This window comes from Pagrus pagrus (genome assembly GCF_965226575.1).
Source record: "Pagrus pagrus genome assembly, chromosome: 1".
NCBI classification, from domain to species: Eukaryota; Metazoa; Chordata; class Actinopteri; order Spariformes; family Sparidae; genus Pagrus; species Pagrus pagrus.
The window spans coordinates 15990897-16213890 of record NC_140185.1 but is presented as its reverse complement, the minus strand read 5'-3'; the positions used below and the strand labels follow the sequence as shown (position 1 = coordinate 16213890).

At 40.1% G+C, this 222994-nt stretch overlaps 10 protein-coding genes across 18 annotated transcripts; 4 read left to right on the top strand and 6 right to left on the bottom strand.

Moving 5' to 3' along the window:
• Positions 1 to 3239: 3239 nt before the first annotated feature.
• On the bottom strand, positions 3240 to 18901 carry wdhd1 (WD repeat and HMG-box DNA binding protein 1). Its single transcript, XM_084355471.1, has 26 exons — positions 18806 to 18901; positions 18457 to 18550; positions 17120 to 17231; positions 16830 to 16981; positions 15679 to 15790; positions 15303 to 15353; positions 15119 to 15214; positions 14941 to 15033; positions 14464 to 14570; positions 13028 to 13163; positions 12633 to 12846; positions 11881 to 12071; positions 11561 to 11745; positions 11239 to 11480; positions 10568 to 10705; positions 10249 to 10405; positions 9903 to 10017; positions 9578 to 9709; positions 9250 to 9467; positions 8785 to 8927; positions 8634 to 8690; positions 8380 to 8411; positions 8094 to 8258; positions 7088 to 7230; positions 6849 to 6984; positions 3240 to 3698 (listed from the first exon to the last, which is right to left on the bottom strand). Exons 2-26 carry the CDS (start codon positions 18531 to 18533, stop codon positions 3507 to 3509), a joined length of 3396 nt encoding a protein of 1131 aa, XP_084211597.1. The 5' UTR covers positions 18534 to 18550; positions 18806 to 18901; the 3' UTR covers positions 3240 to 3506.
• A 5339-nt stretch (positions 18902 to 24240) lies between these two features.
• On the bottom strand, positions 24241 to 25425 carry socs4 (suppressor of cytokine signaling 4; the record flags this gene model as incomplete). Its single annotated transcript, XM_084379753.1, has 1 exon — positions 24241 to 25425. One exon carries the CDS (start codon positions 25423 to 25425, stop codon positions 24241 to 24243), a length of 1185 nt encoding a protein of 394 aa, XP_084235879.1.
• Positions 25426 to 30744: 5319 nt separating this feature from the next.
• On the bottom strand, positions 30745 to 37160 carry LOC311270434 (GDP-L-fucose synthase-like). The gene is made up of 11 exons (XM_084375290.1): positions 37087 to 37160; positions 34751 to 34913; positions 33718 to 33832; positions 33445 to 33573; positions 33065 to 33138; positions 32206 to 32339; positions 32021 to 32085; positions 31764 to 31830; positions 31499 to 31578; positions 31269 to 31368; positions 30745 to 30904 (listed from the first exon to the last, which is right to left on the bottom strand). Exons 1-11 carry the CDS (start codon positions 37136 to 37138, stop codon positions 30849 to 30851), a joined length of 1035 nt encoding a protein of 344 aa, XP_084231416.1. The 5' UTR covers positions 37139 to 37160; the 3' UTR covers positions 30745 to 30848.
• Positions 37161 to 51963: 14803 nt separating this feature from the next.
• On the top strand, positions 51964 to 125538 carry LOC311260399 (C-myc promoter-binding protein-like). 6 transcript variants are annotated; one of them, XM_084358173.1, is made up of 34 exons: positions 51964 to 52182; positions 68176 to 68506; positions 72568 to 72814; positions 76049 to 76118; positions 79030 to 79199; positions 83885 to 84177; positions 85558 to 85624; positions 85865 to 85923; positions 86545 to 86689; positions 87137 to 87312; positions 87804 to 87904; positions 88792 to 89007; positions 91907 to 92052; positions 92304 to 92342; positions 98439 to 98572; positions 99119 to 99251; positions 100131 to 100337; positions 100528 to 100656; positions 105262 to 105403; positions 107306 to 107434; positions 107743 to 107835; positions 109532 to 109651; positions 109930 to 110079; positions 110526 to 111736; positions 112740 to 112968; positions 113427 to 113530; positions 114130 to 114305; positions 114663 to 114830; positions 115870 to 116050; positions 116189 to 116443; positions 116825 to 116942; positions 120660 to 120822; positions 121407 to 121471; positions 122106 to 125538. In XM_084358173.1, exons 2-34 carry the CDS (start codon positions 68196 to 68198, stop codon positions 122240 to 122242), a joined length of 6084 nt encoding a protein of 2027 aa, XP_084214299.1. In that variant the 5' UTR covers positions 51964 to 52182; positions 68176 to 68195; the 3' UTR covers positions 122243 to 125538. The 6 variants fall into 6 exon arrangements, with proteins under 6 accessions (XP_084214299.1, XP_084214300.1, XP_084214301.1 ...); XM_084358174.1 differs by lacking the exon at positions 92304 to 92342; XM_084358175.1 differs by lacking the exon at positions 107743 to 107835.
• Positions 125539 to 125663: 125 nt separating this feature from the next.
• On the bottom strand, positions 125664 to 141949 carry LOC311260811 (sodium/potassium/calcium exchanger 1-like). Of its 2 annotated transcripts, XM_084359036.1 has the most exons (12): positions 141716 to 141949; positions 139957 to 141118; positions 135996 to 136175; positions 135296 to 135404; positions 133677 to 133730; positions 133326 to 133376; positions 132315 to 132392; positions 131365 to 131495; positions 129032 to 129286; positions 128685 to 128774; positions 127994 to 128160; positions 125664 to 127836 (listed from the first exon to the last, which is right to left on the bottom strand). In XM_084359036.1, the coding sequence occupies exons 2-12, from the start codon at positions 140944 to 140946 to the stop codon at positions 127587 to 127589; spliced, it is 2355 nt and encodes a 784-aa protein (XP_084215162.1). In that variant the 5' UTR covers positions 140947 to 141118; positions 141716 to 141949; the 3' UTR covers positions 125664 to 127586. The 2 variants fall into 2 exon arrangements, with proteins under 2 accessions (XP_084215162.1, XP_084215163.1); XM_084359037.1 differs by lacking the exons at positions 132315 to 132392; positions 133326 to 133376; positions 133677 to 133730.
• Positions 141950 to 143499: 1550 nt separating this feature from the next.
• Positions 143500 to 156103, bottom strand: LOC311258803 (very-long-chain (3R)-3-hydroxyacyl-CoA dehydratase-like). Of its 2 annotated transcripts, none has more exons than XM_084355402.1 (12): positions 156019 to 156103; positions 154127 to 154231; positions 151820 to 151865; positions 150208 to 150281; positions 149362 to 149526; positions 148705 to 148756; positions 148425 to 148535; positions 147121 to 147248; positions 146356 to 146468; positions 146165 to 146271; positions 145920 to 146051; positions 143500 to 145112 (listed from the first exon to the last, which is right to left on the bottom strand). In XM_084355402.1, exons 1-12 carry the CDS (start codon positions 156040 to 156042, stop codon positions 145036 to 145038), a joined length of 1134 nt encoding a protein of 377 aa, XP_084211528.1. In that variant the 5' UTR covers positions 156043 to 156103; the 3' UTR covers positions 143500 to 145035. The 2 variants fall into 2 exon arrangements, with proteins under 2 accessions (XP_084211528.1, XP_084211527.1); XM_084355401.1 differs by having other exon boundaries at positions 155998 to 156072.
• Positions 156104 to 156454: 351 nt separating this feature from the next.
• On the top strand, positions 156455 to 164329 carry slc67a1 (solute carrier family 67 member 1; the record flags this gene model as incomplete). The annotated part of the gene is made up of 10 exons (XM_084355388.1): positions 156455 to 156619; positions 158115 to 158212; positions 158359 to 158504; positions 159562 to 159694; positions 159989 to 160104; positions 161184 to 161294; positions 161623 to 161723; positions 161814 to 161915; positions 162659 to 162779; positions 163701 to 164329. 10 exons carry the CDS (start codon positions 156455 to 156457, stop codon positions 163886 to 163888), a joined length of 1281 nt encoding a protein of 426 aa, XP_084211514.1. The 3' UTR covers positions 163889 to 164329.
• Positions 164330 to 171613: 7284 nt separating this feature from the next.
• On the top strand, positions 171614 to 188597 carry LOC311262383 (photoreceptor-specific nuclear receptor-like). The gene is made up of 11 exons (XM_084361721.1): positions 171614 to 171730; positions 173651 to 173715; positions 176351 to 176431; positions 182171 to 182933; positions 183525 to 183675; positions 184076 to 184179; positions 184444 to 184743; positions 185293 to 185471; positions 186301 to 186541; positions 186979 to 187084; positions 188139 to 188597. The coding sequence occupies exons 4-11, from the start codon at positions 182831 to 182833 to the stop codon at positions 188269 to 188271; spliced, it is 1317 nt and encodes a 438-aa protein (XP_084217847.1). The 5' UTR covers positions 171614 to 171730; positions 173651 to 173715; positions 176351 to 176431; positions 182171 to 182830; the 3' UTR covers positions 188272 to 188597.
• Positions 188598 to 191855: 3258 nt separating this feature from the next.
• On the top strand, positions 191856 to 200766 carry LOC311255890 (receptor for retinol uptake stra6-like). The gene is made up of 17 exons (XM_084350558.1): positions 191856 to 192040; positions 192434 to 192500; positions 194677 to 194762; positions 194851 to 194990; positions 195119 to 195285; positions 195418 to 195525; positions 196086 to 196153; positions 196948 to 197027; positions 197166 to 197227; positions 197337 to 197499; positions 197602 to 197677; positions 198253 to 198386; positions 198720 to 198837; positions 198947 to 199048; positions 199349 to 199512; positions 199723 to 199860; positions 199979 to 200766. The coding sequence occupies exons 1-17, from the start codon at positions 191940 to 191942 to the stop codon at positions 200236 to 200238; spliced, it is 2034 nt and encodes a 677-aa protein (XP_084206684.1). The 5' UTR covers positions 191856 to 191939; the 3' UTR covers positions 200239 to 200766.
• A 3104-nt stretch (positions 200767 to 203870) lies between these two features.
• On the bottom strand, positions 203871 to 208572 carry LOC311253047 (immunoglobulin superfamily containing leucine-rich repeat protein 2-like). Of its 2 annotated transcripts, XM_084346768.1 has the most exons (3): positions 208240 to 208572; positions 204570 to 206648; positions 203871 to 204341 (listed from the first exon to the last, which is right to left on the bottom strand). In XM_084346768.1, exons 2-3 carry the CDS (start codon positions 206637 to 206639, stop codon positions 204324 to 204326), a joined length of 2088 nt encoding a protein of 695 aa, XP_084202894.1. In that variant the 5' UTR covers positions 206640 to 206648; positions 208240 to 208572; the 3' UTR covers positions 203871 to 204323. The 2 variants fall into 2 exon arrangements, with proteins under 2 accessions (XP_084202894.1, XP_084202893.1); XM_084346767.1 differs by having other exon boundaries at positions 203871 to 206648; positions 208240 to 208571.
• Positions 208573 to 222994: the final 14422 nt, after the last annotated feature.

The following is a 222994-nucleotide window of genomic DNA, read 5'->3' as shown; positions in this document are numbered from 1 at the left end:
TTTTATCCTTATTCTGTTAATTCTTGTTTACATTTTCTTTTTTATACTCTTTCATTATATGTTTGCAATTGTGCTCCTTATTTCTATCTATCTATCTATCTATCTATCTATCTATAATAGACAAAACGTGTGAGTATCATAAACTTACAATAATCCAAAATCTACAGAAGCCCTAAAGGGCCGTGCATTCATACATTTTCTTTCCTCCATTTTCCCGTGATAACGAGGTAGTTTCATTTGTTTTCTCGAGATCTTGCGTTATTATCTCGAAATAACAACTGCCGTTTTCCCGAGATAACGGGCTAATTTTCTCAAGATCTCGAGATAACGAAACTTTGTTTTCCTGAGATAATGATATAATTAATTCGAGATCTTGAGAAAACAAAGTTTCGTTATCTCGAGAAAATTATCCCGTTATATCGGGAAAACGGCAGTTGTTATTTCAAGATAATAACTCTTGATCTTGAGAAAACAAATGAAATTAACTCATTATCACGGGAAAACAGAGGAAATAAAATGTATTTCCACAAAGTCTATGAAGTTAGCATGCTAGTAAGCTAGAAGTTAGCCACTAGATTGGTCTTACCCCCAGCTCCTGTGTTTGTGTTAGGCTATATGAACATCGACACTCCCCAGTGCTCCGAGCCTTAGAATCGAATCAGCTAACATGCACTGCTAAATGAGCTAACTAGCTAATTGCGGCTACAGTTATAAGCAGCTAGCCCTTACTCTGGTGATATGCTGCCCTCTATTTGTTTGGAGTATGAATCTGACAGGTGGCCAGATTACTTTCCGTTACTTTCGGATTGCTTCAATACTAAACATGCAAGCAAAGAGAAAATAAAATAAATAAGAAGACTTTTATTTCGTCTTTATGAAGAGTGCCTGCCTGCCCTTCTTGGACTGTGCAGTACACATTGAAGGAGACAGAAGCCTCAACACTGAGGTGGACAGAAAACCTACACACAAAGATCAATACTTGCTGTTCGACTCTCATCACCCACTGGAGCACAAGCTGGGGGTCATCAGAACCTTAAACCATCGGGCTGAGACCGTGCCTACAAAGAAAGAGGGGAAGGAGAAGGAACAGAAGCACATCAGGGGAGCACTTAAAACCTGTGGTTACCCAAACTGGACCTTAGTCAAAACTTCTCCAGATCCAGAGCAGACAGAGAGGAGGAGATGGGGAAAACGTAACATCATATCCCAGTTCAGTTTAAATCTACCAACACGCTGAGGCAGAAACTCGTCCATCCAAGGACAAAACAACCAGGCATAAACAGAGTAATGTAGTTTATGCTGTTCAATGCAGCCAGGACTGCACAGATTTGACTGCACACATTGGGGAGACAAAACAACCTCTCCATAAACGAATGGCACAACAAAGGAGAGCCAACTCCTCAGGTCAAGACTCTGCTGTCCACTAACATCTGAAGGAGAAAAATCATTCCTTTGAGGACAACAATGTGAACATCTTGGCCAGAGAAAACAGATGGTTTGAAAGAGGAGTAAAATGATCCATTTATGTCAAACTGGAACGACCGTCTTTGAACAGAGGAGGTGGCCTAAGACATTACTTCACCCACCTACAATGCAGTACTGACTTCCCTCCCCAGACAGCTTAGCAACCATTCACACCTGGGCTCACCTAGTCCTAGCAACCCACATGAAGGCCGGTTAAGACAACAACCCACAAGTGGCCCTATCACTGAAACTCAGAGCTCACATGGGTCCTTAAAGACTCTGTAAGGACACACAGAGGTTAAAAGCCTGCAAACTCCCCTCCAGTCAGTTAGAACTGAAGAAGCCTCTTGGATGAGAGGCGAAACGTCTTCAAGAAACTGAAGTCCAGTTGCCTACGATACAGCACTAAGAATTACCACGACCTGGAAACCGAGAACCTTCATCAACATCTTTATGAAGTGAGTGTATTTGGTTTCACTCAAGACCAGAGTGATGTTATAGTATGTCATTCTTTATTTTAAAATTGTAATCCTGTTAGTTACCCCCTTTTTTACTGAATGTAAATGTAATCTAATTACAGATTTTTTTCATTAACTTTACCGGAGTACAGTCACTTTTTTTGTATCCTGACGATACAAAAAAAGTGACCCTTTAGATGAGGTCATTTCTCAACTGAACTGAGAGATAAAGTAGTTAAGTAATTTGCTTCAGAATGAAATAAAATGAAATATTGGCACTTTTTCACTTCTTTAAGAAGATAAGACTAAAGTTAACCTGTGGGAGTAAAAGGATGTAGACGTTTATGATGAACAGGCCATCTAATTGCATAAGTACCTAGAACTTAGACTTCAAGTACTGAATCAAGACATACAGTATTTGACATAAATGTCACTACTATAAACACACTATGTGTCAGTGACACTCGCTCGCTAAGCGGGTGAGATTGTTACAGGATAAGTCTGGTGATATTCTATATTCGTCTTGTCAACAAGTCTCTTGAAAGAAAACCCTCCTCAGTGTCACTGAGCTCCATTGTTGTCCAAAAACTACTAAAAACACGTCAGTGAGCCGAACTGTTTGACTGGGTGAATTTAACTTATTTTATCCATTAAATTGTCTGATGTTTTGATTCATTCCTGCATACACCATCCTGCCGGCACAAACACTTGCTAGAGCACCAAATGTGGATTAATCCGCAGCTGAAAATAGTCCCTGACAAAAGCAGCTTTCTCCTGTTTGAGCAGCATTTAATAAAAACTAGGACATTATTTAGCCAGTTATTAAAGTGAAACTATATGTTTTATATTTGTTTGATGCCTTCAACGGGAACCGATGGTCTAGGAGTCGAGAGAAAGTATTGACAATTGGGAAAATCATACTCTTCAACATTGAGACCTCAAAAATAAGAGGATTTCGAAACCAAAATGGGTTTCAGGGGTCCACGACTGAAAAATGTGAGATTCAAGGACAGTGTTTCCTCTATTCTGGTGATATTTAAAGAATGAAATAACAAAATAAGTAAAATACAACAGCATTTTTATCATTATCAAATTTCCCTGACTTGATTGACAGAAAAATTGTCATACATTAGGAGAAATACAGGGGAATTGTGACCACGGGAGGAGACGTGAAAAGTCTCCTGGGAAAACTGAGTTGACAAGAATGGGGCAAACATGCTGTTTAGTTTGGTCTTTTCTACCTTTAACTGAATTATCTTTTTGCTGCTTTATGTGAATAACGTCAATGATATAAAAAGAAAAACAAAGACTAAAATGTCAACTAACAAACATTTACATTTATTCAATTGTTAAAATACAGGAATGGGTTTTAGAAATGCTATACATGTAAAAACAGAAAACACATCCAACGATACATGTCAATGATCCATCACTAACTTTGAAGGCATTTAAGAGCTTAAATGTTCTGATGAAGTGTCTCAATCATCAACATCAACACAGCAAACAGACTTAACAGGATGGACAGTTTTCACACATAAATCTGAACAAAAATGACCATCGGCAAACATTCAAACATTCAAACATTTAGTTTTTGTTAAACGCAAATGCTGCAAGCTTGGAGGATGGATCCAAAGATTTCTTCTTCTTGGCACTGTTTTCATCAGCTTCTGCCTGTCCATTTTCATTTTCCGCTCCTCCTCCTCCTCCTTCGGCTCTTTTCCTCTTCTTCAGATCTGCTGCGTCTCCGGTCTGCCCTTTTGCTCTTTCCGTCCACGACTGAACCAGAAAGAAAAAAAAAAAAAGGGACATGAAGAGCACATGTTAATTACCAAAGAGGACAAAACGAAAACGGATTGTTCTTTTGTCTCAATCCCGGCTTCGAACACCTACATGATGATGACTAAACATCAGGCTGCAGTTTGAAATTGCATCCTGTCATGTATAATCACTATTGACAGGCTGCATCTCTTTGGCCTGCCGGCTCTTCTCCTCCTCGTGCTTTTATTTATTTTTTTCGCTCCCTGAGCCGAGACAAAAGGAAGCGCCTTCCTGGACGTAATGGAGCCGGGATGAATCATCAGGCCTGGTGAGTGGACTGGCAGCAGCACAGGCCACACACACATAAACACACACTCTTCACCTCCAGCACCCAATGAAGCACTGCTATTAACCCCGTGCATATTCACACAAACACTAGCATTACAGAGCTGGTAGATGGTACGAGCTGTGACGTCTCGCCGTTCAATTGTCATTTGATTGTATTTGGACAGAATAATGTGATATGGAGCAACTCGCACACATTAATAAGGTTTCAGGTTAAATTATTATCATTATTCAGGTTTTTAAATTGCACCACAAACCATAAGTCAAAGCTTTGTTACTGAATTTCATCTGAATTCAATAATATGCATGAGGCTCAGTTGGTGTGTTGCTACAGGTGACAACTAAAAGAGAGAAATCAAATCAGAAGTCCAGTTTGATTAAATGCAAACAATCACTCAATTAACTGGTGGGACCGATGGACAGAAAGTAAGTCGATCATTTTTATAATTGATTAATATTTCAGGTCATTTATCAAAAGAAAATTCATTTTCTGGTTCTGGTTTCTCCGATGTGAGGGTATGCCGTTTTTCCTTATTCTTAATAATTGGCTGTGTTTACACGCAACCTAATATTCTACTAATAATTAGAATAATAGCCCAATCAACCTCTTGTAACCACCTCAGTCGGAAAAGCCTGATCCGATGCAGCCTGATCAGAATGGAGGGGCGGCGTAAACCTTTGGCAATCTGTTAAATACGAACATATTAGTGCCTGGTAACCGTGTTAAAGCTATAATCTAATTGGAATAAATATATTCTATCTGCGCACGTTCGCCTTAGGTTGGGTAACATTAGATCATGTTGCTTATGAGAGGACAGAAAATTGACGGTAGCTAAACAGAACTGGGGTCTCATTTATAAAACTCTGGAGAATCAACGGCAAATGTTTGGAGAAAAAAAAGAGGAAATGTACAAATGCCCCCAGATTTTTTCTGATTTATAAAGCCTACCGTACGCCCAACAGTTTGCTGTTTCAACTTGGAAATGTGTGCAGGTGAATCTGCTAAGCGCTAATTGGTTAATACACAGTGAAGATGTGATGAAAATTAGCCATCAAAAAGACAAAATGCTGTTTTTTCCCCAAAGTACACATTTGTTGTGTTGAATTTGCTTAAGACTTGAATGTTTCTCAACTTTTGAAACGGTTTTGATGCAAAAACTGTTGGAATACAAATTAAAATGATAAAAATAATTTGAGGAAGACTGGAAATCACTCTGGCACTGTCCTTTAAATAAATGAAAGCTGTATCGTCACACTTGTTCCCCTGCAGCTCGGCGTCTCTCACACAGTATTATCATAAGATCAATGCTTTGTGCCCTCACAGCCAAAACACATTCAACCAGGTTCCCAGGCAACAGGCCTCGCCTCCCCTCCCCTCCTCTCTGCCTTCACACCCACTTCCTCTTTTCTCTCTGTCTGTCAAGTGTCATCCAGCTTTCTGCTGAGAGTCATGATGAATGCAGGGTCACGACCTGGTTACTACACCGACACAGACACACGGATTGACGCCTGTTAGCACTCAGGCGGATGAAAGGATGAGGTGTGTAATTACTGACATAGGCGCCCTCATTTATTCACCCGTCGACTGTCCAGAGCTGACAGAACATCCGGTTTTATCCAAAACCCAAAGACATTCAGTTTACTTCAGTTCAGAGGAAAATATTTTCACAACTCATGTTTATGTCTATTAGGCCTTTAAAGGAGTTTGTATGATGAATTGTTCGGACACTTATGACTGTTGGTCAACTAATTAGTTCTTGAGGTTTTAGCTGACAAAGAAGTTCTTAATCCATTAGTCATATTTTACGACCGTTTTGTGGGAAATGAGGTATTTGTCTGTCGTCATTCAGTACGTTTACATGCACACAATAAACGTGATCGCACAGGAAATCGGACAATGCATTCACATCCATTGAAGTAATCTCGTTACATCCAGCTGCTTTTCTGTCACAGCAATATTTCTCTTGTCTAAGGTCTTTGTTAGACACGAGTCTGGTTGCACCGCGTGGAGGAATGGGTTAATGGGCCTGCAGCTGATAATTACTGCTGTCTCACAGACTCTAATTGTTGGGTTTTTTCGTTGTTTTTTCTCTTAATTTGGTATTCAGGGAAAACTAGTCCAGGCAGGATGAACTGGAAGCAGCTCACAGTATATCCCTTTCAGAGACAGAAAATGAAGTATGGATATCTGTAATATCAGATGATACTATTTCACTCCATCTAGTCTCTTGGTAGAGTTGTGGTTTTGGTCAGCTGACTAAAAAGTAATTTCAAGTCCAGGTTTATCCATCCTTACAGTACATTTTGAACAGAGGTGCCACGTCTTCAGTTCTTTCAGATTTCCTGTAGCATTTGCCACAAAAATATTATTTATAATATACTTTTTGGAAGATGCAGACATGAAGATGGATGTGTACTCAGCAGAAGATGTTTGTGGATTTGAAGAGATGGTCTGGATATTGAGGCTTAAATTTTGTGATATATTAATATAAGAACGCATTATCACCCTTATTATTAGTCTTAAATTTAAAAACAATGCCCCAGTGTGTCTGAAAAACTTGTAACACATTTTTTGGGGGGATTTCTCAGTCTGAAAATAGCTGATAAATAACAAATAATAAATCCTTTGAGTTTGAGTTGTGCACCTCTAAAAGTCATCATCAGTCAACTGTAATTCTGACAAAACCTTTTGTTTACTCGGCAGATTTCAGACCATTTTGGTCAAATTTGTAATTTTGCTAGACTTTGAGCTCAGTTTTACTCGCATTGTATCCTTTATTATCACCCACACCCTCCTCCCCGAACCCCTCAGTGTTTCATTACCAGTCGCTCTTCTGCTGTCAGCGTCCTGAAGCGTCCCATGGCCTCTTTTATGATGTCGGTCTCCTCCACGTCTGGATGGTCAGCTGTGATGCTCTTCCTGTTCTCCTCCAGCCAGAGCTGGAAGCCCGTCTTCGGCCTGAACGCACACAGTCAACATTACAACCAAGTCAATCGACCTTGAAGCTTCCAGTAAAGTCATCAAGAGTTCCATCTAAAAAATCCAAAAATCCATCTTTTACCTCTTATTTTCTGTGTTATCTACTGGTGAGGCTGGAGGCGGGACATCTGGTTGTTTCTGCTGATCTGCAGCCGGCTGAATCTTCTCCTGAGTCTTCTTATTGGCTGCCTTAGAGCCAGTCATCTGCAGCAGAGTGGACTGAGTCTGGAGGGAAGAGAAGACATAATAACCTCAATGAGTTAACACTTATTTATACTCAACTCCTGCAACATGGATGCACAACATGCATGGTACTATCTACAGGTTTAATCAATTTAAATATGGATGCATTTGATATCTGTTATCATATGTAGTTACATGACATCAATTCCTTTGCCATGGTTTAAAGGATAACTACCGTTTTTTACAACCTGGACCTTATTTCTAGCAAACTATATGGTCATTTACTCACCCAGATAACTTTGGTGTCATTTGAAGTCGTTCGGACGAAATTAGATCCAGCGTAGCGCCGATATATCCATATAATGCGAGTAACGGGGCATCAACACACAGCCTCTATAACGCATTATCTGCCATGAAACTAGTTCATTTCACCAATATTTTGTTACGATATGCTAGCGCTATTCCCCTCTGAGTCCGGGCCCGTCCGTTATCAACATCCGGGGTCAAACTAGCAGCAGCAGCTACAGGTAAACAAGCTGGGCTGTCGCGGGTGCGCGCGCAGCTCAGAGACGACATCTTCCAGGTCAGAGGTAGTAGATCAACCTACAGACCCCGGATGTTGACAACAGACGAGCCCGGACTCAGAGGGGAATAGCGCTAGCATATCGTAACAAAATATTGGTGAAATGAACTAGTTTCGTGGTAGATAATGCGTTATATAGAGTCTGTGTGTCGATGCCCCGTTACTCGCATTATATGGATATATCGCCGCTACACTGGATCTAATTTCGTCCGAACGACGCCGAATGACACCAAAGTTATCTGGGTGAGTAAATGACCATATATTTTGCTGGAAATAAGGTCCAGATTGTAAAAAACGGTAGTTATCCTTTAAGTATTTTTACCTTTGTTTTGGGTCGTGGGGCCAGCGGTTTGAGGACAGGGCCTTTGCTTCCTTTCCCCGCAGACACGCTGAGTGGACTTGACTTCTTGCTGGATGTCATGCTGTCCAGGATGTTTGTCACTCGAGGCTGACCAGATGAAGGTGAAGGTTTCCCCGAGCCGAGCACCTGCACGTATCCCATCCAGACTTTATCACAAAACATGTCCGTCTCTCTTGAACTTCCACACTTACACTCTTTTTGCATGTTCACAGCACAGTGCTGACATCAGAATATTTTTAGATCTTACCTTGAAAGGATTTGCACGTCCAACTTTAGCAACTGCAAAGAAGAAAGAAAAGAGACATTAGGTGCTTTAAAATAAAAAGAAATTATTAAAGATATTTCAATTGTGGCAATCACTACATGTAATAAAACACAGCAGATACTACACCACAGTAATATTTAAACGCATACTAACTTCAGCAAAGTACTCTCTCAACCCTCGCAGTTATTCTGATGATCACATTTACACATGTGAATTATCGAGGGGTCTTTACTCACTTGGTGTCAGAGATGGTTTCACAGGTGAACCTGCCTCTTTAGCAAACGGATTCACACCTGCAGTGAGAGACACACATCAGACACGTCGTTAACATCCTGTGCTGAGAACATGTGTGTGTAAAAAGAAGCTGAAGGAAACATTTCAACTGACGTTTTCTGATTTCTGTTGACTCCTCTGTCTCCATCTCCTGTCCATCCTCTTCCTCCCTGACCTCTTCTTCTTCTTGCTCCTCTTCCTCCTCCTGATGACGTCTGTTGCTGTAATGTCCTCCTGTGACCTCACTCCGGCCATACCTGTAATAAACACAAAATAAACTCAGGAATCACACCTAAGTTGCCCTCACTAGAGCACAACAGCGCTTGTAAAAAAACACATCTTTCACATGTTTGGCAATTAGGAACATCTCAATCCACGTCCAGATCCAAGTGCTTTAATATCGACTGTCTGCCAATATCAAGTCTTTCAAGTTTATCAAGTTCCACTGATACTTTAAGAGTTAATAAGCCAAAGTCATAACACCGGGAGAGATACAGAGTTGAGTCTTACAACAACAGGTGAGTCTGCTGTCGAATTTGAATAGTTACACTAATTACAGCTAGATGCATTCTGACTTACCCAGAGGTCCGTCTGGTGTATTCCAGCTCCTCTTCCTCTTCCTCTGGCCCTTCCTCCTGGATCTGGTTGGCTTTCTCCAGGGCGATCTCGCTGAGCCGCTCGGCGAGAGCCATGCGCCTGGATCGGGACGCATATCGAATGGCCAGAGTCACCACGTTCTGAGTCATCAGCTGCGCCAGCTCCACACAGCGAAACTCTCTCTCCAGCTTACAGGACAACTGGAGAGAAACATTGACTCTGCATCAGTTTATTCAGCTAAACACCAGTGATCTTAATATACATAAAGAGTGATCCCTCCGCTGGTGTGTGAGGAAGTTTTCATACTCACTGCAAACATCTTCATGAGCAGCTCCTGCTGCTCCTTCTGGGACTGACTCTGCCCATCCTCATCTACCTCGTAGCCGCTGGTCGACAGGAAGCTGTAGTGGTTGTGGAAAAGGACTGAACGCCAGAACTGCTCCTGGAGGACGACAGAGGACGATGAGCTGAATGTGTACTTTCAATTCACACCACAGAGAAATGTTATGTCTCAAAAACTTGAGACACGATAAGCTTTTCACTGCCACGAATCCTCAGAATCTCTGAGTTCATGAATCTCACATGTAGTTCATGTGAGCAAATCAAGTCGTCTCAGGTGTGTTTGGCATGTTTACCTCCATCTGTCCTTTCTCTGTGGTCGTCTGACATAGAGGCAGCTTGAAGGGCAGGATGGCCACAGCAGGTCTGGGCAGAGTGGGAGGGTACCTGGAGCCTTTACATGGAATACACCTGATTGGACGAGAACAGACTGGATTTAGGAGAGGAAGAAACCTTGAGGGCATAATTATTTACCACCACTTACAACAGGATAACATCAGGGAACAGAATCAGGAAATTTAAATGCACAGTCGTATTTTTTGCATATTGTATCCTGGTAATTGCCTTAAAGAGAAGACGACATGTGAACAACTTCTGAGCCGACATGAAGACAGAAACAGGATGGTGAAAGTGGGAATTCACCTGAGCTGCTGAGGGTTCTCGTGTACTCCAACAACCCAGTAGTGATCCGATTTACTTTTGCACGTCTCGCTGGTGTTGCACACTGGCGTCCATGTGTTGCCCAGGGAGCGGTTCAACATTCGGACCACACCCTCCGAGTCCACAGAGCACGGGGTACCTAAAAATAAACAAACACAATCAGGCTACCGTCTTAAAAGTTAAAAGATGACGTGTAGTCAGAGGGAGAAGCCGCTTCTGTTAATTAAAAATGTATCAACAAGGTGAGAGAAAGTTTGCAGGAGAATTAAAAATCTATATTTTTCTTTCTTGACACACTGACCCTCAGCAGAGAATCCGAGCCAGGACAGGTGAGATTTGCGAGACAGTGGGAGGGGTTCACAGTTGATGAGCTGCCTCTTCCTTCTACCAAACTGCAGCAGCTGGACACCGAGAGCCTGATCTCCACTGAAACCTGTAGCTGATGACGGGAAATGACACACACGCACAAACATAAGGCTAATGCATTGTTTCAGCTCATGACTGAGCACTTTATTACTTCTTGAGTAACTGATAAATCATCTATCTATAAAATGTAAGAAAATAGCAGGGGAAAAAAAGGCCTCGATTATTTTGTGCCTACAAACGAAGCTGAAAATAGGAAAATATTCTGTTTACAATTAACACAAAGAAATGAAGCAAATTCTCAGTTAAGAAATGGAAAATTAGGAATATCTAGCATGACCTCAATTATTAAATCGATCAAAATCCAAAATCTGTTTATATTCCTGTCGTGGAGTAATCAGTTAATAGCATATAACCGTTCAAGCTCTATAGAAAGCATTTGCATCTAGTCCAGCGGACTTTTTTTTCATACAGGGAAAAGTTTGTTTAGAAAATGCCCAGACAAATTTAGACATTTTACTAATTTGAGCTTCTCTTGTATTTCAGCCGATTATTAGTTATTGATAACAGATGGATCTAAGAGAGCTTGAGAAAGTGTGTATGTCTAACCCCGGTGGTATATGATGAGCAGCTGCTCTCCGTGTCCAGCCAAGCAGACTACGGGCCCCGGCAGGCTGAGGATTTCCCTCTGTACTCCACCGATGGAGAAGAGTCGGAGCATCAGCGCGTCGGTGGCTACCGCCGCCCAGCCCTGACCCAGACACAGCGCTTTGACGTCCTCGTCCTTCGGCAGGTCCACCATCCACTCCTTATTAGTGTCCCATGAAGAGAAGTGGAGGCACTGAAGCTTACTGAGAAGAGAGGAGGAGATGGTTGAAACATTTCCTGAGAAAAATGAACAAGAAAAAACATGGGATAGAGTGAGGGTCACCTGGCGAGCTCGTCTGTGCTGGGGCAGGCCAGCAGCACGGCCTCCTGGGAGAGATCAGCCATGGTGTGACCCAGCGAGTTGGTGAGGTGCATGGCGTGGTGGACGGCTGAGTCGTGAAACTCCACATCGATGGCGTTGTCCTGCTCGTCATTGTAGCCGCGAACAATTCCCACAGAGTTCCACATCTGAGGTACAAATCAGCTGTTAGTTCATGTGCGACTAAAAAAAACATTTTCTTTCCCTTCAGTTCAAGATGAAAGCTTAAAAAGGTCACACAACTACTAGTCTACCATTTAAATCAGTCTGTCACTGTGTCCTACCATGAAGCGGTGTGTGAGGTGTGCTGGGGTGGAGCCGGGCTGAAAGGCCTTCTGGGGAGGCGTAGGCATTGGTCCCTCATAGACGGGACGCAAGGGCACCAGTGGGGCAGCTGCAGGTACGACAGCGCTTCCCGTGTCGTCGTCATCATCATCCCCGAATTTGTCCTGACCGAGTCTCAGCGATCCCGTGTCTGAAGGAAGACAAATAAATTAAAAGTTGAATCCACTAATTCTTCATTCACCTGAATGATGCATTCAGACTGTAACAGTTAACAAGTCAACAGAGGTTCACGTTTGTTTCTTTCAGAGCTGAGAAACTAATTAAGAAGCTAATCTGTTGAGAAAAGTTCAACAGGACAGAAATGTTGGCAGCCAGCAGCCAGGTTCATGAGCTTCATTTTAATTTAATGAACAACTCGTGTTGAAAACAATAAATCCATCAACAGAAAAAGATAATCGCTTTGTTAATCACTTAATCCATTTATCAAGCGTAAAGGGAAAATATTCTCTGGTTTCAGCTTTTCAAAAGTGACAAACTGCTTCTTTTCTCTTAAATCTTTTTGGGTTTTGGTTTTAAAAGGTATTTCATGGGCATATTTCACCTTCATTCACATTAATGATTAATAGATTAAAAACAAATAACTAAGAGCTAAAGAGAAGTTCCACTTGGGCAAATGTAACATGAGTTAGAAATGGATTATTTTTTTCCGTCATCCATCCTTATCCCACCATTTCCCCCCACTTTCACTCACCTAAAGAGTTCTCATCATCCAGGATGGCCCCTCTGTTCCTCACCCGCCCCGTTGCAGGCATCATGAAATCATCATCATCGTCGTCGTCCCCAGTGACAGCTTTCTTAACCGGTGAGTTGGTGTCACTCAGTCCTTCATCCATGAGTCTATCATCATCGTCGTCGTCAAACAGGTCGTCATAGTCTTTTGCTGGCTTTTTTGCTGCTGGTGCCTCCTGAAAGTCCAGTGACAACATAACAACTTGAACTTAAAACACTGAGAAGTTGTGTGTTAACTGTAGGATGATTTAATGGAATACATAAGGGTGCTGGTGCAATTTCAGTCATTAGTCATGGATACTGTTTGACACAAGAGAAGCAGAAGCTACACGTTGAAACCTGTTTTCTGAGCAGTACCTCGGTGGTGGTGCTGGTGGAGGTGCTGAGTCCATCCAGCAGGCCCAGACGGCCCTCTGTGTCTGTGTAGGCGATCTGGCTGCCGGATGGATGCCAGGCCAAACCGCACACTGTGAACCCCTTTTCATGCTTCTGTCTGCAGCAAAGATAAGAAAACTTCAACTGTAATGATCCCAAATACCATTTGTCCCTGCCCAGCAATCCAAAAAAAGCAATACATTTAAAAAAGTTGCAGTACCAACGCCAAGACATAACTATACCTAATAACTTAATATGAGAAACATGTCTTTCTACAAACACTTTTGTTTGAAATGTTGTCAGAGCCACAACACAAGCAGCTGGAGAATAAGTTCAAATCCAGGCAGTATTTTGATTATGATCAGGAACTTTCTGATCAAAGTTAACAAGATTCTGAATCTGACCAGACATCCGGTGTAGGACGATGTCTGTCGGTCTATCACTTTTGTCCAGAGTAAGACACTGACAACCAACAGCCACTTGTCCAGATATGGATGGTCCACAGGACAGCCCAACAGATGTACTAACATGACTGATTTTACAGATAAATGTAAATTGAGTTGTAATAACTCTATGCTGACATTCTAGCCAATTATTTCTTGTATCTCTTCACGTTAAGATAAAGATTAATGTCAGTATCGGTGCGTGGATCACCGAGAGGATAGAATTCTGCTTACTTTGCAGAAATGTTTGATGCAACTTAGAAACATTTGGCAACCAGAGAAAACTGACGAGGTTATTTTCTAACTGCAAAATATTCCATCTCTGTCAAAATTATTTTATATCTGAAGTTAATGGATCCATCTCAAAATTGTTGAAGCTATGTGTTGATTTTTCTTCCAACTCTTCATTAGATACCAGTGTAAAGGAATCCAGCAAAGGAGGAATCTAAAGATGTTGTTTCCTCTTGGCCAGAATTATTATTGGTGAACAAGAAAAATGAAAACAAAGACAGAGGACTGCCATGATGATTACTGACCACATTCATGAACAATTTCATTTTCATGACCTTTAACTTTCACCCAGGATTGAGGCTCGAACATCAAAATCACATGTATGTTGGTTGTGCCATCCAAACACTTCAGCTTAAAAAAGCCGCTAGATTTTTATTATTCTATTAAGACTTCAGCTCTTGTTCTACCTTTTTTTAAATAAGTGTCCTCCCCAGCGATCAATGCAAACGACCATTTGTAACAGGATGCTTTGTAGAACCTTTTTCATTAAGTTTTTATCAGTGCTGCAGCATTTATCACCTTTAAAACTTCATCACTTGTTATCAAATCATTAATCAAATGTTATTAATCATCAAGCCGCCTTCCTTCATGTTTCAGCCAGGTGTGATGATGATGTGTCAAACTTTAACCTCCCGCTTTAAACAGCGTAACATATAAAAACACAACAGTTCTTGACTTGCGTACCTTTCCACACACAGCTTGCTGTTCACGTCCCACACGTTCAGTGAACCCCCCACGCTGCCGGCTGCCAGGAACTGCCCACACGGAGACCAGGACACCACGTTGATGAGCTGCAGAGGAAACAAGGGTGGAACAAGAAATTCAAAAACAAGGAGAAAGGACACAACCTTCAGTCCAGCTGATGATTTTTAACTGAAGTCTTTGCAGAGGTTGTCACTTTGGTGCTCTCACGCTGCATTGAGATCAGATATTTGGTATAAAAATGTACATCATGCTTCAGCAGATGAAAGGCCGCAGAGTTGTGTTAGTGGAACGTGGGGGGCTATAAACGCTTTCAGACTTTCCTCATACTAGTGATCAATATTTACTCAGATAATTTGCTATAATGTTGTTTATCATGGCAACTGTAGAAGCTTCGAAGCATGCAGGCCAGCCCTAACTGACCATGTACATGAATGTTTATGTGCATCTGGACCTCACCTGTGTCAGCAGATCATCGGAGAGAGTGCTCACATGATTCCAGGACCCTCGCTCATACAGGTGCACCTTTGACTCTACAGGAACTGCTAAAAACTGAGCATACACACAGAAAGGTTCTTGTTATATCAGGATGTGGAGATAATGGTAGACTCTGCCAATCAAGAGTTGCGTCACTGACCTTCCCCGCCCCAGGCTGCCAGGCCAGCCGACAAAGAGACTTTGCGTTACTGACGTCATTGGTCTTCTGCAGCAGAGGCCAGCTGATCACCTGAGTCTGAATGGACACAAATTAAATCAGCCTCTGACAGACAGACGACGTGCTTATAAAATATTTCAGTCGAGGTGCTTAAACAGTGACGTACCTGCTCTTCAATATTCCACACCACCACGGAGCCGTCACAGCTGGCAGACGCCTGACGGAGAAAGCAGACAAAGTTTACTGTGAGAACAGTTTGACATCCAGGTTAATAAAGTCTGCTTCAGTCAAATGCTGTTCACCCGAAATTGATGCATTTGCAACTGTACGTTTCAAGTAGAGCAGGGCAATAATCCGTTATTTATAGGATTTTAATTGGAATTAGATTGCGGTGATATCAGGATTTGATCTTTGACAGACAAGTGACTAAAAGTCTCAGCCTGATGATATAGTTTTCATAATTTTAATCTGTGTCTACAACTGTACTGGACAGTAAAATGTGAACATATTGTCATTATGATAATGGGTAAAGGTTTACCCACCAGGAAATCATCTTTGGGGTCGAAGGTGACACTGAGGACAGGCGCTTCGTGGCCTCGGAGTGTTTTCTGTTGACTGCTGTCCGACACCTCCACCACCTTAACCATGAAATCACTGAGGAAAGCAGAGAAATTGAGAATGAATACGTGCAGAGTAACATGTGCGGGCAATCTGTGTTCACACGTGACTGAAAGGACACATCAGCTGTGAACCAACACGAGTGCAAATTGTAAAATCAATGAAAAGAAGAAGCGCAATAATCCTGATTTCCTCCAACGTCCGGCAGAATGCAGATGCCACATCCGCCCTAACAGCCTCAGACACCTGATTTTTTTATAATCAATATCACAAGAGAAATTACCAGGATGAAAATAGCAGCATCAATAAGCCACCATGCTCTGTGCTTTTATTGCTGTGATAAACCTGTTTAGTGCAAATCAATCCTGGTAGCAAACAGACGTTTATCTCCAATCAAGACTAATCATAAACCAATCCAAAGTGCTGCTCTGTTTGCGAGGTGGAAATATCATCCAGGTGCACTGCTGTGTGCAGCTCATTCTGTACTGGAACAATAATCCGATCATGGTGTGGTTTAGTCATACTTTACACGAGACTGAACACAACACACACGTTGCGCACAAAGGCTTCAGCTGCTGCCACGAGAGAAGCCAGAGCGGAGTGAACGTGCATGGTTTGACAAAGTAAAAGTGACATTCGCTCTTCTTTCAGCTCTGGTTCCTCTCTTGGATCACGTCAAACCGATGAAGCTGCCCGGTCAGCTGCACATCCTCATAACTTAATATATTCTTGAAATGTCTTTGTTCTCCAGGAAATCAACCAGGCAGTGGAATCGTTGCAGGGTGTCTACAGGTATCAGACACTTACATTTTTTAACCAAATTCATGACAGATTTTGAAGCAAATCATCTCCTTCTTTTTTGAGCACTGCAGGTAAGTATAAAAGTATGTAGTATACACTGTAAATGGTCCCATGCAAAGGTAGGTTTAAAGCAGGATATGGTTATTAGAGTAAGTTAGGTTAATCTATGTTTGGGCAAAGCAAAGCACAAACTTTTCCTCTGCTTTCAGTTTTTCAAAAGTGATCAAAATTTGAAACACTTTGCATTTTCAGGTCACTCTTCTATCTTCAGTACCTGGATCCGGCAGCCACTCTCGAGCCGCTGCGGTTGAAGGTGACATGTGTGGCGTTGGTAGTAAACCGGGTCAGGATGCCGTCTGGATCACCGTCAGGAAACGTGTGGATCTGCACTGTGTTGTTGGAGCTCGCCGTCACCAGCTTGTCTTTCTGTGGAGGAAAGAACACGTTTTAATAAACCACTGACAGCTGCTGCGATGATTCATTACAAAAGGCCTCAGTAGAAATCAATCATACAGTTTGAGTCAGACACAACCTTAAACTGCCAGATGGCAGCAGGTGACCAACCTTCAGTGCGAGGGAGTACACCTTTTCGCCAACGGTGATGAACTTTGGATCGTCATCATCCAAACCGTCCCAAATCCGAACATCTCCATCAGCTCCGCAGGTCACAAAGAACCTGAGGAGAATTGTATTGTGGTCAGCTTTTAGCATTATGGTGCAAATATCAAAGTGTCAGCCTGATTATTTGTCCCCTTTTTAATCAATTTACTACAGTGTGACATGAGGATTGGGAATAAGCATTACATTCAGTGTGCAAAAGTGTTTTTGACACAGACACACAAAAAAACGTTTTTGCTGCAGGATTTCTAGTAAACTGTGTGGAGCTTAATCACTTCATACAATCACATCCACCACGTGGCAAATTTCTAATATTCACACAAGACTGCTCTCTGGGTTAAAAGGCAATGTTGTAAACGTAGCCAAAAGTGAAACTTGAGTAAAAGTAATGATATTGTGTTAAAGTAATACTCAGGCACTTGAGTAAAAGTATCTGATATTAAATGTAAGGGTAGACGGATTATTGGGCCGATATTAAGCATTTTCCCAATTATTAGAATCTGTGATTTTTGTCAGATTGCCAATAAAATAAACTAATTTAAAAATGTGCTACTTTGGCTCTGATGCAGCATCCTCTCACACAATGTCCCACCCACAACAATATCATGTCACAATGAATAGCCTATAAACACTGAATAATCTGAATCTGAAAAGTAACTAGTAACTAAATGTATCAAATAAATGTAATGGAGGAAGTATAGAGCAGCAGAAAATAGAAATACTCAAGTAAAGTACCTAAGATTTTAATTTTTACTGCAAATAAATATTGCAAGAGGGGGTCGACCCCTAATTAAATGTACAGAGGTAGTAAATGTACAGGTAAAGTAACTTAAACATATATTTACATGTATGTACACGTATATATTTTTGCATGCAATCTGCAAAGTAACTAGTGACTAAAGTGATGAAATAAATGTAGTGAATAAAAAGTACAATACGTGCATTCAAAATGTAGTGAAATGGAAGTATACAGTAGTAGAAAAGTGAAATAATCAAGTACAGTACAGGTATCTTACTTAAGTAAATGAACTTAGTTACTTTCCATCAGTGTTTGGAGACACTTGAAGCACAGACTGTATAAAAATGGCCAAAATTCAACGTTAAATGTCCAATAATTACTGTAAAAAGAAAAAAAGACTGTAATGAACGAGTGGACGAGTGTGAGATAAAGAAAGAGGAGTTTCAGTGACTTCCACAAACACGGTCAGATGTTATTTATCTAAAAAACAAGCAGCCACAGACGGTGAACTTCAAGAGCAAAGCCTCTACAATGTCAGACTTACTTCCCAGAGTCATCGAAGCAGATCTCGGTGTGTCCCTCTGAGTGGCCGTAGCGCATCGGCTTCCTCTCACAAGGCATTTTCACAAACCACCAGACTGTCGAACAGAGAAACAAACAGAGGGATCAATACGTGAAGCTCAGACTAACACCTGATCATTACCTCTTTTGTATGTATCCTCCGCCCTGTCAGCTTCTCCCATCAGCTTCTTTGCTAGCTGAAGAGTTGAGCTAAAGCTAACAATACAGTCGATATAAGTTAGCTAACTGCGCTGTTTCAAACCCGGCGGTCGAGTTGACACACGACACGTTTTATTCACACTAAATGAACAAGTTATGTAGCTAGTTATGACCTGAGAAGACGGCAGGAACACGACTTTACAGCTTCCCCGGTTGACTCCACAGACTCTTCTTCTCAATCTCCCGCGCTGCGTTGAAAACAAGGAAGCGCTGCGTCACAACTCCCGCCAGCTACGTCATGACGCAACTGTCCAAAGCCCTCCCACGTTGTGTGAGTGAGATATTTCTTCATGGGTTCCTGCTCTTTCTGCAGAAATCTCAGAGGATTAAGGTACATACCGCTAAAAATGAATGGAGTCAACTGTTGTTTGCATGTTAATGCTGAGCTTTATCTTATTTTCTTTTTTTTTAAAAGCTGTAAATGGCAGTAAAAACCAAAAGTACACTTATGCAGCAGCACCATTCCAGAATCACATGTGATATATGATGGGATTATAAATAGTGATGCTTTAATATCACTTTAATGGTGCAGCTGGTAAAAGTAGATCTGGAGTGGACTGGTCTTCATTCACCATGCAATATGACCCAGTTAAGGGGTAACTCCACAAAAGGCTTTATACTACTTTTTCACATATGCAGTAGTACTCCCAAAGACCTGTAAACACACTTTGATGTGTAATTGTTACCCTTTAAAGACCTTTCTCATTAGATCATCACACATTAATCTCTGACAAAGTAAAAATAGTTACTATGGTTAACATTTGTTTTTGATCATCTTTATTTTTAAATAAGTAAAACAAATATTGTATTAAAGTTGTACTCTTAACTGTGTATTTGTATTTTGAGCTGCAAATCAAGATTTGATTTGATATAATCAATATTTTCTTCTACATTTTCATCAGGTGGAGATTTTTTTAAATTATCACCCCTGACTCAGCATCACATTTTGTATTTCAGACCACTTTTCCACCCTGTGAAAGCACCTAAATGAAACAGAGGTGAGGCTGAGAGGTCAAAACAGTTCAAGAAACAAGTATTCACTCACTAATTGTAATGCTTTTATTTATTTAATTATTTATACACTCAATCAGTTATTGATATAAAGCATATTTATCTCTTGGCTCTGACAACCTGCCATTGGCTGACTCTGGCTAGCTGGCTCTCTGCTCGCCTGTTTGAGCGCCGTCTCAGGGGAGAATTTGATTAGTGCAACAGGAAGTACTCTGTTGGCAGACAGCTGGGTGTCTAAATATTACATCACTGAAATGTAATAACACACAAGAATAAGTAGGAATGGCAGTGTGAACATGTACAACAGGCCCTCTGCTCGTTTTACACATGACTGACTATGAAACTGTCCTGGATGAACTCAAAACCTGTAAAATGTTTCCTTTCTCATATCAGGGTATCAGATGTATCATGAATCTCATGTAACACCAGATGTTGGATTTGAGCTGCTGAAAAATGATGCTGGCTAACTGGATCATACAAGATTACATTAATATTTCATGTATGTGGTTCAGGACAATCAATATATGTGGCTCCTGACTGTCCACTGAGTGAGCTTTCACATGTCGGCAGTCAAAGGGATCAAACGCAAAAATAGATTTGTCTACGGCTGACAAATGTGTGTGAGATAGACATCTAAGTTCATCAGGTGAACAGGAAACAAATCTCTGACAAAAATGCTTAAAACTGAAGCAACAGAGGCTTAAATATCCTGACTTTTAATAGTGGGTGTATTAGTAATTTTATTAAGAACCTCCCTGTCTGATAAGCCTGCATGTGTCGCTTTGGACAAAAGCGTCTGCTAAATGCCCCTAAATGTAAATGTCTTAGATCAGTCTGAGAGGCAGACTAAGTGGGACTCTCCACGGCTTGTTAAGTGACCTTCCTGTGGGAAATCAGTGGCAGTCCCCTTTATTTTATGATAACAATAACTACATTTATACAGTACCTTTGATTTGCTTTGCTTTGGCAGACGAGGTAAAAGCAGAAATCTCCGAACGACAATATAGCAGAATAGAACAAGCCAAACAGAGGGAAGCCCAGACTGAGGAGAAGTTAAAGCAACAAGGCAAAACACAAAATGTCAATATGGATACATACAAACTAAAGGACTGAAAGCAATTAAATGCAAATAAAAGGAATAAAAGCAATAAAAGGACAGTAAAAAGACGACATCACCAGGACTGATGTAACTCCCAGCTGTCAGCTCATGTAACTCAGGGCTGAAATCACATTACTTTACATTACTGTTCACTGTGGCTCTCCAATGATATAGATACACAACTTTTTATGCAGTTGCTTTTGTTTTCATTGTCTTTTAAATGCAATTTTAAAATGCTCTTAATGTCTTAGTTTTAATGTATTTCCAAGTCTCTGTAATGCACTTTGAAATGCCTTGTGTCTGAATGGTGCTATAATAATTAACTTGCCTCGCTTTGCCTCGCTGTATTTAGAGTAAATTAAATCTCCAAAAAGAAAAACATTTGAGCTGCAGCTTGATGCCGGTTTCCACTGTCCTCATCAATAGAAAACCTTTAATTTAAGACAGAATTTAAAGCAACAAAATGTAACTTTCATTAAATGTCATTAAATACTGACGCTTTGGATTGGCAATGGATGTTTACTGGTAAAAAAAACAAAACATGGTGATGACATGACAGTGAGCCAGCATGCACTATGTGTGTACTACCAGGACCATGAAAACTGATGTAGTTCAATGGAATACAGCCATTATTCATTTTATTATTTACACTTGTGCTTTTCCTGCTGGGACATGTGAAAATGTCTTCCATCATAAAGACCTATAGACCCTTTTCATGGCAGACAGTTTGACTTGTTGAAGGAGGAAAAGGACCGGCTCCGTTCTATTCAGTATCCGAGTAAGCCATGTCAGTGAGTGAGCGAGCACGCACAATGCAGAGCCATCATTTATGTTCTATATTTCAGCCGTTCTTTTCCAGCTCTGTCGAGCTTTTAGTTGTCAGCAGATGTCACAGATTGTTGCCTTGGAAGCAGAGTTAAAGAAATCTATTTAAGGGTGAAATCAGTCTTACTTTTGTTGAAATATCTAACAGTGCACTAGTCCAAGAGCCAGAAGCTAACGTGCCTGACCAAAGCAGCTATAAAGTCCTTTATCTAACTGAAACAGTGCCTTTTTTTTTTAACAATGAAAGTACAAAATGGAAAACAGAGCAATGACCGACAACAGACCAGCCAATTTGCCAAGCACGTAGACGTAAAATGCTGATATCTGTATGACAAGATATAAAAAAAACAAAAAACGTTTCGTGTCTGAAAACCTAATGGCCGTATGATGAATATTTCATACCCTGTTTTGTATTCATACAACTCGCCCCAGGGCAGATATTTTACACTGCTGGCAGGAGAGGGAGAGAAGCTGAATGACACATGAATCAAGTGAAAAAATATGAATTTACGGGGGGAAATAGTCTTTTTTCATGTCCTTATCTCTCCTTTTGCTCTGGTGAAGCGCTGGCATTTAGAGGTGTCCTTTGCCGAGAGAGGGATGAATTGTTTTCAGAGTGATACTTCAAAAGTAGCATTTTCCATACCATTAGCCTGTCTAACTACGAGCAGCATGAACGGGCATGGATAAGCAGCTGGATCATTAAACCAGTCCAGAGATGAAGAAAAAATACCACGAAAACAGCGTGAATGGCATTTAGTGGTTTATTAGCACAATATATGCCTGAAGAGGATATTGCAGTGATTCAAATACTTTGAGAATAGTGCTTATATTAAAGCGTACTCCTTCTTCATAACAGTTTTTCAATAACAATACTTGGGGAAGCTGTAGAAGCACACGTGATGTTAAAATACCTGTTTACAGGGGAGTTTTCAGCTAAGATCGAGGGGTAAAGACGCAGCTGAGTGGTGTGAAGGCAGACGAGAGGTGCAGATGAAATCTTCCCAAACCCCTGATCAGTGCAGTTGTGCTGCCATCTTGTGGCTGCAGAGAAGAATGCAACCCCGTTAAATAAAGTCCTAAGAAGAAGAAGGTGACATTAGTGATGTTTATGGTACTTGAGTACTTGACTAAAGTTATCACCAATGTCTCTTTTTCTGTCATTATCCATCGCTCTTTATCTCATTGCCACAGAGTGCTTGAACCCATTTTGTGCAGCAGATAAAAAGTCAAGCAGATAAACAGTCCTTTTGTCTTCATTGCGCCGGACTCCACGTCCCCATGAGGAGGCAAATGCATCAGGTGATTAATCACAACCTCCATCGTGACACAAAGTCTTTTGGGGAGAGGTCTGGTAGTGAGACAACAACAGTGTTAAAGGATTTTCAGTGATATAGCAATGCTGGAAAGGAACACACAGGTTTAAATGTTTTGTTTAAGTTGGAAAGTTACTGAAGAATTAATAATATCTGGATATTACTCAATGCAGCTGGAGTCTCTTTATATGTCTAACCTTTGACAGCACCGGTTGTATGCAAGAAAAACATTACATTTTTATGATTGTATGGTACATGAAAGGAGGTGCGCTCTCAGGCGGGTACCATAAAAGGTGCAGATGCTCTAGTGGCCACAAAGGAAACACAAGCAACTTTGATTGAATTGAAGTCAAATAGAAAATGAGAGTGACTTCAAGAGTCAATTACAGCTAAAGGTGTAGTAAATCCTTACTACATAAAGGATATTAAAGGACAAGTTGACCCAGAAATAAAAATTCAGTCTTTATCTACTTCTATCTGCTAAATTTTGTAATCCACAAAACAAATCTGGATCCAAAACTGATTTGAAAAGATGATATTTACGCCCTTTTTAAAGCGAAAATCTTCACTTTGCTGCTGAGCTAAAAAAGCATTAGCATTCACCCTGTCTGAAGTGGGCACACAAGCTCGACTGCACATTGAGGGTGTACATAAAGTCTTTTCAAAGCAAGTTGGACTCTTGGGCCTTCCAGAGTCTTGGATTATGCCAGACGAGCTGCATAGAGCCATTTTATATTTGTATGTATGTAATCCTCATCTACTTCAGTTGTTTAGGAGAATGCTGAGAAGAAACTTCACTTAACTTTCCATAGGCATGAGGGTGAGTAGATAATGACTATTTTCATTTCTGACTGAACTTATCCTTTAAGGCAACTGTTCTTAACTTTTAATTACTGTCTCAGTGTACAGTCATCACAGTCCGCTGTATTTGTTTGCCATCAAGTCAAACATGGTTCCAATAACTTTTAATATTTCCGGAAGCAGGAAACCTAAATCCAGGCTTCAAACCATCTCTTGGTACTGAAGGAAAATGTAAGAGACATTACGTCCGTGTCTTCGTACAGCATGTGGATTCAGGCTTGAAGAGAAGGCTGATGATTTCTTGGATGTTTAGTTTTCCTGTCTCTTGATGCATCAAGACCAACAAACATCTGGTTCTGCACCTTTTAGTCCTCAAAGAGCTGCAAAAGCAAAGCTACTTGGAAATCGAGAGCAATATTCTTGCCCTTTTGCTAAGAGAACCCTCCTTTGCTTATCCTATCTTTGCCTTCCATGGTATGAGGCCTGCTTTGGACTGTCACACAGCGCAGGCCCCATCACATTTAATGTGGTATTGTCGCAGGTAGTCCCTGAGCTGATGTGGCAGCGGCAGGTTGTCAATGCCCTGGTAGGTGGTGCAGCTACAGATCACAGTCCTGCACAGGTGCTGCAGCGAGAAAGGGTAGGTCCTCGATAGCGGCCGGGAGAGGAGCGGCTCAAAGAAGAGGCAGGTGGCTGGGTCACTGTAGTGTCTCAGTAGTCCTGTCACGCTGGGATCCCGGTACATGCATGGGTCACGTACGTCAAAGCTGAAACGCTTGTCGTTCTGCTCAATGCGTGCGTGCAGGGAGCGGCTGTAGCGACGGAAGCTGACCGAGAAGAGGAACTCATCCTGGGCGGAGTCTCGGAGCAGAAACGTCCCCTCTGGTTTGCCCTCCAGCAGCTCCTCTGCCTCAAAGCGGTTCAGCACACCCCAGTAACAGGGGCTGTTGTTGATCTGGAGGAGATCCGGGACCAGGACGTAGTCAGTGCGGCCGCAGCAGCCCTCTGCCCCACCATGAGGACAAGAAGGGTCCCAGTCCTCAAGGCTGGTGCCTCCAGGTCCAGGAGAGCAGCAGATGTCGTCCCAGGAAAGAGGGGTCTGTGGTGGGGAGGTAGAGGAAGATGAGACATTGGGTTTGAGGGGGGTTTCCATGTCCTTGAGGGCACTTTGGTGGGTGGCGTGATTTTTAATAAGGTGCCAACATCGGGCCAGTTCAGATTTGGATGAGAATGGACACTTGTCCTGCATGAGCTCTGATACATGGATCTTGCGTTTGGACCAGAAGAGCACTGAGAAGGGTCGTGAGGAGCTTGATGGATGGTGATGATGATGATGGTGATGATGAGAGCGCAGAGGAAGACACTGGCCCACAGCATCCTGAAACTTCTGCCTCAGAGAGCGGCGGGACAAGGCCTTCCGACACACTACATCAATGTCTGCAGACGTCAATGCTTCCCCAAGAGTGCTGCAGCTACACTTCCTCTCTCTGCGCCGCCTCGGACAGGATGTCGACCGCACACCCAGCTCCTCCGTCCCGTCCACCTCCAGCCCCCCTGGACTCGACCCGTTGCGTGAGCTCCGGGATCGTTTCTTCCCCTTCCAAACATAACTGTCTGCACTCCAACTGCGGAGGCCACATTTAGGACGCGTGTCGGAGCCTCGTGGCTTCTTCTCTGACATGGCTGCTTCCTCTTCTCAATCTGTGACACAAAAACAGACATCGAGTCATAACAGGATTAAAGGACCATGTCACCTATTATTAAGACACTTAAGAAACAAGAAAGAAGACATTTAAAGCAACATTATGTAACATTTTTGTGTTTACGACAGTAGTGGTGCACTCAGAAACTGTGGGGGGCGCCAAATCACACAAAATGCAAATTTCTACATAATGTTGCTTTAAAATGTAGCTACACAGTCTCGCAGCTGCACTGATAAGACAATGGTGACAATTTATATAAAAGATTTATTAACCCTTCATGGCCATTGTTCTTGCCTAAGATCTGTTGCTGCAAAAATAACATGTTTAACTGTAAATAAATGCATAATCAAGTATGTATTAATCTTATTAAAGCAACAACAATTTTAGTAAATGTTTAACAATGACATAATATGTATGTAAAACATTACAAATGTGTTTGGGTAATAACTCGTAAGACTTCTAGTCTAGAAACTGTTAAGTTTCCCTTAAATGCTTATAAATGTCTAACAATAAATTGTTTATGATGCTATTGTTAACACTTATAAATCACACGCAACAAGAAACAGCAAGAAATTGTGATAATCTCAATTGATAAAAAAAATAAACTGATGAATTTCAGGCGCACCGGTGTGACCAGTGAAAATAGACAGATTTTTGGGTGCATGTGTGACCAAAATGGCTGCACCCTGGAGCCCTGTTATGAGCCTACTCTTATTACAAGGACCTTAAAATAAAATGTTACTAAGAAGCTCTATTGTACCAGAAACAGCCCATTTCTGTGCCACAATGATCCATTTTAGAAACGTTCTCTTTTAGTTGGGACCTTAATAAAGCCATAGACAACATCCTGAGAGAGCTCCAACTCTTCAAGTCGATGATATGAATAAACATATTTTTAAAAGCCACACTAGATTATTTACTTTACACCCTGCCTAAAAAAACAACCCTTTGAGAACTCGCTCTAATCTGTGTGCAAGACTTTTATCTCATCAACTGGTACAAGACTAACAAGCTGATGTGGAGTCCTACTGATTATTTCTGATCATCTCCAGTGGCAAGAAATCAAATTAAGACTGCAGTTCAGAAACAGCCTGCAGACGACAATGGAACAGTTTCCGCAAATCCAAGGAAATTGATTTAAGGGAAAAGACTTTTCATGCCTCATTGAAAGAGCTGCTTCCAAAGCTGTTGTTTTAACACTAAAGTTGGGCACAGGTTTGCACAGATGGTCAGTGACTATACAAAACAACCATCCAAGCAAACTGAGCAGACTTTGAGCAGCAGTAGGTTGGTAATCACTCTCTGTTGTTATCAACTCTTTGACGATTAATGAAAGAGATCATCTTACCTCCCAAACAGTGTCAGAAAGACAGCTCTACGTCCATGATATGACCAGTTGTTCACTGCACATTAGCCGACATGTGTGACTAGCCTGCAGCCTCTCTGGCTCAAACAGACAGCAGACTGTTCTGCTTCCTATATAATTATGATGCCAAATCCCCAAGAGGGCAGCAGTTTCCTCTCCGCCTGGGCTGGGTCTGAATGAATGAGCGGAGGTGGAGTGGGGTCGATGGGGTGGCAGGGGAGGGTGGTCTCAGGTTAATGGCACTGAGACATCTTCCTCTCTCTCTCTTACATCTCCTTTACATGCTCATTGACGGATTCCTAAGATAAAAGATAAGCGGGGCAGCCGGAGAGTGCTTTTTCATTCACAAAGTGAATTATTGCTGCTTGTAATTCTATTTCTGCATGCTGATCTGACTTGTTTTAATTTCATCAGGGGCAGCTTAAGTTAAAGCTTCAAAGCACATTTCATGGGGAGCTTTAAATCTCTTTAAGTTTGACTGTGGAGGATGCCGAACTACAAACAGATTAATCCTCGGTTTTACTAGCAGCCTGTCTAACAGTGCAGCCCGGTAGAGGAAACAACCAAGCGTTTTAAAAAGCTTCACCTATTGATTGAGTAACCTTTGAGGTTCCCAGTTAAAACTTCCAGCAAGTGCTGCTGAAAGGACTCATCTGTCAAGGTGATGTCATACACACAGCATGCAAGTCCGAGCAGCGCAACTCGCTCTGGATGACATTTTGGAAGATCTATAATTCATGAAACAAATAGACTACATCTATCAGACAAATAATATTACTCCCAGTGGTTTAGTGTGCGCGCCTGGGTGTGTGTGTGTGTCCTTTCAGCTCCAACAGATAAAGGATAGTCATCAATAAATGCCTGACATCTCAGATAATGTAGTGACACTCAACTTCCTCTTAACTGAATATTTAATGCTCCTCACATTATCACACAGCCCAGCAGGATGATAAGGCCACATGTTCTGGCAAACGACCAGATGAATTCATCTGACTAAGAGAAAAAAAGTAGAAAAGAAACTGAAACTAAAACGTTGGACATTCAGCTGAAATGATTCAACAGCACCAGGAAAAAACAACTACCCTACAAAGAGTTTAGTTTCTTTTGTTCTGAGATATCCATCTGCTGCATCATCAGCTGTAATTATAATGTAATCTGATTACATCAAAGCAGGATTACCGTCTACTTGGAAACATTTTATCATCTTAAAGATTCTCAGAAACTCACTAATTACCGCACTCTCCATGAAACATTCAGCTTCTTCATTGAACGACAGCACAAATTGATTTTGGTGGAATAATGGATTGGAGAAAAACATGCACACACTCACACACACACAAACACACACACACAGCAAGAGAGAGAGAGAGAGAAACGTTTGTGATTTGAAATGAAAGACTCAAAACACCAAATCAAAACGGGCAGGGAGTAAAAATAGATTATACAAACAGAAAAGAAAATAAGCTTAAAGTTTACAGAAATATGTTTCGATCGTTGTTTTCTTTAGTCACAGCGTTGTTTTCTAGTCTCATTTCAATACTCAATACTACTTCTTAAATACATCAATCCAAAAAGCAACACTACAACAAGCCGCTAATCAACTCAAAAACTGCAAAAGATTCTATTGTTCTTATTTGTTCTTCGTTTTTAGAGACCCAGTATTGTGTTACACTGAGTTAACTCAGCATTGTGTTGGTGCTATATTGATGCAAGCTGGGTGAAATTTTATCCCCAGAGATCTTTAGTGTGCTCTTTTCAATTTTAGAGGCTGTTGAAAAGAACATATGAAGAAATTGGAGATGGAAAAAATAGAGAAAAAAATCATTAAAGATGCCCTGAAGAGATGATAAATCTGCCATACTTGCAAAAACAATGTGTCTTTGACATGATCTAAACAAAAAGATGACATTTTACAGGTCCGGAAATTTGATGCCGGGCAGGAACTAGTTAGAAATTAAGCTGCAACAACTCACTTTAATTTAGTGGCCTGCTGAGGGGGACATTCAACAGAAGCTAGTTAGAAGTCAATGGTGCTATATGTGGAAAGTAATGTTAACTCTTGAGGTACAAAGTGGTATTACAAGACCGACGGGCCAGGGCTAGCTGGTTAGCAGGCTAACTTCAGCAGACATCTCTGCCACACATAGACGTCACAACGCTGATGTTTCTTCACAGGCATGTTTTAACCTAAAATTCCGGCCAAATCTTTAAAGTGTGTCAGCAGGGTGTGGTGCACAGTTTTGTCCAGGAACTGTCTCCACCAGCGGGTGGAATCAAGTCAGCCCATTAACCTGCTGCAGCCTGGACTCGACCAGGGGCTCGTATCAGTCCACATTACAGAGGCATCGATCCCAGGAGCAGCACAGCCAGCGGGAGCATTTATGAATAATTGATGCTGCTCTGACAGAATGGAGACTCCGCTCTTCTTGTATTTTTAAATGAAGGCTTTTACAGTTTTAATTGACATTTATGCAGCTGGGAGGAGAGAAACTACTAAATGCATGTGTTACAGTTTCAGAGGCAGTTTGTTTGCACTCAGCATTGGAGGCACATATGCACTTCATATCATGTGATTCAAACCATGAACCCGTGACCAGTCTGAAGACACCATGGAGGAAGAACATGTCTGTTTGCAGCCCTGATCAGGACTATATATAGGAGTTAGAGGTTGGTGGGGTGGATAGGGCTGTACTTGAACTTGTGTACATTCACGTACTTGCTGTTAACATTTACATTTGCATGGATTTTTAGGGAAATGGGTCACACTCCTTGTTTCCAGACTCACCTGTCTGCAGGATCACAGGTAGTTTGGATCCTCATTGCATCCCAGGCCATGTTTGACCATAAAGACTTTTACTGTAACCACTTCATAGGACAAGCTGGGAAAGTTTGTCATATTCATCAACGCTGCCTTTTGTTGACCGTTTTTGTGAATGCGTTCGTCCTTGAAACATCACTTCATCTCTGTGTGTCTGCTGTGTGTGTGTGTGTGTGTGTGTGTGTGTGTGTGTGTGTGTGTGTGTGTGTGTGTGTGTGTGTGTGTGTGTGTGTGTGTGCGTGCGTGTTGTCTGACAGGCGGTCCGTTCATGTGAATTACAGAGATGGTAAATTGAATCAGCAGGGAGTCTCTGGCTCCACTGGTCTCAGTTGTTTCCATTGATCTGTATCAGAAGACTCCTCTGACCAACAGCAGCACTGCATCTCTCACTTTAGATACCACAGGGTCTTATTACATCTCGCTTAAAGAAATATTCCACCATTTTTTGCCATTCTGCAACCTGAGCTATCAGACATTTGCCTCAATGCAAAGTGGAAGATAAAAATATCCTTGTGTTGGCTCAGGTTGTTGAATCCCCCCAAATTGGAACGCTGTGTAAAATATCAATAAAAACAGAATGGAAACAAACTGTCTTTACTGGCAACATGTTTTACGTAGCGTTCCTGAGCACATGTAATATCTTTTTTACAATCCCCTTTCACAAAGTCGATCACTTTTATGAGGTTAAACAATAAATATGTTGTATTTGTACTATTTGCAATTTAGTTTACCGTATCTCAGAAAAGTTTAAGCAAATAACCACATTCTGTTTTATTTGTTTTAATTTAAATACTTCAAATACTTTGCTGGTCCACAAAGGTTCTGGTGGCATTTATCAAAAAATAGTAGTTTAGTAGGGAAACCTTGTTAATGCTCAGTGAAAACCACTCAAGAGCTTGATGAAATGAGTCTTTCTTAGATAGAAACCTTTCAAATAAAATGTAAAATATGTTGCTTTGTAACACTCTTCTCTTTGTACCCCATCTGTCATTTACAGTTTGTTTTGATGGCGTGAAAAAAATGGTAGTTTGTCATTTGTGCACGCATTTAAAAGAAAAAACACACATCCATGTCACCTGAAATTCCTTTCAGAGAATAAAATACAATACTAGACAATATTATAAAGTTTATTAATACACCAGTTGAACAGTGTTAACAACTCCCTTGACACCAAAACCAAAGAACAGTGTTAATTTTCAGCTTAGTGTTTGGTCACTTCATTTTCGGGCAATGTCGTAGTTGGCCACAAACCAGTCACAGGTCATCTTTATAGCTAGGTGGAGAGAGCACACAAAAACATTAAACCTTCAGCAGGTGCAGAGTTCATGCAAAAAACCACTCAAAGCTCTCATTTGCATGTCAAAGTCATTTGAATCCAGTCAAATCAGAATGAAACAATAGAAGAATAATGTTAGAACATACGTTAGATTCAGGCTAAGTGGTTTTGATGCCTCAAAAGTTGTCTTTGTGCCAAACCTTAATCAAGTATTGATGCCTAAACCTAACAGAGTATTTTTGTAACCTAAACTGAATGAAGCAGTTTTTGTACCTAAAGTTTACTAAGTGGTTTTGAGGCTTAAACCTAACCTTTATGCTAACATATCTGCATGAAGATGTACAGTAAAGTGAACTCAGACCTTCTTGAAGAGGTGTAAAGGTGAAGTCGGGGAGGTAGCGTCTTAGCTTGGCATTGCTGGCTGTCTTCTTTATCTGGCCATCTGACAGGGTGGTGTCAAACTGACATTAGGGGTCAAGGGGAGACCTGGTTTTACCTCTTTGGGTTTTGAGCTAAATAGGCTAAATACAACATAGCATAATTAGAATTAATAACGCCGTGTAGGACCACTGGGGGCTGTTGAAAGGATACTTGTATCTTGTCTTTGAAGTCCAGAGCATCTGTGATCATTTCCACAGCCTCTTTGATCGAGACCTCATCCTCCTCATTCACTGAAACAACAGTGAATGAATGAACTGCACATGTAGTGACTGTGTCTCATACCTCTATGTTTTGAAGTCGTATGCTCCCCTATTTTCTCTGGTGTATCACACAATCACAAAGATTCATGATTCTTTCATCAAAGATTCACAAAGATGTGCAGAATATTGGTGGGTGAACGCAGCACTGTACTCACCAGAGAGGATAATGGGTGCAATTTCTTCATATTCTCTCAGGACCCAAACAATCAAACGGCCCAAGTCCTGAGAATAGACACAGATCAGGAGAGTAATAGACTTTCTTAGTTGACATTTATAAAAGTTATCATACCTATTTATTCTTAATCCAGTCACAGATACATTTGGCCCATGTCCATCAACTAAAATCTAAGGAAAATGTATACTTACATTCTTAAACACATACTGTAGAGTTTGTAGCACACACACATCATACCAGAGAATAGATGAACTGTCTTCTCGGAGCTCCAGTGCCACAGACAGTCACAGGAGTTCCTTCCACTATGAAAGAGACATGAGATAAAAGACTATAACCTAGTTATGGTCTGTGTTCGTATGTTTTATTCACGACTCACACTCATCTTGTGTGTATCAAGATGGACAAGTGTGTGATTTACTCACTCTTGGCCTTATATGTCTTGTTCATCAGTGCCGAAAGTACATGACCATTTTCTATGTTGAAGTTGTCATAGGGACCAAAGACGTTTGTCGGAATGATCGCTGTGTAACGACGACCAAACTGCTCAAAGTAGGCCCTGTCAACACACAGACAATCATGCAAGGTAACCTAAATGAATGCCTTTCAGTAGGTGTCAATGTTTGTTCGATCTCCCTCAGTAATTCAAATGTGTGGAAGTTGGAGTTGCCCACTTTGAACCTCTCAACTCCAACAGTAAACAAACACAGCGTTAGACGGCATCTTCATAGCTCGAAACCAGGTGTCCATAGCCCACAATGCTATTTGCACCCTAACTATGCTGCATCCTAAACCTGACCAAGTAGTATTGGTGCCTAAACTTAACCAAGAAGTTTTGGTGCTTACACCTGACAAGTGGTTTTAGTGCCTAAATCTAACTTTTAAGTTTTAGTGCCTGAACTAAAGGAGTTTGGGAGCCTCAACTTAACCAAGTAGCATGTACACCACATAGTGAGTAAGTAAGTAAGTTAGTAAAACTTTATTTATATAGCACTTTTCTAAACACGAGTTACAAAGCGCTTTACATCAACAATAATATAGATTAAAATCAAACCACAAAGGAAATACTAAGCACAGAGTCATGCAATACAAAGCATAGAGTCATGCAGTACAAAACATACCAATCAAGCAAAGCAAAACATAGTCCAAGTACATGTAAAAACAACAAGCATACAAAGACAACACCACTAGAGATCCACACTCACACAGATGAAGCCTAACGACCATAGGAAGGCCAGCCTATAAAAGTGTAAAACTCAGTGAAGGAGTTACTGAGCTGCTTACCTGTTTTGAACATCAATCATCCTTTTGGCATAGGAGTATCCAAAGTTGGAGTCATGTGGTGGTCCATTATGTATCTATGACAGAAGGGATTAACATTGCAAATACAGTTACGTCTATGCTGTTTTTTGGATTGTCCTATTTGGAAATCTGGGCCAATGAATGCCAGATGATTTTGTAACCTTTAATTTCAATTACTTTTTTCTTTATTTACAGTACATAGATAGCACTTTTTTCCCTAACAAATAACCCCATGAATCTCCCTGAAATTAAGCTTGAAACTTCCTTTAAAAAGTAACTGATAAGTATCAGACTGATAAGTGTTGCTAGAAAAGAGTGTTAATGTTCATACAGTAGGACAGCTGGGTAAATAAAAAGCTTACCATGGTCTCATCAACGGGGTATGTGGTTTTGTCAGGGAAGATACAACTGGACAGGCAAGACAGGACCTTGGTGACACCCATCTCATGGGCTGTTTGCAGTACATTGTCGTTGATTCTGAGGTTGTCCCTCTGTGAAGGTGTTAGACTGTCATTGACTGTCATTGACTACAGTTAAAAATGTAGATATTTACAAAAGACACCAGCTTTACAGTAAGGTTAAAATATATTTTCCTACAGCATTCATTCATGTTCTGTATGGCAACATTATCTCACCAGAAAGTGCATGTTCTCCTTCATGTGGAGAAATAGTCCCCCGACCTTTGCAGCGAGGTGGATGACATGAGTTGGACGATACTTCTCGAACACAGCCTTGGTCTGCCCAACATCTCTGTTAATGTTTTAATACCAGATGTGTTTAAAGTTGGATAGGAATTGGAAAAAACATTCAGGTTGGAAGAACAAAAACTTTACATTTGTTTGTCATAGCTTTATAATCTTAGAAGAAGATAGACATAAACCAACAAGCAGCAACACATCTAAAACAGCATGTCACTTGAAGAAAAGTGCTTTTTATTGTTCACATTTTTATTTGTGGAATTTTTTTTTAGGTGACTCAAAAATCAACTTCCCATCTCTGGTGTTGTTAGTTATGAAATGCAGAGAGTCCTGCATTCAAAATCCTGCATTCAAAATGTTACTTACCTTAACGTAAAAAACATCAGAATCAAATATACTAATGCAAAAACTGAACGTGATGGTCCATTACAGAATACCGTATATCATCTTATTATATCTAATAGTATTGGTATTATGCTTATATAATTATCTTTATATGATAATTACTATTATAATTGTTATATTGATTACTAATTATGATTTCTGTATTAATATGTAAATGTTTCAATGTTGCAGCTGAAAGCAGTAGACCTTTTTTTACAAGCCTAAATATACTACTGGGTAGCTCGTGAATCTTACCCCACCTGGGGATCATCTTATCATATCCATAATCTTACATTAAAATGTTTTTGTTTATTATATTTTGTAATATTACATTTAATCTACAAAGTTACTCAATTTATCAAATAAATGCATTGGAGCAAAATGTACATTTGCCTCTGAAATGTAGTGGAAGTACAAAAATGTACTTAAGCACAGTACTTGAGTAAATGTACCTAGTTACATTCCATCACTTTCTGCAGGACTTGAGTAAATGAACTTAGCTGCATTCACAAATGTGCATAAATTATATTATTAAAATTTGTTTGCAGGCACACTCGGGTAGAAAAGTTTAATTGAAATAACTTACAGTAGATCAGCATCCTTGGAGGAGAGGAAGATCCACTCCTCTCCCTCCAGTTTCCCACCTTCCTGTAGGACCACATGCTCGATGGCTTTTCCCACCAACCCAGATCCACCAGTCACCAGGACACGCATCCGCCCAGTGTTGATGTCTGGCTCCATTTTCTGTGCTGGTTGTCCAGAGTGACGGAAAAAATTACACAAGAAATAGGTTTCAGGGTTCAAATGAATATGTTTTTCATTAAATACACCAATCTAATCACAAATTAGGACTCTCAGCTGAAGGAATACAGGTAACATCACACATCCAATTCATGTCTTTCCTTACCGTTGTGCTGGAGAGCTGAACTGACTGTGGGCAACACTGGGCAGGGATTTTAAACCTGGCGTTAACTTCCTGTTGGTGGTCCTGTCTAACAGGTATTTTAAGATTTTTTTTCTGTTTAGTTTTCACCTTCATTCCTCTTTACTTTGGCATGTTGAGTAATAGGTTTGTTCATGGTCTTAACTTTTCAATGCATGAGATCAGGACTCTTTCGCCAGCACCATCAACCTGAAACATAGCTCTTTGTGTTGTTTCTGGTTGTGACATGCAGACCGTGCCCCAAAGTAAAGTCAAGCTGAACCATTTGTAGAACAGGCATTGTTTGGGCTCTTTTGACAAACACAATAAGTCCACATCATGTAGTCTAACATGGTCCAATTTAAAATTTTAAAACAATATCATTGAAAATTGCCACTTAACACTTGTTTTTCTGAGGAAATATTCAGGCGCCTAGCAAAAAAAAGCCATTTTATGATCTCAAAATACCCGTCTGAGAGAAACAGGGCCAACATTTCCTTATTTACACTATCTTTGTGCATATGAAATAGTAAAAAAACAAAAATAAAAAGTGCTTAGGTAGAAAAACAGTCTATTCAAAGGGCGAAACGCATACAACTACATAAACTGGCATAATATTCAAGTGTATGGCTTAAAAACTGTAATAAACTATATATTACTAGATTTAAATCTCACTGGCGACATTATGCATTAAGCCTCCAAATTTAATCATGTCACAAGTGGTGATGTATGAACTGTAGGTTGTTATGAAGTGTTAATATAAATACTACATTTTGTGTGTGTACAGGAATGAGCTGAAACAAACCACTGATATGATCTGGTTAGCATGTACAGTAACCTAAGCCCACCTATATGACTATACATATAATTTACAGTAAAAGTGTGGAAAGTGTTTAGGCCTTCTTAGAAGAAGACCTTCTGGCCTTATTTCTTAAATTAACAGCTAATCTGAAAGCTGTACATTATTTGTGTTTCCAATTAGTACTTTTATTTAACAACTTCTTTACTTCAACGTAGACTTTAAGACTGAATGTACCTTTTCTCTGCTATTTTTACTCAAGTAAAGGATTCGAGTGCCTCTTCCACATATCAATACACAAATATGTTTGTGTGCATCATATGCACATAGTTTTGACGCTATTAAGATGCAGATAGGCCTGGATATTCATCTGCTGTGGACATGTGAGCTGCTGTATCAACTTTCCTCAGGGGAGATTTATTTATGCCTGCAGCCGCTCTGCTTCCCGCAAGCAAGGTGCACCCAGAGAGGTTTCTCCTCTCTGTCATCTTAGAAAGAGTGTAACCCAAGCCAGACTGGTCACTGGACTCAGCACGCGCACGCACACACACACACACACACACACACACACACACACACACACACACACACACACACACACACACACACACACACACACAGGTATATAAATATACTTTCCCAAGTACATCTCCTGTATAAGTTTGCATTTTCCTGCAGTGGCAGATAGTTGAAATGTGGTCGTGGTCCAAAATGTGACTGTGTTTTGTGCTTTGCTGTTAGATATCATGAACACTATCTTCTGCTCAAATTGCAAAAAAATAAAAAACCTGTATAGAAGATTGTCCAAGCCGAGGCATCCTGGCCGTTATTGGGCAGCAGAATGGACCCTGGCATTGTAATGCTTCTGTATCATATACTGTTATTGGTTATATTACATATACAATATATATATTAATGTAACACTTCCATTATTCTTGCGGCTGGTGGTGGTAGCAACTTTTTCTTTTTCTTTTACAAACTCATTGTAGTTTTTCTGTGTAAAATTGTAATCAAGGTGGAATTAAAACTTAAAAGAATTAAAAATACATCAAATTTGTACTTAAAGGTGCAATATTTAAGAATTGTAACAACCTGTGCTACCTCCTGTGCTAGCGGTGTAAACACAAACACTCCTCCTGTTCTTGGAACTCCCTGCTCAGACGGCTAGCTAGATTGCTATTTGTGTGTTTAACTAACTTACTTGAGTAAAGGTCTGTGTCCATACAGCATTTTTTCAGAGGGAGTGCCAGCATCTTTTTTCAATTGTTACAAATGAGGAGCGAGTGTCTGCGGCAGCATGCAGCCGCCCAGAGAAAAGGCGCCGCGCCCAACGTCTTTTTTCCGAGTGCTCCACCTGTTTCGTAAGGCCGCTCCGAGCGCTTTGAGTTGTAAATCTCTCAACTTTTCATAAAGGCGCCAGTGACATCACCCTCAAATATAAAAACCAAACACATAGTAAACCACAAAGGGGCAGCTTCGATCATACAGATATTGTTGTCATAGAAACAAGACGTATGTGCAGCATTCTTTCTCTGAGCACACAAATGTTTTATCTCAGTGCTCCTGAGCACACAGACAGCGCTTCTCTGCCAGAAAGAAGAAGAAGAGCCTCTGTTGAGCTTCATTTACCAGGTGGGAGGTGTTGAAATGTGGGTTCCCAGGTTGTTGAGACTCTCCACCTCCTCACCCTTTATGTGGACCAGGTAATTCGGGTTCGCCTAAAGTCCACAATGATCTCCTTGGTTTTTGTGTTCAGGACCAGATTCATTGTCTGAACACCACTCGACCAAGTAGTGGTCTCTGTAGTGTGTCTCCCACCAGAGTGGCGTCATCAGCAAACTTCACCGTAGTGTTAGAGGGGGTGGCTGGGTGTGCAGTCATTGGTGAGGAGAGTGAAAAGGGCTGAACTGAGCACAGAGCCCTGCAGTGCACCTGTGTTCACTTCTTCATAAAAGCATGAAACTTGGTACAGTGGTAAGATTTGGGGCCCTGAACATTTTCAGATATGGAGCCACATGGCGGCCATTTTACTTTCTGCCATAACTGAATTATATATTTTGTTTCATATCATATCTTATCAAACATGATGACACAGAAAAGGTGATGTCTACCCATAGGTTTTGATGGTCAATGATTACAATGATACCATATACTACATCATAAATGGTTCAGGTGAAGAGGTAATGGGGAATTCAGGTACGTTGTGAGAAGGAAACCATATAGTTCAGGTGATATGTAAAAAAATCTTACACTTTTCATAGTTGAAACATGAAACTTGGTACAGTTGTACAGTGTGGGGCCCTGAACATTTTAAGATATCAAACAATTGCAAAAATGTCATGTGGTGGCCATTTAACTTGCAGCCATATCTAGTGGTGTTTTTGTGATGGCTCCATCTCTGAAAATGTTCAGGGCCCCAGACTGTACATATATACAGTATATATACATAAATATATACATATATATACATATACATACATATATATACACCAATCAGGCATAACATTATGACCGCCTGCCTAATATTGTGAAGGTTCCCCTTGTGCAGCCAAAACAGCTCTGGCCTGTCAAGACATGGACTTAATACCTCTGTGGGTGTCCTGTGGCTGTGCTGTTTGGCACTGTGAGATGATATACCGAGACCGGTAGCAATCTCTTACTTTTCCTTTCACTGGTGTTTTTCAGGCAGGACAGCAGGATGTGAGTCAACACTGTTTTACACCCCATCAGCTCATCATGTAAAGATGCCCTGACAGGATATCACAGCAGCGCATCTGAATCAATATTAAGAGGATGGAGAGGACGGAGCTCCAACCAGATAACATAATTACTTCTTGTTACTGCCACATGTCGCTGAATCAAAAGCAAAAGAGAAAGCAGAAATCTAGTTACACCTCGTTAGCATCGCACTGCCTTCAGATCAAAAATACAGCCTTGCCTTAATACTCACACACCTTATTTTACACTTTACTTAAAAAATAAATGGTGGATAAACACTTTGTTATTGTTTCTTGAATTCTTAACATACAGGTTTTATATTGTTTCTAATGTTGTAGCTTTAAATTGTAAAAAAAAAACAAAAAAACAAAACCATCTGTCTGACACTGTCACATAAGTTCTCCCAGCTTTACTGACAATTGATGATGTGATCACTGACTGAAATATTCAAAGCCAAGGTTGGCTTGCTTTACCTTTTTCTGGAAACTCAAACTTTTCACCTGAATTTTAAAGGTCCAGTGTGAAACATGACAAATGAGGAACCATGCACTGAACCACAAATTGTGTTGTAAGGGGTCCTCTTCCATGGAGTCCACAATGTTTCAGCGCCTTAAATACATTTCTTTAATTGAGGATGCAGCAGCACGAACAGTTACAGTGAACAATGCACATTGCACAACCTTAGAAAATCCAGATCATAAAATACCGAAATAAGAGAAAGATATTGCGAAAACAAAATCTTCTAAGAATGTGACAAAGAAAACGAGAAGTCAACATGGAAAGATTTCATATCGTTAAAGTCCTGTGAGGAGAGAATTAAAATTGTTTTTTGTTTTTTAGTTTTTTAAAACTAAACAAACTGATCAAATCTCTCTTTCTTGGGGATTCCTTACAGGAAAAGTCCAACATGTTTTGAAGTCCATTTATTTGCTTTTATGCTGAGAGTTAGATGAGAAGGTCACTGCACCTCACAGAGTCAGGAAGTAATTAGCTTAGCTTAGCATAAAGGCTGTAAATGGGGGAAAGAGCTAGCCTGGCTTTACTACTAGCATCTCTAAAGCTCACAAGTGTAACATTTTATATTTTGTTTCTTTGTTAACAAAAAATGTAAAAATGACGAGCTGTATATTTTGGCTCTTGCTCCGTGTAGAGAGAGTGGTATGAATACTATAATCTAAAACAGTTTACAAGCATATTCTATAAAATAACCATTTCAGGATCCTCCTAAACTGACCCTGAATTCAAACCCTAGTCATATCACTGCAGTTTTACTGTGCAAACCTCACAGCAGGATTACATGAGAGTACATCTACAACAGAGGGTGAGATTAAGTCACTATTAGTCATGTAGAGACTGAAACTCCTGAAACAAAAAATAAACTGCAGTGAAGCAAAAAACGTAATTCTTCACTCAGGTGCAACATAGCAAAGCATTTCAGCTGAGTCATGATCTGAAACTGATAACCATGACTTTCCCTGATGCTTAAAGTCACGATGGAATCAAATATCTGTCTGGCATCTTCCATAAAAGACTCCCTTTTGTGTTTCCGTCTCTGCGTGCGTGCATGTGTGTAGTGGAATATAGCGCAGATCTGCCACTTTCTTCAAAGTAAATCCTTTAATTCTGACTGACAGTGTAATTATGTGCCACAGTATTGATCCTAGAGAGGAAGTTCTCTTTCCTCTCCCTTTCCACAATCTTCCTGGAGGATGGTCAGAGATCAGAGGTCAAGGCCAGCTAAGAAACATAATGTAGCTGGTCAGGACTCAGAGTTGATGGTTCGGATGTCTGGCATAGAAAACAGATTTCCCTTTTTGACTCTCAAAACTGCAGAAACAGATGCTGCAAATGATTAATGTAATTTCAAGTCAGTGATCAAAGGTAATTTCAACCCAGAGGCAATCTTCATCACTCCTCTAAGCAATAAATGAGGCACCAGACTAAACAGCATGTGTTATTTAAGCTCACTTCACCAATAGATGTTCTCAAACCAATTGGCAGAATAAATGTTGGCAGTGTATGTTTCTGCTTACTACTGATGTGTTGTACCTTTGTGTTTGATAACTAACAAACACTAAGAAATTTGACCATATTACACCAATTCTAAAATCCTTAGACAGGCTGCCGGTTACTCAGAGGATTGTCTACAAATCACTCCATGCCTCTGGGCCAAAACACATCTCTGACATGCTTTTGAACTGCCTCATGAATCATCCAGAGCCCTGCGGACGTCCGGGACCAGTCTATTGGTCGTCCCTTGAGTCAAAACAAACAAACAACGTGGCTAATCACAATTTTGTTATAATGCACCCCAGGCCTCGAATAATCCCTGTTCACATTAGATAAGCCACGACTCTGATCACTTTAATGGCTAAAAGTTAAATCCTCTGAGCTTGGCTTTTAAATTGCCTCTGTTTTTTAATATGTTTTTAATTGTTTAATATATTTTAATATATTAAAATTTTCTGTGCACTGAAATGTAAGAGTATTTACAGTATTCTTTTATCTATCATCATGCCTTGATTTGAACTGCACTAGTTTAATTTGAAATGACGTGTATTCCTATATTACCTGTACTTCTACACTTCTGGATAGTAAATCTCTCTCTTCTGCTGTATTCTCATTCTGTAAAGCACATTGAATTGCTTCAGTGTATGAAATATGCTATACAAATAAAAGTAACTTGCTTGTATGTTCAATCTTTAATTTCATGTTGTGACAATGCTCTGCTTATGATCTGGGTAGGTCTAGACAAAACAGTTTGGAAAGGATCACATTTTGCCTTGCCAACTTCTGTTGCGACAGGTGTTTTTTTCACATTTTTCAATGCCTTCTCACATGGCAGCTATCACGCCACTATCATTTCTTCCATTCCCTCCCATCCCATTGTATTCTGACCCTCTCAGCATAACAATGGCCTTTATGTAGAAGTGGTTGTCTGACGTGGCCTTTCATAATTACACTTTAGCAAACTACCATTAGAAGATACAGACTAAAAGAGCGACCGTGTGGTTGGCTGTGTTGTAGACCACAGGCTGAGTATTGATTAACTCTGGATTTAATCATGTACTTTTGGGAGCTCTAATGAAGCATGACATCATGTCCTGCTATGTGATTTAGGTAGCACAGATTTTAATTTGACAGTAAGGCAAGCAAAGCTCCAACAGTTTTCCGTGCATGCAGGTTATTAGACACTGACAGACTGACCATCAGAGAATACAGGACAGCCCTTCTGTCTCTCTGCAGCTTATCGTCCGGCTCACATCCTGCCTTTCTCCCTGCCTCTAATGCACGGAGGAGAGAGCAGGGAAGGGGATCATTTGAAAAAGCTTGTATGTCTCTTGCTAGTCATGTAAACATTTGCAAACCCCACCGAAAATCAATAACAGAGAGGAGAAATTCCAGTAACTCTGCATCTGTGCACAGCTTGTCTTACAGCGGAAGTGTGGGCCCCGGTGACAGAAACACATTAGCATACGGAGCCATGAAACACAGTCTGGATGCACACTGGGGTTTGACCAGTTTGTGTCCCTTAATTTAGCTGTTTGATGAAGTAAAATTCTGTTAGAAATCTGGTCGGCTCTGCACTTGTTAAGCTCCCCTAGTTAATTGTTTGAAAAGAGTCATTAGATAAACAGAGAATTATCCCCATCGCTGCAGAGCTTTGTAGCCTGTTTGGTTGAGGTCTCAGTGCTCTGATAACATTTAATGTGTAATGTGAGAAGACTTATAGATAAACAGAGAATTATCACCATGGCTGCAGAGCTTTTTTGTCTGACAGGACTGTGTTTGTGTTGGTGTTTTTCTGCCCACTAGTGACCAAAAATAAATGAAAGCAGCATTAAAGGAGACATACACCTGGCATTCATGTGAATGCAACTTGACACGCACCACCCATCCAAACACTGTTGTGGACCAAGTACACCCCCTCATCACAACAACACTACCCGATGGCAGTGCCCCCCCCCCAGCAGGACAATGTGCCCTGACACACTGCAAACACTGCTCAGGAACCGCTCGAGGAACACAATAAAGAGCCCATGGTGTTGACCGGGCCTCCAAATTCCCCAGATCCCAATCTGATCGAGCATCTGTGAAACATGCTGGAGCAGGTCTGATAGATGGAGGCCCCACCTCCCAACATACAGGACCCAGAGGATCCACCATAAAACACCCTGGTGCCAGACACCACAGGGCACCCACAGAGGTCTTAAGTCCATGTCTTGACAGGTCAGAGCTGTTTTTAAAGGTGTGACTACTGATGACATGTTTCAGGAGCAGTGTTTTCTGTGGGGGAGAGGAGCTTCTATTGGTGTGGACATTTTTGACTTTCATGATCTTTTACATGCACAAGAATATATATAAAACGCTGAAGGAAAGGATGAAAACAAAAAAGCATTATAGGTCTCTTGATTTTTGAGCTTCTTGTGTAAAAGAAAGTATGCATAAAACTTATCTTTACCTACTAAACTAAACTTTATGATATCTCCTCGTTGAGAAAGGTCAGCCCTTTCAGCAGACAAGAACGTCAGTATTGGACGACTTCAATTCCACATTAAATTCAATGTTTTAAAAATCCCCAGTCTCTAGAATATTTGCAGATGGCTGTATGGTTAGGTTTGGATAAAGACTGTCGTTATGGCTAACTATGGTAATGGTTATGGTTAGACTGCTTAAACACAGGTTACACACAATCTTTGGCCACACATCCATCCACCAACCTGAATCCACACCCTTATTTTAGTCCTTCCTGCACTGACAATGAACGGTGGCATTACATTGTGAGGTGTAAAATTGCGCAATATGGACGCAAGTGTGAAGGATGCTGGACTTGAAAGGAGTGATAGTTACTTGGTGTTAATATATTTGGATGCTGCTCATACTTCCCTTTTTCAACATACTTATCAGTGTCATACGCACGGGCAGTGACCACTGACCCCGATTTAGAGCCCGGTGAGTTAGTTTCTGACTCCGTGGAGCCACAGGTAGCAGCCTTTCTGCAGTCCAAGGGCATCGAAGTGGACTGTTACACCATTGAAGCATGTCACCCTCTGCCCCGGAGAAACAACAACGACAAACCAGCCATAATAATGAGGTTCGTTAATAGAAAGCACAAAACTGCACTGCTAAAACAAGAAAAGGAAGCTGAAGGGAACAGACGTCTACATGAATGAACACCTAACCAAACATGACACTGATATTGCCAGGAAAGCACGATTCATGACGAAACAGAAGAAAATACAATCAGTTATTCATTTCAACAGTAGAAGCCTGTATGCAAATTTCAACAACATTAAGGAATATTTCAATTCGCACAACCATTTAACATTATTGCAATATCAGAAACATGGATCAACCCTGTGAAGGGTATGGACTGGAGGACGTGTGGCTGTGTATGTGGACAAAAACTTTAATTTCAAGGTGTTAGAGAGAATGAACTGCAATCGGAAACTTATTAGAATGTTCAACAGTAGAAATATATATAGACAAAAATAAGAAAGTAATTGTTAGCTGCATTTATAGGGCGCCGGGTTCTAACATTGAAGTTTTCAAGGAATGGATGGAAGAAATGTTTACAGTGTCAAATCAAATGGTCATGTTCATCTGTGGGGATTTTAATATAGATCTGCTTAATCCAAGTAACCACAAACCTTTGACTTTATCCAAAAATCACCAGACCCAGCAGGATTACATCTCACTGTGCCACATTGACAGACAACATATTTACTAATGTTACAGACAACAATGCGATAAGTGGATTACTGATCAATGATATCAGTGACCACCTACCAGTGTTTACAGTCTTTGACAGTGTAAAAACATCAACATATGTAAAACATCAACATTATTAAAGTTTGTGTTGTTTGTGGATGACACAAATAATAATCACATCTGACATGAGCAAATTAAAGCAAATTAAATTTAAGCAAAACAAAGATCATGTTGTTTGGAAATTGTAAATCATATAATAAAGTACAGATTAAAATAGATGGTGTGAATATTGAAAGAGTGTACGTAAATACATTTCTAGGTGTGATAATAGAGCACAACATCTGCTGGAAACCTCACATAAAACATGTACAATCTAAACTGTCACGAAGCATCTCAGTCCTGTGTAAGCACATACTGGATCATGAATCACTGCACATTCTCTACTGGACACTGGTCTTACCATATTTAAATTACTGTGTGGAGGTCTGAGGGGTAACACCGACAAAAGCTCACTGCAACCACTTTTCACACTTCAAAAAAGAGCTATATGAACAGTTCATAAAGTTGGATATTATGACCACACCAACTTATTGTTTTTAAATTCCCGTGCATTAAAGTTCAGTGACCTGGTTGAATATCAAACTGCACAAATAATGTATAAATTGAGAAACAGAATAGAGAGGGGGGTTATAATTTCAGGGAAAAGTTTAATTTCAAGATGCTAGCTGTTCGTACGACTATAAAAAGTAACTGCATTTCAATCGGCGTGGGGAAATTGTGGAAAGGTATGAGCATGGAGCTAAAGCAATGTCCAAGCATGATCCAGTTCAAAAAAAGGTACATGGAGATGATCTTCAAAAGATACAGGGATGAGGGAGGGCTTTAAAAATTGGTGGTGTTTTCATAGATGTATGGATGTGTTTGTGTGTATAAAATATTAATATGTTATGAAATATAAATTTGCCGTAATAACTTTTATAATAAGATATAGAAATGTGGTCAATGTATATAAATTATGTATATTATATTATAAGCTATGTATGTATATTTGTATGTGTGTGAGTGTATGTATGTACATAGATGTGTGTGCATATAAGTATGTATATGTACATGTGTTCAGCATATATGTATACTGTATATGCATATATGGGTGTGTATGTAAATATATTTATATATAATATGTGAATTATTAATTGTACATATCGAATTGTATATTGTTAGATGGGAGCGCACAAAGGTACACATGTTCAGGAATGGAAGTAAATTGATTATGATTAATTACTGAGTTGTGGAGAAGGGGTAGGATTAAATAAGTGTATACTTCTTCCTACTCCTTTTCGGGCATGTCAGTGCTTGTTAATGGAATATATTTTGTAACAAGCTTTTCATTTTATTATGCCTTATTGTCAAAGTAATTTAACTTCTTGTCTTGTTTTGTTTTCACATGTCCGAAATACATGTGCATTCAATTCAATTCAAGTGTATGCAGGTTTTGTGTAGCTGCAACTGCAACAGGTTGCAGCCCCTGTGTGCTCCTAGTCGTGGCATTGTTTAATTATTCTACAAAATGATGTGATCAGAATGATTTGAGAGATGCTGTGTGATAAATAATCCATACATAATATCTTAAGCATAAGTTAAAATTCTGCAAACATTGAGATAAACTCCGAAATCTAAGAAAATAATAAAAAACATAACTCTGCACTTTGTTTTTTGCTAGAGGAAACCTGGAAACTTTTTATTATCACTGTTTCGTATGAAGACCCCCCTCAGCTCTCAGCATCTGTTGGCACAGCTTCACCATCACTCCCTCTGCAGGAGCTAATGGCTGCTGCTTCAGAACTTGTAGAGTTTGGAGGCGGAGGGATTTTAGCAGAGCTCGTAGCAAACATTAACAGCAGGCTCTTCTTTTGATGAAAGCAGATGTCGACAAAGCTTTAATTATCCTCTCTTTTGAGGGTCACGTGACGCTGCCTTACAGCCGCTTGATGAGCAGCGATCAATCATTGAATAAACAAACAGAGCTGATAACAGGTGATGTCATGACATTTTTGCTTTTCAGCGAGGCACCCTTAATTAAGTGTTTTTAAGTTTTAACCAAGATCTTTTGTTAATGCTGAATTGCTGACTTATCAATGCTTTATGGATGAATTATAAACTTTAAATAAGAAGTGTTTGGGTTACCAGGTTGTTGTAATATTCATCATTTTCTACTATGTAATAATGCATCTAAAAAGTAACGTCTGATTTAATAGTTTGTAGTATATGATGGTGCATAAAAACCTGGTGGCCCCATTCCTTGAGGGTGGACACAGCTGCTACCTTGAAGCTCTGCTGTGCCAGTGAAACACACTGCAGTCATCAGTATGTCTATGAACAGAGGCCACAAGCTGTTAATCACCTCTAAAACCATTAACTATGCTGTATTGTAGCAGCAGGCGTCGATCTCCCATCTGTTATCTGAAGGCTTGTTGTAATCAGCAGGTTGGTGTTATGAAACTATAAGAAGAAAGCAGAGATGATGATTACTGTCCCCAGGTGGCAACCTTAATTAAAAACTCCATTTAGCAATGGAATGTAAAGGGGCTATTATGGATAATGACCAATAATGTGAGTCGTCTTAATGAGTGAATCAATAGCCGGCAGCTGCTCAGAAAACAAGTTGGGAACATTTTCAGAAATGTACAAACATGAAAAACAACTTTTATGATTCAACAAGCACAATTTATTCCCCCAACAAAAGTTACTTTAATTGGACTGCTGGTGTGTGTATCTGCCTGTATCCATCTCTGTATCCACCTTCTAACTGACTGATGATTACTGAATATATTTCAAGCGTGATTACAGATAAAACTACTGCACACAGGAAGTTGGGTTTGAATAAACTGTGTTTGGCCTCAACGTACAGTAGATGGCAGCAGTGAAACATGACCCAGACATTTAAACTGCCTTTAAAAGAATGATGTCAGACGTCTTAGCTGCTTTGAGAGTTAGATATGTGATCAGCAACTTATTATTTTATATATATATCTTATCTTATATATTGTTTAGTCTTTTGTTAAATGTCCTCGAAGATTGTTGTGCAAGGTTTTTGAATCATTGCAACTAGAGGGACACATCAATGTGAGAAAAAAAACAGAAATATTTCCATTGAGATTCAGAATCTCTTTTGCAAGGGAGTCCTGGCCAAGACAGCAGCTTACAAAGCGACTGACTTAAAACAAGCAGCAAATTACATCAAGACAATGAATTTACCAGTGTTCAGTAACAGGACACGTGCATTCAGTGGACAAATAGTCCTTAATCCTAATTTTATTATCTTCAATACTTCAAAAAAAAAAAAAAAAAGATATGTTTGTAAGCCAGTCGGAAAGCACCAAAATAGAAATTTGCGCAGCTTCAGAATGCAGCTGCAGCATAAGTTTGGTCTGTCTGTGCAAAGCAAAGCAAAACAGCTTTAAATATGTAGTTCAACTCGTGATAGTCTGGAAAGAGGCATCAGATGTTGTGTAGGCAACCCGCCTCCAAAAGCCAAATACACTTCATACATACACGTTTTTGACCAATTTAACTGCTTTACTTACTACAGTCTATGTACATTTTAAAATTCAATTTTTTTAAGGATATATATTCTAAATTACAAGAGCTGTTTGCATTGTTTGGTGCATCTAACTCCTGAGAAAAAAAAGGAAGAAAGTGCATTTAAGGATTCATGAGTCTGCATGACTCTGTGGGGATACTTTGCCAGCTTCCACCCGCAATAACAACAAACCTCACACCTACTCACAACCAGGCTGTTTCTACCAGTTTCATCATATTCTCTGCCCTTCAACACAAAGTGAAGTCGAAAACTGGATTTATTCATCCTGAAAAATGAGCAAACAACCTATAAGTGAGGTGTCACTTACAATCAATGCAATAATTCAGCACGGATCAGGTCTTGGATGCTGTTAGGAGGATGTGTCAGTTTGCATCATCCATTCATTAGTTTTCCATTCCCACATGAGGAGCGAGAGCCAATCCCATCATGCAGGGCGGAAGGGCCGGGAAACACTCCGACCAGTTCATCACAGGGCGAATAGATTACATGCCAACATCTTCACAGTCTCTAGTCCACCTGAGCTGTGTGTGTGAAAAGTAACAAAAAAGCAAGGACAACATACAAACTGTGCAGAATCGACCAGAGTTAACTCAGTACAATATGAATATAAAGTGACTGCAGCTGCTTTCATTCTTACAAATGCAAATAGTGCCTGAAAATGTGCAGAGATTCTGCAAACATGAAAAGTCCATATTTTACATAATTTATACAACCTGATTCAGCAGATAATGTCAGAGGTGTTGCCTCAGCAGCAGTTGTATTGAAGCACCGTGTTGCAGACTGCTAGCAAACTGCTTTCCAGGTATTGTTGGCCCTCTATTAGACATCTCTCTTTGACAGCTTTGAACACATAATTATGTGGGCAGTTCAGGTGCTTTGTGAGATTGCTCAAGGTTTTCCCTTTCAGTTCACGTCCACAAAGAACAAGCAGATGGCACGGAGCACTTACTCCAAATCAGCCTCACACAATGCTTTCTTTTTCATGACCGCTTGTATTAGGTCAGTCATCACAAGTAAAAATGGTACATGTTGTACGAGAGGTGGGAAAAATAAGCCTTTTCTACATATTGGATGGCCTCTTTACCTGTAATTAAAGCTCCAAATATTTGCCTTTTTATACAAACAACAAACAAAATAACCACATGTAAGAGTGTATCATACAAACATGACGTTTTTTAAAGGCTCAATACGTGTTCAAGTGTTTCATATGAAACAAGACACTAATGGCATTGTGATGATAACGCTATTGTCACAGTAACGTATGAAAAATCACCAAAGCTGAAGACGGAATATTTGAAATGTCTGGTCGCCTCTTTTTCTATAAACGCCATCAACGACAACTGAGGGGCTTGAAGGATTGTCCCATTTCATAGGGAAAGATTTCAACCACTAACTCTGTTGTGAGGGGTAAGAGGGAACTCAAAAACTTCAAACAAGTAAAACATAAACTGTATTTGTACCATATTGGATTATATGACAATGTCACTGTTACATTACATATATTGGCTATATTTTGTCATATCATTATTTATCTAAAAGTGTCTTCTTTATATAATATGGAGCACTAGAATCAAAATGTAACCACTGTGAGGCAACAATCTTTCTGCTGACTGCAATGCTGCAAAATAGTCTCTTCTCTACGGCTGGCCATGTACACAATGATAAACCCACAAAGAGATATCACCATGTCCAATGAAGCCACTGTATGAAACTGCAGCAGCTCGGCGCCAGCAGCAGACAGACACAGTTAGCAACCAGCTGGAGAACACAGTGGAGCATTTAGCAGCAACATTTTTCTCAGGAGTTGGTGAGGAACAAAAAAGAAACAAACTGAAGCAGATTATAGAATCATTATTTTCATGCTCTTATATAAACTTTGCATGACTACAGTCTCAAATCTAATAACAAAATTAATAAGATATCCTCTTTAATAACACACAAACATGCACAGCTTCACTTTGGCTTTATTATCATGACCACCATTAGAGTTTTTCTAATTTATTTTGCTGGACTTTCTTGTCTTGTGTGCATTTATTTTTTGTTCCATTTCTCTCCTTGCTGTGTCAGATATTTCTTTGTTATTTAGTCATTGCGATAGATTTACTTCTATCATGGAGCGAGGGGATTTTTTTAGAGCCCCATGGGTTTTCAACCAGAGAGGGGATTTCAAATCCTCTCTTTGCTTGTTTCCAGTGTTTTTTTGTTTTATCCTTTGCAAAATTAGTTTAGGATCTTGGGGAAAATGATGGATCTTATTTCTTCTCTTCATTGTTTTTATGTGACATGGTTGTGTAGAATTTGGTGCATCGTTGGGTTCAATTCAATGACTGAAAAGTAATCATTTAAGACAATCAACAAATAACCTCAAAATGTCACAGTGTAAAGCCTCTCTGGCTATCATGAATTCAAAAATAATTTTTGTTTTTCTCATTGTTGGGAAACTGATCAAACCTTTACTTGAAAAATGTGAACTGAGCATTAACAGTCTTTGTGATACAAACATGTTCTTTACAGTGTTTTCTCTTAACAACTTTATTGAACTCAAACACAATCAGTGTATGCTGAAACACCAGAGGAAACAAGAGATGGGTAACAAATACATTTCACAACATGGCATAGCTTCAACTTTTTTTGAGTGGGAGCATTTGGATGCAATCCAAAACAATACTTTTGCCTCCTGGAGCTGAAAATGAAATTCACTCTTCATTAATGATCTCTTTGACATTCATAATTGACCTGGTGAGTCAGGTTGAAAAAAATATTTCATCCACATTTCCATTTTCAGCCTCCATATAGTTTGTAATTAAAGTCTGCCTGTAACGACGGACTAATGAGTGGATGAGTCTCCGTGTTCGGCATGATGAAGTTTAGCCACTTGTTAGCAACAGCCATTTTAAAGACACGTAAGCACTTTACAATTCAATTGTGGGACATTTAATTATGTATTTTATGTTGTAGAACAAAACGTGTAAATATCTTAGACCTGTAGTAACCACAGACCTTATTTCAGGCATTTAACTGAAAACCAATTAAAAAAACTCATAGACTGAGACGAGGGAACCGGATGTGAAAAAATGCCAACTGATTTCTGGGTTTTAGGGTGACAAACAACACTACTCTATAGTGTCACTGGAAAAAAAAATCACTTTTGTGCAGACTTTTGAAAAAAAAGGGAAAGAAAAGAGTAGGAAAATAACTGCAATATTTTGAAGACTTAAATCATTAATTGTAGTTTATAAGAAACGGATAAACTGCTAAATAGTTATACAAAATAAATATGCAAACAAATCAAAATGCAATTCAAAGTGCTTTACAAGTGAAAAAACATGGTATATTAAGAAACCAAAAACTGCTTTAGAGACTAATGCACACCAATTGCAATAAAATGAATAGTTAAAATAATAAAAGATAAAGAATATAAGACAAAAACCATCAATAAAATAGAAGATAAAATAAAATATTGAACGTAAAAGTTGATTTTTTCTTTTTAAAGTTGGTAGAGTGATAATAATGATAACAGTAAAATGTAAACAAGTATAAACATTAAAACCATATAATTAAAAAAGCCAGAATGAATAGATGGGGTTCATATCAGTATCATATATTTTCTGTTTTTAATACATATGATTTTTGCCCTTGTGGCCCTCCATACAGGAAAACTGGGGAGATAGTTCATCCTTACAATGAAATTGTTGAATTAATGGCAAACTATTTCTAAAAATTCTATTTGTGCATCATGGTAGCCAAAAGTGTATTCAGTCTGCCCGTTTAAATTAAACTGCATAATGCAACTAATAGGGATTACTTCATTAATCAAGAACCAGAATCAGGCCAGTTTAATTAAAAACGCACCAGGTGGAGATGAGTATGAGTAGTATGAGCATATACACTGTCAGCATCAGGTAGATTATGTGAGCTCCTTCCTGCTGGGAGAGGCTGGCTGTGATGCAAAAGTGCCACCCAGAGAGACGCGCGCGCGCGTGTGTATGTGGGTGTGAGTGAGTGCGCGCGCGCGCGGCGGATTCCCATCACAACCAAGATGGCGGCGGAGCGGACAGCCGGCGCGGCACACTGACTGACAGACAGAGGAGAAGAAGCCTCGCACGGTTGGACAGCTAGACTCTCTCAAAAAACAAACAAAAAAAACAACAACACCCGCACAGGTTACCTCACCTTTTCGGTACCGACGGTGCTGTGATGAAACAACACCGGTAGACGACACCGGGCGAAGTTGTGTGCGGGGACTAATTTGACGTCCACAAGCGGGTAAGTAGGAGATGATGAACCGTTATAGTGACTGACTGGCTGACTGGCTGCTAAGGGATTTAGCGAACAGCTGCTACAACAAGCTAGTAAAATACCTCACGCTAGCTCTGTCAGCTCACTAGAGTATTTGTTTACATTTTTTTTTTTTTTTCTTTTTTTTTGCGCGTGTGTTTTATGTGCAACTAACTGTCGCTAACGGTAATTCTGCCCTCATTGCGTTTGACCCGATTCCTCTCGTGCTTCCCTCGTCTGCTGCCTCAGTCCTGGAGCTAAATATGTGCCACAGGTTGTTTGCAGTAACACCGGCAGCTGGTGAATATTTCAGTCACCTGTGCTGCGTGACGTGATGCAAACACACACTGTTCACACCACATTCAACCTCTGTTCATCCGAGGTTATATCCAGCGCCTAGCGTGCAGGTCGTTAAGACCTAAAAATAACCCAAAACACTAACTTACCCTCTCCTTGTGCACCCACTTGCCTTGCCTGAGGATATTTTAGATTGCTCAGTTTGTACTTTTGTGCCATAGCCTTGCTTGTAATGCTTGTGGTACAGAAGGAGCAAAGAGAATAATTTCACGATTTCATGCCCGGCTTTGTTAAGGACTTAATGACAAATCTGTCATTGATTGTCATTGTTTTTTTTCTGGCAAGAGTTTTTCTCTGCAAAAAAAAGCTGTTGTGTAAGTCGGGGGGATGTGTTAACTGATACTGTGGCGCATCGCTGCACATAAGTGAGAAAATGCCAGTGCAAGATGAGGAAGCTGAGCTCAGGAGGGGGAAGCATACCAGGGCCCCTATTCATCTGATGTGCGTAATGGGTGCGTTTAGGGCTGGATTGCATGGCTTTAAATTAAAATTACAATATTTTTTATACTATGCACTGTGATACTTTGAAATCTTCTCAAAAGGACTTCATAAATCTTAGGACGGGGCAACAAAATCGAATATCACAATATGTTTGACGAAATAGGCCCTACTTCCATGTCAAGATGGCAACAACATTGTAGGAATGACTATTGGTTCTTTCACAAAATGCCAACACAATGACATTTCTGATCAATAATCCTCAGTAATGTGGATATAATGACTTAAGTTTGTGAAGGCATGTATTAGAAGAAGTCAAAAAGGCAAAACTTATGGCACATTACGATATAATGATGCCCAATCTAAGACGATATATAGTCTCATATCATGATAATGATATATTGCCCAGCCCGAGGTGCCTATGATCATTCCTACGGAAATATAGAATTTATGAACTTGCACTTAGGAATTACCAAAACCCATAACCGAAAGCTTAAAGAGCTGGCTCCGTATATTGTCTTGCTCACAGAACTGACTAACTGTCCTTTCACATTGTCAATATGGCCAAACCTGTTGTGCTTTTCACCTTTTATAATGCCGAGGTGACGGCCATGTTGGTTTTGGTGACGTATATTGAGCAAGACAGTGTAGTTCACTGAGTGGTTTTACACAAAACTTGATGTTATCTTCAAGACAATCTGTGACTTTCTTGACTTGTGTTTTGATTTGACAAACATCAAATCAGATTTTTGTGAAATAAGATCCCATGGGCCCACCGGAAAGGGCAGGACTTCATGCACAAGATTGGAGATAGATTGGTAAAGGGATGTTTTGTTATTATATATGGTTAATTGAGGGTGTTTCTGAATGCAAATGTCCCCTGAACGTGCGCTAGCATGGTGTTTTAGAACTTGTGGGATTTATCATTATGACCGTTGTGCGCATGTTTGATAAATCATGATTTTTTTGTACTAATACACATTTTGCATTTTTTAATCCTGAGACAGAATTTAGAACTTTTTCTACACAATGTTGATAATTGAGGTCCCTGGCTGGAATGGTCCTCTGCTCCTTTCTGACATTATAAACATCAGACGTGAGCAGTGGTGATGGCTGCCATCCATCGGGGCTTGACATTCTGAGGGTTTACTTCCCCAAAAATTCCTCTCTGCATCGTTTAGTGGTGTCACGCAGGACAGGCAAGTCTGTTCAAATCATATATGCTACAGAAATACTCCAAAGCCTGTGATTTGAAAACCTCAGCTCCACATACCAGAAAGGTAACCCACACTCTGATCCCGTAAATCCTCTGCCTGCTCTGCTTGCTTTTTTTTTGGCATTTCATTCAAGTGTTGGAATTTCTCATGGCCAGATTCTGTTGTTACGCACGTGATGGACAGGATGTTTTTCTTCTATCTTATTGCCATGTCTGTTCATGTTCAGAGAGCAGAAGGGCGCCCTATTGGAATGCCACAGACGAAAATAAGGTATATTTGAGGTGAAGGCACTCTCGTCTGGCACAGGAGAGCCAAATGGCATGGACAGATTGTATAGGGTGCTTGACTGGGCTGTGAAGCCTTGTGTCGGTCCAAGAAGAGGATTTACGGCAGTGAGTTAAAGATCAAAGGACAGACAGCCAGACAGCGTCTGCTTAGCTGATTGAAGACCACAGGTACGCTCGGTAACCCTGGTTCCTCTCACCCTGACACCAGCCTCGAGGTAAATGCCTGCTGTCCACCTATAATTGACACCAAATGGCTCCCAGTGGCAGTGGCTACCTGAGGCAAAGGGTGCATGTTTTCCCATCTTGCGTAATTCAGTGAATACAAACAAAGTCGGCAAATAAGAGTCCCACGTCAAAGAGCTGTCAGCTGCAGAATGTGAGTGTTCACTCCTCTCATGCTCGAGGAATATTCATGTATTTCACAGTAACTTGTTCTGCATAACAGTGTATGTTTAATACCAGAACTGGAGATTGTCTGAAGTTTCCTTGGCAGTGAGTGGAATTATGATGATGTAGTCTTCTGTGAAAGATTCGAGTGTTTAATTCCCATATATCTCTGCAGTTTTGCACCAGAAACAGTGTGTAATAGCCACTTAAGATAAGATCTTTCAATGATTTCAGGGGAAATCGTTGAGATTTTTTTACTTATTAGGTATTGAAGTAACATGACATACAATACGTAACGTAAGTAACGTTGGTAATGAATGTATTTTAGTAACGGGAGTAATAGAAGTAATTGGAACCCAAACAATGATGTTTATTTCTGAACCTAACCAGGTATTGTTTGCCTAACCCTAACCAGGTAGTTATCTTGGCAAAACCTAACCAAGTTGTAAGGGTACGAAGAAGGTCCGGTACAGGTTTCACTGTTGCACTGCAATGGCCATGCTGTGTTGGGAATGATGATATATGTCATTTTGGGAGATGCTGACAATTGACCTATTTAGTGGTTTAGGTGTGAGGATTGGTTGGAAATTCAAGTGTTAAGCAGATATTTTCATTTGGTAAAATTCTCATGTTGTTAGTACACCTTATTATAAGGGGTGCGCAGTTAATCGAAATACTATTGAAATTGTAATATGGCCATGTGCATTTGAATAGCTTTTTTAGTGAAAATGAATATTATGATGATCATCTCTTCTTCTCGTGAATCATATTGCATTTGTAATATCAGTCTAAATCATTGCAATGTGATTTTTCTCACCATATCATGCAGCCTACATGGTATATTATTTAATTTCATACAGCAGTGTATGTGTACTTTGGATATCACTTACATCAAAGTAGAAGGGTTTTTAATGATTCCTTGCAATACTCTGCCCTGTTCCCTGCCAGCTTGTTATGTTGAGCTGTGGTTTATAATAGAGATGGTGATGGCAGAGAAGAGCAACAGAGCAAGAGATGTATATACTGAAAATGACTTGACAGTTACACTTTTTGCATTCTGGTCTATTTCCTACTCCTCTGAGTGTTGAAATTACTCTCTCTGTCTCTGATGACTTCTGCATGGTTGTTGACTGATGCAACATGGTGGCCGGTGGCTGCTACAGACAGAATCATGAACGCACACACAAAATATACGATAACCTATCCTTTGTCAATGCAGATTATGTCAAACACAAAATATTTTAGTAACAAGACTTGTTGAAAGCAGATCTGATGTTTCAGTGATTCATGATATTGTGTCAGCCTGAAGGTCACAGCACATTGTGGTTGCCGTTTTTATGCAATGCAGCCAAAAGGAGACAATGTACTGGAAAAGAAAATCTGCTATAGATTTGTATGCAGAACAACTGAGAACAGGATTACATGTTCCCAGGGAATACCACCCAAAAACACTAATTAGCTGTAAGCTCAGAGTATTGTCTGCCGGGAGAAAGGCAGGATGCGTCCTCAGTTGGTGGGTGGCATCTGGTGTTAGACAAGATGAACACTGATCTCATCATCTAAAGTGGGATTCATAACTCGTCGGAAAGTCATCTGTCTGAATACAAAAACAAATTTCACTCAGGTCAGTGGTTAGAGCTTTTACTCTTTGGGAAATCAAGCAGAAGTCTGCAATATGTATGAAATGAATAAACAAAATTTGGTTTTGTCAGAATAGTTTTAAGAATTGATTGACCCCTTTGAGAGCAGGGCAGGCACTCAAACTGAAGGGTAGACTGGGGAGGCGCATGTTTTGCTCCACCAGCACCAGTTACAGATTCAGGGAAAACAAAATACTTAAGCAGAGAAATTGGCAGAAAGAGCAGCATGGAGATACAAGTGCATGATTTGAAAAAGTGCATAACCTGCTGAGAAACTACACACTGTAGATTAAGCAATTTACGAAAAACTATATATGTGTATATATATATATATATATCGATATATCTTTATCGTGATATGAGACAATATATCATCTTAGATTTTTGTGTCATTATTGGAGATCGACCAAACGGTTTCTTCAGTGATGATACTGATTATTAGTTAAGTGAGGGGACCTAACCGATATTTGGAACCGAAATACATTTGCCGTAAAAAATAAAAATATTGATGATATTAAAATAGCCAGTGGTGGAATTTAACTAAGTACAGTTTACTCAAGTACTGTACTTGAGGTAACATACAAGTATTTCCTTTTCCTGCTACTTCATACTTCCATGCCACTACATTTATTTGATAACTGCAGATTCAGATTATTTAGTGTTGATAGGCTGTGAAGCGTAATCAATCAGAGTAATTTGGCAGTGACATTGAGTGAGACCACAGGCTGAGAAACGATGCTGCATTAGAGCCAACATAGCACATTTTTAAATTAACTAAATTTATCTGCAATTGGACGAAAAAGACACCAATACCGAGAATCGGACAGTAGCTGAATATTGGGACAGATATTCAGCCAGGACGATAACTGGTCTACCCCTTGTCATTATATCGTTATATGGTATAAGTGTCTTCATTTCCTGGTTTTAAAGGCTGCGTCACAGTAAAGTGATGTTATTTTCTGAACTTTGTTCTACTTCTTCTAATACATGCTCCTTAAAACATTGGGATAATATTTGAAGGCCCTATCGCCCAGCCCTTGTCATTGCTAATATTGAATTAGAGACAAAGTGAGAGACAGAGCAAAATGAGCCCCCTGCTGGGCTCCTCTTTTACTCCAACTTTTTTAAATACAAGTCTAATAAATTCTGACTTCATGAATGAAAACAATATCTTTATATCTATAAAGCAATAACTAATGCCAGAAAATTAACATATTATAATAGTAGCAGTTTCTGAACAATGGATGTGGGAACTGTATTCACATGCAATGAAGACTACACTCATTATTTTTTCATTATATTAAAGTCTCCTCTGTTCCACTTTGAGGAAACTTTAGTTCAGTAGATTTATCAGAAACTTTCTTGGATGTAGGCTTGCCACAGTCGAGGCTCCACTGGTGAAGGCTGTAATCGTCTGATGCTCACATTATTCTGCTGCCGCCGCCGCTGCTGTGTGGTTTACTGGGTTCACAAGGGTAAAGGATTATTCCCCACTCACTTCCATTTCTCCCCATCATCCAGACAGAGACTAAAGACATCACTAAATCAAAAGTGCCAGACTCCAACATTAACAAGCTGCAAATAAAGATGTCACACTGGCAAACAAATGGGTATGTTTGTATAAAATTACTTTGTCTGACCTGAAGGCAAAGCACCAGCCTTAGGAGCTGTTTTCTGCCAACTAGGGAATTAAAAGATCAGGCTGGGAGAGGAGGCAGGTTGGTGGGATCGGGTTTCCTGGAGACATGGTATTAATTCTCACAGGGCTCTGCATTAGCACTTCCCTGTGTTGATACTGCACACATAGTCAGGGTGGTAACCTCTTGTATGGGTTTTAAGTGTTTGAATTAGTATTTAATCTTACAGTATTTAATAAATATCTGTGTACTGAAGTGTGACCTTGAAATGCATTTAAGGTCCTAACATTGTTTTCACTCTGTAGGTGTTTTTTTTTTACCAAATTACTTTGATGTTTAAATGGTATAAATGTCACTTAAATGAGTGCAGAATCTGTAGAAGGCTCAACAAATGATCATCCGAAAATCAGACTGCAGAAAAGCATTCAGCAGTAAAGAAAAAAACAATGTCCTATAAACACCACTCCTGTACCTCAGACCACCAGTACAACTGGGCCTAAACCCCACTGACATGGCTGCTTGCAACATATTGCCCAGTCTTGCTTCAAATTCACGCCAGATTTGAGATGTAAGTGGTGTGGGAGTGTTGTTGCAGTGTCCATCCTCGCAGTTCACACGACTCTGTCCTGTTATACAGCCATCGCTGCTCTCAGAACCAGTTATCCCTATTTTTAAAAGGACAGCGTCAAACTCTTTTCACCAGGCTGACTAATATCAGAAATTCAGTTGACTTGAAAAAAATCCAAATAGGCTCCAAGATGATTATAAAACTGCCTGGTTTCTACTATTTGATTGCATTATATTAATTAACCTGGCCACAGTAGCTCTATATGCACAAAGAGAAACTGGAAAGCTCAAAGTGAATCTGGGGGCCACGTTTAGTCTTTCTCAGACATAGTAAACATGGTCAACAACATGTTGTATTATCTCTCTACAGGCGTTATCCTGTAAAGGCTAAAAATGCACAAACTATAATATTCAACCACGAAATGCTGTTGACTACACTTCATGGTCAGAAGGGCTGCACAATTAATCAAAATATTATCATAATTGCATTATGGCTGAGGGCAACATCCAAAACGCAAGAAGCTGCTATTTGTGTAGAGTGCTGCAGAGGTGTCCTTACCTACGTATCTTTTTCAACAGATGTTTGTTTGGTGAAGACCCAAAAGTGAAAATGATAAAATTTGACGAAAAAATCGTAATACCCACTGATCGTGAATTATATCGCAATTGCAGTGTCCGCATTATGATTTTTTTAAACATTTTTTTTACATATCGTTCCACCCTAGTATTAATGTTAAAACGAATCAGTTGTTATGTTGTTGTTTGATCTTTTAAACTCAAATATCGATATTGTTACCCGCCTTAAAGATTCATTTCTGTCTATTGACGTGCATCCCTGAGTCATATCGTTTGATGCATATGGTGGAAAAGGAAGCTTGTTTGTTCCACGAGCTGGACAAGAAACACATTTTTGCTTTGTTTTCTTTTTTTGCTAGATGTAATCAGATGGTGATGTTAATAGGATCAGTTGCTGGCAGGGTAAAGTCTGTAACTGCTGCTTCTCATCCTGCTACATCACCATTTATCATGGTTGGAGCTTAATTATCCATAACAAACACATCACAGTCTGAGAGACAGATCACTCTGAACCTGAGACGAATTTCAAAATATCTTTTGAAATTTAGGTCAAGACCTTGTACAAAGTTTTTCAAGGCACTTGGTATGCTCGCTGGTGCATTCATACTGAAGCGCCTCACAGTACTATTAGCATATTCATGTTTGGTATAGGTACATCCCAGCAGTGCACAAATTGCTAACCTTGACATTGTTATTTCCATTTTCTACCCAGTGATTTTCCTCTGTACGTAGTTAATAGCATTATGAACTCTACATTTGTCACATTGCTCATGCAAAGGCAAGTGTTAATGGATAAAACCTCAGTGCTCGACCCCAGACAACCTCCTCCTGCTTTGATAATTGCTTAACCCTGAAAATTTAATATGAAGTCAAGGAGTACTGTTCTGCAGACAAAAATAAGTGCCATAGCAGCAGCTAAACCTTTCTTTCCATTGAATAAAGCTAAATATTTTCTTGTGCTATAACCTCATTGCTTGTTTTGAAAGTAGTATTTTTGCTGTGCATTTTACAAAGCTCAGGCACTTCACAGGGTTTGTGTTTACAGGCAGAAAGTCCCATGGCCTCAGTTATTCAGGAGGTGCCCTCTAAGCCTCTGCAGTGGAAATAATGAGTGAAAAATGAAATTGAAAGCTTCCAAGGTTTAAGGTACTTGTTTCCCAAAGGCATTGTCTAACACAGTGACAACATCTTGTTAATGATTAGTACTATATTGAATTTCTGAAGTAAAACCTTCATCTCACAGTTTCAGTTGTAATTTTTTTGAGCTGCTTAAAATAATTTTAATTTTAATGTAAACTGGTAAGTCTTCTGCTCTTGCAGAAAGAAAATGGATCTCATGATTTAAAAGTCCTTCATCCAAAGTGTTCCTGATGCTCCCTGTTTAAAACTTCTTTCGTTTAAGTTATACACCTATCAATCCATTTTCTTTTTAACACAGATTGGTTGAAGGACTACAGTTACAGTTACACAGTTACCCCTCTGCGTCACAGTGACACAGAGGGGGACTGTGTAGTTTGTTGGGAACACCATGTTTATTGTCAACTTGTTAGAAAATGGAAGGCTGTCTAAATGACACGTGGTTGTAAGATATGACTGACTTTGTCAGTCCCTGAGAGGATATTTGTGTCGGACCAAGAAAAATGCACTTCTGCAAGAATGCAAACACAAGAGACAACCTCATGAACAAATAGTCACACTAATTAAAAAATACAGCAATCTAATGCAACTGTATCAAGTCACACACACATTCACTCCTGTAAGAGCAACTAAAGTGGACGTTCAATAATAGTGGTGGTGGTATTTAAAAAAAATTAACTGTGATACAAGCAAGAACATGGTTATCTGCCAAAAGAGCTGGCAGTAGATAGCTTTTCTTTTTGCAGTACCAACAATTAACGTTTGTCATACTCTCAAGCTTGTTGCTCATTCCTCTATGGATATTTAACTTCCTTTTATGTCTGTGTTTTTAATTCTTTTGATTGTTGTTTTTTTAGGTGTGAGTAAAGAGGATGAAGCTCTGTCAGGATCAGCAGTTACTCCGGTAACGTTGAACAGCTTGAGTTGCGTTTCTCTTGGCCTTCGGTTGAATAAGTTAAATAACGAGTCAAGTGTCAGATTACACTTTTACATGGAAAGATTCCAAACTTATTATGCTTATTTCTCACAGAGGTCATGTTTCCTAAAAACAATGTTACATGACCTGATGCTGAAAGGCAAGAGAGCCAAACACCCACCCCTCTGGGCTAACTAGAAGCAGATGCTTGGCGAGTGAGGCTTCCTACTGGCTCGTGTTTATATTCTTGAGCACATTCCTTTTCACCTCCTCCACGTGTCTGCCCTGCTGTGGCTGTCTCTGTGCAGGATGTCTTTACAGCTGGAGCCGAGAGCAGCGACTGGGCCATTGGAGACTCAAACGAGAGTCCCTTTGGTGCGTTTCATTGGCCCCCGGTTCTCGTGAACTTGTGACAGCTGGAAATCGTTCCCCTGTCACGTTGGCTTAAACAAAACCCTTGTGGAAGCGACTGAAGGCCTGTTGGGTCTGGACATCTTATCGAACTCCTCCCTGAGCTCCTGCTGTGGTTATAAGTCAGTGAGTTTGGGCTGGGAAGCTTTGTCTATGGCTCTGGCACCAAGCCCTTCATGTGGCTGAGTTTAAAGTTTCTGGGCCTGTGGAGCTTTTCCATCAAGTCTGCTTCTCTACCCTGTGTGATTACTGGAGAGTATCATTCAGAGCCCAAATAATCTGTGCATCCAGCTATGACATGTCGTGAAGTATCTTTATTCAAGTTAACCACATCATTTAATGTACTCTGCATTCAAATGCTGATTTCAGCTTTACAATATAGTCTGCAAAGTCTTGGAGAAAACCATGTCTAAAGGCATTTGTGCTGAATGAGCTCAGGTCCTAAATGATTCAGAAACACATAAATATTATCTGTAGTGCCCCAGGACCACTGTGAAGGGCTCCAGTGACCTTTTTAAAGAGGCTTGTGGTCTGAGTACATCCTCTCTTAAATGTTCACAACTTTTATGTTGGGAGGAATCATTGGGCGTTTACCTCAAGTTCAAGTCAAGCTTTCCCTTCCAGGTCAGTCTGCCAGGGGAGAAGTAGGGCAGCCAGCGAGTTAAGATATTTGGATTAGACCACTTAAGCTGTGGAGCAGATTTTTATTCTTATGTGTCAGGCACTGTGTGAGTCACAGCTCTGCATCTTTTGGATGCAGTTCCTGGGAGGGAATCCAATAATGATCTGAGCATGGAAATCCATGGACTAGATATATAATAGATGGGCTTTTCTCACTGTTATGCCCTCTCAGCACTTTGTGTAGTGTTGTCACGCTGCTTGAATTGTTAACTACAATACAGTATTGATGATCTATATCATTTTCAGTATCACAGGGAAAATTGACATTGAAGGCATAAAAGTTTAGATTTTAGGCTATAACATTAACATTAAAACATCTTAAAAATACGTTTTAGAACGGCTCAGGCAGTTGGTTATTTAATAAACTGGCGGAAATCCTGAAGTGTGCCACTGTCTGAGAAGAGAGGGCGAGAGCCTGTGTATTGATCTTGCAGAAAATGAGTATTGAAACCGCTTCAAATATCCAGAATCGATTTGTAGAAAAAAATGTATTTTTGAAAAAACTACTTTGATGTATTTAAATTTAACAGCTTCTGGAAAAAGAAACGTTAGCTTATTCGCTGTGTTGATTTCCTCTATTCTTGTATGTAGGGCAGGGAGAGGGAGCAGTTTGAAGACAATAGAGGTGGTTTGATTTCAGTGGGAGTACATGTTATATATATAATTGTAATCCTTATGTAATGTGTGCCACAGTGCTGCTGCTTTGGTTTGTGTTGTATTTATAGCAGGCTGACAGCATGACGAGGATGAGTATCATTCTTTGGTTGGTCATGTGGCTCCGTGGTCAGTCTGTCGGTGAGGTGACACTGCAGAGCTCTCCACTGCTTTGCATCCATGGGACTGAAATAAATTAGGTCAACATTTATCTTTTGTTACAGTTTTGTTATAACTGAGGAGTAGTTAACTGTTTCTTACTGTGGGCTCCATAAAATAATACCCAAGTCTGTTTTCTGTTGAGTCTCGTGCAAAATCCTACTGGCTCAATAAAGCATCAGTTATTTGGTCGACACCCTGTGTAATTTCCCCTCGTGCTTCATTATACATTGCATATAATACTGTAGTTAAATTTTAGTATGTCCAACATATGCTTTGAATATGTGTTTAATGAAGAACAGCTGAATTTAGATTTGGTGAATAGTTTTATGTCCTGCACTCGACAAAACCACACATGTTGACCACGTTAAGTTTTGGCCTTTCATCGTGCCTGTGAAATACAGGAATGTGACCCCAGGACCTTGTGCTGGCACACACACTCACATAAAGAACTTCATCAATGTCTCGCCTCTTCTTCAGGCTGTCGGTCAGCCTGTCAGCCCTCACACATGCTCACATGCAGGCTTTATTGGGAGAGAGTGTTGTGAGCATGTGTGGAAGTGCAATAGATTCCTGTTTCTTGTCCCCCACTATAAGCTTCTAGGGCTGTACCAAATAATTTGAAGATTAATTCAAAACGTTTACATTTAGAATTTGTAACCAGCACTAAATGCTGAGCCGCATTTTTGCACGTCAATTCTACCATTCTGGAGAAAGTTGGTTGAATGTCTCATTCCCAGATCCTCAAATTACTACGCAGACTCGGACCGAGCCAGGAATGAGACTCAACAATCAACTATCTTTTTCCCCAGAATCACTCACCTTTATGGGGCTGTCTAGCAACAATTTAATGGCACCACGGATTACATATAACAGCAAAAAAAAGAATATTTGGGCTCTGACGCTATTATAGTATATTTCTTGAGTCAATAGACGAGAAGAAAAATATAATAATATATCTGCATTACTGCTTGGTCCCGTGGCTGTCTATTAAATCTGATGAGTCACTTTATTCAAATTGAGAATTTTGTTTGAGGATTTTGCTTTTTTACTCTTTTGGTTGATATCATAAAATATGATGACATACAAGAAAAAATGACATTCGATACTAGGATTCATGATATCCTGATAATCTTCAAAGTTATGCTAAAAATTCCTAAAATGGCACTAAAATATACTGGAATCACTTTACCTTACATTTTGTTGAGAAACAAATAGCCTGTTGTTATTGCATCCCATACTCTTTGCAACATAAATCTTTTTTCTAGTGAACATGAGAATGATTCAGGAAATCAGTATAGGACTATACGTTATCAAGCTCGACAAAATCTTTTATCGTCCCACCCTTATTTGATTGAGCCATGAGCTTTTCCCACGCATCATTTCCTACTTAACTTGTGCTGTTGTTTTTCCTGCCCCAGCTATTGTATCACTCCACCAAAAGAGCGGAAGACATTAACAGATTTTTGGATCAGGGTTACCACTTGCATCAGTTTCATTTTGATATAAGAGAGAACCCTCTTTCATATTTTGTGTATTTTGTGTGGTGACCAAGTAAACATTCCTGAAAGAGAAGTGAGCACGTGTCCCATATCCTGTCCTCTTGGTGTTACACCAATGTGTTGTAATACGAGTGTCCCAGGAACGTTTATGAGTATGCTCTGTGTGTTGGACAGGAAGTTGAACGTAGACTGTGGTCCAGGACTCAGGATGCTGTGCAGATGTGTGGCTCTTAGATCTCCTGTGGTCACTCTCAGTTATCCCCCAGCTGAACTGAAGGAGCGCTGCCAGTATTTAGTATTCAGTATTAGGCTTGAATGTCCTTGTGCCATGTTAGGAAAAGAGGGACCAAAGGCTGAGGTCCACCCAACTCTCCACACTCTGTTGCCTTATCAGGGCTGACCAGACATCACTTGGCCAGAAAATTGTGAACTGTGACTGTCTTCTCATCAGCTGTTCACAGGGAGGAAGTGATGAGGTGAAATGTGTTTGTAATTTGAGAGCAAGGGCTAGAACACAGTGTACCAGCATTTTCTCACCATCTGTCAATAGCTGGAATTGATAACTAAAGACTGAAACATAAATTTGCTCATTGTCTGGACATAAGCTTGGCTCATTGAGCCTGCAGAGATTACTTTGTTGTACCAATGAATACCCAGCTTTAATTAGATGTATGTAAACAAGCCCTTTGCTCTTCCAAATGTTGTGTGAACTAAAGACAGAACCACTCATTAGACTGAAAAAAGGCATATAGAAACAAAACAGGAGTTTCAGTCTGTATGATTTTATATACTGAAGATAGCTGTTGTTATATTTATGTTTCTAGACAGTCGGCACAGCAACATGTGTCACAAGGACACTGACATGAAATGATTTCAGCACTGTGGCTGATCACAGACAAAGACCAAAAATCACAATGTGCAGATGGAGGAGCTTCCCTGGTAGAGGTCAGAATCAAGAAAGATTTGGTCACTTTGATCTCTTCTTGACTTACAGTACAATAGTCAATAGTAACTACTAACAGTGGTTTATGTATTTGCAGTGGCAGCTAAGGTCTTGTTAGCATAGCATCACACAGATTGGAGTTGGCAGCTTTTTTACCTTTCCCCTGAGCCAACACATGCACTAGCTAACACACCCTGCTAATTAAACCTCTCCTCCCACACCCTCTTACAGCATATGGTTGGAATCACAGACCTTGTCCACTTGAATTTGGGATTAAATTGAGCATAAAGTCTTGGATTACAAAATCTGCTAGAAATGGTCACTGACTGTGACACCATCTTGGGAACATTTTTAAAGAAATAAAACAGCTTTCACATCCTTCTTATGTCATCTGTGTTAAATGACGTCGTATATGAGAGACGTGTTTAATTTGAGACCCGTTTCTTATGTCCAGTCTGCATACTTGCTGTGCAGGTGCACTCTTCTCACACCTCCTGATTTCAGCTGTCATGAACCCAAATGTGTTCTTGTGTTTTTTCATGACTGACCAGGAGAAGAGCGAAAGTACCGGCAGGGGTGAAATTTCATTTGAGCCAACAGAGACAAACTCGTATCCAGGAGGCTTGAGTGTCAAGAGGTTGAGTGATGAATCTGGTCACTGAGGCAGACTGAGACTTTACACCACCACACCCAGAGGCTGCTAAAGAAAAAAAAGTCCACTGTAAAACAAAACTGGCTTACAGTATTTCTTTGTTCTTCTGCATTTCAGCAGATCTTTATGCAAAATGTAGACCTGCTTTGTCAAAGTATTATGTGCTTAACTGCTCGTTAGCCACACACTGTCACATCAAGGTTAGGGCTCAAGGCAATAATGTCTGTAGACTGAAAAAATAATTTAGGATACAGTAGGAAGGAGGACAATTAATATATTTCATCATGTTCAGTTTTCCATCAAGTTGTCAAATAGAATATGTATATGTTTCATTGTGCATCACTGTAGACAATGTTTTGGGCTTCATACTCTTGGAGTGAAAACTTGTTTTGATCAGTAAGAAAGTGAACACTGCTTGAAGCAGTACAAAAGCTGGAGGCTCTCTTCATTTATGTGACATATAGTGTAGTGAGTATAGTAGTATAGAATTAGTTAATATTTATTATTATTACACAGTTCAATCCAGTTGTGTCACAATGGAACCAAATCCACATAAAATCAAACCAAGGAGATTTAAAAGTGTCTTTTTTAAAGAAGGCAGCAACTAAAATTTAACACTTTCAACATTTATGGCAAAGCCTCAAGAAGCTGCTCCTGAGATATGCTATTGTTTCTCCTTTCGCCATTATTTTTGTTCTTCATTGTGTCTTTGGCCTAAAATGTTAGTCGTGTTGTAGACTCTGACCTCAGCGCACCCAACTCCTCTGTGATCATGACACAGCAAACAATCGGTGGTCAATTGGAACGCTACTTTAAAGAAACGCTGATCTTTAAGATTCACTGGCTGTCCTCAGAGGATGAAAGTGTTTCCAGAGTCTCCCTCTGTTTCAGAAACAGAAAACAGAAAATTCACCCCTATTGTTTGAACTGTTGCTTGACTGAAAGGATCACAGCTGTAACCGGCGTCACAGTTGGTTTGGGATGATGGCAGTCAAACAACATAATTCACTGAAAGCAGCTTTTGATTCGTTGCATTTTACTGAGGGTGACTTAGTCATTGACAAATGTCCTGTGTGTATTATTTTCTTCTTTAAGGTGACATCTTGGGGGTTTTCTGTAGTGCTAACCCATGACAGTTTACCTTTTTGTCTGTGCTTCTTCAGAAAGTGTAGATGATGTTGTGCAGTCAGGACATGCCCCTCACAGGATAGATTAAAGTAACTGATATTTGGCTTTTTATCATCTTGCTAATAGGCTCCATGATATCACAAGGCTTCTAATCAGCGGGTTTTTATGTGGGACCAGCCTGTAATTGAGGCAGAATGTCAAGTGTGAAGAAACACCTCACTGCTCCCTCTTTAAAATGCATATTCAGGTCTGTGTAGTCAGCCAGGCTTTAAATGTGCTGTTTCAGTTTTTAGAATTAGACCAAGGTTCATAACTCTGAAAACCAACAATGTTTTGTCCTCGGCAGAGTTTTTTGTGTCCTTGAGCCAGGACGCTGAACCTTTAGCTGGTCATGTGAACTAAAGTCAATCTGATCAAAGACCATCAGCTAACTGCCTAAACTGTAAATGGCTGCCTAGCACCTAATTGTAGCCCCTCTCCTCCTCACATTTTTACCCTCTCTTCTCATTTGCCCTTCTACTGGCCTCCACTAGTAAGATTTATGACTGAGATTTTTTATTTTACAGCCATAGCAAGGACACAAGAACCGTCTGTACCTGCTACCACAATGAAAATCAATCTCTCCTCTCTGTCTCTCTCTCTCTCTCTGTTTCTCTATGTCTCTCTTCCTCTCTTCCTCTGTGACTGTGCAGGCAGTTGGCGGGGATGGGAGATGATGGAGGACAAAGGCCCTCGTGTAGCCGACTACTTTGTGGTGGCCGGTCTGACGGACCCGTCCAAGCCGTTGGACCAGGAGATCCACTTTGATGATGTCTGCCACAAGACAGCAAAGCCAAAGGCGCCCATCACTGATGTGGCGGTGGTGATCCGCTCAATGGGCGAGGAGGTGCCGCCAGGGTTCACTTGCATAGAGGAAACACCAACTGGCCATTCGGCTGATCTGAACAATGGTGGCCTCATGGCGCCCCAGATCTTCTTGTGCTACAGGCGAGGTCGCGACAAGCCACCCCTCACTGACCTAGGGTAAGTTCCAAACAAGTCACTATCTTTTGTTTTTGGATTGTTTTTTTTGTGTTAAAACAAGGCAACAAAACATGGCTAAGAGTCTACAGCCACGCTAACGCTTCACAATGGCAATGCTTACATGCTGATGTTTACCAGCTAAAAGGAGCCAGCTGAGGGGGTTCGGGCTTCTGATTAGGATACCTCCTGGGTTCCTCCCTTTTGGAGGTTTTATCGGGCACGTGAACTGGGAGGAAACCCCGGGGCTAACCAGCATACCTCATCTGCCATGGGAACACCTCAGATCCCTGTCTGTAACACCCTGCTTAGCCTGCTCCCACTGTGACCTGACACCGTAGAACTGGAAGAAAATGGATAGATATTTAACCATAGGAAAAGACCTGTACATGATCGATAAAAAGTATTCCTGCAGTATAATGTAAATCTTAGCCATGTCACTGGCCTGCAGCCCCAACTCAGTTGTAGCCCCTAATTGATTCAAACCGAGGCTATGTAGCTAAATTGTAAAGAACAAATGATATCTGCCCAATCATCAGTACGTGAATGACCAGTTTTCACAGTGCTTTTAATAATCTAAAATATAATTCCAGTTCGCTTAGAATTATGTGTGAGTTTCAGTTCCGTGTGAAATTTATGATGAGAAATAAACTGTAGTTGCCTAATAAATAATTTGTCCCTATATCTTCATGGTTACATTGTAAAACCAGTTCTGGACAGCTGCACTGTAGAAAAGCGTTGGCACTGGTATTGCATTGTGATCACAAAAATCTAGACGAGGAATTTATTTGTTCTCATAGTTACTAATGCGGCTCTTAATCTGTATAATCACAAAGTAAGTCTGGATACTTGGCTGACAGTCATGATGGTATTACAATAAAGGCACTTGTACGGAAAGCTGGCAAGCTTTTACTCTTTGGGGAAGAAAATTGGTATTCTGAAACAAAGGTGCATATAGGCTGACAGAGACACATTTTTGAATTGACCTTGAGTTGCAGTCGCTGATTCTGCTTCATCTACAGTAGAATATATTATGATAATGTGGTTGATGGAAACATACAGTGACTCGATTTTAATTTTGCTGAAATTGCAAAAATTCACTTTAAACGTATGACGTTTCCTGCTACATTGACTTTTCTAGACTTCTTTTCTACACTGAAATGAATGACTGTAATGAAGTGCACAGTCTGAGCTTCCTAATCCAAACAGCCATATTATTTATATATTGCAACATGTTGCTGTATCAATTATTTGTCTTTATTCATAGTAATGATCTGCTGCTGCTTGTGGATGCTGTTTCTATAACTGGGCTCAGCTTTCTACTTACTATAACACTCTGCCCTGCGGTTCCTTGCAATTGTGAGTGAGGAGTACAGTTCCTATCCAAAAAATTCTACACCATATCATGTCTGTTCTAAAAAGCTGAGGGCTCTGACTTCAAAAAGTGCTCTGCAATGCCTAAAAATTCCTCCTGTGTAGCGGTTTTCCACAACAGCCAACACTTTCTGTCTGCCTTGCAGTCGTTCACCATTGTGATTTTGCAACAGTGGTGGACTAGTGTGAGGCAGCACTGTGTTACAGGTGTCCTCCTCAGCAACCTCCTTTGAACTGGAGGAATTCAATACTGTTTGTTCAGTGCTCTCACACCTCTGGCTGACAGAGGCAGGTGGTGACAATGCTAAGGAGGCTCATACTGGCCTCTGACACTACAGAGTGCAGTGCTTATCAGGCCCTGCTCAGACAGTATCAGCAGCTTTGTGTGCTGATAGCTCAGAGGGGCTGCACTTCCCAGACATTGGTCGAACTAATGGGAAGCCGACGCATGTGTTTGTTTCTGTGTGTGTGTGTGTGTGTGTGTGTGTGTGTGTGTGTGTGGCTATCATTTATGTCCATTTTACTTCTGAGAGTGAATTGTTGCTTTGACTGCAGAGGGAATAATTAGTATTAACTGTTGCCAGCAGCCATATTAATATCAATTTCACTTCAATATTGAGGAATGGAAATTAATATGAAGAGCATTAGCACCTTCCAGGATTCCACCGGGAAAACTGTTCAGCAGAGGCAGAAATCCTCCCAAACAGCCCAAACAGTAGCCACACTCTGAAATAGCACTTCTGTGCCCTTGTTTTATTTCACAAGTCTTTTTGTGTTTTATTATGTTTGAAGAGGTAATCATGGTCCAATCTAGCAAACAAAAAGGCAGGTTAAGGAAGAATGTCAACTGCATTGGTCTGATGGCGGGGATTGCATCGACAAAATTTGGTCTGGCCTGACAGCAGAGAAAGTGTTGTGAGAAGGGCAGAATCACCACAATAATGAGCTCAAAAAAACCGACATAATAAAAAGTCCCACAGCTGGCCACTTTAAATTCTGTTCTCAGCTCTCATATAGTTCCACAAAATGCCTGTTGAGTTCCACTTGAAACCGTAATGGAGGATAAGTGCATAATGGAAGCACAAGGAGGGATGGTTAATATTGCTGCTACTGTTCTGAACCTCTGAGTACTCGTCCTCTAAGTGCTTTGTGTGAGTCTCCTCTTGGGCCTAATTATTATGCTGTACTGGGTTAATATGTTTTGACTGACTGTACTGTACTGTACATACACCTACATTCATATACTGTATGACGGCTGTCAGATATTACAAATCACAATTTTGAGTTGGTTTTAGGATCAAAGTTGAATTAAGTTGTCACTAAAACATCTTAATATGTGGTTAAATATATTACTATTTTCGGCTTGGATAAAAAAAAAAAAAAAGATATTTAGGTATTAGATTTTCGGGGTGTGATAACCATTTCAGAAAATGGCATGGTTTCACGTTATCGCGTTATAACACAATTGTTATTATTAATGTTATTATTTTAAGTTACAGCGACCCTTAAGGTGGACACAGAATGGTTTTTGGTCGAACAAGCGCTTAATTATAAGTTCACAAAATATTATGGCCTAAACTTGAAATATACATTTTAAATAACATGAATATGATACATTTCAGTACTGTAGATAAGCAAATGTACATGGTATGATAATCATCAGTTTTTATGCCACAGTATACCTTGGAAACGGTATACTGCTGCTACCCTCATCCCAAGAGATCATTATGGTTAAATTATGATTTTTTTGATACAATTATATAATAACAACTCTTCAACACAATAATGTCTATTATAATTTTGAAAATAATTGAGCTACAAAACTGACATTCAGGCCAAGGCAAGCTCCAGTTTAAAGCATTGTTAATGAATAAGAACGGGACAGTAAGTAATATGTGAATAAGAATAAACATATAAAATGTGTGTTTTTTCTAAATACGGCATCATAAAGTGTGCATGGACCCAACTTTATCTTCATCATTTCATCACACCAACCACAAAAAAGCAGTCATACCAAAGAAAAACCAAGTGTAATTTTTCACTCAGTGATTACTTCACCACAAGCAGAGCTGCTTGTCAGTTTGGGTTTAAATGCAGCTGGACCTCCTCACTGTTTATGTGAGCTGAACGTGTTACCTGACATGGAATCTGGCATTTGCTGCCAAGCTGTCATATCATTACAATGAGTTGCAAAGAAACTAAAATGTTGACTTACAGTAAGTGAAACAGGGGAATCTGCAGGTTTTGTTTACTTGTAAGTTTCCGTCAAAGACTTTTGCTCACAACAACTCAACAGAACTTCTAAGTGGAGACTTGTGTGGATGTTCCAAGGTTTTTAAGTTTAGTGGTCTTGAGCTTGAAGTTAAGGAGACGTCTGTGCACGCTGACTGCCACTTTATAAGCTCATAGACCTGTCTCTCTGTCTCCTTTTTCATGAATCGCATCAATTCTGCTTTGCTGGTTATGAGGTGCAAAGCAGTCATTAAGCTTATTCAACTCCATTCTGTCAGCCACTGAAAACTGGGACAGATGCCCATTTTTAGACTTAAACGTGGAGCTCCACCTAATTGGCCCAATGAGATCATGACGGCGCATTGTGTTGATTAATTCTACACGATAATCACACTAATAACTACACACTGATGCGGAGTTGTGTTTGGCTGACTGCCGTGTTCTGCCTCCCCCCACAGCGTGCTGTATGAGTGGAAGGAGAGACTGAAGCAGGGCTGCCACCTCATTCAGACCACACCCTCCGGTCGTCCAGCCAACATCAGCGGCAATTCCTCCCAGCGCATCTATGTCACCTACCGCCGGGCGCCCGAGAGCCAGCCCCACACCGCCCTGGCTGTCACTGACATCTGCATCATCATCCCGAGCAAGGGAGAGACGCCACCACACACCTTCTGCAAGGTGGAGAAGAATCTCAACAGCAGCATGGTGAGAGAGATGCTGGTGTACTGACAGTTCTACACTACAAGCTCATCGTCATGACACTGCTTTTAAAATGTACTTTATACATTATGTTTGGTGAGGTGTTTCTTGGTCCAAAGTTGGGTCTTAGTCCCTGACACACAGTTGGCTGTTGGCCATTGTCAGTTGGCGTTCGTGGCTGTAGTTGGTGCAGTGTGTCCTGTACCGTTGGCACTGGACGCCCTTGTCAGCACCTTTTTAGCCCATTGAGCATGTAGAATCAGTGGCGGCTGGTCAGTGTGAGAAATCACTCTGATCAGTGCATGAAAAGAGAAAAAGAAAGGGAAAGCCTTGAGGCTGTTGCTGTGGTATCCACGATTTCACCTACTAAATACCGTTTCTCTTCACTTGCAGCAATTTGCAGACATCTTCTCAGTTAGAAGCAACTATATTAGTGAGATTGGTGTCAAAAAATGCTACTTAATCATAACAATGGCTTGTTTATTGGCAGAGAGATATTTCCTGTCATGCAGGTGCAGAACGTACAAGCTCGTAGTCCGTCGGCTGTAGTCTTTGTAGTGTGTTCAAGTGCATCTTGGAGACGTGAGGCTACGCAACAGTCGGCCTTTGTCGTAGCTAGTTCTTTGTGGTCAGTTTGGTGAGTCAGGTCCTTTAGTTTCTCAGTCAAAAATAAAGGGCTTCTACTAGGGTGGCCATTTTGCAAATACATTCAACAATCACACAGAGGAAAGATTTATTGAAGAAAGTGCGAAGAAACCAATTTCTTCAGCCAGAGCGACAGGATGGATACATGTCATGCTGTGCAGACACTAGTGTTGCCAAAAATACTTAAATATTGATATATATCGATTACACAGTACACAATCCTTGTCATATTAACCTTTAATGAAAGTTATTATTTTTTTTACCTTCAACCTGTTGTCACTTTTATTGGACATTGATATTTTCTTAAGGTATTTTATTGAAGTTAGAAATCCTAGTTTTGTGACAGCACTGGCAACATTAACAAGCTATATTTTTGTCCGCATACGGCAAACTTTCATAGCCCATACCCTTTCTGATGGAGTTGTTAAAGTTAATTCTTGAAAATGAAGGAAATGAGTAGAGGTTATAACTGAGGTAGAGGGTACAGATTGAGTGGAGACCCCAAAAATGTCAAATTCTTCAGTACAGAGTAACTTGAACATAACAAGGTATTGACATTCAAGGGTGGATGTTAGGTTTTTAGTCACGTCAGGACATTTTGAGTTCAGCAGACTTTGGTACTCATTCATTCAGAGCCTACTCTGAAATTCAAAATGTCAAGATATTTTTTAGCCAGGCTACTGAATCCTCAACTCCGATGCCTCACTTTTCTCAAATCCTTCTCCACATGTTTTAAAGGAGAGACTTAAATTGGTAATATGAGCTTTCGAAATACAGTAAGCAGTACGAGATGACATTGAGCCTTATTGCCATGAGTATGGATAAGCCTGACAAACACTGAAGGCTTTAGCTGCCATACTTTCTTTGGTTAAAGTTCAGCTGTTTGATTTCAAATGATGTAGTTGTGTTGGCAAAAAGTCAAGTGGAGCCAATTAGAGCTTCTCTATGTCTTTTGTGTTGAAACTTATTGTTGAGTTGTGAAGCACAGAAATGAGAAAAAGACTGAATCTCACCTGCTTTTTCTTTTTTCTTGTTAATTGCAGTTTGTCAGTGGTTAGGAGAGAGGATTCAGCCCCTAGGCGAGACACTCAAATTGGTAGAGCATCCAATTATGGAAAATTGTGTAAAACCTTTCTCTACTGCCTGAGGAAGTTTATTAATGCTGCGTGTGTTTATCCTGATCCAGTCTTGTTTCTTTTTGAAGAGGGAGGCAGAGTCCCTTGAGCTTTATGGCCTCTACTCGTGTGTTTGGTTTCCGCCTCACCAAGTATTTGTGCTGTTGACAAATATCTCTGTCTATCCTCTGCCCTGTTGTATTTTCTATTTTATTTTTTTTTCTCTCTCTCTCTCCCACACACAAACACACATTAGGATACTGTAAAAGTCCTTGCTGTGTCAGCTTGGTCCCCATTTGCCATAGCATACTGTAGGAAAGGCTACCACAGTTTAGAAATGTTGTTTGATGTGTTGGCTGCGCATGTGTCTTAAAATCTCTTAAAGCAGAGAGAAAGTGTGGCAGGAATTTCTTAGAGTTGCTATATAAATCTACAGAGACTTGCGATGCATGAAGGAGAAATTTAGGCACTAACAGTAGAATTGGGATTTAGCTACACTCATTTTTCAATCTGACTAATGTTGAAGTTGTGAAGATCATTTTTTAATATCTCAGCACAGCTCTGGGTGCATACTCTGTATCGAACTGCTGGTTTTTAAAGTTTTATTGCATTTTTCAGACAATCTTACCCTCACATTGACAAAATGTCACAGACAACACAATGTGTTTATAGATGTATCATCACCTCTCTACATGCTAATGGTTTAATGACTAGATGCAAATGCCTGAGTGTGGCTGTAATAATAATATAGACTGCACTGTTATAGTGCTTTTGTGCCTTCGCAGACAAAGAGCTTTACAATTTGCCTCTCGTTCACAATGGCTCAGGAGCAGCATGTAAATACTGCACATTCTGCAATCAAGTTAAAGAGACGGCATGAAATTGTAAAACCATTGACACGTGTTTAAACGTGGATCGGACATGAAAAATTGATCCCAGCCTCTGTGATTTGCTAATCACGCTGTTTCAAATCGTGCTGTTTCAAATCGTGCTATTTCAAAACGTGATTTCGATTTAAATTCAATTAGTCATTCAGCCCTACTGTGATCAACTAACTACTGCATCTGCGGCAGGTTTCAAGTCTGTAATGTTTTTCTAGAAGTTGCTTTTAGAAAATCCCCAGTGGTGTAAAGTATCCATAATTTGTAGCTGAAAACAGTAACTGTACACCTAGCTGATAATCCGTTTCCCTGACTTCTGGGTAAAAATTCCAAGTCTGTTGCTCCTCTGACCACACCCAGAATTTACTCAGTAAGGTGAGAACTTAAACCACTGAAGGCCAGCGAAAACACAATTTTCAGTTGGAGTGGGGTTATTCTTTAAATTGTCCTTTTTAAAAACATTGAGTTGACTTCTTTATAACTTCAAAAACACTGTGTTTTTATATTTTCATCAAACTGAGTTATAATTTCAGTTTTGAAAGGCAGTGACTAAACTACAGATTTGATGGAATTTCTCCCATTTTTGATCTTGTTTTCAGTGGGGCTCCTCTGTCTACCTGTGTTATAAGAAGTCTGTGGCCAAAACCAACACAATAGCCTACAAAGCAGGTAAGCCTTCCTAATTCCTTAACTACCGGTGCACGCAGATCCAAATACGGATGTGGACCCCTTGATATTAAATGACCATGTTGTCAGGAAATACTTTTTAGATTTTGAAAGTAAGTTTTTGGTGTATGAATAATATATTTGACAAGTTGTAGTAAAAATTAAGTTAATTATGAAGTGCTAAATATTTATTGCATTGAAGTTACTGCCTGTTTCTCTATTTTCCAGCTGTGTGTTGTTGTAGAAAAGTAGACGAGGGTCTGCTGCAGAGTAAACTGGCTGCATGCGGACATTCTGCTACAGCTGTAACTTGTTGAAGCATGTTGATGCCTCAGATTAGAGTGATGAGATAGGCCTCTGCCTGCCACTATTGTTCTAGTATGAAGTTAAAGGGTTTCAATGTTTGCTATCAATTTAATTGTAATATGAGTATAAAATATAATTGGCATATTTTACATTTAATCCATCTGACTTTTCAGTGCGCTGACAGAGGATTGTCATTTAGTGATAACACTGTTGGCTCAGTGCTGCTGTGTTTGGCTCAGCGTCAGAATGGCTGGCCGATTTTTTTGTTGTTCATGTCTTGAATATGCAGCAGACTGTGAATTGAGTGATTCTATCTGTTTCTCACTAACGCTTGAGATGATTCAGCTCACGGAAATGAAGTTTATTTTCAACATTTCAGGCCAGGAATAATCCTGCACGCATCACGCTTTGAGCTTTGGAAACTGCCGTGTTTTGCAACATCTGACTTCATTTACAGACTAATGTGAGAGTTTGATTCTAAACTGAACAATCTCAGTTTGTTTTGTTGGTGGATACATGGTTTTCATTTTGGAATAAAATATTCTACATGTGCATATGTAGATGTACTGTATAGCCGTGCCTATACAATGCAGTGTTTACAATATAGTAGCCTAATCTTAAGGGAGAAGAACTATCAGGAACCTCCTGAAATGATGCTGTCAATTCTTAAAGTTGCATTAATTGATATATCTTATATTAACATACACATATCTTATATTAACACATTGTAAAACGTATTCTATGACGTATCCTGTTGTAAAATCAAATGACAAATGGCAAAATGGGTCACTTGCACGTAATATTCCATGACAATTATCACCAACTTTGCAGCTCAATGGAGCAGATTAGCTTCTTTTTAGCCCATTGTTTGGCTTTAACAGCACATTTGCAGTTCAGTGCTCTCTTAATCTCTGTTTCCTTCGGCATTCGGCAGCTGATTCCAGCTGATAAACCATTCGCTACCTGCCAAACACCACAGGGCAGACAGATAAAATGAGCAGCTAGCTGGTGAGGAAGGTGGAACATCAAACAGCTGATGAACCAGACATTTTTTGCATTCATCATCAGGCTTACACAAACATCTACAGTACTTGCCTGAAATATTAAGTATGTTTTTGCCTATATAATTAGAAGTATTCAGAGCAAAGCTTGCAACTATACTTCCAGAGTCTGTTGGCCAAGTAAAGCAACAAGTTGCCCTCTTTCTCAGGGAGCTATTCATGTCTGCATTTGTGAGTATACTGCATTCTGAAATCAGTGAACGAACATCAGACATTATCTCGTTTGAGCCATACAAAAGGCGAAGTTTAAAAACAACATGAAGGGTTACACTGGGGTTTATATCCCAGACTATTTCTTGGCAAGATAAAATGTGATAATTAGTGAGCTTTAGAGGTGCTTTGTACTGTAGTTGGATTTTGATACCTTTGGACAGATTTCATCTTGTGTCAATGTTTCTCATCACTACTGTATTCGTTTTAAATAGAGCCGCAACTTACTTAAATTATTTTCATTGTTGATTATGTTCTCGATTGATTAGTTGTTGTCTATAAAATGTGAGAGAATGGTGGAAAAAGTCGTTCAGGGTTTCTCAAAGCCCAAGATGACATCCTCAAATTTCTTGTTTTATTCACAACCCAAAGATATTCAGTTTATCCACATAAAGCACTTAAGAAACTAAATATATTATTAATAATATAATATTATTCACATTTTAGAAACTGGAATTAGAGAATTTTGACTTACTTTTCTTGAAACATTTCTCAAACCGGTTAATAGATGAACAAAATAGTTGACATTTAATTTAAAGGGGGTCTAAGTAACAATTTGAAGCAATTAACATGCATAAATCACTTTATTATTGACCATATGTGACATATAGTCATATGTCTAGATAGTTTCACAGAGCCTAATCTTTGCAGCTCTACGTTTTTCCTTTATCTGGAGAGATTATAACAATTTATAATTAAAATGGGACAAACTGTCCCTGTTAAGCTGCTGAACAAGCCTTCATGACACAGCAGTTTTTGTTTATTTATTCCATCCGGAGGCTGTGCAGCTGCAGGTGTTTTCATGATGAATAATTGTGTCAGATTATTTTTGTGATGTATTTAATGACAGAGCATCTTAAGAAACGCATTAACTGTGTAAAGAGGTTTATCATTCCCCCGCAAATAAGAATATACACTTTCAAATGTGCATTTGAAATTACATTTAAGAAATGCACCTTTGTAGAACACTGTAGACTTTTTTAGCCAAAGTTAGCTGTAGCACAGTGTTGAAAAGTGCACAAACTAAAATCACTACTTCATTGTCTCTTGTTTGTGTCCACTGACAGTGACTAATGATCCAGAGGCCTGATTACTGAGCGCTAATTGCTTATTACAAAGCCATTCGTTTCTAGTGAAACACTGACCCAATAAAGTTGTACATTATCATTGGTGATTATAATAAATTGAACTTATTTTCATTTTCAGCTGAGTGGAAAGGCGGTTTTGCATCTACATTAGCTGTTAATTGATATTCACAGGGGGTTTGGTTCCACCTAGCAGCTCTTGTAATTGAGTTCTCAGTTTGTTTATTTTATGTTTTTTTTTCCCCCCGTTAGGTTTGTTCAGCAGATATCCAGAGGAGGACTATGAGTCATTCCCTCTGCCAGAATCTGTCCCTCTCTTCTGCCTTCCCATGGGGGCCACAATTGAGTGCTGGCCAGCAAACACCAAATACTCCCTTCCTGTTTTTTCCACCTTTGTCCTCACCGGAGCCTCTGGAGAAAAGGTAAAATGGCTGAATGGATAGATTAACTCTTGCACTTTCCTTCTTTTAATCTTATCCAGACAACTAACAAAAACACCTCAGTAGCAGCATCAGATATGAGAGGATGCCAGTGACTGTTAGACCTCATCAACACATACTAACTGCCATCTAAACAGCTGACACAACCACGGAGTAACACACTATAGTGGGTCATGAGAAAACCACAAAGCTTAGCATGCCAGGAGGAAAAGTGGGTCAGGCATGCATGGTGCCTTTGTCAGGTGAAAACATTGCAACTCCACAACTTGCGTCTCTTTTTTTAGCCTATTGGCTGAAAATAGTAGTAGATAAAACGCAAAGATCAGAGTGAATAAATATTTAATGTATTGACTGTTGAGACAACACTCACACACTCACTCACATGAAGTTGCACACAAACAACTGAGTTTACTTGAACACTAGTGTCCTTGTTACCATTTTCTGGTTTCAGAGACCTTGACAAGCTTTTTGCTGCAGCCGTCTTCACCATATTTCATGCAATCAGAATATAATATAAACGATGTAATGATGGTCTACTTGATCAAGTGAGAGTAAGTCTTTCACCAGTAATGGGGGGAGAAATTGATTATTTTTCTTGTCCTCCATTACTGCTAAGATGGATTTATTATTTCAGTTTTGATTTCTGTTCTGGACATTTATTCACATTGACGTATGTTTAATTGGGTAATGCCTCATTGCATGTTTACACATAGACTATCACAAAACTTGTAATGATGTATTTTTTTTTCTAAATGTTTTAATTGTAATGTTTTTCTTTATTTATAGATAGATAGATAGATAGATAGATACAGTAGATAGATAACTTTATTAATCGCCAAGGGGAAATTAGGTTATCATAGCAGCAGGTACATTCAAGTACAAATACAATCAAAATGTAAGGGCAAATATAGAAACAATAAAGTACTATATACAATATGCAAAAAACACAATTTTTGTCTGAATATGTATGTAATTTAACAATATATATATATCTATATATATCTATATCTAATTTTTAATTAGTTGTTTCTAAAACTCTCAGCCTGAAATCTCCACTTCAGCAGCTCTTACTTACATCAAACTTTCCAGTTTTATACCCTGAAGGTTTTTGCTCAGGTGTTTGTTCATTGATAATTTATAGTTTAATTTATATAAGGTTTTTTATATAGGTTATAGAGGTTATTCTTTTTAAAAAATGTTTATGGCTGTTGACTGTATGTTCTGATTTAGGAATGATAAAACGAGATATCCAAAATTCAAACAAATCAAACAAGATTTTTAAGACCTGGCTTTATCCTATGTTCAGTAAAAAAATATTTTCTGAATGTAAATTATCAACTGGGGAAGTTTCATGGTTCCTCTGTAGGGTCTCTCCTTAAAACAGTTTTTGATTGTACATCAGTTTAGTCATAATACAATAGACCAATCAGCATGCAACAGCGTGTCAAACACTCACCTAAAACATATCATTCTGCAGATCATTTCAGAGTCCTGACATCAAAAGTCACGAACATCACATTTTCTGACAATCTACCCTAGACAGTCAGCCATTGTGTATCAGCATGTATAAAGCACCTTCAGGGTCTATTAAATATCCAGTCATAACCCATTATCCACCACATTTGATTGATTGACGCAGCTTAGATCAGTCTGGGAAGTGATCCTTTTTTTTTTCTACTCTGTAACTGTGCTGAAATGTATTTCTGTTTATGATTTATTCTAATTTGTCTTCACATTGTGGTTTGTTAGACATGATTCTGGAAAAATACTTTACATATTATACCCCCAAATCTGTACAACTATGATGGACGCATATGTGCATATTTGTCCGGATAACAGTTGTGTATGCTGACTTATGTGCAGCCTGGAGAAGCACACTTCCAGCTTAGGCACCACATATACGAACAAACAGACATGCACACATAGTGTTAGTTTTCAAATCTAAACACAAGCCCTTCTCCGCTGTGATGGTTTGTGGGTTTAGAAAGAGGTCCAGTTAGGATGAGAATCGTGTTGACACATATTAGTGAATTATGTGGTGAAACACAATCATGATTGAAAACAAATAACAACCAAAGCCTACTGATGTTTAGATAGCAGTGGCTCTCCTCAACAAGGCCAGTTAGGGGTCAGCAGTGATATCTGGTGCCAAACCCTCTGCGGTCTGCTGCTGAGTCAAGTTTGTATGTGAACAGGCCTGTGTGTGTGTGTTTGCATGCAAGTTTGGAAGGCCTGCTGTAGCACATGCAGGGGGATGTTTGGTGAGGACAGTGTGTATGCTGACTTGTGTTTTACTGGCCAAGGTCAGAGGGAGACTCAGCAGGACTCTGGCAGTCTGCAGACCCTGTGTTTAACTGAGGACTCATCTGTTGACCATGTGTACACACACATTGCATTTTCATATATATATTGTTGGTTTAATGTTATTGATGCATAACATTTAGTCAGTATTGGACTGTTGCAGATGATCTAAATGTATCAAATTTCACCCACTTTATAGACTGTTGGACAGTTTAATTTATAGTAGGGCATCATATTTTAGAAACTGATCAAATGTTTTGTTTAAAAAATAAGAATATGCAAAGTAATAATTAAATATAGATGTCAGATAAATATAAGCACTATATTTTCCTCTAAAATGTAGTTTAGTAGAAGTATAAAGTAGCAGAAAATGGAAATACTCCAATAAAACTCTAAAACTCTGCTTAAGTACTATACTTTAAGGTGCTATATGTAAGAACTGGCCACCTGTTGAATTCATACTCCAAACAATCGGGGTAGCACCAGGGTGGCTAACCTATTGACCACTGGGAGAAAGAGGTTTTCAGGCCTGGGCTAGCTGGTTAGCATGCTAACATCTGTAGATATCTCTTCAATGCAATACCTAGACATCTTTGACGTAATGTCAAAACTGTTATTTCTTTACATTCTGTTGATAATTGTGGTTAATTTTAGAATGTTTAAATCTAAAATCTTTACATATTGCACTTAAGTAATTGTGCTCTTCACTAATCTAATATCTTCATTATTTAGAATTAAACTTAACTCAAATATGAACTCTTGCCGTACCCTAATCCTAAACTAACCACAGGTTCTAAATTTGAAACCTCAGTATGGTGGCTGATTAAAGCGTGCCTGTTCAGAATTGGGTGATTGCTTGGCCTCTGGTGTTGCTGTTTGCAGCTCTCTCAATATCATCGACCTGCAGAGCCAGAGAGCGCTCCCACAGTTCTACTCTCACCATTTTAGGTGTACGTGTGCACCACTAGGACCATGTCTCTCACTTGCAGCTTTCTTGAGAACTGCTCATCCAAACATCTCTACAGTCGACACTGCACTTCCTGAGCCCTCAGCAATACACCTGCCAGGTGTGAAGTGGATAGGATGAACAGCTCAAGAGAAAATCAAAGGACAGACAGACAGACGGAGATTATTTTTAGTTAGATAATGCTAAACTAAAGAAGTTAGAAGTTTGTTTTATTTCATGGTATTATATACAGGTTGTGTATGACAGAAAACAAACTCAGAATGATAATGTGGATAGGTTAAATATATTTACCTTGAATAAGCAGCAACACAAATGTTTTGTCTTTTAAATATGCAGGTTTGATTGTCATTCATCTCCATATTTATAGAATGGAAATACAATGCTATTCAACAAATAAGGCTAGTTTCTGAACATAACACAAACACACAGACACACAGGCAACCTCAGTTCAGCCATCAGCAAACAAAGACATGGGCCACCTCGGTCCCTTTTGGGAGAAAATGTTAAAAACTGATCCGCACAGGCGACCAGCAGATAAGCCAGTTAGCTTTGATCTGTTTGTGATTTGGGAAAGTCTCAAGTTTCCAGGAAGCAGAGGGGATTTATTTGGCCTAATGCTGCTGCTGGCCCAGATAACTGCAGTTTGTTTGGCCACAGATGGCACTCATGGTATTGATATTCAATAAAGGTTAAGCAGCACTGTATTATACTTACTTTATTTCTATGCTTATTGATGTTTTCATTTATTTAAGAGTGTAGGGATCATTCAGAGGACTGCATAGTGGTTTATAAACTGTCTGTTTCTTTTCATTATTAGTCGGCCAGCTTATCTATTTCTCTTCTGGAAATTATAAAGAATGTCAATAGGTTTAAATTTGTGTGTATGCCTGTGTGAACACAAACATGATTAGCGGATTACTCCTCAGAAAAGAATTGGCAGCTATTCTGAAAATTGTTTAATTGTTTCACTTGTTGTTTTGTTTTTGTTGTTGTTCAAGCAAACATTTGTCAGTTCCAGCTGCTCAACTGTGAAAATTTGCTGCTTTTCTTTGTCATATATCATTGTAAAGAGGGTTAGATAAAACAGCAAATTTGAAGTTGAACTTGGCAGATCACTTGATGAGGAAAATAATTGCTGGTAGCAACCCTACGGCTGATAAGTACAGACATGTAGTAGATGTAGTGAGAGGAACATTCAAGGAGAGTCTTAATGTGGGGATTACTGATCTGTACAGCACACCAACAGCAAATGTTTCACAAGGAGACTTGTCACATCATGAAAGTATACTGCTACACAAAACTGTGTAACAATGAGACTGGTTTTAGAGACGTGCTGTTACTGATGTCTCAATAACCCTGCTCTGTGGTCCATATTGTAAATGATGTCCCCTGTTTTTAGGTGTACGGTGCTGCTATTCAGTTCTATGAGAGCTACCCGCAGGAGTGTCTGACTGATAATCAGCGCTCCCAGCTGGGTCTCTTGAACCCGGATCCACACAAACCCTCCTCCTGCAACACTACAGCGACAGCCACCGACAGCACCACTAATAGCACCATGACCCCACGCTCGGTTCACACCAACAAGTGCATCTGTCTGCTTTCCCACTGGCCCTTCTTTGATGCTTTCCGCAAGTTCCTCACATTCCTCTATCGCTATTCCATCTCCGGTCCTCATGCCCTGCCCATCGAGAAGTGAGTTTATCTCTTAATTGAATCATTTTAAGCTCTTTTAAGTTCTTGCTAATTGTTAATTTTACGCATTGTTCTTTATAGAGAAGCAGATACATACAAGTATTCTGTATTCCCATTTCTAATTTCTCTCCCAGATTATATTATGAACATAGATTTATGTTCCATCCATCTATAATTATTTCAGCTTTCTTCACAGAAGTCATGTTTTGTGTGTCTCTTTTGCATGGTAGATGGGTGTAAATACTTAAATACTTGAGTAAAAAACTCAAATTTCTCTAAAGACCCATCCTAAAGGGATTAACATTAAGGAGGAAGTGGAGGATGAAATATTCATAGTGCTCCTCTGTTATTTAACTCATCATTCCAGACATTACAGGATATGGTCTGTAACAGATATGGACATTCTGCTGCACAATGTCAAAAGCTTCCCCAGCGGGGAGCGGAGGGAGTAACGTGAGGTAAAGATACTGTGTGAGGTGAATCTGAATCTAAAATCACACTCTTCCTCTTAGTCAAAAAGTCAAATCTTAACACACAGACATGAAACACATTAATATCATTCCAAAGAAGATATTATCTCTGGTTATTGTGATAAAACATCTTCATCATCTTTTTCGATATCAAAGAAAAATTACACTTCAGAACTTGCATATGGATGATCACATTTTTAAGTTTCCTCCAATATCTAAGTAACCCAGTGATTGTTGTCTGTTCATCCATGGGTACCGTACATTGCAAATAAGGAACCTAAAAAAAAAAAGTCTTGGCTCCAGAGCTGTTATGTGGTCTTGCTCTCCTGGAGGTTTTCAATTTGTCGTGTTGGTTCCCAAATAACCCTTTTTGTTGGTGTAGCCGTGTTTCCATCTATTGGATGTAGAAAAACATTTTTGAGTTCCAAATTATATAACACACACTGCAGGTTAAATAAAAAACAGCAGGTAACTGTGGGTACAATTATTACTGAGGTGGGGATGAAAAATGATCCACATACATGCTGAGGACAGGTGATGTTAAAATCACTGCACCTCCCTGAGAGAAATAAATCCAGGCTGAATGATGTGAGGGGCGGACTTTAAAGCCTGATGTTGATGAAGTAGCTGAAATGTTTTCCTTCTGTAAACTGGAAACATCTTGGTGTTCAGGAAGAAAAAAGAAGAACACACCAAACCCAAAAACAAGTCCAGCAATGCAAAATACATCACCAGTATAGTTGTTTCAGGTGGGATATTTACTGGTGATGTGCAACAGATGATTCATGCTTTTATGTTTCCCTGCTGTTCATTACTCTCATTCATCTGAGAAGCAGATTTTTCAGCCTCCTACTGCTGTTATTTTTGGCCCCTCACCCCCCCTAATTCATCTTCTTCCTCTTCTTACCAGGCACATCTCTCATTTTATGCACAAAGTTCCCTTCCCATCCTCCCAGAGGCCTCGCATCCTGGTGCAGGTAAGTTTAAGTTCAGGTCTCAAGAGTAAAACATTCCCTGTGATGTTGCCTGCATATGGTGCAGCATGTTATAAATGGATAATTATTATTTTGCAGACTATAGTGTTGTTTTCTGAAGGTGTTTAGGATTGCCTGGGGTTCAGTAGTTTAAGTCCTGTATTATGGATGAATATTTAAATGATTCAGTGCAGGAGTTTTTTTGCTCGGTTGGTTTTATCTCACTTTCCAGCTTTTCTACAGCTTTCCCCTCATGACAGTTTGATGCTGAGCCAGCCAGTGTCTTCTCCTTTGCCACTCAGGTAAGAGCAGTTGCACGCATTTCTTAATGTTGATATCTATTAAGGAATTATGCCTTTTTTTTTTTACTAATTGTGTAAAACAGCATAGTTCAAAGACCATGTTTCTTGATGATTTGCAAGACTGGTATGTTGAAATGTGTTTGATACATTTCCAATGAGAAAACATAAACAGGTCTTACATATTGTTTAACATCTTTGTCATCTTTGTTGATGATCTTTGTTGTGTGTCTATATCATACATATGTATATATATATATATATATATATATATATATATATATGTATACATGGCGGTTCGATCTCTGACTCCTTCTGTCCACATATCACACTGTCCTTGAGTAAGACACTGAACCACAAGTTGCTCAATGGGCCTGCCAACGCTGCTTTGTCATCATCAGTGTGTGAGTGTGTGGATGAATGAGATGCCAATTGCTAAGCGCTTTGTCCATTTAGATAGAAGAGCACTTTAAGTGCAGTCCATTTACAATTTGCCATTTATTGTTCTAACTGTAAGAGTGTTTTAGATTTTTCAAGGACCAGAACATATCGAGTGACCCTGTGTTAGCTCCTCCGGTCAATAGTGTGTACTTTTATTGATTGTTGCACATTTGTTTTTCATAGTGGTGGTCGATTTTCCACGCTGCTTCAAAACCTCGGACCAGAGAATGCTGTCACCTTACTGGTTTTTGCTGTGACGGAACATAAGATCCTGGTCCACTCATTACGACCCGCTGTGCTGACCAGCGTCACTGAAGCTCTGGTGTCTGTAAGCTAGCCTAAAGCTGTAGAAGCATTTTTTCTGCTACATTTCATTTTACTAAACTGCTGCATTATTTATTACTAATTGTTTGTGATAGTTGTGTTGGTAATTGAATTCAGTTTTGTGGGAATACAGCAATGTCATCTTCAACCAATTTTTTTTATATCAGTATTAAGGGTCCCCTACTGACATGTTTTAACATGTATAGAAATTCAAACTTTATTAAATAATGTTTTTTATATGCTGGAAAAGTTTAATTATCGTGGTGTTTGCAGTTTTCACATCACACTTATATACACATATTTGAGCAGAATTGGCTTCCAAACTATTTGTGATGTCACAAATACAGCTTGTAGGCCCACCCCTCAAAATTAGGTTTTCAGTGAGGGGCCGGTCTGCTAACCGGGGAGTGCTTTCTTCCTTTTCATCTCACTTTATTTTTGTCTTTATCAGATGATTTTCCCGTTCCACTGGCCGTGCCCATATATTCCCCTGTGCCCCCTGGCGTTGGCTGACGTGTTGAGTGCCCCCTGTCCATTCATCGTTGGAGTGGACTCGCGCTACTTTGATCTGTATGACCCCCCACCTGACGTGAGCTGCGTGGACCTGGACACAAACACCATCTTCCAGTGAGCACATACCAAAAAACCTTCCCATTGCTGCATTCTTTAGGCAAACTGTCGACTTGAGAAATACAATCACTTTTACAGGATTCAATCTGTCTTCATGACCATTTTGCCTTGTCATGGTAAATATTCAAATATGGAATGACTACAGGGCAGTTAGCCACATATATACTGTGCAGCACTTCCAGCGAGCTCAACATTGTTTCCTTTGCTGCATCTTTTTTTCCAGACCACATAACTGCCAGGTCATGAGTTCTAAGTTTAGAGACCCGGCCTTTTTCTTGGTGCCTGGGTGGGAATGGTTACTTTTGTAGTGTCAGACTTATTTTAATATGAAGAGAATGCATTTTTCAGGTAAGGTCAATAATGGTTCATATGATTTTTGGCCTCATTTGTGGTCAGACAGTATTAGGGTGGTCTGGCCTGACTGCTGTCCATGTTGGTTTTGGCCTCTCAGCCTCCCAAATGCTCAATGTCTGCTTCTGCTTTTCCAGCAATGAAGATAAGCGAGCCCTCACATGGAAGATCCTGCCAAAGAAAGCCTGTAAAAACCTGATGAATGTGCTGAGTAATCTCTACCAGCAGCTGGTTGACGGTGAGTACCGAGCTGATAAATGACCTGGTAGAACAAATTATTTTAAAAATGTGTCAGTTTAATTTTGTTGTATTAATTTCAGTCCTGTACGATCCCAACAACTCATTTCTTTCAGTGGTTGTTTTTCATTTTGTGTCCAAGTGGAACAGTCACTTTTTTCAAAAGGCATCTAACACACAATTTGTTCAAAGTCATATAGGATATTGCTTCCTAGACCAGATATGATAACATTTTTTGACCTTCATTGTAATCAAAAATAAAATAAAATCTGTGGCTAATTAAGTTCCTCAGACTTTGTTATGCTTTATTCAATCTGTCCCATTCAATCTGTACTGTTCTGCTCTCCTTTCAGCTAACTGAAAGCCAGCAGTAATCCCATCATAGCATAATTTCCTAATTACCCATGTGCCCTGCTGTGGTACTCATTGTATTATTGTCAACTTTTCCCTGCTATTCGTGGATCATGCTCACTGAGAGACTATGAAACCTGCTGCTTATTGAGCTGTAGAATTTGAATAAATGAATTTTCTGATTCAGTGAAGTTGAAAATCTACCCAGTTTCTGCTAGAAGTGCTGCATATTGATATGCCTGTCAGAGGTTTAAGGTGAGACGTTTAAGCCTCATGGACCTCTGAAAACTCTTTCATCAACTTGAATTTATTTTCATATATATGTAAGCCTTATCTTTAATTGAAAATGAGTACTTACTTAAATACTTAAAGCGGTGCATATCCTTTGATCATAACAACTTAATCAAAATGCAAATGGTGCAACATTTTTTGCCGCAGCCTCAGTTTGAAGTGATGATTAAACCTTTATGTTAACATGAATTGTGAGATCTAATACAGTATGTAGTGACAGCTACTGATTTTTCCCTCTTTGATCAGGTCAGTGCCGGCCTGATGGGCTGCTGGAGCTAAGCATGAGTGATTCGTCAGAGCTGAGCTGTGGGAAGAGCCTCCACACGCTGGAACTGGAGATCCAGGAAGCTTTCCTGCGCTTCATGGCAGCCATATTGAAAGGCTACCGTTCGTTCCTACGACCCATCACTCAGGCACCCTCTGAGAAAGCCACAGACGCCAGCTCACTTTTTGACTTGCAAGGTATTTAAAATAATGACACTCTGATCACTTGTGGCCAAAACACTGGAACCATCTCCCCACGTCCAGAGTGTAGAGCCAGACTTTCAGGTCAGAGTCACAGAGGAAACTGAACTGAACTCCTCAGCTGTCCTTTCCCCCCACCGCAGCCTCCTCAAACTCTTCTCACGAAAACACACAATACAAGTCCACTGTTGACAGCATCCTGAGCCAGTTTTTTTCTCTCTGAAAGAAATTTATCTGAATGTCGATTCCCACGAAAGTATTTACTGATTGCAGATGGTTAAAGCTTTACTGTCTTAATACCAGTAATCTAAAAGAATCATGTGCAAGACCAGCTAGTCCACCGCCAACTCCTGGGAACGATGATACTGATTGAACGCTTGGTACAGTAGAATTACTGGTTTACTCTGAGTAAACACTAGAAAGCACATCATTACTGCAGATTGTAGAGGGCGAGCAAGTCACCCACGTTGATCTAGAAGCTCATATAAACTTTTGTATATAGTCATTTAGACAGAATACAATCAGCAGGAGTTTTGGGCATGTTTTGACAGGTGTTCTTTTGATGAGCAGGTTGTTTATGTAATTAATGTAAAAAACTAGAGAATGGATCTTGAGTAAAGATTATTTTGTCGGGCTGTTATTTCCAACAATGAAGAATAACTTTCATGCTCAAGGACTATAAAATATTAAAGCCAAATGGAATGAGATTTCTGTTGGAGAGAACTTGTTTACTCTGGTCACTGAATTTTATGCTAGTGCAGACTTATACTGGCCACACTTTACTCTGATGGAGCTGATTTTAAGAGGAATAAATGGCTCAATGTATGTCAGTCAGTCAAGTTTAGTGGTATAGCTAAGAAGTATCAAGTTCAATAGAATTTCTCAAATAACTCTTCAGGCCTAAAACAGCATGATTTCCAGCCCTGCCCGAGCTTTTCGATACATGCCACTAATGTCATTCCTTCCAGTCTTTTCTACAGACATCTGGAAATCACTTAGGGGCGACATCTTATGTGTAGTCAGCTCCTTAGATCACGGTTCAGTCAAGGTCCTTAAGAGTGGGCTGATATTTACTTAAATCATCTAATGAGGGACTGAAGGGAGAAAACCAATAGTGCTCAGACTGATCAGGCAGTTTTGAACAGATGACTGTTTCATCCTAGAAAGTTTAGTTTGCTTGACTTTTTCATCATTATTCAGTCTTCAGCAGAGACTGTGAAGCCAGTTTGAGTCACAGTTGTACAGTTAAAGTGCATGATTAGCGCTAATGAGTCCATGAATATATAAACTAATACTGCGTCATCTGTAGCACCTTCCTCTCTGCAGCTGGCCAGCCTGAAAAACAGATGGTGTTGTTTTATACATGAGCCTTCATAAGTGTCCATCCCCACCTCTGAGCAAATACACACAGAAACTGTTTGGGGCGGAAGGCTGGGGCTTGAGAAGGTGCTGGGGTTGGCGATTCAAGACTGTTCCCAGACTGAAGGTTAGTCAGTCAGCAGCACAGCCGCTAAATGCTCCGGAGGCTTGAGTGTGGCCTCTGGATCGGAGCCCATAAACTCTGGTTCACATCACAGCTGAAATGAGTTAGGATGAAATCATGGCTGCTCGGCTGGGAGATAGCTGAAGCCAAGGTCGTGCTCACTGTGAGTTATATGATACAACAAACAGCAGCACATTACATCATGACCTGAGGAAAGATGTTACAACATGTGCGTCATGTGTGTGAACTCCTGACTGTTTACAGTACACAATGTCTCCCTGTTTCCATCTAAAAACCTAAAGGTTAGTTTTAAGAAAGTTGTTATTTTAAGCAAAACCGTGATCTTTTCTGAAACCTCACCAAGGGGTTTTGTAGCCTTTATTTTAAAAGTGTAACAAGATATTACATATTTGTTATTGCCAACTTGACCACAGAATGAGACCGTGTTGTTTTCACGGATAGACAAGGCCAAATGTGACACTGGCATGGTGGGCCAATGGGTCTATTACATGGTTTGGCTTAATACTGGGTTGTTTAAAAAACATGAATGGGATACTTCTGTGTTTATGTTTGGAGGCTTTTTTACCTTCTTCATATTTTCAATTAGACACATAACATTTTTGTATAAATTGTCCCACAGAATGACTGTACCAGAGGCTAAGTGTATTTATTACAGCGATGACACAAAGAAAAGCAAAGACACTGTTGGCATTAAAAACGCTTTAACCAGCGAATGAAGGAAAATGCACTTGATCAATATGTGATTATTGAATGTGTATTCATCAATCAGCAGCTAATCACCCAATCACTAATTTGGACACTGCACTGTTTGTGACCAGAGGCCTTCTAGCTCTACTGAACTTGCTGTAAAAATGATTTTAAAAAAGCTTTATAATGAAGCTACCTAGAGGAGTTTTGTCAGAATCAATCGATTGTCCAATTTGGATTTAAATATTAATCAGCTGTAGGAAGTGTTTTGCTTCCACCTGTGTGCTGTGAGCCAGCAACCATCCATCCTGCTGTCAGACTCACAACAGCGGTGGTCAGTTAAGCTGCTTTCAGCATCTATTAAGGAAACTATTCACCACGTTGTTGTACATCCTGAATTCGACATTACACTAATAACATTAGTTATTAGTGTAATGCTTGCATTATCCAAGCCAGGACAAATGGAAGTTGTGTATGTATACAGAGCCGTGGGACTGTATACACTTACTTAACCTCAAAATCACATAGAAGTCTACAAATTGCTTTTGTGAATGTTTTCATCTTTTGAGGAGATGAAATGAGTCGAGCTTTGTGAGTAAACCTGCTGCTAAATATCTTAAATTATCCGTGACTCATTCCTCAAATTAGTCAAGAAAATAAATCTCAGCAAGATCATCTGTAACAGCTAAACTTTTATGTCCTCAGGGTTCTTGAAGAGTCGAGACCGCTCACACCAGAAGTTCTACACACTGATGACCAAAACCCAGATGTTCATCCGCTTTATTGAGGAATGCTCCTTTGTCAGTGACAAAGACGCCAGTCTGGCCTTCTTTGACGACTGTGTGGACAAAGTAAGTGTGTTCTTTAATCATATGAAACTGAATGTTTATTAATTTCAATGCAGTGGATCTGTGTCTTCCTTTTTTTGGAGTGGTTCTGTTTCTCAACAGGCTATTTTGTGCTCCACTTATAGTAATATTAGTAGTTTCCACATCTCTTTCTAACTTCACCTTCAATCTTCATTCAACCCGGCTTTTATTCTTTCCTCCTCTAATTTTGAGTCCTCCTTTCTATTTCCCTTTCTGCCTCTGTTTGCGAGCAGCTCTACAATTCAGAGCGGAGTGCAGACAAAGGAGGCAAGGTAAGTCTATTGTTATTTGGCCTTGATTTTTCCTTTTTCTACTAGATGCATTTTCAGATTTGGGGGGGGGGTTGCATTGTGCATGGTCCCAGCAAAAAACCAAATGACTTAAGATTAAAATGTAGGCCAAAAAACTGTCCTAGCCTCCTAGAAGCAAATAGAAAGACTTTAGAGAATCCTCCATCAGTGTAACTTTAGTTTTTCAGCTTTGATGTGCTCATCAGTATGTTATTTTAAATAAGTTCCTTATGATCCAAACTCTATCACATTTCTAGAATCTTTCCATTTTTAATGAATATTAGAATATTCAATGTCCTCATCAACTTTGCTGCAACAGCAGTTTGTCTTGAGATAGTGAACGTTGCACATTGAAAGTCCATGTGCAGTTTTCTGCAAAGATTTCTGCCTTAAATGTTTCATGACTTGAGGGAGTGAAGGCTTTTAGCGGTTCAGTGATTTCTGAAGCACTAACGGGTTTTTTTTTTCTGTCCCCTGGGCTCATATTCTTCAGTGTGATGATATGAAGAGCCTTGGAGAGACTGTCAGTGTTTCTTCTGTGCTCCACTGGGAGCATTTTGAGTAGTTTGACCCTGGTGTGCACAGGGTTGTGTTCTTCTATCAGACTCTGTTTGTATGTTGAAGGTTACGTTTTGTGTGTTTGGAGTCTTAAAGTCCAGGCAGTCACTTGGTTTCCCACTCACGTCTGTGGGTCACTGGTTTTTGCAGGTGACATTTGTAACAGACTCTGAAATAGACTTGGCTGTCCTTGGATTACTTGCAAATGTGTGTGTGTGTGTTCTGGCGGTAATTGAGACATAGTGGAAGTGAATCCAGAGGCCAACATCCACAGCCTCCCCTCCCTGTGTTCCCAGGCCTGCGGCAGGGCCCAGGTCTCGTCGTCCTCCGTGTGTGTCAGCTCCACAGGCGTTTAAATCCTGCGACTGTCTTTCTGCACTGTGGCTGGATTACATTATCTACTCTCTGGGAGAGAAAGCACACTGCACCACACGGCCCACACACATACGTCACACTCTACTGCACACAAGCACACACACAGCAGTCACATACAGAAAGATAAGGTTAAAATGTATTGATCCCGAGGGGAAAGTAGTCATTGCAGCAACAAAACTAATTAAATCCAGTAGGAGAACAAGACAAAAGACAAACTAATCAAACAAGTGGAATATAATTACATCAATTAAAGCTGCAGGAATACAAACAGCAAAGGGCGACGTTTAAATAAACATCTACGTGATTCTATGAGTAAATGAAGACCACAATTTGAACCTACTGTATATTTTGTTAATTTAAAGACTAGTTTGACATTTTTAGAAATACGTTTTTTTTTTAAATTTCTTTCCAGGAGTTAGATGAGAAGATAAAAAGATCGACACCTCTCTTACGTCTCTATGGTAATTATGTACAATAGCAGCTGGTAAGTTAAATCTAGCATAAAGGCTTGAAAGATGGGGAAACAGCTAGCCTGGCTCCGTGCAAAAGTAACAAAAACTCTTTTTAGTTTTACTCTTTTTAGTTTTATTGGCACAAAAACAAAAGTGTTAAATAACAAGTTGTGGCTCTACAGGGGGTTGTGTGCCAAACCTTTCCTTGGCTGGGAACAGGGACTTTCTGCAGTCTGTTTTTCGGTAGATTTTGACAAACTGTTCCTCAAACATGCAGCCAGTAGATGCTTTGACTGAATATATTAGAGATATGTGGATAACTGATAGGTATACTGTAGATGAAATCATAGTTGTTTCTGTATTAAACTACCTTTTTAAGTTCATCTGCAGTCATTCAACAGACACTGGGTGTTTCTCTCAGTCAGTCAGCCTCTTCGGAAGCTCCCAGTCTGATCAAGATGAACTGAATGTTCTTTCAGACTAACAGTCGAGTCACTCTCGTATCTCACCTTTCTGTGTTTAGTTTTTTTCCCTGATGTCTGAACTGCAGAAGCTGCTTGTCAGACAGATTACCTCTCAGAGGTGTCTCCAGTCTCAGTGGAGCAGTGCCGGTTGTCTTGCAATTGAAAAACAAAAAAACCTCCTCGCTCAAATCTCCACAGGTCAAAGTCTCAGTTCTTAAGCCTAGTTTATGCTTCTGCGTCACGGCGACGGCGTAGTTACGTCGTCAACCCTACGCCGTCATTGAGCATTCGAAGTTCTGCGTCGAGGGAACGCGTTGTTCTGCAATTCACCGCCAACTGGTGTTGTTATACTGTTGACCGGAAAAGCAACTGCCGGAAATGACGTTCTGAGCGGACCAATCACAGTTCTTGCCGTTCGCGTCTTGACGCGTCGACGCGACGCGTAATCAGGATTTTTTGGAGCCGCACGTCAGGCTCTGCGACGCAGAAGCATAAATTAAGCTTTACAATGGTCTCACATGTTAATGTCTACATTTGAATGATCAGATAGCTTAGTTTAGTTTATTTGACATCAAATGACGCACAGCTGCAGTATTATACGATAAAGTCCCGAACTGTTTTTCATTGTTGTCCTTGTCAAACCAGCAAATAGCTAGTATTCTAGGCGAGGTCATATTTTGTAGTTTGCACATAATGTTACATTACATCTGGCAAACAAACTCGCCATGTTATGACAATTTTATGTCTTGAAGACTTATTTATGGTAGTTAACATGCTTGCTCAGGCATTTTGTGCCATTGGGTAGTCAAAGTTTGCACATGTGTTGCACACAACTCAGTAACAGCACGCCAATCTGACGTAACTTGACCCAGAGACAATAACACCTGGCTGTTCCGTGCTACCAGCTAAACCTCTGATATATTGAGCTGATTTTGCTAATGATCAAAAACTAGCAAGTTGACAACTTTGCTAACACAGCGAAACATCAAGCAAGTGCAACAACACAAGACGTATAATTTAGCAAGCCAGCTAATATTACTTACTATTCAACAACAAGTCCAGCTTGGCATCTGTCTGCAGATTATTTAGCCAAGAGCAGAGTCAGCTAGCAGAGCTAGCTTGTAGCTACAGTACACAGCAGTTACAGGTTGCTTTCAGGAAAATCACAGAGTTAAGGCAGAGCAGCCAGAGGACATTTTCTCCATAGAATATGATCCACATTCACCAAAACCAGTGATAGTTGGTGCTGTGTGTGATGCACTGCCATAAAGCATTACGCACTGTGATTCTACCCATTCACTGAGGTTACATAGTGCAGAAACAGGCGATATGGGGGCTGGCGTTGCTGAGACAGAGACACCATTGCCCTATTACAAGTCACTGTACCATCAAAATGGTTTTGAAGCTGTTATTCAAGGTAAAATAGTAACATAATGTAGCTTTAACTCAAGCTGAATTGTAGAGAGAATAACATCCACATTTTAACAAAGACAAAGAGATAACACTGAGAGCAGAATTTCCTTTAATGAATAATTTGACCTGGCTTGACTGAAATATTAAGGTTTCAAATCCTAAAAACATTCTTGAGATCTTGAGATCTTGAGATGTTTTCCAGCATAAAGCCAAAATTTTATGAGTCACTTATCCGGCCAGATGTCCTTTCCCCCAGCCATGTCCTTTAGCACTTCCTGCTGGTTCCCCGACAATATGGCAACCCTTCGATGTGTTCTGGGTCCATGTCCCGCGGTCTCCTCCCAGTTGGGCATCATCTGAATGCCTCCATGGGGACTCATCCAGGAGGCATGCTGATCAGTTTCCTGAAACACCTCAACTGGCTCCTTCCAATGCTAAAAGCAGTGGTTCTACTCTGATCTCTCTCCAGATATATGAGCTAATGCCTTTTTAGTGTTGTGGTTTAATCTGTGCTCAGAGAAACATCACAGAACATTGTATTAGCCTTTGATGTGCAGTATTAGGCACAAGAGAATTAATGACATTTCTCTTAGCTAAAAAAGCTTTTAGCTCATCCGAAGAACAGAAACTCCAGTCTCCCACACTTTACTGCTTTGACTGAGGTTGTTATGAAACTTTAATCACTATCAGACTAACTAGAGAAAATTATGAACTTTCAGCAAGTGCCTCGCCTTACTTCGAACCGCCATGAATAAATTCATTGCTTGTAGTGCGAAAGCCTGTCATTAAACACTTTTAAATTTACGATGCCTCCCTCCGTGACCCTTCATTTTTTATATCCACCATAAAACTGGCACCTCCTGCTTTAAGATTCACTGGAAGTCTTACGTGTCAGCTCCACCAACATGACTGGAGTAAAAAATGTGCAGTAATGGAAATGATAGGTGTTGGTTGTGCTCACTGCATTTCAGAGTAACCTCTGTGTTTTTTCTGACACCTTTTTAATAAAATCGGAGCACTTGTCTCAACACTGAGCAGCCGTAACCTGTTATCTTTCTGATAAAGAGTTACGTTTGGACACATGCTTGATGAAACTCAGCTTTCCAATAATTCAGTGCCCCTGTTGAGTTGATTGCAGGCTCCCATCTGCCGTGTTTCAAACACACAAAACTGTTTGATGACCCTGATTTATAAATAAATCCTTATGTCATTCAGAGTTGGATGCGAGTCACTGGATATATGGCAGTGTTTCATACATACAGTGTATGACTACAACATGTTTAATTCTCCACATAATTATGGTTTCAATAGTTCACACAATAGCAGACAGACATTGATCGACGTCCCCCTGAGGTGCAGAGTTAAGATTTATGGAGTCCACACACTGACTGGAGGAGTGACCTATTGATCAGTGTTTTGACTTTGACTCCGCTCTGTTTAAATTCTTACAGTTTCTGACATTTTTGCTCTTCTTTTAGTTTCAATCATTGGTGTCACTTAACACACACACAGACCACAGCAGGACTTTGAATCTAGTTTGAGTTAATCTTTAAAGGTCTGGTGTTAAGGATTTTAGGGGCGTTCAGGACATAAATGGTCTAATTATGTTTTCATTAGTGCATAATCACCTGAAATTAAGAATTGTTTTGTTTTCGTTACCTTAAAATGAGCCTTTATATCTACACAGGGAGCAGGTCCTGCCATGTTGCTCCGCCATGTTTCTACAGTAGACCAGAACAGACAAATGAAACGCTGGCTTAGAGAGGCCTTTCACGTTTTTAGCAGTCACTGTAGGGGAGGGTGAGAGGACGGGTGCTCAGTTGGTTGCAGTCTACAACCTCACCTCTAGATGCCATTAAATCTTACACACTGAACCTTTAAAGGGGCACTCCACCAATGTCACATCAGTTCACTTGTTATTGTTAGCACTACTCAGTAGGGGCATTTAAAAAACCCCAATAGATTCACATAGGAGTCGCGATTCTTAGCTCCCACGATTGAGATTGTATTCACATTTGCCAAAAATAGACTTTTTGAAAACTTAGTTAAGTAGCAGGATGTTGACGGAACCAAAAAAAGCTAAACTAAACTGTGAGGATGGTGCAGCACCCAGACAATTTACAGCATGCACACGCTAGAGTTATCTTGAAGTTCATCTTCAAACAAGGTAGCTGACTTATTTAATGATTGGATAACAACAGATTGTTTATCTTAATTTCCAGTTGTGTCTCATATTGTATTTGAGCAGATTAAGGACCCCAATTAATGGTTTTGCACACAATAAACTGGAGCAGAAGACTGAAAATAGTGCCCTCTTCTCTGTGTTGATAATCAATTTTGAATAGAGAATCATTTGCACTGTAGGAGACAAATGTAAGAGATGTAGAACCGTAGTTTTAATTCTGTGTGTGTGTGGGCGGCTGCAGAGAGGTAACACGATGATAGAAAATGAGAGTAAAGAAAGAAAAAGAGAAGCGTGTTCGCTCGGGAAATCTAGGTCACCTGCTGTCATCCTCCCTCAGCTCTCCCAGACACTCAGACACACAGAAATCCTGCTATCAGGGTGACGGCTACAAAGCTGTTCTGAATATAGTCTTCAATAAAAACAAATGTTTTTAAATAAAGGTGGCTTGGCCTGCGTCAGGCCAAAACCCTCCTATGCAAACACTGACATATTTATTACAGGGCATAAAGTCAAGAACTGTGTGGAGGTTCTCACTTGTCTAATGGGACACTCCTTATTTCCATCATCTGTGATAGATGAAGGGTCACGGTACCACAACCCAAACATCTCTGCTCATGTTTCTGTTGTGCAGGTGGACAGTGACAGGCCAGAGGAGGCCAGGCTGATAGAGATTGATGAATCCCAGCGCAGCGAGCACACAGTCTTCATCACACCTCCAGAGCTGCCTCCTCTGCCTGAGGGAGAGGAATATCCACTGTGCTACAGGTATATAACTGTTCTGACAAAGTGACATTTGATGTTAAGTGCTCTCTCTCTCTACTTCACATCTTCCATGAGACAAACTGAATAGAAGCTTCACACATATCAGCAGGAGGAAAATTGGAAATCTGAATTATACATTGAGTTGAAAGTTGGTTAATTTCTGTCCCGGAATAGTTGATTGAGGACCAGCAGGACTCCAGCTCCCTTACTGTGATCAAAGAGTGAACACTAACTGCTGGATTATGTGCCTCTGAATATGTGCTATTTGTATTCTGAAGTCATGTTTTGCCCTTATAATTTATGCCAAGAGATTTTTCAGAACCACTTTCATTAAGCTCCTCTAATAATACATAATGACCAACAGATTTCCAGAATTTATTATCAGCTCTCCTGGTAGATAATTTCTTGCAAACTGTATTTATGATCCCTATAACCTTGGAAGGGATCATTGCACGTTAGATACTGCCAACATTTAACTGTTAACACTCAGTGCTGAGAGTAAAATGTGTTCTTGCTGTCACTGATGTGTGTATGCATGTTCTTCATCAGGTACGATGGTTTCCCCGTGTTAAGTCTTGACCTGTTTGACCCTGTGGAGGGCCTGCGGACCCCCTCCTCCCGCCTCGCTGCCAGGCACAGCTGTCCCACCAGCCCTGCTCCCATGTTTAGACGCACCAAGCAGGTCAGCATAGCAGTAACTCAACGTTGTCATGCAATAACTTATTCATTTAACTGTTTAGATGCTGAGCTGTAAGTCTTTTGAGTTTGAAAAAAGTTTAGACAATCAGACGATCTTCTAAACGCAGTTCAGATCAAAGATTTGTGACAAGACGAAACTGTGTAAGAACGTTGCAGGGGAAGTTGCAGCAGCGTGAACTGACCCAACTCAGCTTGACTCAGGCCGGCTGATGTGTTGCCTGCAACTCGGCTTGTCAAGTTGTAGGTGGCTGGTTTTAGAACGTAACACACATAATCAATGTAATCAGCACCTACTGCTTATTTGACAACTTTTCTGCCTTTCCTCTGCTTGTCCTTTACTGCTTTTTTTCTGTTCCCCTCGTATTCACAGCCAGTCTCTGTTGAAGTGACAGTCGAAAGGGAAGTACAGAGAGATGTTGCAATTTAGATGATACACCATCTCGTCTAGTTGCACTGGTGTGATATGGCAGGTTTTTAGAATGTTACAGAGCGGCACATTGTAAGTAGTCGCAGGTTTTCTACTTATCTCGTCGCAAATCTTTGGTCTGAAGAGAAAAAGACAAAAAATAATTGCGAGCCAAGAGTCAGCCAGTTTTACAATTGACAATTCAGCATACATACAGAACTGCCTTAAGCAATCCAAAAAATGTGTAACAACGAGTGAAGGAAATTGAGGTTGCATTTCTTTTGAAATAGTGTCAAGAAACTGGATATGGTTCACTGGGTCGAGGGTGTTGTGATGAAGTTCTCATCTATAAGATTACTTTTTTAAGCCGTAAGATTAGACTGAAATCCCACATATCCATGAGCCTGATTATTGCGCTAAAGAATTTCTTGCCCCACCCTTAATTTTCATCCACAGGAAATCAAGTCAGCCCAAAAGATAGCCAAGAAGTACTCGTCCATCCCCCAGCTGTGGTCCAAGTGCCTACTCCGTCACTGCTACGGCCTGTGGTTCATCTGTCTGCCAGCTTACGTGAAGGTGTGCCACTCCAAGGTGCGGGCACTCCGCACCGCCTACGATGTCCTCAGGAAGATGCAGGCAAAGAAGCTGCAGCCCCCAGATGAGGTACATTAGTCATTCACAAAAATAACTGTTTGACATTTACTCAACCAGATGCTTTGTAAGGTTCAATTATTTTGGATGATTATAACAATATTTACACTCATTTTGGATCAGTTAGTTGTTGTCTCACACTGATGTCTATTTTCAGGGGTTGTTGTGCCTAAGCAATCACACATTTACATATACTGTGCAGGTCTGCTACCGGGTGCTGATGCAGCTGTGTGGACAGTATGGTCAACCTGTCCTGGCCGTCAGGGTCCTCTTTGAGATGAAGAAGGCTGGAGTCCACCCCAACGCCATCACTTACGGCTACTACAACAAGGTACAGCCAAAAACTGTTATGTATGGCTGATAAAATGGTGTGCTAGTAAAGGACATTTTCTAAATGTATTTGATAATATAGATAGAATATTCATTAAACGTTCACATTACACCTAATTTCCAAAAGAAGTTGTCCCGCATTTAAAGGGTGTAACTCACCAATACCTTCCCACTGCCTTGTCTTACACAAGCTCTAATAAAAATATATTAGCACTGGGAGTCCCTACTGTTACAGTATACTGTCGTGCTGGGTGTGGTGTCCCTGATGTAGGCGTGTTAAGAGTATTCTGCTGATTCTGCTGCAAGTTTGACTAATGTGTGAACACACCCCTGACAGCTAAATGTCAAACAAATCTCTGGAAAGAGAAAAATGTGATAGTTCCTTTTCCATCAGTTCTGATGGATGAAGACACAGACTGAGTCAGAGCAATAAGATACAATAAACTCAGGAGGATAGAATATTGAACCGTAGCCAATGAAGCAGACGTTACGCTCATATTATAGCATCAGGCAGAGGTATGGTGACGATAAGTTTGTCATGTATGGTGTGAAACGTTCACCATAGCTCAGAAATCTCATGAGTTACTGTAGGAATATTCTTAGTAGTACTCTTAAGTAGTATTACTATGTTATAACTAACAAGAAATAACTTAAACTACTGTAATGACAAGTAAACTTACCTCTAAAGACTAAAGTTGCTAGAAAACTGTGTGATATAAAGCAGACTACATGTTGATTGTTTATTCATGATTCACAACAGGTTCATGAATAATTGCGTCCAAGTTATCACACCACTGTGTTGCTCAGTTGCTCCATCACTAAAATTCATTCCTCTCTGGTTGGTACTTACGAGGCAGAGATACTTCATCACTGTAATGTCTCTGCAGACACTCGGCTTTCAGATAAAAAGAAACATTGTTGACATTTGCAGTTTTCCCGGCAAGGTTGTACAGCGCTGTGTGTGATCACATTCAGGTGTCAAGATGAATGGTAGCTCTGTTATCATCACAATCTGTCCCTGATCTGGGAACCCAGGGAGTGTTAACGCAAATTGGCTCATGTGGGAGCTGGCTGTCAGGAGGGTCTTACAGTAGGTCCCTTTCATACATGCAGTCTAACCGGGAAATGTTCAGGAACATTTCCTAAGTGGTGTTATGTGTGAAAGGAAGCAGAGATCGATATTGAGGGTATCAGTAGTTTTCATGTGTCACAAACTTCTTGAGTATTGAATACATTACAAGAGCCCCGGACAATAACAGCTCCAAACCCGCCAAATGTTATTGGACCGAATGACTCAAATTCCCAAAAAGTATTTTGTCGGTGTTGTGACGCTCAAAAAACTAATACACAGTTTTACAGTCACTTCTTTCACAGTCTTAGCTTATGGAGAAAAGTCTTTGTGCCCCAGTGCATCACACTGAGATGTAATTACACAGTTTGCCCACTGAAAGTGTTGCATTACCTCCATCTGCCTGACTGTCCCTTGCCCCATCTACAGTATTCCGGCTTTTCCATGGCATGTGTGAAAAGTTGCAAGACAGAAATGATACCGAATGTAGCTGCATGTGTGAATGGTGATAATCCCTAATGGTGCCGAAAACTTGTTATCCCATTGATATACTCGAAACTATGTATGAAAGAGGCCTTAAAAATGGTTGTCTTCGAGGTACAAGGTGGTGGATTCCTCCACTGACACAACCATTATCCATTGCAGCTGCAGCATCAGACAGTTGCAGGTGTTTCTTTTCCTTTTCGTGCTTCTTTAGTCTTTGTAGTCCCACGATGAGAAGGGAGGAGGAAGATGGAAGAGGTTTTTGTGTGTCCGTATATGCATGCTTATCTATTAATTCTGGCATTCATTCCCCATTGAGTTCAGCTGCATACAAAATGGGACTGAATATTTTTGGGATCAGCTCTGACGCAGCTTTCTAAATAAACTGAACCAGGTAAGGAGCTAAAGCAGCTAAAATAGAAATGATCAGTAGCTCCAGTATACTAACCTGCAACTACACTGAAAAGAAAATGTATTCTGCAGTATTAAGGAACATAAAACTTTTCTAAGACAGTGGAGCTAAAATAACCTTGATGTTCGCCTGTGAAGTCAACTCCATGCTGTAGTAATTTGCTTCTACAGCTCAGTTTAAATATACCTGTTCCCTGCAGAACAGCAGGTGAGGCACGACATGATGGCAAGATTCGATTCCATTTCATTTCCAAAACATCACTGTAAAGTCTCCTTTTTCTTTACCCTTGAGAAATAATAGTAACAGAATATCAGATTATTATATGCAGTTTAAGAAGCTAAGATTACATTTACAGTTTCTACCAACCATAGAAATTCTGTATTAATGTTTAGTTCTTAAGGTATGATTCAAGCTGGGAGCATTTTTTATACCCCTTAAATTAGATTGCAGCTTTCAGACTAACAGTGACACAAAGCTGACAGTTAAGTCCTGAGGAAAAACAACAATGATGACTGAAAACCAAGAAATATCAACAAGCCAAGACAGACTGGGTCAGGAAAAGTCTCGGGTTTTCACATCACAGCAGGAAACCTCGAACATCTCTCCATCTCTTTTCATCAACGTTGCATATTGGCCCCAGTGGGTATGTCTCAGGCTATGGTTTAGATGACTCAACACACAAACAATTCTCAAAAGCTCTTTTGTGACATTTGTTTGTATAAATCAGTGTTCTGCACAAAAAGTGACTAATGGACAGATCAGTGTATTGGTTGATGTCAAGTTGATAACAGCCTTTAAATAAATATTAGGTATTAACCTGTCTGGTAATCCACTAAATGGATTTTTGTCTGTGATTTAAAATGGGGAAAAAAAAAATCCTCATTAACCCTTAAACTGATGCAGCAAAAAAGTTTTACCTTGCAGGAAATGCAGTCATTCACTTTCTTGCCGCTAGAAGACTGATATCTGTTAAATATGAAGTATAGCCAGGAGACTGTTAGCTTAGCATATAAACTGGAAATTGGGGGGGGAAAGCTGGCCTGACTCTGAGTTCCAGCAACCTAACTTCTTGTCAAACCACAAGTGTGTGTTTTTACGTTTGTATAGATGATCAGTAGAGCCCACACCTCCGCCAAAGGGGATCAAACTTGATTGCCCTGTATTGTGTTGAAACCAGCCATAACTGCAAAACCATAATTCACTAAGATCACTAAACCTAGGATCTACATCCAATTGTACTCATTCAAATTACAAGCCACACAATTACAGCAGACTTTTTTCATCAATATCCATACATTATCCCTGAGAAATGTACAAAAATCACCAAAGGTTAATGGGGTCTGTTCTGAGCTGAGACCTGATCCTCCACAGCTGAAAACAACCTCCTTGGCAGAGGTAATAATAATGTGGTAATTAGTGAGCTCAAGCTGTAGCTGATTTTTGTACCATTTGACATATCCAGGCTAGCAGTTTCCTGTTTTACCATCTTAATGCTAAGCTAAGCTAACCAGCTGCTTGCTTTAGCTAGCTTTAATATATTTAATGGACAGAAATGAGAGTGATGTCATTCTTCTTCTGCAGGGAAGCTAATAAGCATATTTCCCAAAATGTCAATCTATTTCTTCAAATGTCCATTTTGTACAATTAGGGCAGAAGTGGAATATATTTTTTTTTATTAGGTTATAAGCATCTGAAACTTAGAGCAATTGTATTTTGATTACCTTTGAATGAGCCTCTATATCTACACCGCCGCACCGCCATGCTTTTACAGTAGCCCAAACACTAGCTTTAGAGAGAGTTTTTCTTGTTTTAAGCAGCTGCCTTAGGGGAGGACGAGATGAGGGTAATTAAGTTGAAACAAAATGTAGTATATCATATCCTGTTGCCAGGAATGTCTATCCCATGGATCTCTTACAATTAGACACATTCATTGTACAGCCTTTACCTTTGGTCTTAAAGTAACACTAAGTGGGACTGTGGACAGATTGCTGTGCTTTAACTGTCTTTACATCACTGGCAACATGAGGTCAGTCCATTTCACCTGATTCAATACTGAGAGCTTCACACAGGAGCAGTAAGCGTACTAAACCCAGTTCTGCTCAGTGGCATACCAATTGTGTTTTTCTCAGGGGGCTTCTGAAGTGTTTTTTAGGAGCAGACAGAGACTGTTGAACATGACTTAGCCACCAACAGCTGCAGTGCCTTCCTTCTTCCTTTTCTGATGTCGAGTGTGACTGTGTGTCTAAAAGCCACTGCAGTTAATGCCTTTGATGAAAAATTCATTCAGGGTGGTTTTATATGGAACAGGATCGGGTCAGTTTCGGTTCACTAACTACAAAATGTTTAGTTGAAACTGAATGAATTAAATTGGAGCTGTGATTCACTATTCTCACAGTATTCTGACTCCTTATGTTCACTGATTTATTTAACAGATGAGTGTGACAACATTTCATGGTGGAAGAGATTGGAAATAGAAGAAAAACATCCACATTCTTAATAATATGAATTAAAGATGAACTGACTCCACCACTGCTACAAGAAAAATAACCAGAGACTTTTTAAATGTATTTGTCAGAAACGTCTTTCCTTCAGTCATCTTTGTCTTGCTCCTTCATCACCGCTGTCTTCCTCCTGGTGTCCAGGCGGTGTTAGAGAGCACGTGGCCCTCCAGCACCAGAGGAGGATACTTCCTGTGGATGAAGCTGAGAAATGTCGTTCTTGGCGTGGCGCAGTTCAAACGGGCGCTACGACGACACGCTCCCCTCACCCAGAGCCCTCTGTCAGGTAACTATGATCAATGACACTGCATGTGTGGGAAGGGAAATGTTTTGTCATGCTAAACAGCGATGATATATATGTAGATATTTAAGGGACACCTGTTATTATGATGCCATAATCACAACATGGGTGCCTTTTTCCGTAGTTCAGAAAGGTTTGCACTCACGATTGTGATTGATACATTCACATTTGGGATGGCCATGCAAAAAATGCTATTGGATAGCTGCTGGGAACCATTCAGCGAGTATTCGAAGATCTGCTGTTTGTTTGTACTGCAGCGTCTAGTGGCATGCACGTATACTGACCTCATGTAGAGACCATGACCATGCTACTGTACACACATTTTACCTGAGCAGGAAAGAAAAAAATAATGGAAAATATATTCTTTCCGACAAAACCATAGTTAAATAAACTATTTTTTTCAACTATTCAAATATTAGAAAATTATGACCCATCCGTAATTCATGTAATAAAGCTTGAATATGGAGAAAGATTTGACATTGATTTGCTTCATTCATTGTTGTCAAAATGAACAAAAGTACACCAGAAAAACAAACAATCAGAAACAATAACAGTTTATCCAAGAAGGTGAGAAATGTTTGGTAATGTTTCACAAACGTTACCACATGATTTGAATTTGAAAATCTGTTAGCTATCAGCAGATGATAAGTCATTAAATGTAAACTAAACAGATAATAATCAAAGACTTGAAGAGCAAATTGAAGGATATTAACATTATAAACAATACAAATACATGAAAAGAAAATCAAGCTACCCATTATTCATAAGATTACACATCAGCATGTGTGATTTAACTTCCCTGCATGCAACTGAACACCTGCGCACCCAGTACAAGCTAATCCCCATCCTGCTAATCCCTGCTTTTTTAAGATACTCCCTGTTACCAGTCAAAAGCATTGTGTTCTTAAACATTCCTCCTGAGTTCAGTGGTGATTCAGTTTGACAGAGACAAATGTTCCTGTAAAACACACGCTTGTATACACACATTAAGCCACAACTGGATTTTTCTTCATTTTTATGTTAGCCTACTGATGACAAAACATTTAATGCATGACTCTTGCTCCACTCCACTCCCGTCTCACACATTAGATTAGATTATGCTCCCACGCCGACACAAGAAGTGAAAACAACTGGCCAACCTTCCTCTGAAGTTGCCTGGAAATAATTATGTAATTTGGTACTTATTGTGGGAAAATCGAGGGAATGTTCTGCAACAGTTATTAGAGTTTAGTTAGTTGTGTATAAGCACTTGTTGATATCTAGAGGGATTTTCCTTGAAATATGCTTAACCCTTTTTAAAAACAAATAAATACTCATTAATTATTGGACAATTAATTCTCCATAGATGTTATAATATGTGTATGAGTTTCACATTTGTGCATGGTCACCTGACCTGAGTGGGGAGTCACAGCATGCTATTTCCTGGTTCCCCTCAACCAGAGACAAAACAGCACTGACTAACAGACTCTCTAGGCTACGCAAGGAGCTAATTAGAATCAATTAATTCTGGGTGTAACCACTGAGTCAGTGTAGTATTGGACCCATAAATAAATGTGTAACCCGGTGGCTTCATTATGAAAACTTATTAATTTTGCAGAAAGTTTTCACATCTCAAGTATTTTTAAGCTTCTAACTGTCCTCTCTCATATTATTAGTCATTCTTGCTGTATACACTGGTTTAACTGGATTTATAAAAAAAATGTAGAAGCAAGACACAATCACAATATATTTTTTTAATGGCATTAAAAATTGTGTAGCACACAGACTCATCATGTTCTTGTCAGCCCCTTCTCAACACTTAAAGAGCAATAAAAAAAAGCAGCAGTTGGGTCCATGTGGAGTAGAAATGGCGCCGGCTTCCTTTAATGCCTTGTTGTCTTTGGGCAGATGGCAGCGACCTGGACGCTGTGAGTCACGGCAGCCTGGATAGCTCTGCCGACACTAACCTGGCCGAGCAGGGCCCCTACGCCACTGACTCCATCAAAGTAGACCCCACTGATGATAGATCTAGCACAGGTACACTCAACATGGCTGCTGCTCGACTCAATTTTTCACAGGCAGCCATCTTGTTCTACATCTATTTCTTCTCTCTCAATGACATTTTTTATCCTCCTTCCTCATTTGTTCCCGCTCACTGACCGGCCTCTTCCTCATTCCCCTCTTCCTCTTACACCTCTGTACCTCTGCTGCCTGTTTTTCCACCTCCCTTCTGTCCCTGTTGTCCATCCATGTCTCTCCCTGGTTTTGCGGCTGTGGTTTCTGCTCTGCTCTGTCCCTAACCCTGCCCTTCACTCTGGCCCTGCCTGTGTTGCCCTTGCATGCAGCCGGCTGTGGGGGCGGCAGCGTGGGCGCCAGGGCCCTGGTGGCCCACTCACACTGGGGGGGCTCTGAGCTCAGAGAAGCCACCCTCCACCCAGGTAAACCTCTCTGTCAGCCTGCCTGTCTGTCTCTCTCTGGTTGCATTTTTCTGTCTTATCTTGCAATATTTTATAATCCAACTTCTTCAGCCCTCTCATCATCACACTTTTCTGTTTCTCTTCGTCTCGGTGGTCTCGCCTCCTCTTTCTTTCCTCCACTGTGTCATCTGTTTATCCGGCACATCACATCACAGTCTGCTGCTCCTCTCTTGCTCATCTCTCTTTTCCTTTCCCCCCTTTTCTCACTCCTCGCTTCACCACAGAGTGACTTGTCATTGTCAATTATGGCGAGTAATTACCTAGAGGCACGTTCTTTTTGATTACAGAAATAATTTTAATCACGGAGACAGCACCTCAGCAGGAGACTTTGCCTTGTGAGCAGAAAGTCTGAAAGGGAACCACGGCTCATAGCACAGCAGGAGGGAAGGACCTCGATGTGCTTTTCATTGATTACAGTCCCGGAATGAGTTTTGTCAGTTGTCATCAGTTGCGTGTCACTCCATACTGTATTACAGCTGAGCTGTGCCGCCTCATGCTTTATTTAGAGATGACGACCAGAGAGGTTCACAGAAAGATGAAAGAGGAGAACAAATCATCAGACAGCTGGGTGCCTGGAGACATAAAAAGTTTAAGAGACAAACAGAAGAGTCAGTCTGGAGTGATGGCAGGTTTTTTTTTTTTTTTTTTTATCCTAACGTCAAGTCTTAACAGTTAAATTCATTAGCAGCTGTGAAACTGCAGTGAGTATCTTTACAGTAGCAGCACATCTCTGCATGCCCCGAGGAGGATTCTTTTATTCAGCACAGCTTAGCGGCTTTTTCTATCCTCGCCCTGCAACTGTGCTGTGCCTCCCAGAATAGCGGAGATGAAAGGGAAGAAATGCCTCTCTAGTTTTTCTCTTATGTACAACCCCAATTCCAGAAACTCTGGGACACTGTGTAAAACGTAAATAACAACAGGCTGCAAATCATCTGCAAACAAACTGTGTACTTCCGAGCCAATGCAGCAAGATTTTTTTGTACAATCATGTGTTTCACAAAGTGGTGAACCTCACCCTATCTTTGTGAACGACTGAGCCTTTTGAGGATGCCCCTTTCATACCCAATCATGACGATCCTATCACCTGTTACCAACGAACCTGGTCACCTGTGGAATGTTCCAAAAAGGTGTTTTTGTTGTCCATGTCCCAATTTTTGAAACATGTTGCTGGCAGCAGATTTAGAATAAACAGATATTTTAACTTTGATGCGTAAAACATTAAATATATTGTCTTTGTACTGTTTTCAACAAAGGATATGTCAAAAAGGACTAGCAAATTATCATTTCTGTTTTATTTGTGTTTTACACAGCGTCCCAACGTTGAATCAGGGTTGTATGTTTCATTTACGTCTCCTACCACAGCCCTACCAAGCTGCAATTCACAATTTTTAAACCAAAAAGCGGTAAATGATTTTCAGTAACTAAAGGACTTTGCCCTCAAACCTGCACAGTTGTTGCACAGTGCTCAGTAATAGGAAAGATATCATGTATAGCATTGTTGAAGTGACTATTTTCAGAGAAAAATTGCTGTCTCCTCTGCATAGATTTTCCATGCATTGTGTTGCATATTTCTGTGATCTTGTGGTTTCATATCAGAGACTTCCATCGTGTCCCCCTTATCTAATTTCATCTGTGTCCTTATCTCTCTGTCCTCTAGGAGATCAGTCAGATTTGGGTTATAACTCACTGTCCAAAGAGGAGGTTCGAAGAGGAGACCCCACCGCCCAGGACTCCGCCCCTGACAAAGATGACAAGAAGGAGAGCGACTGCAGCTCCTGTCAGTAGTCTGCCTGATCTCATATCACCTGATATTTCTGTCTACTGTACCTACTAAAAAATAAGGACTTGGCAGCTTCACAGCCACACGGGAATTCCCTTTCCTCTGCCTTGATCTTTCTTTCTCATCCAGAGATGATTCATTCATTTGGTTTCGCAACATCAAAGCATTTCAGTCGTGTGTTGTCCTTCAATGGATTTCTTTTCACGAGCAGTGCATTTTTTCAAGCTGTGCACATAAAAAAGACTGATTTTAAATTGTAATATCTATGTTTCTAGTGTCAGAGACGGAGAGCGCCAAGGGAAGTAAAGACTGCCTCCCACAGCTGGACATGGAGGTTCACTCCTACTACAAATCCCGTGGGATTGTTCGCAGCAGTTGTCCATTCGATGATTCATCCTGTAAACCCAAGAGCTCCGCCAGCACAGGTGAAGAAGAAGGCTTCAGTAGATTTAAATAGTTTTACAAAGGGAGTGTATTTGCTGGGAGTTGAAATGTTTTTCTCCACAATAAATTCCCATTCCAAAGTTATCTTTTAATCACATACCCAGTGTTCAGTGTTTAAATTTTTCAATAACCATGAGCCTCAGCTGCTGTTGCTATGGAGAAGGATCCAGAGGAAAGAATGGGAGCTGCAGCATATTAGGAACGCTTGTTTTCAGAGTCTGAAAGCATTTCTGACTGCTGAATGTTTCTTTGTCTCTACAAAACGTAATATTTACTTTCCACTTGCTGTTTGCAGCCAATGCAACCTTTTTTAGGTGTGTTAGTGTTTCTTACTGAAATCACATCACCAGAATTAGTCCTCCTGCTTTGTAACTCACTTAGTAACACAAATACAAAGGATTAAGTAGTTCTCCTTCCTCTCTCTCAGGCCATGTTGCAGGTCTCCTCTTCTCTTCCTCCCTGGATGAGATCGGTGAGGTCCAGACAAACAGTTTGCTCAGGAGACATAAGAGTGCTCTGGAGGACGTGGTGGGCAGCACCAGCAGTGGCTCGGCTCTTGACTGGCAGGGGGTGAGGAGCCGCCGGCTGAGCGGTGACACGGTGGGCAGCAGCGGCAGTGGCACCACTGTCCTCGGCCTGGGAATGAGCCAGGGTGAAACGGACCCAGAAAAGATCGCAGGACACCTGGGCGCAGATGTCAAAATTCTCTCAGGTGCCAACTTCAGTAAGAATAAGAGGCCACGCTCGCTCGCTTTGGGCGGATCAGAGGGGGCGTCTGCTAAGGTGAGTGCTGCCAGAAGTCTTGATCACAGAGAGGAGGAAGAGGAGACAGAAGGTCAGGACTCCAGCGATGAGGACAGAAGTAACGCAGAGGCCATTTTTGATTTGGAGGATCTGGATTTAGACAAGCCTCCCACAGGCTCTCACAAGACCAACAAATCTCATAAGAAACTTGTTGAACGCAGCGCCAGCTACGGTGGCATGAGCACTGAGGTGTCCAGAGGAGCTGTGAAGCGCACAGACATTGAGATGGGCTACGACCCTCTGTCCCTGCTGGCAGCAGAGTCAAAGTCCGAGCAGGAAAATGAGACTCAGTACCTGGATGGTGACGAAGCCAGCACGCCGAGTGCTCGTAGGGACTTGGCCAGGGAGATTGAGCTCTATATGAATTATATGGGCAGCCCACTGAGCAGCCGGACACCCAGTCTGGACTTGCAGGACCCGGCCAGCCCCCTCCTCCTCCACCCGTCCTCACTCTCTGGCCCCCGCAGAGCTAGCCTGCCCCACAGCTCCCCCCTCAGGACTGCTGGAATGCCGCGCTCACGCACCTTCCAACCACCCTCGCCCTCCCAAACTATTACACGCCAACGTTTGTGGTCGTCGCCTCCCTGTCGCAGCTCCAGCACCACCCCCAGCCCCAGCCCTCGACCCAGCCCTCGACCCAGCCCATACAGGGAGAGGACAGACAGGATGAGCCTGGCATCACCCTCACCCTCCTCCTCCTCTTTCGCTCTGGACACTCTGCTCACACCAACGCTTGACGTATTCAAGACCAGTGTGTTCTCTGCTGGGAAGGGTGTGGCAGAGAAGGCGAGCCGCTGGTATTCTCGTCTTGCCACGTACACCACACCGACCAAGGTACAGAGTCTTGATGTTAAAGTTACCTTATTGTTGTGTGCTAATGCAAAGTCCCAGCATTCATTCATGCCTTTGATCAAAATAAGAGTCTGTGACATGAACTGTGAAAATAGGTTTTAACAAATGCATTTCTGTGGCACAGAGTATAAAGCTCTCACATAAGCAGGAGTCTAAGATGAGACTAAAGTTGGAGAGCTGCTGCCATCTTGTGGCCTTTTGAATGTTTGACAGTATTCTTCCTGTGGATGGTGTGTAAAAGCCTCCTTTGACCAACTATATTGATCAAGTATGCTCTCTTGATCGTAATTCTTCATGTAAAAATGTCAGAAAATGCTCTTAACAGCCTCACAAATGTGAAGATTTTCAGCTTTACTCTGTTTCATACATTAAACTGAATATCTTTAGCTTTTGTACTGACAAAACAAGAGATTTAAAGACATCGTGTCAGAGAAACTGGGTTGGCCATGAGGTTATGTTTGGCTGTGAGATGTTTCTAGTGAAAAAAAAGAAAATAATTAAAAACATTTTTTTTTATACATATGTAGGATATCTAATTACCTTGTGTAATCTGAACATGGCAGGCAGAGTGACATTTGCATAGTAGATCAGTCAATAAAGGGAACTTAAGATCCAAGTAGCATCTTTGCATCATAACAATACAATACTATACAAGATGCATTTGCTGTTTGCCCATGGCCCATCATTTATTTTGAGTTTTGGCCCTCCAAGGAATCTAGAAAATAATTGACATATTTATTTATTATAAAAATAATCATTAGTTACAGATTACAGACAGGTTAGATGCATGAGTGGGGAGTACAGTACAAAATGACTTCCTCTTATAATATATTAAGTTTTTTCTTTGTACCTCATGTGAGCCGGCTTGGTTACAAGTCAGAGCTGAACTTGATCTACCGTTGCTGTGAGTATTATAGCTTGAAGATGAGACACCTGTGCAGTCCATGACAACTCTAACCTGCCCGGCCCTCCTCTGTTCATTCAGGATGGTCACAGTGACCGTCTGAGTGTGTCCTCCCTTGGTGTTGGAGATCCAGACTGCTCCTCCCTGCTGGATGAGGAGTACTGTGGGGAGTCGGGGAGCTCTGTAGTGTCACCACAGAGGAACGGCCCCATGGGGCCCCGCAGGAGCCCCAGACGCAGCCCCCTCCGAAGCAGGCTGGACAGCACCCCTCCAGGCTCCAGCCTTGGGAGACCCACATCTCTGCTCCCTGGTGAGAGCAACCCTGCTCCAGTGACAGTTTAGCCAATAATGTCTTACTTCAGCTGAAGAAATGTTACACTTTGGTTCCAAATATGTTCAAAGTCGAAAACCAAGGTTTACTCTCTGATCCACTTTTCGAAACATTGAATTTTCGCTTAAAATCAAGAGTTTGTCTATTTGAATGTCTCATGATTCAGTGATACTTTATGCTTTTCTTTATGTTTTCCTTCTGCTTGATGGAAAACTGCGACACAAAGACAGAACATGATAAGCAGTCTCTTAGAAAAAGTCATTAAAAAGGCAAAAAGCATAAAATGTGTACTGCACTTTTCCCCAAACAACGTACAGTAGAGCCATCATTAAGAGAAGTTGAGTAATGTCATCACAAAAATGTGTCAAGAAAAACATTCTGTTGGTGACCTGTTGACTTTTTAATCATTACCTTTTCTGATCATTCTACTCCTGCAGGAGGTGTCATCTCGCCTCCCGGGTTCCCTCTGCCAGACAAGTCGGACCTGGGCTCTTCACGCTACACCAGCAACACCAGCATCTTCAACAACTACGCCATGGAGGTAAAACTGCAAGACAGAAATTCTGCAGTTGGGTCGCAGTTGTCAAAGACTGGATCAGGAAAACAGAAGTAGTTTGATACAAAACATCTAGAATGTTTTACTTTTAACTGTAATATCTTTTTTTTTATCAAAGTAATGCTTTGAATTTTTGTTTTGTTGCAGCAGTCTTTAAGAAATGGAGCATCTTCACAACTAAGAATTTTATTGGCATTCATTTGTCGCTCAGTGGGTGCTGGCTGATGTTTGCCTGTCAGCAGGACTGAATTCTTTGATGTTTTTTCACTCTGAATGAAAAGTTTTAGAAATGGCTTTCATAACTTTCATAACTTTGATTCTGCTTTGCAAGCTAATCATTAAGATTCTCCCTCAGCAGAATATTTCTTTTCATTGGTTTGTTTGTCTACAACAGTTATAACTCAGTAAAATAAACACGAGGGTAAAGCAGCAGACTGTATGTTGTCGGACATAAAATCACACTGATAAAACTTTTTTAAAACTAAAAACTCTAAAGAATAGAACTAAGAATTAGTGCTTAAGTAGATGTTATTTCAAATCTTTGGTCTGAAAGCTCTCCTGCCTCTTGCTGTGTGTGTTTCCAGCTGCTGATCTCCAGCTGTTCTCGCTGTAAGACGTGCGACTGCCTGGTGTACGACGAGGAGATCATGGCTGGCTGGACGGCAGACGACTCCAACCTGAACACCACCTGCCCCTTCTGTGGAAACCCCTTCCTGCCGTTCCTCAACGTGGAGATCAGGGACATGAGAGGACCTGGCAGGTAGACGATGACACTTTAGAGGGATTTTATATTATATCTTTCTTAATTCATTTATTGAATTCTTAGTCAGGATCAAGAATGGAATAATTAGTTTTATCGTTTCTCAGGATCTGTATCATGGAGCCGTTCTTCTCTTTGTCTTTGGTCATTTTATTCCCCCACGCTTTGACAAAATTTTTTAAACTATGGTGCATGGAACAACATGACATCATCTTCATCATCAACTTTTGACCCTGCTGCATGAAGAACCATCACAGCTCATCTCCTTGGCTTGTAGTCAAAAAAAGGATACTTGACTTTTCCTGGATGTAAATGTGATCCCTGACCCTCTTTGACCCTATTCTCTTCTCTCCACAGGCTTTTCCTGAAGGGCAGCCCTTCAGTGGATGAGGCGATGACCTCATCGTACTCCGCCTCCACAGGTTTGGACACAGGGACGTCCACCTTGTCCACCCCCTGTCCTACGACAGCTGTCTACCCTCCCTCCCCTGTGATTGGAGTGCAGGAGTGCTCAGGAAATGGAAGGTACATCACATTTATTTACACGCTTCTCCTAAAAAGAGTTACAAACCATATTTACTGAATGACAGTGATAAGTAATAAACACTTACTGTACAACAAAATGCTCTGAAAACTACAAGTTTTAAAATGAAGCGAGCTTACGAGAGACCTCTGTTGCTCCACATCTCTGCATGAGGTGATAGGATCAACACTTTGCTATCGCCAGTCCAGTTTCATTTTGTGTAAAGTAGGCAACAAGTTTTGACAATAATACGTAGAATAGAAAGCACAATATCTCTGGTTTACGGCATCAATTTTGATCCTATTCGCTGTCTGGATGTGAAGAGATCTTGTCATTTGTTGACAAATATATCAACAAATGCTTCTCCAATAAATGAATATGAATATCCTTCATATCATATTTTGACTGATTTATAGTATGTTAATAAGCGTGAATCTTGGTCTGATTGGAAGGCAACTAGGAGGATTAAATATAACCATGAAGCTGACAGTCATCATCACAAATTCAGAGGTTGAAAAATAACTTTTTTTGTTCTCATGTATTCTCAGAAGTGCTGTATAGCTGTATGCATTTTTTCCAGCTCATCTTCATTCAGCCAGCTCCAATTTGTGTGATTAAACAATGCTTTTGAAGTAGGAACCTCCTGTAGCTGCACCCACATGATCCCATCTGAATTGTAAAAGAGCTAAATGAGATTATCTGCAGCACCTGGTCCTAACAAAGCTGTGTGTGTGTGTGTGTGTGTGTGTGTGTGTGTGTGTGTGTGTGTGTGTGTGTGTGTGTGTGTGTGTGTGTGTGTGTGTGTGTGTGTGTGTGTGTGTGTGTGTGTGTGTGTTATGAGGATATGAAATATATGAGCAATAGAGATGAACCCTTCATAAAAGCGTAATGCCAATTATTGTGATTACTGTATTTTCTGCTATTAATATTGTGATTTAAACATCTGGATTCTTGTTGTCATAGCTTCTTTTGTTTTATTAAATGTTGTGACTGAGTTGTGTGTTGTTGCTACGAGCTGATGTCCTCGCTGTGTCTCCACAGGACTCGATCGACCAGAGCTCAAGGTATCAACATCCCCACAGACCGTCGGCAGGGGGCGCTCTCCCCTGGAACACCCATGGCCCGCAGCGTCAGCGTCTTTAGCCCTCTCGAGGAAGCATCGCGACTCAACCACTGTGTGCCAACATCAGGCAGCCTGCCCAGCCGTCTCAATGAAGCCACGGTGTGTTTCAACATTATTTATGTTGAAGTATTTAAAACATTCAATACTGTTCAGTAGTTTGTATACGGTTATCTCAGCCTATAATCTGGACAACCTGACAATAAGAAGTCTTACCTCTCCAATTTTTGTCCCGCCCAGGACCCACTGAGTATGGAGTGGCAGCTCCACAACCCCGAGCCAGTGACGGTTCCATACCTGAGCCCACTGGTTCTGTGGAAGGAGCTGGAGAGTCTGCTAGAGAACGAGGGTGACCCGGTGATCACAGAGGCCGACATGGTGGACCATCATCCCATTATCTACTGGAACCTGGTCTGGTATTTCAGACGACTGGACCTGCCGAGCAACCTGCCGGGTCTCATCCTCACCTCTGAGCACTGCAACAGAGACTCCCAGGTCAGACACACATACACACAAATTAACTTGCAGTACATAATGATACTTCTTATCATCGCTTTTAAAGTTAGTAATGCAGTGTTTTACTGCCCTCTCTGGTGGATTTCCCTCAAAGTTTTGATCAAAGATTTACAGATTTTAATTGAAATACACATATTTTTAAAGGGATCTGGTCATATACCTGTTTTTTGTGTCCCTGTACACTCCCAATAAAAGTCTAATCTAAGAATTTCTACTTGTGTCATGAAAGTGAGTAATTTCAAAAATGTATTTTTATGATGAAAATAAAGTTGTTCCTGAGTATGGTACATGATGACAGATAATAGTAGAAATTAATATTTTCTCTGACTGTCAGACTGACTCTATCTTGTCCCTTGTTAGGTTCCTCGTCACTGGATGTCGGAGGACAGTAAACACGTGTTGATCCAGATGCTGTGGGACAACCTCAAGCTGCACCAGGATACAATCCAGCCTCTCTACATCCTCTGGAACACATACAGTGAGTCACATCGCTCACTGCAGAACAGATCAATGTGAAGTTCACAGGGATATTTACTCTGACATGAATACTGACTGCTGCTGTTTTCTGAACAAACAGTGGCATTAAAGTTATGATCCCAAAGAGACAGAAAAATGTGAGTGAACATGAAGGATGTGTGGATTCAGCAGCAGCAGACTGAGAGTAAGAAAATAATGCAAAACACGTGGAATGAAATATAGAATTGGTATGTTTGTACGTTTGTATTGTGAATAATTGAGAACAGGCCTATATTTTTTCATTTAATGTTGATATATAGATGTTTTGCCAAAAAAGTCGGAACGGGCTCAGTGAATAGATCGAGATGCACGCCACATAAATCATTTGACTTAAATGTCAACTGAAGGGGTGAGAGAAGGCTGCAGATGAACACTTCAGATCTGTGTGGAGCAACGAGGAGACATGGATCAAACAAGGAAAATCTGGATACAGCGCTGAAGACGGAACCACGTTCATTCCTAGGAAAAACGCTTAGTGGTGCATGAAGCCAAAAAAGCTCAACTTCTTTCGCTGACCGGGCCGGCTAACTTCCTGGTTAGCGCCCGGCTAACTTGAATAGGGATAAAATAATTTAATCGTGTAGCTCTTCTAGACTTTCCAGATATTATGGGACCAAATGGCTCAAATTATGACAGTGAAACGAGTCATTTTGGGGGGGGTTGTGACCATTAAAAAAATTATCCACTTCTTTCACAATGTAAGCTTATGGGAAAAAGCTGTTTTTGGGGAACAGTGCATCATGTCAGTGTAATTGCATGGGTTTGGCCACTGCGAAAGTTGGTTTCAAAGCCTGGCGCTCTTCCTGTGGGCTGGTGAAGAGACTGCTACCTCCCACAAATGAATACGTGAAACAAACAAATACGTCCATCACGTTGTTTTTCTTTGTTTGATGTTTGACTGGAGCTCTTTTTAATTACCTCATCACATTGTATTCTTATGAAATGGGTGAAAGGCACCTGAGTAACCCCACCATTTTTAATAATCGCACTACAGTAGTGGACGGTAACTACCTTTAATTTACATTTTCTTTTCTAATAATCAGGATTCTTGTAAAGAATTTATGCTAAACTTAGATGGAACATTGGTGTGTGTATGTATGTATGTATGTATGTATGTATGTGTGTGTATGTATATGTATATATATATATATATATATATATTATTAGCATTTAAACTCACAAAAGTGGAACAGAAATGGGCTTAGCAAATAGATCAAGACACACATGAAGCATGTGAATAAACATCCACTAAGAGATGAAAGATGGCGGCAGCCATTCTCAACCTTTCTCAAAAAAGACATGTAACAAATATAAAAACCATAGTTCTATCACATTGTTTGAGCTTTGACTGGAGCTCCTTTAATTATGTCTTAAGCTCTGCTGCATCTGCACTAATTGATTATTTAATGGAGAACAAGTCATGGAGGCAGGCGGCTAATCTTTGTGCTAACAGGCTCTGTCTGCTCTCTGTCTTTCAGGACTTAATTGTACTCTGTTGTTAGAGAGTGAGTGTTCTTCTCTGCTGCAGACTCCCACAGATGAGTCCTGTTGTTTGTGTCCTGTTCTGTCTGAGGCCTGCTGTCTCCCGCTGTTGTCTGTTCTCTGCTTGATGCACCGCAGTGTCGTGTGTGTAAATTCAGCCTCGACTTGTCATGGTGTCACAGTGTTTTGAATGAGTGTGAAATCTGACTTTCACACTGTTGATATGGAACGTGTTTGTCTCAAATGCAGCTCAGCTCTGTGTTTGAATGTAGGTTTGCATCTCTGGTGAATGTGTTTGCTGACATGAACATTCACTTTTCTTCAGCAACTTTTAAAGATGGCATTTTTGTAGTACTTACAGGGCTGGGTACAGAACAACAACAGCATCAGGCTGCTATTCTGAAAACCTTTAGTTTGAATTTTAGTGCTTAATTTTCCATCATCTTTCACTCACCAGGGTTTGCTGTAGAGTCCTTGCAATTCATACTAACCACCAATATTTACTAAATCAGTTTGCACCATTAAACTGAAAAAATGTGTAGATCAGTAAAGAAATCTGTAGCCTAGTTCATAACATTCAACCATGTTAACTCGGGGTAGACCAATTATTGGCCTTTCAGCATTTTCTACGATTATTGGTATCAGTGGTTTTTCTGTCAGATTGCTGACGAAATAAACTAATTTAAAAATGTGCTACTTTTGCTCTGATGCAGCATCCTCTCACAAAATGTCCCACCCACAACACGACCTGATTGGTAACACGTCACAATTAACAGCCTAGAAACACTGAATAATCTGAATCTGCGAAGTAACTAAATGTATCAATTTCTCATAATCGGTATCGGTGCTGAAAAAGCCATATTGGTCGACCCCTCATGTAAACAGGAAGTAGCTTTAGTATCGCAAGCTGTAACACAACTCAACAAAATTGCTGTGAATTCTTTGTTGATATACACATCAACAAATATGTGTGTTTCAGAAATGGTAACATTCTCACCAAAAATACCTGATAACACTCTTCTAACCTTTGTTGTTTTTTAGTCAAATAGGCGTCTAATTACCTCCGCTAAGGAGGTTATGCTTTCCTCTGTCTCCGTTTGTTGGTTTGTTGGCAGGATTACACAAAAACTACTGAATGGATTTCCACAAAACTTGTATGCTAGGATGTGTCTCAGCCCAGAACAGAACCAGTTAACTTTTGGTGCAGATCCAGATAAAGGGACGGATTCAAGATGTTTTATTCACTTTCTTTAACATTGTGAGAGAGGGCCCTTTCAACATGTCTGTTCATTTCTCATGGAGTAATGCATGGATCGTGATGAAAAAAATCAGGTGTATGTAGATGGCCGGTATCAATGAGTGAGTACTAAATTGGGCTGTTGGGCTTTGGCGGAGGTATTCGCTCTTCTGAGTGCCATTCTAGTTTCAGCTATATTTTTGGATAATGTAATTATTGTATTAAAACGGTGTTTTATTAAGTGTCATCTCAAATACGTTGAACAAACGTCTTTTACTCTAAAACACATCAGAGCTGTTAGTGAGACTAACTTTGGACTGCTGATTACTAAGTCACTGGTTTGTTAAGTAACAAGTTTTGACAGAAAACACTCTATTCGGTACTTGTAGTCCTTCATCTTTCAGTTCACAGTAGAAACAAAATGTGGAAGAGACATTTGACCAACAACACATTAAGATAATTAAAAGTACAGATCCCAGCAGCGTCATGGAGACAAAGAAATGCACAAATTAGTAAATCATGCTCCCGCATTAATAATTTTACTGTTGTTGGACAGAACTAGTTTTAGCTTGTTGGATTCTGAATAAAAGTTTCAACATGAATAATTGAATAGTGTTTTAGCAACAAATTTGAATTGAATGAAAACTTTGATTAAAACTAAATGATGATATACTTTTGTTTCAGGAAAAAAGTCATGTTGTAATCAAATAATTCAGGCTCTTTTTGCTAAGCTTTTATTTACGACACACAAAACAACGTTTTTACCAGCACAAATATTGTTTTTTAGAGTTCAGTATATATCCAATAAGTACTGCGTTGTACCAGTACAGATACCCAGCCCAAGTACTTTTCATCTGAGTGAGAACCTGTGTGATAAAACCATACTCATTGTGTATTAGTGTTATACGTCTGATGTGATGAGTCCACTGCTGAACTAGTGTGTGTGTGTGTTTTGTGTAGATGTGGGTTACCCTCTGTCCCGGTCGATCTCAGAGGAGGAGAAGCCGTTCAGCGAGGATTTGCTGCAGAGCGTCGTGAAGAGCATCCAGAGGAACGACATCAGCCGGCCGATGGCTCAGCTGCTGCAGCTGCTGGGACAGACGCTCGGGGTCAAACGGCAGAGGTCAGCACTGACGTGTCAGATTATTTATTTACTCAACTCCAGAGTCTTCACCTCTCGAAACACCAGTGTAGAGATTCTTCAGTGTGTAAACTCTCACATTATGTAGTATTCCTCCCAAAATCTCTCTGAGTATCAATCAACCTCTTGAAAAGTACCTGTAATAAGGTAAATGTTTACTTCTTTAATGCCAGTATCAGTGGTGTAAAGTAACTAAGTAGATTTACCCAAGTACTGTACTTGAGGACAATTTTGAGGCACCTGTTCTTTACTTGAGTAATTCCATTTTTTGTTGCTTTATACGTCTACTCCACCACATCTCAGACAGAAATATGTTACTTTTTACATGTTTTTTCTAATTTTAGTTACTAGTTACTTTTAAGATTCAGATAATGAATACAGTAATTACAATTATCGAATAAGTTACTATGTATTATCATAGATTAAGATACACAGCAGTTTATAAGGTCATTAAAAAAGTACAAATGTTAATTAAATGTCTATGTTTAAAATTAAGTTTTACAAGAAAACTGATTGAGTCATATTGTTAAATAAAACTGTTCTGCCCTCGGCTCTCTTGTCCTCAGGAGTTTGTACCGGGACATCCTCTTCCTCTCTCTGGTAGCTCTGGGAAAAGATAACATTGATATTGGTGAGTCACACATTTTACTGTCATAATGAATTACTTTGATCTATTTTAAAGGTACAATATATAAGAAGCATATAACAAGAGTAACTGCTAACTGCTGCTTACTGTAGCTGCCATGAGATAGTTGACTCAGTTAGCCGTGCAGCTAGCGGTCGTAATAAGTGGCTCTTGAGGCACAATGTGGTCAGGGGCTAGCTGGTTAGCATACTAACTTCAGGATATTTCTCTGCAGCACAATACATAGAAGTCTTTAACATAATGTCCAAGCTGTTATTTCTTCACACTAAATAAATGTGTTAATTTGTATTATATTTAACTCAAATTCTTACATATTGCACCTTTTAATATTTAAATATTGTCAAATATTACAACCTTAAAGGAGTTTTGCACGTACTCTGCCTACCATTATTTTACAGCAGTGTCAGTGGTTTCATTTTTTGTTTACTGTTTTTCCTTAATTTAAGTTTGGTTCCAGGATATAGCGGGTAAATATCTGAGTTGCTCTGAATAAAATAAAATGTAGGATAGAATTTGTATAATGTGGAACGGTCATTGCAGCGAGCAGATGAATTGTAACATGTGAATAAAAAGACCCCACTGACATGTTTTTGATCACAGTCTGCTCTTCTTTCTCCAGACGCCTTTGATCGTGAGTACAAGTTGGCGTACGACCGCCTCATGCCGAGCCTGGTGAAGCTGACCCACAACTGTGACCGACCTCCCAGCACGGGGGTGATGGAGTGCCGCAGGACGTTTGGAGAGCCTTACCTGTAAACACTCACCTTCACCCACCAGGAGTAACCCTCACCACCTATGTCATCGCTTTAAGACGAGCTCAGGAAACCTGTTGGAAGACTGTGAATGTGCACTACGGTGGCGTTTGGAGAAAAGTGATCAAAAAGGCGCAGTTGACCGCAGTCAGCGTCATGTAGCCTAAAAACAAAAAAATAATTTTACAGACTTTATCTCAACTAAGTGATGATGGAAACACTCACTGTTCATAACATGACTTCATGCAGTGTTGTTGAGTGACGCTCACCTGGTTTCTTAGAAAAATCCTGTGAAAATTATACAGACACACTGTAAATACACAACAGTAGAGGATTTTTTTAAAAATACAACATTTATATTGTATAGTCCTGCAGCATATGAAGACTAATATTAGCAATATTTTAACTTGAACTCTATTTATACAAAGTAAGCTTTATTTATTGTTTGTTGGGCGTAGTGTTTTGTCGTGTCGCTGTTGTCTCGCAGTTTAAAACCAGCGCAACCTGAACACTCGCTGCTCATTTTCAACAAACTGTGGAAGAGATGTTGCAGTTTGGATATGGTTTCTGTTGTAAATGATGATGAGATAACTGTGCTTTACTGAGTTGGGGCAAAAAAAAACCCATTTAAATTAGAGCTGCAATGATCAGTGAAACCACAAAAAACTTGATTCAAACCTATATTTGACGGTGAATTGAATATCTTCAGTTTTTGAAGTGCTGGTCCAAAAAAAACAAGCAGGTTTAAGACATTGCACACATTTTTCACTAATTTTAACATTTCATTGACAAAACAATTACATAACTGATCAAATAATTGAGAAAATAATCAGCAGATTAACAGATACTGTAACAAAAATACTCAGTCTTACTTACTTAGTCGCAGCCCTGATTCAGATGTTTAAAAACACTTTTTAAGCTGCCTTTAATGTTCGTCCAGTGTCTGAATATAAATGTCCGCTGTGCTGCCACTTACAGTAGTGCTCTATATTTCATTTCAACTTAATGTTAAGTTTGTTTACAAAAAATGTTTTGAACGTGAAATAATTATTCATCATATGAACAGTAATTGTTTTCGTTTTCTTGTCCATGATCACGCAGAGAATTGTTGCTACAGGCCGGTTGCTTTAAAAGCCTCGGAGAAGAAAAATATGACACGAGGCGCAAAAGGAGCTCACTAATGCAGGAAAACAACGGTTTTGCCAGCGACACGTCTCGGTGTGATCAGCCGCAAATGAAGCCAATCTCTGTGTTACTGTTGGGCGAAGTGATTATAAAATGTAGTTTACATTTATTTCTGTGGCTTTACCCGAGTTTAGAGATGATTTTAAGTTTGGGAGAGAGCTCACTACAGCACGAAAGGGTGGTCCTAAATATACAGAAGCTGCTTTGAAAAAAACAAACAAAAAAAAGACAAACCAAATAAGATGCCAGCACAGTCACTTTTCTGTCTGTGGTCACCGTCCATGCTGATGAACAACAAACAGGGTGATTTAACAGTTTGGGGCCTCATTTATAAACCTTCTTCACGCCGCTTCACACACAAAAGTTTTGGTCGGAAAAAAAACAAAGTTGACGGGAAAATGTGCACACCTGTGAGTAGACTCTGACCCGTGGGAACATTTTGAACTGAAACCAGATTGTAGAAATGAAATATGAGAGGCGTTATTCAACTCATAATAATGCAGCTCACATTTGATTTCACACTTCACCGTTGATCAGCCGGCTCATTTCTATGCTTTAACATTCATGTGGCGCTTTGCGTTGAAAAATTATGTTTGAATGTTTGAGAGGGCGGGATGAGGCTGATCCATGTGTGCACATTTCAAAGCTGATTTGGGATTTATAAAAGGACTGTACGCAAGATTTTTAAAATCAGAATATTTTTTGCCGTACATTTATTTCCTCTTTTATTTGTACAGAAACATTTACAGTAGTATGGACTCCTCACAGAGTTTTATAAATGAGACCCCAGGTATATAGTTCAACTTGGATTTTATTTTTTCATACATTTCAGTCACCACAAGGAACAAGTCTGACGGGATATAATACATGTTCCTGAGACTCTTAAAGCACCATTTGTTGGTAATAATCCCTCATTGCAAAAGGTGGTATTTCAGAAAAAAGCTTTAACCAGGCTGTCGCCGTCTACATAGCTGTGTTTACATTTTTGTTTTACAACTTTAAAACCAGCTTCTGGTTCAACAGCTGCATATCTGAATGTTTATTAGGACTGCACGATACGGGTTAGTGGGAATGATCATTCTTGCATCACAATTTTAATTTTCACAGAAAAAACTTTTTAAATGATGATGTGACATTTTGTAGGTCAGGACGTCTCTGCTGCACTACACTTTTAAATTTTAATGCTGTTAAGTCACACATATTTTAGCTTCATCAAAAAATTTGGATTGTCGCACTCGGCCTATCACGATCTTCATATCACTTCAATTAATTGTGCAGCTCTAATTTTTATACAGTTACGTGTGAAGCCTGTGACAGTAATGAATGAACCAGATCAACTGAAGGGTACAAACGTGATTTGTCTAAGGTGCATTATTTAGATTCAATGATTGTCATCGGTAGTTTTTAGTACCAAACATCTGTGAAGTTGTGTAAAAAGCCCTTAGTGCAGCTTTGGGAAAATGAAAATATTGTCTAAGGTGACGTCTAGTCATCTTGTTTCAGTATCTGTTGTATGAAATTCATCCAGCAGCTTTATCTCCATCATATCAAATTAAAACCAAAAAGGGATTCTGTTTTAGTGTCCACAGGAATTATTAATATCAGTGTGCATCAGAGTTACATTAAACAGAGAAATATCTGATCAGTTACATTCTGGGTGGAACTGGACTTTGGCTGGATAAGAACTTGTTTTTGTGTTCATCAAAAATGACGACTGACAAACTGACAAGATGGTTGAAGGAGGACCCGAAACTCGTGAAGGTCTCATGAATTTCAACCGTGTGTGTGATTTTCGGTCAACAAGTTGCACTTTGCCCCTAAAAAGTGAAGACTGTTTTCAGCTGGTCGAGCCGGCGAGCTCAGGAGAGGAGGACACATCAGCTGGAGGACGCTGCCATTCATCTGTGGATTTTTTCTGTGTTAATAAGTTGTACAAATGAATGATTTTGCAGAATCTGGGGCCATGTACATTTTAACTCGCCCTTTGTAGAAATCACATTTTATAACAGTTTATTCACACATGTGCAAAGGTCCTTTTTAGATGTGGTGAAGGTTCTGTACAGCGACCAGATCTACAGGACTGGAACTGTAAATAAAATCACTTATACACTCTCAGTGATGGCTGCTTGTTTCTCTTTTTAAATGATCAGAGCAATATTAACTTTTGACTTTCCAATAAAACAGCACGCAAAACTTGAGTTCACTGTTAAAAAAATAATTTATTGCAGCATGGAGTTTTAATTTGAAATATTGATAGTTTTCCTATCAACAATACAAGTTTGCATCCACTTCAATCCAACAAGAGCTCTTAACAAGACTAACATCTGACAACATGACACCGGTCAGGTTTCTTCTCACAGCTAAGACAGTCCGACACACATACAATCACTGTTTCTCTCCACATGTTGACAAAATCAAATATTTGTTCACACAAAAAACACTGAAACACGAACAAACACTAGTTTGGTCGAATACAGAACAAAGTTTTAGGAACACGGTTCAGAAAATACTGAGCAGAAAACTGAAGTTGCATCCAGGAGGTTTGATTTGCTGCACGGTGAAACTGAACCTTCACTGCTGTGACGGACATAATGAATTGAATTTATTAACCTATTAAAGTCACCTCAGGTCCCAGAAGCATCGTGCTCACAATGTTAAAGGAAAATTCCACCCAAAACACTTACACAGTTAACTGTAACAGTCAGTGGGGATGTGCTGCTTGTTGCATTTCTGGCAGTTTTATTTTCGTTGTAGATAAATGAGCCGGTTGCTTGATCTCTGATATTTCCAGCAGCTACCGTGGAGTCTTGTAGCAGGAAATGTATCAGCAATCTAAAACAACAGTTTTAGATTTGGTGTCAGTCACCCGCAAAACTAACTGGGATTGTTTCTTTCTAGAGCTGCACCAAAGTCCAGTAGGAATGGTGGAAACATGAGTAAGAGAGTTGGAGAGAGGAGTCTCAAGTTTAGTTAGAGGACTGGCTGACTTAACTGTTTCTGAGCATCTACATGAAGCAACAAACAACTGTATTAAATCATCCCTCAAAGTTTCAGAGCGAGACGTCTCCTTGAACCTGCTGAGGCGATCTGCTGGATCTATTTCAAAACTTTTGGTAAGTTTGAATCATTTACACAACAAAACGTAAATATAGGGCCCAGGTTTAAAAATACAGGAATTCCCCTTTAAGGAGAGAAGTGAAACTACTACAGGTCGGCTGAAAGCTGCTGTTAACCAGGCTTTTCCTGGAGTGTTGATGCTCATCTGCGCTGGCAAATAAGACAGTTTCATATCCCAGCAGGAGATGATTTGTGGGCCAACATACACAAAATTCAATCAGCGACGTGATTCTTCTGGATTAATCAAGAATTGCTGTTTTTCCGACCTTAAATCTGACTCGCATGAATAATGCAGATCGATTACAAACAGCGGGGTTTGCAAAAGAGAGAGAGTGAAGTGAGCATGTTTGTCTTAATGTGCTGTGTCGTGTTTGTACTTCAGAGTATAATTGTAGGGTTTTATTTTAAAGCTTTGTTAATGTAAGCTGGTGGTTAATTTAATTCATCTTGAATGTATGAAAAGGTTTAAAATGTCATTGTGTGTCTTTCGGGGGTAAAACCTTGAAAAACATGATTAAATCAACATCTGCACACTTTGCTTTCTAATCAGGGCTAACTGCCTTTGTGCATTCTGGGAAATATAGGAAAACAATTACTCAAGTATGCAAGTTAAGGGTAAAAAAATCACTCCCTGCTTTACTACTTTCTATAATAGCAGACACACAATAGTTCACTGACTGCACAACCCTAATGTTTGCATGTATAAAATGCAGCACACTGCATTGTGGGATTTTATTGAAAATAATGGACCCAACTTTCTTTGTTCCACTGTTGGAGCTGGAAAAAGGGTTTGTGATTTTGGTTCTTACAAAGTAGCTGCTGGAAAATGTCGATCACGTGTATGTAAAGTTTTGTTTTGGGTTGATTTCTCCTTTAACATCGCTGCTCGTTTAGTTACATGTTTCTACCATGTGTCTACTGTGCGTCAGGTCGGCCTCTTGACATCAGGCTCGTTTTCTATCTAACGGATCCTACGTACCGTATTGATCCTGTCTGGACATGCTAAGTCGTGTGCAGCAGCGGCGTTTCGCTCTCTGCCCGTCAGCTCAGATGGAAATGGGGCAGATGAGGATGCGATCCTCCAACATGACGCTGAGGACGAGGAACACAAAGTACAGTACGAACATGGTGAGGCCCAACATTTTGCTCATCTTCCAGCGACAGACGGCGATGGAGATGATGACAAAGAGGAGCATGAGGAAAAGCAGCACGATGGCGCAGAACAGGCCGTTGGAGCTGACGGTTACTGGCTCGCCGTTGTGCAACAGAGTGAACAAGAGCCACGGGACCGGCAGACTAAAACCAGAGAAGACAGACGTGTTTCTTTCCAGTTTACAGTTCACATAGTTTATCTGACATCTCAGGAGAGTGAATATCACAAAATCAACATCCAAAATCCTACACCGCTTCTGTCGGTTACAGCTGGTATAGAAACAGTGGTGCGGTCACTCACCCGACAGTGATGTCGAAGATGTTGCTGCCCACTGAGCTGGACACAGCCATGTCCCCCAGACCTTTCCGGGCCACGATCACACTGGTGATCAGGTCAGGGATGGACGTCCCGGCCGCCAGGATGGTCAGGCCCATGATCTCCTCTGAGATGCCCATAGTCTCACCGACCTGTAACAATAAGAAAGGTGAAGCCATGAAACATGTAATCACTAACACAGTTGTAGAGGTGCTGGTAGGCAGTCTTTTTGCTAGACTATGCTAACTGGCGGCTGGCTATAGATTCATTTTAGTGCTAATTTTGTCAATCTTGGCATAAATCTTGTCATCTTGCTTTTAGCAAAAGAGCAAACAAGTGAATTTCTGAAAGCGTTAAACTTGTTTTGCCGGCGACCACTGTGGTTTTTAACAGTAAACTCAGCATGTGCCTGGAAAAACTCAAGAACACACTCTGTACTGAAGCAGAACATTAAGCTTGACCTGTGATTACATCAACACTCAACATCACCATCCACATCACACAGATTTGTCTCCTGACAGACATGTGAGAATATGTTTTGCTGATCCCCTCATCAGACAAACTGCCAAAAAGTCAGAATAATCCTTTAAATTATAAGATACAAGCCTGGCTTTTAAAGATGTCCCACGCTCTGTCCCAAACACGCGTCACATTGGATGTAAACATGTAAACAAACCTGATGAGCCCACCACACCATCAGGTAGGAGAAGACTCCGATCCACAGGATGGAGCCGAGAAAGGTGACAGCAAAATACCTCCTGGACGCCTGGAAACAAAAGACATTTTACATCAGTTAAACACAGAACATGATGAAGCAGAGATCTGGATCCAGAGGAATAAGATGCTTCTTTAGTAAAAATTGTTTGACTCTTCTCTCTTCTCTTCTGAACATGTTTAATCAGGGATGAAGTTTTTTTCAGTCTTTTGCAGAATATGAATAATAACTATACTAAATGATTAGTGAAAGACGAGGTGCTGGTTTCTACGGTTGCCATGGTGTTCACGAGGGCGGTTCATACTCACCAGGTTGCGGACGTCAGGCAGCGTGAGCCACAGCGGGAACACGATGGGCAGCAGGAACAGATACGTGGCCTGCTTGCGTCTGGTTTCAGGCCACTCTAAAGACAGAGGTTCATTCTCCTCCTCTCCCTCTCCCTCTCCCTCCTTCTTTCCATCATCATCTTCACTGTCACCGGACTCGCTGCTGTCCTCGTCACCGCTCTCGTCCTCCCCGCTGCCCTCTGAGCCCTCTGAGCCCTCTGAGCCCTCCGCTGCTGCCTGCAGGAGAGAAACCAGTGAAAGAGACAGAGAGTGTTTGTTGTCTGTGTGTTTCTCTCTTTTGTGGCGTAACCCACAGGAACATGAAGTCGTTGTACATCATGTGTTACAATAATCTCTCTCTGTGCTGGTGATTTAAATTAAAATGCACTCTGTGGTAATAAGTGCACTTTAGTTGACCCTGTTCTCAGAGTCCGATTAGGAGGCTGAACTCGATTTCACACGAGGAAACAGGGCGGCCTTCATCATGCGGACGCATAAAGATCAACCATTAGTGAGTCCGTGGCCGGTTTAGGACAGGGGAGGGCAGCAGTGTTTTTTCCCCAGAGGGCCATACTGGCTTCCTAAATGTAAGCGAGGGGCCATAAAAACTGGGTTATCGAGTGGAAACATTAAACACATAGTGCTGAATTATGTGAAACTAATTCTCAGTACCAAATGCAGCACTGAAAGAAGAAAAGATCAGGCTTATATTAACTCTTAATGAATTATTAGTGGCATATTGCTGTTTATTAGTCATTATAAAGTACATATTAATGCCTTATTCTTTATGAGCATATCCTACAACTACAAGGCCGATAAGAAAGAACCTCCTGATTAATGCTTATTGATAATAAATAAGGTCAAAATTGTACATGATTTAGGGTTTTAATCTGCTTTAAGATGGTCGTTCCATACGAACAGTAATTTTCCCTTAATTACGCACTATTGTTGAATAACTAAACTGCACAATCTGATATCATCGTGTTGGTGTTGTTCCTGGAACATTATAATTAATGTCGCTCCATCATTTCGACGGATCAAGCACATTTTTGTCACGTCATAGCTTTGTTTCTCAGGGAAAAAAGACCAGAAAAATATGCACACAGGAGAAGTTATCCATGTGTCCATCCGTGTTTAATGTTGTTAAAAGGTGTGTTTTATCCCAAACCGTGTTTTCCTTAACGTACACCTAACCAAACAGCAACAGAAAACTGAAAAGAAATGGAGAATAATAAAGTGAACAGTATAATAATATGTTTCAAACAGGATACGAATCAAAGTCTCCTGAGTGAGAATATTAGACCTAATCATTCGGCAACAGCAGCTCGCTCCTCGAAGTGGACTCAAGTTTCTCACTTAAGGTCCTGGAGCAACATTAATTATGATGTTCCAGCAACACGGCGATATCAGATACACCAAGTGTCTAAATCAAGTCTTCATGATTCATGTTTCACATTCCTAAGTGAGGTCTTGCTCATAACCCATTCACGACTAGTTTGACTCTGATTAACCAACAAAGGATCTACTAGAATGTGTCCATCCAGAGTGAGGCATTAAAGACGCTTCATAATGACTTCACAATAATGAAAAACTTCACAGCAGCATCCTACAATGACTCATGACTCACTGTGTCATGATTGTTTTCTGTATTTCAGATTGATAATAGCTGTTTGTTTTCTAGGCTTATTGTCCCCTGCTTAATACTTTCTAGCAATATTATGAATTAACAGCTAATTACTTTCCCAGGCTCATCAGTACTTCTTATTTCCCAGTTGTCAAGTTGTTATTAAGATGCAACATGGAGTCTGTCGGGAGGATACAGATGCCCTCGGGTGTTTATCTCAAGTGATGTTACTTATATTTGGTTGTTTGCAATGGAGTAGAGGAAGTACTGAGATCCTATAATCAGGAAAATGTAGTAGTGTTAAATGTAAACGTACTCAGAAAATGACTTTTATCAATGTAGATGCATTTATTAATAAGAGCATGATTTTACTGTTGTAGTTGGTTGAGCTGGGGCCCATTGCAGGCTGGCTCATGGCCCACGGCCTCCTACCACTTTGGGTTTGCTGCTTAAATAGGTTTGCTTTTCTTTGAAAAATATTTTTTGTGTTCAGAGAGGCAATAACAACTGCAACTGATGATCATTTTCATGACAGATTAATCTGCTGATTGTTTTCTTTATTAACTGATTGATGGTTTGGTTTGTATAAATTATGAAAATAGAGAGAAATGTCATCACACGTGATCCGGACCCAAAGTGACACCTTTGCAATGCACGTTTTGTCAGAGTGAGTTTAAAATCATCTGCGTACCTTTGACTCGTCCGGCTGGTCGGCCGTCTTCTCGCTCGCCTCTTCTGTCTTTTGAGGCTGTGAGGTGGACGGCTCGGCTGCAGCGTCCCCCGCTGCACCGGCCTGCTCAGTGTTTGAGGTGGCGTCAGCATCTGGAGGAAGAAGAAGAGGAAAACACAGAATGACAAAGATGTCGCACTGTACATCCAGCAGATTACTGTGGATCACTATGACAGTCCAGTTAGGTTGTTCAGTCATCTACGTCGTGTCTGGTTGACTGTCTTAACTTCAAACAGTTATGACTGAAACTGCTCATGTACGCATGTTTTAATGTTAAACTGACTGAATTATTATGCTGTGTGGACCAGTATGAAGTGCCAGTGAGCGTGATTGGAGTGTTTTGGAGATAAACATGTTCTTCTCATGGAGAAAGGTGCGCACACACACACACCCACACAGAGAGACTCGTCCCATCTGCATAATCCTCGGGCTGATTGATTCGGGCCTGTTGAAGCCTCTTCAGGCTCCCTGCAGCCCCACTTTGCTCTGTGCCTCGGGTTCTGAAGCACCTCCTTACTCCACAGTGACGCACTGTCAACACGCTGACTGAGAGGCTCCGCTGATTGTGGAGAACAACCTCTTTTAACCCCCCAACCGTCTCTGACGACTGATACACGACCATCACAGCCCCGTTATGGCTTCTACACCTCCATCACAGGAACATTTGAATAAAAAATCTTCAGATATAATCGGAAAAAAGCCACATTAAGTACAATGTTAAGGTGGTACAGAATATAACTACCTGCTTGTCTTTCTGAGTATTTTTTAAATCGCCAGTACTGCTCTTTAAACAGTTACACCTGCTTCCATTTTCTGTGTTAAACTAGGCGTATACACTTCTCGGATCTTCATGTCAACTTCTAATCTGATTTTATCAAAACATCAGATTGAACCTTTTACATGAAACTCACCTTCGGAGCGGCGATGATGTGACTTGCTCTGTAATTTGCCCGTTACCGGGACGCTCAGAGGCTTTACTTTGTTCTTCGCTGTGAATTAAAGGAATAAATCGCTCAAACAACATGAGTCCTTTTAATATCAACCAAGGTATTCTTTGTTCACAAGCAGTTTTGTGCAACTAAGTCAACATGCCTTTAACTCACACTGGCCATTTAGTAAAACATCAGCATAGAATAGTTTTAATAGATTTATCTTTTAATCAGCCATTTATATAATGTTGTTTTTTGTGGGTAAATTCCACAAAAGGACTAAAACAATTTTTCCATTGTTAATCCTGGTTGTATAATGATAAACAAACTAAATCCTGAATAACTAACCCCCATAAAACAAAACCAATCCAACGATGCCTGACGTAGGATAATGCCCCACACCTCTGCTAGAATAACCAACACCCCTCTTGATTTTTGTGATTGTTTCAGTTTTCTCCCCTCAGAGGAGACTTTGTGAAATGGCTGCATTTTCCCCTTAACCTTCATGACCTTAATAAAAGTACTGCAGTCTTCACAAACAAACTATTACTTTCAAATAGGTTCATGTCAAAAGAATAACTTTTAATAACGTTTTCTGCGTAAGTACTCCAAAAATGTACACCTGTACTTAAGCATATGGAAGGAAAATACAAGATATGTTTTAGATTTTGTTAATAACAAATAAAACACATTAAAATTGAAGAGGACGCACTTGTGAATCCTTAAAAAGTAAAAAAAAGTCGTGGAAGATTTCAATTAGATCCAAAGAAATGAGGATGCAAAAGCAGATTCTGTAAGAATCTCGTGACAATAACATAAAGTTTTCCAAGCAGCCAGTGTGTGAAAAAGGTCAGAGGTCCTCAAAACAACACAGAAACAACTGGATGCAAACATGCCAACATCCAATAAAGACAAACAACCGTCCAATTTTAAAAGACAACCAGATTGAGCACAACAACAACCGACACGACACCAACACGTCTCCTGTCTTACCTTTCCTCTGTACTGACGACTCCCCTCTGACATCACCATTAAAGGATGTCTCTGATTGGCAGAGACACACAGACTAAATATCGACCACCAGTTATGGGATTCTTCAATTAAATGCAACTAGATGAAATACTACGTAAAAAAACGATATGAAATGAGAACTTTTGAATGCTGTTTGAGGTCAGTTTCCAAAATTTTACAAAATTAAGCTCGTGAGAAGGTTTGTTATCATTCACTGTTGCTGTTACATGTGAACGAGACGTAGTTTGAACACAAATAGACACAAATGAACGACAATCACAACAAGACACCACAGGAAACAACAGCAAGGCGACATCTTGTTGTCGCTCTTACCTCTTCTGGTTTTCTTCAGGCTGGGGGTTTTAATGGCCCCTCTGAGGGCCGTCTCTAGGATGGAAACCCACAGCAACAATTTAACTTCTGACCCATCAGCAATGTATTCATTTTCTATGTAAGTTCACCCGTTGTCCATTTAAACTGATACAAACCATCTGCCTTTACATGACTGATGGACCCACTTTCCTTCTACCCGTTTAGTCCACTTCAACTTCAGTTAGAGATTTCCTGCAATGGCTCGTACAACACTGGAGCATTCACCTGGGCCGAGATCAACACCAAGGAACGAAAACTGAAACCAAACCTGATCCACAAACTGAGACAACAACCGTCTCCTCTCCTGTCCGTCTAAACTCTGAGTCACAGCTCATAAATCCAACACGAGGTACTTGTACTTCACTCATTACACCACTTTGTACTTCTACTCTACTACAATTCAGAGGGAAACATAGTACTTTTTACTTCACTACAGTCATTGGACAGCTTTACTTCATAAATGAAGACAAACATATTAAATATGATGTTTTGATATAAATTAAAACTATTCAACAATTTATACAAGTGCAGTTGAAACAATTCAGTTGATTAATCAATGAATTGATTGACTAGAAAACTGACTGACAACTATCATGACAAACTCCAGATTATGGTTCCAGATTATCCAATGTGAGGATCTGCTGCTTCTCCTTTTAATTATTTTAATAGTCGTTATGCAATTTTAACATTTTGTTTAGAGGTTTGGACTGTTAATAATAATTGTGATGAATTTAGTTTCTTTTACAAACCAATGAATTGATGAATGGAGGAAATAATGAGCAGATCAATCACAACTGCAGCCTGATTCAAAATGGTTCAAAATTAATTTCAACTCAACCAACTACAACAGTAAAGTCCTGACTTTACACAGTGTAGTATTAATACTTTTACTTAAGTTAAGGATCTGAATACGTCCTCCATGATTGTCTTTTGCTCCACATCTGTTTATATGTAACAGGACAGAAAAAAGATTCAGTCATCAGGAAGTTAAGTCTCCTCAGGTTCATGTTTAATATGCTGACAGTTTACCACAGTAATGAGATACAGTCCAGCTGCACGGAGCCGGTCTCTGCTCTGCACTCGTTCCATACAGATAAAGAGCTTCGTCTGCTCACACGCTGGCTCTTATCCAGCTTTTATTAGCCTGTATTGAAAAGCTGATTAAGGATCAGTGGTGGCCGAGTGCCGCGAGAGCGAGGAACAACGGCCTGGTGAGTTTGAGGACGGGTTGAAGGTCGCTGCGGTTCATCACGCGAGCCTGACTTACAGGAAGGTACAGGACGGCCAGTGCTGAGTCACTGGAACATTTAATGGAACGGTTGATCCCCAGAAAATGAATCGACCAGTTGTTTCTATGATAAATCAAGCAAACTGCCACAAATTAACAACTGTCAGGTGTGAGGATGTGCTGCTTTATTGGCATATATGTAAATATTAGATTAGTTGATATTAAACTAAATAACTGACAAGGAAAATAATGATATGTTGCCCTTCTGCATGCTGATGTGCAGTAGTAAATCAAGTTGGATGGCATGTTATAAAGTTAAAGTTCAAGGACTGCTGTTGGTTCTGGTTGTTACCTTCTCCCAGAGGGTCGAGCGTGTGGATCATCAGCTGGAAGATGGTGCTCCTCAGCGAGGTGTTGTGGAGGGAGGCCGAGCTGCCGCCTCTCTGCAGGACAGGACGCACCTACGGACCAGCAGACATGTAATCAGAGATGAAACTACAATACTTTAGAGCGACGTTAAGTTTAACAAGTGCAAAACATTGCAGGCCAACAGTGACGCCGATATTCGTTGTTGTAAAGTTACAGCTAATACTTAACATATAACATGAGAAATGTAGTATCCAGGAACGGAGACTGACCAACTTCAACACTGTAAAAGTGAAATGAATGAAACCCTTTCCCCAGAAAGTGATTGTCACATCCTGGAGCGGTGCATGGGGCTGTAGTCAGAGAGATCCTCAATACAAGAGCCATTGTGTTTTTATTTCGTCAATGTCTTCTTTAGCTAGCTTTAGCTTTAGCACCCAACAAGGCTACCTGTGCAACTGCATGTGTGCCGTGTGAGAACAGAAAGCTAAGTAGCTTAGCAACAGTTACCACACGGGGTGGTGGTAATCACGCAGTCTGTAGGTCTGGTTAAATGTCTAACAAACCTAACTCACCTTCTAATAGTGATTGTAACACCCAAGATGCTCCATATAACTGTACACAAGACCTTTATCAGCCTTAAAGTTAAAATCACTTCAACAACACTAAACTATAGGTTTTCTCACCCTGAGTCTTGTTTTGTCCTCTTGGGGGTCTGGTGGTGATTTGTTGCAGTGAGGGCTGCTCGGAGGTGGTCCAGGTTCTCGTTTGGGTTTATCTTCAGCCTTTGGTGCCGCAGCAGCCGGAGGAGGAGGAGATGCAGCGGGAGCAGCAGCAGGAGGAGGTGCTGCTGGAGCTTCACTCTCCTGTAAAGTCAGTCAGAACTTAAACCACTTCTCAGCACCTCAGTAATTGACTTTACATGCAAATATATACAAGGATGTGAATGTTTGTGTTTTTCAAGAGTTTCGTTCATTCTACAGCTGCAAATAACGTTTTTTTTCATGTTCGATAACCACATTTCTCCACAATTATTTGATTTATCCTTTAGTTTATATAATGGAAAATCAGGTTTTTCGCATTTTTGCTGTTCTTGAATGGACAGAACAGCTGTAGATGGACAGGAAGATGGGGAGAGCGAGAGAGAGAAAGGAAGACATGCAGCAAAGGGCCACGGGCTGGTATATAACCTGGCGGCTGCTGAGGACGGAGCCTCGGCTTGTGGGTCGCCAACCTACCAGGTGGGCTACAGGGTGCCCTAAAAATGCTCATACTAATCCCAGACCAACTCTGCTGACTGTCGAGGACGTCACAGCTGGGGGTCAGTGGGTGGAGGTGTGCCCTCCAAAGGTGTCATAGTGTTTCTTGGTAGACCAAACAAAGGGCTGGACCTTAATCGAATCTATCTAGTTAACACTATAGTAGATCTTACCATCAGCAAAAGAGCACAGTGTGAACCTTAAGCCTTAAAGTGGATCTGCTTTATTAGCTCAACCTGACACCTTTGTTATTTCTCTTAACACTGTGCTTATATGGCAGGGCTGCATGATGTGGTAAAATGTGATCAGATCCATGCTTAGTGAAAATGATCATTTTTGCATCAAAACTTTCATTTCAAGTGAAAAAGTTAATGATGTGTGTAATGATGATTTGTGGGGGTCTGCGATGTAACAGGGGCCCAGCAGCTCAGTTTTGCCCCCAGCAGGTTAATCCGGCTGTGGCTATAAGAGGATCTGGTTCTCGATCAGTCACTTGCTGTTATGTATACGTTGTCTTTAGGTACATGTAATCTAACTGGACTTAACATTGTACATTAGATTCCTCCTTCACGGTTTTTTAGTTTAATTACTGGTTGCACACATTGTCTGATTTCTTGCACATCTCACTCTTTTTATTTTTACCTCAAATTACCTGCCTATTTGATCATCAGAATAATTCACACACTATACGCTTCATGAGGCAACCTGGTCGGATCTGATTTGAGGGCAAATTTAACACCTTCACGTCCCGTCAATGGACGTCAAATAAAATGGGAAGATGGGATTACAGCTGCTGATGTAGTGCTGACAGATAAGGAGCAAGATGCTAAAACATAGCGATCCACGACTAAAAATGAGAGGCGGTTTAATTGACATTGACATCATACATCATACATTACAGTTGATTTTAGGAATATATCACGTGTTACTATGGAGGACATAATGCATGTTCCCTCTGGACTGATACAATTTTCCTTGCAACTTGGGCTGGACTCTAATAATTGACTGATCAGGTATTTGTTCGTTGGATAGGTATCCGGTTTTTGGTCGTGAGGTTCAGATACTCGTTTTTTGTTTGTTGGATTGTTTTTTGCAAAATGTAGATTGTTAACAAAGGTGAACTGCAAAATAGCAGTTATTACTGTATCTCACAAGAAGTGCATACCAACGAAGCTCGAGAGCCCAATAACTGGTACTCAGGACCGCCCTACTTGTGACTGCACAAGTTGTCATAAATAAATCTAAAGATCTCAATGAAATCTAAAGCAAAGACCCAGAAAACCCTGTCCAGTAAATCATGATGCACGTCACACTGATGCAATCAGTAATCATTTTAAATGATCTTTTTATTATTATTTTTATTTTCTATTTCTTTTCCCCATGTCCAGCCTGGCAACGGCAAATGACTTGTGCGACAGGTCTGGACCACTTGTGTATTTCAGAGAAAATTGTTCTCAATCATACGAGCCACTGAAGAGCAAATCTTTTCAAAAGATCGAGTCCGCTGTGTCTGATCCTCAATACTCTGCGCCGTGTAGATTTCTGTATATTCAACAGGTTATCTTCTCTGAACACATTCAAGAGGTAAGACTAAAAATGCTGTAAGAAAGCTGTTGGATTGAAACAGATAGAAATGGATTATCATTAATAAAAGCGCATATATTGGAATTCCTGGAGGAGGATTTTTTTGACCCATTAATGTGGCAGCATGCTCGGTGTGATGGCTGGAGGAGAACACGCTGACAGCAGACGTGCTTCAGGCTAATTGGAGAACGTTCTGGTGATGCTTGAAATAGAGAAACACAGCTCTACATGTTAATTACAGGCTCAGACATTTTCTGCTCTCTGTCAGCTGCAGAAGGCTGTTGAGTCTGCAGGCATTCTGCAGAAAATAACATGTTTAAATACATTATTCCTTGTTTTATCTCTATATACTGGTATTTCACGGCTGTGGCAGAGACAGAGTGACATTTCAATCACTTCTTCGCTGTGACGTGCTGTCTGTGACACCTGGACTCCTTTCTGTTCCGCATCATCAAAGGGTTTCACACAAATACAGGCTGTCACCCGCTCAGACCTCCGCATCACTGTCCCTCTCTCAGTGTATCTGAGCAGGCAGCAGTCCCAACAGTGAGGAGATGAAAGGACAGCAGATAAACTGTGTGTAGACTGAAGTCCGTCTGTTGACAACTCATCTGCAGAGATGTCTGTTTTGTCTGTAACCCTCTTGTTTGGTTTGATTTCTGTATGTTCGTTCTCTCTACTGGTGGTTGCACACGAGTAAAATAGCTTAAAAACAACACCTGTTAAGAGTTCATTTAACACTTCAGGTCATTTAGAAATATGTGAGACAACAGTGTGTCTCACTGATGTCTTTTTAATAGTTTTTGGACAAAATGGAGCAGAATGCAGTCATCTGCAAACAGTTTGATGACGTGTTCCTGAGCCCATGTGTAGTCAAATTCTTTTGTATAGTCAAGTGTTAAACAAAGTGGTGAACCTCATCCCATCCTTGCTTGTGAACAACTGAGCCTTTCAAGAAACCTGTCTACCTGTGGATTGTTCCAAACAGGTGTTTTTGGAGTGTTTCACAACTTTCCCAGTCTTTTCTTTTCAAATACACAGCATCTCGACTTTTTTGGAATGGAGGTTGTATTTTCTTGATCAATCAATTAATTGTTTGGTCTATAAAAGATTAGAAAATTGTACAATCATGACTTTGACAACTTCCCAAAGGAAGCAAATTTACATATTTAAATGTCCTGTTTTGTCCAACCCACAAGTCAAAACCCAAAAGATGTTCAGCTTACTGTCATGAAGAGTAAGAAAACCAGCAAATATTCACATTTAAAAAACCTGGAACCAGTGAAGTTTTGGTATTTCTGTTTTTATAATGACTTTAATGATTAACGTATCATCAAAACTGTTTATTAATTATCTGCCAATTGGCCAGCTGACTGATTGTTTTGTCTCTAGTTTGAACCATATGAGTCACTTCAGCTCGAGGCAACAGACACAACTCTGATCAGAGGATGTATGTTTCAAACAACTGTTACTGTGAAACACTCTTGACTTTACGAGCAGCATAAATTTGATTTGAAGTTTTGAATCGGTGAAGGATCCCACTCATGCATGTAATCTGTTATCTGTGGTTTGTTGAAAGGAGAGCTGATTGTTGAAATATGGAGCTGATTTGACCTGGAGGCAGCAAATCAAATCAACACCAGAGGACACAGACATGATAGAACCACTGGCAGACGGTTGTTTTATCCAACTTCAGTGTGAGATTATTCGGCACTGCTGCGTGTGCTGAAGTGAATTTATCTAGAACATCAATCTTTAAGGTACTTTTTCCCCCAGATTATGTGTGATTGTGACACCGACTGACCTTTTCTGGCTCCTCTGCGGTCCACACCTTGACAATGCTCATGTGCTTGTTGAGCTGGGTCTTGACCGCATTCTCGATCTGACTGTTGAACTTCATGAAGCTCACGTAGCTGATGTAGGCCATCACCAGACAGATGCTCTCCCACCACAGGATCGTGTTGTCCAGGAAGAAGATGATGAGCATGATGAGGTCCAGGATGTAGAAGGTCACGTCTCTGAAGAGAGGCCACCAGGTCAGATGCAGCATCTCCCGGGAGAAGATGGCGCACATGCCGATCACAAACAGGATGTTGAAGACGGCCGAGCCCACGATGGTGCCGATGCCCACGTTGCTGTGGGAGATGAAGACGCCGATCAGGGAGGTGAAGAGCTCAGGGGCAGAGCCTCCAGCCGCCATGAAGGTGGCTCCAGCCACGTCGTCAGAGATCTCCAGCTTGTTGGTGATGACCTCCAGCGCAGAGACAAAGAACTCATCGCAGACGATGGCCAGAGCGACAAACATGTAGATCATGCCTATGAGGTGCAGAACCACCCAGCCTTGCCGTCGCTGCTCCACTGAGAAGAGGTCCTCTGGATAGTCTCCCTTCCTGTGAGGGGGCTGGACTGGAGGACGAGGGGTAGCTGAGGTGTTTGTTGGCGGTGGAGTCGGAGTCGGAGTTGGAGGCGGTTTGGGAGGTTTAGGATCTACGTAGACACACTGTTCAATATCTGTCCTGTTGACGATTATCACCAGGGGAGGTTTGGTGATCTCAGGTGAGACAACCTCCTCCTCCGTCTCATTGGACGCCATCACCTCCCGAATGTTGACCGCCACAACATCATCATCACCCCCCTCTGCTCCGAAAGCGTCATCCGTCTGGGCGGAGGCTCGTGGCTGTGACAGCCTGGCCTTCAGAGTCAGCGTGTAGACGAAACACAGCAGCACACCTGAGATGAAGAAGAGAACGCGACAGCGCCGGAGTCTCCTCCTCGGAGGCGAGTGCACGTTCATTGCCCTCGTGGTCTCAACTCCAAACAGGAAGTTATGTCAGGTGCATCGCTATTCCTTGACAGTTCCAGCACCGAAATGTGGCAAGAAGACGCCGCTGACGGGGAAGAGACACACACACGTACACACAGTGTGTTTCATCTTTCACAGCGGGCAGCTTCAACCTGTGGAAGGACTGAAAACAGAAAACACACACAGCTGAAAATCATCAACACCATGGGTGCATCTTCAGTGTCCTCTCTGCTTGCATAGTTGCAGATGCAGCTCTATTGAGGAGAAGTGTGAGTGTCTGTGATGGGGATGCAGACAGCCACCTGTTACTATGGCTACATAATCACACAGGCTTTGGCTTCTCACAAAGCAGGAGTCCAATGAAGACACGTTGAACATGTTAAAACCATAACAAAAACCGGACTTGCATATAAAACAGCAATCATTTGAGAAATTAACTGATTATATTCCGCGTCACGGCGTGAGCGCGCGCACAGATAGAGCGTGCTGAAATGCGCGCGTGCATTAAACGATCACTAATGACACATTAATTGACCCTACCGTGCGTTTAGATGTCCATGATGTTAATAAAACCAGCAGATCTGTGACTAACAAGGGCGTGTTGAGGTTTAATTGCGGAGTAATTGAGACCAGCGCGGATTAAATCACGCGAGGTTGACGCAAACCTTTAATCAATAAACAGTCATCATCCAAAAATGATAATAAAGAGACGATAAAATCCATAAAGCAGCTGTGTGCAGAGTGGTGGTGCGGGTCTTACCTGTACCGCCGGCTGCTCGGCCCCTCGCCGCTGCGGACCGTCCCTCCAGCTGTGCGTAACGGACGCAGAGATGCTGACTCCGGGTTTTGGGGAGCTACAAGGGCGCACCGCATGTCAGGGCTTGAACGAGGCTCAGCATAATGCTGGTAAGAGGATTAGGAGCCGAACACCTCTCACCTTCCCTTTCACACATAGCGCTGTATCAATACACCAACATTCAACCTGTTGTGCTGCTAGTCGCAGCTGCCAGTTTGATGTGAGGCGACTGTGAGCGCGGTGCCTGTTGGATGAAGTATAATGAGACGTTCAGAGGCTCACAGGGGCAGTTTGGGTGTGGTCGGGTGTAGCCATTTTTTAGGAGTGTAGAGAATTTATATTATTTACCTTAACAAAGACCAAATATGAGAATGAATGTAAAAACCAAGTGATTGGTTAAGAAGGGAGATATTTGTTCCCTGCTTGGACACAGTATGTGCGTAATATACACGTTGACAACTGTATGATTTGATTGTTTGTTCTGTAGGCTATTTCATCCTATTCTAAATTTAATTATCTTTAATACTTTTTAAATTTGTGTGATGTGGATTCGCCTCATGTTAAAAGTGATGATTCACAGTATAACTGGCACATTTTACATACACATATGAACATGACTGTGTCCAAAACGCACATCTGGTTTATCATCACATTCTGTAGTATCACAGTATTTAGTGTCAAACCTTACTTTTACCAATTACAGGTGGGATTTAAATGTAAGTTTTGAAGTGTAATCATTTGATTCAGGATTAGTGAGCAGAGTTTTTGACTATATTGTACTAAATAGGGATCAGCAGTGATAAATCAAGTTAAATATTACCAACTCATTCTTCACTGACTGTATTTATAATAAAAATCACTTAATCATCAAAACTGTCTCCAGAACAATGTAAAATACTAAACATCTGACCTACAATCTGAGTCTCTGCTCATTCACACAGGTGTTTTCACTCACTCTGGTTGATTACATGAGGTCACCAAAACGTCCAATCAAGGATAATAAAGGTTTAAGTTGTCTCACAGGGGTCCTGCTGATCACAGCTTCATCTGATGACAAGACGCTGATAATAAATTAATTGAACTGTGTGAACTTAAGAGAATATTGATTCAAAATTGGAATCGCCTGAAAAAGAAAGAAAGAAACAGAGTAAAATCTGAACTGATTAACTGGATAAACTCTCTCTGGATTACTTTTTTATTGGATTACTTTTTGTTGATTTTGCCCTCCATCTCTTACATTAAAAGTACATTAGGAAGAGAGCTCTAGATGCCATTATGGGCACCTGACTGTTTTAAGACAGACCTGAGAAACTGATTAGTCAAAATGTTCCAAATGGTGTCTTAAAAACTGAAACACATTAGCTGAAGTTTGGATTTGAAACAAAATGACTGCATCAGTGTGGGGCTTTACCCTCCTTTCTTTGAAGTCTACAACGGGAGAAGGCGTGTGCATGTTCCTTCTTCTAATCGCTAACAACAGAAAAGTAAACTTTAGCTTCGGATACCAACTCATGTTAGGCTTTATGTATGTGGATATATTTTAAAGTACTCCATACTAGCAATCAAACTCAGAGGCAACATCATACAATTTTGTTAAATTGATATCTAATGAAGTGTCCAGGTGGTTTAGCTGCTTTTCAAATAACCCCATGTTTGAAGTCTGTTTCTCCTCTGTAAACTATCTAATGCATACACAAAAAAACACAACGGGATCTGTGATCCGAGAGAAGACACTTCAACTCCAAAAATAGGAACTCTGATGTTTATTTCTGTCAGGAAACTAATTGTAACTTACAAATAAAATGCATCATTAGTCTGAATTTACCTGCCAATTGAAATACAATAAAATGTCCAAATCAAGCTGGATGTCTACTGCCAGTACTTCCCAAAAACACCTTTAGAAAAATCATTCTGAAACAAGTAAGTCAAAATCAAACAACTTCAAAAAACACAAATAAATACTGAAACACAGATAAAGAAAAGGCTCAAAGGTGAACAGAGTGGAAGAAAACAAAGAACTCAAGTACAGTCAGTGTAAAAATGATACAATTGGAGGTAAACGACGAGTGAATCTTGAGCGTTTCATCAGTACATCAGTACAAGTTAACTGTAATAACTTCCTTCATTATTCTGTACCAAAACTGTGGACACTGAGTCAGTAAGTTTTTCTCATCTGGGACGGTTCAGGACATCTGGGCTCAAAATGAAAGAGAACCATCAAATCAAAGATTCACTGTTGAACTTAATCAAGAGAAGAAACGTTACAAATGCATTGTACACAATATGTTTTCACAGACTGCAAACATTTTCCACTTAAATCTGTCTTTTTAGTCAAAAGATTTCTACGTATAATGTTAAGAGTCAGACTTTTTATTATTCCCTGTTTCATCTGAAATCCACTGAGGAATCTGTGATTTGTAATCAGTGTTAAAAAAAAAACCCCAACCCATAAAGTACAATTAAAATGCTTTGAAGAGCCATTTAAGAATCCTATTTTTGAATCAACAAGGTACTGAATTTTATAAATATTGTGGGATATAAATTGTGAAGATGGCAAATCTGTTGTATTGAGTTTTTACACAGACATTTTTTTAACTTTAATTTCCCAACCTAACACAAACTCTCCTGTATGTAAACACTTCTCTCATGTCCACAACAGGAAGATCAACAGAAAAAAAATACACAAATATTATTAAAGTTGTTTCAGCTGAACTAAACCTTCGATGGTGACTGCAGACAGACAGAAACCTCTGATAAACATGGACACTTTGAAGACAATAAACGTGGTATCAATTCAGACTTACAGTAGTAAAGCACTGGATCCGTTCGACAGTGAGTCGTCAAGCTGGTACAGTAAGATTAAAAAGATTTGGTCTGAAGACAGTTAACAGTTCACCCAGTGGAGGAAATCAGGTGACCAGTTCTCCAACACAGGGGCCAGATGCATAAAACTGCACAGGTTCACAACTACGGCTGTGTGTACGCACAAAGACGGAAACATGGAGTCTTTTTGTCAGTTTTCTAAAGCTGTGCATTTGTCTGATTCTGTTTTATAAACCTCAACCATTATGAAAACGGGCGCACGTGCACAAGCTTCATTAACACCGTGTTTTTATGCGTACACATACACAGTAGTTTATACATCTGCCCCCTTGTTGGTGTGTGTGTGCGTGTTGTGTGAGTGTTGGAAGATGAGAAAAGGCAGTTAGAGGAAAAGAAAACAGCTGCTTTATTTTTAAGTGGACGACAGTTCAGAGGGTGTGCAAAGTAAACGTGCTGATCATTTAGTGAACTTTCCTTTTCTTTGAGCGGTATCGTCTCCTCCTCTGCTTGTACAGGTGTCGGAAGTTGATGAAGAGTCCTGCAGGCAAGAGATGACTTCTGTTAGTATGAAGTTGATAGGCTAGTTGTCATGTTTGTATATTTGGCTGCCAAAACATTTTTTTTGTTACTGCTGAAGAAGAAAACGGCTGCGCACACAGGCGATGAATCAACCAGCATCCTTTGAGGAACTACTGGCAGCTATGGAAGTGGTTTAGGTGTGACAACAAGCGAAGGAAGCAACTGTTTGAAAACAATAATAGCGGCTCATCGTGAGATTAGCATAGCTGCTATAGCATCAGTTATATCAGAAATGGAGAGTTTATTTCATTGAAAAACAGCAAAGAACTGAGGGCTTCTCTTGATGGAAAACATGTTTGCTTTTCTCTCAACTAACAGTCAGAGTTTGATTTACCAACTGGTCTACTCTCCTGCTGTTGATCTGATTGGCTGAAGTCAGCCTGTGATAGACGGTCATAGATAGATGGTTCATCCAATCACGTGCCAAGTACTTTTTTGAAAGTGCCTGCCCTTTTCTAGAGGCGCCTCTCCAGATTGCTCTGTGTAACAAATCATCTGGTGCATCAGGTTAAGTAATAGAAACTAATACTGCTAATTTATGGTAGGTAAAAAAGTTGCAGATTTCTGATCTTAACTCAGCTTCAATCCCACAGAAAAGACAAAGACAAGAGGCAACAACAAACCATGGAAATAGGCCTGCCAGCAGCCTGAGAGTTATCAGAAAATAACCTTGAATATTATCAAGGCCTGTGGGTGTTGTATGATTGGCTGTTTTTGCAGACATAGACGATGAGTCAGAGACAAAATGCGTTAGTGGATGTCTCACCCAGGAACATGAGGACCAGGTAGACCTGCAGAGTGTAGGAGAAGCTTAAAGAGTGTCCCAGCACTGCAGGGAGGGGGAGGCTGAACATACGAGTCTCATCAAAGATGGGCAGGGACTGGATCACAGCCACCGCTGGAAACATGCACAGAATGACACACTGTCAGCAACAACCAGCAACGACTGCTGTAAAATTTGGTTTATAACACCATTTTCTTTTGTAAACACATGAAAGACTAGTAACTAACCTTCAGCCACAACCCCCAGCGGGTACAGAGGGATCCAGAGGCTGTATCTCAGCCATGTTAACAGCTTCCACTCATTGCCAATGCATGCCAGCATGTAGAACGGGTACCTGATGTAAGGAAGGAAGGCCTGATGTTAGAGCAGGCAACAACACATGTTCACCAGAGAGAGAAGGAAGGTGACCTGAGCTCACCTGAAGATCTCAATGGTGCTCCACAGGTAGAACACGAAGAAGACGACAGCTTTGTTCTGCATGTCTTCCAGACTGCCGAAGATAACGAACAGAATGACGTTCCTGCCGGCCACCTGCAACATCACAGAGCAGTCCATGTAACACTTTTTTGTAAAACGATTTCTACAGTATATCACACCTGAGAGGCAACCTTTGGCCCAAATAATGACTCACATACAAAAAGCATTAGCACAGTAAAGCTGTTTTACACTTGTGCTTTGCCTCAGCAGTGACTTAGAGAAACTTTCTGAAAATTAACACAATTATCCCCATATTTCAATGATTGTCACTTTTCTCTCCTCTCGACGATGGCCAGCTCTCCTTCCACCTTTGAACATACTGTATAGAACGACACATCCTACAAACTGGTTCTGTTTTATAATTGTAATTATTGTATAACCAGCTCCTTATGATGTACTGAAGGACGATTGTGAGCCAGGCCTTAATGGTCGACTTCACAAATGTTCTTGTGGCTGAATGACAGCAAACCTTGTAGCCAGATTTTAAAACTGGTGGAAAGCCTAAAACCAGAAGACTGAAGGCAGTTACTTCAGCAGATTCACATATGAGTGTAATGTTCAGGTATCCACATACTTTTGTTTTATTTTTTCATACTTTTACTGTTTTTAGTAACTGGAATTTCTAGTTTGTTTTTTTATGGCATTGTTTTCATCTTTAAGGTTGAAATCACATGACAGTGAGAGGCGACTGACTCCCCTGTATTACCTGTATCATAGCAGGAAAAAATCCAGTCTTGACCAGACCCAACAAGGGATTGATGACCTCAAGCACGGCCATCATCTGACAGAAATACATCATATCAGCCGTGGTGTGGAAGGTATCATAGAACGAATCTGCGGAGGGCGAGAGACACAAATAGACATAATTAAACAGCACATTGCATGAGCCACTATCCATAATCCTCATCATTTGCAAAACAAATCCCTGCCTGCTGTGTAGCCGTGTTCCTGTTTCTATTCAAATGAGCTCATCTGTGTTTTCTGGACTGTCTGTTTGTTTTATTTCTCTGCTCAGTGGTGCTAATTATGTTTGTTTCTTTTTCCGTTTTGTGTTGCACAAACAAAAAATTAATTATTAAGTCCATAAAACTGAAAAGATATTAAGGAGTACAATGGTTTTAGTTTTATACCTGTTTTTTAATCTTTATTTAGTCCATCCCTCTGCAGTCTGCCAATTCTGTGTTTACTCTTGTGTTTCACTCTGTTTTCACTTATTTCTAGATTTGTGTGATGTACTAAAAAAGCCCAAGAATAATGTTAGTGACAGGAGCGTGACTAAATATAGACTCAGATGATTTATGTATCTCAGGAAGGTTTTATGTCTCTGCAAGCATATTTTTAAGGCAGACCAAAAGGAACAGAAAATAGTAGCTGCCTGGAACGTCAGTCAGAAATCAGTCCTAAAACATTAAGCATGTTTTTTAAAATGGTTAGTAGTGGGCCGTAATGTGAAATTTACACAATTTGAACTGAAGACTAAAACACACAAAACCACACTTTTGGAAATAGATCAAAATGAGAACTCTCTATATTTGTCCTCTCACTGTGGAAAGATCTGGCAACATGGAGACATCATAAAAAAAGGCAGACAGGGCAAGAGACACGAGCAGACAGACGATCAGACAGTTTGTAAACAAGTCTGCAGATTAGCCAAACTTATTTGTAAGAGCAAACAAATGTGATCAGTAAAATTATTACTCAGACTTTCCACTGTAAACATCAGGGATAACAGACAGACTTCCTGCTTTAGCTTTGACTGACCATATGTACCATATTTGCACACTCACTTTCAAGTTTTACATTTTAAAACAGTGGTTTTTGATTAATGTTCACAACCTAACAATTGTCCTAACAATTGTAAATGATTGTCTGACTGCTAAATTGTTGCAATCGGTATTCACACAATCCTTAAACCTACGATTAAGACATTATATTATTTAGCCAGTAAAAATGATTCTTTGCAGGACACTTTGCCTTCCTATTCACTCTACTGGCCTTTTTCTTACAGACCTTGACCAAGAATGAAGAGTCGCACAGTCATGTTGACAAAGATCCAGGAGAATCCGAGGAACTGCACCAGGTTGTACATAAACAAGTAGCCTCTCTTCAGTCCGAGGAAGGCTGAACAGGAAACAGAGGAAAATAACTCAAATGAACAACTATTGCTAACATTACTAAAATTCCTCTTACTTCCTCCTACAGGATAATAAAGGTCAACATTACTGACAAAGCTTCAATTAGAAACATTTCAGTTAGTTTTTGAGTTGTTTGTCAGCTCAGTGATACTCACGGTCTTTACGAACTCTTGACTCCACACTTATCCTGTTAATCTTCTCCTCCTCCTGAAAGAAATCACACCATCACAATCACACTTTGCAATGTACATGACTAAAATGTTATTAATATTTACTGCTATCTTCACTTGTTTTAATATAGTAACTATGAATTATGTTCTTTCAAATTTCTCAGCAGTGGTCTGCAGTGGTCTGACCAATTTGTATTATTTGTTTCATATTTTGAAAAATAGTTTTTCACCTTTTAAACCAGGAAACATTTACAAACAAAAAGTTCTAAATTCATAAATGTGTATACATCTACATCTACATACATTTAAAAAAAAAATTTGCAAGCCCAGTTGTTGAAAAAACAGTCAGTCTTTTGTCAAGAGGCAGCTTTGTCAAGCCATGTGCAGGAAGAGTTAACTTATTTGAAACTACACCTGTCCCACATGGAGCTTTGCCAGGCCACAATGAGCGATGCAAAGTTTTGTGGCCTAACTTTGCAAAGCTAAATATGAGGAGAACCTGTGGCTAAAAAAAACTATGAACAGGCCTCTGTGTTGTCTTGGCTGTACTAACTTTAGTACAGACTACATTTTGTAGTCATTAGTCACAGGCTAATGCCAGGTTTGCTTTAGCAGTCAAAGGCCTTTTCCATAAGGTCTTACCTTAGCCTGAAGCTCCATCTCAGCATCAGACTCATCCAGCCAGCGGTCGAAGTCAGGAGCCAAAAACAGAGGCTTCTTCTCCTGCAGCGTTAGCCGGTCCCACCAGCGCTCCTCCTGCTTCTTGATCTTGATGTCCACCTGACGCTGGGTGGACTTATGCTTGATCTGAAAACAAAGGATTGGAAAATTATATAAAAGTTTCTAACTGGGACACACACAAGGCAATGAAATAATGCCAGCAGCTGTTGTGTGAACACTTTCTGGGACTGATTATCACAACATCACAGGCCTTAAATCCACAACACAGCAAATATCATCTAAACGCATTTTAGTTAAAGGGTGGAAGAAAAACCAGCAGCTCTTTGTCCCAGAAATAAATTCACTGATAATAATGTAGCTGAATATCTCCGGCCGTGGTGTCCCAGCTAATCAAGCCTCACTTCAGCCAGGAGGCGTTTTTCAATCAGTGTTCACTGACTTAACAACAGTGATTTCTAGCTGGTACATTCGCTCAATCAGTGCCATGACGCATGGAGACGTTCATGTATTTCAGTTATGGTATACTGTAGATCTTTCATCTGAACAGCACAAAATAAAATATGTGCTTTTGTGCAAAAAGGCTTAAGTTTGTATTGCAAATATATTAAAGGCAAGACAAAGAATTTGGTTAGCCTTTACTGCATTTTTAGTTCAATGCAATTATTTTGTGTAAAAATTACAATTCTCAGTTATCTTTAATCTTTAATTAAAATGTTAATCATATAGCAGTCAAGCAAAAAACAATGCATTTTAATACAACAATTGTCTTCATCATTAATTAATAATATATGAATAAAAGATCATTACCTCAGGTCTAACAGGTTCCAGGAACTCCAAACTGAACACATACTCATTATCTCCTTTAGCTCCATGGCCCTGTGCTGTGGAATAATATTAAGATTATATGTTTATATTACACCAATATCAGCCTTTCTATTGTGTTTCATTTATAAACATCTAACAGACCTCATGAATAACATAAAGGTTTGTGGAATATTTTACAGTTAAAGCTATGGTCTACGATTTGAAAGATTTGTTATTATTATTAACATCATTTAGATGGTGGTTATGACCCAGTAGTACCACCTACACAATGTGGAGAGTAAAAGGAACCAAAAAAATCCATTCTCTCTAGTGTCTGTAAAACTGAAAAGAAATTGACCAATAGGAACCATCCGGCCCGGATGGCTCCTATTGGATCAATTTTCCGATCCAATCCTCGCTCACTCTCCTGCTCCTGCTCACGTCTGGTCCCGACCCACTTCCGCATTTGAAACTACAAGCGGACAAGAGGTTTGTTTTGCTCTGAGCAGTTCAGCTGCCTCTGCTCGCCCCACCGACAAAGAGTCAAAGAAAGAAAGTCTGTCACTGAAAAGACACAAACCGGAGATGTGAAATAAAGAGGGCTCAAGCCGAGTAAACATCGGGTCATCGTTTGAACGGTGGCGAAAGGTCCGTGAAGATATGGACCCGATGCTGATACAGCGGCGTTTCTGTTGAGCAGGTAACCTTCGTCTTTATTGTGGATGTTGTGACACAGATAACTTTCATGCTGATGCTGGCTTATGACTGTGAGAGCTGCCCTTAGTTTGTTTCTGTTATTAGACGTGCCTGTCGCTGCAGTATTGTCAACAATTGTTTACTTGTTCGACGGAGACGTTAGCCTCTATGCTAGCATTGTAAGCTAACAACAAGTCTGAGTAGCACCGAACAGCAGCTGGGACACACACAGGTTTGTTTTTCAGCCACAATGTGGAAGCGATCGTTGTGATGAAAGCTGACGGCAGCATCTGTTAGTCTCTTGGCCCTCAGTAACTTTTAGAAGTGGCTAACTTAGCTGTTGTAACTTATTACGTAGCTGTAAGGTAACGTAGCTGTAGCATGCTAATGACGTTACGCTAGCTTGGCTGTGGAGCTTAGCTGTGGACATTGTAATGACTTACAAGATTTACGTGAGTTTCAACGTGCATTGTAATAACTTTATCTGTGAATCCGACATCGTTACTCCGCATTCAAAGCTGGGCTGTATTTGGTTTCTGCCGGCTCGTTGCTCTTGGTGCTTGTTGCGGGACGTATAAAGTTCGTTGGAGAAAAAAAAAAAAAAAAGCTTGTTGCGGGAGGGGGTGTGTCGCGGGACTCCGAGGGGAGAGCGATACAAGCTCGGAGGGGAGGAGTTAAGGAGCACAGAGGGGAGGGGTGTGTGTGTGGGGGGGATGCTTTTTTCAAACCTTTCTCAGATCGTAGACCAGAGCTTTAAGTTCCATTTCAAAATTGTCGTTATGCAACTAAACATCTTCACTTGAATGTTTTTTATCAGTATGTATGGTTTTATTTTTGGCGCTGTGTATGTTTTGGACCATATCGATACAACAATTTCCATTGGGATGAGCTCTACTGACGCACCATTGTAAATACTAACCTCTAAACTGAAGTGTGTTGTTTTCTTGTAGGCTGATGTCGAGATTCTGAAAAACAAAAAGAAAGCCATCACAACCAACCCGACACCGGCGCACACAATAGACAATACTGCAGGGGAAATTAAAGGTTGAAGGGACATTTCTGTATTTTGAAACCTGGGCCTGATACTTCAATGTTTGGGTGTGCAAATGAAATACACCTCGCTAAAAGTAATGCAGTCTCATACAACAGCCCTGCAATAAAAATCCTCAGCTCATGAAGGTTACAATGTTATGTTGTTGCTTTAACAGTTGGCCTAACATGTAACATGACAGGTGTTCCTCTCTCAGCCTGCTTCAGCTATCATTAAGCCATCCTCCTAAGAGGCTAAACAAGATCCAGAACAACCATTAAAAGTCATGCATCTTTAATAGGACATTTGTCTAACAGATGCAGGACGGGGATGGAGCAATCTTGGAAATGTCAAAGGGGAGAAGAACCTGTATTTCATGTTTCTAATGCAAATACACAGCCAGCAGAAATAAAATAGTAAGTGGCAGGCTTAGTGTTGAGGTGAAAAAACCCACTCAAAATTAATTTAATTCTTCCCCCCTGCCCCTTTTTTTTAATTTATATTGCAAAATGTATACATTATATATTTCAGTAAATAAACATCTACGCTAGGGCTGTCACCAAATCAGACTGTCACTACACGATTAGCATGGCCAAACGAATTCACAATAACGATATTGCCGCGATATCTAATGAAAATGTGCTTATCTTTGACTTTGTTTACTGTTTTTTTCTCTTTTTGGCAAATTAATTACACTCAAAATACCAGTAGGGAAGTGGACAGAGCGTCTGTGTAGCTCTAACTGTATGAAAGTGTACAAAAAGAACAATTAGACTTAAAGGTGCACTGTGTAAGTTTTGGGGAATAAATGTTAATCAGAAGAGAAAGGTAATAATACAAACTCAGAAATATTTATGTTTTCTGTAACTGAATAAATAAGCTGTTCTCAAAGGATAACAAAGTCCCCAGAACACTGTTTGAAGCTAGAAAGGTGGCAGGGTCCGCCACATTTAAATAAAGTAAAACAGTATGACACTGTGTTGTTCTTTAAGGTCAGTTTGTTTTTTTCAGTTTATTCAGTCATGAAGAGTTTGTTTAATTAGTTTGTTTAGGCATAGAAAAATCATTCTTTGAATATCTTTCTCTACTGATTAAAATTTACTAATAGCGCACCTTTAATACTTTTAGAACAGTTTCCTGATTACACCTAAGATAGATATACATTTACTTAAGTATGGTAACATTTTCAATGCAGTACTTTTACTGGCTATAGAGTATGTTCACAATGTGGTATTTAGTAGTAATAGTACCTTTTTTTCTTTTCTTAAGTAAAAGGTGTGAATACTTCCTTTACCCATTAACATGGTGTTATTAAGTTAAGCTGATATTAAGTATGTAATTTTTTTTAAGGACATGTATGAATGCAGGACTTTTACTTGTAATATGTATTTTTTTCACTGTGACTCTTGCAGTCAAAAAAAATCAGTCAATAAAGATATTTCTCTTCTGATTAAAATTCCTTCCCAAAGCTACATGGTGCACCTTTAATAGAAACAATCTTCAAGTCTTACTACAGGTTTTGGTTGGCACAAATCATCAACACATTAATAATGCACTGAGCTGGGCTTTGTCACATGAATGCTTTCTTTTGATAACGATATCTATGTATGCTAAGTATAGAAAATCACACGATGTCGAGTTGATAACGGTGCAAAACAGGAAGCCACACTAAAGCTGTCATGTTCAGCTGTCTTCTTCCACTTATTCAGATATCACTGAGTCGGTTATTGTTGTTTTGTAGAGTTAATTTCGACAACAAACTTGTTTACACTACATTTAAACACGAGCTAACCATTAACTAACCGTTGGTGAGTTGAATGACCCCGACGACAGAATAAATGTCGTCTAAATTGTGTTTTTAAGGCAGCAACAGACAAAAATACATGCTTTTCTGAACTGGGGACAAATCTTAATTTATTTATTTTGTCAGTTTTCTTTTTAACAGTATAATTTTGATGTTGGAGGTCAATTTAGCCATCTTATAACTGCACACCTTCACTCACTAGCTAACCGTTAGGCTAGTAAAGCTCGTGTGTCGCTACAGTGGAGAAAACATTAGCTTGCTAACATCGCACATAGGATTAAGAAGATGAAGTCCAAGATTTATTTTAATATATTACTGAAGCAGTGGTTAAACGACAAGCGTGTGTAAGTTGAGGCTGAAAGGAGCCAGTTGGATGTGACGGACTGTCCTACCTTGGTATCGCTCAGTTCCACCCGAAGATAGATCTCTCCGTGCCGCTGAGCCCAGTAAACATGAGGAGTGAGGATCTGCATTATCACTCTGTCTTTGCTAAAAATCTACATGCCATAAAAACAGGATATTTTACTCAAACTGATGAACCGAAGTCCTCATCTGACAGTCTGTCTGCCAACCCCCACACAACACAGTGAGGATGATGGAGCGTGCTTCCGGGAGGAGGGCTCTCGTGAACTTCAAAATAAGACTCCTGAAGGTGCTGTTTGGTAGCTTCAAAATAAAAGTAATCAAACTTCTCTCTCCTACTACTATTACTCGAAACTGAGCTACTCCTCTCCATGTTAAAGACACATAAACAGTGGTGAAGAATTAAACTGCTTGACTTGATCCTTGAAAAACTTTTTAAAAAATTAAAAAGGACTCAATGCAGAAAAATTTCCCCTGTGACAGTTACACTATTGCGTATTATATTAGATTATTCTTACTCATGCATTTATGTAAAAGTAGAATCAATGAATTGTTTGATTTGTGAAATTCTTGAAAATAGTGGGAAATGCCTACAGAGTTACCCAGAGTAAAAGCTAATGTTAAAGTCTAAAAATGTTAAAGAAAAACATTATCATTTCTGAAGAACATGTTTTTAGTATACAGATCAATATTACTTTTTATAGATTTAACTGATGATAAATTGACGTTATTCAAGTCAAAGATGTTAACATGCTAAGCACATACTTCGAACAAGTATGATATAGTAACTCTTCGGGCATTTGAGGAACTAAAGAGAATGTTATTCCAAATCTTTTGGTCCAGGTCTTATTCATAAATATCATTACATATTTAGTACCTGATTTAGTACAAGCAAGATATTTGGGTTACCTCCTGGATTCTTACGGAAGCCCTAAAGGGCCATGCATTAATACATTTTATTTCTTCCGTTTTCCCGTGATAACGAGTTAATTTCATTTGTTTACTCGAGATCTTGAGTTATTATCTCGAACAACTTTATATCTCGTTTTCCTGACATAACGGGATAATTTTCTCGAGATTTCTAGATAACTAAACTTTGTTTTCGCGAGATAACGATATAATTAACTTGAGATCTCGAGATAATGACTGTGATATGATAGGCCTGAGATTATGGAGACGCCCGGGACCTCGTAGCTGGTCAGCTATGTAGTTAACGACGACATCAGGCTCACTTAGATTGAGAAAACAAAGGAAATTAACTCGTTATCACGGGAAAATGGAGGAAATAAAATGTATGAATGCATGGCCCTTTAGGGCTTCCGTAGATTTTGCCACAGGATACAGATACACCCTATGATAGTTTTCTTTGCCAAATTGTAACAGCATTCACTTTCACTTTTTGATTACATAAAGAATCAGTCAATGAAGATCTTTCTCTTCTGATTAAAATGTCTTCTCCAAAACTGCATTGTGCACCTTTAATGCTTTAAGAACAGTTTCCTTACATACTTTTACTTGAGTTTATCAACATTTTCAATGCAGTACCTTTAATAGTAATAGAGTTTTTTTTCTTCACTTAAGGAAAGAATGTGAATACTTCCTCTACCCATGGATATGGTTATATAAACTATATAACAATGACATAAGCAATTCAGCCTGCAATGATAAGCCTTTAACTTTTGAAAATGTAAATCTGAGTTAAGTATGTAATTTATTTAAGGACATTTGTGAATGCAGGACTTTTACTTGTAATCAAGTATTTTAGTTTGTTTAATAATCAATGAAGCTGTTTGTCTTCTGATTAGAATTTCTTCCCCAACACTACACTTAACTTTAACCTCAGCTAGGCGAACTTCTTCAGTCACTGATTAAAAACCATTAAATATGAGCAAGAACTCACCAAAGACTTGCAAAGTACTACCTTAGTGGGTGTTCTTGAACGCATCACTGTAGAAAACTTTCCGGTGGGATTTCCTTGAGAAGCCGTTAATGTTCACTCAGCTCATAATTACGTTACAGTCATACCGAAAACACTTCCAACTGTTCCGGTGAACAGTTAAGCTTAGACCAAACTCTTCCATTTCCACATGTTACATGTTAATTACTCGTAATTAGATAGCTAGTTAGATGTAACGTTAGCTACCTCGGTAACGCCTCCTTCTCGCGCGCCGTCCGCTCCAAAGTGCAACTAACGTTAACGCCAGGGTAGCTAGTTCATGTGAGGGTTCACCGGGTCAGAGGTTATTCTCCCGGACAGCCGACACACCGATTTCTTCGCTGTCTTGATTCCCACTTGCTGTCGATTCCCCGAGGTACCATCAAGTGACTGTAAAGGTGTGTTTTCTACAAGAAGCAGGATGAGCCGAAGAGGAGAAACCACCGAGGAAACCTCCAGAGCGCCGGTGTCCCCCTCACAGACCGACGCTGCTGAACAAAGAAGGAGGACGACAGTCATTTACGTCGTTTACCTCATCGCTGCTTTGGACATCACATGGATGTTTCTACAGTTTTCTGTCACCCCTGTAAGTATTCCGGTTATGTCAGAGCAAAGCTGAGATTTCCGTGCCCGCCGTGAATGTGGAAACGCTCAGGGAAGCGCCCATTACAGAGGCGAATGTACAGTGAAAATACAACATTATTACACAATGCGACATTAAAACTGACTTCATTGTTATCAGAGATGACAGATGGCCTATAGCATTTATTATGGCTATAGAAGTGATCACCTGTAGTACATGACAGGCTGAGAGTAGTAGGCTCCATTCATGTACAGCATCAACCCACATCCTTCAGTATACCAGCAGTGAAAAACTACTCTATTACAAGTAAAAGACCTGCATCCACAGATGTCCCTCAATAAATGACATACTTAATATCAGCAAAATGAACTCAGATTTACATTTTCAAAAGTTATGTTTTTTATGTTATATAACCATATACTTGGGTAGAGGAAGTTTATAGGATCCCTTACTTCAGTAAAAATACTCTATAGCTAGTAAACGTACTGCATTGAAAATGTTAAGTACAAGTATGTAAGTATAATCAGGAAACTGTTCTAAAGTATTAAAGGTGCACTATGTAAGACATTTCAATCAGAGGAGAAAGATCTCTATTGATTGATTTCTTTATGTCTAAACACACTAAATAAACAAACTCTCTTTGTTTTCATGACTGAATAAACAACTGACCTTAAAGGACAACACAGTTTCATACTGTTTTGCTTTGCTTACATTTGGCGGACCCTGCCACCTTACTAGCTTCAAACAGTGTTCTGGGGACCTTATTTTCCTCTGAGAACAGCTTGTTTATCTAGTTATGAAAAAAATAAATATTGATGAGTTTGTATTATTACCTCATTAAGGGTTTGAATTTCTTCTCCAAAACTACATGGTGCCACTAAAGTCACAGTAAATGCAGGATCTGCAGATCCCATTTAACTATTTTGATTAGGACTGTAACTAATGATTATTTTCATCATGGATTAATCTGCTGAATTTTGTTTTATTTTTTGAAACTGATTGTTTGATTTGTACAACTCCTTGTAAACCTTCCACTCCTTCCATCACCACAGCCACCGCCTTCCTCAAATATGTTTCCAACAGTCACATTCATCAAAGACAAACTGTTGAACACTTGAAGACTGATGCCTGTTTACGTCATGTGGCAGCTACTGTAGTTATTTTTCCTAAAGGTATAAAGGAAAAGGCAGCAGAATTACAATAGTACAGTTTTGTCTGATACTGAGCAATCAAAAAGTGATTCCTGAAGGCTGTCCCGTTCTTGTTCATCTGACGTGGCATGATATGACTGTGGCATAATATACTCTACATGATATATGTAAAAACAGGAGTCATCCAAATAAAGTCACAGTTTGTTTGGTAGAGGGTGTTTTCTTACCTGCAGAGTTTTCACACTCTCAAACTGACGTAGCGCTGCTCTGCTCTGACCATGTCATCATAATGCAATATTTGTGATTATATGAATTTAAATATGTATTCTCATTATGTCTCTCTGTAGTATTTGGCAAAGAAACTTGGCTTTGACACCTTGTGGTTTGGTTATTTGCAAACCACGGTAGGTGTAATCATGCTGTTCGGGGGTCCTATGTTTGGAAGGTAAGGACAGTATAATTACAGACACTTACACAGAGGTGCATGCAGGTTTATTTGATGTATCACAGAGTCACTGTCGAGCAAATATTAGTGATCTACACTGTATTTGTCTGGCAGAAAACAAATGTTTTTTTGGGTTTTGTCGTCAGATTTGGAGATCTTTTCGGAGCAAGAGCAGCCTTGTCTCTGGCTTGTTCTGCAACCGTTGTTTTCTTTCTGCTGCTGGCCATAGCAGACCATCCTGCCATGCTGTTCATCCACAAACTTCCCACAGTCTTCATGCACGTCCTACCTGGTAAGCAGCACTCACTGTAATCCTCCTCACTCAAGTGAACATTTTAAACTTCAAACCTTCCTTCATTCTTTCTTACTTTGCAGAGTTTGTGGCTAAACCGAGTCTGAGTATTAGGGACATTACTAGGAAAAAAAACATCTGAGATTTTTGGATTAAAGTCATATTTATACAAGAAGAAAAAAAGTTTATTTATTTATTTTTGTATATGTATATATATATATATATTTAATATATATATATATCAATTAATTAATATACATTACTTTAGTATAAGCTCCATTTCTAACACAAAAAATTAGATTAATGATTAATTATATGAGAAAAAAATATAAAATTTTTATTTTGAATATGTCTTTTTTTCTTGAAACATTACACTTTTCTTGCAGTATTTCAGATTCATTCCCGAAACCTTATTTTATTTTTCTCTCTAACAGTGTGTCTGTAAGGGTACATTCAGACCAATTCAGGTGGTATGGTGAAACAGGTTTGTGCGGCGGTGTGGGAGTGTCTCTCCATGGTCCGTGAGTGTGACATGTTGGGAACTCCCGTTGATCAGGTTGCCGAAAGGCGAAGCTGCTATTTTGTTACGCTACTAGCATGCTGGTCCTACTAGTGATTGTTTGTCCTCATCGACGGATTAAACATAACAGAGGTAGATCATTACTGTGTGTTTCAAACTGGGGCACAAGACCAAACCGAGTGATCACAAGAATAACATCATGCTACACAGAGAAATGTCCGTTGTGGTCCCTCTGTAGCATTTAGCCATACTAAATAACATGCCCAGCTACTAATCCATTCTGCTCTGCCTCTGATCACGGCCGGATTTGGTCTGAAATCAGCCTAATACTGCAATATGATACGATGCAATAGGATACAGTATTGTATCATATTGTTGTGAAATACACACACAAATGAGTAGAATTGTATGCAAAATATTTAGGATAAAAGTTTCACCCCTGTGCACTGCACTACTGTTTGACCTCAACTCTTGAAATGAATGAATGAAATTAGTTGCAGTTTCACTTTGATCTTTTCTTCCCTCTCCTCTCTGCAGCATGTCAGATGGTTGTTACAGACCTGTCAGAACCTGAAAAACGGGCAGATGCCTTATCTAAACTAGGTCTGTGTTTTGGCGTCGGTATGATAGCTGGCTCAACATTGGGCGGCCATCTTAACACACGCTATGGGTGAGTGTCACTGTGTGTGTGAGTCTAGGCCGAGTGATGTGGTTACATCAGGAGGTCCTATAGATGATGTGAGATGACTGGTTGAGCATATTCTGCTTTTGAACACACACAAACACATGAAAATTTCAGTATCAGAATATTACAGTAATTATTAGAGATACCTTCTGTTAGAGAATTTTGAAGTGGTATTTAATGTGTGTAGAGTTGTAACAATTATTTAGAAGATCTTTAGTTGACCTAAAATGTCCAAGCATGTTTGTCCTCCTAACACTGCTTCCTCTTTGTATTTCCCAGGGAGACATTCACTGCATGTGTTGGTGCTGCTGGGAGCGCCTTCAGTTTACTGTTGGTTTTAAAGTTTATCCCAAAAAATACCAAAGTCAAGGCTCCAACAACAACCAGCGCAGACAGTAAGACATGCTTCTATCTTCTACATGTACACAGTAATGTTCTCAGCTGTTTAGGAATCTGTATAAAATGCTGATTAGGCTTATGGCACATGGCAAATGGACATTTTTATTTAAAATAGTTATTTAATATTGAAATAACAATGATGTCACATGACTGACATCATTGTCTAGGGGAAAAATTAATGTGACTTGTGATATGGACCAAAAATAATATCTCTGTATTTTCAGGCTGAATGGTGGTACACAATATATATTACTCTATATACTGTATATATCGCCTAGACGTTAAGTTCTAAGTCAAAGCCACATTTGAGATGAAAACAGACAGAAAAAAATGCATGAACACAGCCTCTGATTGGTTGACCACTGTAGAATAATGAGCAGACTAAAATTAAACAGTAAGATAGTGTTGCAGCACTGTGTTGCAGGAGAACTTGTGAATGAGTAAGGCGGGGGTGTGCAGAGAGTGTGAGAGCGGAGAGACACAAACTGGCTTTACAGAAGAAATGTGTTATTATGTAACACTGTATCGATCTAAACTGTATCATGTTTGAAAATATATCGAAAATGTCGATATACGGCCCGGCCCGACTTCCAGGGCTGCCTGAAATATCTCCTCAAACTTGCCACTCTTATTCAGCCTGCCTTAACATTGCTGGCTAATGTTAGCCGGCCACCAAACCTAAGCCTAAGCTTGATGGTCAAGAAGAAAGATGGTCACTTGGATGTGGCTTTGCAGCTCTTGAAACTCTAGATACTCTTAGCTTACTCCATCAAGCAAAAGCTGAACCGATGTGCACCCTGGTCCTTCTTTTGCAGTTGAGCACTGGATACTGTAGTGAAGCTGGACGCATACTGTGCAACTCAGGCATTTTTTAGTTTTTTCCACAAAATGGCAACTACCAAGACTGTTGATCACTGAGGGAAAAACAAGCTCTCAGTGAACCTCCTCTGAAAAAATAAAGAAATAATAATAATAGATAATAAATAAAGGTTAAAAAAAATGTTCACGGACCAATCTGTCAGGTATTGTGCAATTGTGCATCAGTGCTATTTTTTTTTCTCTGAATTCGCTTCAGGTGAGAACAAAAGAAAATCCATATTCAATGTGGGGGAGATCACAAGACTGATGAAGTTTCCAGGCGTGGCACGGACTTTTATGGTGAAGATAGTTGCAGGTTTGCCATCAGGTGAGAGTTCATGTGAGAAGAGGTTTGGTGAAAGAAACTGTTTTCAGACTGTATTTGCTATACTTTACACCATCAGTGTTGCTATATAAAGGCCTAATGTGTGATGTTTGTGGTGACCTCTCACTTTTCTCGTCTGAACTTGGATCATTTAATACTATATATTTGAAGGACATTTGTAAAGATCTGACTTTAAAATGTAAAAAAAATAAATAAACATAATAACGGTCTTTTCAGTTGGGTTCAGTTACATTTAAACAAGTTTGGACATTTTATAGAAGCACTAAAACTCTGTAAATCAAACCAAAGGATTGTTCCTCTCTTTCTAAAGGTATTTTCCAAGTGATGTTCTCTATCATTGCTTTGGAGTTCTTCAAGCTGACACCTGAGGAGAACGGCTATCTGATGGCTTATTTTGGCATAGGACAAATGGTAAGTGCAGATTGAAATACAAGACAATTGGGTCATGATTTTAGTGTCAGAATTTGCGACGAGGTCGATAAAACCTGGATGTTTGTTCAGGTTATTCAGGGAGGGGTGATCGGTCGGCTCACACCGAGATACTCGGACCACTCCTTGCTGCTTCTGTCCATCGCAGTTTCTTCTTTGGTGGGACTGGCTCAGGTACACAAACACACACACACATAAAGACACACACACCAGCACTGGGGAGCATTGAAGTACTGTCCCAGATCTCACAAAACGGCTATGCTTCATCCTGATATATGAAACTTTCTTATAATGTATCCGTCTTTCCTTTGTCTGTTTGTTCTCTTAATTATTATTTCCTACCTTTTTCCTTTATTTTGTATTTCATTCTGTTTCCTTTATTTCATTTCTTTTCCTCCCATATTTCTTTGACTGATCTGAAAGCACTGAAAATCCCTGATACTGGGGGTTGGAAGTTTTCTACTTGCAATGAAACTAAACGTGACTCATTGGTTGGCAAATTTCCCTCATTTACATAATTTACATTATTTGGATGGCCTTTATAAAGTTGAAACTGATGTTAATAAACATTTACAATTGCTTGATAAATGGTTTATAAACAATTTAATTGTTTGTTAACAGTGAAATTACTATTAAGTCAGGTAATTGACACCCTTTAGCCAATCAGAATCAAGTATTCACTCAGACATAATCCCCTTCAAGGTGTCTGTAATCAGGAATTAATGGATTGTGCTGCAAGTCGGACGGTCCAGGCCTCCACGTCGTCCATTAATTCCTGATAATGGACACCTTGTCAGGCTTTATCCCTCACTTATTTAATCAATGTGCCATTTGTTTGCTTATTATAAAATCTTACTGAGTCAATCACTGTAATTGCCTCAAAATGTATTTATTTTGGTGTTTCTTTTTCTCTGCAGGCCTACATGCAGAATGTGTTCCAGTTCTGCCTCACCGTCATGCCAATGATGTTTTCTCTCAGTGTGTTCAACGTCATCACAGACAGCATGCTCACCAAGAGCGTACCGTCGTCTGACACAGGTGAAGTCCTCCTGCCTTTCTGCTCGCACAACATACAACTAGAAAATCAACAAAAACATTTGCAACAGTTGTATCTTATTACAGCTTCATTAAAGGTACGCTGAGCAACTTTTTGTGGGCCTATAAAGAGAGTCACAGCGGACATTAGTGTTAGTGTTCTTTAAAGCCACATGTTCATAAAACGAAGTCACAAAGCACTCAACTCATGTTTAGACTTGAAGGTTAGCTGCTGAATCCTTAATGTACTAAACAACCAACAAAGACAAATGAGGACAGCGCTCCCATTACAATATTTAATATTGCCACACAGACGTCTCAGCGTGTATTCAGGCAATTTCACAATCAGTTTACGCAGGTGAGGTAATTATAGATAACCACAATCAGCACAACAGGTATATCCCAGTAGGGGGAGCCACATCCTTTTCAAGCATAGCATCTCTTGTAAAAAAACAAAACAAAACAAAACAATAAACTGTTTATATTCATGTCATAAAAAAGAGGGAAATGAAATCCCCTCATTCATCCCATTTGCAGCTAGGGTATCAAGGAAGTGTATCCAGTACACTTCCCATTGGAGAAGGATTCTGTCCCTATTGCCACCTCTCTGTGGCAAAGTCATACATTTACATTTGTATTTGTAAAAATGAGAGAAAACAGGCTTGTATTTTGAGTTATGGTGGCGTAAGAACAAAAAGAGCACACTGCCCATCTAATGTCCAACAGTTCAAGAATATAGGAACCCAAATCTTTACCAAACAAAGTTACATAGTGCAGCTGTAGATTAAAGGAGGGAGAGAAGTACAACCTCATCTCAGATAGTGAGAATGAACAAAGAGCAAAATTAAAATTTAAAGTAGAATTTCAAAAATGCAGGTTTTTAAATCCAATTGTTTGTTGAACCTGCTTTCCTCTTGTATGCAGGCACAATGCTGGGACTGTGTGCATCTGTCCAATCTCTGCTTCGCACAGTCGGACCGACCGCAGGCGGCTTCCTGTATGTGAACTACGGGATATCCTCTATAGGCACAATCCAATGTGTTGTAAATATGGCAGTGTTTGTTTACCTGCTACAGCGTGGCCATGAGAAGACGACCGAGCAAACAAAATGAAATCTCTCAGTCTTTAAAAAGAATCTGCTCATCTCCAGCTGACGAGAGATGGAAACCAATGTTTATTTTTTAGAATAATTATTCCTACGATTGCACATATTTAAAGTTCTCTGTTGCAGTCGTCTACATGACGAGATATGGTCAGGTCCCTCTGGTTCATCACTGATTCAGATCTGTATGTTCTGTTGTTTGATCTGAATTGGAGGTTCAGAGCGAAACCACTAGATGGAAGCAAATCCTCTATTTTACCTGATGATACTCACATTCATGTTAGAGTTTCTCTTTAACATTGGTTTGCTGATTACATTTTATGATTGAATATGGGACCAATCAACATCACTTAAAATTGAAAATAGTTTTATCAGAACAATTAATAATTTAATGAAAGTTTATTTTTTTAAAATGTTTGTTCATTGTTTTTCATTAAACATTTGAAAATTACTCTATTTTTTAATTCATTAATTCATTGTGTGTTTTTTAGTGTCCTATGATGGTCTAAATGTTTTTTCAGAGGGTTTAAATCTTTGGTGAAACACAAAATATCTGTGAGTGAAACAGTCATACAATATGTAAATATAATCAGTACTGTCAGGACATCTCAGCCACTCCAGTGCTGTGATGACAGTGTAGTTCTTAAAAAAACGAAGTCTTGCAACTTTATTCAGCTGTTAAATAGAATAAGGCTTGAGTAGCTCCGTTAAATAGAGTTTTTTATAATGTTTTCTATTGCTACTCACAACCAGCAGGGTTTTTTGAAACAGGATGAAGTGAATAAGAAGGATTGGGTCAAAGCTGGTGAGGATTTAGCTTTTACGCGGTACATTCTGCAGATAGAAATCATACTCAGATACTCAGGTATGACATTTTATGTAGCATTTCTACTATCTGCCACTATATACGTATAGTCCATTGCATTTAACTAAGATTTCACAACGTGAGTTGGCCCCTGTCCCTTTTTACATCAACATTTTACATAATAAACATGTGGTGAGCTTATGAAATACAATATACTGTTCAATTTAAACCAGTGGTCCCTAAATTGTTGGCATGTTACCCTTTACGATGAAAAGCAATGTCTAGTTGTGTTAAGATGACTATAAGTTGTCAGCAGTTCCCCTCTAAACTTTTCAGATGGCTACATTTCAATAACTGTTTGAGCTCCATGCTGTAAATTTTTTGATATTTCAAAAAAGAAAAGAGAACTCGAGACCATCTTGCGATGGCATCGCACCAGCTGCATTGGCTGTCAACATGTCATCGACAAACACCAATCTTTGAATTTGGTCTTAATTTTTAATCTGACCCACACACCCTTAAGGTTTCATGGTTGTATCTTGCAAAGTTGTTTTGCAGTTGGGCTGACAAAAATCTGTCCACACAGGTGAAAACATTACCAGCCGTGACAGCTTATAAATACGAAATGGGACTATTTCTTGAATGAGAACTTCTTCTTCCATCTCCCATCAATCATCTCATGTCCCCTCAGATTTATCTTGTGACTCTTTAGATTGACCCAAAGAATCATCCAACCCCTCGGTTGCGAGCCACTGGACTAAACTACCAAACTGTACCTAAAGTAAATAAATTAGTTGCACCAGCAATAACAAGCATTGATGCATAACAATTTATTATGTAATTTATAATAACATATCAGTTACAGGGACTATTCTTCTGCAGAATGAGAACTAAAGTATCATTTTGAATGCAGGAGTCGGTGCTTACTTAATTAAAGGATCTGAATACTACGGCTCGGCGCACACAGTCAACAACCCAGTATTAACAAATATGAAATCATTAGTGCAGAAAAACAAATGACGTATTTTTTCGAGGATAAATAAATCCTGTGGTGTTAATCACAATCTCTGTTGTTTTCTGTCATATTTATTTTCACTTTTCTGCCAAACTGCAGCATGTTGAAGTGATGTCACAAAATCTGCAGCAGGTGTTTTCATTGTTTCTACAAAATGATCTGTTTTGGAAATATTATGTGCAACAATCCCAGATACATATTATCTTATTTTAACAGTAGGGGGTCCTTTGTGCCACAGGGTTATTATGGACCAGGCTGCACCTTCAACACATGTCGCTGGTGTGATTTGTTTGCCAGTTTTTTGGGCCGAATGTCTGATGAAAGCACACAAACAGAGGAAACCAACATTCAGATTATTCATTGCAATGAAAAAAAAAAAAATGCATTTTTCAGAAAGGGCACAAGTTTGTTCAGTTTAGGTTGAAAATTAAAGTGAGGAGTGTTTTCTTTATGAGTCATGAGATTTTAAAGCAAAATATTTGGCCATTACTGGTAGATGTGTTTTTTTGTTGTTGTCTAAATTTAAATAATTCTTGAACATTTTACAATCAATATTTTACTTTCTATGCGATATCAGGGCAGACATTTTTTGTGGAATATAATTTTGTCTAATGACACTTCTAGATGTTGTAAATATAACTATATGAACCAAGAAACCTTGGCGAAAACGTCCTCACAAACAGATAAAAGAATCATGCTATAATAAATAATTTTACATGTTTCTTTGCATGAATTTGAAGAGTTAAAAACTCTAAGGTAAGGGCAGACGTTCAGGGAAAAGTCAAGATGTTTCTTTTTGTTGTTTTTCTTTACTGTAAGGCCCACAAATGTCAAACTGATTTTATTCCTGAATCTAAAAATTCAAAGCAACCATGTTGGAAGGATATATTTTATGACTCTTAGCTGGCACACAGTCTGTTTAGCTCGACTGCACCTTTAATGTGATCAGTCGTCTCAGTGGCAATCCCATCATCTGAGCCTGATCCCACACTTCCCGCTGTAGTCTGAGTCTTCAAAAACACATTCGATGTACAGTCGTCTGCTGCAGCTCCCCTGACTTTTTACACTCAGCTTGTTAAAAAAAAACAAACACTTGCTGTTGAATCTTCTATCTCTGTCTCTGTATCTGACTCACTCAAAGGAGCTGCAGATGGATCTGAAGGCTGTCACCGTATCTGTGGTCCCAGGGGGGCGGCCCTGACCACTGGAGGGGGTGCCTTGTTACACTTGGCCCTTTGAGTCAGGGGGAGCCGGGACAATACTGCTGTTAACACTCCTGACGGGGACCTTTGGGTTCTCTGAAAGTTTAATGTGACTCTGCGAGCGACCTGCGCTCACTGAGGTCAGAGATGAGCGCGTCCCGGCGACGGTCCAAGGTTGCCCTGTGTTGGTGCATTGGAAACTAAACGCCAGCGGGGGGGCCAGCGGGTCCTGGGCTTGTTTTGTCCCCTGTGGCATGGATAATGAGGCATCTGTCTCCACCTGCCGCATGGAGAGATGAGGCTCACTGTCTCACTTAAAAAGAGCACAGGTTACCTATCTGATTTGTCCAAGGCAGGCCAGGGACATGATCTGAAGCAGAGGAGCCTCCGGCCTAAATGTTTTATACCCGGGCTTCTTTTTGTGCTGCACCACACGACGCTCCTTATCAGAGACACTTCGCTCAGTGTCCTGTTCGGTGCATCTCGAAAATTACCATCCAAATCAATCAAGTCAACAGGACCAGAATTTAATTACTCTTCCCCAAGAAAGTGGGACTTTCATTAAGAAACATAAAGAAACATTACTGTTCATTTGTGCTGATTCCTGCTCTGCAATAATACAAACCTGACATGCATGTGACAGCAGCTCAACACGGCCACACAACCCCCCCGTCGTCCTCTCCAGCGGACCTCGTGGAGCTCGTGGAGTTGGCCACGGGAACGAAAGGTGATCTTAGGGGGGTTTTGTCTTGGTGTAATCAGACAGCGACATCATCAATCATGAGAGGGTGAATTACAGCGGGTTACAATGGGAGATAAGATAATGAGTGGGGCCACAGCGACCTGGTGAGGGACAGCTCGAGTTCCTGTCCTGATTACATGGCAGCGGCCTGACTGGCTGCAAACCTGCCGAGGAAGCCGGCTGCACAAATCCAACATGGAAAAAACAACTGTTTGTGTCTTTGTCTTTGAAACACTATTAAAAGCATCCTGCAAGATGAAGAAGTTGGGAAAAACATGCTGACATGCAGCTAATCTTGAAGTATTACTAAAAATAGATGGACTTTTTTGTAGAAGTTGTGAAGAGTGTGCTCAGATTGTCTTCAACAAACTTTAGTAATGTTCTTAGTAACCAAACATGACCTGCCTGCAGCTGCTTTAATACATTTTGATCTGTATGACTGTGTTTCCAACTGATGTGGTTTGCTGATTGTATTTTTACACAGTGTAAGCTCAGCTTCATTGTAAATGAGGGTCACCCTCAATGATTTCTCAGAGAATCTTAAGTAAAGGTTGAAACAACGAGGTAAACTTTAAAACCGATGACATTCATGGGGCATTTTTTTCTTTAATAGAGAATAGAGAGAAGAGAAAAAGCAGCATGTGAGAGAAAGACTGAAACCTTGCTCAACTTTCCAACGTTAGAATTGTGGGGAACGCCTACAACAACTTTTCCTCACTGCTTCCTAAATCCCACATATTCATATATATTGAAGCATCTGCTGCTGTACCACCAGACTACAGAGCAGCTTCACTCCCCAGGGAGACTCCTGAACTCATCCTCAACAACACTCAACACTCCATAAAATAGACTCAAGGACATCATTTTGTTTTTTAAACCCTTGTTTAAATAAATTTACCTTGTACCTTGTAATAACCTTGTATTGATTAAAATTAAAACAGATCGGTTCTGTCACATGCACGAGAGGTGGACGCAGCTCAAACACGCAGCTGAAACGCCTCCTATGTAGACAGTAGCCCTGAAGGGAATCCCTGTGCATTTGGACAAAACAATGCCTAACTAACCAACGTCACAGTCCAAATACAAATATACTCCATAAGTTATTGATGTCAAATATGTGCTGACTGGGTACAGGGGTATCTTTCACACTGTTGTCATACACGTCAGTAGTCATCAGTAGTCTGCAGGTGAGTATCACGTGTGGATGAACAGTGGGGTGTGTGATGAATCACCAGACATCTTAATAGACACAATCTGCCCTCTCCTCTGTGAGTGTGCTGCGATGAAGCGTGCTGGGCTGTGTGTCAGCCGCTCTGAGCCCCATGACGATGACGCCCGGTCTTTCCAGCACGCTCTGGTCCACACTCTCACTCCCTGACATGTGCCGCTGCTCGCTAATCCCCCACTGACGCGTCCGTGCGGCATCACACTCGACAACAGAACAATGAATGACCACTGCGCTGACCTCAGAGGGCAACCGGCTCCAGCTACATCAGACAGGATCTTCCTCTTTGCCTCTGTGGAAGGCCATGTTGGTTTTCTACACAGTTCAGTCAGTGCATAGGCGCTGCTGTATGTTAGCCGATTATCATACAGCATACCAGAGAACATAGGGGAGGTTTATTTATAATGTAAATGCTGCTCCGTGGAAATTAATTGTTTTCTTCTGGATTAAAACAGTTGGAGATTTGAATGTTTGAAGATAATATGGTTCAAAAGAGAGGATGTGGATATCATTTTAATTATGGCTGAGCCGATTAGATAACAATACGATGAATTAGTAAAAGGCGGGAAAAAGTGTGCCAGGCAGGGCATCTGCTTGAATTAGCGGCTGTAAGCTCTGCATGTTATTTGCATGACTCATATGAAGCAGCATCTGTTTTCTTCAAAGATAAATCTGACCATTATTGGTCATATTGGTCAGCTTAGGTTTCTGCCATGTATGACGCAACCATGGTTTTATACGGGCCAGTCTGAGATGTTAATACAGTCAATTAAATGCAAGTTTAGGTAGAGTTGGATTATCTGTCTGGGATCTACAGCATCTGGAGTTCAGGCGAAACTGTGATCTACATAATAACCTAATTTTTCTGAAACTCTTAACCCAAAATACATTGATTTTCAGAATATGCAAAAATCGGTCAAGAATATTTTACAAAGCCACCTTAGTATGTGGTGAGGTGATTTATAAACAGTTCTGTTCTAACATGTTTTTAGAAGTTGATTTTTATTGAAAATGTGATATAGTCTAGGATACGATCATTTAAGGAAACTTTGAACCAGGAATTTATGGTTGGAAAAATAATTTAATAATAATACATTTGCATCTCTGTCCATTAAGCAGCTGTATGGGCTGAAAGCAGCTCATATACTTCAACTCATTTTTTCTGGGATTGTTTCATCTCATTTCTATCAAAGAAGCAACAACAAGAACAAAAGAAGAAAAAACTTAAATCACATAAAATTCTACATGAAGTGGCTTAAAGTGTAACTCTCGCCATAATGCAACCTACGCTTTTTTGTGAATGTACCCGAGTCAAACCTTTGTGTAAAAGCATAATTACGACGAAAAAGCCACTTTTAAGATTTACCGTATTTTCGTTTTTTGGTCAAAATCATTTTCAATGGCGTGCTAGGGGCAACGTTACTGTAGCATCAAAATCGCTATTTTTAAAACACTAAGAAGACCCGACACAACATGAAACTTTGCTCGTAGTACCACCAGGGTCTCTACACATGAACACGAGCATTGAGAACATTGTTTGTGTACACAGAGTTTACTAAAAAGAAGGTTTTTGAAACAACTCACGGTAGCAGTTGCTTGCTCCGCTCGCCGCCGTCCTGCCAGTCGAGATGTGTCGATCCCCAAGTGCGACATAACATGGAGGTGGAAAGCTCCGAAAGTTTAGTTCCATATAAATACACAGATAATTTGTTGTTTTGTCGTTAGCGAAAAACAATATTGACCTTGAAGTTGAAAAAGGAGCCTCATATAAGAAACAATACTAAAATCAAAATCTCACGTGGATAGTTGTTGCCAGAAGACAGTAGGCTATCGGGGATCGATGCTTCCCCACTGGCAGGACGGCGGTGAGCGGAACAAGCGACTGCTACCGTGAGTTGTTCAAAAACGCTATATTTTAGGCTATACACAAGTGTTTTCTGTTGTTCGGGCTGATTAGACGCAGCTGAAATTGTGGCAATTACGTGATGTCAGTGAACACTATGAAGAATAGTAAAGATGTAATAAGGGGGGAACCAAACTAACAGGTGCTGTGATGTCAGACAGTCACACACATTATGTACAACTACAAGCCCATGAAGTCAATCAGGCAGGATAAGTGAATGCCTGTGTGTGTGTGTGTGTGTGTGTGTGTGTGTACCAAAGGTGTGTAGGGCCTTTCAAAGAAAAGTTGTGGGTTGTACAATCAAATCAATCAATCAAAGAAAAAATTTAATTAAATTTAGCTTACGTCAATGAAGTGAACTAGGTGAAAACTTTTTATATAATAACACTGACAAGAACAGTTCATGTAAAAAACTTACAATACATTAGACAGGCGTAGAGCATATTTAATTTGTTATATATTCCCACTCTTCGCTAGAGCATGTTTTCTCCCATTTTATAATGTTGTGTTACTTTGTAAACGTTTGCAGCAATTATCTTTTACAAAAGAAATTGACTTAACAATATAAATTTGTATGGAGAGAGATTTTAAAAACTTAGATTCAAATGAAATACAAATATTTTACCAAACAGAATAATTGAATTTAATATTGCGGGACATTTCCAGAATCCCTAACGTAAAGTTTAAGCGTGTAAATGTAAAATAAATGTTGAGTGCTCTTAGCCATCACAGTCAAAAGCTCCTTTAGGCTAGCATGTTTAGCCTAACTCAGACTGGAAGCAGGGTAAGAGCTAGCAGACAGTGAGGCCTTACAGCAGCTCAGTGTTTACATGTTCTCACTTTTTAGCTAGTGAGCTGGCTGGCAGTAGACCCCAGGATGATCTGGGGTTCCTACAAAGCTGGGTTAGTGTACTAAAATGGCGGCTTCCCCACGAGGTCTGCAGCACCTAACAGCTGTTGGTGAGTATAGCTCCAATACATGAGGTAACTAAGTACTTTAATCAAAGGAGCAATGTTTCTGCTTATTTTTACATGGAAATACAAAGTGTAAACAGCAACTTTAACAACTCCAAAGCTGTCTAATGGTGTTTGGAAGGCACCTTTGACAAAGCTAGTGTAATGTTAGCTTGTAGGTTGTGCTACGTTGGACTAAATGCACCAAGGTTGTTCTTCTGAATAAGGTCAATACACTAAATATGAAGCTGCAAAGTTAGCTTAGCAAAAAAAACAATATGGAAATGGGGAAGAAGCTAGCCTGAAAAAAAAAAAAATCAAAATACAAACAACAATCATTTGTGGTTTTATGGAGATTGTGTGCTCTTTGTCTGACTTACCTTTGGACCAAGCTAGGCTATCTGATAAGCTAAGCTAATTGCCTCTTGGCTCCAGCTTCATTCTTAAAGCACAAAGATGAGAGTGGTAAAGCTCCTCTCAGCTCTCTGCAAGACTTATTTAATTTGATTAAAAGAGGACATTTACAAAAACATGTAAATATATAAGAATATGCAAGGGTTTATTTACTTTAATAGTTTAATAAGTTTAATTAATGACTACAATTTGTATGTGATTTAAATTACATTTTGTAGTTTAAAAAAATACATACTGTATATAATCGTTATCCTATATAATAATATATAAAATTAGAGCGTGAAAGATCTGTCGTTTGGCTCATATTATTGGTCTATATTTGCCTAGCACAAGTAAAACAATGTATATGTTGTCCGATAGCGCCAATATGAAACTTTTTTTTAGAGATTGTAATGCAGAAAAAGGGATTCAAGGGATTATTGGAAAAAATGTGTTTATATCGGTCGATATATTGATGTCAGAATTGTTTTACCCTCGTATAGTGGTATTGGTATCGGCTCCAAAAATCAAGTTTCGTGTTGGAAATGTCGGATATTTAGAGTATATGGTTCTGAATAATATACAATTGATTACATATGATTATACTGACAACATGCTCCCAGTGGTCAGCAGTGAAACAGTCTCAAAATCGGCCTTTAGTTTAATTTACTGGGTTAAATGAGCTTGCATACCTGATATTTACTCAGGCAATTGATTTCCTCACTCTGATTATTATTGGGATGGCAGATGGTGGGTCGGTGGTAATCCCAGCTGCCCATAGGCCTGACCCCGTGTACTCTACCCACCTCCTCCCAAACCAACACCCCCCTCCCCCCGAAATCTTAACGAACCCGCTGAGCTGCGCGGCCAAAGAGCTGCTTTAAACTGGTGAGTAATGGCTGTGTCAGCAGTCAGTAGATGAGCCAGAGGGTGAGGGAGGTGCACGGGTGAGGGGATGAGTGGGGTATTAGAGCCCCATTAAGTGGGCTCCATTGTTGATGAAAGAATGTATTGTGAACGCTGCTTCCACTGTTACTGTACTCCCCCAAAGGAAAGGTTTACAAAGTGTTTTACATCGTATATTTTATATGTTTCAGTAAAATATGAACTTAGAAGAGCAACTATTTATGTTTGAACTACATTTTCTAATACAATTAAGCAAATTTAAAATAAAATATCATTATTAGGGTTTATTGGATGGCTATTTTTTGATCAGTTGATACATTTTTGAGTCAAAAATGTCAGAAATAATGGACTGTATGAGACAGTTACTCCTGTCTCAATTCAACAGACAAAAATCAATTACTAAATATACCTGATGAGACCATGAGACCATGACATGAGAGATGTTTCAGGATTTCAATTTCGTACAAAGTTATAAATTTAGAAAGAACAACGCTCCTAGAAGTGCATCCCTACAGCCATCTGTTAAAACAAAGCACTAAAACTGTATTGTTACTCACAGAAATGTAACAATAGTCATTTCAGTTACCTCATTTCTATAATCTTCTTGCTTCCTCTGTGTTTCCACAGGAGCGCTAATCTACAGTCATCTGAACTAATCCCCAGCAGCAGCAGAAGCAGCAGCAGTGGTCAAGGTAATTGAGGTCTTTGACTGAAATACAACTGACAGACGTTTGCCCAATAAGATTTTTTTACTCAGCTAATGCAAAAATGAAATTTAGGACAGGTGAGAAGTAGACGTGGAGTTAGCGGCTGAAACTGAAGGTGTTAAACCTCAAAGACAAGTCACTGCGATCTGCTTCCTGCTGCCCTCCAGGCTTTGCAACAAAACAGAAATAATTTATTAAGATGGGAAATTAAATTCTCTTTAGTGAACAGCAGTTACAGTAGGTTGTAAACTAGTTGTAACCTTGAAAATCTTTAAATATTATCGATAAAATTACTGTTTTGAGAAGTCTATTCAGCCAAATATCTATATTGTTTGAATTTAGTTTTCTAAAGGGATTAAATAATACCTTTTAAAAAAAGTTTTAATTGGTAAGTAAGTGTTAATACCTGGTTAATAAAAGAATACCTGGAATTTTTTAATCCTACTCTTTGACAACAGTTGACATTCAAAAGGATTATTTAAATCTTCTTAAGTTGATTCATCGCTGAACAGCACTGTGGACTTAAGTGTTGTCAAAGATATAATCATAAGATCCACAGAGAGTCAAGTTTATCTTTCTTCATTGATTTGGTTGTTTAACAACCTTTATTACCGACAAAACCAATGAAGTGGGGTGCTCTGAAATGAGGAATTATAAGAAAGTCAAAAAATGTGATGCAGACTAGCATCAGACACACACACGCACACAGACACACACACACAGAGAGAGAGAGAGAGAGAGAGAGAGAGAGAGAGAGAGAGAGCACCCATGGGCGAGAAGAACAGAAGTGTCCAGAGGATAATAAAACTCTTTGATCATGAAGCCTTAATTCGCTCCACAGTTCTCTGCTTTATCAATCAAGTGTACGAAATCCACTGGAGTCTGTGTTAACAGTGACAATATACGCTCATCTCCTCTATGTATCCTCACTGCATTATGGTAAACTATGAGGCTGTTTATCCCTGGCATTAATATGTGCCTTCGGTGATCCGATCAGACGGGGACGGCAGTTCACACCTGGCATCAAGATGCGACATGAAGAGGGGAATTTCTCCCCCTCTTAATGTCCTTGTTGCTGTTGTTGACTGTATTTTCTGTGTCTGCTCCTACCTTTAGTATGCTGGTGTACTGGTTTCCAAAACCTTTTCAAATTGTCATGAATTGTTGCTAATAACTGTTAGATTTAAGTGACCTTGGCCATTCAACTTAATACAAAAACCATCCTTACCCACATATCTACCAAATGTCACTCAACACCTGGACTCTTATCATATCATCAATGAGGATTTATGTCTTGTTTTCTTGTTGCCGTAGTTTCTGTGTTGTTACACCTTTTCACCAATTAAAAAAAAACTAAAAAACTTAGATATCAGTTTTATGTGAATAAAATCAATGAGAGCAGAAAAAAAAGAAATACAAAAGACATGCATGTTTTGCACCATTTACTATGACGTCATTACGTGGACTGCCCTCCGAGCACCGCTAACTGTGACTGACTCTCAGCGTCCCTGAATATAAACATTGAAATGTAAGGACACACCTGAATATGTGACATCATGCTCATATTTAAGCCAAAGAACTTGAGCGTGGATGGATGGGTCAACAAAACATCAGACTTTAACAGAAGAAACTGCGATTTCCTCTAACGTCAATAATAATTGATAATTGTTGTTTTTTTTCATTATTTTTTAAAAAAACTATGACCACAATCTAACCTCAACCTTGATTTTATCTTTTTCCAGTGATTCGTAACAGTTTTGGACAGAAGTGACCAAAGGTGTGTCCTGCTGAATGGCATCCATTTTGCCAATTTTTTATTACAGTCCTTCAAAGTCTTTGATATATTGAAATGGATGTAAACTACAACCTGACTCGTGTGCAGCGACCTACCACAGTAATTCCAGTTTCTGTCTATTGTATGCCTTAAATGTAAACAGTGTTAATTAAAACAAAAAACAAAACATTGCCAGCAGCAGCAGCAGTTGGCGGCTAAGTGTCTGTATATCTCCTAAACAAACCGCAGGGCCCTGAGCTGCATCAAGAGGCTCAGCCGAGGTCCAATCTGACATTTATCTCTCACGGCCGTTCTGCTGATGACAGCACGACTGTGCTTTATGAAGCAGCTGTTTACTGTCAGAGATCTAGGTCAGGACAGAAAGAGCTGGACACACGACTGGTCAGAGTCCTGCAACAGTTAACACAGACCGTATCCCCAGTACATCTGTAAGGGCCCCTGATTTGACAGGGCCCCGAACGATGCTCAGAATTTTTAAATAATTTCAAAAACGTTGAAATTAGTATTGGACAAGATTTCTCAGGCTATGACAACGATGGAGACAGAAAACAAATGATAAAAATATAGAATTGATCTCAATCAAACAGAAACTTTATTAATGATGGTGGTTTATGCCAGGGGTTTATAGGGATTGAATATCAGGGGACCCTGAATATGAACAGCAAATTTAAAATAGAAATCTGGCTCATAGTTTCGTAGATGATTGACTGACTGACACAAATAAAAAATATACATTTATTAGAAAAGAAAACTCGTAATAAAGGAAATGGAGGAAACACTTCATGAATCACAGACTATCCCTTTAAAATCTGTCTTTGTTGTCAGACCATCGTCAGTTGGAGATGAGTGATGTGGAAGATGAAGATCTGCTGCCAGAGCTTTCCACCTGACACACCTGACTCACAGGTAAGAGGCTCAGCGGCCACAGTCAGATCCCAAAGGCAGCTTTATCACGTTGTTATATAATACACACACACATTGATGCAGGGCTGATGTGAGGACGCAGCCACACTGCCGTCGTCAGCACTGGACAGATCAGATTTAACAACCCCCCCTCATCTCCACCCTCCTCCTTGAGTTTCCTTCATGATCCATGGTAACACTCACCCCTTGTGTATGAGTGTATGCAGTTATCCTCTTTCATATGTGTGGCCTGGTAGTGAGGTTACTCAGTGTGAGGGCGGTGATGTAATCAGGTGTGTTGTAATGCGTAAACAACAGGTGTGATAACAGAAGGCTTGTTTAGATCAAATCATTTTATTACGGTTGGTCGACTGACAACAGAAAACATGATTTTTCTGACACCTGAAAGTGTAGAAGAGTTCATTTATGTCACTAGTACGATCAAATAATTGGCAAATCAAATGATAATTTTATTCTGTTGATACTTACAATACTCTGTTTAATTAACTGGATTAACTGTTTAATTGTCAAATAAAAATGCTTTCATCACAAAGCTTAAAATCCAATCTTGGCCCGATACTTAAAAAAGACTTTGGGGGCAGATCAGACTTGGCCCAAGGATCAGTTGAGGAGATTTTGATGTGTCTGGTACTATTAGATGTAATTAATACATTATGTACTGTACAGTGTGTTGGTAGTTAATGTTGAGGACTTTGAAGTCAGAAAATCAACCTTAAAGCAACAAAATGTAACTTCCTGGGGAAAGATAGTTGATTCTTGAGTCTCATCCCTCGACGTGATGCTTTGGGTTGGCAGCTGTGGTTGGATGACATCTTGTTGCTTGAAAGGAAAATGAAGAGGCTGCAGCTTTGTCACATGTTGAACTGCTGTGTTGCTTTCAGACGTGTTTTCAGTCTCATATGAAGACGAGAATCATTAATGTCGTTACTGTACATAACTCGGCTCCTCTAATCATTCTTTGAATCCTAATATAAGGCTGCTCCCATGCTAATCTATTTGTCTTGGCATAATCTATGGCCTGCTCATGTAAGCAAGTCTTTACCTAAAACTTTGATGGTGTCACTGCAGCTTATCATTATTATGTAAAGTGTCACAATGCTGCGATTGGTTGAGCCTGCAGGCTGCAGCCAGTCGTCTCATCCACAGACTCATCTTCTAAACATAGAGAGCAGATCTGATCTGCAGCTCAACACAGTCACACTCCTACAGCAGGTGTTACTTTAATACAACACTGGCCTTATTAATGAAGGGAACAGATACAGACTGTGTGTTCCTTTCAGCGATCTGCATCTGTAGTCAGTATTTGCATGTTTGCGTTTCAGTTTTTATGTCTTTTATTGTCCTGTGGTGGAAGAAAACACATTTGATCTCTCCTTGTTGCTGGAAGTGAGACAAATATAACCAAAAATTGTGACCAAACATAAAAAAAAAAAAAAATGTAGCGATAAATTTGTCCATTGATCAAAGAACAGATGATTCATTTTGTTAAAATCCAGGAATATTGTTAAGGATTTCTCAATATTGCATGATAGGGCCAGAAACATCTATATTCCAGCTTAAACCAGAATTAAAGACGTGTTTTTTTAAAAAGAAGCACTGAGCGGGTCGGCGCCAACTGAGGAGTGATCACTAAATGTTGAACATTATTGTGATTTGAACGAGGAAGAGCTGCAGGAACCCACTTTGTGAACAACCAATATTTCAGAATGCTTTGAACCCAAATCCTCCTTTAATGATGACTTTTTTTAAAATATAAAAATACCTGTGTTTAATAATTGAGGGTTAACAAACCCAAACCTTGACCCTTTTTGCATACCTCAAATTATTTGAGTGGATAATAAAAGTGATTTCAATAAATAATAAAGCAATAATGCTATCACTCATGAGGTCCTCATAAGATATTAAAAAGGCACCACCAGCACATTATAAGTAAATTAAAGCTGCATAATACATGAAGAAGAGATGAGTCAGACACTGGTCGGTTAGCTGATTTTGATCTAAATAATAGACGGGTCTAAATGCAGTTTCTGGGGCCTTTTACCATCTGAGGAGAACATTTCTCGAGTATAAATTAAATATATAAAGTAATAGTTAATTATCATAAGCATGGACTAAAAAACATGAGAGAGGTTTGTTTACAATTAATGAAAATAAATCATTTCAGTAATAAAAAGTTGAGAAAGTTTGGTTTTATGATATTAAATATGGTTGAAATGAGATATTATTTCCCCGGGACTTGGCCTAAATAAATAACCCAACATCAGATAAAATAATGATACACAAACATACAATAACTTAATGTCAGTGTCAATAAAATGCAAACAAAATATCTGCAAACAAGATATGTAAACGTGTGTTTAATGTTGTGTAGGTTGTAACAAAAAATCTTCAAAAATAAAATGTGACTTACTCATGTGAATATATTCAAGAAGATGCCACATGATTACATTGAGCACAGCAAACAGCAAAGAATCACCGTGTTTTGATCTTTTCGGTGAATTTTGTTAACAATGAGCAACATCTTTTGGCACATATGACAGCAGTGAGCTCTCTTTTTACTCAACAGAAAGCAAGAAAAGTCTGAAAGACCCAGGAAACACATGAAACACAAATATAAGATAGAATCGACAGGACAATTACAATTAACAAAGTCGGGTGAAGTTGTGTAGTCAAAAGCTCCATACAGCTCTCATGGTGTAATCCAAGTCTCTCGCAGCCCCGCGATCCCAAATTGATTTGAATAAGGCTTTTTTTACACCCTTGACGTGTGTCTGAGCTCATGCACCCACTTCAGATGGGGTGCTTAGCTTAGCGGCTATACAGCAAAGGTTTTGGCTTAAAAAAGTGTGTAAATTAATTTGGGATCGTGGAGCTGTAAGAGACTTGGATTACGAGCTGTATGGAGACATTTTGTTTGTTTTTGCTGTTGCTTTTTACATTTCAAAATAAGTCCCCATCTACTTCAGTTGTTTAGGAGAATACTGCAACACTGTTTTTCTGTGAAGTTAATGTTTTGTAGACTACAAACCTCACCTGACTTTCCACCTGCATGAGCGTGAGTAGATGACGTCTAAATTTTCATGTTTGGGTGAACCTATCCTTAAAAAATGTCCAAATCCACACAAGTGATCGGTGAGTAATTCAGGTGAATCCACGCAGAGAGCCTGCAGACCACTGATCTCAGAAAACTAATTAACTGTTAAATCTTACAAAGGTCAACAGTGTGTTGGCCAAGGGTGAAGAGAGTAGCCACCATATGGCCGAAGATGCCCACAAGGAGTGTGTCTTCACTGCTCTTTTAATCTTTTGAGCTAATTGTGTCTCTTCCCCCCCTCGTCTTCTGGTGACTGCGGCTGGTGCCCAGGCAGACAAAATGTGGTCAAACTCTAATCTCCTTAAATGCTTTCCACTTAGTTTTTCCAATTATGGTCGGCCTTGTTATTGTGGAGCTCGAACTCGCTGACATGGACATTAATTTTGCTCTCCTAGCTAATTTTCTACTTAGAGTTTAGCAGTGATCACACGGTTCTGGCATTGAGGACAGTTGTTTTAATGCCAAACAGATACATGTTACACAAAATAACCAGCTGTCAACACAAATCAATCAACTCTGTGTTGAATTAAACAAGTCAATATTTTTTATATGATCACATGACTGTGTGTAATATGTTGCGCAGTCAGAATTGAGACAGATTTTAGACATATGGAGGTTTTGAGTATTATTTGCTTCCACATATTTATGTGGTTCCTGGAAAAACGATCAGGTAGGGAGGAACTTGTTGAGGATATCGATTGGCATCTATAGGAGCCTATAGTGTTAGTGCTGAGTGTGAACTACGCCCCTCGCCATGCAGCTGCATGACAAAGCAACCGACTAGGAGCTCCCATTGACCACAGCTGAGTAAGTGCTGAGAGGGCTCGCCAAACACAGCAGCACAGCACCATCAAAGACTGACAGCTGCATATTTGACGACAGGTAATTCAGTACCAAGGTGGTTTTCTTTCAATCCGGGGGCCTAGTTAGTCAACTAATAGGAGCGCTAACGTTAGCTGCATGGCTGAATGGGCAAGCATGAACAGTCCAACAGCAGCTAAGCTTTGTAAAACACCTCTTCCCTGTCGTCAAACTGGCTAGGTCTTGGAGTTTGTGTTCGTTGGAGCCGGTTCTGTTCATCAGGAAACTCCGTAAATCACAGAGGGTTCAGGCAAAGCAGCAGGAGGAAATTGCCAGGAAAACCAGGAAACATTGTCTCCATAAAATATGATCCGTCCCCCAAATCAGTGAATAAAGTTTAAAATTCATGTTTTTGTGCAGTAATCAGTAAAACACTTTTGTGTCATTCTGATATGAAATCTAAGCTCGGTTTGTGTGAATGTAAACTCATCCTCATGCCTAAAAAAGGCACCAGTTCTCTAAAATAGCAGGGCACATTATATGGCCCAGCTCAAACCAACACAGAGTAATCATTAACCTTACAGATGCTATCAGCTCGATGCCCTGTCTTTTAGCCTGTTTTAGCTCATTGTTTGAGTTTTGTGGCCCACAACAGGCAGCTAATAAACCTGCTGCCCATCAGATGATGTTAGCGACCAGCTGGTGAAAAAGTGGAATATTGAGTAACATTTCTATCAGGAGTGGGGGAGAGAAAAAGCTAAAAGGAAAGTGATTATGGCGACTCCAAATGAACCTTACTGTTGCTTTATAAAGGGATAATATGTCAGATGTTGCGGTTTGAGCTCGTTCCTCTGTGAAAACTCAATTAGTGCAGCTTTAAAGTGCTCATATGTCCAATGTAAGAACAGAGTCCTGAGCGCAGTTATTAACACGCATTAGAACAAACAGCAAACAGAAAAACAAACAACAACGACTCAGTGCAGATGCCAGCGCACAGATGTCAGAAACATGGCAGCTCGCGTCCTCTTCAGATTAAGAACATTCACTTGAACCGCTCAACTGTGTGAAGAAACAAATGATGAAAATGAGCAGAGAGTTGATCATTAGAGAACGATTGTACTGTCATTAACGACAGAAGCGTTGTTTGACTCCTGCTTTGAGTTTTACATCCTCCATGACCCTTCTCCTGTTTGTTTTTCATGCTCAGAATGAGTGTTTTTAAAGACTGGTTTGTTTTTTGTTTTGAGGCCTTTCTTGTCATAATCACAGCAATAATGTGCGAAGCTTGTCATTTCGCTCCAAATTGTCTGACGTTTTTGGTAAACAGCAAGTCAATTTCGTTTAAAAATGATTACAAGGCTGCATGTGTTGTAGTCCCTCCCTGAGTTTTGTCTGCTTGTTCTTGGCAGATCTGGTCCGTAGCAGCTCAGAGCTGCCGCCTATGTAAATGCCACATGTATGATGATTCTGGCTACTTAATAATAAATGCGAGACCCTCATGAATGAGCTAAATTAGTGCAGGCGAAAACATCAGCCATTCAAAACTCTATTATTCCCTCTGTGACCTTTTTCTCCTGGCAGCCAGAGGGAAGCGGATGATCTCTAGTTTGTCAAAAAAGAGCGAAATGGGAGTTAATAGGCAGCTCTTCGGCAAACACTGGGAGTCATTATGAATGGGAGGCAATCACACAGATCAAATATACAGCAGGGGGAAATGGAGCTGGAATTTTGAGGCAAAAGGAGGAGGGAAAGGAGGGGAAACACAAATTGAAGAGGCTGGTAAATATAATAATGTGCGCCTCATGTAATCATCCCTTTAAATGCAGATACCGAAGAGGAGTGCTGACTGATGGATGCCCTCGTGGACAGAGGAGACACGAGAAGACGGAGCTGGATGGGAACTGGTCTAAAGTTACAACTCTTCTACGAGAGAGCCGCAGTTTTAGAAGTCATCGCTGTTTTCTTTGTTTTTCTTCTGTTTTTTGTTTGTGATGAAGATCCGAGTCCGAGCAGCACCAATGTTCCGTCAATGTGACTGATTGATCCAGTAGATGAACAGTAAAGATTAAGAGGATGACAAATAAGCATGCTGCTTACACAGCGCGTGGGGCTAATCCTAACCCCTCCGCCCCCCGGGGCTCCCTTTTGAGGAGCTGCCACCGAGAAGCACCCACAGACAGTGACGGAGGGAGGACACACAACCTGTTGACTTGCAACAAGTGGGAGCTAGAGCTCATGGCAGGACCCCAACCCATCTGCATCACCACACAGTAGAGGATCTGCAGGGAACTAGACCTACCATCTGCCCACTGGGGACCACTGGAGGCCTGACAGTGACACATTTCTGTCCCTAACGAAAGGAACTTGAACTTTTTGTGTTAATCGTGGACAATATATTTTGAAAATTTTAAACTCCAGAGAAGAGGACTAACAATTCGGAGCAAAGTTTGTGATCTTCATTCATCATCACTCCGGGAGACATTTTTATGATAAAAATGATGGAGGATCACCTGTCGAAGATCCCCATGATGTCGTCCGCTTCCCCCAGTGAGTCCTCTGGGAGCGGCGGGACTGACGACAGCAGAGGAGGTAAGAGTTTCACCTGGAGCGACAGGTGATGAAGCCTGAAAGATGGGATGCAAACTGACTGATGGAGGCTTTCTGTTTGAGATGACACAACTGTTTTAAGGCCTTTTTATCTATTTAAATATTTAACTCAACAATCATCTGTATAATTTTATTTTAAGTTTCTTTAACTCCACACAAGTATGAAGCGTTAATAGCTCCAAGCTTGCACAACTGAATTTCTTAAATACAGATATACTTAATTAAAGTAGAACAAGGCCAAAATAGATATTTTTTATGCAACTGTAGGTGATGCTATCTGAATTTATGTATAATTAATGGGTTTATTTAGATTAATATCAGCATCCCTACATGGTTTGTGTTAGTTGTTAATCTGCCTTCAGCTATTTATTGTTTTAATTTCATAATCATCCCCTAAATTAGATTTCCAGACCCAAACGGCTGTTGCAATATTGACTCTAGTGTTTTGTCAAACTGTTGAGCCGCATGCAGACTGAGCTGACAGTACAGATGGCAGGCACATGTGTGAAACAATACCAGACTACATGAATGGCACTAACTGACCTGCCTTGTGTGACCGTGTTTGACTCACAGCCAAGAGTCCGGCCCCGGGGAAGGCTCTGAGCCCAGCTCTGGTCTGCAAAGTGTGCGGAGACACCAGCAGCGGGAAACACTACGGCATCTACGCCTGCAACGGCTGCAGTGGCTTCTTCAAACGCAGCGTGAGGAGGAGGCTCATTTACAGGCAAGAGGAAGCTGTCCCCGTCCCATTAAAGCCAGTTAGTTTATGAGGTGCATTATGGGAAATAAAGGCAAATGAAAGTGCGAGGATTACAGCATTTTCTTTAAATTTAGTTACTCCCAACAAAAACCCACACACAGGAAATGATTGCCATGTTTAATTTGTCACATGACAACAAAAGTGTAGCCGCCATGGGCAAAATTTAAAAGAACAGAAACTGCTTGGGTTGAGGCCGTATGATCCACTGTAATCTATGCAGATAGTAACAGGTCGCTTTACATTTCAAATAAATACATTTTAATTTCCGATATATATATTTTTTTTTTCTTCACATTATTAAATACAGTATTTTTGTAATTTTTGAGTGGACTCTCCCTTTAAAGTTTTGTCTGTGGGTCGACAGGTGCCAGGCCGGTACAGGCATGTGTCCAGTGGACAAAGCTCATCGCAACCAGTGCCAGGCGTGTCGGCTGAAGAAGTGCTTGCAGGCGGGCATGAATAAGGACGGTAAGTGTCTATTAATACTTTTATTCAACATCAGATGATATAAGATCCATACATGGCTGCAACATTTAATCAATTAGTTTTCAACTTTGAAGTTAATCGTAAAACTTTTGAGAAACGATTTATTGTTTTCAGTCATTTTTTAAAGAAAAAAGTCTTAAATGTGAAGCTTGTCTGGTGTCTTTGCTCGTCTATGACAGTAAAGAATTTCTTTTGGCTGTTTATTTTTTTTTTAATTAAAAGCCCTCATCGTTTTCCTCACTGCAGCGGTGCAGAACGAACGGCAGCCCCGCAGCACAGCTCAGGTCCGTCTGGACTCCATTGACGTGGACCCTGAGAAGGAGCACCTGGCCACCACACGAGAACCCACCTCCTCTTCCTCATCGTCTTCTTCCTCTTCCTCCTCCTCCTCTACTGGGTCTGTCATCACATGGCCACACATCACCTCCTCCATGTCCATCACCTCCTCAGTCACCCCCCAGCGCTGCATCAGTCCCCAGAACAACCACCGCTTCATGGCCAGCCTCATGACAGCCGAGACCTGTGCCAAGCTGGAGCCCGAGGACGGTGAGGACGGTTTAATGTTTGAGAGCGAGGCTGCTGGCTGGAAATTACACTCAGATGAGATTAGACAAAGAGTTACATCAATTTACGGTGCAATTATACCAAGTGTTCGTCAAAACTGTTGTTACATCCAAACCTTTGATAAAGGTACATCTCCATTTCCTGAAATGGCCTGAGGTCACCATGAGGCTGTTTCTAGGAAGAAACAGGAATTTCTTTTTAAAACAATCAGTCAAACAATCAATGATAAAACACAATAAAAAGAATCAAAATATGAAATCATGTACTATTTATAACCTGTAGTAAAAAAGATCATTCTATTAGCGGCCTTTTTGACAAACATGCTACAATTTAGCACTTAATCTTCAGCATGTAGCAGGTGGGCACAGTCATGTGAATGTGCTCAAACATAGCTTGCTAACAAGTTAAAATGTTAGCATGCAAAAACTGTATAAACCAGATCCCAAGCCTGAGGCTGGCAGCAGAACATAAGGTTAAGTAGTTTCATCTGACCCTGCGCCCTCAATCCTGACCCCATCTTTCCATTTTCAGTTGACGAGAACATCGACGTGACCAGCAACGAGCCGGAGCGAGCGTCCTCAGAGTACCACATGGCTCTGTACCCGTCCAGCTCTGAAAATGTATACGAGACCTCGGCGAGGCTGCTCTTCATGTCAGTGAAGTGGGCCAAAAACCTGCCGGTGTTTTCCAACCTGCCCTTCAGAGACCAGGTGAGACATACAGAATTAAAAATAACTTTCTATAACTTATCATATTTTCAAAATAATCAATATTCAAACTTCTATGAAATCCCATTCCCACTAGGAAAATACAAATATTTTATTTACTTATACAGACATGTAGGGGAAAAAGAAAGTTATGTGGAGGGTTAAATTTGATTTAATTTTAGATTTAGTCTTTTGACAAAAAACGTTTTTATGTTATCATTTAGTTGTTATTTGATGACAAAAATTGTAATACATTCCATCATTACTTTTTAGTAAGTTTTGTTTAGTAAGTTTTGTGTTGTTTTTGTTATTGATATAATTTTATTGATAAAATTAACAGAGTAGAGAAGATAACAATGAGAAATAATCAAATACGAAAAAAATAAGCTTGTGATACTTGTATCATTATCTTGACTTAAAAATAGATAAAAGAATATTTAATTAGTTGTAAAAACATAAAATACTATGTTATTCAAATATGTACAAAAACATAATAATGAGTCACAAATTCAGAATTTAGAAATATTTTTTAAATGACAAAATTTAAATAAATCATATTTGTGCAATAATAAGTCCTAATTTTTTGTTACTGCTTGTCAACTTTATCATATTTGTGATAATAATAATAATAATTATTATTATTATTATTACTAAAACTATTTTACCAATAAAAATAAATATTATCATTTATTAAAAAGTAATTCTTTGGCACAAATGATTTTCCATGTAATTTGTAACTTCTTTGACTGAACAGTGAAGCTGACAACAAAGCTCCAGTTGAGACGTTTCCGTCACAGTTTTTATTTTACGACTCTTGTTCGTCTCCCTGCAGGTGATCCTGCTGGAGGAGGCGTGGAGTGAGCTCTTCCTGCTCTGTGCCATCCAGTGGTCTCTGCCTCTGGACAGCTGCCCGCTGCTCTCTCTGCCCGACCTCTGCCCCGGCATGCAGGGCAAAACCAGCTACACCAGCCTGGACCTGCGCCTCCTGCAGGAAGTCTTCAGCCGCTTCAAGGCGCTCGCCGTAGATCCAACAGAATTCGCCTGCCTCAAGGCCATCGTGCTCTTCAAGCCAGGTGAGGCCAAAAACAAATAACCAACAATGGTCGCTAAGGCTTCTGTTCGGTGTTATTATAATCTCATTATTGGCATGTAAAGTTATGAGACCAAATCACAAATTCTTTCTAATTTGTGTTAGATTATTAAAACATACTGAATAAAATATTTGTCTTTTCTCACATATTTGGAAGATTTCAATTTAAGAATATTAGATGTAAGACTAAACATTTCATTAATAATTTGCATTGACTTGTTGCATTTATTTAACTTAACCACAGAGATTTTATGTAATGATTATAATAGTCATGATTAGTGACACGAGTTGAACATTTTAGATTTAATTAATTCAGCTGTCAATATAAATTAGTGCAAGTATGCAGAGAGTGACACCAGCTCATATTAAACAACTGTTTGAATTTATGTGACTCACGTTGGTGTTTCCTTTCCTCCGCAGAGACTCGTGGTTTGAAAGATCCAGAACAAGTAGAGAACCTGCAGGATCAGTCTCAAGTGATGCTGGGACAACACATCCGCTCACACTATCCCAGTCAACCGGCCAGGTAACATCCTGACTCATAACAGACACCAAAATGATTTTATGTGCTTGTTTTGGATTCGTTACATGAGCCACACTTACTCACAAAACATTCAAATTACAAAGTCCTGTTTGTCTTCTACCAGCATTTATCAGGTAATAAGTGAATTATGCATTTTGCCAATTTAAAGACAAACTCCCTGAGCTCTCCTTTTTTATGATGTAAAGGTTATTGGGTTTCCAGAAAAACAAAAACACATCACAGAAAAAGCCAATAGCATGATCCCAGAACAGCACCAGACAGAAGAAAGGTAATAAAGATGATGTAAAATAAAAAGGCAAAATAGACCAATACTGAAAAAAACAACACTTAGACTGTAAGAAAATAAACAGTTCATTAAGGTTTATCAGAATCACCAAGCAACAAAATAATCTGGCTGCAGAGCTGTATGCTTATGACGTGAACTTGAACTTGAGTTGACCTGAGTGGGAACTTGAGAATAAAAAGCATTCAAGATTTAAGGTTTGACCAATTAAAAACACATGAAACGAGAAAATGAAAAGTAAAGCTTTGAACAACTCACTGCCTGAAGAAATAATTATTAGTCCTGTGCATTGAAAGCTATTGTTCAAGTTGCTACTACTTGCTTTGACCACTGACTGTATATGGAGAGGGACGTCATGATAGCTCTACAAAAGTGACGCCAAAACATCTAAACCGCCCCCTGGTGGCTGGCTACATGTATTAAAACCCCTCCATCTCCATGTAAGCAGATAGGACATGAGCCAAACTAAACACTCAAAGCGCAAGATGGCAGCACCTCTTGTACAGTGAGAGAAAGTGGCAGAAGTCGTCCATCTTTATATATGTCCAGGGCTTTGCTTCTGACTGACTTAGTCCAAAAACTTTTTTACAATAGTTGTTTGTTTTAAACCGTGTTAAAGTGTTTCCTCCAGTTGAATCTTGACCTGTAATTCTTTTCTAAATGATGAGAAAGCAGCAAATTGTCTACACATGCTGTACCATTTCCTGTTGCATGCAGAAGTTGACTTTGTTGCTGCGTCTTGTGTGTTTTCAGGTTTGGAAAGCTGCTTCTTCTTCTTCCCTCTCTGCGTTTTGTGAATTCAGAGCGGATCGAGCTGCTGTTCTTCCACAGGACCATCGGAAACACTCCCATGGAGAAACTGTTGTGTGACATGTTCAAAAACTGAAACCATCATGCAGTTGTCAATATTCTCCAGGTCTGGAGAGGTGATATTTGACAGATATTTGCTTTGTACTTCTGTATACATATCAGAGATTCTGCGTGCGTGTTATTTTTTGTAAAAGCCACTTTATTATTTGTTCTCATCAGTTCTCATCATCATGCTTGCTGTCTATTTGTATCATATTTAGACTTTGATTTGTGTCTGAAGTGATTTACGGTCGCATTTCACCCTTCAGCGTTTCATTATTGTTGTGTTTTTTGTGACAATGCAGATCTTTGTTGGTGATAGATGGACTGTATATCCCTGCTGTCATTAATCTGACTGTTATATTCATGTTGTCATGCCTTGATAAAGTAAAAACTGCTTGAAAATTTTTTGGATTCTGTTTCTACGAGTTTCACACTTCACAAGAGATAATGTCGCCTTCAGACTTTTGCTAAAACACATGATTTAAATAATCAAATGTGTAAAGAAAGAAAAAACAGTCAAACAGTGCCTCCTTCTGTCTGCTTTAACACACAAAACCCTCAAAACACACATGCAACATTATCTCAAAGCAACGTCTCAAGCATAAAAAGGTAGACGGCAGTTGAACCACTTCGATGTGAGTTACAGTTTTCAGTTGTTAGAAACAGTTTTTGCCCGTTTTTTGTAGGAAGCCCATTTCTCCTTTATGATCGTGTATTCCAATTACTGTTTGGAAGAAAAACATATTGACTTAAGGGCCTGTTAAAGGAGGAGTTCCCTTCTCTGTGTAATAATTCTGCCCGGAGAGGCTCTGTGGTCATCTTGTTAAGACATGGATGGATCCGGTAAAAGATCAGGGTCAAATAAGAGGCAGTGCTGAAGTTGTTTTTCTTTTTAAAAGTCGAATAATTCCTACATTTCATCGTTTACGGCCTGAGAATTGGGCCAAGCAGCAAAACAGCTTTTCTATTCCATTTAATCAGTCATGTGTCAAATGCTGAAATTCACAAGAACTCAAACACAAAAATGAGTTTGTGTATCTTCTCTTCGAGGATGGCAAACTTCTAAAGAAAGGAAAGAAGGGGACTGGAGCACACTGATACATTTACAGCCTCTTACTGCAAACAAACTAACGTTTCAACATGTCTTCATCACAGCTAGAGTGGACAAAGACATGAGGCAAACAATAATAGTCAACTATCGTCAGGTATGCAGTTGTCATTACGTAACTGGTTTAACAGGGCTTCAAATCTATTGGACAATGAATCCTAGGGTGGGCGTTGCCTTAGTCAGTGTTCAAGCACCACACCTCCACACAGACCTCTCTTGAAGTAACAAAGTTCAGATTTAAAACATTTGAAGAAGTACAAGTAGTCTTCAAGCTATATTTATCTACAAATGTGATAAAAATATTACAAATATTGTAATTTAATGTTTCATTCATTGATTGTTGTCTGTCAGATGCATTTATTCACTGTTTGCATCTGTTTTCTTTCTAAAATTTACAGTGTAGGTACAGCTGAGATTTGAGCTAAATGCTAGCATCAGCACGCTAACATGCTCTTAATAACAATGCTAAGAGGCTGATGCTTGCTGGTAAAATGATTATCAAGTTCACCATATCAGTCACTGGCTGTATAAAATACAGACAGAGCCTCCAGGTCTGAAAAGTGAATCTAATGCCGAAGTGCCTTAAACCTGTGATCTTTCTAACAGCCAGCAGAGGGCGACTCCACTGGTTTGATATAAAGTCTTGATTGTATGTAAGCTTATGAGAAAATGATTCTGAATCAAACGAAAATTCTCACTTGACTTTTTACATCAGTAAACCGTTTCCTGATAGGTTGAGGGTCCTAATCAACATTTAAAATCGGATCATTTTACAGCACAAAACAGGAAGTATGCAGCGTTCTTTAAGAGCAATGAAGTGAAACATTTCTGCTGATGAAAGATGAAAATGACATTAACTCCTTTAACTCTTCATGGTTTCATTTGTTCATGGTAAATGTGTGAAATATAACCATTAATGTGACACTTTATGTATAAAATATCCAGTTAGACTTTCTTCAGACACCTGTACAGTGACAGTATTAATGTATTAATTGGTATAAAGTGTCCTCTGCTTTGAAATGAGATGTAAAGGCGGATGGTTGTAGCTGAAGCGAGTGTTGCTACCTCAGCCAAATGTCAGTTTGATAAGAGACGTCACTCAGTATTACTTGACCTTCTGATTCAAACACATGAAAACATCAGAGGAGCAGAGCTGGACGCAGGTAGCGGACTCAGTAAACAAATATTTTAGCTTCATAAGCAAGTGCTGCAACTGAAATAGATACAACACAATTCTAAATATGAAAAATAAAAAATTGAGTGCAAAAAAAGAAATTATCGTAAGATTATAATGAGTTTGATGAGGCAAGAAGGCAAGATCCAGATGATTTGTTTTACAGCACATCATCTGTGGCATTTTTGTGTTGAAACAGCAGCGGCTGAGCGTTCGTTGTGCCCCGTGCAAGGCCCTTAGACGCCCACACGGTCAGTAAATCCTGGGATCAGATCAGCTGGTCCTCTGCGGCCTCTGTCATATGAGTGAGCTCACAGATCCAGATTAAGAAACTTTGAACTCTCAAAGGAGATTCGTCTTATTTCACGGGAAAGTGTGAAAAAAAAAAAGTGTCCAATGGCTGAAAATATGTCTTTAAATGTTTTTTATTATGCACAAATTAAACAGGAGAAGAACGCTGAGTCCATCTTCATGCTCCATGTGTGTTAGATCTGTGTTTATCCCTCCTTTGTTCTTCTTGTATCATGAAAATAAAATACTAAGTTTGAGTAAGTCTAAACTGAGGCTTTAACTCACGTGTCAAACGATCATGTTCTCGTTTTGGCCTTTCCTAAGCTCCGTTCACACAAAGGTTTCCCCTGTTTAAATGTGAGATTTTCATCTTATTATAAGATTAGTCTCTTGAGTAACAGGCAGAGGGAGGCAGACAGGTTCACGTTGCAGTGAAAAACTGACGTTTTAAAGCTCAACAAGAAAATCGAAGAAGAAGAAGTGCTCTTTTATTTCATCTTGACATTAAATTGCACCAGACATCAAAACTGTAACGACATAAAGGAAATCAGTGGTATATTGTTTTTATTTTTGGATCGAGGGAAATGTACATGCAGGCACAGTGACGTAAGAGAGGTTCCACCACATCCTCCTTTGGTTAACTATTTCACATAAGGCTGCAAATAGTCATAATCTTCATGATTGCTGTGCTGATTGTTGATGAGATTTAATTAAATGATGGTTTGGTTTGTAAAACTTCAGAAAATAAGAGAGAACGGCCAGCAGGATGGAGCCCAAAGTGACAGGTTTTAAGAGATTAACCATCATATTAGGGAGGAACAGTATCACTTCAAGGAGCACCAGAGGTCACTTCAGGTCAGTTTCTTCCTCCACTTCTCCTCTTAGTCACTGTACTGTTGAACCTCTCCCTCTCTCCTCTCACTCCCCTCTGTGCAGTTGTTAATCTGCTGTGTTTGAGCTCTCTGTTGGACTGGAATGTGTCTGGGTGTTTGGGCCAAACTGTCCCGACACGTTACCGCAGCAGCAGCAGCTGATCACTGAGCGAGGGTACCTGACTGGAGGAGGGTCTGGAGTCCTCTGGATCTTTAATCATCCTGCTTCACCTGTTTTACTCGACTGAACAGCTGCGATGAATCACAGCAAGGTCGAATTTGAGCCTTTTGAATATTCCTACTATGACTATTCAGACTGGTACTCGAACAACGCAGAGCCAACCATACCACCCAAAGAGTGAGTGTTTAAACCCTCCGAAGATGATTTCATGTTTAAGTCTGGAGAAGAAAAATAAATCTGACTTTTATTCTTATTTTGACTAATTGATTGCTATTGTGAAGTAATGATGTACAAATGCAGCATGGGAATTTATTATTAGATGGCTGGTGATAGCAGAAAGTTGGTGATTTTACTTGTTATTGTGCTAAATTTGAGCAAGCAGTTTGGTTACCAAGTAAACAATAACGTGTTTTAACTTGAGCTAAAATAATCAAATAATATGGCCCCTAACATGACATTTCAACTAAACAGTTTTAAAAATATTTCTTTGTCTTCTGTTTCCCAAATACTTGCATTTTCATCTTTTTAAAAAAAAAATCAATGTGGTTTCCTTTTTACTTTTCATCACAGAGTTATTTTACCATGTGACCCCACAGTGGACGACACGCTCTTCCACATATGCATGCTGTCAATATCTGTAAGTACGCTCAAGTAAAAAAACGTGACTGTACATCTGTGGCACATTTTGTTGATGTAGATTAGACGGCTGGTTCCAAGCCGCTCTGTCTTGCAGCCCTTTCTTGTCAAGACGTTTCCATTCACGGCAATGAAGATGTCTATATCCTTAGTACAGTGCTTAAAATAGGAATTCAGCTTATGTTTGTCTGGTAGGTCACATTAAAAGTCACACTTATTAATTCAAAGTTCAAAGTATGAAAATTAAATTTCTATTGTAGAAAACAATTATGGGGATTTTTAAAAATAGCCCAGGTAAAAGGCTAAATCAGGCCAGTTGTGTGTAAATGCCGGCTCAGCTGACTGAGAAGCATCAGACCACCAAAAGTAAAATGGCTCAGGCCCATATTTGTCTAATTTGGCAAGTATTGAGTGTGTGAACTCATTTAGACAGAGAATCAGTTTTCTGATAGCAACATTTTGACCAGTGTACAGTAGCCTACCAATCACAGTGTTTGTTTATAATAACCGCTGCATCACACACTAGCTTATTTACCATTTGTCTTTTTTCATGATGTTATCTCAAAGTGTATAGCCAACATCTCATTCACTTAAATGCATGTTTGATGCTTTCATATCTAAATTATAACAACACTTTCACTAACGTTAGATTCGTGACTTAATTTCCTGTTGGCCCTCGGACTAAAGTAACTGGCAGCTTGAGTTTACCTGAAAGTAGCAGTTAATCTTAGTATCTCCTCAATGCAAATAAACTGCTAGTTGTCCACCAGGAAGTTGTTTTTAACGCGACTTCACAGTGATTCTGTCTATAGCCTATGGTCCAATTCTGGGCATAGTCAAGCAAATACTGTAGGCTACAAAGGTGTGTCGTTTTTGGGTGCAGGATAACATAAATGAGCTTCTGCTCAAACTTAACTGCAATAACAAGAGGTTATGGAAATTGTAAAAAACAAAAAAAAAATCTGCCCTTGCTAAGCGTTTAGCTGCCAAGCTATACAGCTAGCTAAATACACTTCCTGTAATGATGAAGACAGCTGTCTTCATCAGAGAAAAATACACCACATTGATCCCAGCGTCAACAATAAGCCGACTTATAAGGCTGTATTAGCAACACATTCGCTTACACAGCTAGCATAGTGGCTAGCTTGGTTAGCAGGAAACTGATCCCAGAAAAAAAATTTGCGAATTAAAGTGAACAGTTAGTGTTCCTACAAGCGGATGTGTAGAAGTATGAAAAACATGTTTGTGAACATTTGCTGAGTCACAGATCTCACAAAATGGCGGAAACAATGTCAGTTAAACTACTGTGGAACTGAACATTGTTAGAGCAACGAAATGTTCGACTGAACCAGTTACCTGTTTCAGGCAGATGCTCAATTTAATGATGTTCGCTGTCATTTTGTCCTCACCCAATTAGCCTACAAGTGAAGGCCACTTTACCTCAGAAACTCCTGATACTGTACACAGAATGAAGACCTCCCCGACTTCCCTGTTCAGTCAGTAATGTGTAATAAACTGTGACAGCTGGGTCGCTGCCACTGATCAGAAATAACAAGATGTTGTAGTCTGAAGTCTCTGCAAAATGATGTTGTTATTCGAGTTGCCCTGTCAGTCACGATCTATTATTCAATTGCATCTACAAAACTGCTTTGCTTTGTTATTTCAAGTTGCGTAGGTTTAATGAGATTATGAGATGAACAGCATTAGTTAAAAATAAACACAATCAAAGTTCACGTTTTGTGCCATGAGGAGGGACCGTACAGTAGTCGTGGACATTTTTGAAGCCATGAGTTATGTAGCAGAAATCGACAGAACATCTGGTGACCAGCTGGCTTTCAGATTCAAGTTTAACTAGACATTGTTCTAATGTCAATGACATTAGTTTTGGACATTGACAATTTGTTATTCACTCTGCTACACAAACTGAATCACAAAAAACATTTTCAAGTAAGGTTCAATCAAATTCCACTCAAGATTTGAGCAGAAAATACAAATAACAGAATCTAAAATCAATTGAAAACAAGTGATGAGAGATGAGATTTTCTTGGATCTCAGAGCTTTAAACCACATGGCACAGTCTTTTCAGGTATGAGCAAATGCTACTGAAAAAGTGAAGTGAAGTGCTGTATCGTCTGAGGCGTAACAGAAGTCCTGATGTATCCCATCTTTCCTTGTAGCTGGTGATCATGTTAATCCTGGCAGTTCTCTCCAGGAAAAACAAATTATGCCAAGGATTTGCGAGAGGATCCTCCAGTATCTTCAGGTAAAGTCTGTAAAAATAAGTTGACAGCTGGTACATTACACTGCAGGTTTGTCTCATGTTATCTAAGTGTTCCTGTATGATCTCGCAGTCCAGCCAACTTCCTGGACCAGACTCAGGACAAAGGTGTGGTCATGGCCGTCTTTGGACTGGTGTTCAGCAAGCTGGCAATGCTGGTGATCGCTCCGGACCCTCTGCCTTTCTGCAAAGACACTCCAGCAGACATTAAAGGTTGACAATTGTATGATTAATTTGTGTGTAATGAAGACTGAAGCTGCATCTTTTATACATATGTCTCGATGGTGTGACTAAAACTCTCGTCAGAGAATAATTCCATCTTTTATCTCTTGTTTTTCAAGAGTACATGAAGATAATCGCCATCTTCTACTATCCAGTCCTGTTTTATCCTCTGCTGGCCTGCAGCACTCTGCAGCACAAAGCAGGTTACGTGTTCGGGACGCTCCTCTCGTTCGGTCACTTTGGGATCCTGCTGTGGCAAAAGTTCGACTGTCCAAAGACTCCAGAGGTACGACACCAACGACATTTAAGTATCCTGTGTTAGGAGTGTGGTATCTCACAGTATACTAGGGTTGCAACAGTTAGGGTTAGGTGTGTTGATCCTTTAAAGACTGAATTATTTCCATCTTCCTCCTCACAGATCTATAAGTACTACGCTCTGCTTGCGACTCTGCCTCAGCTGGCCTGCCTTGCATACCTCTGTGTCCAGTTTATTATACTGTTTGTTAAAGGACCAACGACTGACGAGGTGAGACATCAACGATCAGCCAACACGCTGATGAAACAAGAATTACACGTCGTCTTTGTGATTTATGTGTAAATAACAACATGTAAACAGATCTCAGGCTGTCTTTGGTGCGACTGAAGAACAAGAAGCATGAATTTCAACTATGTAAAACATAACCATGATTACTGTAAGCAGCTTGTGCAGAATAGAGAGGGTTTAACTCTCTGCCCTGAGCAGATTATGACGATGGAGGTGATATTTTTTTTCCCCTTTCAAACATAATAATACAACAGAGTTTTTGTTTTAACAGCAGATTTAATCTGTCACTAACACTTTTAGTCACTAAGCTTTGATACTTGTGTTTTACCCTGAGATTTTCTTGTATTTTCATTCATTCTTGTTATAAATGATGCTAGAGCTCATCCATTGAGAATAGCAGTTTGCTTCAATTGAAGCTCACAGTTTTATTTTCAAGGAATGAGTCATCTCATTACACCGAATTGAAGACAGAAATTGAATCCATAACCTTCTAGTACATCCTGTCATATAGTGACTCACTGGTCTGAATGTTTTGCTCACAGGACCTTGACAGCCGCTACTACACCGACTATGTGAAGCTACTTCTCAAGAAGAGGTCCTCAACTGCCAGGTGAATGGAGAGGGTGTATTGATATAACACATCGACAGAAGTCACAAATTCAGACAGGACATCTCAATAAAGAAAAAGTAGGAAAAATTATAAACAACAACAACTGTAATAATTATGATGATCACAAGTATGTAATTATTAAGTTTGCAAAGAATAATTTCAAATTCACTTAAAGGGTGAACAGACTCAATGTAATTATAAAATGTAATAATAAACAGTCAAATGAACAATGAAATAAACTATACCCACTGAATTCAGTAAGTTAAGAAAGGGCTTTATTTTCTGGTTCATGTTTCCATAATATGAAATAGTATCTTTTGCTTAATTTACCTAATTGTTTACTTTCTTTAATGAGCGAAAAGCTCAACTAGTTTTCTCCAGATTCATCTTTACAAAATCAAGAAAGACTTGAGGTTATGATATGATTTCATTGAACTACCAAGGCTGGGGTGTCACTATGGATAGTCTAAGTTTAGGACTGTTTTAGGACTTTTGGAGTAAGAGTAGTTGAGTATTTTGATTTTCTAATTTTCTACTACATTTGCTACTACATTGAGGAAGTGTAGGTTTTATCCACCACATGTATTCAGTTAATTTGCAGAATGAGAGTTTACTTTCAACAGGAAAGAAACGGGAATACAAAATTGGTATCTCAAAGTGTTTAATTATATATATATATATATATGTATATATATATATATTATAGATATATAAATTAAACACTTTGAGATACCAATTTTCTTCTAATGTATGTGGCTAACATAATTTATTTTCTATATTTTTCTATATTGTAGCTCTTCATCTACAGACAAACCAACGCTGGCAGAGAGAATACTTGAGGTGCCCAAGAGTTACATCTATATACCAGAGAAAGGTTTGTGCACTCAAGTGTAGATTTTAATATTTCATTTTTGTATTTATGTCACAGTTGAGGAGCTTATCTTAACCTATTAGTCTCTTTGAAGTGATGTGACTGAAATGAGGTCCACTGACTTTTAATTTTGCCTTCCAGTGTTTCGTTTCCCAGTGAAGCTGGCTGTATCAGCATTTGTTGCCTTTGTGGCGATCTATCATGTAAGTCTTCAGACCCTTGTCACGACCTTTCATCTCTTGAATCTGACTAAACATAGTTACTGCTGTTTGTCTTTGTGTAGCATAAATACATGATGTGTTCACTTTTCAGACGGCGCTGTTGTTAATCGTCCTGGTGGTCCCCACCCTCCATATTGTTCGTGCTGGTATTGATGAAAACATTGCCTTCCTGTTAATGGGGTTTGGGATCATCCTGTCAGAGGACAGGATGGAGGTCGTCAGAATTGTGACCTTCTATACGTGGCTGCTGGAGGGTATGTGGGGCTACTTTTTCGACTTTAAACAAAATCGGGGAGGGTGTCGTTATAAAATTAGCAACTAATTTCACTTTTCTTTTCCACCATGTCATTTGTTAGTGTGCTACCTCTGCGCGATGACCATGTCTCTTTTGGTCAGTCTCATCATGCTGATGAGGTCGATGATTCTTCACAGGTACGAACACTGAAACCCTGAAGAGAGGAGTCACTATTAACTAAAAGAAACATAATCAGTTCACTTATTTAGGCCACTTGGGGGCAGTACAACAAGCTATAAACACACTATGGACATATTATCACCCTATAAAGCTGATATGGTGAACATGTTAGCAAACAGTTGCCTATTTACACACCCTGTAGACACAGGCAACATTTTAAAAGGTAGCTAAAGATATCAGTCACCAATACAAATAGAACTAAACATATCTGATATTAATATTTACTTAAGTAGTAAAAGTCATTTTCTGGCAATAAATGTACTTATATATCAAAAGTAAAAGTAAAACATACATATATTTACATACTGATCTGACATTCACCATTTTAGTAGACATTTGATCATTAAATTCAGTTTATTATTTATCTGATTGCCAGTAAAATAAATTAATTTTAAGATTCATTGCTTTGGCTCGGATACAACATGTAATCTGCAAAGTCCACCCAAGTGTTGGAAACAGCCAGTCATCTCACATGTTCTGATAAAACCCTGTTGACTCGCCCTTGTACCACTGTCTTTTTTATTTATACCAGGTCAAACCTTAAAGGACTGTATAAGGGAGACATTTACAGCATTTATAACAGCCAGAAGACCATCAGTCCATCTAAACCTGGTGTTGTCTGCTGGATGGGCTTGACTGGATACCAGGCTGCGATCGTCTGCCTCGGTACGCAGCAAAATCATCATTGAATCTACCTTAATTTCAGAAACATTATGGTAATAGTCTGTATTTTTCTCATTGTCAACAAATCTGATGAAGAAACAAACAGCAACACTGAATTGATCCTACCAGCAATATTTGCTTGTATATGCTTTCTTGTCCAAAAACTAATGCAACAAACAGTGAGGACACTTTGGACTTCTGCCTCTTCATGGGATTTGTTGACATTAGTAAAAATATGGCCTTATCCTCATAATGCTACAAGTGAAGAGTGTGTGTGAGTGTGAATACCTTTTGAAAATGTGTTGAAAATGTCCTGTTTCTGTGTTGTATTGACAGGAATGGCCATTCAGACTGTTGTGTTCTTCATCTGCTTCCTGTTCCTGGTGTTTCTGATCATTATCCCCGTTTTCTACGGTCGTAATCTCATCGTCTTTGAAATCGCGGGAAAGGCATGGTGAGTCTGCAACCTGTCCTGAAGATCTTTTTAAATTTAGTGATTAATTATCAAAACAGAGATTATAATTATTATTACTTTTTCATTTTCCATGTTTGTGATGTGTCAGGCCGGCCTGGGTCACTCTGCTGCTGGTTACTGTGCTTCAACACGTTACTGCGCAGTTTGCTTTCATCAAAAAAGAAGCTGGAACAAGAGACTTGAACAACAGGTACTGTATGTGACACCTGGTCCAGTTTAATATAGTACAGTACAGTGTGTCTTTGAGGGTTTACTTCACTTATTCGTGATGCTGCAACCTTTGTACCATTAAAAAACATATAACAATAATATATAATATAACTTTCTCACTGAGATATTATAATGATTTGATTGTTAATTGATCTGTGATGCCAGGGGTGAGAATTTGGTATACAGTAAATAAATACAGAAAACTCCTGTCCTCTGGCCTTCTCGGGATAAGAGCAATGATTTGCTAAAACACCCATAAGTACCTCCTGTTGATTTGCAGAGAGAGTCTGTTTCTCCTGACGTACCTGCTGTTCCTGATCAACACTCTGGTCGGACTGATAGTCTCAATATGGAGAATGGTGATAACAGCTCTGTACAACATCATCCATCTTGGTCGCATTGACATCAGCCTGCTGCACCGTACTGCGGAGTCCTACGATCCAGGTTTAATAATTTATTGTTTTTAACTGTTTTTGGACAAAAATGACATTCTGTGGTGTTGAGGAATGAGATGAGTCAAGCTTTAGGCGAACAACAGAAGTTTGTCTCTCCACATGTGATGTGTTGATAATAATAAAAGGATTAAACTTGAAGATTTGAAGATATTTTCTGGCTGTGATCTCAGTCTGACTTGTGATCTTTGACCCCATCCAGCCTATAGTTACTACATCAACTCCCTGAAGGTGGAAGTCAGCCAGTCTCACCCGGTGATGAAGGCTTTCTGTGGGCTGCTGCTGGACATGATGGTTGAGGGCGGCCGAGCCGGACAGAAAATAAGAGACGCAGAGGAAGGTACAGTACAGACTCTAAACCACAACCACACACAAAACAGACCCTCATATACATGCAACTCCACCCCTCAGTCTGGTGTCTCGTTCTGCCCTGACAGCCTGCTCCTCCATGCTTTCAGGGATTCAGGAGAATCGGCCGAGCAAGGCTACCAGCCGTCGGAGGATCCGTTCTCGCTGGCAGCTGCTGTACACTCTGGTCAACAACCCGTCCCTGCTGGGCTCCAGGAAGCACTTCCAGACACTGAAGACCTCCGAGAGCGTCCTGAATGGGACCCCCAACCACAGCTCCAAGAAAGGCAGCAAGAAGGAGGCCAGCAAGGCAGCTGCTGAGCCAGACCAGTCCACTGAGACCCCAACAAACCAAGATAAAACTGACTGAGATCCCGATCTATGTAGTGTGGATGGCAGTGTACTCTAAACAAAATCATATTTAGAAAGAAGCAGCCGAGAGATCTTTGGGTGTGTGAACATGTCAAATGTGATACTGTTTAGAGTATACTGTCACTCTCACTGACATGATGCTAGATTTTTACACGGTGCAGATGATGGCGCTAGAAAACATTAAAATGTCAGTCAGAATTTATCCGAGTCTTCATATTTGGATGATGAACTTAAAACCAGCAGCCTTCTTTGTTGTTGCCATGGTACAATGTATGTGTAAGATACAATGTAAGATAGAGATTTCTATCTGCTACAAATTGGTTTGTCGCTACCTGACACGTATCGATTACTGATGTATTTGTCCTTCATTACAGATTGTTTGTGTAATCTCTGCAAGCCTGGACCAACCACAGGGAGGGTTTGCCAGATGCCTCTTAGTCCCCAACACTCAAGGGTCCCCAAGGACAATGTAAATAAAAGACACATACTGTATAAAATAAACTTTTGAGGAACAGGCACCACTTCCAAAAACAGAAAAAGAAATGTAACTACCAATATGAGGTGCTGACAAGTACAGGATCTCCCACCTTTCTGTATGTGAGTTCAACTTTTCAGTGTTCTGCTCATGAGGCCAGTTCGTGATCACATATTGACATGAACAAAGTGCAGTGCCAGTTCTGATCAATGGCAGCATCAGAACCAGGATAGAGGGGTCATTGTCCATTCTTGCCTCGGGTTGATGCTGTTACGTCGACACATGCAGGTTCTCAACATTTATTTAGTGCACCATGCTCTTTATTTCTGAGTCAAACTATCAGATAGTGTTAGATGACGGAGGACAGAAATCAATTGACGGACCAAAATAGACAATTTCTTATTTAAAATAAAAACATGAAAAACTGAGAACAAAGTTATATGATAATGATTACAAGTATTACAACATCTTAATATTATTTGTAAGAAGTTTGTCAGCACAACAGTTTCTACTTCAATTTCAGCTTTGTAATTATCATCAGATGAATCATTTGAATTGAATCGTATTGCATATTTTCACATCAACATATTACAGTTTTCTGTCACCCAGTGTGTTTTCTGTTTGCCGTTTTGATGGATATACAAATAAACAGTTTTCCTAACATTTGACAACCGACTGCTGAATTAGTGAGGCTATTAAATTTGACTTCATTTATGTCCCATTTTACAATGAAATAAAATAAAACGTATAAATACATCAAAATGTATGAAGTGTGAAGTCTTTAATAGTCTTGTCATCGTTGTTCTGATTTTCTAGTGATTAATTTGATACATTTTTTAATAGCATCGTTTTATTATTTTTTGTATTTAAAGCTCTACTTGAGTAAAGAATGTGTGTATTTCTGCCACCTCTGCCAGGAACTAAAAAGACAACTCACTACTAACTAACTATTTTGAATACTAGTCTAAAGCTGTTGAGAGAAATGGAGAGACTGACAGTCGAACACTCGTTCGGTTTTCCTTTGTCAAAACTTTATTGAGGCACATAGGAGAGAGGATAGTCAAACACTTTGGTAAAAACATAATGTTTTCTTTATCACAGGGGTATAAAACAGAAACAAAGACAGCAGCGAACACAGACCCAAAGTTATTCTGTAAGTCGAGAATATTTACATAAGACAGCTTACTGCGACTCACAACAACAGGCAGCATGCGGGTCTTCTAACACCGTACTCTGGGGAATACAACAGGATGGACACATGACCCAGATACAACGGGGCAACAACGTCACGTACACACCCAGAAGTGCTTGTACTGTTAAACACTGCGGGAGACTCTGCGGATAATATTGAACTATAAGTTATCCAAATGTTACCAGTGATCAGAGAGCTTATTTAAAACATGAAATCAGTTTACCGTCATACGTTCACAATATAACTGGACAAAGAGCTCGTAGCTGCAGGACACGACGGCTTCCACTTTGAAACAACACAGTTTTCCTAACATTTAAGCTCCTTTACGAGAGGACTGAGTTTCTGTATTTTAAAGCTACTGCACTTTTAATATGACAGCACAAATTTACTGTAAGTAGTTTAAAGCAGAATATCTATCTTTAAGTTATGGTTAGCCAGTTTACTACTGCCTACATCGAGTACACTTTCTGCTAATCATTATGCAATACATGTCACATACGACACAAGCTTTGTCACATTTGTTCTGACACATCTTTTTTGTCGAGAAGTCACCACAATAACAACCACTGTCCTCGTCAGGGCAACTTTTTTTATATGCTCTTGTTTTGTTTTCACTCGCAAGCTGTTTATTAGGAACACATTTTAACAAAAATGTTCTAAACAGACAGAGGCAATAATAAGTTTATGACACATTTTGTAAGATTAAGCTGTTAATGTCCTGTGTTGCTGAAAGCTATTAACTTAAACAGGATGAACTGATGTTAAAACAGAAACTTTAGGACCTATTTAGTGTTTATTTCAGGGTCTCACTTGATGAAAAACACTTTTTAAACAGTCTTCAACATTTGTGATTTTAGGTATTGTAATGGGGAGACAGTATGAGGCCAGAGAAGATTATTACAAAAGAAATTCATTGCTTCTTTCATTAAGTTAAACTGCCCTGTTGTTTCAGCGCTGCATACTTAAATGTTAGAGAAACACAGCACACAAGAGTTTATGAATCAAGTTCAACCAGTCATTACAAGTTTAAGTATCTATACGCTTGCAGGAATTGTTTAGATCTTTAATAAATATTAATTTTAAAACACAAATCATTGATTTGATTTTGTCAAAGAAGGAAAAAGGAGGAGAAATTAGAAACGACTGTAGCAGCAGGCCTATTGTAAAATCCAGCAAATATACAATGATACAACGATCTTCATATACTTTATATAACAGTAACTGTTTTCCTGCACATGCTGCAGGCTGTTGCTTTACCTTGGTTTATGGTGTACTGTACGTTTAAGGTTTTCCTGCAACAGAATCAGCTGCAGCCAGTTTCACCTGCAGGTGCTGATGGGGAGCAAAGCGTTGCCGACACCTGTGCCCCAAGAACAGTTTTGGTAATTCATGGTTCTTGTGGTCAAAATGGGCTCCAAGACAAAGTCCGAGCTAATCAAGAAGAATTTTGCTTAAACTTTGTGGCCGTATGATACAAACTGCAAAAGAGGCACATTTGAACAAATAAGACTTCGTGTTCACTGTGGTCGATTATCATCCTGCCACGAGGTTGTATTTCCTCTATTTTGGTTTGGTTTTCGCATTTTTGAGCATTTTCCTTTTTAACTACAGCAATTACTTAAATAATAGCTGCTTTATGAATCTAATGATTGTCTATCACTATGTGTATTTTGGAGCAGATCTGGATCCAGATGCACATTTGAAAGTTCTTGGCATTTAGTCTTTTTGCTAGACTAGGCTAAGTTGCTGCTGGATGTAGCTGCATGTTCAGCGGACAGACAGTAGCATGATGTCACAGGAGACCTATTGTTAAAGTTTCAGACAGAGGGAGAAGACAGATCTGCTGCACTGGACAGTATGAGAAAACTGATGTGTTTTCTGAGCATTAAAGCATGTAAACCTATTCTAGTCATAACCCAAAATAAAATTATAATTATAATTATAATTATAATTATAATTATAATTTTAACCCTCTGCAAAAAAGCAGATTAGTTATTTCCCTAAATGTCTATTCATTTAAACATGCTGTGGGGACGGCCTCTGACTGAAACACATCACCAATAATATCCCAATAACATATGACGCTGAGCAGATACCGAATGCTTTAAAGCCTCCATTTTATACTCTGATGAGGTTGAGCACCCAACTTCTCTCTTTGAAACACAAGCTGCTTCTATTTTTGCTCTTAGAAGTGAATGATTGACAGAAAATTGCCCATTTGAAAGGAGGAAACAAGCTGTGATATTTCCAGCTACAAATAAATATTGTTTGCAAGGTGAACATAGCCCAAACCAGCTCTCGTTCAGCCTTTACTAAACGATTGTCTGGAAAACATCCACTGACAATTGGGTTGCTTGTGGCCTGTCTAGTCACTTAATGCTGCAGCTTGGGGTGTGGTCTGAAGCTGGAAAGTCTCTTAAATCTTGTCAGATTCCTGTGGAGCAAAGCATCATTTATGTTCTGCAGGGCTAAAAACAACCTAAAACATTGGCACAGGCTGAAAAACATCATGTTTTACCCTTTAAGTAAATGCAAAAGAAATCTGCAAATAATGTTATGTCAGAAACAGTCAACATCTTTACTGATTTGGATATTTGTAGTTGCTTATAATATTCACTGCCTCGGCTCCTAGAGGTAACCTGTCACTATACTCAGATCCTACCTCACAGTTGTCTAAGTTCCCCCTGCACTGAGACAAACTGAAGGACTCGGTCATGACGCTCTCTTCAGTATCGGCCTCTTTGTCTCCGTCTGCACTCTCCGTCTCCCCCTCCTCCTCGTCCAGCTGGCTGCCGTTGATCTTCCTCTGCGACTCGGTGTGAGGCGCGTGGATGTTAAAGTTGGCGGTGAAGTTCCTCTCCATGTGGTACTGGTCTTTGGCCTTCAGGATCAGCTTGTAGGTCTTGCTGCGGTACTTGTACACCAGGTGGAAGCATGTTGCACCGAGGAGAGGCACAGTGGACACGGTGAGGAGGCAGATGCTGACCGAGATGATGATGAGGAGGTTGGGTACCCTCCTCCTGGTGGTGAACAGCACCTGGACCTCACAGTCTTCCCCTCTGTAGGTCAGACACAGGGAGTAGTTGGTGCCAGGACGCAAACCGCTGAACAGATACGTGTTGACCCCCTCTTTGATCCTCGACCACTGCACGGCTGCGTGTTTCCGGTCGGCGGTGACGCACAGATACAGGCCATTCATGTGGACTTTTTCAGGAATGTCTGAGAGGTCTTCATTCTCTTCGCTGTCTTGGACGCTCTCTGACGTGTCGGCTGTGGTGGCAGCCCGCTTGGCACTCTTGTCTCTGGGTATGAGGAGAGGATTGAGTCGCACCGTCGCCTCTGTTTCTGACACGCCTAATGCAATGACGCCAAAGTCAAATGTGTACTGCTTGATATCGTCCAGGCTCCCGTTAAAGACGTGGCTAGAAATGTATCTCGTATTAGCCGTCACGCCACATTTACTAGCACGCGATGGATACCTTGTCGCCTCCTCAGAAGACTTCGAATTGATCACTGCAGTGGGCGGGAAGGTGGGCACGGTGTTCGTGATGTCTTTTCTCTTTAAGTCAGGGAGACGCACGGAATCAAAAGCAGATGTTTTGCCTGTTGTTTGGTGTAAAGATGGGTGTGTTTTAGTGTAAGAAGGTGTTGTTGTCAGCTGTTTTTTGGGCGTTGGTTTTGGTGAAGCCACCACCGTCACCAACACTGAATCCTCAGCTCGTCCAAATTCATTAGTGGCCGAGCAGCTGTAGTTGCCGCTGTCGTCTTTCCTGACGTGTGAAATGATAAGAGTCCCATTATTAAAGACTCTGACAGCGTCGTTGGCGAGCAAGGAGACCTCATTTGATTCTGCCGAGTCTTCCTCAGTGAACGACAAGGCCAGCTCTTGTTTCCTGCTTTTGCTGCGAATACTCCACATGACGAGTGGCTGTGGGTTTCCTGTGAACTCGCAAGTCAAGACCAGAGTGTTGCCCTCACGTAAAGATGTGTTATGAAAGTCCGGCTCCGTCTCTACTGTGACTTTTGGGCTTGTGCACTTTGATTCAGGCAATTTTCCGATCATCTGACCTCTAAGTTTCTCTGGAGATTCGCAAACGATCAAATTTTCATCCGGGACTGTGATGGTGGCTTTTGAGATCCAGTCTCTGAGCCAGTCGAGGGAGCAGGTGCACGCAAAAGGATTTGCGTGGATCTGCAAATGGGACAAAGACACCAAACCGTCAAACGTCCCGTCTGCTATAGTTATGAATTTGTTGTTGTTGAGTCGCAGGGAATTCAGCTCTTTGAGGTTGGAGAAGGCGTCCCTCGGCAGGTGGACCATCTCATTGTGGTTCATCTTCAACAGCTGCAGGTCTGTGAGGTTCTGCAGATCCTCCCACGGAAAGTCTACGATTCTGTTGTAGCTGATGTCAAAGTTGCGCAGGTGAACCAGAGGAGCGAGGGTGCCTTGTTCGATGGAGACGATCTTATTGTGGGCCATCCACAGCGACGTTACTCGGGTGACGTTGTCGAAGCTTCCCAACGGTATCAAAGTGATCCTGTTAGCCGAGAGACTCACAGTGGTAACGTTGGGAGGCAAGCCATCTGGGACTTCAGTTAAGTCTTTGTAGGAGCACTCAGCAAAATGACGGGTGTATTTATCTGAGCAGGAACAGATCTCGGGGCATCCAGGTGCAGTGGTGAAGACCGCGGCCATCCACAGAGTGAAGTATATAAGGTCTGCGGCAGCCATTTTCTGCTCCTGTAAAACAGTGTCACAGTCCATCTATCAATCAGGAGATTAAACATTATGTATCTGGCACATTTTAATACCAAAGTTACTCTAGCAGACGAGTAGTAGAAGATACATTTAAAGGAAAATTCAGCTCAAAAAACACAATAACACTAAAATAAGAATAGTCCAAGTGTAGCCAGTGTTTAAAGGGAGTTTATCATCCTGAATCGAGGGTTTAAGGATTTTATATCATAATATGCTGCACAGACCTTAAAGCCCTTTAAAGGTACAGTTCACCCAAAATCCAGTCATCATCTTCTCACCAACAACAGCGGATGTTTTAAAATATAATAAAATAACTGAAACAAAAATAAACTGCCTCTGTACAGCTTGTCCAACATAACCCCAGTCTCCAGAAGCCCTGAGCTCCCAAATCGATTTGAAAAGATGTTTTGTACACCCCTGATGTGCGGTCGAGCTCGTGCAACCACTTGAGTGCTCGTGCTTTTAGCTCAGCAGCTACAATGAAGAGTAAATGTCTTTTCAAATTGGTTAGGGATCTCAGGGCTTCTGGTGACTTGGATTACACCGGAGAGCTGTATGGATCCATTTTATTTTTGTTTCAGTTGCTTTTTTTTTTACAACAACTCCCTGTCTACTTCAGTTGTTTAGGATACTGCTGCAACACTGTTTTGCTGTGAAGCTCCAGAAATGTTTTGTGGGCTACCAAACTTCACTTTGCTTTTCATGAGCACGAGGGTGAGTAGATTTTGGGTTACATGAATAAAACTGACCTGAAATCTCATTCTCAAACCTGAACATCATTCTGTTGTTAAGGAGAGACAGTACAGCTGAGCTTTCTTACATTTCATGTTTGCAAATGAAAAATTATCTAATTAAATGTCCATTCGAGAAACATGACAGACCTACATGTGTATTTTGAAGGTTTACTTCTCACTGCAGTCTGGAAAAAAAATGTCATGGAGGCAAAACAGCCTAAAATGTTGGGCTATCTGACCAGAGCATGAAGAAAGGGTGTTTTCACATGTAGGGTCTCCTCTTAAAATGACATTTTTTCTGGGAAAGACACTACATAGTGACAAGCCAGCTGTATAAACTGCGAGTTAACATGTATTTCTGTCTGAAAACAGAATATAAATGACCCTGTGGTGTCTGGAAAACCAGAAAAAAACCTGCTTCAATGCAATTTTACAGCCCATCCTTATCTGGCTCTATTTTTGCCATGAAGCCCTGGAGATGCTCTCCTCTGATAAACTCATATTATTCAGCGTTGTTAATGTAAAGCAGACAGTAAAGCAGCTGCATGTGAGTCACTGGCAGGAGCGTCTGGTCTGAAACTACGCAGCAGCCTCCGGAGCTCTGTCCTTGGTGCTGAAAGGCAGCAGCAGTCTGCTGTTTGTTTACAGCTGGTCTGATCTGCAGACCTCTGGATCCTTTTCTAATGTCTCTACCTGCCGCATGACACAAGACTGTCAGTGTAACGTGACACTGCGGGACCAAAGTTCATCCCCGCAGAAAAAAAGACCTCGACGCAGGGTCGCAATGCAACATTAATGAGGAAAGAGGATCCTCACCTCTGCGTGGAGGACCGGCTTACCTGCGTTTATGTGTTTATATCTCTGCAGATCAATCCGAGGACGTTTGCGGTGAAAGCGAACAGACTGTGCTGAAGTTTGTCTGTCTGTCTGCTCTTACATGATGAAAACACGCGTGTCCGTCTCTGGGTCTCTCCTGCCTGTGAATATATGTCATACTGAGTTATCTCCCCCTCCTCCCCTCGTCGTCCTCTCTCCTCCTCTCCTCCGCTCCTCACAGCATCGACGTTTCAAAAATGTTTTAAAGGGGAAACCACCTTCAGTGTGACCGCTGCTGCTCAGCCTGCATGGCTGGAGCCAACACCACTGCTGCTAACAAGAAAAGCTAAAGCTGTGAAGCTAAAAGTCAAACTCACAAAGTCAATATCAAGATTACAAACTTAAAGGTGCAATATGTAAGAATTGGCCACCTGTCAAATTCATACTTCAAACAGATAGGGGGCAGTATATCACCAGGGTAACTGCTAACGTTAGCTAGTTAGCTAGCAGTTTCGACAGGGCAGAACAGGGCTAGCTGGTTAGCTGGCTAGTTTTGTTGTTGAACATGCCGTGAAATTATATTTACTGTTTGTCAGCTGCACACAATCCTATTTTAATCCGACTTTGACTCGTGCTAACATAACTTTAGCTTTCGGAGTAACAGTTTAGCCGAGGGACTAAACGAGCTGATCGTACTAGTTTACCTGTGTGGTCGTGAATGGAGACAGACAACAAAGGTGTTTTGATCCGGTCTAACTTGTGTCATGAATCACACATGATTTTTTTTCAACTTGAGTAAGTCGCACTAATGAAATATCAGACTGTGGAAATACATTAATAAAGACTTCACAGCCAACAGTCACGTTATTGACATCGTCTTGTTAAACCATCACCAAACCCATAACTCAAACATTGCAGAGCTGCTCCTGTATATTAACTTTCTTGCAGAATTGACAAACTACCCTTTCACATAACTGCAGTTGCAAACATGACCACATTTATTGTGATTTTCATCGTTTTTAGTACCTTTTTTGTGCCGAGTCGGCAGCCATGTTATGAGACGATGTAGTTCACTGAGCGGTTTGTCACAAAACTAGATGATATTTTACTTAAATTACGACAAACTGTGACTTTCTTGGCTTGAAAAATGATCCTTCAAATTGACAAACGTCATATGTGTAGTTGATGGCATGAGGCAAGAGTGTCATCCTGTCATTTTAGTTTCATTGTATGTGAGTTTTATAAGTGTGTTCTGGGTTTTGTGTTTTCTTTTGCTCCTCATCAGCCTGGTTTCCCCTCCACACCTGTCTGGTGTCTGTTGTATCAGCCCAGCCCTGTTACCTGAGTTCTTTCCCTCCACACCTGCACTGCATCTCCCTCATTAGCCCTTCCCTCCTTACAGTGTTTGTCCAGCTTTACCAGGCCATCTTTTCTGTTTCTAGTGTTTTTCTGTTCATTTCCCTCACCTGTGTTTGTCCGGCTCACTCCACCTGCACCACATCGCCTTGTTAGTTTAGTTTATATTCAAGTCCAGTCATTGTCAGTTTGTCTGTTTAGTTTCCCGTCCTGCTCCTGTTTTATCTCCTCGCTGTGTCCTTCTGGTTTTTGTTCCCCTTGTCAGTCCTGGTTTGTATGCTTGCCTTTTGGTTGGTACTTTGCTTCTCTTGGTTTGAACTTTGATTAGTTTTTGTGGTTCATTGTGGTTCATTGTTGTATTTTTTGGATTGGATCTCAGATATTATTAAAGCTTGCTTTTTATTCCTTACCTGTCTGCTTGAGTGTGTTTTGCGTTTGGGTCCCATTCTGTGTAACCTGACAAAGCAGGATCAAAACATGATTTGCCACCATTCACTTACATACAGACATAACATTAACTTTCTGGGTAACAGCTTAGCCAGAGGGTTAACTGAGATGAATTGACTAGGTTATCTCACATTGCTAATTTGTATCTGAGTGAACTAAGTTTGATAAACGTTCTCAGGTGATGTCACTTGATTCAGTGTCAGGTCTGAAAATAATAATAATTTTTAAAAATCTGTTGGTGTCGAGTCAGAAAGACGTGAGCTTGCCAGGCTGCTGTAACAGCTCCTCCTCATTGCAGCTTGAGGACCAGTATTGGCTCGTAGCTACATTTGCTGCTGTCTAGCATTACACATTCAATCTTCAACAAAACAGTGGGTGGTTGGGTTGCATGGTGGGTAATGTAGGCACCAAACGATCACCCAACACTGCAACTCTAGAGATCATTTTAGCCTCTTCTGGCTGATTGTTTTGACTATGAACAATACCAATATAAAACAGTCCTTTACAAAAACACCACATACTATATTAGGTTTGAATCTCTCTGACCACAGCTGTACTAACCTGCTCTGTAGCAAAAATTAGCTGTTGGACCTCGATTAAACCCCCATCACTTCCTATGTCTGCTGTTTATATAAATATAAATGATAAATGAGTGGTAATTTAAGAATATATCATATATAATCTTAAAACAGATATAATAAAGGTTTCAAAGTGAGATTTTGACCATGCGATCTGCTGATATTGTGTTGTATATTCCCAAACAATTTTTCAAGTAAATGACCACAAATCAACTGTAACACAGTAAAACTGGAGCTTTTGTGGCCCTTGGAGTTCTGGGGCCCGATGCCAAGGTGGTAAACCATCCATGTGTCTGAGAAAAAGGTGTACATCAGGTGTACATCATACAGCTTTACTGCAGGTGTGTTACATCATACAGTTGTTCATGTTATTGTGTCCTCACCCTGTTCAGTGGTTTTGACCAACAATCTTAATTTTCTGGACGCTGACAAAAGATGAAGCTGGTTTATCAAGTGAGTGAGCTCTGCAGGGCAACAAGAGGCATCGAGCCAGAGGAGACAAACAGACAAACACATTTTGAGGTATGAGGCGTGTGTGTGTGTGTGTGTGTGTGTGTGTGTGTGTGTGTGTGTGTGTGTGTGTGTGTGTGTGTGTGTGTGTGTTTGTGTTTGTTTGACATGCTGTAGGTGATTAGAAATGGGAGCAGAGGGCAGAATGAATCCTCTGAAGAAATCTTGATTCATTTAGTTTAGATCTAATCTCGTCTTCATCATCCTGCCAGAGATCTCTCTGCATCATCACAACAAAGCGGACTGAGTTTCTTCTTCTGCTTCTCTATTCCTCCTCTAATGTCATGAAGACACAGATGTGAGTTTCTCTGCAGCTTCACAATGATTGTTTGTTTGTTTTTAAATCTTTTTATCACAGAAGTCTGCATCGATCACACTTTGTTTATAAGCTGGTTTAGCAGCCAGAGAACAGACAACAACACTCTCAACAGTTAAGATTAGTGAGAATGTATTAAACATTTTGGTGTTGTTATTTTATTATTTATTTTCATTATTGTTCTAATTTAAACTTTGTGTGTTACTTCAGAAGAAGACTGTGCCCCCAATAAACAAACAAGATTAAATATGAGGCTTGATTTTTCATTAGAGCTCTGTTCACCACGGTCACTTGCTCTTTTGTTTTCATTAATGGAAAATATTTTTACATTTTAATTTGTAGATTAACAGTTCAGCAAGCTAATAAAACATAAAACTTCTGTGTGAGAGAATATTATGAGCAAGGAAGGAAAAAACAACAGAAAGATTCAAAGAGAAACCAAAAAGCATAAACAAATATAAAAAACATACAATGGGATAAAATCCTTGATTATGGACAAGCATTTGATGCCCAAGATAATCAAGAAATTAATTAAACTTGTCTTTTAAGTTAAATAATGTGCACAGCAGCATGTACAGTCACTCTGTGTCCACTAAGTGGCAGCAGACGACCTGTGGAATCTGTAGAGAGTTGTAGAAGTCAGAAACCATCAAAATATCAACATCAACATTTAGTTTACGTTTCAGAATATTACTTGCTGAAACAACAGTGAAATATGCAGCATCAGGAGTGAAGTCTTATAGCATTGGTGGATCAAACTAATGTGGAGATGGGACCTCTCATTTCCTGAGCTGAGACATCTGGTATCTGAAAATCAAACGGGAGGCTCTTTTTCAATCAGCAGCCCTGCTTCATCAGACATGAAGCAGGGCGAGCTCAACGGATGGTACAACCGCACCATGATCTGCTCTTCACAAAACTATTTTACTGTTAATAAAAATAATTATATGTTTGATCTACTGATTGATTAATTCACGAGTATCAGTTGCATTTGCTACAAATTAATAGAAAAAAATTAACATGACCTGGAAGCTATTGAAAAAAATAACCAATTTTTGATTAAAAATATTTTATTGAATTTTCATTAAAATATTTTTACAAATTTTAAAAAACTCTAAAAGTCATAAAAAGCGGTTTGTCTCATTCAACCAGTACAGAAAGACATTTTGGCATAGATCTTTAGTCAGTGGGTCACATGACCTGGAAGCTATTGAAAAGAAATGACGATTTTCCATTAAGAGTTTTAACAAAAACAAAAAATTAAATGAAAAAACAAACAAACACTCAAATCCAATAAAAAGAGGTGTGTCCCATTTAACCAGTACAGGAAGATATTTTTTGCAATGATCATTCAACTTTCAAATCCAATTAAAACTTTTCAAGATATTCAACTCTTAGCTTAGCTTAGTCATAATGGAAGCCAATTAGAAACCCCTTCAAACTCTTCCTAGTCCTTCATACATTCACATAAACTCTGTTCAAACCTTGAAAAGTTCGCAAATATTCAGACTTTTTCTGATTCAATTCAACTTTGTCATATCATTCATTTCACATAACGTACATCTTTCTTTATCACATGCACAAAATATCCTCTACAGCACTAAGCATACTTCTATATACTTTCAATGAATGTGTAATGTATACCAGATTAAATGGTTAATGCACGGGCACACAGCTTTCACAAGACTACACTGCAGTGTCCACAGAACAGTTATGCACCTTTCACAAATATGTAAACTTGACTGACAGCTCAATGGCTGCATGAAAGTAATGTAAAACTCTAAGAAAATATTAAAACACCACAAATGCATACATGAACCGTAAGAAATAAGGAAAATGAAATATCACTAGAATGAACCTGATTTTCCAGCAGATGGCAGTACAAGCTTTGAAGAAACGGGAAGCACAGTTCAGAAGCACATCTGTCAGGATAATCTATCAATGACTGGTGGAAGGAAGCCACTCATCAGAGACATTACCAGGATAAATTAAAACATGTTAACATTAGTCACAGTAACCACTTGGTGAAGCACCTCCACCTGTTCCCACTGTGCACTGTTATGTTTCCTTCTGCTACACAAGACAAGCATCAGAAGAAGAGACATTAAGGTCAGAGAAGATCAGATAAAAACTGGAGTGATAACGACGGACTGATACTGAGATCAGACCAGTTCACTGTTGCTGTAACTCATGGATCCGGTTATGGTTGACCTATGCAGCCACTAGGGGTCAGTGTCTGCAAACACGTGGTGCGGACAAACCTTGTTCCAACATACAAGGCAACATACTATGCATCATCTTAAAAGTGATGCATAGTACAACTAGAATATTTCTATTTAAAGCATCGCTGGAGCCGCAAATAGATGGAATCTAAAGTTTTAAATATAATTACTATGTTATTTGTTATATATTTGTTTCCTGGCCATTTGGAAGCAGTGCAACAAATGTTGAGTTGATGGTTTTCATCTAGAGTTGTGTCTGTGTCCACTTGATGAATGTAGGTTCAATATTAACTCTCCTGAGAGAAATATCTAGATCTTTATCCGCCAAATGTCCCACTATGGTCATCAGCTAGTTGCTCATTTTGTCTGCTGTTTGGCAGACAGCGGGGTTTATCAAAGCCTTGTCTCTGAAAAACAAAGCAGTTTTGTCCATAAAACCAATGTAATCATCTGAAAGGCATTAAAACTCTCCATAAAACGGTGAGAATCTGGTAACTCTCTCTTGGTTTTCGTTCGTCACCTTGTGTGACACCTCACCCATCACAGATTGTCTATTCCAGTGGTTCCCAAATGGTTTGCTGTGGGATTTCCAACCATAAATGATTGTTGCAATATACAACCATACAAGTAATGAATGAGTTTTCAGTTTACTATATCTGTCCTTTATACACATTTATTTCCTAATACAGAAGGAAATTCTGTGCCCTAAAAAAATCTTTTTAAAACCTTCCAGGGAACCAAAACAAAATGTGTATAGAGTGATGACATAACACATTACAGAGGCTATTTAACATAGATATGAATACAGCTGTGCCTTGAGATGTTGGTTTGCCCTGCGTTGTGTAAAAAGTTCAAAAACTGCTGGTATATTCATTCCCCAAACCTCCACACCTTTAGTTTTCACCTCACTAACTCCTGTACTGGCACTGGACGTAAATCGCAACGTGCGAAAATGTTCAAAAATGAGCGTTATTCTCAGGGATAATCCGATGTGATGTAATGTGACCCTGAGTGATGATGGATGAGCACACCATGCTCATAATCATTGTTTAGCACGTTAGCATGCTGACATTTCCTCATCAGCATTAAACACACAGTACAGCTGAGGTTGATGGAAATGCTGTTAATCTTGCAGGTTTTTTCAGTGTTGAACCAAAGTATTTAAAAAGACAGAGTGAAAACTCGACCTGATGGAGTTTAACTGATCTCTTGGTGAATAAACTCAGAAACCACACATGTCTAAACCAATAGTTCATCCAGTCCACAAGGGCTCTCTCTTAATTACCCACAATTCATTGCAGTACAGACATGACGGTATAGTTTTTCCACCTGCTGCCTTAATAAACAGAAATAACTCATTATGAATGTGTAAAAAATATATATTTTATTAAAACGTTACTTGAACCACATAGGCCAGAAATAGCAATGATACAGAAATATTTTGAGTATTTCCATTTTCTGCTACTTTATACTTCCTCTCCATTACATGTATTTGATACATTTAGTTACTAGTTACTTTGCAGATTCAGATTTTTCAGTGTTGATAGGCTAATTATTGTTACCAATCAGACATTGTGTGAGTGGATGCTGCATCAGAGCCAAAGCAGCGCATTTTTAAATTAGTGTATTGCATCTGCAATCTAACACAAAAATCAACTATGCCATTAATCAGAAAGACCGATAATGCATTTCATCGTCGGGCTTGTCTATCAGCAGCTTATATAACCTTCAGTCTCACACCCCTGCAGGCTCGACGTGATGACAGTGAACACATCACAGCACTTACGACTGAACCAAAGTGGACCAAAGTGTTGGATCGACGTTGGCATTCCTTGAGCCATGCCACCGGTGTGGATACAAATCACAGCGTGTCATTACAAAATGACTCCTGCGCTTGACTGAAAGCCACAGATTGATGATATGAAACAGTGTCAGAGGGTCTGAGGGAGCAATTCTCCCTGAACTTACAGAAGGACCAGAGGTGGTTTCACAGCTGCAGAGTGCTGCTTTGCATCAGAATCCGGCCGAGGCACAATTTAATCAAGTCGTTTTTCATAGTTCACACAGCCAGAAAATCAAAAAGAGATCACATATGTCAATGCAAATTGTAGCGAGGCTGAACCTCACCCCCTCCTCCACCTCCTCTCCCCCCCCGTGTGCTCCATCCATTTACCCGGTAACTTACACCCCTCAGTAGCAATATGATTTCAGCAGTAATGTGTTTCTATTGCTCTTCCTGCGATGCCCTGCGGTATCACAGCCCCGCTGCATGGAGAGCTTGGAGGGTTTGGAGAGCCTCATTTACCTCCATAATCTTTCACAGTCATCGACATGCTACCACGGTGTAATGCACTCATACACACACAATAAAGAGACAGAATAAGTCCAAACGCAAAAAGAGTCCTTGTGTATGGCTGAGTTGAGGGGGAATTAACATAGTGAAGACGCTGCATTATGCAAATGTGTTATGGTTCCTCTCTTGACAGTGCTGGTAAATTGGATGATGTTTTATGATGATGTAAGAGTGAGTTAAGGCACGATGGATCAGTGCGTTTAATGCCTCTCTGATATGTGTCTTCCTCCTCGAGCGAGCCCCTCTTCCACTCGTCCCGCTCCGAGACGCCGAATTCGTCACCTCGCCTTCGTGACGCCTCCCACAAGCTGTTATGATTCTTGGCGTTCGGGCTCAGAGAGTCAATAAGACAATGACACAGTGTTGGATTAGTCTGCGGATGAACCGGGGACGATACCGACTGCAGGAGCTGAGAGTGTTAAACCTTACTAAGGGGATAAAAGGATTGGGAATGTGTTTTGGCTGCTGAGCGAGCTCACCCGGCAGTCATTTTATTTGGTTAAAAATAAAAGAGATGTGACTTTTTGGTGAGGTTTGCAGTCGTGAGGATAAAGAGATCATCAGGAAGGTCAGACTCTCAGAAATAAACAAGAATTAATCCTGTTACGGAGGCTAATGTTGAGTGAAATAAGGGAACGTGGCAGTCACACACACAAACACACACGCACACATATATACAGCAACACACACAGGACGGCGGCCTTGGCTTTGTTCTAAAGCTCTTAGCCGTTTGTCTGGTGTTACACAGGCTCCATTTACTCCTGATTGCCTGTGACTGGTGACCTCTGAACCCAATCCACACAGGTGCTGCAGGACGAACCATCAATACTGGCAGCAGGTTGTTTTTGCCTCTGGGCTGCTGGATAAATGATGCCCTTGGTGGACACACACACGCGCGCGCGCACGTTCAAAAACCAGACACACACCCTGGAACAAAGACAAAAAGACAATCCTGTAGCAGTGATTTTGGATGTTTTAGTCCATTTACTGCAAATTAAGTCAACTTGGCGCACCGCGCTGCTGTTTAACATGTTTGGATCTGTTCTGTTTATCAGCATTAATCGATTTTCATTTAATTAACAAGTTCTCTAATCTTAACATGTTTCTTGAGAAAAATGGGATACTTTGACCTTTTCAGGCATCTAAAAATTATTTTGGGAACCACTGTGCCAATTGATTTTTTTAATACTGTTCACAAATGAATGGAAACCAAAGCTGCCTAGAAAAAAATAAAAAAAATGTTAAAATAAATGGACAACAAAACATTGTGTAAAAATGAGTAATTTACTCTAATTATCATATCAATGCTTAAAGAAACATACTGGTTGGTTTGCAGGTTTTATGTTCTCTCAAATGTTTTATATCGATGTTGAACACTTTGAAAGGAGGCAGTCATCACTGATTTGGCTCCAAATGACATCGTCGGCAATGGCAGCGCTCATATCCTGGATATTTTGGCTTGATTTTTGTACAGTAGGATGAAGCGGAGACATGTTAACCATCTTTATATACAGTATATCATGTTCCCATTATCCTAATCACAATGTCTGTTGTTTTTCCACCTTTGTGTTCTTGGTTTAATTATTCAAGAAAACGTATCCCTCTCTCTATACACATGTGCTGCTCAACTCCAGCTGCTTATCATCGTACATTTTCAGGCTGCTGTTAAAATTTTGCTTGGCATCACTGACTGTAAAAATATGGGATAGAGCCACAGTGACATCACCCCTAGGTTTATGAAGAGCCAAAATGAAGCTCAAAGTGGGCGGTACCGGATGAGGCTCAGTCAGTTGAACACGCCCACCTAGCTTGAAGTTCTCAAACTGGCGAAGGCTAACAAGCTATCGAGCTGAGTTCACACAGAAGATTAGAGAATGTCACCCTCACGTTATTCCTGTGAGTTTGCTGTTGGAAATTAGCTAAAGAGACCCTTTTTTTTGTACCAGGCTGTGAACATGTTTACATCTGCTGTAAAGTTGGGCATTTTAACGTGAGGTCTTATAGAGATTGACTCACTTTTGGAGCCAGAAGCAATTTGGCTCCATTTGAGGAACTACACTTTGTGGTATTTCTGCATTGGCTTAATTTTTAAGCCTGGGAGGTTGCCATATGCATGGCATCTACCGCTTAATGCTTTAAGAAAAAAAAAAAAAAAGGAGACGGGACGAAAAAAAATCTGATATACAGTATATTTGAAAATAATCCGAAACTATTAGTACGGCCCTTTAAAGGAGAAAACCACTATTTCTTTTTAGGTCATCTTATATTCCCTCTTCAGAAGAAGAAATAAGCTGTTTTTCATTCTTATTCAGTAGTAAATATCAGTGTTGTTTTACATTATGCTGCTTCCTTTCAATCACCTGCTTCTCCTCTGGGAAATAATTTCAAAAACATGACACTTACAAGAGTATAAGAGTATAATTTTGTCTTTTTTGAGCGTTACAAGAGTTGATTTACAGTAGTTGTTATATTCAAATTGATAAATAAAGGAGGTTGAATCTATATGAAAAATAAAGAAATAGATGTAGATGGACTGTAAAAGACATCAGCATGCATACAAATACTGTACACTGTACTGTACTACACACAGACTCCCTCTCACTCTCTCTTTCTTACACACACACACACACACACACACACACACACACACACACACACACACACACACACACACACACACTATCCAGGGTGATGAATCATGGCCTTGTGGCAGGAGGCCTTGATTTTGGGACATCATCCAATATCAGGCCTTGGGGAAAAAGAAGAGACGATACACACACACACACACTCACACCCCAACCACCCCGTTCCTCCCTTCCTCCTCCTCCATCCTCCTCTCCCTCCCATCCCCCTTCCATCCTCCCTCTCTCCAACCCTGCTGTCTGAAACCCTTGTTACAGATACAGCAGATTTAGTTGGGGGGCCAGGCGCCCAGGGACGGCACACACCGGCTCCCCCTCCTCCTCGCCCTCAGCCTCCCATCACACAGGGAGTAAATGTATTCATCTCATCCTCTCCGGCCAGAGAGGTCACAGCCTTATCTCGCCCTCTGCTGTAGCGCTGTCAGCTCACCAGCCACAAACCATAACTTCTAACTGCAAGCAAGAGCGCCGTGTGGTCAGAGGCCGGCACGGTAGACAGGGAGGCAGTGACGAGTGAGGAAGAAGAGCAGAGAGAAAGAAAGGACAGGAAAGAAAAGGAGGAGAGAGGTAAACGTATCATCTTAGGTGGTTCCTGAGTCCGATAAGTAATCTAACATCATTTTCTTAATAATGTGCAGGGATTAGCCTCGTTCTGTCTCATTTAAAGGCACCATCAGCAATATTTACTGTCCCTTTGCGCTTAATAAACAATCTTCCACTGAGGTTTATACCAAATGATATCGATCAGTTCCAGTCACTTTAGTATGATCTCTAAACTTTCTAAACACACAGTACTAGGAGTATTTACCGGGACCCCTTCTCAGTTTCCCTGAGTGACCCACAGGCTTTGAATATTCGTTAGACAAACTCTTAATTTCCAGGCTCTGTACACTACACACAGGCTCAGTGTATTTACTGGGAAAATAGCATTTTCGCTGCTCCCTTAAATTATTCGTGGGCTCTCTGTATTTATTTTAAAACAGGCATCGTAAACTACATGCTGGCTCTGTGTAATTTACTAACAGTCTCCTGAGTTGTGCGTTTTGCACTTTTTTGTTTAAAATTCCCTAAAACCTTACCAAACATTTTCACACGGTTGCACACTTGAGGTTGAATTTGATAGGCAGGAAAACAACCTATTTTAAAGCCAGTAATGGCTCGTACACTTGAGTTACAGGTCAGGTTAGCTAACCAACGCTGAACAAATATGAAATAGAGTTTTGTTGAAGGAAGTTCGATTGTAGTTACTACAGCCGCCTGTAGATGTTACTAAAGAGCCATATCCTTCTGATTGCACGTGTGAAGACACTGACATTTCTTGGAAATTCCTTAAACAAGAGAAATTACGGCGCATGGACTCGCTCGGTTGGGAGACTTCTTCTTCAAAGACCCTTGAAGCCTGAAAATTAGTCTCAATGACTTGTTAAGACAGATGGGTTTTGCACTGAATTTAAAGAGAAATGAGGATAGTGTGAAGAGGGGGAGGGGAGCGAGGCTGGAAGACAGCGGGGGGGGGAGCTGGTGGTGGCGGTATTACATGCAGCGCCCTTCGCCTCGACGGGAAGTGTTTTACAATGCAGCCGTCAGATGTAGAGGAAGGCACTTCCACCAGAGTCCAGTTAATTAACCACATCAGTTTCTTAATGTGATCAGTTTTAATTAAAACGGAATTTAATCGGGAGCGGTAACAGGAGGGTAGCGGCGGTGACAGTCGGGGGAGGGGTGGGTGAGGGTTGTGAGGAGGTTACGCCACAGTAGGCAGGTTGTTTAAATGTGTGTGCATACTTGTGTGTGTGTGTGTGTGTTTGCGCGGGGAGCTGCAGCAGCCCCGGTTTCCCTCACTTCAGATTTGTGGGTGCCTAATTAATATGGATGGAGCATTAAGCCTTTTGGACTCTGGTGCCTCTCATTTCATGACTATTAATGATTTTAATGAACTGGGCTAATAAGGCCGTTTTTCTCCGCTGAGCTCTGGAAGGGCTATCCGACACACGCCAGGGTCAGGAGGACGGGCTCCCCCGGCCTCCACATGGGAAATTAAAACAGCACTCACAAACCCATTAACGCTACATTGTGCGTACGCTCATCAGACGCTCAAACACTGAGAGCGCCGTGTGAAGCTCTGTGTTTATCATGAAGGAAGACAGAGCCGGTCTGCCATCAGAGGCGGCAGGTCACGCAGAAACCCTTTTCAGACATCCAACACGTGACACCGCTTCATCTGTTAATAACCTTTTTGTCATTCAGACACAGGAGGGTACGCGGGAAGGGGAGTCACCGTTGGGGGTGCTGAGGGGTCAGTCTACATAATAATGCCACGGTAAGTAGTGCAAACATTTTTTGTATCAGTTTGAATTGCTAGGATAACATGTATCTGATCGTCACTGACAACAATTTCAGAACGTTTTGCACTACAGCAGACGGCAAACCTCAACACCAACATGTCATAGGTCAACAACAGCAAGGAGGTGAAGAGGAAGAGAAATCCCCCAGACTCCCTTAGAAGATTGCTCTTTCTTGTGAGTTGCCGAGATTAGAGAAACTTTTATAAGCCTAGTGAAGCTCTGTGTCTGACAAATTCTTAATTCAGCATATGTTACAGCCTCGTTTTAGGGCAGCACCCCTAGTTCCCGCATCCATGGACATACATGTAGGTGTGCCTTACATAAATGTTCTGCAATGGCGTATGCAGACATGTGAGACACAATATTTGAGTGATTTTAGTACCAGAAGGCAAGAAAGAGTAATGTCAGTGCTGGAAAATGGCGATGAGTTGAACAGGAAAGACATCAAGGATAGTGGCTGATGAAGCGATGTCACAGCGACTCCCCTGCTACATTTTCTCCTCAATTTCATCATTGATGTGTTGTGTGTCCGACAAGGCACGAGACTAGAATGAAAAGACATTAAGCTGTGTGCAAAGTGTTTTGTTGGATATGAATAATTTAATCTATGCAGCTGGCATGGGTTTTAACCACACTAGCAGAGTGTTTTTACAATGGCAGTGTCTTTGAGTTGGTCAAGACTCAAATATCTTGACAATCACTGGACTGTAATGAAGTTTTGTAAAGATATTCATGTTCCCCAGAGGATGAATCCCCCTCCTGGCTTCGGTGATCCACAGACTGATGTTGACATCTGTGGAGACGAGTGTCTTGACAACTACTTACTGGATTGCAATAAAATTAGATTCAGACATTCTCAGGGAAATCTTTACATGCCAACAAGCTAATCTGCTAAATGTGACTGTGTTAACTTCGTCAGTGCAAGCATGTAAGCACACTGAGATCAGCGCTTGGCTCAAAGAACCACTGCTGCTGAAGTAAAGCCTCACCAACCTACTAGCACGGCAGTAGACTCTTGTTTTTTCTCTTTTACCTCTTCAGCTTTGCACTGCAAGAGTAAAACAACTTTCTTATAGACTGACTGGCTAACTTTTAGGAGTTTCATCACATTCATGGTGCAGAAATGTTAACGACCAGTTGTTCTGGCATTTGGGTTGCTGTCTAAGTTCAATTTTGGAGTCAAACCTTTCTGAAAAATGCTTTTAATAAATCATACCTGTCTAAATCCATACTGTGTCTGTTCAGTATTTACGTGTTGACAAGAATGCATTGGGTTTGTAGGTCCGGCCGGTCGACATCCCAATGGGTCACTTTTTGACGAGTTGGGAAACCCAAGGTGTCAGTATTTGTTCAGAATGAGACTCATAAATCAACTTTTCTTACAAATTGTTTTTTGTGGAGTGAACCAGAATGATGCTAACTTGCTACCTAACTTCTGGGTTAGCCTACAAAGATACGTCATCGCTACACCACTCTATGGACAAAGATTTTTGTGCCATGAACCGGTGATACTTAACATCGCACTAACTTCAGACGACTATCATACACTTTACTCATCAACCATATATTTACTGTATACATCATCAACCACTTTATTGAAGTCTTTTTCATAGAAGGTCTATGTGATGGCAGAAAAAGACTAATCTCATAATTGTTAACTTTGTGTTGCTGCAGCTTTTACGTGAATCTGACAGCGTTCAATTCAAGACTTGTGCTGTGTTGAATGTTTCATGCAAATTACACTTAGATAATACATTTTTGGTAAGACTTGAAGATAAAAGCGATTTGGGTGCCCTAATGCCTGAAAATGTATTGAAATCAAATAATAAATAGACACAGCCAGAGCTCCAGATAGAAACACAATCTGATCTGTTTTATGAATGAAGTCTTTTCACATGAGCAGGAAAAAGCAACCTTGATGCATAAGGATTTTTTTTTTGTTTAAGCTCCAGTCCAGTGATTCTACTCGGGAGAGCTTTTGTCCTGTCCTGCGGGAATGAATGTGTCTC

Excerpts from the sequence above, each read along its gene's own strand:
- wdhd1 (XM_084355471.1), bottom strand. The coding sequence starts at position 18,533 with ATGCCTTGTGAGAGGAAGCCGATGCGCTACGGCCACTCAGAGGGACAC. Across the intron at positions 7,231-8,093 it reads CCCCACGACCCAAAACAAAG|ACTCAGTCCACTCTGCTGCA; the intron begins GTAAAAATACTT and ends TCTTCCCTCCAG. Across the intron at positions 6,985-7,087 it reads GATAACACAGAAAATAAGAG|GCCGAAGACGGGCTTCCAGC; the intron begins GTAAAAGATGGA and ends GTGTGCGTTCAG.
- LOC311270434 (XM_084375290.1), bottom strand. The coding sequence starts at position 37,138 with ATGCTGGCACTCCCTCTGAAAAAATGCTGTATGGACACAGACCTTTAC. Across the intron at positions 34,914-37,086 it reads GGACACAGACCTTTACTCAA|CACAGAAAATGGAGCCAGAC; the intron begins GTAAGTTAGTTA and ends CTGGACAACCAG. Across the intron at positions 31,579-31,763 it reads TGCACCCATTATCCTCTCTG|TGAATGAGGAGGATGAGGTC; the intron begins GTGAGTACAGTG and ends CTGTTGTTTCAG.
- LOC311260399 (XM_084358173.1), top strand. The coding sequence starts at position 68,196 with ATGATGGAGGACAAAGGCCCTCGTGTAGCCGACTACTTTGTGGTGGCC. Across the intron at positions 105,404-107,305 it reads CACCCAGAGCCCTCTGTCAG|ATGGCAGCGACCTGGACGCT; the intron begins GTAACTATGATC and ends GTCTTTGGGCAG. Across the intron at positions 116,943-120,659 it reads CATCCTCTGGAACACATACA|ATGTGGGTTACCCTCTGTCC; the intron begins GTGAGTCACATC and ends TGTTTTGTGTAG.
- LOC311260811 (XM_084359036.1), bottom strand. The coding sequence starts at position 140,946 with ATGAACGTGCACTCGCCTCCGAGGAGGAGACTCCGGCGCTGTCGCGTT. Across the intron at positions 131,496-132,314 it reads ACATCATCGCCGCTCCGAAG|ATGCTGACGCCACCTCAAAC; the intron begins GTGAGTTTCATG and ends TTCTTCCTCCAG. Across the intron at positions 129,287-131,364 it reads ACCAGCCGGACGAGTCAAAG|GCAGCAGCGGAGGGCTCAGA; the intron begins GTACGCAGATGA and ends TCTCTCCTGCAG.
- LOC311258803 (XM_084355401.1), bottom strand. The coding sequence starts at position 156,042 with ATGCGTTCAAGAACACCCACTAAGGTAGTACTTTGCAAGTCTTTG. Across the intron at positions 151,866-154,126 it reads TGGAACTGAGCGATACCAAG|AATCTCGACATCAGCCTACA; the intron begins GTAGGACAGTCC and ends TTTGTTTTTCAG. Across the intron at positions 145,113-145,919 it reads CCTGGTCCTCATGTTCCTGG|GACTCTTCATCAACTTCCGA; the intron begins GTGAGACATCCA and ends TCTTGCCTGCAG.
- LOC311262383 (XM_084361721.1), top strand. The coding sequence starts at position 182,831 with ATGATAAAAATGATGGAGGATCACCTGTCGAAGATCCCCATGATGTCG. Across the intron at positions 182,934-183,524 it reads GACTGACGACAGCAGAGGAG|CCAAGAGTCCGGCCCCGGGG; the intron begins GTAAGAGTTTCA and ends TTTGACTCACAG. Across the intron at positions 187,085-188,138 it reads TATCCCAGTCAACCGGCCAG|GTTTGGAAAGCTGCTTCTTC; the intron begins GTAACATCCTGA and ends GTGTGTTTTCAG.
- LOC311255890 (XM_084350558.1), top strand. The coding sequence starts at position 191,940 with ATGAATCACAGCAAGGTCGAATTTGAGCCTTTTGAATATTCCTACTAT. Across the intron at positions 197,500-197,601 it reads CTATACGTGGCTGCTGGAGG|TGTGCTACCTCTGCGCGATG; the intron begins GTATGTGGGGCT and ends GTCATTTGTTAG. Across the intron at positions 197,678-198,252 it reads AGGTCGATGATTCTTCACAG|GTCAAACCTTAAAGGACTGT; the intron begins GTACGAACACTG and ends TATTTATACCAG.
- LOC311253047 (XM_084346767.1), bottom strand. The coding sequence starts at position 206,639 with ATGGCTGCCGCAGACCTTATATACTTCACTCTGTGGATGGCCGCGGTC.